The sequence below is a fragment of the Pongo pygmaeus genome, chromosome 12, assembly GCF_028885625.2.
Source record: "Pongo pygmaeus isolate AG05252 chromosome 12, NHGRI_mPonPyg2-v2.0_pri, whole genome shotgun sequence".
Taxonomy (NCBI): Eukaryota; Metazoa; Chordata; class Mammalia; order Primates; family Hominidae; genus Pongo; species Pongo pygmaeus.
The window spans coordinates 100,246,139-100,489,931 of NC_072385.2; the positions used below are offsets into that span (position 1 = coordinate 100,246,139).

General features: G+C 40.1%; 2 protein-coding genes and 1 pseudogene across 3 annotated transcripts; 1 reads left to right on the forward strand and 2 right to left on the reverse strand.

The window, feature by feature from the left end:
- Positions 1 to 74,877: 74,877 nt before the first annotated feature.
- On the reverse strand, positions 74,878 to 75,122 carry LOC129030390 (V-type proton ATPase subunit e 1-like; annotated as a pseudogene).
- Positions 75,123 to 76,475: 1,353 nt separating this feature from the next.
- On the forward strand, positions 76,476 to 93,320 carry FAM98A (family with sequence similarity 98 member A). The gene is made up of 8 exons (XM_054475680.2): positions 76,476 to 77,985; positions 81,499 to 81,647; positions 84,769 to 84,903; positions 88,462 to 88,646; positions 89,662 to 89,742; positions 90,304 to 90,420; positions 91,284 to 91,451; positions 91,537 to 93,320. The coding sequence occupies exons 1-8, from the start codon at positions 77,933 to 77,935 to the stop codon at positions 92,203 to 92,205; spliced, it is 1,557 nt and encodes a 518-aa protein (XP_054331655.1). The 5' UTR covers positions 76,476 to 77,932; the 3' UTR covers positions 92,206 to 93,320.
- Positions 93,321 to 110,984: 17,664 nt separating this feature from the next.
- RASGRP3 (RAS guanyl releasing protein 3) lies at positions 110,985 to 240,676 on the reverse strand. 2 transcript variants are annotated; one of them, XM_054475214.2, is made up of 18 exons: positions 240,425 to 240,676; positions 229,077 to 229,200; positions 165,522 to 165,654; positions 162,149 to 162,345; positions 157,334 to 160,822; positions 156,638 to 156,769; positions 155,222 to 155,369; positions 153,255 to 153,428; positions 152,756 to 152,872; positions 149,880 to 150,155; positions 142,981 to 143,058; positions 138,962 to 139,078; positions 134,540 to 134,655; positions 128,783 to 128,930; positions 122,963 to 122,999; positions 120,509 to 120,634; positions 119,815 to 120,173; positions 110,985 to 116,137 (listed from the first exon to the last, which is right to left on the reverse strand). In XM_054475214.2, exons 5-18 carry the CDS (start codon positions 157,336 to 157,338, stop codon positions 116,129 to 116,131), a joined length of 1,842 nt encoding a protein of 613 aa, XP_054331189.1. In that variant the 5' UTR covers positions 157,339 to 160,822; positions 162,149 to 162,345; positions 165,522 to 165,654; positions 229,077 to 229,200; positions 240,425 to 240,676; the 3' UTR covers positions 110,985 to 116,128. The 2 variants fall into 2 exon arrangements, with proteins under 2 accessions (XP_054331189.1, XP_063504892.1); XM_063648822.1 differs by lacking the exons at positions 229,077 to 229,200; positions 240,425 to 240,676 and adding an exon at positions 200,532 to 201,001 and having other exon boundaries at positions 157,334 to 157,396; positions 160,720 to 160,822.
- Between the last annotated feature and the right edge of the window lie 3,117 nt (positions 240,677 to 243,793).

Sequence of the window (243,793 nt, forward strand, 5' to 3'; positions counted from 1 at the left end):
TGAAACTTATGAACCCTTGTCAGAATGATATTTTCAATTGCATAAAGTAATGTACAAGATTAGAAAGAAAACAATTACACTGAAATATGGTAGTCAAATCATTTCTAAACTATTATAGAATGCATTTTTTATTTATTAACATATTAATAAGAAAATTCAGCAAAGAACCATGCCATCATAACTTTAAAGTATGATTAACAAGAAAGATATTTCAAGATGCTGCAAGAAATGTTATATATCATGTAAATGTCTATGATTTCTGTTGATGTTAAAAGCACTGGTACTAATAATACTTCCACAGTGTATGGTCTACATTCACAACCAAAGGAAATGCTGGATATCGATTAGATGTAATTCTTCCACTCAAAGTTGCTGGACCCCTGTTTCTATCCATGAACACTCAAGGGATTCATGGATGAGGTTAAGAACTCCTCGTTAGAGGAATTTAACAGCTTAAAGAAAGGGGGCTGTGTGTGGTGCTTTGGGAAGCCAAGTCAGGAAGATTGCTTGACCCCAGGAGTTTGAGGCTGCAGTGAGTTATGATGACATCACTTCACGGCAGCCTGGGCAACAGAGCAAGACCCTGTACCTAAAAATATAAAAATAAAAAGAGCTTAAAGAAAAAAATGCAATATTAGCTCATCATTAGGGTACATTTCCTAGTACTTAAATAATTGTAGTGACTTTGGTGCTGATATGTATAATTGCTGCTTTTAATACAAGTATAGAATTATCCTTTACATTCAAGCCTCTGAATTCTCCATATGTTCATTACTTTAGTGATTTGTAGATTCTGTTATAATGAAACTGTAAAGTAAATTCTATTCTTTTTCTTCACCCAGGCTGGAGTGCAGTGGTGCAATCTTGGCTCACTTCAGCCTCCAACTCCTGGGCTCAAGTGATCCTCCCACCTCAGCCTCCCAAAGTGCTGGGATTACAGGTGTGAGCCACTGCACCTAGCCCAAAGAGAATTCTATATGTAGCATGTTCATCTTGAATTAGTTCCAAGAATTCTTCCAAGGATATTCCAAGGTAGATCTAGAACATGATACTGATGAAAATATGACAAGGAGGCTTCCATGTTGCTGCTCCACTAAGCCAAATCTTCTCCTAATTGCATAATGTGTAATGTTTAGACTTTCCCAGATTAGTGGTTGATTTCCTGGAAAAACTTTGTAAACACCAAATAGTCAATAAATTGCTATCTACAAAGCAGGAAATTTCAAATCCACACCAAGTACAATTTCATTCTCATAAACACCAAAGAGTTTTTTCTGAAAGGAGCTTAGTTTTCAAATATAACATGTTGTAGTTCACAATAGTTTATGCACATAAGTTACTAGATGACTGCTAACTGATTGCCTTACTCATTTATTTTGCAAGGAGTTTATCATAAATCTTAATAATGACAATTTACTTCCTCACGCTAGACCAAGTTACATCATTAATCAAGCTGCTACAGTTTGAAATGAAAAACAAAATATTTCAGTAAGCAGTTAACAGAGAAGAAAATTTCAGTGTATTGTTTTCATTATGATCACTTATGTAATAGTACCATCTAGTGGATTCTAAGCCATAACACAGGAAACTAACAAATTATAAGCTCTGATTTAGGGAAAGTGTACGTTTCTTTTAAAAAGGTTTTGTTGTATGTATATTTAGTAGACTTCTTACACCCTCACCAAAAGTATCTGGGCCAGGGACAGTGGCACATGCCTGTAATCATAAGACTTTGGGAGGCCAAGGTGGGTGGATCGCTTGAGCTCAAGGGTTCAAGACCAGCTTGGGCAATACGGTGAAACCCTGTCTCTACAAAAAATATAAAATATAGCTAGACGTGGTGGCACACTCCTGTAGTCCCAGCTACTCGGGAGGCTGAGGTGGAAGGATCTCTTGAGCCTGGGAGGCAGAGGTTGCAGTGAGCCAAGATTGCATCACTGCACTCCAGCCTGGGTGACACAGCAAGACCCTGTCTCAAAAAAAAAAAAAAAAAAAAAAAAAGTATGTGGGTAGACATAACCAACAAAAGACCTGAAAGTAACTAGAAAACACATTGCTTACCACACCATGAAGTTTTACTTTATAAGACAGAGATGGCTAGTCTGAGGAATACAAAGCAAATATATAGTTATTAAGTCTTATTAAATTTCTGTTGTCCACACTGCAGCATGAGTATTCCAAAAGAGCAACATGCTAACTAACACTGATGACTGCATAACACTAGCCAGATAAGGCTACAGATGTATTCAGGAGACAGTAAGATATTGAGCAACCAGTATGACATGTATTGTCCTAGGAAGATAAATATGAATAAGATAAATCGTATGACCTCAAGGAGTTCAAAATATCATTGGAACACCAAATAAAAAATTACAAGCAAGTGTGACCAAAGAGGTATAAAAAAGCTATAGTGTTAGCATAGAGGATGATAATACAGATTAGCTTCCTAACAGAGGATCAAGTAAGGCCTCCTAGAGGAATAACAGAAAACTTGACTCAAAGTGGCTTTAGCAATAGTACTTCACATAACAACAAGTCCCAACATACAAAAGCCCCAGGCTAGGTTAATCTGGCAATTAATTCAGCATTAATTTCGTGATGTTATCAAAACTAAAATATGAAGGAAGATGCCAGTAGGTGCTGTCCACCCTGGTGGAAAATATTTTTATCACTGACGTTGTTCAGAATGTCTGGCATATGGTGATCATCAAAAGCAGATAGACTTTAGTCAATTTTATTATTGTTTTTAAATTCTCTACAGACAATCCAGTCTTTTTTTTTTTGCCTTTATTGTGTAGTATCCCATAGTAAAGAAGAAAATGCATGAAAGTAATCTTTCTTTTAACTAGAGGAAGAGAGAGAGGCAACAGAGTACAGTAATCACTAATTGATGGTGCCTATTTTACATATCCTGCTGGACAGAAATGCAAGGAAACCTTGTCATAGCAACAGAGAGAGTCCCCCTTTGGTGACCCAACTGTCACTCTGTGAGTCTGTTGCCTGGGAGGATCTCTCTTGTCCCCTGTCCACCTGGACTTGTGGTTTTACCCTCCAAGATGATATCTTTATCCACTGTCTTCATAACTACATGCAATGGGGTGAGACGAATGCCTTCTTGAGCACTACACATCTTTAGCAGACTAATGCATCCTGATTCAATTGCTGGTCAAGAAACATAATTGATAATGTTTGGTTTAATGAAACAGATGGCCATTTACAGCAATGCGTATAACACCTTACAAACTGGAATTTAATAGAAGGGGAAAAGGAATAAGGAATGGGTTACAGTAGGCAAATAAATAAATAGTGTCTGCTACAGTCATTCTGTGGAGGATATTTTAAGGGTAAGCTTGTATTTTTTTGCATAGATTCATGGAAACCAAGTAGGGTTTATTCTAGAAATGCATAGTGTGTTATAACTCACCATATTAAAATATCTAAGCAGGAAACTTATATGACAACTATCCTAAATACTGAAATAGAAATAGGTAGATATTTCCAGAATACATTATATAATGATGTATTTATATTTATTATATGTTATACTATTTAAACATTATATTTATTTATATTAGCCATATATGTATAGTTCTATTTCAATCCCAAAGCCAACATGGCAGGACTAAAGGCAATCCTATTAGAGTCAGGAATAATGCCAGAAAGGCCTAACAGTGTGAAACAAAAACAAAAAGAAAATAAAAATAAGACAAGGAGGGTACCTGTCCAGGAATCTATCAAAATGTAACAAGGTTCATTTGGGGGACTGTTTCTCCAGGGCAAGCACCACAGTGCTCATTCTCTACCCATTGAACAGATTGTAGATTCCAACTAGAGAGGCAAGGATTTATTTTTGGTGCTGTACAGGTTTGGCAACCCCTTGTATATGAACTGCCTTTAACTTAGCTGATGCATCTACAAGCAGAACCAGGTATCCTCAGGAACCTGGGGTATTGAAGCCATCAGGAAAGCTGAGTCCTTGCCTCTAAAACATGCAAAGAGAGGGTGATTAGATGCTTTTCCCTTTACCTCTGAGATGCCTTTAGTACCTGGTTTACTTCTTCCATGCATATACCACTTTCACTTAAAAATGGATGTTTCTTGAGCAAGCCACTTTGTTGGGGTTCTCATTTGGGATTCATCAAATGATAAGGAAAACAGAGCTTAAGCACACATGACCTGCCTATGTTACTCTGTGTCTACCAGCCCCCATTAAAAAGCAAGGAATACTCTCTGAAATGAGATGGTGGTGCCAGGAAAGTGCTACTAACAAATCCCAAAAGGCATCATTGCCTCATGGCCACATGTTTTTCCCATGGGTTCTGTTCTATAAAATGTCATCACTGAAACGTGCTGTCCAGGTGACTGGCCACAGTCTGAAGGAGTCTGTACCGATCATTAGAGAGTTTCTAAGGCATGTTGCTGGTCACAGTGGATGCCTTTCCAGTAATCTAATGGCTAGGCTGAGGAGAATCCCTATATGAGGTAAGAAGCACATCCAAAATACTGAAAAAGTTTACCATAGGCACTGCAAAATTTGGGTTTTGTGGAGGCTTTTAAGCGAAAACTCAGACAGTTGACTATTATCTGGGACAAACGGTATGCTGTCCCTCTCTCTAACAGTAAGAATAATGCCATTCTTGTAACGGTAGCAAGACAGCTCTGGTAAGGTTTCATTGTTTCCTGTGTCTCAGCCTATTCAATGGTGAAAAATCAAGAGAGATTTAAAGTTGTTTTAAGGCGCATATTGAATATGAGTTGTAATCCAAGTCCCGTGAAGTCAAACAGTGTCTGATCGTAAGGATGCAATAGAATCTGAAGAAAACATTAGTATGTCCACCAGCCTGAGCCAGGCTCCCCAGTGGACTCTGTGATTATTATATCTGGCAGTGCAGGGGCAAGGAGCACTGCTGCAGCAAAGAGCTTGAGGCAACCCACATTGAGGCATCAAATACCATTGGCTTTTTCACCAGCCACCTAGTGGTGCTGTAGGTTGGAAGAGTCTCTTTAAGCATGCCTGTCTCTACTAGTTTCTTGTTCAGTGTATGGACCCCTTTTCATCATTTGGCCCAACCTAGTATCCTACACAGCTTTACTGATACCTCATGACTGAGCTGGGAAAGCCTGGTGAGTCTCCAGTTGCCCATTTGTCCTACTACCACTGTTCTAATCATAGCATTTCTTTATTAGGAGCATCCCTTACAATCAAGAGAAGATTTACATAAACAATTCCAACCACAATCTACTTAGGAAACAGAAAAAAATGAATAAGACAAGGATTTTCGCTATGCTCATTAGTTTTTAATATTGTTCTAGTAGGTATTAGCCAACTCAATTAGACAGGAGAGGAAGTAAAAGAGTCATTAATTATAAATGATATAATTGCAATACTTGGAGAACCAAAAAGGTTAAAAGAAACATCACAAACAATAAAATAATTCTCTAAAGTGGGTAGGCTCAAAACTAATATATAGTTATTAATAGCCTTCAATGGTCAAACAGCCAATTAGCAGATATATTGGAAAGAAAGAGATCATTTAAAACAATAACAGAAGAGATTATTTATGTAGAAACAAATTTAAGAACTGTATTGGGCCAGGAGCAGTGGCTCATGCCTGTAATCCCAGCACTTTGTGAGGCCGAGGCAGGTAGATTGCTTAAGGTCAGGAGTTCGAGACCAGACTTGCCAACGTAGTGAAACCCCATCTCTACTAAAATACAAAAATTAGCAGGGCGCGATGCCTAGTGCCCATAATCCCAGCTACTAGGGAGACTGAGGCAGGAGAATTGTTTGAACCCAGGAGGCGGAGGTTGCAGTGAGCCAAGATAGCATCACTGCACTCCAGCCTGGGCAACAGAGTAAGACTCTCATCTCAAAAAAAAAAAAAAAAAAAAAAAAGAACTGTATTAAAAATATACAAAAACTATAAAATGTTCATTAAGGTTAAAAAGACTCAAACATATGGAAAAATATCACGTGCTTGGCTTGGAAGACAAAGCATCACGAAGATGTCAAATATTTATAAATTAACCTAAATTTAGCATACTCTCAATTTTAAATTCCAAAAGGATTTTTAATTAAACAAGCAGATTCTAAACCACATTGAAAAGTAAGTATGAAAATGAAGAGAAATGAGCAAAAACTTGACCTATCAAGCTGGAATACTATGCAACCATAAAAAGAATGCAAGAGGCTATTTATGTTCTCATATGGAATTATCTTTCAAGGTATATCGTTAAGAAGGAAAAACAAGGGTCAAAGTGGTATCAGGGGAATATATAGAAACTATTCTATTAACACATATCAAACAATGGTTAGCTTTTAGTAGGGAAACTCGGTATCTGAGGAGTAAAACTGAAGTATGACTATGAACATTGAGAATATTCTGTTCATTTAATGGAGTGTTATCTGTCTTCTTAGTTTCAAAGCATAGTCCAACAATGTTTGAGTAAAGGCAAAATAACTTGGTCTCACCTCTTTATTTATTTATTTATTTTTATTTTTATTTATTTATTTATTTATTTTTGAGATGGAGTTTTACTCTGTTACCCAGGCTGGAGTGCAGTGGCGCTATCTAGGCTCACTGCAAGCTCCACCCCCGGGTTCATGCATTCTCCTGCCTCAGCCTCCCAAGTGGCTGAGACTACGGGCACCCAGCTAATTTTTTGCATTTTTAGTAGAGACAGGGTTTCACCATGTTAGCCAGGATGGTCTCGATCTCCTGACCTTGTGATCCACCCGCCTTGGCCTCCCAAAGTTCTGGGGTTACAAGTGTGAGCCACCGCCCCCGGCCCTCATCTCTTTTTTAACAACAACAAAAACAAATCTGGATCATTAAAGACAGATCATCTATTTCATTAGAGACAGATGATCATCTAGATCATTAAAGACAGATCACCTATTTCATTCAAAAGTCTCAAATTACACATAACTCCAAAATCATATCCTCCCTTTAAAGACAGTCATTTGGCACTCCCGCAGATACAGTATTTTTGTGTATGAATAGTCAGGGAAGGCAAACGAAAAGTATTTGTTAAACAAATCAAGTCCTAAAGTGTTTCAAGGAATACATTTTTGCTTTTTAAAAACTAATATATTATCTTAGTTTTCACAGTTGCTTTATTGTTTTTTCCTAGTTTATTGAATATCTAACTTATTTATTTTGATTTTTCCAAGCATTTGATACTATGAATTTTCTGCTGTGTGCAGCTTTAGACATACTCCCTAACATTATTTTTTTATAGATATAGGGTCTCACTATGTTGCCCAGGCTAGTATCAAACTCCTGGGCTCAAGTGATCATCCCACCTCAGCTACCCAAAGTGCTGGGATTACAGGAGAGAAACACCACACCCAGCCAATTCCCTGACTTTCGATGTTAGTTTTCTCATAGTTTAAATATGTAGACTATAATAGAAGTTTGAATATTTCTTTGACCCAAGCTCAAAAACTTACTTTATGACATAAAATAGACATAATTTAATATTTCCTTTGAATTAATTATACTATTAGATTTATACCTGTAATGCAGGTCTGAAGAACAAGGGACATATGTATGTATCATCAAATCTTACCTTATTGAAAAAGTTTCTGATTACTGCTGATTTGTCAACATCTGCATCTATCTAATAAAGTCAGTTTGGGCTGGGTGTGGTAGCTCACACCTGTAATCCCAAATTTTTGGAGGCTGAGGTAGGAAGTCACTTGAGTTCAGGAGTTCACGACCAGCCAGGACAACATGGAGAGCTCCTCATCTCTACAAAATTAAAAAGGTAAAAAAATTAGCCAGGCATGATGATGTTCACCTGTGGTCCCAGATACTCTGGAGGCTGAGGTGAAAGGATCACTTGAACCTAGGAGATTGAGGCTGCAGTGAGCCATGTTCACACCACTGCACTCCGGCCTAAGTAACAGAGACAGATCATGTCTCAAAAAAAAAAAGTCAGTTTTGACATATAGGGGGCTGAATCCTGAATCTCTAGGGTGGTGTAACATGGCTGATTTCTGCAAAATTACTAAATAAATTACTAAACAAATTACTGTTATTACTAAATAAAAGAATTACTGAATAAACGAACAAAACAATTATATCCTGAATAATGATCCTACCCCTCAGGCAATCTTCTTTACTACTCTGGTTTTCACAGTTTTTGACCTGACAGCATCATTATAAACATCATCTATTATTTATAAATCATTCACACAATGGACCACAGAGGATTCTTTGTCACAGCCTCTCACTTTTTATCTTCACTGCATTTAGCTTATTGATGGAATGCAAAGAAGAAGTGGCCCTAACCATTCCAGGAATCCATGCAGGGGTGTTCTGCATGAACACTTACTCCAAAAGCTTTTTATTCTTTTATCAACAGAGGATGACTTTTCACAGAGATGACACTTAAACAAAATAGCCTCCAGATTTCACTTAATAAATGAATTTTAACATAACTCCATAGGCAAGAAAATAATTTAGATTTTATTTCTAATATTACATTGCCATGCTGGGCTGCATTTCTGAATTAATTTCTTTTTAAATAGCATGTCAGAGTCCATATAATAGTGATGCATGATTTTTCTCAGCCCTTTTGCCAGGCTTGCAGCAGGGGGCACCCTGTCTACTCGGCCCACTGGGCCATGTTTGGCTTGCACTATGGCCCACGGCTCCCATGGCTGCCGTGACTGCGCAGTCGGCCCCTGCATTCAGTGGTCTCCAATTCTCGTCCAACATCCAAGAAGAATGAGGTCACACTGACAATTGAAGGGTGATGGGGGCAGAGAATTTTATTGAGTGATGAAACAGCTCTCAGTGGAGAGGAGAGGGGAAGTTCAGGTTGTCTTTCTCTCCTGCCTGAAGGCAGGCAGTCCCCACCCCTGCCCAAAGATGGACAGTTTCAAAGTGTGGCTGAGTTCAGGGTTTTCATAGGCACAGAATGGGGAGGGTGTGCTGACTGATTTGTGAGTATGTAAAAAATGTTAAAACAAATGCACCAGTCAAAGGTGGTCACAATAGTGTAAAAAAAATTATGGAAGTGTAGGTATATGTAAAATAGATGAAAGGCAGGGATCAATTAGAGGAAAGTGCACCAAATAGGAAGATAGGTTCTCAATCCAGTCTGTGGATTTAACTTGTAGCATGACTTTCAGGCTTTAAATTGTCTTTGACTTGGAGGTGGGGTTTCACTAGGGACTCATCCCTATCTGAGAATTTTCTGCTTCCTACCTCTATCATTCCCCCCTCTGAATAGGTATATCTAACTTCCATTAGGATAAGAACAATGACCAATTTTAACCACTTCATGCTGACAGGGGCTGTTATTTTGGGAAAACAGCAGTCAGGTATCCCTCAGAGGCCTATCTAAAGGTCCCTGGTAAAAAGGAGCCATCATCCAAGGCTCTGGTTGCATGAACATTGGAGTTTGATGGCCTGAAAGCAAGACAAGACAAACAGGGTTATTAGAAGACATGGATTAAAATGGAACAAGGGGATAAGGACAGCTCAAAAATCCCCAGGCTGTTGACATGCTATATTAATAGTTATGCCTGCTAAGATTTGGGTGCATGGGAATTGGCTTTGGTTAGTTAGCTGATTTGGTCTTATTTTCCCAAAAAAGAAACCTCCCATTATGGGCACCCTATTTACTCCTATCACCTGGCAAGATTTGCAAGATAATTGCCCAGAACTGGAATATTTGACCCAGATTTTTACATTACCCATTCCTTTTGTTCCTTCTGAGCTGCAGCTGGAGATCACTGGTTGGTTCACATGAATAAGCAGGGTTAGTCTAAAATGTACATGAAAACTTAAAAACAACTGATGTGACTAGAATTTAATGACAAAAGTATAAGTTTTGAAACATTATTTTCTCTCTACAGTCCTCATTTTTGTTAAAAACAAATCATGATAGGACTGATTTGCTTGCAAAATAAACTTTAGTCTTATACTTGGCCTGATTATTTGCATAAAGTGCAGCAAAAGTAATTATTTTCATATAGGCTTTTTAAATGGGCTCTGACGGAACTCTGTTCCATAAGGAATCTCAGACAAGACTTTTTAAAGCCAAGCCCAGACATGGGTTTATATCCTCAAATACCTTTGAGTTTCCAAATTCCTCTCTTGTTGGGGTCCCAAGATAACTTGGGGCTCCTAAGCCTGTTAGAAAGTTACATTCTTTACTCACCACAGGTTAGCAACCCTGTACAGGAACTGTGTAGACAAGATATGAGGCCAGTTTTCCCAAGGGGCTTTTATTGGCTCTGCTAGTAAAGCTTGGTTCCTTAAAGGGAAGCACATCCTTCTAGATGAAGCCTTAGTAAAACAACCAGTCTTTCCAATTGCATTCTGTTGCAAGAGAAAATGGATTCTTATTGTACTTATGCAAACAATTATATCACCATAAGTTAAGAATACTCACAAATAGCTTCCAGATTCTAGAGAAACCAGGCAGAGAGAAACAAATATCCTCCAAATTTTATTCAAAGGAGTATACTTTACCCAATTGTCAAATACTGTAGCTAGCTCAAAAGAAAAGTTTCCTTGACTCTCAAAAACAAAACAAGGTTCAGCAATGTTTTAGGCAAAAAGTTAAAAAAAGATTACTTCAGTTCTCTGTTAGTTCAGTTCATTCAGTTAACTCTTTTCTGCTTGATACTCATGAACATTTCATCTCTTCATGAGTCTTGAACATTTTTCCTTTATCCCAATGTCACAATCTCCAAAGACATCAGGAACCTGAATTTAAGAGCACCTGTCAAAGTTCTATAGCTGATTATAAACCATCTTTTGAAAAGGATCAAAACAAGACAAAAAAAAAACATGATTGACAAATTTGGTTATTTCTGTGGTTTACAATAACTTAACATAGTAACCTTAATTATGATTGATAGCATATACTTAGACATTAGAATTTTAGAAATCCCATACAATTTTGGAACATATATTAATATTATTCACTAAAATATAACCTGAAGAAGATTAAACATTTTTATTCTGACAATCCCATGTAACTAAATATGTAAAATAATCCTGTTTACCTCTCTTTTAGATGCTTCAGGAGCCCTCTGTAGCATTCAAAATTCAGGAGTCATAAAAGACAATTTCAAAGCTGAAATTTGATTTTGGGAAGCCTATGAAATATGTTAAAGGTGTAAAACACTTGATATTATGAAATAGAATTCCAGGTTACCAAAGGTCATTTATTTAGCCAAAAAGATGACTCAAAATTTTTTTTTTGCAGTTGCAAGATTTAATAGAGTGAAAACAGAGCTCCCATAAAATGGGAGGGGACCCAACTGCTCCAATGCCTGGGTCTATATCCCGATCATTGTCTCTCCCCCGTGCTCCCAGGTTGGGAGCATGATGATTGGCTATTTCTTTACCTTCTGTTTTAGCCTAATTAGCATTTTTGTGAGCTCTCTTTACTACCTGACTGGTCAGGTGTGAGCTAAGTTGCAAGCCGTGTGTTTAAAGGTGGATGTGGTCACCTTCCCAGCTAGGCTTAGGGATTCTTAGTCGGCCTGGGAAATCCAGGTAGTCCTGTCTCTCAGTCCCCCCTCTCAACAGGAAAACCCAAGTGCTGTTGGGGAGGTTGGCCAAAAACTGCTCTAACTGCTTCTTGCTGAATTGGGGCACAGTAGGGGTCATGCAGTTGAGATTTCCTCAGGAGGGGTGCCTTCAATATCATCAACATTGGAGCATGGGCTAGCAGGCCAGTCCAGGGGTCTGCAGTAGATCTTAGTTGTGGACTGCATTGTGGCTCCATTTGAAGAACCATTTGTAGTTTTACAGCTTCGATTCTGGAAGAGACAAACTTAACAAAGAGGTTAAAGATACAGGGATTGAAATATATGGCTGCAGTGCAGGGGATTATTTCTTTGCCATACTTCACAGGCTCTGACTATCTGCTTGATAGTTTTGAAAAGACCTGGTCCCGTAAATAATGATTTGGCTATCTGATGGGTGCTATGTGCCTAAGTGAAAGGTTTGGTGAAGGGTTTTAAGTAATTTCCATTGGTTAGCTGCAGTCAAAAGTATCTTCCCTTCTTCTGTGGCTAGCCATCCTGAGGGGAGGAAACTATGTCCCTGTGAAGTCCCCATCCTATTTCTCCTGCTGAGTACTGGGGCTTGGTTTCCCAGAGGGGATTACCCCATACTAGGGGTCCTTCTATAAGCCTTTCTAATGGAGGGTCCCACCTTGCGGCTCTTTTGGCTTCAATATCCGCTTGGTGGTTCCCTTCTATTTCCCTTTCGTTTCCCTTCTGATGACCCCAGCAGCGTAATACTGCCACCTCTTTAGGTTTCTGTACAGCCAATAATAATCTCCTAATAGCTTCTTGATGTTTGATAGGTGTTCCCTCAGAAGTTAGGAATTCCCTTTCTCTCCATATTGCTGCATGGGCATGGAGGACTAGGTAAGCATACTTAGAGTCTGTATATATATTTACCCTTTTTCCTTCTCCTAATTCTAGTGCCAGAGTGAGGGCTATTAGTTCTGCCAGCTAAGCGCTGGTTCCTGGAGTGAGGGGATTACTTTCAAGTATTCCATTACCACTGACCACTGCATACCCCACTTTTTGAAGTCCTTTTTCTACAAAGGAACTTCCATCAGTATACAAGTTGAGGTTGGGATCAGTCAAGGGAACCTCTAGAAGGTCCCCTTGAGCGGTGCAGGTTTGAGCAATTACTTTTTGACAGTTATGTTCTGTTTTTTCTTCATTGTCTGGAAAAAATATGGCTGGATTAAGAGTTGCACAAGTACACAGTCACAGCACTGGTCCTTCAAGTAATAGAGCCTGATATTTAAGCAATGGTTGTCTGACAGCCACAAGTCTCCTTTAGCAGTGAGTATGCCATTCACATCATGAGATGTCCACACAGTAAGATCTCTTCCCTGTATCATTTTAACTGCTTCAGATACTAAGACTGCTACTGCTGCCACTACCAGTAAACAATGAGGCCGACCCTTTGTCACTACATCAGTTTCCTTACTCAAGTATGCCATGGGTTGCAAGCTGGTCCCTCAGACCTATGTAAGGACTCCTAGAGCTATTCCTGTTTTTCTGTGGCATATAAAGAAAAGTCTAGCCCTGTTGGCAAGCTTAACACTGGTGTTTCGGTTAGGGCCTTCTTTAGGGCCTGGAAAGCCATGTCTGCTTCAGGTATCCATCTTACTAAATGGGTATTGGCTTTCTGACTTTTCTTAATTAGTGTATATAATGGCCTGGCTCTTTCGCTGTACCTGGGAATCCATATTCGGCAGAAGCCTTTTATGCCAAGGAACTCTCTTAGTTGCTTTAGTGTTTTGGGATGAGGATAAACCAGTATAGGCTGGATACATTTCTTACTGAAGGCCCTGGTGCCTTTGGATAATTTTAGCCCTAAGTTAACCTGCTGTGAGCAGAGCTGAGCCTTTGGTTTGGAAACCTTGTAGCCACAGGTGGTGAGGAAATTTAAGAGTGCTTGGGTGGGGCTGGGCGCAGTGGCTCATGCCTATAATCCCAGCACTTTGGGAGGCCGAGGTGGGCAGATCACAAGGTCAGGAGACTGAGACCATCCTGGCTAACATGGTGAAACCCCGTCTCCACTAAAAATACAAAAAATTAGCTGGGCGTGGTGGTGGGCACCTATAGTCCCAGCTACTTGGGAGGCTGAAGCAGGAGAATAGCATGAACCCATGAGGTGGAGCTTGCAGTGAGCCAAGATTGCACCACTGCACTCCAGCTTGGGCGACAGAGCAAGATTCCATCCCAAAAAAAAAAAAAAAAAAAAAAAAAAGAGCGTTTGGGTGGCTTGATGGCACAAGGTTTCTGAATGGGCGGCTGAAAGTATATCATCCACGTGCCAAAGGACAAGAGTGTCCAGGTATGAGAACTGGCTCAAGTCTTGGGCTAATGCATGGCCAAATAGATGGGGGCTACCCCTGAACCCATGGGGTAAAACAGTCCAGGTGAGTTGAGACGTTGGTTTCGAAGGATCTTCAAAGGCAAACAAGAACGGAGAGTCAGGATGTACAGAGATGCAGAAAAAGGCATCCTTAAGGTCCAGGACTGTAAACCACTCTGCTTCCTCTGGTATTTGGGAAAGCAGAGTATAAGGGTTCGGTACAGCTGGGTATAGAGGGACAACAGCCTCATTGATAATCCTGAGATCTTGCACTAACCTCCACTGTCCATTGGGTTTCTGTACTTCTAAAATTGGAGTATTGCAGGGGCTATTCCATGGTTTACTAGGCCTTGGACTTTTAGGTCCTTAACAATTTTTTGGAGTCCTTGTTGGGCCTCGGGTCTAAGGGGGTACTGCCTTTGGTAGGGAAAAGAGGTGGAATCCTTTAGTTTAACTTGAACAGGACGGGCATTCTTTGCTCGTCCATATTGTCCTTCTGTTGCCCAGACTTCAGGATTAATTCCTTCCTCAAGCAGGGGACAACAAATGGGTGTTGTGTTTCTTCTCCTATATTCAGGTGTATAATGGCCCCTGCTTGTGCTAGAATGTCTCTCCCTCACAAGGGAGTGGGGCTTTCAGGCATAATTAGAAAAGCATGTGAAAAGAGTAAAGTTCCCCAGTCACAACTTAGTGGCTGGGTATCTAGTGACTGGCTGTCCTAGGACCCCTCAGATAGTGAAAGATCTGGAGGACAGTTGTCCGGGACAGGAGAGTAACACTGAGAAGGCCGTGCCAGTGTCCAGGAGACAGTTAACCTCCTGGCCCTCAATGGTCAAGCATACCTGGGGCTCTGTGAGGGTGATGGCATGGGCTGGCCCTTGCCCCGGGCACCCTCAGTCCTGCTGCTGGATCATCTGGTTAGTGGCTTCTGACTCATAGGACGTTCATCTGCTGGGGCAGTGGGCCTTCCAGTGATTCCATTGACATAAGGGCCATGGACGAGGGGGTGGCTTATTTCTATTCGGACAATCTTTTTTAAAGTGTCCTTGTAGACCACACTGGAAGCAAGCCCCATTAGGCATTCGATTTGCCCAGCCTTTCCATGTTCCAGAGCCTCCAAAGTCTGCTTGCCTGAGGGCCATGACTAAAGCGGTGGCCTTTTTTTATCCTGTTTGTCCTGTTCCACCTGCTCTTCCTCATGTCTATTATAAAAAACCAAGGTTGCCAAGTTCAATAGGGTTTCTAAGTTTTGCTCTGGGCCTAAGGTGGACTTTTGAAGTTTTTTTCTAATGTCTGCAGCTGACTGAGAGATAAACTTATCCTTTAAGATTAGTTGGCCTTCAATAGAGTCATGTGACAGAGAGGTATGCTTCCTCAATGACTCCCTTAGTCTCTCCAGAAAGGCAGTAGGATCTTCTTCCTTTCCCTGTGTTATAGTGGACATCACTGAATAATTCATAGGCTTCTTCCTAGTTTTCCTTAGTCCTTCCAGCATGCAAGTTAGCAAATGTCTGCGGCACCAATCTCCATGCTCTGATTCTGTGTCCCAGTGAGGGTCTACACTGGGAACTGCCTGCTGGCCTGTGGGTGATCGTTCTCTTTCCTCTGTTGTCATCCTATCATTGACCTGACTGAGATACCAGAGATCGCCAAACTCTCATTTGGGGTTAGTGTCTGATCTAGCAGTAACATTATATCTCTCCATGTCAGATCAAAGGATTGTCCTAACCCTTGTAAAATGTCAATATAGCCATCAGGGTTATCTGAGAATTTACCTAGGTCTATTTTAATTTGCTTCAAGTCTGAGATGCAAAAAGGTACATACACTGTGGCTGGGCTGAATTCCCCAGAATACATCTTAGGAGTGTTTTTGCCTTGAGGGGAACATTTCCCATCTGAAAAAAGAACATAAAAAATGCCAGCACCCCTAGTCATTTTCTGATAAGCACTAGTCCTAGAGCATCCTCTGTGGTCCTAATGCTTATTCCTTTCCAGGGTGTGTAACCACCCATGGACTTCTGCTTATTAGATTAGTTACACTCACAGAAGTAGCAGTCCTGCACCTGTATTCCCACCTTTCTTGACCACAAAGAAAGGGGTCTGGGCTGCTGGATTCTAGTGGTCCTTTACCAGCATGCCCGCCATTGCCTTTGTGCTCAAGGGTGAGTTCTAGAGATGGGCTGGGTTCCTGGGTATTTCATAATAACCCAGTTGCCCCATCAAGATGCATTCCTACAAACAACAGTTCTTATGCAAATTCATTTCAGAGAGGGTGTGGGTAACCTTTTGAGTCAGGATTGAGATAGAGTTTTTTGATTCTGTAAGTACTTTAAGGCTTCGCTGAGTGCAAACAGCTCGCACGTTTGAGCAGACCAATTATTAGGCAATTTTCTTAACTCTGCTTCTACAAGAGTTTCCCTCAATTATTGAATACCCACTGTGGTTTTTTTCTCAATCACCTGGGAGGAACCATCTATTGTCCTGTCCTGAAGGGAGTTCCTCCTAGGTCTGCTCGGACCTTTGTATGGTAATTAAGATTTAAATCCACTGCTAGGAAATCTGCTGGGTTAAGGGAATTTTCAGTGGTTAATGTTAAATTATCTTTCTCTAACCGAATAGCCCCATACTTTAAGATTTTTGAGTTAGTAAGGTATCTTTTTGCTTTTTTGACTTAGGATAGTTCTGAACTGGTGAGGTGTGCTCACAATGAAGTTTCCTCTAAAGGCTAATTTTCTACTTTCTTCTGTTAGCAAAGCAGTTGCCGCTACAGATTGAATGCATTTGGGCACCCATGGGTTCCTGGGTTAAGGATTTTTTATAGGAAGGCTACTGGTTGTCAGTGGCCTCAGTGCTTTCGGGCTACGCCCTTATTTACACTGACAACAAAGTGGTATTGGAGTGTTACGGGGTCACGGAGAAAACCTTCGGTTATCAATTATAGGTTTTAAATTTACCCTGGCTTTTAAAGAAATAGGGTACACTGTTTTTTTCTTTACTACTTCTATCTTTGTCTTTCTCACTTTTTCCTTTCTGTCTTTGTGGATGGATTTTTGGAAACAGTGGAAAGATGTTCGCTCATTGCCCCCATTTGCCACTATAGGAAGATGCACCTCCCTTTTATTTACTCAGTTTGCTTTCATCGTAATCTATTATGTTGTTGTAGGACCAGTTCCAGTTGTTAAAGTACTGGGTTATCAATTCTAAGGCCCTGGCAAGGGTGGTGGGGAATGGGTCCCACATAACTGCCCATGTTGAGAGCTGTATGCCTAAATTGGGAGGGATACTAGGGATAAGACTCCCTGGGTTCATAGCCTAGGGGCCTAAGGGTGCAGCATAGATCTGCCTTAGATCCCTTTGGAGATACAGCCTGCTGTAATACTTGGGAGAGGAAGTGAAAGTCTGAAGCATCAGTATCCAGGAGGCAGGGATCAGAGGAAGTAGATTCAGAGGTAAGGAGAATTTTGGGGCTACACTTTCAAGAAATTTATGGTCAGGACCCAGAAGGTATGGGTCAGAAGGAAAGGTAGGGGCGCACACATGGGCAACTGTTGAGTAGAGACTTCTCTGGCTGTGCCATAATCTCAACCGGCTAATGCTGGGAGTTCCGGACAACAGCTTTCTGCCTCTAGTCGGCCCTCAGCTTCCCCAGGAAAATTGAAAGTGCAAGCTGGTTCCAGGCAGACCATGCTTCCAACCCAGAAGGGTTGGGGGTTGTTAGAAAGCCCTTTCCCAGACAGCCTCACACCTGAGTCTTAAGTCTGGCGGCCATGCTAATCGTTTTTAACCGGCCAACAGGTGCCTGGTATTTTCCTCCAATTCTAAGGAAGGATAGGACAAGATAGCAAGCAAAAGGGTCCACTATTACTCACCGCTTTGGAGGTCCCTTCATGGTTGCCAAAATGTTACCACGTAGCGGGGGCCTTGTTCTTAGAGCTCCCAAGATGGTGGCAGCCACTCTCAAGATGGCAGCAAGCCTCTTGTTCTCTGACCTGGGGTTTGGCCTCACGGATTCCAAGGAATGGAATCTGGGCCATGCAGTGTTATAGCTCTCTTAGATACTGTGGGTCACGGAAGATAACCGTGGAACCCAGCAACTAGTGTTCAGCTCCATTAGGATGAACCTGGGCACTTAGCCATGCAGGAACAATGGCAAGCCTTCAGCCCAATCCGGGGTAGCAATGGGTGCCTCACTGGATCAGGAGCACAGCAGACACCCTGCCAGATCCAGAGGGGTGGAAGTCAGTGGCGGGTCTGTGATGGTGGCAAACAGCAGTGGTAGATGGTGAGTGAAAGCTCAGCTCAAGCTGTAACAAACAGACCAGAAGAGTGTGCAGTTGCAAGATTTAATAGAGTGAAAACAGAGCTCCCATAAAATGGGAGGGGACCCAAAGGGGGTTGCCCTAATTAAGCTGACTTTTAACCATAACACTCTTTCAAAAAAATATCCTTTTAAATCCCTTATTACCCAACTTTAGCCACACAAAGTGGCCAATATTTCTGGCTTTTAAACTTTGACAAAAGTAACCTCATAGGTGAAACCAACAAGCCTCAACTAAAGTTATGACTTAACCATGAGTGTACAAGGTATTTTCAAACAGGTGGTAAGCAGTTTTTACAAAATCTAGAATCTTGAAGATAACTCAGAGAAAGGAAGATTTAAGAAAGGAAGCTATTATGGAAGTTATTCATGGAGGGGAAGAGAATCAGCAAATGGTAAAAGTCACACAGATATTAACCAGAAAGTACTCATTCCCTAAGCCAGGATTGAACCTGGGCCACCACTGTAAAATGGCAGAGACCAAAAAAGTATTGCCAAGAGGTTACAAGGTCAAGCTCCCAAGTATGTAAAACAAAACAGAGACCTCATCCTATTTTTTTTTCTTCAGAGACCTATAGCAAAATTAGTTACTGACCAGTTTGTCAGGCTGGCTTGAACAATGGGCTTATGGGGTCCTAGACCCACATTTTATCCTAAGGTACCCCTCTTTCTGATAGAAAGATACAGAAAGACAAATTCTTATCACAAAGTACAACAGATTCTCTACAGCTTAAGACTCACCTCACAAATCCTTTTTCCATTAATCAAAACATTTCAGAGGATATAAACAGTTATTTTTATCATTCATTCAAACAGTTTGCATAGAAAGAGAGAAAAGACAAAAGTCTGACTGGTAAAAAACTTTTACTCGTTTGGCAGCATGTCAGGCTTCTGGGTTCCCTTCTCCCGAGCTATGAAGCCCTTTGACCCTGGAGTTCTGTAAAGGGGGAGCAGACAAATAAGTTATTTGCATACTGTAAACATTGTCCTTCCTCAAGAGATTGCTCAGTTAGTTTTCCCAGTTCATTTTTTTTTTTTTAAGTCAAGTGATTTAGGGTTTGTGGAAATTAAACTTTTCATAGAGGGGAATGTGAGTTATAATGTCTTCCCAGTTCATTTTTTTTTAAGCCAAGTGGTTTAATGCAGAAATTAAACTTTTCACAGAGGGAAATGTCCTGTGGTATGGAGACACGATTATTCATCCATGAAAAGAGGACAGAGGAGGAAACAGGAAAAAGAAGGCTGATTTTCTCTTTTCAAAGGAATCCCAGTGATTCAGGATGCATTGGAGAGACATCCAGACTGAAGATGGTGGGTTACCCATCTGGAAAGAGGGGAAAAAGGTGCCCCTTAGTTCTTCTCTCTTCCTAGCAAATACCCGGGGTATGTGAGGGAGAGAAAAAAAGGTATCCCCTTTTTTCTTCTGTCCTTATACCCCCAAGTCCCAGCGACCTTGGCAGGTGCTGCCCATGGGTGCCAATGTGGCTTTCATCCATGTCACAGGGAGGCCTAGAGGGTAGGGATTATCTGCACCCACCTACATGTTAGCCTGTCATCCCTGCTGTCAGTAACTTCATCTATGCCATGCACACAGTCATGACCTCCATCCATGAAATGAGGGGTGCCTAATTGGCAGGAATTAGTCATGCTCACCTACGCTGTGCCCCTTAGCTTCCATTGTTGCCTGCCTCTGGATCCCTCAGATCCAATTTTCCTTTCTAAGGCTTCAACCTAAAGCTTGGAATTGAGTTTGGGACAAAAAGATGCCTCAGGAGGATGCATGGACTCATAAAATTAAGTCCCAGGTAGCCCTCTCCAAACTTGCAGCCAGCAGCCAGCGGGAGCCCTCTTCTGTTGCTTCCTTATTATAAGCAGAGTGCTAAGGTGAAGCTGTGGAACCAGGTTGTCCTCAAACAATGGAGAGAAAGGGGACCTAGCCTAATAAGATGCCTTCTAAAAGGGAAAAAAAAAATCTCTTGCATAGAAAAGCTCCCTGTATTTACAGGGCTGTGTTAACTCCTGACATGGTGGAGAAAAGAAACAAAACAGCTTAAGCACAGGGAGGAGAAGGTGCCTGGGGAAATAAGCCTCTTGCTCTTATGCAAATGGGATCCTTCAACAGGGAAAAAGCTCTTAATTGCTGCCTCCTCCGTGTTTCTAAGAATGGACAGAAACTCCATTGTTCTGAATTACATTTTTGATGACTGGGCCAAGTGTCCAGTCTACCCAGTAATATTTGTGTAGTTTGCAACAACACACTTCACATTATAAAAGAGAGGTAGGAGCCATCATCACCATGAAAGAAAGAAAATATACCATAGAAAAGACTGGAGGTCTTGTCCAACAACCTATCGGATGGTCGGAGACTGGAGTCAATCCAGGGGCCTTTGGATAACATTGAGGTGTAGCCTCAACCAGATGCCCTCAGTTGCCCCAGGACTTCCTTCCATTCCTACGCAATGGTTAGACCTCTGTGAAAGGAAACAAAGCCACCATTCCCAACACCTGGGATGACAGGTTGGTGGAGGTAGCAGGGTCTACATTCAGTCACCCTTCCAACAAATCCCAGACAAGCCCCCAGATACAATGCAGGATTTTTCTCAGCCTTTTTGCCAGGCTCACAGCAGGGGGTGCCCCATCTACTCAGCCTACTGGGTCACGTCTGGCTTGCACTCCAGCCCACAGCTCCTATGGCCATCACAACTAAGCACTTAGTACCCATGTTCAGTGGATCCCAAATTTTTTGTCCTGCATCCAAGAAGAATGAGGTCACACTGACAATTGAAGGGTGATGAGGGTGGAGAATTTTATTGAGGAATGAAACAGCTCTCAGCGGAGAGGGGATGGGAAGGTCAGGTCATCTCTGATCTTTCGCCGGAAGGTGGGCAGTCTCCCCACCACCCAGAAGTGGGCAGTTTCACTGTGTGACTGAGATCGGGGTTTTTATAGGCACAGAACGGGGAGTGTGTGCTGATTGGTTTGTGAGTATGGAGAAAAGGTTAAAACAAAGGCATCACTCAAAGATGGGCATAACAGTGTCAAAAAACAATTAGGGAAGGGTACGTATATGTAAAATAGGTGAAGGGGGGAGATCAATCAGAGGAAAGTGCACCAAACAGGAAAACAGGTTCTCAATCCAGTTCATGGATTTAACTCGTAGCTTGGCTTTCAGGCTTTAAATTGTATTTGACTTGAAGGTGGGGTTTCACTGGGGACCTGCCCTTATCTGCCTAGGCATTTTTCTGCCTTCTGCCTCTATCAATACCTTGACTTATGGGTTAAATTGATGAGGTAACACTGACAGACAAGATAGTGCCAGATAAGTAGATAAATAATGATTGGGCCAGGCATGATAGTTCACACCTGTAAGCCCAGCACTTTAGGATGCCAAGGCAAGGGGATCACTTGAGCCTAGGAGTTCAAGATAAGCCTGAGCAACATAGCAAGACCCCCATTTCTACAGGAAAAAAAATCAAAAATTAGCCTGGCATGCTGGCATGCACCTGTATTCCCAGCTACTAGGGAAGCTGAGGCAAGAGGATTGCTTGAGCCAAGAGGTTCAAAGTTGCAGCGAGCTATGATCACAACACTGCACTCCAGCCTGGGAAATAGAGTGAGACCCTGTCTCAAAAATGAATAAATAAATATTGATTGATTGATTGATTGGGGAGACAGAAAGAGAGAGAAATTAGATAGATGATAGATGATAGATAGATAGATAGATAAATGATAGATAATAGATAGATGATAGACAGATGATATAGATAGATAGATAGATAGATGGATAGATAGATAGATAGATAGATAGATAATTACCAAATCCCAGCAGGGTATCTTCTCACTGGGCTCTGAAACTGTTTAGCATGGAACAGCTTTGAAATCCTCAGATCAGCCTGTGGTTCTCAATTCTCACCAGAGTTCCAAAAATACTAGCTTACTCTAAGTAGCAGCTACACATATGGTTATAATTTCCAACTATTGAAATTTTGCATTTGTAAAAGGGCATTCTTGGCACTCTAAGCACCTCCTTTGCCTCACTTCTGTGCCAGCCCTGTTCCTGGGCTACAAAGGGATTGTGTGAAGTTCAGAGCTGTAATAACATGGACATTAACAAATTTCCCACCTGGTATTCACAGTCCAGTGAAGCCTGCTCATGTCAGTTACATTTTATAGAAATACATAAAATTCATGCATGTAAAAATAGTCAAATCCTTTCAAAGCCCTTTAATTATCTGCAAGTCTCACCAACTAGGCCCTGGATTGCCAGCCACTGTTCAGCATTAAAAAAGATATGTAAGAAAAAACTCAAAAGAATATTATCTGTAGCTCTGTGTTTTGCTGATAACTTCTTGGTAGCTGCATCTAGTATTCAAATTTAGGTTTTGCTCTGAAATAGTAAAGTCTCACAAGAAGGAAATAAACAAACAAAATAAACTAAGTAGCTCAGAAGATAATATTTCCTCACAAAATAGCTCAAAAATAGTCATTTTCTATGGAATTACTTTTCCCCCAGAACTGTGAGTATGCTCTGATATTATCAGAAGGAATCTGAACTCAGTTGAATAGGATGTTACCTCTCGTTCTGTTCAGATGTTATTAATAAGGATAACAGCTATCATATTCAGTATATACATTTTTTAAACAAATGCACTTGACAATGTATGTTTATTGTCTCTTACCCTCCTGATAACCTTGTAATGAAGTTAATATTCCCTTTTCACAGTTGAGGAAGCTGATGCCTAGGAAGGTTAAGTGACCTGCCAGAGGAGACAGAGTTAGAAAATGGCAGCACTACCATCACATTGAGTTGTGTCCAGTACCAGAGCTCTGTCAATTTTGCTACACCTTCCAGTCTGGTAAAGGCAGGGACCCTACAGTTCTTGTCCAAGTGTCTCCTATGACAGATGGACACATCCCCATGGGGCTTTTAAGAATTTGAAGAAACACCAAAATATTTGCAGGAAAGTGAAACAAATAGTACCAGAGGCAACACACATAGAGGTGATCATGTTTCTTGCCACACTTCTCCATGATAGATCATCATCAGTCAAATTATTCCAGGCCATAATTGAAATTTGATATAACATAGATTATAATTAACTTGAAATGCCTTAGCTAATAACCTGCACCTTTCTCGCACTCAAATATGCATCACAGAATACAGAAGAATGAAAGTAACGGTGGTACAGGTACAACATTTAATACACTCTAAATTATCATTAAGGTTAAGCAAATCATTTGTAAGCTTTAATAGTTTATTTCTAGAAATCAATTTCTTGTGACATACTTCACAGCTAATTGTGATATATCTCTCTGTCAACACTGCAGTTAGGAACCACTCATGTGGCATACAGTAGGTACTCAAATTTTAATTTTTTGGATGAAAGCTATAATTTTCCTTAAATTAATGTAAGTATTGAGATCAAGCATGTGAGTAGCAAAGATTGTCTCCTTGACCAAACCACAGTCAAGCTCTTCTGAGCAATCTTTTTCACTAGGCCCAATTTTGGGTTCCTTTGGACTTCTTTGTGGAGTCCAGTTCTAGTAAAACTCCTGCTAAGTCATTTTAGCCAGAATCCCCCATTCGTGATATCTGATCATCCTCAATATCTATCAAGTTTCTCAACCTCTACCAACCACCATGTGATGTCTGATCATCCTGGCCTGTCTTCAGCAAGAATCCTGTTAGGTTGATTTAGCCATAAACCTTCTTCCTCTTGATGTTTCCTCTTAGTAATTTTCCATCCAATGGACTCCACCCTGCTCCTTCACTCCAAATTCCCACTTTTCCTTTCTATATTCAAAGGTGAGCCCAGTCTCTCTACCATACTGCAAAACATGATTGAAATGGTCCCTGTACCTATCTTGTTGGTCCTGTACAAAGTCTACTACACCATGTTTTAACAAGTGTCATGAATAATTTTTTAAACTTTTAAGTTCAGGGGTACATGTACAGGATGCACAGGTTTGTTACATAGGTAAACACGTGTCATGGGGGTTTGTTATACAGATTATTTCATCACCCAGGTATTAATCCTAGTATCTATCAGTTATTTATTTTTCTTCTTTAACATGAGAAAGGGAGAAATCAAAACAGGGAGTAAATAAGTGACTTTGTCATCTAGTCAATGACTCAATATCTCCAAGGACAGGGAATTTACTACCTCTTTAGGTGGCCCATTATAATATTAGAAACTTACTTAGATTTTGAGCCGACAGCTTTTTCCCTAAAACTGCCACCCACTCAATGGTGCATGTTCTATTTCCTGCAACCACACAGAACTACTTCACTCCTACTTACATGTGACAGTCCTAAAAATAATTGAAGAAAGTTATCACATTCCTTCTCTCTAGGCTAAATATTGTCATTTCTTTCAACCATATCTCCCACAGTGTAATTTTTTTAATCTCATTATCCTGGTTACTCTCCATTTTTCTTGCTCTTGTTTCCTTTCCTTTAATGCTTCCTCCACATTTCTTCGAATTCTTCCTGAGAGTGTTGACTTCTGTATCCTTGACTACTCAATAAGAGTGTCTTTTTCATTCTATGGAGCAAAACAACTCAAAATTCTGTTCTCGTGTTATCGTTTGCCTGTTGGCTTTTGATATTGCTGCTGTCATCCTAAAGTGGTGATTTTCAACCTGTGTTCCTGGAAACTGGAGAACTCAGCAGAAGCACCTCCAGGTAGCTGAGGAAGAGCTAAGAGCTGGGAGTGGAAACCTCCCACATCTCTGCTTCAGCTAGAGCAACTATACTTTTATCCACCTCTGTATCCAGCTTCTGCATGGAATTGCATTTCAAAGATTGTTCTGAAAACAAAAATTAAAGTTTTCACAGCATCACCTTAGAATAGAGGTGGAATAGTACAACAATGTGCAGAAGACAGCAGGATTCCTTGGAGCCAAAGAGGTTACCATAGATTTATTCAGGCAGGAATACTTTGTCCTAGGAACTCAGCTTCTTCTAAGCAGTCTACCAACTTGAAATCAAAGTATCAATTGCATTCAGAGGGTGTTGCTTCTGTTCTTAATAGCACAGACACGTTCATCTTCCCCACTAAAATGAGCTCCTGCCTGGCATGACCGTGTGTAGCCAGCTCAATCTACTTAATTGGCATTGGGGGCACAAAATGGGGCAATTCCGTGGTATGTGGGAATGGAATGTTCTCAAATTCAGAATATGTGATGCTGTATTTCCATTCCCAAAAGATGGGATGAAGGTCAATGGCCAGTTTCTCCTAGGTAAGGATAGGGTCATTATTTGGAGGCATAATTAAGAACCATGTCCAAGCAAGGGTTTAGGAAATTGGTCCTCAATTTTAACCACACATTAGAATCTCCAAGGGAATTTAAATAATACCAGTGCCCATGCATTATGCTGAGAGGCTCTAATTTAATTAGTTTTGGGTAGGACCCTGGCATCAGTATTTTTTAATCTCCCCAAGTGATTCTGACACGTAGTCAGAGCTGAAAACCTCTCATTTAAGATAAAACTAATTGAACGTGATTTAAACAGGAAACCATTTGTTCAGGTATGGAAAGGCAGTGGAACTAATGGTTGAAGTGACTGAGGGATTTAATGAGTCTGAAGAGATTATTCTGTGGTGAGCAGGAAGGGAAGAAGGTACCAGGAAGTAATTGTTTCATTTAGCATTTCTCTTGGGCTTCAGAATGATATATTTGCATATTGGAAGGATACGTTTATGGTACTCTCAATATGCACCTCAGAAAGATTTTTAAACCATCTCTTACAGGCATAGACAAAAGGCCAGCCACAACCAGAGGCTTGCTAGCCAATTGTTATCTTAACTATAGTAGAATCAAGGAAGGATTTGAGTCCAGGGAATTTAGACAAGGGAAAGCAGAACAGACTACATCAAACTTCTCTCACTCTCTCTTTTTTTTTTTTTTTTAAATAGAGACAAGGTCTCGCTCTGCTACCCAGCTGGAGTGCAGTGGTGCAATCATAGTTCACTACAGCCTTGAACTTCTGGGTTCAAGCAATCCTACCACCTCAGCCTCCCAAATAGCTAGGACTATAGGCACGAAGCACTGCACCCAGCTAATTTCTTATTTTTGTAGAGACAGGATCTCCCTATGTTGCTCAGGCTGGTCTTGAGCTCCTGGGCTCAAGTAATCTTCCCACCTCAGCTTCCCAAGATGTTGGGATTACAGCTGTGTGTCACCACACAGAGCCCAAACTTCTCTATTGTTTGTACTCTCAACTCCCTGGACCCTTATCTTTCCTTTTTTTAAACTGTATTTGTTGAGTTTGTATGTATCAGGCCAGATGTATTGAGTACAGAAAATAAAAAAGTGAAGACATTAACTTAGGGCTTGATTGCCAGTACGAGAGCTGATGGTCTAGCTTTTCCTTCCTTCTCATTCAAGTTTTCTAAGCAGCATATTACATTCCATCTGTCAGCTTTCCCACCTCCAATTCAGATCAGTCTTCCATCCTTTCCATTGCCCTATAACTTGTAAAGTTTTAATCACCCAATGGGTTCTTCCTGTCCACTGCACAGACAAAATCAACTCACTGAGACCAAGGCATTGCAGTAGTTTAATTAATTCAAGTCCACCCATGTGGCAGATGGAGTTATTACTCAAACTAGTCTCCCCAAAGGCTTGAAGGTTAGGATTTTTATGGCAATTTTATGAGCAGGGGGCTAGGGAATGGATGTTTCTGATTGGTTGGGGATGAAATAATAAGAGTGTGGAAAATGGTCCTCATGCACTGGGTCCACCTCTGGGTGGGACCACAGTACAGTTGAGTCCGGGTGGAGTCCGTCTGAAAAACATCTTTAAAAAAACCAATCAGGCCTGGCGAGGTGGCTCATACTTGTAATTCCAGCACTTTGGGAGGCTGAGGCAGGTGGATCACCTGAGGTCGGGAGCCTAACCAACATGGAGAAACCAGCCTAACCAACAGGGAAAAACCCCAACTCTACTAAAAATAGAAAATTAGACAGATGTTGTGGTTCATGCCTCTAATTACAGCTACTTGGGAGGCTGAGGCAGGAGAATCACTTGAACCCGGGAGGCGGAGGTTGCAGTGAGCCAAGATCGCACCATTGCACTCCACCCTGGGCAACAAGAGTGAAACTCCATCTCAAAAAAAAACAAACAAAGAAAAAAACCAATCTTAGGTTCTACAATAGTGATGTTATCTGTAAGAACAATTGGGGAAGTCACAAATCTTGTGACCTCCTGCCACAACTCCTGAGCATTTAGGGATTATAGAAACTACACCTACATTGAATGTGTCAATCAAATTAAAACTAAAATACATATAACTGTTGAAGAAATGGTTTTCTAGAAAAAAAATAAAGTAAAATATTTTATAATCTTTTTTTTTTTTTTTTTTTGAGACAGGGTCTCACTCTGTTACCCAGGCTGGAGTGCAGTGGTGTGATCATAGCTCACTGCAGCCTTGAACTCCTGGACTCAAGCAATCCTCCTACCTCAGCCTCCCAGGTAATTGGAACTACAGGCATGCACCACCATATCCAGCTAATTTGTGTTATTTTTTGTAGAGATGGGGTCTCACTATGTTGCCCAGGCTGGTCTCAAGCTCCTGGGTTCAAGCAATCCTCCCACCTCGGCCTCCTAAATTGCTGAGATTACAGGCATGAGCCACTGTGCCTGGCCAGGTTTTATATCTTTTTAATGAGAAAAAGAATTACAGGTCAATGAGATGCTTAAGACAGAGTTTGAATCTCTTCCGTTTTTCCTGAGTCTGATATAACAATCAACATCCTTTATAGTCAGTACTTCTGGGAGAAACCTAAAAAAGAAGCAGGAAGAGAGGATATTTAGAATTTATTTCTTAAGATATAATAAGAACAAGAGCAATACATAGAGCAGTCTCTATGTGTATTTGCATAGAGACATATGGCTCATCAGCTGAAAGAAACTCAGACAATATAACAAACTTTCCTTGCATTTCTCAAGGTACATGATAGAAAATCCACTCATAACTCAAAACAAAATTTCTTAAATCCTTTTTCTTTTTTTATTCTTCCCAATTTTTTCACACCTCCCCACCAAGAAAACTGTCTCTCTCCAGCAGCTAGCTAGGTACGCCCCCTCTACACATCTTCATCGCTTCCTCCCACTCATCTCTTAGTTTCCCAACTTAAGTATTTTCCCTTTCCTCTAATCTTTCTTGTCTTATACCTATCCACTAGTTTTTCAAATTCCAGATTCTTTTTTTTTTAGACACAGGGTCTCACTATGTTGCTCAGGCTGGTCTCAAACTCCTGGGCTCAAGTGATCCTCCCACCTTAGCTTCCCAATGTGCTGGGATTACAGGTGTGTGCCATCACACCCAGCCCCAGATATTTTAAAATCCTGGAATCACGCTGGTAGAAACAGAACTCTCCTTAGACGCTAAAAAGAGTAGAGAATCTGTGTAAATGAATATAAAATTACCTTTAGTTAGTAAAAGGGTGGGAGAACTCATTCTTTATGAATAAATCTTGTTTCCACCACATTCATTCATATAGTGTGTAGCTGAATGGGAACTCATCCACACCATATGCCCACTGACTTCTAAGTCTGGAGGGAGGCAAAGCAACTCAGATTCAGAGTTCTCTGTCTCCTCCATAAAAGTAAACTGCCTCTAACGTATCTCTTCCACAGCATATATAGCACCAAGAATACTCTAAGGAAGTCCCTTCAATGTTTCCAGCAAAAGTCAAAATAGAGGATGACTTCTGGAATGCCAGTGGGGTGAGGATTTTGTCAGGACTACTCCCCCTAAAAACCAAACATTATAAGCATGCAACAATTTAATGTCTCTTCAAATTTCCCTAAGGAAGGGCATACAGCAAATGAAGAAATATACTAAATATTGGTAAGAACAGCAAGAATCTATGGCATTTAACCCATGACCCACTCCCTCCCTCACCCCCTGAGCTCAACTTAAGGAAAGTTTCAATCTGGGTAGGTGAGGCTAAGAACACAGGGCTCCCCGTCTCTCCAGTTCCCAGTCAGAAGCTGTGAAATCTTGCCAGGAGAGTCATGTTGCTAGCATTGCTCATCCCCCAACTTCGAGCTTCCTGTGGCAGAGGCTAAATTCTAGGTGAATATAGCCAAGACAGTGAGGGCTCCCTGCCTCCACCCAGCTTCCACACAAAGAGTGGAGGGTCTACCCCAGTCTGGTATAGCAGGCCAAAAACACTGGAGGCCTAATAACCCTCACTGATATGGTTTGGCTGTATCACCACCCAAATTTCACCTTGAATTGTAATAATACCCAAGTGTCAAGGAGAGGGCCAGGTGAGATAACTGAATCATGGGGGCAGTTTCCCCCATACCGTTCTCATGGTACTAAATAAGTCTTAGAAGATCTGACGGTTTTACAAATGGGAGTTCCCCTGCATAAGGGTGGCACCAGTCTGGGGTTGGACAGGTAGTTGCTGGGTAGGTGTCCTTGAAGAATTATTACTTTGTGTTTAAGATTATCATGACCTCTATATAAGGTTGTGGTTTTTGCAGAGTCTTTTGTAATAGTTTTTATCAAGCATTTATGCAGGAGAACCGTCCCTTCATGGCGTTCCTCAGCTCTATTTGTCAGATTGTTTGTTTTGTTTTTTTAACACAAGGGATTCATTCCATTTTTATTCTAATAAACTTCACATGTAACTCATACACAGGAAAAAAAAAGGCAGGCAACAAAAAAATGCCTGTGACAGAATTCAGATATAATAGATAAGGACTTCATATAAGCCATTATAAATATGTTCAAAGAACTAAAGAAAACTATGCTTCAACCAGTAATGGAAGGTATGATGGCACTGTCTCATGAAATAAAAAATATCAATAAAGAGATATAAATTATTTTTAAAGGACCAAATGGAACATTTGGAGTTGAAGAATGCAATAACTGAAATAAAAAATTCACCAGCAAAGCTCCACGATAGATCCAAACTAGCAGAAGAAACAGTGACTGTGTAGATAGATTAATAGAGATGTTGCAGTCAAAAAAAAGAGAGAGATTAAATCATGGTGAAAAATGAACAGAGCCTCAGAGAAATACAGGACATTATTAAGAGCAACAAATACACATAATGAGAGTGCCAGAGGAGAACAGAAAGAAAAAGGAGCAGAAAAAATATGTGAAGAAATAATGGCTGAAAACTTCTCAAAATTGATAAAAAACATAAATCTACATATCCAAAAAGTTCAAAACCTCCAACAATAAATGCAAAGAATAAATGCAAAGAGATGTACTTCATAGTAAAATGTTGACTGCCAGAGATAAAGGGTACATCTTGAAAGCAGAAAGAAAAAACTACTTATAAAGCAGTGCTCTCCAACGTTTTCAGCACCAGAGACCAGTTTCATGGAAGACAGTTTTTCCACAGACTGGGAGTGGGGGTTGGGGGTGGGAGTGGCAGGGGTGGTTTTGGGATAAAACTGTTCCACCTCCAATCATCAGGCATTAGATTCTCATAAGGAGTGGTAACCTAGATCCCTCACATGTGTGGTGCACAATAGGGCTGGTGCTCCAATAAGAATCTAATGCCACCACTGATCTGACAGGAGGTGAAGCTCAGGTGGTCATGCTTACTCACCTGTCACTCACTTCCTGCTGTGCAGCCTGATTCTTAACGGGCCATGGATGGGTACTGGTTGGCTACCCAGGGGTTGAGGATCCCTGTTATAAAGTACAAGGGAACCCTAATAAGATTAACAGCTGACTTGTCATCAGAAACAATGGAGGCCAGAAGCAATCACGTGATTCATTTAAATTGCTGAAAGAGTAAAACTTTTAATAAGGATCATATATCCCACAAAACCATCTTTTAAAAATAAAGGCAAAAGAGGCCAGGCATGGTGGCTCACGCCTGTAATCCCAGCACTTTGGGAGGCTGAGGCAGGCGGATCACCTGAGGTCAGGAGTTCGAGACCAGCCTGACCAACATGGAGAAACCCTGTCTCTACTAAAAATACAAAAAAATTAGCCAGGTGTGGTGGCACATGCCTGTATTCCCAGCTACTTGGGAGGCTGAGGCAGGAGAATCGCTTGAACCCGGGAGGTGGAGCTTGCAGTGAGCCAAGATTGCATGCCATTGCACTCCAGCCTGGGTAACAAGGGCGAAACTCCATCTCAAAAAATAAATAAATAAATAAAACAAAAAATAAATAAATAAAGGCAAAAGAAAGACATTCCGAAGAAAACAAAAACTGAAATAACTTGTTGCTAGTAGACTAACTTTACAAGAAACACTAAAGGAAGCTCTTCAGGCTGAAAGCAAGTGATCTCAGACAATAATTAGAATGCACAGAAATAAACAAAGAGCACCAGTAAAGGTAATTATGTAATTATAGAAGATAGCAAAAATGCATTTTTTCTCCTTTCATCTCTTAACTCATTGGAAAAACAAATGTACAAAACAGTATGTATCTTTTTGCATAATCAGGCCTACAACATATGCCAATGTAAAGTGTCTTAAAATAACAGAACAAAGGAGGGGATGGAAGAGAAGCTGTATTGGAAAAAAGGAAATAATACCAGATGGTAACTTGAATCAACAGGAACAAAGAAAGAGACCAGAAATGGTAAGTAAGAAAGATAATATAACACCATTTATAAATATATTGTTGCTCTCCTTTATTCTAGCAGCTTCTTTAAAATGCATAAAATTATACAAAGTAATAATTATAACAATGTATTCTTGGTCTTGTAACATATAACTAGAATATGTATAACAATAATACCACAAATAAGAATGACTAGAAATATATAGGAGTAATGTTTCAATATCTCACTGGACTTAAGTTAGTGTAAATCTAAAGTACAATTGACCCTTGAACAACACAGTTTTGAACCGCACAGGTCAACTTATATGTGGATTTTCCTACACCTCTGCTTCCTCCACTTCCAACCTGAAGACAACAAGAATGAAGACCTTTATGATGATCCACTCAATGAATAGCAAATATATCTTCTCTTCCCTATGATTTTCTTAATATAATTTTCTTTCACCTAGCTTACTTTAAGAATACAGTATATAATAAATGTAACATAGAAAATATACGTTAATTGACTGTTTATGTTATCCATAAAGCTTCAGTTCAGCAGTAAGCTCTTAGTTGAATCTGGGGGGAGTCAAAAGTTATACATGGATTTTCAACTGCATTGTGGGGGTGGTTCCCCAAACCCCACATCATTCAAGGTCAACTGTAGATACCATTAAGTTATGATGTGCATGGTAAGCCCTAGAGCAACCACTGAGAAAATAAATGTAGTGAAAAAAATCATTAAAGGAATTAAGTTTTTCCACTAGAAAATATTCACTTAGTACAAATGAAAGAAACAAAGGGTAGAAGAACAAAAGAGACATGAGACATATAGAAAACAAAAAGTTAAACGACAGACATTAATTTAACTGTATCAATAATAACATTAAATGTAAATGATGAAACAATCCAACTAAAAAACAGAAATTATCACACTGGATTAAAAAAATAAGATCCTATCGTATGCTGTCTACAGATGCAAACTTTTGAATGAAAGATACAAATGGGTTGAAAATAAAAAGATAAAAAGGATATATCATGGAAAGGGCATGTAAAAACTCTTGAACACGGCCGGGTGTGGTGGCTCACACCTGTAATCCCAGCATTTTGGAAGGCTGAGGTGGGCAGATCACTTGAGGCCAGGAGTTCCAGACCAGCCTAGCCAACATGGTGAAACCCTGTCTCTACTAAAAATACAAACAAATCAGCCAGGCATGGCAGTGCATGCCTGTAGTCCCAGCTACTCAGGAGGCTGAGGTGAGAGGATCGCTTGAGCCCAGGAGACAGAGGTTGCAGTGAGCCAAGATTTCTCCACTGCACTCCAGCCTGGGCAACAGAGCGAGACTCTGTCTCAAAAACAACAACAACAACAAAAAAAAACAACTTTTGAACAAGGAGATTGGATGAGTTTCACAGGGAGGTGCTGGGGGTGGCCTGGAGTTCCAGAGAACTCCAGGTGCTGGGGGTGCTGGGGGTTCCAGAGAACATGGAAACTCTGTTCCTCTCTCCTACACCTTGCATCTCTTCCATCTGATTGGTCCTGAGTTGTATCCTTTATAATAAACCAGTCAATGTAAGCAAAGCATTTCTCTGAGTTCAGTAAATGTAAAGCATTTCCCTAAGCCATTCTATCAAACACAGAAGTGGGTCATGGGAGCCCTTAATTCATAGCTAGTAAGCCCTCAAGTTGTGGAATCTGATGCTAACTCCAAGTATATAGAGTCAGAATTAAATTAAATTGTAAGACACTCAACTGATGTTCAGAGAGTTGGAGAATTACTTGGTGCAGAAAAAAAATTCACCCATCTGGTACCCAAAGTGTTGGCTGAAAGGGTAGAGAAACAGAGTGTATTTTGAGCAAAAACAAGTGGAGACAATTGGAGACAACTGGAGACAAATACTGCACCTTCAGCACTACATAGAACAATTATGCAGAAGATGAACAAGAAAACAGAAGATTTGAACAACACTGTAAACCAACTAGACCTGAGAGACATCTATTCAACACTTCACCCCAAAACAGCAGAATACACATTCTCCTGAAACACAGAACATTCTCCAGAGGAGACCATATGTTAGGCTATAAAACACATTCCAATAAATTGAATAGGACTAGAATCATATATGTTATCAGATCACAATGGAATGAAATTAGAAGTTAGTAACAGAAAAAAAAAATGGCAAATTTATAAATATGTGAAAATTACACAACATACTAGTAAATAATCAGTGAGACGAAGAAGAAACCACAAGCAAAATTAGATAATAAAATGAATGAATAAAAAGACACAATGCACCAAAACTAATGCAATGCAGCTAAATCAATTGTAGGAGCCAAGGGAAAAACTTTCCTTTCACCCTCTGAAGTTTTGCTGAAAAGTCAACTCGCAAAAGGCAGATTAATTAGAGAAAACGCATACAAATGTATTAAAATGTTTACAGAAAGAACCACGGAGTGATCACCCATCCACTAACGGGGTTCAGAAGCTTATATACCATTTTGAGGTTACAGAAAGAATGGGGCTTGGATCCTGGCAAAACAGATTATGCGAGAGAGGAGAAAAAGAATTCTGTTGAGGGGCAACAAAGAGGAACAGAGATTAACTGGTACATAATTCTCTTCGGATTTGAATGACCCTGGGAGAAAGACATTATCTTGTGAAAGGGTCTGTTCAGATCTTGCTTCATGCTTGGTCTTACAGGGAGAAGAAAAAACTAGTTTTTCGTTTGTTTGTTTGTTTGTTTGTGTGTTTGATATGGGGTCTCACTCTGTCACCCAGGCTACATTGCAGTTGCATGAACACGGCTAACTGCAGCCTTGGCCCTCTGAACTCAAGTGATCCTCCCTCCTCAGCCTCCCAAGTAGGTGAGACCACAGGTGTGCACCACCACACTTGCCTAATTTTAAAACTTTTTTTGTAGAGACAGGGTCTCACTATGTTGCTTGGGCTGGTCTTGAACTCCTGGGCTCTAACAATCCTCTCACTTTAGCCTCCCAAAGTGTTGGGATTACAGGTGTGAGCCACCACACCCAGCCAAAACCATTGTTTTTGTTGTCGTTGGTCAGGACTTGGGGCAGATAAAGGAGCTTCGGAGAAGAACTTCCTCAAGGCTTTGTGAGAGTAGGTGGTAGGGGGAGGTCAGAGAGAACATAAGACTTCTTCTTCAGTTCAGTATGTCAAAGCACCACATTTTGGGGCATCAGTTTTTGAGCCCCAACACAATACTCAAAGGGAAATTTTAAGCTGTAGACATCCATATTAACAGAGAAGAATAATAACCTGAACTTGCAGCTTAAGACACTGGAAGAAGGTCGGGCATGGTGGCTCTCGCCTGTAATCCCAGCACTTTGGGAGGCCAAGACAAGTGGATCACCTAAGGTCAGGAGTTTGAAACGAGCCTGGTCAATATGGTGAAACCCCGTCTGTACTAAAAATACAAAAATTAGCTGGGTGTAGTGGCACATGCCTATAGTCCCAGCTACTTGGGAGGCTGAGGCAGGAGAACAGCTTGAACCTGGCAGTGAGCTGAGATTGCACCACGGCACTCCAGCCTGGGCAACACAGTGAGACTCCATCTCAAAAATAAATAAATAAATAAAATTTAAAAAACACTTGGAAGAAGAAGAACAAATTAAATTGGGAGCAAACAGAAGAAAGAAAATACTAAAGGTGAGGGCAAAAAAAAAAAAAAAAAAAAAAGAAAAGAAAACAACAGAGAAAATCAAAAAAGCCAAAAATTGGTTCTTTGAAAAGATAAAGAAAATGAAATTTTAGATGCACTGACCAAAAATTAAGAGAGAGGAAACACTCAAAATTTTAAAATCAATAATAAAAGAGGGAACATAACGATCACCTTATGGAAATCGTAAGAGTTACAGGTGACTACCATAAACAACAGTATGCCAACAAATTAGATAACACAGAAGAAATAAAATTTTCTTTTTTATATATACATTTTTTGTAGAGACAGGGTCTCACTATGCCACCCAGGCTGGTCTCAAACTCCTGGCCTCAAGCAACCCTCCTGCTTCAGCTTCCCAAGCACCGCGATTATGAAAAAATTCTTAAAAAGACACAGGTTGTTGCAGCCGGACACAGTGGCTCATGCCTGTAATCCCAGCACTTTGGGAGGCCAAGGTGGGCGGATCACTTGAGGTCAGGAGTTCTAGACCAGCCTGACGAACATGGTGAAACCCCATCTGTACTAAAAATACAAAAATTAGCCGGGTGTTGTGATGGGCACCTGTCATCCCAGCTACTCTGGAGGCTGAGGGATGAGAATCACTTGAACCCAGGAGGTGGAGATTGCAGTGAGCTGAGATTGTGCTCTGAAGCACAAATCCCATTCTGCCTGGAGGCCAGGACCCAGTCTTTTGCATGAAGCGTTGGTCAGTCGTCGTCTGTGTGCTGTCTGCAGGAGGAAGTAGGGGCTAAGTGGACCAAAGCAATGCTCTGCCAAGCCCATGTTCTGGAGAAAGGGGGTAGCAGTGAGCACTAAGCAGCCAGCACTCACTGTAGCAGGGAATGGGCGTGCATGGTTAAAGGGTACTGCACTATTTGTTCAGGAATTAATATCTCTTAAGAAATGGCTGCCACTCTTTCAGTGATTACGTACCAAGCACTGTACTCAAAAATGGGCTTAGATTTTCTCATTTAATCCCCACAGCACCATGGAGAGATAGACAACTTTTTTCCTCCTTTTGCAGATGAAGAAACTAAAGCTAAGTAACATTAAATAATGTTTGAAATTACAGATAATAGGCCAGGTGAGATGGTTCACACCTGTAATCCCAGCACTTTGGGAGGCCGAGATGGGAGGATCACCTGAGGTCAGGAGTTCAAGACCACCCTGGCCAACGTGGTGAAACTGAGTCTCTACTAAAAATACAAAAATTAGCTGAGTGCAGTGGCAGGCGTCTGTAATCCCAGCTACTTGGGAGGCTGAGGCAGGAGAATCACTTGAACCTGGGAGGCAGAGATTGCAGTGAACTGAGATCATACCACTGCACTCCAGGCCTGGGAGACAAAGTGAGACTCCATCTCAGAAAAAAAAGAAATTACAGATAAAAAGAAGCAGAGCCTGGATGAGAATCTAAGGTGATTTACTCTAATGTCCAAGCTGTGAATCACCATTTGGTCATTATAATGAGTCTATAAGTTTTATATCCCCAATCTACAAATAAGGTTTTATCAGATCCATTAATGTACCTGTACTTATGTAACTGGTATGTACTAGACATTGATGACACACAGATCATTAAAATGGCATGATAAAACATATGTTACACATGACCCATTTCACTGAGTGACAGAGCAAGATCCTGTATCAAAAAAAAAAAAAAAAAAGAAGAAAAATTCACAGAGTTCTAAAAGAAACATAGATGAAAGATATGGGTTGGGTTGGTACCAGTAAGGATGATTTCAGCTGCAAATAATAGAAAACCTAATTGTAGCTGGCTTCAACAATAATTGAATTATTGATTCAATTATTCAATTGATTTATTGTCTTACATATCAAGTAGTCTTGAGGAATGACATTTCCAGGGCGATTAAGTCAGTAACTCAATGTTAGTTTCAAAGTTCCAATTATTTCCATCTTTCTGTTCTTCCATTTCAGCCCTTTGGCCTTTCTCTTAGGCGTGTCCCCTCATGATCACAAGAGGGCTGCCATAGCTCTGCATGTCACTTCCTCACCAATAACATCCGCAAACTAGAAAAGAGATATTTTTCTTAGCCTCCCTCAAAAAGAAAAAAAGACGCATTTAATCAGTGCCATGATCAGACTGTTACATTTAGCAATCAACAGCATGGATGCAAATTAAAAAAAAATCTACATTAAAACCCTTTGTTGGAATGTTTTACACTTTCCACAGAATAGAAACTAAAATAACCTGTTATACAATTAGTCACAAATACAGTCCTCAAGTTTTTTGCCCATACACATGAGTATTTGTCTAAAACATGTCTTCTTTGTAGCAGCTAGGTCCTGCCACCACTGCATTTGGCTGAGTTCACAATCTGTTGTAACCCGTAGCTTCCCTGTCACTTCTCTAGCTCTCCTCTCCTGCTAAGCTTTGTTTCCCGGCAGTAATTAAAATTTTCTGACACTGCCATAGCTACTACTGCTACTAGAATGGCCATATCCACCTTGGTTTCGTGGTTTGGCACGTTATTGGCCTCCACCACCATAGGGGCCAGAGCTTCTGCTTGCAAAGTTTCCTCCCTTCATGGGTCCAAAATTTGAAGACTGATTGTTATAATTGCCAAATCACTGTAGGTTTTACCACCTCCAAAATTGCTTCCATCATTACCAAATTCATTATAGCCATCCCCACTGCTGCCATATCCAACACCACCACGGCTGCCACTAAAGCCACCACAACCACGGAAGTTTCCTACATGACCAAATTTGTCATTCCCACCAAAACCACCTCCACAACCACCACAAAAGTTTCCAAAACCACTTTGACCTCTTTGGCTGGATGAAGCACTAGCCATCTCTTGCTTTGACAGGGCTTTCCTAACTTTACAGCTGTGGCCATTCATAGTATGGTATTTTTGAATGCCAATCTTATCTACAGACTCATGGTTGTCAAAGGTTGCAAAGGCAAAGCCCCTTTTCTTGCCACTGCCTCGGTCAGTCATGATTTCAATCACTTCAATTTTTCCATACTACTCAAAATAATTTCTTAGGTGATTTCTTCAGTGTCTTCTTTAATGACACCAGCATATATCTTTTTCACAGTTAAGTGGGCACCTGGTCTTTGAGAATCTTCTCTTGAGACAGCTCTTTGGTTCCACAACTCTTCCATCCATCTTGTGTGGCCTTGCATTTATGGCTGCATCCACCTCCTCCACAGTGGCATATGTGACAAACCCAAAGCCCCTGGAGCACTTGGTGTTTGGATCTCTCATGACCACACAGTCCATGAGCATTCCCCTTTCTCAAAATGGCTCCTCAGGCTCTCATCAGTTGTTTCAAAGCTCAGCTCTCCAATGAAGAGCTTCTGTAGCTGTTCGGGCTCTGTTGGAGACTCTGACTTTGACATGACGGCAGTGGGAAGAGAGATTTTAATGATGCTTCCTCGGTGGCGTCCACAGGCAGAAAGCTAAGCTTCCTTTTTAAGGTAAGAAACACTTTCCCAGAACCTCCCAGCAGATTTCCCTTGTGTTAGTAATTAGAATTACATCACATGATTATTTCTAACACAGTCACTGGCAAGGGAAACAGAATTATTACAATTGGCTTAAATCAGTCAAGATTCAACCCCTAGGTCCAGGAAGAGGCCCCTGCCATCTCTGATGCATGGCACCGCTAAAAATATCAGAGTATTGTTAAGTGGAAAGAAGAGAGGGTATGGGGAGGCAGCTGAGGTCTGCCATGGTGTGAAACAAGGAAGAGGTCCTAGATAAGGCAATCCTTGAGCTAAATTTTAACATGCTAGTAGAGACATGCCAGATTAAGTGAACATAGGAAGGAGTGGCTTGAAGAGCAGGCAGGGCAGAGAAAGGGGCATTCTAGACAAGGAGACAACATGAACAGAAGCATAAAGGCTAAGGAGAGAGTGAAAAACTATAAGCTATTTGCTGAGTTATCAAATGATAAAAGATGAGATTATTGAGCTAGCAAGTAGAATCAACTAGGTTTGTCTGTCTGCAAGCACAGTTGTATGAAACTAGAAGAGATGGGTCAAATCTTCTTTGGATTTCTGTCAGACAGATTTTCAACAAATGGCCAGTTTCCCTAAGAGATCAAAATGAAAAATTAAAAAACTCACAAGTTCAGATAATAGCTTTAAACCAACCCTCCTGTTTTTCCAAAGCACCTCCTTTTACCCATCTAGTAGCCAAATTTCCACATTCTCCCTCTCTTTCTCTCCTTTAGGCGCACAGGTCTGCAAGACAGGGGCCAGATCTTTCAATAACCTGTGGACACTGGACTGACCACTTCATGGAGTGGCTTGGGATAAAGTGGAAGGCCTTGCCATAAGACATCCCATTATGTGTGAGCCTCTTTTCCTTGAAAGCTTTTTTGATGTAAGCTTTCCTGGCATACCTGTATGTTCTCTTACTTTCACTGAATATTTTTGACTGGGAAATTGGAAATAGCTTAGAGAAATTGAAAAGGGAGACATGAGGCTGCCTACTAGTAGAATCAAGGCCCTTTCCTAATCGACTTTCTCCTCCTACTGGGCAACCTTTGGATTCATGGTGCTCTTACGGAATCATACCTGCCCTAAAATTCATGACTTCAAGAGTGATCTCCAACTGCCCTCCCCACAACACCTATGTAACCTAATAATTTGGGCTTTGACTGTAATCACAAATTCTCTCCCTCTATTGGGACCCACTATGGTCTGAATGTGTCTCCAAAAATTCATGTTGAAACTTCATTGACAAAAGAGGTGGGGCTGGCCAGGCATGGTGGCTCACGCCTGTAATCCCAACACTTTGGGAGGATGAGGTGGGCGGATCACTTGAGGTCAGGAATTCAAGACCAGCCTGGCCAACATGACAAAACCCCGTCTCCACTAAAAATACAAAAATTAGCCAGGGGTGGTGTGGATGCCTGTAATTCCAGCTACTCGGGGGGCTGAGGCAGGAGAATCACTTGAACTTGGGAGGCGGAGGTTGCAGTGAGCCGATATGGTGTCACTGCACTCCAGCCTGGGTGACAGAGCAAGACTCCGTCTAAAAAACAAAAAAAAAGAAAGAAAAAAGAAAAGAGGTGGGGCCTCTAGGGGGTGATTAAGGCATGACAGCAGAGCCCTCATGGATCATATTAGGGCCCTTATTTTAAAAAACTTGAGGAAGTGGATTTGCTGTCTTCCATTCTTTCACCATGTAAGGACACCTAGGCAGGGTCATCTATGAGGAATGAGCCCTCACCAGACACCAAACCTGGTAGTTCCTTGATCAGCCTCCAGGACTGTGAGAAAATAAATTTCTGTTCTTTGTAAATTACCCAGTCTCAGGCATTTCGTTCTAGAAGCACAAATGGACTAACACAGGACCCTAGCTATGAACACCATTCCATAAACTGCCTGATAGCAAACTACATGATTCTTACATCAGGATCTATGAAGACAGAGTGCAGTTAGGGTCCACAAATGCATATCCTCTGTATTCCTGCTCCTGAACCTAGGGAGGAGTCGCTAACCAACTGTAGATGGTGAAAGATCTGTTTAATATTGAGTCTACGTGTCACCTTATCATCTTATATAGGTTCAATGCGCCACAAAGCCAAAAACTATTTATCAGACATGGTATGAAAAAGATCAATTTTCTGTCCTATACTAGTTAGGCAGTCCCATCTGTAGGGATAAAAGGAATGAAGGGTCTGGGAATAGGCCATGTTATTACACAAGGTGCCCGAATAAAAGGAACTTGGTTTATGAAGTGCTGACAAGAAGTGACTGAGTAGCACCAAGACAGAAGAACTCTTTTCTGGTTGGGGTGATCAGGAATCAGTGTTTTGGCTATGGTAAGGATGACTCATCTTGGGATTCTGAACCAAAACGCCATTTACACCAATAATAATAATATGCTGAAACTAGTTAATACTTTATTCCAAGCCACTCCAGGCATCTAAATAATCGGAAAGATCAATTTTTAAAATTATTTCCAAATTCCCCACAAGAGAAGTAAAAACCTATAATCACTGAAAATTTCTAATTTAATAAGAACAGAAAGCAGATGAAAACACGTTTATAGCTCATGTCTGCCAAAGAGAATTAACTACTATGCACTTTAAAACTCTTTCACTGGGAGATTAGGTGCAATAAAGCCCAGCGCATCTTGTCTCAACCATGAAATAAAATGATCATCTGCTTATCTATCATTTACTTCACACAGAGGGCTCACACCAATAGAACTGAAATTTTATAGAGCTATGAAGGAAGACAAAATCCATAAAACATTCCGTACACTTTTATAGCTTAAAGATGCCTCTCAGAAAAGTGAACCACATATTTACAAACAAGCCTACCTCATTGTCCTTTCTTTCTTCAGACTGCCTTTTTTCACAGTATAGTAACTCCCCAGGTATTCAGAGGTCAGATTCCAGCAGCTCTTTAGGTATCTGAGCATGATAATTGTGGTTGGAATTTCCTTATTAGGAGGAAAATATTCTCAGCAGTGTTGTCTAATGTCTGCTGAGCAGAGGCAGCCCTGAGCTAAGAGTAGGTAAAATTGCCACCCCGAGGGAATCTCTTTGAATCTGCTGTGATTCTGGAGGCTGCCCGATTCAAAACAATAAAAATAAAAATGTTTTAAATTGCCAAACCCCCTACTCACTGAAGCAGGAGAAAAAGAGATAGGACCAGAGATCATAAGCAAGAGTTGGGAGGTTTTTCTTCCCAAACAGACAAGCAGCCTCTCTTCTGGAATCAGCAATCACTTCGGGGCCTTCTTTTGCTGAATCTTTGATCTTTTGGCCTCTGAACTGTGTCTGTTCAATTCGACGGAAATTTATTTAACAACACTATAATCCAGGCATTGGAGAGATAATGAGGCCCCTCAGGAGCTTATTGAGTGGAAGAGAAACAGACAAGCAAACAGATGATTCCAATGCAGCCTATTATGAGTCAAATAGAAGCAGTCACCAGCTGTGGTGGAGGATGGGGATGAGGTTAACCTTGTTAGAGAGTGATGGGGTTGTGGAGATATTATGGAAGGGTTCTCAGAAGAGCTGATGCTTCAACATAATTGAATTGATGTATCATGATTTGTTAAATACTAACATTTCATATCTATTAATGAGATTAAAATATATATAGACTACTTAATTTAAAAAAACATAATGCCTGTTTTCTCATAAAATCATATAAGAAAATACTACCTACAAGAAACCACACACTTTGACCCTATTGTCACCATGGACAGGTCTCTGATTACTTCTTTTATCCCTTCAAAGGATTCCTGCCCTGGAGGGGACAGAGATCAGAAAATGCAATTAGAATAATGTGGGAGATAACATAAAATAAAGTTCCAGGTAACAAGAAGAAAAGAAGGAGAATATACTTTTTCGTGACTTCAGACTTTCCATCTGCAGCAGCATAAGCTGGAGAAATGAAGATGATTTCACTTAAAACCAAGACGAAACATTTGACTATGACATGGAACTGGAAAGCATCTTTGGTTATCTGAAAATGATGAGAAAAGCTAGGGGAATGGCATTAAATTTTATACAAGGGCAAAGGAAAGACTAGCTGCTGACTGGGTACAGTGGCTCATGTCTGTAATTCCATCACTTTGTAAGGCCGAAGTGGGAGGATTGTTTGAGGCCAGGAGTTCCAGATAGGCCTGGTCAACATAATGAGACCCTGTCTTTATTTAAAAATAAAAATTAAAAGAACTAGTGCCACAGAATAATAAAAGGGGAATAGTAAACATGATTAAATTGCCTCATAAACTCCAAAGCAGTGCTTGTTCAACATAAGAAATGCAGGCTAAGTTAAAGAGAAGGAGAAGGTGAAGGAGGGGAAGAGGGAAGAAGAAGGAGGAGGAGGAGGTGGTGGGGGAGGAGGAGGAGGAGCAGAAGGAGAAGAAAGAAGACATAACATAATGACACTATGCTAAGTGAAACAAGCCAGACGCAAAAGGAGAAATAGTGTATAATTCCACTTACGTGAGTATGACGGTTAAGTATTTTGTTTACCTTTTGTTTTTGTACAGACGGGTCTCACTGTTATTGCCCAGGTCTCAAACTCCTGGCCTCAAGCAATCCTTCTGCCTCAGCCTCCTGAGTCACAGGGATTACAGGATGAAGATGATTAATTGTATATGTTGACATCAGTTCTTCCCTGGGTCTCCAACCTGCTGGCCTTGCCATACCTGAAAATAAATGAAGCTCTCTCTCTCTCAATCAATCTCTGTCTCTATATGTGTATGTGTGTGTGTATAATGTATGTGTACACACACATGCACACACACACACACACACACACACACATCCTATTGGTTCTGTTTCTCTAGAAAACCCTAACTACTCTAATGAGGTACCTAGAGTGGCCTAAATCAAGGAGACAGAATGTTAAATAGTGATTGCCAATGGTTAGGGGAAGGGGGAATACAGAGTTATTGTTTAATGGTCAGAGTTTCAGTTTCGCAAAATGAAAAGAGTTCTGGGGATGCATAGTAGTGATGGCAGCACAACAATATTAATGTACTTAATGCCACTGAACTGTACACTTAAAAATGGTTGAGGCAGTAAATTTTATATTACATGCATTTTACCACAATTTAAAAAACAAACAAACAAAAGACACACACACACACACACACAAAAAAAAAAAAAAAACAGGTGAGAGGACATTGTTACACTTAGGTACATAAAGCCAGAGACTGGAAAAGACTACCAAAAGCAGAACAGGGAATGAGAAAAGACCCACAACCCAGTCATATAATTATGAAATTCCAGAACACCAAGGTTACAGATGAGGGTATGAAAGCTTTCAGAAAGAAAAAAACATAAACATGTAAAAGGTCATTTATAAAGGTTTGAGAAAACAGAGAAACAGAGAGACTTAGTATCCATGAAACACGGATCCAAAGGTGTGACAAAAAATACTCCCAGAGGATGGCTGTACAACAGGCTGAGAATGCCCACTTTCACCACTGTTATTCAACAAAGTACCAGAAGTCCTAGCTAGAGCAATCAGACAAGAGAAAGAAAGAAAGGGCATCCAAACTGGAAAGGAAGAAGTCAAATGATCCTTGTTTACAAAGAACATAATCTTATGTTTGGAAAAACCTAAGGACTCCACAAAAACACTCAGAACTGATAATAAATTCAGTAAAGTTACAAGATACAAAATCAACATTTAAAAATCCATATCATTTCTATATGCCAACAGTGAACGATCTGAAAAAGAATCAAAAAAGCGATCTTATTTATAATAACCACAAATAAAATTAATACCTAGGAAGCAAGCAAAGAAATGAAAGATTTCTACAATGAAATTCATAAAACATTGATGAAAGAAATTGAAGAGGACACAAAAAAATGAAAGCTATTCTATGTTCATGGATTGGAAGAATCAATATTGTTAAAATGTCCATACCACCCAAAGCAATCTACAGATTCAATATAATCCCTATCAAAATACCAATGACATTCTCCACAGAAACAGAGAAAACAATCCTAAACTCTAGCCAGCGACCCGCCTGTCTCCTTCCAGCACTTCCCGCCCCCTCCCATATCATTTTTACCACAAAAAAAAATGCAAAAAGAAAATGTGCACAAATTCAGATTACTATTATAACATATGAATACAATAATCTAATTTTTAAAAGCATATCATAAAAGGAAATTACACAGAAACCACTCTAACAGTAGTATACATGTAGTGAAACTTAAGCAAGTAGAGCTAGTATGGAATTACGGAAAAAACACAGACATGGGGAGTTCTGGTTCCAGCTTTGAGTCTGCATCTGAGTGATCTTGGACATGTCAATGACCTCTTATGGGTTCCATTTTCTTCCACTGAATCACTAAGGAGTTGTGCTTGATCAGCACTTGCCCAAGAATGATGAAAAGTGAGCCCCACAAAATTATATATTGGGGGGAAAAATGAATTTGTGGTCCAATCATCTTGGGAAGCAAAACATTGCCTCTTGGACACCACAATCTATATTAGCATTTTAAATGCTATATGGATATGTGAAATTTTATAATAAATAAAACTTTATGTGTGTTTAACCTGCATCATAAATCTATTGGGCCAGGTTTTCTCCTCTTCATTTTTTTCCTTTGAACCAATTGGCAGTTCTCTGAATCATTGTTTTGTGGAAAACATAGGTTATTAGTCTGTTCTAGCACTGCTATAAAGTTCCTGAAACTGGGTAATTTATTTTAAAAAAAAAGGTTTAATTGGTTCACCATTCTGTGGGCTGTACAGGCTTCTGCTTCTGGGGAGGCCTTAAGAAACTTACAATCATGGCAGAAGGCAAAAAAGGGGAAGCTGGTATTCTAATATGGGAGGAGCGAGAGGAAAACAGAGTGAAGGGGAAGGTGCTACACACTTTCAAATAACCAGGTCTCATGAGTACTCTAACACAGGACAGCACTAGAGGGATGGTGCTTAAGCATTAGACACCACCCCCCGATTCAATCACCTCCCAGGCACCTCTTTCAACACTGGGGATTACAATTCAACATGAGATTTGGGTGGGGACAGAGAGCCAAAGCATATCAATAGAGAAACACTAACCTAAAATAATTTCTAAGATAAACATTCTAAGATTCTTTCATTATACAAGACTCCACAGCAATACCCATACAATGGCCTTTGGATCAAACAGTGATAGATTTCGGAAATGAATATATTTACATCATTTATTTCCATGATTCCTTTTTTCAGTGCTATGAAATAACTTTGCAAGAAGTCATTTAATATTAGATTATGAATGTCATTTCAGAAATAAAATTCTCATAAAATGAAATGATAGTTTCAAGGCACAGCTTGGATCTGGAATTATTTCCACTTAGAAATAATTCTAAAATAGAATTATTATATCTACAACTTTTTCTATGACATAAACTACATAACAGATAAATGTCTTCTTATCTTCTTATAAAATGAATAAACACACACACAGAGACACTGACTCAACCCACCCTTACTAAGCAAATAGCAAATCTTCCTCTTTTGACAGAAGCAAATCTGGACAAGGAAAACGTAATGTATTATTTCATAACTATAAACTAATTTTCTTATGAATTTATGAAAAGAGCTGGTGAGAGCCTCTTTATGTCAATGCCACAACACGGAAAACACTTCTCCTTAGGAGCAGAGAAGAAAGAACCTGATAAAATGCAGTTGATAAGAACTGTCCATCATACATCATACACAGCTGAGAGGAGCTCTCGCTTTAACGCCCTGGCAAACTGTGGGAGCAGATGCTGTCATTGGCTCACGGGAGTCATCGAGGAAACATTAATATAAAAGAGCAGTTTTGCAGGAATGTTTAGAGGCCTTGTTGTAGCAGAGGAAGAATGGGTCTTCAAAGCATATCTACCAAGATAAGACACGAGGGAGAAGTCTGAATTTATAACAGTCATCAGCCGTAGAAGAAGCCGGAGACCTTGACATCGTTAGCAACAACTCTGTGTAGATTTTTCCTCTGTGGGAGGTATTTATAGGTGAATTTTCAGTCATTATTCCCAGTTCTTCCAATTAAGGTTACATGAAAAATCTAACCTGCCAGTATTAACATTCTGTGGAGGCTTGTCTTCCTGAAATCAGCACCATAGCCAAGGTAGAAAAAAAAGTATTTCTGTCTAGGCCAATTTAAAAATAAATTGCCATCTGCCACCAGCAGGGAAACTTCACTGGCCATGTAACAAAGACACTATTCCAAGGCCATTGTTGAGTATCTGCTGCAGTATAGAATTTAAAAACTAAGTGTCCCCATAGGCTATGAACCCATAGTTATTTAAACAAAATACAGATATTTTCTACTTCATTAGAGCTTAGTCAACTAATCTTTTGTCTTCTCTAGATTCATAGGCACACAATTTACTTCAAAATGATACTTTCTCTAAATTTTATCTTTTTAGTTAAAAATAACAATAACGTAATCCAGTCTTCAGTAGATATTAGAATAAACCAATCTGGGCTGGGCATGGTGGCTCCCGCCTGTAATGCCAGCACCTTGGGAGGCTGAGGTGGGCAGATCATCTGAGGTCAGGTGTACGAGACCAACCTGGCCAACATGGTGAAACCCCATCTCTACCAAAAATACAAAAATTAGTTGGGCGTGGTGGCACAGGCCTGTAGTTCCAGTTACTCAGGAGGCTGAGGTGGGAGAATCACTTGAACCCAGGAGGCAGGGGTTGCAGCAAGCCAAGATCACACCACTGCACTCCAGCCTGGGCAACAGAGTGAGACTCCATCTCAAAAAAAGAAAAAAAAAAAAAAAAAAGGATAAACCTATCTGATGAGCCATCATGCAGCTACAAACATGTCAAGCAGGAAAGAAAATTGTTAAGATTTTAGCAAGTAAACACTAAAATCTAAAGATCAGAAAAATTTTAAGCATGAAGCCAAGCTTTCTTCATGTGAGTTAATTGCATTTTCCCATCTTATACCAATGTACCACATGGGCTACCAGTCCTCTCTCCCATCCCATGCTAGGAGGCACCATGGAACTGACCAGTGAGAGACACCAGTCAAGGTACATTGACATAAGAATTTATTCCTGCTATTGGCTGAGGCTTCAAAGTAAAGGGAATTCCAAGATCGCAAAGCTCATTTGTCCATGATCTAATTGGAATGAGCATATATGTAGGGTTAAAATTACTTGTGGTTAGCTATCTAGGGAGATTGGGGGTATTTATATTTTTTACATTGAATTTTAAAGTGAATTATATGTCAAAAGAAACAGGAGATAAACTATTTTCTGTATATTTTTAGAATTTGTTGTATTTTATAATGTTCAAATAATTTGGTCCTTTGTGAAGGGGACCAAAATATGACACTTCAAAATATGCCATTGTGTCATAAAAATTATTTTGAGATGAAGGTATTTTAGCTCTGGAAATCCTTTATCTGCCCAAAAGTAGAGCCTCCCAAAAGAACTAATTGTCATAAATCTTCTCTCCAGAAGCAACTCTAATCTCAGAGACTAGGAGTGAGTTTGACACCACATCTAAACAGACGATTGACACAAGATTCAGATCTGCTATCTATTCTCCATAGAGCTCATGTATGCTTCTAAAAAGTTATTTGTTTTCCCATAGTGCCTTTCTATTCCTCCCCTTTATCTATTAAAATGGTATATAAGCCCCAAATTCTAACCACCCCTTTGAGTTATTCAGCACTGAACACTCTCATGTGTATGTACTTTGCAAGAATAAATAAACTTGGTTTTTTTCTCTTGGTAATCTGTCTTTTGTCAGTTTCATTCACAAGCCCCCAGTTACTAACCCTGAGTGAGTAAAGGAAAAGTTTTTTCCTCTTCTATAGTTCTCAGACAGAGGCCTAATTTGTTTTGGTACATGCAGAGCTTTCTACTCAACAATATGAACACAAACAGATCTAAAAACCCATAACTTCTTTCGTATGGCCAGGCCTCAAACCCTTCCTTCTATTGGCCTTATTATTGGTAATATATGGCCTTCAATAGGTGTTTAGAGTCTCTGATTTAAAAAATTTAAAAAATTCAAAATTATGATAGCTGCCTCTGGTGCCAAAGTTGAGGCACAATTTACCTAGGAATAGATTGTCTTGTTATGTAAGCTATCTCTTGAATGGCAGCTCCTTTAGTGATGCAGGTATAAGGCAGACATACAGCCATTGTCCTGGGAGAAGATGTAACAGAATCCTGTGGGCTTGATAAAGGAACCTCCACCTAAGACCCCTTTGAACACACTACTCGAAAGGAGAAATTGACCACTTTGCTTAAGGATCCCAAGACCCAAAGCGGTGGGGGGAGGTGTGGATACTGAAGCCTCATTTGACCCAGGTGGACCTGGGTGGCTTAGACAGTAGTCCACTAGTTTAAAAAGATGTCATGAGCCTCAAAGTGGGACAACTGCAAGGAAACAGGGAGTTTCAGCTGGTAGCATGGGCTCAACTGAAAGGCAAAGTGTGGAGGTTGACCCTGGTACAGAGTGGAGCTGAGTCTGGAGCCCCTGTAGATCTGCAGCCACACAGTGTCAGGCGAAGGGGTTAAGCATGTAAATGTAACCTTGGAGCCCAACTCCAGGTCATCAGTAGCAGCTTTTGCCAGGATCTGTGCCAGGAAGGGTATCAGTGAAATAATGGACAAGAGTTCATCCAGCTGTCCAAGATATTCAGTAGCGTAACTGAGTGACAGCATCCAAAGCAACCATCAACTATTGGGCTGATTGGACTTCCCACCTTGCACTCTGCCTGATGTGTGGAAGCACTCAAGCTTCAGTCCAAAGATTCTTGGGCAACTGCGAAGAGCAGAAGAAAATCAAAGTGGGAGATATTTAAGTTCTTGCCAAGTACGGTGTGTGGAGATGAAAATATGAAGTGATTTTTCCCCGAAGCTGGTGAAACAGGTCATATCAAATACACAAAGAAAATCATTTAAGTCATTTGAGCTAATAAAAGTATATCTCACAACTGTTTATTTAAATGAGATTGTTAATCATTTTTAAATGATGAAGTCTAGCAGTCATACAACTCCCCCCTCCATTCACACCAGAAGGGGAAAAGGTTAACTGATTTAAGAAAAACAACTCATAAATATATTTTTTCTTTTTAGGAATATACAGATGTAAATTTCAACATTATTATCAGAACAAAAAAAAACAAGTAAGAAAACTAATCAGAATTACATGTTTCTCTTTGAAGGTTATTTTCATGGGATATAGCACCATTTTCTAAAGTCTCTGCAATTTTACAAGTTCTCTTTGTTTAAATTTTGCTTTCAAGGGCAGATTAACATAAGCAAGAAACAAGTTAGAAACAGTTATAAATATTCACAGGAATCTCTTTTATTCCACAGAAAAGCAAGATTAGGAGTCTAATGAATGTTTCTAGTGCTTTATCAAATTAGATTATTCAAATGCTTTCAATGATACAGAAAGCACTCTCACCCAAAAGCTGCAAAACAGAGAAGATCTCTCTTTCTTTTCATCCTGAGCCTCTTTCCTTAAATAGAAATATTTGTACTCACTAGAAATGTAAGCAAAAAGAAGGTTGTAGAGGTCAATTTTGTTGTTAAAAAGGGGGTGAGAAATGAATGAAGTTTTACTTGGTAACAGTGAAAAAAAGGGAATATAGTGTAGGGGAGAAAAAAAAACTTTTCCTCTACCTCCTTAGGTTTAGTAACTGAGATCTGTAAATTAAACTAACAAAATACAAGTTAACAGGAGAAAAGGTATACAAATTTTATTGATGTTAATATTTTTATACGCACAGGGGCTTCACAGAAAAGAAGTGAAAACCCAAAGAAGGAGTTAAGACTCAAGGTTTATATACCATTTTAGCCAAGGGCAATAATTACGGAGAAACGATGAGTCAAAGGAAAAGAGATTTGGGCTTCCAGGGCCAATAAATGTGGAAAAGTGACTAGGAAATATATGGGGGAGACTAGTGGAAGACAGGGGTTATTTTAGTAAGATTTGTTTATGCAGACGCATCTCAGTCCCAGCTGTCTCATCTTCCATGATAAGGGCTGCTCCCCTCAACCTGGTACAAGAGATGGGGGACATTTATGCCCTGCTTTTAGGCAGTAAAAGGGAGGGCAGAGAGTTCTTGTGTTTGCTGTATCTCAACTGCCTTCAGCTCAAAATCAATATGCCAAAGTGTCATATTTAGGGTGGCATATTCTGATACTTTTCAATACCATTAATCTTTCAATTTACTAGGTTAGAAATTTTAAAATTACTTTAGGTGACATGCAAATTAGATAACCCATAAAAATATGGGTACATGGCCTCTAAATATTTTGAGTGAAAGATCATAGGCAGAGACAGAGAATCCGCTACTGGGATTTTATTTCATTAGTACTACGCAAGTTATTGTTGTTGTTTTTTGACTTTTATATGAAGAAAAAGATTATAAGAGAAAGTTGTGAATATAATTAACCTTTATTAGTTCTGCATAATAACCAGAACTATCACAAAAGACTCTACAAATACCACAACCTTGTGCAAAAAAATAATTCTGCAGGCCAGGCGCATTGGCTCACGCCTGTAATCCCAGTACTTTGGGAGGCCAAAGCTGGTGGGTCACCTGAGGTCAAGAGTTAGAGACCAGCCTAGCCAACATGGTGAAACCCCATGTCTGCTAAAAATACAAAAATTAGCTGGGCGTGGTGGTGGGCACCTATAATCCCAGTGCCACTTGGGAGGCTGGGGCAGGAGAGTCGCTTGAACCTGGGGGGCAGAGATTGCAGCAAGCTGAGATTGCACCATTGCACTCCAGCCTGGCAACAAGAACAAAACTCCATCTCTCAAAAACAAAAAAAAATACTTCTGCAAGGACATCTGCCCAGCAACTGCCTGCCAACTTCAGACTGGCCCCCCTTGTTATTGATCATTGTAACCAATAATCAATGTTAATTATCACAAAACAATCATTTAATCATTCTCACTTTTCCTTTAAAACTTTATCTTCCTTTACCTCCCTGAATACACATGTAGTTTCATATAGCACACATATTCCCATTACAATGCCCATTCCTAAATGAGTATCATTTTCTTTTTTCTTTTTTTTTTTTTTTTTTGAGATGGAGTCTTACTCTGTCACCCAGGCTAGAGTGCAGTGGCCTGATCTGGGCTCACGGCAAGCCCTGCCTCCCAGGTTCACACGATTCTCCTGCCTCAGCCTCCCGAGTAGCTGGGACTACAGGCACCTGCCACCACGCCTGGCCAATTTTTTATTTGTATTTTTAGTAGAGAATTTTTAGTAGAGACGGAGTTTCACCGTGTTAGCCAGAATGGTCTCAATCTCCTGATCTCTGCCCACCTCGGCCTCCCAAAGTACTGGGTTTACAAGCATGAGTCACCGCATCCGGCTGATATCATTTTCTTTTAGAGAGTCTTTCTATGTATGTTATTTAGGTTGACACCCCCATTATCAACATTCCCCACCAGAGTAGCACATTTATTACAATTGATGAACCTACTCAAAGAACTTTTTAATTGGCACATTTTTTTAACAAGTAATTGGCCAACTGAATTATCCATGTTATTCAAGAGGAATAACTCTTACTACAAATTTCTATCTTAGGAAGGCTTAGTAATGGTATCCTGAGTAAATATAAAACAATAACCCTGGCCAGGTGTGGTGGCTCACACCTGTAATCCCAGCACTTTGGGAGGCTGAGGAGGGCAAATCATGAGGTCAGGAGATCAAGACCATCCTGGCTAACACGGTGAAACTCCATCTCTACTAAAAATACAAAAACAAAATTGGCTGAGCATGGTGGCCTGTGCCTGTAGTCCCAGCTACTCGGGAGGCTGAGGCGGGAGAATGGCGTGAACCTGGGGGGTGGAGGTTGCAGTGAGCTGAGATCGCACCACTGCACTACAGCCTGGGTGATAGAGTGAGACTCCATCTCAAAAAAACAAACAAACAAACTGAAACAAAAACCAATAACTCATTGAGCTTCAATTTCTTAACTGTAAAAAGGAGCCATGTTTTTCTTACCCATATGCACAGTTTATAGAAAAGAATTGTAAGCTTTTTTTTTTTTTAACATATCTGGAAAATAATAAAAACTAACATTTACTGAGAGCTTACTATATGCCAGGCACTGTTCTAAATACATTGCATAGATTGCCTCATTCAATCCTCAAAACAACACGATGAAGTAGATTCTATTATGGCAGCAATTGTACAGATGAGGAGGCTGAGGCATGAAGCAATCTTCTAAATTTCCTAAAATCACACAGATAATAGGTGAGACAGCCAGGGAGTCTGTTGCTAGAACCTAGTCTTTTAACCACTCTATTATACATAAAAAGAGAACAGTTAATACTACTCTGCTTTTAGGAACTTCACATGTAGAAATAAAGAAAAGTCATATTTTGCATACTGCTGTTAACTGTGGTTTAGAGCTTGGTACATACTTAGTAAAAGGTATAACGTTGAAATTCCTGATATTTAATTCCTTTATTCATTAAACATCTATTGAACACTAACATTGTGCCTGACCCTGTACTAAGTATTTAGAATGGTGAACAGGCACTTGATATTATAAGCTATCAGGGAAGTAAAAATTAAAACCACAAAGAGATAAAATCATAACCACCTACCAGAATGACAAACATGAAGAAGACAATCACGAGAGTTGACAAGGATGTAGAACAACTGGAATTTTCATTTACTCCTAGTAGGAGTGTAAAATGCTACAACTTCTTTAGGAAATTCAGTAGTCAAAAAAATTAAACAGGGCCAGGTATGGTGGCTCAAACCTGTAATCCCAGCACTTTGAGGCAGCAGGATCACTTGAGTCCAAGAGTTTGAGATCAGCCTAAGCAACACAGGGAGACACCATCTCTACAAAAATTTTTTTTAAATGGCTGGGCATGGTAGTGTGCATCTATAGTCCCAGCTACTTGGGAAGCTGAGGTGGGAAGATTGCTTGTGCCCAGGAGGTCAAGCAGTGAGCTGTGATGGTGCTGCTGACTGCACTTCAGCCTAGGTGACAGAGTGAAACCCTGTCTCAAAAAAAAAAAAAAAAAAAAATTAAACATAGCCTATGACCTTATGGCCCTACTTATAGGTAATTATCTAAAAGAAATGAAGATATAAAAATAACAGATATAGATCCACCCACAAAGACTTATACAAAAATATTAATAGTATAGCATACATACTGAAAAGTGCACAAGTCATAAGTGTAAAGATTGATGCATTTTCAGAGAATGACAATGTAAACAACACTAAGATCAAGAGAAAGAACAATACAACCATTCTCAGAAATCCCACATTTCTTCCCTTCTCAATTACTAGCCCCCCAATGGTTACCTATCTTGACTTCAATGATGATAAACTAGTTTTGCCTGTTTTTAATGATTATATAAATGGAATCATACACTATGTACTCTTTTGTATCTTGCTTTTGTTATTCAACTTTAGGTTTGCGAAACTCATCAATATTGTTGTGTGAAGTTGTGGTTTGTTCATTCTCATTTATGTAGAGTATTATTCCAATGTCTAGGTGCATATTTGGCCGTTTTCCAGAATAACTGTTCACAGAGCAGAGGGAATACTCACGACTGTGCGATACAGAGTCTGAGCTGACACAGGTATTAAGGGAACCAAAATGCCATCATGCCTACCACACTTTAGCATGGGAGCATATGGAGACCAAAGAATAAAGGAAGTTATAAATCAAGTCCATCTCACTGTTAGTCACATAGACACACTCTCTGCTCTTTTCCCCAGCCCCTAAATGTATGATAGCCACCCCTAAGGATGGCTATACTCAGTAGCTGAAAAAATGCCTCCCATTGGCTCTCTGACCATTAAACAACAGCCTTTCTGGTGGGAAAGGCACAGAAGAAGCCTCTGAAACTGCCACCTTGACCTTTGGCTTCACCCTCTGGGAGATTCTTCCTTTTCTGTCACCCTCGTTGGCCACACTTGAAGTGGAATTGGATAGAAGCTCCTCCTTGAGTACTGAGAAGCTTTCTCAGGCTACTTCCTGCCCATAGCAGGTTGATGACCCAGGGTCATTGTTAGGTCTCAGTTAGTCATGGGCTTCTAGTTGACCATGTGGTTCTTTTGCCAGATCACTCCTTTATTTTTTTAATTTTTTATGTATTTGGCTTTTTATTTTTTTCTTTTTTTTTTTGAGATGGAGTCACTCTTGTTGCCCAGGCTGGAGTGCAATGGCACTATCTCAGCTCACTGCAACCTCTGCCTCCCAGGTTCAAGCGATTTTCCTGCCTCAGCCTCCCAAGTAGCTGGAACTACAGGCACACACCACCACGCCTGGCTAATTTTGTATTTTCAGTAGACACAGGGTTTCACTACGTTGGCCAGGCTGGGCTGAAACTCCTAACCTCAGGTGATCCGCCCACCTTGGCTTCCCAAAGTGCTGGGATTACAGGCATGAGCCACCGCCCCTGGCCTATGTATTTATTTTTATTAGAGACAGGGCCTTGTCCTATCACCCAGGCTGGAGTACAGTGACACAATCTTGGCTCACTGCAGCCTGGACCTTCTGGGCTAAAGCAATCCTCCCACCTTAGCCTCCCAAGTAGCTAGAACTACAGGGGTACCCACCATGGACAGCTTTTTTTTGCGTGGCGGGGCGGGGGGGGTCTTTCTATGTTGCCCAGGCTTGTCTCAAACTCCTGTGCTCAGGTAATTCTCCTTGAGGGATTGCTCAAAGTTGGATTACAAGTGTGAGCCACCATGCCCAGCTTATCAACTCCTTTAAACAAGCCCCTTATGTTCTGACTCCTGTCAGTTCTACGTCCCTAGGTTTTATTTTTCTCCTTAGACAGGGTACTCAGAAGGCCTATGTATTTGCTTTTTTTTTTTTTTTTTTTTTTTTTTGTGGCGGAGTCTCGCTCTGTCACCCAGGCTGGAGTGCAGTGGCGCCATCTTGGCTCACTGCAAGCTCTGCCTCCCGGGTTCACACCATTCTCCTGTCTCAGCCTCTCGAGTAGCTGGGACTACAGGTGCCTGCCACCACACCTGGCTAATTTTTTGTATTTTTAGTAGAGACGGGGCTTCACTGTGTTCGCCAGGATGGTCTTGATCTCCTGACCTCGTGATCTGCCCGCCTCGGCCTCCCAAAGTGCTGGGATTACAGGTGTGATCTACCGCACCCGGCCCTATATTTGCTTTCTTACATTCAAAATGCTCTCTCACAAATTAATTGTGCATACCTGCTGTTTATAAGGCTGCACAGGGATTGCCTCACATTTAATCTCTGTTTTCTGAGTCATTAAAGGTATTTATTTACTGGGCCGGACAAATTTGGCCGGATGCTTACTCTGAAACATCTTATTTCATTCAGTTGTTTTAGTATCAGCGAGTTTGACCCTTGACACAAAGCTTAGTTTTAATCAGCTTTTGTTATTCGGAAGCCTTCTTAGTATTAGCTTTTTCTAGTTGAAGTTGAAAAGCCATTGCTTCTTCCAAGAATAAGTCCCTGAATTTCATAATTTTCTGTCCTCCTTTTCATTCCTGATTCCAAACATAGTAATTATTTTCTGAGTTCATCTCTTTCTAATAATGTCTGGCAAATACATCCAATAGAAATCCACATAAGCTTCTAATATTCTATTTTTCCGTCTTGTCATCTAAAGCTAAACTTTATTAGATATACAATACTTCTCCCAAGTTTTTGCAGGAGATAGTTTTATCCACTGTTTGACCACTGCATATCATGGATTACCATCCTTCCAGCCTAATATTTTGGATCCTCTCCACTGCCAACCTTTATAAAATATCATTTTATGATATTAAGTCCCACCCTTATGGAGGTAACTCACAGATTTACAGACCTTGCCACTCAATTCCAGACTTTTATCCAATGGCTTTTTTTTTCTTTGAGACAGGGTCTTGCCCTGTCACCCAGGCTAGAATGCCATGGTGCGATCTTGGCTCACTGCAATCTCCACCTCCCAGGTCCATTCTCCCACCTCAGCCTCTTGAGTAGCTGAGACTACAGGTGTGTGCCACCACACCCAGCTAATCTTTGCATTTTTTGTGGAGATAGGTTTTCTTCATGTTTCCCAAGCTGGTCTCAAACTCCTGGGCTCAAGTAATCCACCTGCCTTAGCCTCCCAAAGTGCTTGGATTACAGGCATGAGCCACCATACCTGGCCCCAGTTGGTTATTTGATAGCTCCATTTGAATTTCTCGAAGAAATGTTTCAAAATGCTTCCACATATCCAAAATTCATCTCATGATCTAGTTCCACAAATCTGTTCCATGGCTCCATGTAGCAACTGAAAGGCATCACCCTCCATTCAGTCACATAAAAGTCATCCTAGGGGGTCATTCTTCATACTCAATCTTGCTCAGTCATCATATCCAAGTGATGTCAGTGTCACCATGATGTTGTACAAGCTTGTCAATGGCAAAAAGTGACCTAGAAGAATCTTTAGACTTTAAATGTATAAAAGGATTAAATGCAAACCTTAATTGTGATTAAATACTTAAATACATAGTATTTTTTAATGTGAAAAAGAAATGTCCATGCAGGTCATGCAGTATTTTTGTTTCCCCAAAATCTGTTATTATATTGATAGAGTATCTTATGATCAATTGTACAACAAATTCAATGCAATCAAAGAAGTATTTTTACATACAGAAAACCCCCTCGATAAAAAACAATAAACAACAACAATAATGCACACACAAAAAGTGAGAATCAGAAACTATGGATTCAGGTGTTGAAAACAGCCCAATTGTCACATAGAAATGATATTTAAGGCTCTTTGAATAAACATAGAAATTGACCCTCCTGGTGCTTAAAACTTGAAACTTACATTTGTCACATCTGAGTTCCTTCCTCAGGAACTGAAACCCATCAGCTCTCCAGATCCAGACAATGAGGCACCAGATTCTTCACTCATCATGATTGCTTCCTAACCCTAATTCCTCCCCTTATGTAGCTACATCACTTCCTCCACTATATAAAGGCCCCCAATTTTAGTCAGTCAGAGAGACAGATTTAAGAATGATCTTCCATCTCCTTGGCTGCAGCAACCGATTAAAGCCTTCTTCCCTGTCAATACTTGTTGTCTCAGTGATTGGCTTTCTGTGTGGCAAGTAATGGGACCTAGATTGAACCCCTGCCATTTCAATAACGGTATCAGTTCATCACCTCTCATGGACTGAAGCAGGTCAGTTCACACAAACCAGAAACACTCTTTCTTAAGTAACTATACTGCCCAAGACATATTAGCCTGATGAACAATTACAGATGGTGAATTACCACAAACAAATTATCAGTCTTCAGACAGTCCTCATTAGTGAATCCTGGAGTCAATCTGTTCCCATCTCTTAGCATGGCTCCTGACATCACTTCTGGAGTAACTGTGGTGCCCATCCTACCGACATTTTCATCCATAGTTTTCCCATTTCCAAGGCCACTACAATAACATGAGCCTTTTCTCCCTGATTATCACCTCCCCCTACCCCCCTCTAGGCCTTTGGGTCATCAAAGGCTTCCTTGTAGTCTAAATGTCTGTCATACACCTATTGTGGTAATTTTTTTTTCCCTATAGTTCTTTATCCTCAATTTTCTTTCTTTATAAATCATGCCCAGTTTTCCTTTGAACTAGGCTGAAAGTCCACTTAAATGTCATTGCCTTATAATATGCTCAGAATCCTTCCTCTGTAAAAATAACTCATTTAAAATTTAAGCTGTTGGAACTTTAAAATATCTGAGCCTTAAGGGAATGTGATTATGGTACCTGAGTCAACATAAGCAGGCAGGGGTCACCTAGGCCAATGTGATTTTTATTTCTTTGTTATAGATTAACTTTTTTCCCTACCTACATTGTTTTGTAAAAGACAGTAATTAACTGAAAGGCACCAGAGAAGACCCCTATTGATCTTCATTATAGATTATCTTTTCTTCTTATTTTCTTACACAGAGATTTCATGACTATCACATTGTCTAAGATGGAGGGTTAAACACACACTTTTAAATTAGAAAGGAAAAGAAAAACAAACAGTGCAGAAAAGAAAACAAACTGTAACTAATTAAATTGTTGTAGTGAGGGTAGGTGTTGACCCCAAGGGGAGGAGAGTAGAACTGCTTTGCAACTGTCCAAGCATACTCACGCAGGCCTGGCTGGGGTTTCAAGGCTTGCATGACAAAGGTGTTAGTGTTGTTATCTATACTAACACCTTTCAGTATAGCATTTAAGTGGACAGTGTCCTATAAGGTAAATAATGAGTTCTAGGATAAAAAGCGCAATTCCCAGTTTTAAAAGTAAAGATTTGAAAACACTAGTTTAGGGACTTGTAGCCCACAAAAATATTAGGATTTAATCTAAATTGCAGAAAAAACGAAAAACAAGAACATCTAACAACAGGTATCCTATAGTTTTTCAAACATGATTTCTCTCTCTCCAGTTTTTCATTTTTACTAAAGACAAATAATGGTAACACCAATTTGCTTTATTATACTTGGCCTGATTATTTGTATAAGTGCAGCAAGAATAATTATTTTTCATATGGGCTTTTTAAACTGGCTTTGATGGAACTCTGTTCCATAAGGAATTTCAGATAAGACTGTTTTAAGCTGAGCCCAGCCATGGGTTTGTACACTTAAATACCTACAAGTTGGGTAAATTCTTCTGAAAGTCCCAGGATAATCTGGGGCTCCTGGGCCTGTTAGAAAGTGACATTCTTTACTTATCACAAGTCAGGACAAAACCACCTTTGCAAAATTACGACTGAGACAGTGAAAAAGACCTAACTTAACCAACTGCATCTTGCTTCTAACTCCAAGCTATCCTTGTTTATTCCTGCACTTAGGCTGAACTAACTTTGGGAAAAACTTATAGTTTATAGTTTAAACAAAGATGGTAATAGCCCTTTCCCAAAGCAAACCTCTTTCTTGCCTGGGGACTACATTGCCTTTGTAGGACTAACATTAGCCACAAGATTAGAAATTATGGTTTAGGAGTCATACAGCTGGAGGCTACAAGATTCTGACCCTCCCTAAACAGCTCCTAAGATCAGTGCTTGAGACATTTTTCAGACCCTGCACTTGATGGATCAGTTGGCACCACCCAGATCAACAAACCGGCTGATCTGATCTTGTGGCTCCAACCCAGGAACTGACTCAGCACAAGAAGACAGCTTTGATTCCCTGTGATTTCACTTCTGACCAATAACCACTCTTGGCTCACTGGCTTCCCCCCACCCACCAAGTTATCCTTAAATGCTCAGGAAGACTGACTTGAGTAATAATAAAACTCCAGTCTCCTGCACAGCTGGCTCTGCATGAATTACTCTTTCTCTATTGAAATTCCCGTCTTGATGAATCGACTCTGTCTAGGCAGTGGGCAAGGTGAACCCCTTGGGTGGTTACAAGGATTCCTGCACAGGGACTGTGTAGACAAGGTATGAGGCCAGTTTTCCCAAGGAATGTTTATTGGCTCTGTAAGTCAAGTTTGATTCCTTAAAGGAAAGCATGCCATTCCAGTAAAAGCCTTGGTGAAACAACCAGTTTCTTCAAAAGAAAACATTCTTAATGCACTTATGCAAATAACTATATTGCCATAAGTTAAGAATACTCACAAACAGTTTCCAAATTCTGGAGAAATCAGATAGAGAGAAACAAATATGCTCCAAATTTTATTCACAGTTGTTTTATGACAATTGTTTTACTCAATTGTCAAAAGCAGTAAATAGCTCAAAAGAAAAGCGTTCTTGGCTCTGGAAAACAAAAAGGATCAGCAATGTTTTAAGCAAAAAGTCAAAAAAAAGATTACTTCAGTTTTTTATTAGTTTAGTCCATTCAATTAACTCATGTTGTGTTTGATATTCATGATCACTTCAGCTATCCATGACAGTCCTGAAAGTTTCTGACTTTATTCTAATGTCATAATCTCCAAAGTGATCAGAAACTTGCATTCAAGAGCACCTGCAAAAGTTTTATACCTGCTTATAAAACCGTCTTCTAAAGAGAACCAAAATGAGACAACAATTGTCTGTGGATGACAAAAACATTTTAGGGCAGCCACAAAGACACAATTGACAAGGAAATTTATTACCTCTGTGGCACAAAAGAATTTAACATAACAATTATAATTATTACTGATAACATATACTGAGGCATACCAGAATTATAGGAATCTTATACAATTCTGAGACAGATACTAATAACATATATGTATGAACATAACCCAAAATTAAACACTATTTTGTATTTGACAATTTACTGCATGATTTTAATACATTAAATAAGATGAATATGTCTTTTTGGACTTAGGGGACCTAATTATTATTATTATGTTAATAACTTAGAATTTGATCTTGGAAGGTTTGTCAAACATCAAAGGTTTAAAACACTAGATATCACAAAATAGAATCCAAGATCACCATAAGTCATTTATTTAGTCAAAACAGTAACTCAAAAGTTTTAAAAGAGACAACACTTTACTCTGCTAGATGGGAGACTCAGTTTTCCAAACAACAAGACCCAATAAGATAGCATAAAGCTAACTGAATCTGTCTCTTCTTTCTCTAATTCCCACATCTTTTGTAATTTACTTAAAAGGCAAACAAAAATCTTTCAGCATTTCTTAGTATTACATAAAAATCTTTTTTTTAAAAAAAAAGAAGAAACCAACTTTTATATTTATCTTAGTGCATCTTACATGCTAAAGCTAGTTTTAAAAACATATTTTATAATCTATCCAGTTTTAATTAGTTTGACCATAAGGTAAGATTTTTGTAAACTTTTTTTAGAATGCTTTACAATTTTTTTATTAACCAGCAAATTAATTTTCTAAGAAAACCCTGTTATTTGGACATATGGGCCCAGATTCTGGCCCCGCATCAGTGTGCTTTTATTGTAATGTTTAACCTATGGAAAAAAAATTAGTCACCATTATATCTTAGCCAACTAGCTTATATCCACAGAACTTTTTTTCCAAGAGCAGTCCTTCATGAGCCCTCTTTAATTCTCTTAAGCCTTAAGTTTTGTCCCATTACTCTTTTAGGGTAAGAAATCTATAAAACCCTCTGACAAAATTACATTTCCTTTAACAAAAACTATATTCTCATGCCATCTTATAATTTTTTTTACCAAAAATACATTTTACTTTTCTTGTACACCCTGTATGTAAAACTGGTTTTCTTAGTAGTCTTAATTACATGTTACAATGTTAACTCTTAGCAAATTTTATTTTTGGTGAAATACCTGATAAGTAAGCAATTTTACTCCACATGTCCACAAGCCTTATCTAGAATTTAATGCTTCAAAGTAGATAAATTGAACAATTTTCAAAAGTCAAAGAAGCAGTTTATGACCTTAAAGCATTTAGCAAATTTGGTATTTGACCTTAATTTAGACCAAATGTCAAAATTTTGAAGACATTTTTATTTTACCAATCATCTTTAAAGCTGTCTTTATTTCCAAATGATTACTAAAGTCACGTGAACAAAAAGGCATTGTTCTAAAGTTTCTATTTTTCTGAAAAAATATTATTTAAGTGCTTATTTTTCTAAGCCAGTTAATCAGATTTCTTCTATATAAACATCACACACACAACACATATGAATACACAGACAGACAGACAGAAGATCCAGCAGTTGTAAGATCTTCCATTTACCAGTTTCTTAATTGGATTACTGACTTCAGGATGGAGCCCTTGGAGAAACAGAACCAGGAAAGCTTGCAGTTTCTAGGACCTAATAAGCAGGCACAGCAGGAAGGCAAAAACAAATCCCCAGAATTAAGGGTGCCATTTTATACTGGATCATGGATCCCCAAAAAGGAGGGGAATACTATGGGAGAAGATAGTGTTGTGCTTCTACCATGCATTTTATTGCAATGCAACTCAAAGACAGTCAGCCCATTTTGTAATAACCCAATCCCCCATGGGAGTCTTATCTCTCAGCTGGGGGGATTGGGATGTTTCCATATCTTCCAGGTGGCCAAGAGCATGCTTCTCTGATCCAAGTGTGCAAAGAGCCAAGTATTTCTCCATAACTGCCTCAGCCATCCCTTAACCTAGTTATTACACACCAAGGCTAAAATGCAAAGTAATTTGATACCCCCAAATGTCAAAATCATCAGCTAATGCAATGCAAAGTAATTTTTGATACCCCCAAAAGTCAAAACCATCAGCTAACACAGTGCAAAAGAGAACAGAGCCTTAGATTTTGAGAGGGATTTCTTTTCTTTCAATTCCTGGGGTTCCATGAGAAAACAGAAGTTTTTCCCAGAATGGGTCCACGGTACCTCCTGTTTTTCCCCAGGCAGCCCAGGTTGTTAGTAATTATCTTATGTTTTCTCATGTGGGCATCAACGTGGCAAGAAGAAAAAATGAAGAAAAACAGGTTAGTTGACTGATAAGAAAAACTTTTTTTCCCTTTTTTTAAAAGAAAAACATGATTAAAGAAAAGAAAAAAAGTCTTTTAAATATATATAACTTGAATATCCATTTTTAATTAAGCCAATTTTAACCACAGAGTTCTTTTGTTAAAAAATTCTTTTTTAAAATCTCTTATTACCAGACTCTAGCCAGGACAGCCAATATTTCCGGCCTTTGAATTCTACCCCAGGTAACCTTCCACATGAAATAGTAAGTCTTAAGTAAGGTTATAACTTAACCATTAACGCATAAGGTGTTTTAAAGAGATGGTAAGCAGTTTCTTTTTTTTCCTTTTTTTCTCTTTTTCTTTTTTTTAACAAGATTTAGAATCTTCCCAAGGTTAGTTCAGAGAAAGGAAAATTCAAGACAGGAAATCAGAAGCTATCCATGGGGAGAGGGAGGGAACCTCCATACATGGCAAAGTTACACAAATAACAAACCAGAAAGGAATCATTTGGAAGCCAAGAATTGAACCTGGGCCACCGTTGTCAAAAGATAAAGCCTTAGCTACTAAACTACACACCATTGAGCAGTTTCTATTGTTTCTCCCAGAAGAAGTCTAGAGCAGCCAATTTCAAGCTTGCAAAGACTTTAACTGCTCAAGGTAATTTTTAGGGCTGTGACATGAACCCCAAAATTCCTGTCCTCTGGATGGTGGAGACCAAGGTAAAGTATCCCCACATGGTCACAAGGTTAACTTCTTAAGGACACAAAACAAGACAGAAATTTCATCTGGTATTGGTTTCAGGGACTCGCAGCAAAGTCTGTAATGGACCAGCCTGCCAGGCTGGCTTGAAAAGCTGGCTTACAGGGGTCCTAAGCCTACGTTCTCTCCTGTGATACCCTCCTCTCCATTACAGAAAGACAAATTCTTAGCACAAAGTGCACCAGATTCGCTATAGCCTATGACTAGTCTCGCAAATCCTTTTTTTACTATTAATAAAACCCTTGCAGAGGAGACACAGTGAAGTTTATCATTTACCATCACCCGACATGCAGAGAAAGAGAGAGAAAGAGAGGCAGGCCAGAAACTTGACTGATAAGAATTTCTTACCCTTTTTGCTGGTATACCAGATTTCTGGGTCCCCTTTCTCTGCAGCTTCCAGAAGAATGGACAGGCTTTTAATGGCCCTGTTCACCGTGCCATAGCTGTCGGTGACCAAGCCCCATTACAAAAGAAAATCATCCTTTTCTGTTTTATGAAACTGTCAGCAAAAACTTCTCAATTATGCAAGATGCTGCCCACTGAGCTGCATACGGAACCAAATTAACATTTTCCATCCCAGCAGAAGCAAAATACACGTAACACAACAGACACTGGTCACCGCGCTCAGCACCCAACATCAACCTGGCAAGGCTGAAACTTTTTCCCATTGGTCCCTGTTGTCTTTGATCCACTCAAGGTGGGGAGGGGTGACCTCCATTCGGGAATACAGTGGGTTGTCTCTGGGCAAGATGAAGAGCAGTTACCCTCAATCAGGCCTGTTAAACTTCTTTCAGGACTCACTGAATGTGACCAGATAGATAAGGAGGGTTCTCTGAGTTAGGCCTGCTAGACTTCCATCAGCAATTCCTTCAGAAATATTCTCCACATATATAAACACATACACAAAGACAAGATGGCCAGAAGGCCTTCCAAATGAAGATCCCTAACCAAGAATTCCAGAGTATACCTTCCCAACTATCCTCCTATTCTTCATGTGAGAAATCTCCCCGAAATCTTCCTGATTGAGGAGAAGTCTCCCGAACCAATACCCTTTCTATTATTTAGGGAGGGCCAACCAAGGCCTCTCAGGAGCCAAACCAGGACAGACACCCCATGGTGGAGCAACAGACACCCTGTGCAATGAGGCTACAGACAGACACTCCACCATGGGGTGAGAGAAACAGTCAGGAGAAGGAAGGAGGCATTGGCAGTGCCTAGGATACTCACCAACCCAGACATCCTGCAGTGGGCCTACAGAGAGACACCCTGTGATGGGGATACAGTTATGGGACGTCTCCCCAGGACTATTTCTCTATTGCAATTAGATCCTTGCATGTTGGGTTGGCAGCACCCCACCAGTAGAAACAGTACCAGAGTTAGTCACCAGTCCAAGAGAACTAGGTGGCTGCTTGGGCTGGCCTCTGAATCCATCACTGGAGGGGGGCTACTGAACCATGGGCAGAGCCACAAGGGCAATTCCAGACAAGCCCCCAAATTTGTAACCACCCAGTGGGTTCACCTTGCCTGCTGTCTAGACACTGGCAATTTATCAAGACAGGGGAACCGCAATAGAGAAAGAGTAATTCACGCAGAGCTGACTGTGCAGGACACTGGAGTTTTATTATTACTTAAATCAGTCTCCCCAAAAACTCTGGGATCAGGGTTTAAAAGGATAATTTGGTGGGTAGAGGGCCAACGAATTGGGAGTGCTAATTGGTTGGCTTGGGGATGAAGTCACAGGGAGTCAAAGCTGTTCTCTTATACTGAGTTGAGAGACAGGACTAGCTGGATTTCCTAGGCCGACTAAGAATTCCTAAGCCTAGCTGAGGAAGGTGACCGCACCTACCTTTAAAACACAGGGCTTGTAACTCAGCTCACACCTGACCAATAAGGTAGTAAACAGGGCTCACTAAAATACAAATTAGGCTAAAAGCAGGAGGTAAAGAAATAGTCAAATCATATATCGCCCGAGAGCACAGGGGGAGGGACAATGATCGGGATATAAACCCAGGCATTGGAGCAGGGAGGTGCAACCCCTTTTAGGTCCCCTCCCATTGTATGGGAGCACTGTTTTCACTCTATTAAACCTTGCAACTGCACACTCCTCTGGTCCGTGTTTGTTAGGGCTCAAGCTGAGCTTTCACTCACCATCCACCACTGCTGTTTGCTGCTGTCACAGACCCGCCGTTGACTTCCACCCCTCCGGATCCAGCAGGGTGTCTGCTGTGCTCCTGATCCAGTGAGGCTCCCATTGCCACTCCCGATCGGGCTAAAGGTTCACCATCGTTCCTGCATGGCTAAGCGCCCAGGTTCATCCTAATCGAGCTGAACACTAGTCACTGGGTTCCACGGTTCTCTTCTATGACCCACGGCTTCTAATAAAGCTGTAACACTCACCGCATGGCCCAAGGTTCCATTCCTTGGAATCTGTGAGGCCAAGAATCCCAGGTCAGAGAATGAAAGGCCTGCCCCATCTTGGGAGCAGCCGCCACCATCTTGGCCCACACCATCTTAGGAGCTTGAAGAACAAAGACCATCCAGTAACAGAGTCAATTCCTGGGTGGGGGCCACAGAACTGGTTGGCAGGTCCAGGGTGGGACCATCTGGTTGTTAGAAATGCAAAACTTTGAAAAGACATCTCAAAAGGTGATATTAGGTTCACAACAATGATGTTGTGAACTCTATCAGTAATTGGGGAAGTTGTGAATCTTATGGCCTCTGGAAAAATGGCTGGTAATATTTAGAATTCCAGCCCCTCTCATTCTACCTTGGTGGCTGGTGGTCTTTCACTCATTTTACAAGAACAGTTTAGCTTTTGGGAAGGGCTATTGCCAAGACCAGCTCTGTCAGGGAGACCCTAACACAGAGGCGCTAGAGGAATTAAAGACACACACACAGAAATATAGAGGTGTGAAGTGGGAAGTCAGGGGTCTCACAGCCCTCAGAGCTGAGAGCCCCGAACAGAGATTTACTCACGTATTTATTAACAGCAAGCCAGTCGTTAGCATTGTTTCTATAGATATTTGATTAACTAAAAGTATCCCTTATGGGAAATGAAGGGATGGACCAAAATAAAGGGATGGGTTTGGCTTGTTATCTGCAGCAGGAGCATGTCCTTAAGGCACAGATCGCTCACGCTATTGTTTGTGGTTTAAGAATGCCTTTAAGCGGTTTTCTGCCCCAGGCAGGCCAGGTGTTCCTTGCCCTCATTCTGGTAAACCCACAACCTTCCAGCGTGGGCGTTATGGCCATCATGAACATGTCACAGTGCTGCAGAGATTTTGTTTATGGCCAGTTTTGGGGCCAGTTTATGGCCAGATTTTGGGGAGCCTGTTCCCAACAGGCTATTACTTAAACTATAAACTAAATTCCTTCCCAAGGCTAGTTTGGCCTACATCCAGGAATGGACAAGGACAGTTTAAAGGTTACAAGCAAGATGGAGTTGGTTAGGTCTGATGCCTCTCACTGTCATAATTTCCTTAGTTATAATTTTGCAAAGGCAGTTTCAAAACTGTTTCAGGGGTGCATGTGTGTGTGTGTGTGTATGTTCCTAAGTGTACTGAGAGATGATATAAAATGAGTTTCTTATTGATTGGCATGAGCTTTTTAAACAATGTAAGAATTGGTCTAGATCAGTGGTTCCTAAATTATGGTCCCTGGCCCAGCAGCATTAGAAATACCTGGGACCTAGTGATCATTAGAATTGCAAATTGGGGGGCTTTATCCTGGACCTACTGAACAGGGACAGGGCCTGGAAATCTGTTTTAAAAAACGTCCAGGAAACTCTGATGCACACCAATGTTAGAAAACCACTGGAATCTAGGTAATTTAGCCTTTCTCAATTACAAGGAGAGATTGGAGCTTTAAAGAAAATTATTTAAGTGATTCTTGTCATTTCTCCCAAGTTGAAAGCTGGCATTTTAGAAGATACTGGGAAATAAGTTAGTTATTAAATACAATAGATGCCTTAGGGCAGGAGGGCTTAATTCTCTCTTAGGAGTGGTTGAGAAGGGAAAAATCTAGAATGATCCCCCAACATTTTCTTCAGAGTAAATTTGCATGATGTCAACAAACATAGTTAAACTCCGTAAAATATTTGAAGAGATTTATTCTGAGCCAAATAGGAGTGACCATGGCCTATGATACTGAGAACATGAGATCCTGAGAACATGTGCCCAAGGTTGTTGGGGTGCAGCTTGATGTTACACATTTTAGGGAGACATGAAACTTCAATCAAATACATTTAAGATACACATTGGTTTGGTCCACAAAGGTGGGACAACTTGAAGGGGGAATGGGGGGTGGTAGGGGTGCTTCCAGGTTATAGGTAGATTTAAATTTTTTCTGGTTGACAATTGGTTGAGTTTATCTAAAGACCTGGGATCAATATAGAAAGGAAATATCGGAGTTAAGGTAACGGATTGTGGAGACCAAAGTTCTTATTAGGCAGATGAAGCCTTCAGGTAGCAGGCTTCAGAGAGAATAGATTGTAAATGCTTCTTATTAGACTTAAGGTCTGTGTTGATGTTAACGCTGGAGGGTATAATGAGGCATATCCAACCCCTACTTCCCATCGTGGCCTGAACCACTCTCTCAGGTTAAATTTTAAGAGCACCCTGGCCGAGGAGGAAGCTCATTCAGACGGCTGGGAGGTCTTAGAATTCTATTTTTGGTTTATAGAGACTTAACCCAAGTTTTCTAAAACATAAAGTAATCTAACCAAGGATTTGAAAAAAAATCGTTTTGGCTTAAAATGTATTTTCTTATCTCTATTGTGATTACAAACAATGATCCTATTGTGATCATGAAGAATTTAAATATATAACTGTTACTAAGAGTTGGAAATTATGATTTGCTGAGGACATTCAAAATCAGCCTCTAGTTCATTTATCTAATCATAATGGTCATATTTGCAAACTCTCTCTAGGACAGTGATTCTCAGCCGCTATTCTGATTTAACCGTGTTTTGTTCCCAGTACACTCCTAATCAGTAGCATCTCTCATCACAATGCTGTGATTCTCATGGGGACTACGGGGGCTGTAGAGCATGAAAAGTCTCATTGAGGATTCTAATGCACCCCCTCCCCCCACATAGACACCAAAAAGAATCTCTGCACTAGGATAAAATACAAAGTTGCTAAGAACAATCTAAGTCAGCAGAGAATATATCATCCTCCCAGAATAGCCAAGTTTTAAATAGGCATTGACTGAGTTCCAGGATGATCCAAGAGCTCAGAGCATAATTCATTATTGTATACTTATTTATTTGCTGCAAAGAACCACTGTTCTTTCAGAAGAGAGCAAAATCTGGTTATGAAAAAAGGAAAATTTTCTTGTCAATCAACTAATCAATATTTTTTATGGCTGCTGGATAGGTATCAATGTATTAGGCACTATGTAGGACATGGGTGGGTTGAAACCGCCTTTGCAGAAATTGTATCAGTGAGAAAATTATGGCAGTGGGGGAGATCTGATCTAGCCAACTCCCCTCCTGCCTTTAGCCTTCAAGCAATCAAGCTGCCTTTAATTATTACTAGACTAGCTTCGGGAGACATTTACTTTATGGTTTAAATGATAACAGCCCTTCCCCAAAACTCAAGTGCCTTTGTAAAGCTAATGAGAGGCCACCAGGCCAGGAGGAGGAGAGGAGCCTGAATTCTGCTAAGGTGTAGACATAAATGATTGCCAGTCTTTATTCTGGAGGTAACAAGATATACAACTTCCCCAATTACTCCTGCAAATAACATATCTATTGTAGAATCTAAGATTGGCCTCTTGAGATATCTTTTCAGGGTTTTTACATGTCTGACATCCACGCCTTTGGCTCCAACCTGGACCTGCCCACTGCTCCTGTGGCCCCACCCAGAAGGGTTTCAGCATGCAGAAGGATCATTTCCAACAATCCTATGATTGCATCCACCATCCAATCAGCAGCCACCCCCACCACTTCCCCCAGACTATCTTTGAAAAGCCCTAGTCCCTGAAATCCCAGCTCTCATGAATTCAACTCCATTGCAATATCCCTGCCTTGATAAGTCAGCTCTATCTGGGCAGCAGGCAAGAAGAACCCATTAGGTGGTTACAGTTTTACAACCACTGGAGGGAAAAGATCACAACACATGAAATAAGCAACATAAAAATAAAACACTAATAAATGACAAATTATGGAAGACTACTTATGAAACTATCTGAAGTGGTATTAAGAAACAGATTCCAGCCAGGCTTGGTGGCTCACGCCTGTAATCCCCAACACTTTGGGAGGCTAGGGCAGGCCGATCACTTGGGCCCAGAAGTTCAAGACCAGCCTGGGCACAAGGTGAAACCCCCATCTCTACCAAAAAAAAAAAAAAAATTAGCTGGGCATGGTGGCGTGCACCTGTGGTCCCAGCTACTCGGGAGGCCTAAGGTGGAGGGACCACTTGAGCCTGGAAGGCAGAGGTTGCAGTGAGCTGAGATCATCCCACTGTACTCCAGCCTGGGCGACAGAGCCAGACCCTGTCTCAGAAAAAAAAAAACAAAAAAAGAAAGAAAGAAAGAGAGAGAGAAAGAAAAAAAAGAAAAGAAAGGAAATATAGAAACCCCACCCCATAACTGCTGTGCTATGTCAGAATGCCATAATATCAGAAATGCTGACGTAGACTCATCAGAGGCAGGGCCCGGGAACCTAAGTCTGCCAGGTTGTTATGCTACTCAATCAAGTTGAGCACCACTACCTCAGAAATGCAGAAGAGAGGAAAATTAATTTTAACCAGTACTATCAGGGAACACCTTTTTTGTGGAGCAGTGAAGCTGAGATGGGGCCTGAGTGAAACCACCTTTGCAGAATTATAAATAATGAGCAAAATCTAACAGGGCTAACTCCATCTTGCTTCTAACCTCACAGGCTAAATTGTTTTTTTTATTTATTCTAGCACAGAGGCCAAGATAACTATGAGAGGAATTTAGTTTATAGCTAAACTTGGAGGCAAGAGAAACTAACTCCCCCCTGCCTCTGCCTTATCTTACCATGCCCACACACACTATCCAGAGATCGAAGGCACATTCTTAAGACACGGGTAAAATTATGGTAGGGGCTTGAACTTTGCTAAAGAATAGGCATAGTTAGGCCGGGTACGGTGGCTCACACCTATAATCCCAGCACTTTGGGAGGCCAAGGCGGGTGGATCACGAGGTCAGGAGATCGAGACCTTCCTGGCTAACACAATGAAATCTCGTTTCTACTAAAAATACAAAAAATTAGCCGGGCGTGGTGGCAGGCACCTGTAGTCCCAGCTACTCGGGAGGCTGAGGCAGGAGAATGGCATGAACCCGGGAGGCGGAGCCTGCAGTAAGCCTAGATCGCACCACTGCACTCCAGCCTGGGCGACAGAGCGAGACTCCATCTTAAAAAAAAAAAAAAAAAAGAAAGAAAGAAAGAAAAATTGGCATAAACAATGACCTGCCATTGCTTAATGTGTTTTCCTACAAGTTGCTAACTGACCCAGAGTCACGTAACTGGGGCCACAACATTTATAACCTCCTCTACTACTCCTATAGATAACCTTACTATTATGAAACCTAAAGAACTGGGTCACTGAGATATTTGTTAGATTCAGCACTTCAGTACCACCTGGTCCTGAGAACCGACTAAGCTGCATGAAGACGGTTACAGACACTGTTGTGATTTCACCCCAGCCAATCGTTTCAGGTCCCCAGCCCCCTGTCAGTCAAAGTACCCTTGAAAACCTTAGCCTCTGAATTATCAGGGAGACAGATTTGAGAAATTTCTCCCTGTTATTGCTTGGGCAGACCTACGATTACTGAACTCTTTCTTTGCTGCAATACCGGTTCTCATTGGTTCTTTTAGGGCAGCGGGCAAGAAGAACTAGTCGGCCAGTGACATGAGGGCAGGGTAAGATGTGAATCAAGTAGCTGACAGAGCAGAGGGTTTATGTGTGTGCTCACCTGAAGCTGCCTGTGCCAAAATGCTAAGGAAGGCTTGGGAGGAGAGAATGAGTGCCCAAGGCAGTTAAAGAAGGCTTCTCCCAAACTGAGTCTCAAAGACTGAGCAGGAGGAATCTGCCAGGCAGAGAAGGAGGGAAACGGGATTCCAGGCAAAATTTGTACAAAAGTATAGAGGCATGAAAGGGCAAGTTATGTTAAGTGACTAAGAGGAGTTCCATGAGACTGGAATAGGCAGAGAAAGGAGGAAAGGCCCATGGGAGACAGGGCAGAAAAAGTTATAGACCTGCTTAAGAAGTAAAAGACTAAACAAGATTGGAAATCCCAAACCATGATGCAGGGCAAATAAATGCCTGGATGTTCACACATATGACATAATATGTGACTTACAGGGTCCAGAAAACAGAGGGAACTGGTAGATCCTTACCCCATGTTGAAGGGGCAACCTGCTCAACCCAAGCCAATCATTGCCTTTATGGGCAGTGAGGTTCCGGTGCTGCCAAATCAGCAGACGTTTTCTCCCCAAAAAAGCCAGACACTCAGATTTTTAAAATAAAATCTCCAAACTTTTAAATGTAAGCTCAGTTCTTTAACTTATTAATCAGGCCAAACAAAACACAATGCTTGGTCTGGTGTGAAGGCTAGTTTATTACCTCTAGGCTATAGTCTAATAAGCTCTTAGTGCATCCAAATTAGATGGGTTTCTATCTGGTTCACTGTGTGCCTGATTGCAGAACACAGCAACTAGGCTGAAGCTTTGTTGGGAGAACAACAGAAATCAAATTTGGAGCTTTTATTCTGGAAAGATCTGGATATATCTCTGTGTGTATTTTTGTATATATATACACATTTGTGTGTGTAAGTGTATACATATATATATACAGATACCACTTCCTTTGTTTAGTTTAAACACAGGCAAGACGTTGTTCTCAAACTTTGTAATATTCTCTAAAAATTGCCAGGGCTCAGAAACTTTACTAACATAGTCAGAGGAATGATTTGAAAAACAGCATTCTTTAGTAATATAAAGTATTTGAGACCATACAAGATTTAATTCTACATGCTAACTTAAAAAAAAAAAAAAAGAGTTGTGCTTTCACTGTGCAAGCTGAAAAGGACTTTATTTAGTAACATATAGAAACTTGCATTTCTGAGCAACACCAGTAAATCTATGGTCTTTCTATTTCCTCCTTGCTGGAGGGTCATTCTAAAGATAAATTCATTAAAAATGGAAAATGCTGCTATTTTTCAGACAGTGTTCTTTTATTTTTGATAGAAAAGTTATTTGTTTTATATGCCTATTTAATCATCTCTTAGAAACCAATCCATGACAAATCTTATATTTGAGCTTATACCTACCTCTTTTCCATGATAAAAAATTACTTCTATAGATGCTAGAAGTAACTTTCTTAAGGATGTCAGCTGCATAAATTTTTAATTACTATATAATTAAAAACCTTCTAATAATTTTTAAGGTTATGACTTATAAAACATGTTCCTCTGGAAACTGAAATCAGTTTTCAATTTTCCCATTTACATTTCTTTTACAAGTGAAAAAAATAATTTGTCTTTATTCTTTTCAAGAAGAGCTACAAAAGGCTGATCTTTAAAATCATTCATTGTTTCTACTTTCCAGGAAAGGCAGTGTGGTATGGACGCACCCCCTGCCCCTACAAAGCTATCTGCATCATAATCGTTGGAACATGAGAGTATGGAAAAAGGGACTTTGCAGATGTGGTTAAATTGAAGATCTTGAGGTTGGGAGATTATTCTGGATTATCTGGCACGAGGATGGGGGTCCTTGTAAGTAAAAGAGGGAGGCAGGAAGGTAAGAGGGCATGACTACCATGTAGCAGGGGTCGGAGTGGTGTTGCTGGTCTTGATGAAGGAGGGGAGTCACAAGCCAAGAAGGTGGGTGGCTTCTAGAAACCAGAACAGGGAAGAAAACAGATTCTCTCCTAGAGATTCCAGAAAAAATGCAAACCTGCCCATTTTTGCCAGGTGAGACCCATTTCAGGTGTCTGACCTCCAGAGCTGAAAGATAATAAATCTGTCTTGTTTTAAGCCTCTAAATTTGTGGTAATTTGTAGCAGCAGCAGTAAGAATATGGACAGTAACCAGACTCCCTCAAAGATGGGACACTAGAACAGCTTTATTTTATATTTTATTTTATCTATAGAAAATAGAAAGGTGATTTATTCCAAAAGATGGCAGAAATGAGAAATTCATACTGAAAATATAGCTTGGGCCGGATGCGGTGACTCATGACTGGGCACGGTGGCCAAGGTGGGCGGATTGCTTGAGCCCAAGATTTTGAGACCAGCCTGGGCAACATGGCAAAACCGTCTCTACCAAAAAATTAAAAAACTTAGCCAGGCATGGTGGCCAGCGGCTGTAGTCCCAGCTACTTGGGAGGCTGAGGCAAGAGGATCACTTGAGCCCAGGAGGTTGAGGCTACGAGATCACCACTGCACTTCAGTGTGAGCGACACAGCAAAACTCTGTCTAAAAAGGAAGAAAGAAAAAAAAAAGAACACATAATTTGGTGTAATTCTGTTGGGAGAGCTCTTTCCTCTGAACGTCCTCTTCTACTGACTGCCCCACTGGAGTCTTGTCAGGCAGTACTTTCTAAATAGTTCACTGATTCCCATGTTATGAGAAGGCAGGAGCCATCTACAAATCCACAAATTCCAAGGACAGAATAACACATTTCTCAGAAGAAAAGCATCTTCTCTCTCAAAAGAGTGCATTATCATTTTGAGGAGTTGGCACAGTTTAGGTTAAGTAGGCACATAATTCATTAAAGCATAAAAAAGTTGAAGAAAAAAATGCTGCATTGTGTTAGACATTCAAATGTGGTGTGAATGTTTAAGGCAGCTGATGCCCAAAATAAGCAAGTCAAGAAAAGTGGTGTGGTTTGGATTTTGCATCTAGAAGGAATTCTTTTCTCATGACTGCTAAGACTGAGCACTGTAAAGCCTGTCTTCCTCAAGGCCAATGACACTTCAGACACCAGATGATTTCATGTTTCAACTGCAGTCTGAAGAGAGGGTTGAGTTGGCCAGGATTGCAATCAGCCAAAAGAGACAGCAACAAACTGAACAGGTCACCAAAATGGTAATGATAACTCCCTAGTTGGGACCCTTAGGGATGAACCAAGGCATGAAGAAATCAGTGAAGCCCCAAAACACGCTCATTGCAATGAGAGGTATGGTGAGGCCCTGATATACCATGCTTACCGCTGGTCTGCCAGCCCCTGCCCCTCTGTCTCACTTGGGTCCCACCTGGAAGTCATTTTTAATTAATTTTTTTTTTAACAGAGACAGGATCTTGCTATGTTGCTCAAGCTGGTCTTGAACCCCTGGCTTCAAGTAATCCTCTTGCCTCAGCCTCCCAAAGTGCTGGGATTGCAGGTGTGAACTACCGTGCCAGACCCTAGAAGGGTTTTAAGTTGGTATTTTATATTCTTTTTTGAGAAAGAATCTAGAATCAAAGTCATCAGTAAAAGGGCGTGTGCTGGCACTTGTGGGTGTGCCTTCTCACAAGAGTACCCTTAAGTAATTACTCAGCCTCTAGGTGAACACCTTCGAGACAGGAAGCTCATCATCTCTCAACGATACCTAACTCACTTTAAGACTACTCTTAGAGTGTTAGAAAATTCTTTCTTATACTGGTCTGATGCAAAAACCAGAGCTTCCTCACTTCCAAATCATTGTTCCTTTCATTCTAGTAAACTCAGTTTCAAAGAAGTCTTCAGATATCAGGTTCCATTATAAACATAAATAATTTCTAAATAAAATGCAAAAGATTCCTAGTAGATCTCATTAAAATGATGACAATTTTTTTTCTTTCTTTCTGAGCCTGCCTGGTAGGGAACACAATTTTGTTTAAGTAGTATTTAAAAGCTTTTTTTAATTGCAGAGAAAGCCATTGTAGAATTACTTTAAACCATAATATATAAAAATTTCATATCAGCAATCCTTCATTTAAGCTAACGATGTGACTTAGAAAGAGAATACTATTCCTGCAAAAGCTGGATTTTTTAAAAAAAAGAAAGAAAAGGAATACTAATACTTTTAGGGAAGTCATCACTCGTTCATTCACTAATATTAGCACAATATTATATTCAATATTAGTTCAATATTGAACACAGCTTACATCAAAAGTGAGTCAAGAATGAAATCCTTTCTCTTTCAAAATTGATTTTTGTATTAGGCATGACTTTTTGTTTAGCACCTTCAACAACCGTGTGAGGAAAATAATTATTCCATTATTATAAGGTAATTATGTACAATATATACAAGTTTAAACAAATTCAACTAGCTAAATTTTCCTCTTTTTACATCCTGCGTATAAATCCTTATTTGACTAGTCAAATAAGAAGGAATATGGATTTAGATATATCTCAATCTCAAAATCTAGTTCCATACTTACAGGCATTAAGATCGCTGAAGATTATTAAGCCACTCAGCCTTAGTGTCCTCATCTGTAGAATGTGACTAATATTCACACAGCCTTATGGTGACTGCATCATAATGGGCCATATCAAGTGCACATGGTAAGTGCAGAAAACCTACCCCCACTTCAGATGATGCAAAATAAGGAAACTGAAAAAGGTACTACTGGCCGGGCACGGTGGCTCACGCCTGTAATCCCAGCACTTTGGGAGGCCAAGGCGGGCAGACCACAAGGTCAGGAGATCGAGACCATCCTGACTAACATGGTGAAACCCCGTCTCTACTAAAAATACAAAAAATTAGCTGGGTGTGGTGGTGAACGCCTGTGGTCCCAGCTACTTGGGAGGCTGAGGCAGACGAATGGCATGAACCCGGGAGGCGGAGCTTGCAGTGAGCCGAGATCGCGCCACTGCACTCCAGCCTGAGCGACAGAGCAAGACTCCGTCTCAAAAAAAAAAAAAGAAAAGAAAAGAAAAAGGTACTACTAAGGGTAGGAACATCTATCCATCAGACACAAAAATGCTTGAGAACTACAGAATAAAATCAACAGGTATCAATATGAAAACTGTTTAATTAAATGCCTACACGATTTAACAGTACGCCAACTTACGGTGAAATATAGTTTTCTAAATACGCCATCACTTTGAAAACATTTCTCATTTTTCAGTAATTTCTAAGCACACACTCAGTAACTGCCAAGATATCACAACACATCCACATCGTGAACTCAATGTTTCACCCGGGCAAATAATGTCAAAAGTAATGACAGTACAGCCAAAAAGTTTATTCACTGTCTAAACTACGTGGATTTAAAAATATTCTATTCTATTTGCTATGGAGTGAAGCTCCCCTTCTCCTTAAAATAACATGCTTAGTGTCTGGGAAGGGCTTTAGACGTCAGGTAGAGAATGCATGGGGGAAAACGACCCAACTTTCTGAACATCCATGGTCTACGGAAAGTTGGCTCATCCCTAACCCTGAAATAAAGCTACTGCAGCCACAAGGAAATCAAACGGCACTCTATCTGCCGTCTGCACTTGGCCCGCATCCGCGTCCTGAAGACGGGAGCGCAAGAATTCTCCCTTTCTCCATTACCCGCAAGCTAAGGCTACCACATGCCAGCACCCTACGAAGAGCCACCCGATCTCCGGTCTGGGATGCAGAGACTCCGTTTCACAGCCGACTCCACCCGAGTCCCGAGATTCTCCAAGCTCCTTCCCCGCCCGCCGCGCCCCCTACATTCGCACATGCGTACACCCAATAAAGAGAGCCGAGAGCGCTCCCCTTCGCGTGGTCCTCACGCCCAGCTGCCACGCAGCCGGTCCTCCTGCCCTTCTTTGGGCGGCTGGCTTCACTATCCAGTAACGCGCATGTGCAAAACTGCGGGCCCTGCAATTCTTTAGTGGGCAGGGGTTAGGCGGTCGGTGGGACCAAGTTTCTTGCGCACGCTCCGGACATGCGCAGTGCGGGAGCTGAGGCGCCAGCTGTCGATTTGGAAGTTCCGGGGAAGTCGCGCATGCGCGAGTGTACGCGCTGCCGGCGAAGAGGGGAGCCTGACGACTCGGAAATTTGAATACCACAGTAGCATGGAGTGTGACCTCATGGAGACTGACATCTTGGAGTCGTTGGAGGATCTAGGGTAAGACTGTCAGGACACGGGTCTCCCAAGCCCCACGCTGCCGGCCCCCTGGGAACACCTCCTGCGCCCCAGTCTGAGACACCTGCCTCTCCACGCCGCACCCCGTGGCTCCTGGCTGTCGCTTCCCTTTGGCCCCGGCACCCCCAATGCCACGTCCACTGTCTGCACTGCTAGCTCGGGGTCCTCCAATCCCAACACCCCTGGGCCTGCCCAGTGCTCCCTGCAGGCGAGCTACCCGCAGCGTTTGTCAGTCATGCGTGTCATTGTCTGGGCTCTGGTTCTCGCCACCCCCACTCCCCGAGCTTCTCTCCTCGCTTCATCCTCCTGCCCTACCCCTTAACCCCTCAACTCTAAAGGTTGCCAAAGTTGATTCTGCTTTCCTACTTGTTCTCCAAATTTCCTACTCCCATTTTGAGCCCCTCCTCCTACCCCACCCCACTTCTCTCAAAATTTCTCCTTTGCCTAGTCATCTCTGCATGCACCCAGGCTTCGCTAAGCCACTTGTGTGGGCGCTGCATCTGTCCCCCTGGCCAGCTCACTTGTGCATCTAACCTATCACCACGTCCCTGGGAACCACCAGCAGTTTGCTTTGACTCTGTGATACTCTGCCTCGTTGAGCCCCATTAGACCAGGGTCGTTTTCACCCACGAACAACCTGCGTATTTGTTTTGCATTTTGTCTCTCCTTCTCCTGACAGTTATTCAGCCATAATTCATCAGTATCTAGAAGCTGGAAATAGGGTTTGTTATCTCACTGGGTCACCCAGATCAGTGTACTCTATTAAACTTGAGAACGTGGACTCTCTTGGGCTAAATGTGGTTCCAGAAACAAATTGTATGGTTAGATACTTACCTACAGGTACGGTATCAAAACAAAGTACAGATTTAGCTAGCTGTATTTCTAAGTAACAAGTTCTTTATCAAAACTTTCTCTTAGATTTTTCCATGACAAGGAAACCTTTGAGAGAAACCTTTCTTTAGGAAAAAACACCTTGAGGATTCCCAAAGTCTGCCTATTTGAATAATTTACTACCCTAGTAGAAATTTTTAGGAACGAAGTAGTCGTGCTTATCATCTGTCTTTGTCACAGTGAAATACTATTGTTCTTTTCTTGGAAACTTGCTCTGAATTTTTATAAATATTCCAGACTTTAGGGGGCTTCTTTCTTTCATTAGGGCATATGTTAAAGTCATTCAGCAAAATAGTCTCTTTAGTTGACATCTCAGACTGAATCGCTTGTTCACACATGAAACCATTCATTCATTAGGACTTTTTTAGGAACAGTTGCTTTGTGGCAGTGTTGGGCCCTTAGGGTACAAGGTGAGGTGGAAGAGGGGTTCACAGGAGACTGGGAAAATATGCTGTGAGGAGCCCTGAGGAGGGTCCCTTTACTGGGAAAGGAAATGAAGTCCTAGAAGCTTCTTTCTGGAATAAATGACACTATAGTACTATAGTGGAATGAGTGGAATGAAAGGAAGGGGGTAGACCTTATTAAATGTAGTCTTTCTGCATGGATAGTGGTCACTTAAGAATTGGCCACCGATGCTGTTTCTTCCCATTATTGTCTTTTTTTTCCCCCTCCTTTTTTTAATTTCTTATTCTTTTGGGTACTATACAAGTAATTGTTACTGTAGTAATTGTAATCACATAATACTTGAGATAGAGTGTAATGTAAACCATGGATTTTCTGAAAACTTGTAAATTTTAACCTTAACTACTTAGTTTGGTGGCATTCAAACATTAAAAGTCAGCCTTAATTAATTGAAATGTACTTTTAAAAGATTCACTGAGAAATATTAGAATTAAATGACTACCTTTTCTATTTATTTATTTATTAAGAGATGAGGTCTCGCTCTGGTGACCAGGCTGGTCTCGAACTCCTAGGCTCAAGCGATCCTCCCACCTCAGGCTCCGGAGTAGCTGGGACTACAGGTGTATGCCACTGATCCCGGCAAATGACTATCTTTTATCTCTTACCTGGCACACAGTAGGAATTCAGTAACTACTTGTTGAATAAACTAATGAAGTCTAAATGTGAAACTCAAGGAGAAACTTTTAGGCCTAGTCTTTTGATTCCAGTGTCTAATAATATGTAGTTTATAAATCTAGATGCCAGACTACATGTGATCTCATTTTTTTATGTATGATTTGTTTTCATTTTGTTGCATGTACAACCTATGATCATATTTTAAAGGGATTGAGAACTGTCATTTCTCTAACATACCTGTAGTTCTCAACATTATATTATCTTTTTTTTTTTGATATGGAGTCTTGCTCTGTCGCCCAGGCTGGAGTGCAGTAGTGTGATCTTGGCTAACTGCAAGCTCTGCCTCCCAGATTCAAGCCATTCTCCTGCCTCAGCCTCCTGAGTAGCTGGGACTACAGGCGCCCGCCACCGTGCCTGGCTAATTTTTTTGTATTTTTATTAGAGATGGGGTTTCATCGTGTTAGCCAGGATCGTCTTGATCTCCTGACCTCGTGATCCGCCTGCTTTGGCCTCCCAAAGTGCGGGATTACAAGCGTGAGCCACCACGCCTGGCCTAAACATTATATTATCTTAAGCATATTTATTGTATCATCTTAAGTATGCATTATTATCAATATTTAAGAGAATATAAAGCAATCTGAATAATATGTATTTAAGATTACTTGGAGTGACAGAAATCTTATATTTTAGAATATTGGTGATTGGAGTTCATTATGAGTGTCATCTTTTATGAATGTTTGAACATTTTTAAATTTTTAAAAATTATATTGGAATCACTTACAAAGGATTAGGATTCAGATGCACCAGTTCATTAACTGCCAATATTTATTAAGCTAACCTGACATTTCTTTGGTGCTAGAATGTCTTACTAGTCTTAACTGTCATTAAATTTATAAAAATGATATAAATGGTTAACCGGAAAGTTTTTACTTTTAAAGGAAGTCATTAAAAACCTAACTAAGCCTGGGCAACATAGGAAGACCCCTGGCTATTTTATAAAAAATAAAAAAAATAGCCAGCTTTAGTGGCTTGTACCTTCACTGCACTTCAGCCTAGGTGACAGTGCAAGACCTCATCTCAAAATAAAAACGTAATCTAGTTGTTTTCTGGAAAATTTTTAGAAAAGATAACCTAAGTTTTATTTCTGAAATAAGTTACAGTATAATTAGCTATTACTTGTTAATTTGCTTTTAATACTCAGTTCAATTACAGTAAGAAAATAAACCTTTTTACAATGGAAGCTTTTAGTAAATGTACAGAAGTTGACATAATTTAGTAGTATATGCAATTCTGTTAGATATTCATCTACATTTTGAAAGGTTGAAATGCAGCTACCATTTAGCTGCTTTTTGTAATGGTTCAGTATAGTTCTAAATTATGTTTATATTTGTCCATTTAAAATAAAGATAACTACTAACTTATCTTTATTAAATTATTGCTTATATAAATAAGACATAGATATGTTTTATCTGTAATATATTAGGTATGATTGTATTTTCTTCTAAAATGTAATTTCTTGCTCACCAGTTACAAGGGCCCATTGTTGGAAGATGGAGCGCTCTCTCAGGCAGTCTCTGCTGGAGCCAGTTCCCCCGAGTTTACCAAACTCTGTGCTTGGCTGGTGTCTGAATTAAGAGTGCTCTGTAAACTAGAGGAAAACGTGCAAGCAACTAACAGTAAGTAAACATTCACTTTTAGGTACAAAGTATAAAAATAACATTGAGGTATTGTCAACTGAACATTATCAATACTAAAGCTGAAAGTTCCAAGTTTTTGTAAATGTAAAAAATTTGTAAAGAAGCCAAGATTTTTTTCCGTCCATTGTTTTTAGAGGTGATTCAGAAGTTGAAATACCAGAATAAAGTCATGTAACTTAAAAATTCGTGGAGGCCGAAAAGACCGTATTACTGGGATACAGAAAAATGGAGACCACAAGCATAGAATGTATGAACTTCCTATATTTTGTAAGATGTTAAATGTAAGATCCTAGATTGATGGCTAGAATTAGATACTGGGATATTTTTCTTTTAGGATTACCAGATTCTAGAAGTATCTATAGCATGTAGAGTAAATGCATTATTATTCTGTTATGCTTGGGGAGAAAGAGAACACTTTGTTAAGACATTTTGTTTATCATAAGAATGCATCGTTAGATACATCACAGTGAGATCCAGGACAATCAAATTTATGGATCTGAGAGCTGTTCTGCATTTACCAATTTTGTTTTCACTGTTGCACTAGTTTGTCGACACTGCAAAAGAGGCAAAAGCTTGGAACCTACCACTCTACCATCTGGTTCCTTCCTGCTGTAGGTAAACCTATAATAGGAGACCAAGGAAAATACTCACCTGTTAACCCACCCTTATGGAGAGCTATACATATAATTCCTTTTTTTCCACATAATTACATTTTGAAGAGCTCACCTTCTTGCATGTTAGTGTGTATATATGTATGTATATATATATGTATTTTTTTTTTTTTTTAACTTTATGTTCCGGGATACATGTGTAGAACATGCAGGTTTGTTACATAGGGATACGTGTGCCATGGTGGTTTGCTACACCTATTGACCTGTCCTCTAAGTTCCCTCTCCTCGCCCTCTAACCCGCAACAGGCCCTGGTGTGTGTTGTTCCCCTCCCTGTGTCCATGTGTTCTCATTTTTTGACTCCCACTTAGTGGTGAGAACATGTGGTGTTTTTTTTCTGTTCCTGTGTTAGTTTGTGGAAGATGATGGCTTGCATGCTAGTATATTTAATATGTACATGTTAGTTGCATTCAGTTCTAATTATTAAGGAGCGTATAGTGTAACAGTAATGATAGCAACAGCTTACATTTATTGCATACTCACTATGTTCTAAACACTTTATATGTGTTAACTCATTAAACCTCAGGGCAACCCTATGAGGCAGATTTTATTACTGTTATACCTTTAACAAGAAAGCCCAGAGAATTTAAATACATTGCCTGAGGTCATACAACCTGTAGGGATGAAGCCTGGTTTCAACCCCAGAACAGCAGTCAAGTTCTGAGCCAGTGTGCCTGAACACTGTGCTATACTGCCTCTTGACCAGATGTTTCAGAGACTGTAGGAACCTTTGAAAACACCAGTACTAGATGATACCTGTTTTTAACCTGGAGCTCCATTTTCTCAAATGAAACTTGATACAGAAGCTAACACGTAAAACAGGTTAGAAGGTGTTCTAACAAAGTAGAGACGAGGTACCTTTAGCCCAGCTCTTTCCTCCTCATCCTCCCAGCTGCCTTTAAAAGAGCTCTGTGGAACTCAAGGGCTCACAGATCACAGTTTGCAAAATATTCATAATGTAGGCTTCCTGTATTACAGATTAGAAAATGGACTCAGGTGATCAAGTGACTCTCAGAGTTTGTTAATTTCTTCCCCTTTGTGATATTGAATAGAGAACAATCAAAATAATGAAGAAAGAGCTTTGTTTTTCCTTCGGTTCACCCAGTGAACTCTATACCTTTTTTTATATGCTGTGGGAATACAAGACTGTAAGTCATGTTTGCTGTCTTCAAATTTTTTCTAATTGAGAATGTTAGGCACAAATTAAACAACTGGAGATAAGTACAGTCCTTTTGTTTGTTTGTTTTTAGACAAGGTCTCACTCTGTCACCCAGGCTGAAGTGCAGTGGCACAACTTGGGCTCACTGCGACCTCTGCCTCTCAGGTTCAAGCAATTCTCCAGGTCAGCCTCCTTAGTAGCTGGGACTACAGGCATGTGCCACAACGACTGGCTAATTTTTGTTATTTTTCTTAGAGACGGGGTTTTGCCATGTTACTCAGGCTGGTCTCAAACTCCTGAACTCAAACCATCCACTCGCCTCGGCCTTCCAAAGTGCTGGAATTACAGGCATGAGCCACTGTGCCCGGCCAAGTACAGTACTTAAATGCTGAACCACTTTGTGGTTCACACAGAGAGGAAATCAGCAAGTACGAGGGTAAAGTTTCAGCCAAGTACAAGGAAGGTTTCATCAAGGTGCAAGGCCACTGGGCTTTGATGGATGGGTGGGATTTGCTAGCGGGGAAGAGAGTAGAAGGCATATCTGTCACAGGGAATAACTTAAATGAAGGCACAGAGTGGAAATAAGACTGGCTATTCATGGGACAGTGAGGAGACTGGCCTGGCACAAACAGGAAATATTTGTGGAGGGAAAGTAGGTGATTATAGCTGAATATGCTGGGAAGAGCAAACCTAAGCAGCTATGAAGAATCTTTAAAAGAAGACAGAAAAAAATTAGATTGGATGAGGGAGAAATTAGGGAGCCATTAAAGACTCCCAAATAAGAGAATGACCTAATGAATACTGAGAAAGAAAATTTTAGATTGGGTGCAGTGGCTCATGGCTGTAGTAATCCCAGCACTTGAAGACGCCAAGGTGGGAAGATAACTTGAGGCCAGGAGTTTGACACTAACCTAGACAACATAGTGAGACCCAGTCTCTACAAAAAAATTTTCTAAATATTAGCCAGGCATGGTAGCATACACCTGTAGGCCCAGCTATTCCGGAGAGTTAAACAGGAGGATCCTTCAAGCCCAGGGGTTTGAGGTTACAGTAAGCCCTGATCACACCACTGCACTCCAGCCTGGGCCTCAGAGACCTTATCTCAAAAAAGAAAAGAAGAAACTTTGCAGTGGTGTAAGAAAGGATAAATTAGAAGGGAAAGAAACTCAAGTTATGAAAATCCTATTAACAATTTCAATTATATATAATAATTGTTATGCTAATGGAAAAATAATCACTATCATTAAATAAGATTATTTGAATTCTTAAAAGGTCCGAGTGAAGCTGAAGAATTCCAGCTTGAGGTGAGTGGGCTACTAGGGGAGATGAACTGCCCGTATCTTTCACTGACATCTGGGGATGTGACCAAGCGCCTTCTCATTCAGAAGAACTGCCTCCTTTTGCTCAGTAAGTTCATGGCTACTAGAATATAGCTATTATTTGCTGTTTATGTTTTCCATGACTAATAAACTGACCATGGTTTTTTGTTTGTTTATTTCATTATGGATGTAATTCAAAATTCATTTTAAAATAAAACTTTCTTAAATTTCCAATTTAGGAGCTGAGGGTAGACGTGTGCACTGGTAGCATTATTGTTTTTGTAACTGATACTTTCAGTATTTCAGCCTCAGTGGTACTCAGGTCGTTGTGCTTCTCCTAACGTGATCACTGGTAGTTTTGGAGTGTTGCTCAAGTGTGTGATCATTAAACTTGCATTTTAGACTAGAAGCACATTTTTAAGTATACTAGGAAGATAGTATGGAAATAATGGAGATTCTGTTTAGAAATTAATTTATTTGAGGAGAGAAAGCATTTATAATAGTAGATACAGTTAATGGTTAATGTAATTTAAAGTATTTTGTCTTGTTGCTATTTCTTTGTGGTTGGGTAATTGGGGATTTTGGTTTTGTTTGTAAATATTCTGGAATAATACTTGGATTGTTCTGGTACTTATTCTGAGAAATGAATTTTTATGAAAAGTTCTTTCCTTCCATGTTTTTTACATACTTACTACTGTTTTGTCTCTTCACACTGAAAAACAGTAAGTAGATTCACAAATTTGATTGCCTTCTATAAACTTTCCAATAAATACAACCTATAGTCTTAACTCAGAATTTATGTAGCATTCTGAAGCACATTTACATTAAGCTTTGGTTAACTGGCTATTATAGTTTTCATTATGACAGACAATTCAGAGGATTTTTAAAATCTTTGTCTTTACAACTCTATTATGGTTTCTGAAAAAATGATACAACTTCAGTTTTTAAGGTTCTGTTAAAAAAAAAAAGTGTTCATAGCCATTATACTTAGGCACTAAGTTATTCCAGAATCACTTTTGTAACTTCCCCTTTGTCTGTCAAATGATTGTTATTGTGGGAATGTGCACGTAAGGTTAGGTGTTGCTTTAGATACTGATATTGCTGCTGGTAGTTCTTACATATTCATTTAATATTCTTCATATTGTATAATTTCTGTAACTGATTCAATAGCAGTATACTCAGCTGATTCTTCCTTTATAGCATTGCTTATCCTTACCAATATTTGGCACTTAGAATATGTTATCTACATAGGAAGATAATAGCTGTGTGGAATGCTTACTAATGACCCTGAATAGCTAATTCTTCCAAAGAGCTCAGAGTTTGGCCTTTTTAGCACTGATACTTATACAAACCACTTTGAATGTAAGTATAAAATGCCTTTCACACTTTTCTGTTTCTTAAGCAGACTTCAGTGAACCTTATTTTGGACTCAGGGTCATAATTCTAGACTTTATTTTAATGTGCTATCATCACCTCAAAAGCTTTTCAAGAATATACAACTATTTGCTCTTCAATTAAATGACTAAATCATCTAGAGGTCACTCACTTTTTATATTCTTCATACATACATATATACACGCTGTTTCCCCTTTATCTTTGTTTCTGCCGATTCTCCCTTTCTAAAATATTCTCCCCAGTTTGTAACCTCTCTTTCATTCTAGCATTTACCTACATGTACTCATTTTCGACTTGGTCTGTGTAAATATTTCTCATCTTGCGAAGTATCAGTTGTCACATCTGGATGCTATAATTTTACTTTTCCAGCACCCTTACCTCACTAACTTGAATCTTTTATCACATTGTATTTTAGGGGGGAAAACAAACCAGCCTCATTAGAATTGTTGGCAAAATAGAATAGCCTTTGAGTGAGTGGCTGAAAAGCTCTCATGTATCAGATTAAGGACTCTGTTTGGCTCTTCATTGGCCTTTTATGGTTCTCAGAGTGTTACCCTTACATAAATTAAGTAAGATATCTGAGTTCCTAATAGAGGAAGAACTATTCGTCTTTTATTTTTGCATATATTCTTTATTCCTAACTAGATTGTCAGAAGAGATCATCTTTTTGATGTTTTAAAAAATGTTATCTTCAGTGCCTTTCCCAGTGCTTTGAACATACCGATTATGATTAAAGTTTTTTCACGGTAATTATATTGGTAACCTAATTTTGTGAATACCTGAACTATGTTATCCCAAATTTACAGAACCAATATATTAAATCATATAGTATATGATTTTCTAGAACAAGAGTTGGCAAATTTTTTCTAAAAGGGCCAGATAGTAAATATTTTTGGCTTTGTGGCTCTAAGTTCTCTGTCACAACTACATACCTTTGCTGTTACAGCATGAAAGCAGCCATAGACAATATATAAATAAGTGAGTGTGGCAGTGTTCTAATGAAACCTTATGTACAAAAACAGTGGTTGTTGTCTTAACGGTGGGGTTTTACTGTTTTGACGTTTTAACTCATAAATACAGTTTGCTGTATGGAACATGTTAAGATTTTACAGTGTCAAATCCATTTAGAATGACCTTTCCAGAAACTTAGCTGTATTTATTGTTTTAGAACAGGAGTTGGCAGCCTTTCAGAAATGATTTGCCAAAATTATGGCCTCTATCCTTCTAGCATTGCATTTTGGGTATAGGAAATTTGATACACAAGTTGACTTTTTTCTACTTCTAATAGGGTCTGAAGGCCTTGAAAATATCTTTTCCCAAAACTGGTTTCGTTATATTGTCAGAAGAATCTCACTTTGTCACATAAGCAGAAATCCTAAGATTCAAATGATTCTTAATCATCTTTTATAAAAATTGAAATGTCCTTAGGAATGTTAAAGGAATGAGATTGAATATTTATACCTTCAACTGAATTACCTGAAACAGATTGCAGCCCTCATTATACCAGGCTGAAATCAGCACACAAGGGGATGATATTGACGCAAAGGGAACCATGCCAAGAAGTGCTTTGAAGGTTTTATTGTTGTTTTGAAGGGAATGGGGTGAGGAAGGTAGGGGGAAGGGAGTCCTGAGAAGAATATAGATGAAAGAGGGCTCTCTTTGATTAGCCAGAGGGCAACATAAGAATTGGAGACCATGGGAAAGGAACTCTGGGGTGCCTTCCTGCTTCTCCTGTGAGTTAAGCTTTGACTTCTTATAAATGTTGTTTCATACCTCTTCTGGACAGGCTCCTAATTACTGGGAGACAAGAGAGCAAGGTAGTTGTGTCATTGATGCTCACAAGTAGTGAGAAGTAAAAAAATAATAATAATAATTGTCATTAAAAATTGGTCACCTGTCATCTTTTGCAAAATTTTTAACAGATGCCAACCCCTGTTCTGGAGGTTCCTTAATACCAGAATTCAAGAATCCAAATTTTTAGATGTTACTTACCTCAATCCTTCGGTTTCAAAGGAGAATCGCTTATTTTAAAATTAACATTTAAACATTATATATCGCTTAAATAACTGAATTACATAACCAGTTTATATCTTATTTCATTTGCAGGTAAAAGTGGTTTTTCTTTCTTGTTTTTATCCATTCTTGCAGCTTTAACAGTTACATATCAATAGGTCTATATAGTTGTGACTCCAGACTTATGACAATAACTATAGCTGTATCTCATTTTGAAATCTTATTTTGTTTACTTCAGCATACCTCATCTCAGAACTAGAAGCTGCCAGAATGCTCTGTGTGAATGCTCCTCCAAAAAAAGCTCAAGAAGGAGGCGGTAGTGAGGTCTTTCAAGAGTTGAAAGGCATATGTATTGCTCTAGGAATGTCCAAACCTCCAGCCAATATAACTATGTTCCAATTCTTCAGCGGGATTGAAAAAAAAGTAAGACCTTTAGTACCAAATTGTAGTGTATTAAAGGCATAGTCCTACATTTGTTTGAAATGAAGCAATTAATTTAATTTCTCTTAATGGGAACCTAATGTGCATATATTATTAAGTAATTGTTACGAAATGAGTTTTGGGTTTTAAATCCTAGATGCCTTAAAGATAAATTAGTATGTTAGTATTTTCCTAAAAACATGTTAGCATGTTTCTTTTTCAAAAAGGAAACTTTACATTGGTTTGTAAACTAAAGTAAGCTAGATATAATGTAAAAAGGATTAAGATTTCAGTCCTTTTAAAAATTATTTTATCATTGAACTTTGATACAGTCAATTTAAGTTCTTTATCATTAAATGTTACCACCCTCCTCCCCATTGACTGGATAGAAAAGGATATTAATATTTTTGTTTTTTAATCCAGTCACTTCAAACCTCATGCTTCAATTGACAAAACAGATTTGTTGACTGCTAACATAATCTAGTATGTGAAAAGAAATTAGAAATATTTTTATACCACACATTATCAGTTAAGATTTTCTATATAATTAATTAGGAACAAGCGATTTTAACAAAAGTGAGTAGAAGAGAACGGTATTTGTTATAGCACAGTTATTCCCTATACACTTATCTGCTGGACTCTTAAGAATTGGTACATTTGCATTGTGGGGTAGACCAGCACCATGATGCACAAATTTGGCTGAACTCTACAGGGGAGCAGCAGTGTATCCATAGTCCATATTTTCCTGTGTGTTCATTCATCCATTCAGCAAATGTTCATTGAGTGCCTACTGTTGTCAGGCACTGTTCTAGGTGCAATGAAGGACTTCTGTAGGCGTGAGGAGTGGGACCAGTGAGTGTCTTTATCTTGTGGGTCTTTTACATTTGCATTTCAAAACATCCTCCACCTTTGCCTCTGTCAGGAATCTTCTTTTGATGGCAAGATATGATGGGAATTGGGAAGATGAGGATGTTTTACTTTTAGAGTTTTTATTCATTTATTTATGTTTTTGTGTCAGTTAAAGGAAACATTAGCAAAAGTTCCACCTAATCATGTGGGAAAGCCTTTACTGAAGAAGCCAATGGGACCAGCCCACTGGGTGAGTAGTAATCATCTTGAGTAAACTTTGTAAAGAACTATAGAGTTTATGATTTTCATGTCAACACTTACATTTTTTGCTTTTTAAATTATGTTTTCTTATATATAGTTTTCTAGTTGAACACCCTTAGAATCATTTTGTGAATCTCGGGATTTCTGCAGAATAATTTTATTTGTGTAAGATTAGAAGCACTTTTCTTATACTTTGTAAACATTTCACACAGCTGATAAAAGTAAACTGAAATTGAGTATGGTGCATGTTTCTCGTTGCCAAATGGATTGCCTTCAAGCCAAAAACTTCACTGGGCTGAGCTTCACACAGTAAATTATGGGAAAGATAAATAAGAATTGTGTACTTCACATACTCTTCATTATGTTTTGAGAATCAGCTTTTTGTCACCTATCATTTCATTAATTATTAGTATATTGCATGGAATAAGAACTTTTGACTGTTAAATGGCCGGGATCTCAGTTATGAATGACACAGACGCAGTTTTTGCCCTTTTGGGACAGAGGATCAAGCAGATTTAAATTCTAACTAGTCTTTTTAATTTTGCTTCAGGAAAAGATAGAAGCAATTAACCAAGCCATAGCCAATGAATATGAAGTCCGGAGAAAGCTGCTAATAAAACGTTTGGATGTCACTGTACAATCCTTTGGCTGGTCTGACAGAGCTAAGGTACACATTAAATAATTTAAAAGAGCAGACTATTTATAGACGTGATCCCTGAACATCTAAACAATTTAGATACTTGGCAACTATGGGAGAAATACATAGAAGACACACATAGGGATTTTTCCTTAGTGAGTTATTGAGTAGTGGCTCTTTCAACTATTCAGCAATGATGAAAACATTTATTTTTCAATTTTATATTTTTTAAAAACCTGAATTTTACAGTTCTTATTGGAGAGAGAAGTTCTTATTGTGAGAGAAATGGAGTTATTCTGAAAATTACTAAAATAATAAATTGATTTCAAATTACTTGTTTACTTTAAACAATTTAATTTGCTAATAGAAGTTAGAAATATTGGATGTAGTATGACTTACAGACAGTTGGAGAATTTGGTAAGACTTAAGTTTTTTTCCAGCTAAATGAGACAATCCAGGTAAAGACCTTGGTCAGTCAGCAGATATTTATTACCTCATAGAAACCAAAGATAGGAAAATTAAAAAGCAAAATTGTTGAAATAGCTTTATATTCTTATATTTAAATAGAGAAAATGAGTATGTTTGATCTGAGACCAATGATGGGGGAACCTTTTTATCACGTTGGCCTCATAACCCTAAAGGGACACCCTCCCACTCCACCCCTGCCCCCACAGTCCCTGTCACTCCTTGTTGTGTCAACAAGTCTGGCAGCTGTACTTTTAAGCTAGTTCTTGACTATGTAGGAGCAGTAGTGAGTATATAACTTTTCCTACCATCTAGAGCCTAGTAAATATCATTATCAGATATTTTGGAGACCTTTAACTTATTTAATATGTGTTTCTTATGTCATTTTGAAAATTGACATTTCTCTTTGAACACTTTTCTTTCAACAGAGCCAGACAGAAAAATTAGCCAAGGTTTACCAGCCGAAGCGTTCGGTCTTATCCCCTAAAAGTACTATTTCTGTTGCCCATCTTTTGGCTGCAAGGCAGGACTTGTCAAAGATTTTAAGGACAAGCAGCGGCTCTATAAGAGAAAAGACTGCCTGTGCCATCAATAAGGTGATTAGAGTACCTTTAATTTTTTCCAAATGCATTTATTTCTGTTCATAAAATAAAAGTTTAAAATGTCTTTCCTATTCTGTAGGTGTTGATGGGCAGGGTGCCTGACAGAGGTGGTAGACCCAATGAAATCGAACCTCCACCCCCAGAGATGCCCCCTTGGCAGAAGAGGCAAGATGGCCCCCAGCAGCAAACAGGAGGCCGAGGAGGAGGGAGAGGTGGCTATGAACATTCCTCATACGGAGGACGAGGAGGTCATGAACAAGGAGGCGGGAGAGGTGGACGTGGTGGCTATGACCATGGTGGCCGAGGGGGAGGAAGAGGAAATAAGCATCAAGGAGGCTGGACAGATGGAGGGAGTGGCGGAGGAGGTGGCTACCAAGATGGTGGTTATCGAGATTCAGGTTTCCAGCCAGGTGGCTATCATGGTGGCCACAGCAGTGGTGGCTATCAAGGCGGAGGTTATGGTGGCTTCCAAACATCTTCTTCATATACAGGAAGTGGATACCAGGGTGGTGGCTACCAGCAGGACAATAGATACCAAGATGGCGGGCACCATGGTGATCGTGGCGGTGGTCGTGGAGGGCGAGGTGGTCGTGGAGGCCGAGGTGGTCGTGCAGGCCAGGGAGGAGGCTGGGGAGGAAGAGGGAGCCAGAATTATCACCAAGGGGGTCAGTTTGAACAGCATTTCCAGCATGGAGGTTATCAGTATAATCATTCTGGATTTGGACAGGGAAGACATTATACTAGTTGAGGCTACCGAACCTTACATTTTGCTAGAGCTCAAGTAATAGAAACTTAGTTTCAGAATCCTGAATTCAGCACCTATTTTGAATTAATGTGAGACCACAGGTGGCAGGCAGATTCCTGCTTGGCATAAGCATTTGTAGGTCTTCATTCAATTCTGTTAGATTTTTTTATTGGACTTACATAATGCCGTTTATTTGAGAAACACATAACATCTCTCCTTTCTATGAAAAATTTTTTAAAAGGTGATTAAATTTGCCTTTAATTGACCAGTAGACTAATTCCACAGTCAGAACATGCATACTTTTTTGAAGAAATTACTTGAATAAGTAGTTTTCATGTTTTCAATATGCAGTTTTGAAAATGAGGATTCACCTAGACTTTTTTAGATTTACTACTAGGAAACCTTCCTCATATGAATAACCATTTATATGTGTTTTGCTTAAAGTATTCCAATGCCTATTTTCCAAGCACAGTTCTGCCCCCCGGTTGACTTTTATGCCACGTGTGCTTCATGATGGAACTTTTAGGTCAGTTCCTATTAAATGAGCTCTTCTGCAGATAGCACATTCAGTAGCCTTATTTTGTTGATGGAATACTGTATCATATGCTCAACTCTGAAAACCTTGAACACGGCCAAAATCCATAAAGATTATAAAAGCAAACTAAGTTGTGAACCTATAGTACATGTAGGCATTTAGTTAAGTATAGCAATTCAAACTGACCTGCATCCATCCAAAACAAATTCCTCCTTCAACCTTATTTTTACTTGAAATTTGCTAGAAGAAATAGCAAACCGAAATTTGTTTTATGCATGAGTTAATACCACTGGCTCAGCAAATACAAGTTAGTTTGCTTTAGGCAGGTAACTTTTTTTGTAATGGAAGAAATGCACTACAAAGTTAAGACAGATTTTTGCTAAGTGCAGGAGGCCCTTTATTATTGCTGCAGAAAACAAAAGCCTGGCTGAGTTGATGTTTTACATTCTCCCTTACTGAAATCTACATGACGTGATGCTTCTTGCTGGGTTTTTGTACATGTAAACATTGTCAAGCTGTGAAAGATAATGGCTGGAGGTGTGCTTTGTGTGAAAGGTGAGCAATAAAAGTATCTGTTAAGTTCTCTCTTTGGTTTGAGTTTTATTTTAGCTACTGAATTATTCTGGACTCTTGCGTCAAGCTAATGAGCTAAGGCTTTTGTTCCCAAAGATTCTTGAGTATTTCCTTAAAACCTAATTTTAGTGAAAGGTGACTTTTATCCTAAAACCTTAAATAAATGGAAAAATGGCTCTTTCCAGGTTTTCCTTTTATAATAATACAGCTAGAAACCGTCACTACTCATCTCTGGCCACTGGGTGTAGCTGTTGCTACACATACTAGGCAAAAATGTTTTTAGGGTTTTTTTGTTATTTGCTTCTCCATTCTTCCTAAGATTGGGGGACTTTTTTTAAAAAAGGAAGTAACTGAAAATATAAATATGTTTATCAAAAGAGAAATTGTATTTCCTTTCTACTAAATTGGGCTTTTTTAAAGAATCAACTCATGTCATGCCATTTAAAATAATCTACTTGCTACTGAGATAAGCACATTCTTCTGATAACTAAAACCATCTTTGAAAACCCACATTGATCGTTTTCACTTTACCTGTTTATTTTTCAGCTAACATTTACAATTATTTTAAAATGTTCAAATTTGAAGACAATTTCAAGTGTTTTATCATTAAAGTAAATTAAGTTTTTAAGTTGTCTTGAATGTTGTGTTGGTTTCTTTAAAGTGTTAAGTAATTATGTTTATATAGGATTTCCTATTAAAATTGTCAAGGTTTCATATTTTAAATGTATCATATCTTAGGATGTATTTATATTTAGTATTTGCTTTGATCTGTTTTGTAGCCTCAGACTCCACAATATAGCTAATGAATACAGGTTTCATTCTTTTGAAAAATATTTTGATTTATCTTAACGGTTAATAGATTGCTTTTTTTTTAATATAAGCATGTAAGAACGCAGATGATACATTTCTCCCTGATAGTTCTGAAATCTGCAGCTCCTGCTTCAAACTAGATTTTCCCCCAACATTATTATTTTTTTAAAACTTCTGTGTTCAGGGGTACATGTGAAAGTTTGTTATATAGGTAAACTTGTGTCACAGCGGTTTGTTGTACAGACTATTTCATCATCCAGGTATTAAGCCCAGTACCCGAAGGTTATCTTTTCTGTTCCTCTAGTTCTTCCCACCCTCCACCCTCAAGTAGACCCCTATCTGTTGTTTCCCTCTTTGTGTTCATGGGTCCTCATCATTTAGCTCCCACTTATAAGTGAGAATATATGGTATTTGGTTTTCTGTTCCTGTGTTAGTTTGCTAAGGATAATGGCCTCCAGTTCCAGCCATGTTCCTGCAAAAGACAGGATCTCTTTCTTTTTTATGGCTGTATAGTATTTTATGGTGTGTACATGTACCACATTTTCTTTATCTAGTTGGTCATTGACGGGCATTTAGGTTGATTCCGTGTCTTTCCTATTGTGAATAGTGCTGCAGTGAATATATGCGTGCATGTGTCTTTATGGTAGAATGATTTATATTCCTCTGGATGTATACCCAGTAATGGGATTGCTGGGCCGAATGGTAGTTCTGCTTTTAGCTCTTTGAAGAATCGCCATACTGATTTCCACAATGGTTGAACTAATTTGCACTCCCACTAACAGTGTATAAGTGTTCCCTTTTCTCTGGAACCTTACCAGCATTTGCTATTCCTCCCCCGCCCCTCCCCATTCTGAAACCATAAAAGAATTGAGTTTTTTCTCTTGAACATAGATCAAGTTCTCTAGAAACAGGATATTTCAAACCACCAGTTAGTTTTATTGTTACATTAAAGTTCTTAGGTTTTGTATAGAGAGTATCTTTTGATCTTATATGCATTCTTAACCTTAACTTGTAAATAATGATTTACTAGAATAGGGCATATGAGAATTTCTTGGAGAAACAAGCGAAAAATATTAGGAGAGAATTTTTAACATGAAATCTTAAACTGTTCTCTCTTAAAACGGATACAGTGAGACAGACAGTACCTTTAGTTAATGTTCTGTTTCCTCCTACTACTAGGAACTAGAATAGGATGTCAGTATTCTCTATGAAAACTATTAAAGATGTACCAGTATCATTTTTATTTCTTGCTCTAGATCCAAACTAATCTAGTGTCCAACTGTGACAGACATAGACAAATTCTTGCTGAGGGAAGGCATTTGAATCATTTCTACATATACTTAATTGATTTCCCAGTGCCCAGATTACCTCCATCCTTAGACTTTAAATATTTTTAGGTTGTGCCCATTATATCTTTCTGGATACTTTGTCTACCTATATTACATCCTTTTGAAAATAGATTTTAAATATGTTTATATTATTTAATCATACCCCCGCCTTCCACTTTAGGTAATTTGGATAGCATTTGATCCATTTGTTTTTTAACAGAGAGGGTTACCTAAATAAAATTTAGGTATTTATTTGTATTTTACCTAAATAAAAAAAATGAGTTTACCTAAATAAAAAAATACATTCATCACAGAATACTTAGCATTTTATGACTTCTTATTTTCCTGTTTTTCTTGTTTTTCTCATTCCTCATTATCATGGTAATAACTAGAAATGCTTTTTTTTTTTTCCTGTGGTTTCCATATTTGTATACACTAATGTATTCCTAGGGTTCAAATCACTGATTCAAACAGGTATGCATGTCAGTGTTTGAACTCACTTTCCCCTTGCACAATTTTAGTCACCTGCAGATGTGTGGTTATAAGTTGGAGTAAACATAACTGTTGGTATGAGAACTTCCACAGTAAATCATTCCCTGCCCACTAAATGTAATAAAGAGGCCGGGGGCAAAAATGATAGGGAAGAAAAAAAAAATGTTTCCTAGGAATTTGGGTGGGGGAGAATCTTGGGGAGAAAAAAAATCTCTTAAAATGATCGGTATTTGTTAAATTGAGTTATAATTTTTTCAAGAAGAAAAAAGGCCTGGCCAGGCACGGTGACTCAGCCTGTAATCCCAGCACTTTGGGAGGCCGAGGTGGGCGGATCATCTGAGGTCGGGAGTTCAAGACCAGCCTGGCCAACATGGTGAAACCCCGTCTCTACTAAAAATGCAAAACTTAGCTGTGTTTGGTGGCAGGCGCCTGTAATCCCAGCTACCTGGGAGGCTGGGGCAGGAGAATGGCTTGAACCCAGGAGGCAGAGGTTGCAGTGAGCCGAGATTGCACCTCTGCTCTCCAGCCTGGGCAACAGAGGGAAACTCCATCTCAGGAAAAAAAAAAAAAAAGAAGAAGAAGAAGAAGAAGGAAGGCCTGTAGTTCAGTTCAATAAAAGTGAGTGTCTGCTATATTCTAGCACTGTGCTGGGCTGAGGTAGAAAGTCTATGCCTTGAGAAATGTCTCAGCATGGACTGAGTGACAGAGCCAGAAACATAGGTAATTGTAGCATAAATAATAATGGAAGTTATGTGTGGGTACTAGGAGAGTATGGTGTTTCCGTATTGCTTATATGGGGTGGAAATTGGCAGAAATTGGAAAGATTGCAGGGGTCAGGTAATAGAGGACTCTCCATGCCGTCCTGAGTAACTTGGAGCTACTTTGTGTACGGTAGTATACCAATAACACGGCATATTCAAGTTTGGCTCTGTGTAAATTATTGGCTCAAGAGTAGGGGATAGACTCCAGGAGGAGGGCAAAGATTAGAATCAGAAGCGTAGAGCTTAAACTAATGTGGTAGATATAGTAAGGGTATAGAAGGGGCAGATTTGAGAATTATGTCGGAGGCAATTATTATAGGAGTGTATTAGAACAAGAAATTTAGTATGAACCTCGGTTTTTGGTTTTTGGTTTTTTTGGTTTGTGATTGAGTGGATGATGAACTACCAATTGAAATCGAAATTATAAGAAGGGGGAAAGGTTTGCTGGGGGAAATGATTTCAGTCTGAAACTCCAGAAAATGCCTGGAGATAGAAGTTTGGGAATGATCAACATCCACTGATTTTTGCATTGAAACATTTCATCAGAAAAATGATTCCGAATTGAACCATCCAAAAAGGGAGGAAAGGGGCAGTGGACCAAGGTTGGAATCTTAAGGGTTAATCAGTTAAGGGATAGATGGAGCAGGGTCACAGAGCAAGAGGGATACCTAGAGAACAGTGGCGTGGAAGCTTAGGGTTGGTAGTAAGAATGGTAATTTATTACTGTTATTACTGTTTATTGAGAGCAACATGAGTACTACTATTAACTCTCTTTTCACATGTAAAGAGTATGAGGCCAGGATAGTTGAGAAGACTTGCCCATATCCATATAGTTAGTAAGCGGGGGAGCTGGAATAAACCTAGGGCCATCTGGCTCCAGAGCTCAGTAATGCACAATTCCAGATGCTACAGAGAAATTCAACGAACTAGAGTTGAAAAATAGACATATGTCTTGCGGCGTTTTTGTGTGTTGTTTTCTTGTGGCATTTTCAAGAGCAGTTTCAGAATAAAAATGAGACCAGTTTTCTGGAGTTTAAGGAAAGAATGAGAAAAGAAACCATAAATTTAGATTATAGTTGACCCTGAACAACAGGTCCATTTATATGAGAAAGTTTTTCAACCAAATGCCACTGGAAAATACAGGATTCACAGGATGTAAAGACCTCCGTATAGGGAGGGGCTGATTTTTCATATATGTGGGTTTCACAGGGCTGATTGTGGACTTGACTATGTGTGCATATTGGTATGTGCATTCGTTCAGGGGTCCTGGAACTAATCTCCTGTATACGAAGGGACCACTGTAGTTCTAGAAGCTTCACTGAGAAAGGACTGAGTAAAATAACAGTATAACATTTAGTGGAATGAAGTGATGTACTCTGGAAGGTTACAAAAAGCCAGGGTAGTCTTAAACAAAATGTAATTGAAAATCTTTAAGAACCCAAAAGTATCAATAATAGAATTATTTAGGGGTTCAAAGCAAGCATATCTAGTACTCTTTCTTTATTTATTGGTTTATAAATGAATAAATGCATGAACGACAGGCCTAGACTAGAGTGATCATAGCTCACTGCAGCCTCGACCTCCCAAGCTCAAGTGATCCTCCCACCTCAGCCTTCTGAGTAGCTGGGTCTACAGGTGGGCGCCACCATACCCGGCTAAGTTTTTTAATTTTTCATAAAGCCAGGTCCTTGCCATGTTGCCCAGGCTGGTCTCAAACTCCTAAGTTGATGCGATCCTCCCACCTTGGCCTCCCAAAGTGCTGGAATTACAGGTGTGAACCACAGCACCTGGCTTCTTACTTTTATTTATGAGGCATTTACAAAATGGTCGCGATAACAGGCTTATTTTGCAAAATGTATGAAAAGTACTATCAAGTCCTCAGAACAGGTAAGTTTATTCCCAGTTATGCAAAGTTTCCAGCACTTATCAAGGCCTTAGTCAACACCAGCTGTAATATCTCTCAAGGCTTAACTGCTTCAGAATTGTTACTTTTTCCAATAGAAACCAATTTATGTGATATGGTGTGGAAGATGATCAATCACAAGTTAACTACACAAATGTCTAACTACAGAGAAATTTGCTTCATTCTAACCCTCAATTAGTAGAAATTAGTGAAAAATTTTCTAATGAAACAACCAAAAAGTAAATTACAACCTAAAAGGATGAGCCAGGGCTTTTTAAAAAATCTTATTTGTAATGATAATGAAATGTAATAAATTTAAATTTTGTGGTGCCACTCTTTTAAGGTTAACACTTTATCAAGTTATTTAAGTGCTTACTCTGGAAAAAATAAAAGTAATGGAAAGCATTTTTCCCCTAGATACCTACTGTATAACAAACTAGGGCAATGAAATTTGTACCTATGTTAAAATTTGAGAGCAATGGGTGGATGCAACAAATACTTGCCAAACAATTCATTTAAATTACCAGGAGGCAGTCTGGTACACTAGCCACGTGATGTTGAGCAAGTTATTTAATCCATCATGTTCCAGTCTCTAAAGTGAGAGTAATTCCCACCTTCTTAGAAGAGCTGGGAGGATTAAATGTGATGATCCGTATAAAATACCACAATGTATATAGCACATAATATACACTCAGTGTTTACTATCAATACAGAAGTAACTAATATTCAGGAACTTCCTAAGCACAATCTTAGGGAGAAATCTGTTTACTCCTCCCGGTTCAGATTTGGAACAAATGTTGCAGAGAAGGGCATAGCACTCAATTATTTCCCCTACCTACAACTTCAAAACAGCCTAAGATATCCTGAGTACCCAGACATAAAGAATCTATGATGGGCAATCGGCTATGCATCTTTTTGCTTTTTTTTTTTTAAACTGTACAACATGATGTTCAAATTTGCTTTTGTATTCTACCTTTTTTTTCTAATAAATGGTTTTCCATAGTATTCAGCGTGTGACTGTAGAATAGAGCTGCTCTGTAAGAGCATTGTTAAGGACAACAAAGGGAGTGAGCTGAAGATTGGGTGACTTTGCTCATTGGCTCATGTTACAGAATTTTTTTTTTTTTTTTTTCCGTTTTTGAGACAGAGTCTCACTCTGTCACCCAGGCTGGAGTGCAGTGGCGCTATCTCGGCTCACTGCAACCTCCGCCTCCCAGGTTCAAGAGATTCTCCTGCCTCAGCCTCCCGAGTAGCTGGGACTACAGGCACATGCCACCACGCCGGCTAACTTTTTGTGTTTTAGTAGAGACAGTTTTTCACTGTATTGCTAGGATGATCTCGATCTCCTGGTGCCGTGATCCGCCTGTGTCGGCCTCCCAAAGCGCTGGGATTATAGGCGTGAGCCACCATGCCCAGCCACAATTCTTTTTATGTCCCTTTAGAACATTCCCTCTCATTGGTCACACTTTTATTTTCCCATCAAAAACAAAATAGGCTGGGTGCAGTGGGTCATACTTGTAATCCCCGCACTTTGAGAGGCCAAGGTTGGAGGATCCCACTTGAGGGCAGGAGTTCAAGACCAGCCCAGCCAACATAGCAAGACCCCATCTCTAAAAAAAAAAAAAAAAAAAAATTTTTTTTTTTTTTTAAATTAGCCGGGCATGGTGGCATATGCCTGTAGGCAGGAGGATTGCTTAGGCCCAGGAGTTTGAGGCTGCAGTGAGCTATGATTGTGCCACTGCACTCCAGCCTTGGCAACAGTGAGAACTTGTCTCTAAAAAATAAAAACACAGCCGGGAGCGGTGGCTCACCTGTAATTCCAGCATTTTGGGAGTCCGAGGCAGGCGGATCACCTGAGGTAGGAGTTCAAGACCAGCCTGGGCAACATGGCGAAACCCCATCTCTACTAGAAATAGAAAAATTAGCCAGGCATGGTGGTGTGCACCTGTAATCACAGCTGTTTGGGAGGCTGAGGCAGGAGAATCACTTGAACCTGGGAAGGGGAGGTTTCAGTGAGTTGAGATCAGGCCGCTGTACTCCAGCCTGGGTGACAGCGAGACTCCATCTCAGAAAAATAAAAATAAAAAATAAAAACACAATAAGAATATAGAATGATGCCTATGATTTAGCATAGTGTTTTCCAAAATGGAATAAGGAATAGTGCATGAAGTCACTGCAAGAGATATGCTGCTAAGTCAAGTAAATTTAAGCAAGGGAATGGGTTTCTAGATTGTCTTCCACAGTTACTTTTTCCCAAAACTAGCTGAGAAAACAACTTTTCCCAATTTACATAAAGAAGGCATTCTAACCCTTTAAATTCTTTTGTATTGTATGTATTTCCCTTAAGGATCAAATTGACCTGTCTGGGAATATTCTGAATTCAGACCAACTAAAACAATATAGGTTAGTTATGTGGGTTGTTTTCAATATAACCAGAATATTTTATGAAAACCAAATCTATGAAGATAAACTAGATAAAATAGGTAAACTGATATATGACTTCTTTCAGATTCAGTGACCTCTATGCAATAAGCTAGTTAAAACCTATGCTATCAAATCATGTCATAAAATATTTATTCCAATCACAGTCAATGTTCATTTCATCTTATTGCAAAGAATAACCTTATTTAAATTTATGATGAAATATTTTGTATATAAACTTTAAAACAATCAGGTAAGCACAAGGGCTTAAAAACCGCTAATTTGGTAAATGCCTTTATGTGTATCTGAGGGATACTTCATTATAATGCACTGTGCCAGACCAGAGAGGGGTTTCTCTGAATATGGTATACCAGATCAACCTTTTTCAGACTATAACCTCTACCATTTTCTGTGATAGAACACCACCTTCAAAGTCATTTTAGCTACAGGAAAAATAAGAGTGATGGAAAGAGGATTGTATTAGGAGTTTTTAAAAGCTTCTTGTCTCAGTTCTGCTAATAACTGGTTCTGGGTTTTTCTATTTCATTAAGTGATTATCAAAAGGATAGCTGCACATTCTGCTGCAGTCAGTCCTCACATTTGTCATTGTTACCTTGCCTCCCTTTGTTCCTCTGTGACATAGACCCTAAGGAGGATCCATACCATTCTCTTACTATTACTATTAATATTATTATTTAATTTTTTTTTTTGAGTCAGAGTTTCACTCTCATTGCCCAGGCTGGAGTGCACTGGTGCAACCCCGGCTCACTGCAGCCTCCACCTCCCGGGTTCAAGTGATTCTCCTGCCTCAGTCTCCCGAGTAGCTGGGATTACAGGTGCCCACCACCATGCCTGGCTAATATTTGTATTTTTAGTAGAGACAGGGTTTCACCATGTTGGCCAGGCTGGTCTTGAACTGACCTCAAGTGATCTGCCCACCTCGGTCTCCGAAAGTGCTGGGATTACAGACGTGAGCCACTACACCCAGCCATATTATTATTTAATTTTTAAATGGTTATTTATAGTTCAGAATTCAAAATGAAAAAAAAATGTTATTCAATGAGCTCATCTTCTCACTTTTGCCCCTCAGCCACACCGTTCCCCTCCCCAACAATAATTTATTAGGTATGTGGTGTTGTCCTCTCTCAGAGATGTTTTAAACATATAAAGGGAATAGATATATTCATTATTTCCCTCATTTGTATACTGATGATGACATGTAATACATAATGTTTTGCATCTTGGTTGTTTTTAAAAAATTTATCTTGGAGACTTGCTGTCAATTTATATAGAGTTTCTTCTTTGTTTAAAACATCTGAATGGTATTACATTGTATGGATATAACTATTTAACTAGGTCTTTATTGATAGATTTTTGGTTATTTCCAGTTATTTCCAATCCTGAACAATACCCTTGTGAAAAACCTTGTTTACTTGTAATTTCTCTTATGTCCAAGTATAGCTTGAGAGGTCACAAGTAAAAGCATGGATTCTGGACACAGACTGCTGGGGTTTGAACCCTGGCTCTACTTATGAGGTGTGTGTCTCTGGGCCTGTTACTTAACTTCTCTGCCTCAGGTTCCTCATCAGTAAGAACTTTAAGGTTAGTGCAGAGATTTGGTGACACGCCCTGTGTAAACTACTTAGAACAGTGGCTGACATATGCTGCAACTAGTAGTTACTGCTATTACTACTATCGTTATTGTCATTCTCATTTTCTTTAAGATAAATTCCCATATATGGATGTACTAGTTCAAAAAGAAGGAACGTTCCTAATCTTTATGGATGGCCAAAATGGTCTCCATCAAGGATATACAAATTTACATTCCCAGTAGTGATGTATGAATAGAATGTCTGTTTCTCGCACTTGTGCCAAGAGTATTCACATTTATTTAGTCTGATGAGTGAAACTGTTATCACAGTGTAGTTTTGTTGTTTTGTTTGTTTTTAAAGAGTCTCACTCTGTTACCCGGCTGGAGTGCAGTGGTGCGATCGGGGCTCACTGCAGCCTCGACCTCCCCAGGCTCAGGTGATCCTGCTGCTTCAGCTTCCCAAGTAGCTGTGCGCCACCACACCCGGCTAATTTTGTATTTTTGGTGGAGATGGAGTTTTGCCACCAGCCTGCTGCCCAGACTGGTCTCGAACTCCTGGACTCAAGCCATCCACCCACCTCGGCCTCCCAAAGTGTTAGGATTATAGGCGTGAGCCACCACTACCAGCCCACAGTGTGGTTTTAAGTTGCACTTCTTCTTTGTGAGGGATGTGACATGGTTTTATGAATCCCTTGGATTTCTTTTGGATTGTCCATTTAATTCATTTGCTCATTTTATTTGAAACCAGGACATTAGATTTCTTATGAATTTGTAGCTCTTTATATATTAGGGAAGTTAGCTCTGTGTTAGTGATAGGATTTGAAAATGTTTTAAAATATTTTTGTCTATTTTTCCCTTAACTTTTGGTATAATAAGCCAATCAGACTTTTTATATTGCAGATTTTTGTCAATCTTCTTTCTTATGGCTTCTGGGAACTGTGTCACACTTAGAAAGGGTTCCCCTGTTCAAGACAATAATTAAAAATAATTTTCATACTGTTCATTTGTATGGTCCTATTCCTTTCCATTTAAATCACTCATTCATTTGGAATTATCATGGTATAAGTTTTTTTTTTTTGAGGTACAAATTCAAATTTATTTTAAGATTGCTACCCAATTGTCTCAAATCATTCACTGAGTAATATTGTTTTCTGAAATGTTATGAGATGCCCACTTTAGCATATGTTTAATTACTATATTGCTGCTTCTGTTTCTGGACTTGCTGTTCTATCTATGCAGGCATCTGTAATACACTATTTTACTTGTTGAGACTTTATGTTTTAATATCTGGCAGGGCTAATTAATACTCATTACTTTGTTCAGATATTTCCTAGCTGTTTGTGTTTGGATTTCCTTCGTGCATTTTAAAATCAATTTGGTAATGCCAAAAATAAAATCTTCTCAGTGTTTTTGGGGAATCACAGTATTAAATTAAAAGGTTAACTTGAAGAGAACTGAAATCTTCATGATGATTTCTTCCTAAGGACTTGAAGCCTTTCCATTCCTTTCAGTCTTCTTTTGTGTCTCTCATGAATATTTTAAAATTTTCTTCATATAGCTTGCTTGTTTCTTAAGTTTATTCCTTGATATTTTATCTATTTTTGTCACTGGTCTTTTACTTATGTTTTCTAACTGTTTGCTGTCTACATTATGGAAACTATTTGTCTATTAATTTAATGCACAGCCACCTTGTTGATTTTTCTTACTGTTTGTAGTAAGTTTTCAGTTGATTTTCTTGGGTTTCTAGGTATAGGATTATATTACAGTAATAATTTTGCCTACTTTTAAATATACATCTATTTTCTTGTTTATTTATTTGTAGTATCTAGTACCTCAAAGGCAATGTTAGATAATCATGATGACAAGCCTTGTTATCTTAGACAAGTTCTTAGTATAAGTGCTTGCATTATTTCCTCATTAAGAATCTGGGGTGGAGCATGGTAGCTCATGCCTGTAATGCCAGCACTTTGGGAGGCCAAGGCAGGCGGAGCCCAGGAGTTAGAGACCAGCCTGGGCAACATGGCGAAATCACGTGTCTACCAAAAAAGATACAAAAATTAGCTAGGGCATGGTGGAGGCACCTGTAGTTTCAGTTACTCAGGAAACTGAGGTGGAATGATTGCTTGAGCCCAGGAGGCAGAGGTTGCAGTCAGCTGAGATCATACTGCACTCCAGCTTGGGCAACAAAACGACACTCTGAAAAAAAAAAAATTTTTTTTTGTAAGGGATCATGATGGTTTTGGGGTTGAAATAGATATATTTTAATCATATTTAGAAATTTTTATTTTGACTTTTAAGAATTTTTAAATCAAAATATATGTTGAATTCTGTCAAACATTTATTTGGTATTTATTATCATGATCATATAGTTTTATTCTTTTTATATTATTAGCATACTTATATTCATAAATATATGAATATTGAGCCATTCTTGAATTTCTAAGAATTTTCGTATTTTTACTGTATTTACAGCATTCTGGTTTGCCTTGATATTCAGAAATGAGATTATTCCAGTTCTCTTAATTTGTACAACTCTTACTGGGTTTTGGTATCAATGTTATATTTTCTTTTTGTTGTTGTTATTGTCGTTTTATTTTTTATTTTATTTGTTTCTTCACAAACAGTCCTATTGCAGAATAATGTTATATTCCCTTCATTTAAAAGCTTCTAGAAGTTTTTTCTTTGTGTTTTAAAACAATGTAAGTTACACTGAAATTATCTACACTTTAAAAGTTCAATAAAAATTTTCTGAGCCCGATGATAATTTTGGACAGTAGCTCTTAAACAACTGTACTTTTTTTAAATTTTATTTATTTGTTTTTTTGAGACGGAGTCTCACTCTATAGCCCAGGCTGGAGTGCAGTGGCGCAATCTCGGCTCACTGCAAGCTCCGCCTCCCGGATTCACGCCATTCTGCCTCAGCCTCCTGAGTAGCTGGGACCACAGGTGCCCGCCACCGCGCCCGGCTAATTTTTTGTATGTTTAGTAGAGACAGGGTTTCACCGTGTTAGCCAGGATGGTCTCAATCTCCTGATCTCGTGATCCGCCCGCCTCGGCCTCCCAAAGTGCTGGGATTACAGGCGTGAGCCACCGCGCCCGGCTTTTTTTGTTTTGTTTTGTTTTGTTTTTAATTCTTAGATCAGTTTTTGTAAATTATATTTTCCTAGAAAATTATTCACTTTTTGTTTTTATTTTTTGGCTTGGATTTGAGAAGTTTAGCCATTTATTTGTACTCTTTCTTGTCTGTGAACGTATTTAAGACTAAAACTTTTTCTCTGAGTAGTGCTGAGGCTGAATCTTGTAGTTATTCTGATCTGTATTTTCATGATCATTTGCTAGTCTTTGATTTCCTCTCTTATTCAAGAGCTCTTTGGAAGAGGTAGGTTTTGTGTTGTTTTGTTTTCATTTCTGAACTTTAGCTACTTCATTTTTCTGGTTTTGCTATCAAGTTCTAATTTTATAGCATTACAGCATAATTTCCTCTGTATTATTTCCCAGTATTGAAACTTGATATATCTCTTGTGGCCTAATCTGTGGTCAATTTTTGTGGCTGTCTCATTGAAGAAGATGGAACAGGAGATGTATCTCTGTTTTCAAAGGACAGAGTTCAATATATACATTTATCAATTGTAGCATCATGGTTTAGAGTACAGACTCTGGAGCCAGGTTGATGAGAACCAAATGTCAGATTCACTACTGTGATCTTATGCAAATTACTTCATTTCTCTGTGCCTCAGTTTCTTCATCTGTAAAATGGCTAATGGCTGTAATAATAGCATCTACCTCTTAGGGTGTTGAGAGGACTCAGTGCATTAATATGTGCAAAATATTTTGAACAGTGTCTGGAATGGAATAAATACTGTATATGTTTTAGCTGTTATAAGTATTTAGATCTAACGTGTTAATTAGTTCTAGAGCAGCATCACTGTCCAATTGAAATATAATACAGGCCACACATTCAATTTCAAGTTTAAAGTAGCCGTCTTAAGGAAGTTTTTTAAAAGTGAAATTTTATTTAACCCATTATATCAAAACCATTATTATTACATGTATCAATAGAAAAAATTATTAACAACTTATTTACCTTCTTTGTTTTGTGCTATTTGAAATCTGGCATATTTTGTACTTACGGCACCTGTCAATTTGGACTAGCCACATTTCAAGTGCTCATTAGCCACATGTAGCCAGTGGCTACCGTGTTGAATGGCACAGGTCTAAGCGCCTTATTTTTTGTGTACTTGGTACTTGGTTATATCATGAGCTGAGTGAGAGGATAATAAATATTTTATACCACTAATATATTTCTGTGTATCTTTGAATCATCTATTCTTTTTGTTCTATAAATGATGATGCTCTATAATTTGGGACAAAGATATTCATAATTATATTTTGATTGTGATCTGTATCCATTAGCATTAAAATGAGTCTACTTTTGTCTCTTTTTTTGTTTTTGAAACGGAGTCTCTCGCTCTGTCACCTAGGCTGGAGTGCAGTGGCGCAATCTCGGCTCACTGCAAGCTCTGCCTCCTGGGTTCATGCCATTCTCCTGCCTCAGCCTCCTGAGTAGCTGGGACTACAGGCACCTGCCACCACGCCCAGCTAATTTTTTTGTATTCTTAGTACAGACGGGGTTTCACCATGTTAGCCAGGATGGTCTCGATCTCCTGACCTCATGATCCACCCACCTCGGCCTCCCAAAGTGATTACAGGCGTGAGCCACTGCGCTGGGTCCATTTTTGTCTCTTTTTGTGCCTTTTTTTTTTTTTTTTTTTTTTTTTTTTGAGACAGAGTTTTGCTCTTGTTGCCCAGGCTGGAATGCAATAGCGCGATCTCGGCTCACTGCAACCTCCACCTCCCGGGTTCAAGTGATTCTCCTGCCTCAGCCTCCCCAGTAGCTAGGATTACAGGCACATGCCACCTCGCCTGGCTAATTTTGTTTTTTTAGTAGAGATGGGGTTTCTCCATGTTGGTCAGGCTGGTCTCAAACTCTCGATCTCAGGTGATCCGCCTGCCTCGGCCTCCCAAAGTGGTGGGATTACAGGCGTGAGCCACCGCGCCTGGCCTTTTTTTGTGCCTTTCGCCTTGAATTTAATTTTGTGTGATACTATATTTATGATCAATGTTTTCTTTCTGCTTGCATTTGTTTGGTATATATTTGCCCATTTAAAAAAGTTTTCAGCCACCTGAATCACTTTATGGCAAGTCTCTTGTGCACAGCATAGAATTGGGGTTTTTCGGTGGTGGTGTTATCAGTCTGAGTACCCTTTAAAAAAAAAGTGAGTTCCCCTTCCTGTGTCCATGTGTTCTCATTGTTCAATTCCCATCTATGAGTGAGAACATGTGGTGTTTGGTTTTTTGTCCTTGCGATAGTTTACTGAGAATGATGATTTCCAATTTCATCCATGTCCCTACAAAGGACATGAACTCATCATTTTTTATGGCTGCATAGTATTCCATGGTGTATATGTGCCACATTTTCTTAATCCAGTCTATCATTGTTGGACATTTGGGTTGGTTCCAAGTCTTTGCTATTGTGAATAGTGCCGCAATAAACATACGTGTGCATGTGTCTTTATAGCAGCATGATTTATAGTCCTTTGGGTATATACCCAGTAATGGGATGGCTGGGTCAAATGGTATTTCAAGTTCTAGATCCCTGAGGAATCGCCACACTGACTTCCACAAGGGTTGAACTAGTTTACAGTCCCACCAACAGTGTAAAAGTGTTCCTATTTCTCCGCATCCTCTCCAGCACCTGTTATTTCCTGACTTTTTAATGATTGCCATTCTAACTGGTGTGAGATGGTATCTCATTGTGGTTTTGATTTGCATTTCTCTGATGGCCAGTGATGATGAGCATTTTTTCCTGTGTCTTTTGGCTGCATAAATGTCTTCTTTTGAGAAGTGTCTGTTCATATCCTTCACCCACTTTTTGATGGGGACTGTTGCGGGGTGGGGGGGAAGGGGGAGGGATAGCATTAGGAGATATACGTAATGCTAAATGACGAGTTAATGGGTGCAGCACACCAGCATGGCACATGTATACATATGTAACTAACTTGCACATTGTGCACATGTACCCTAAAACTTAAAGTATAATAATAATAAAAAAAAATTAAAAAAATAAAATAAAATAAAGTGAGTTTAGCCCATTTATATTTATATAACAGATGTTTGAATTTAGTTCTATTATTTTAAGTTCTGTTTTCTATTTTTATAACTTTTAAACATCTTTCATATAGCATTTCTTTGCTTTGGTTTTTGCATCTACTCTGATATTTAGGAAGACTTAAAATTTTGCTGTAATGTGGACCTTTATAACTATGTTGAATTGCCTTCACCTTACACTTCTTTAGAAAGAATTACCAAAAAAAAAGTGATCTAAAATCTGGAAATAAGGCAGAAGATGGCTGTATGTCCTTGGGTGTCATTCTGCAGCAATGTCTGACAAGCCTGCCTGAGAGACATCTGTCTTTCTAGAAGCAGTTCTCAAGTTCAGTACCCAACTAGCATCATCAGCGCCAGCATCATGTGGGAACTTAGAAATGCAAGTTCTCAGGCCCTGCCCCAGACCAACAGAATCAGAAACTCTGTGAATGAGGCCCAGCAATCTGTGCTTTAACAAACCTTCAGGTGACTCTGATGCATGGACAATGGTTCTCAGCCAGGAGCAATTTTGTCACCTGGGGACATTTGCAAATGTCTGAAGACATTTTTAATTATAAAGGAAGTACTAATGGTATCTAGAAGGCAGAGGCCAGGGATGCTGTTAAATACCCTACAGTGCACAGGACAGCCCCCTTCCCACTTCTCAACAAAGAATTCTCTGTCCCCAAATGTCAATAGTACAGAGATATAGGAACCTTCTTTAGGGGAATGTAATTTGTTTCATTTACTATTTACTATGGATTAGGGCTCAGTTTCTAACTTCCAGAAAATGAGTAAGATACAACAGATTTGCTGAGGCAGGAGAATGGCGTGAACCCGGAGGGCAGAGCCTGCAGTGAGCCGAGATCGTGCCACTGCACTCCAGTCTAGGCAACAGAGCAAGACTCCGTCTCAAAAAAGAAAAAGATACAACAGATTTTTATCGGGTAGAGGTGTAAATTATTTCTATCTAGTAGAGGAGATAACCTCAAAGATTATGGTTTAATTGCCTTGTAGAATATTATATTCATGTGTGCTGTGTAGCAAAATACCCTAATACCTAGTAACATAAAACAATAAGATTTATTATTACCATGATTTCTGTGAGTCAGGAATTCATTAAGTAGCTTTAATTCTTGGAAAAACAATTTTCATATGCTCTGTAGCAATTTTGTTTTCTGGTGAGTTTTCTGACATCTGTCTAACTGTCCTTTTTTCTTTCTTTTCATATCCCCTTGGTTTTGGTTTTACCTCTGTTTTAATCTTGAGCTTTTATTCAAAATCTGTGGGAAGTTCCTGTAGGGAAGGAACCAGAGTAGAGCTCAGGCCAGGTGAAATTTCTCTTATGATCCTAGGTTTTGAGTGTGAGTTCAATTAGTCTTTACATTTTGCTGGGCACTGGCAACTATGGGATTTTTTTTTTTTTCTTCCATCATAAAGACCCTCTGGCATTCTGCTGTTACAGAGACAGATTGCTTCTAGCAAATATTGTTTGTCAGTGTGCTCTGGCTCTCCTGCTTCTCAGAACCAAACAGGCCCGGGAAGCTCCTGCCACTGGCTAATATATCCTTGTTTCTTCTGTTATAAACAAAGATTGAGGATGTGCACTTCAGAGTGTGCCCTTCTCTCTGAGTGGGATATTTGCTGCCGCCTGGTGTGTGTGTGTGTGTGTGTGTATTTGCTGCCGCCTGGTGTGTGTGTGTGTGTTTTGAGGCAAAGTCTCACTCTAGGCTGGGGTGCAGTGGCATGATCTTGGCTCACTTGCAATCTCCGCCTCCCGGGTTCAAGCGATTCTCCTGCCTCAGCCTCCCGAGTAGCTGGAATTACAGGTGCGTACTGCCATACCTAGCTAATTTTTGTATTTTTAGTAGAGACGGGGTTTCACCATGTTGACCAGGCTGATCTTGAACTCCTGGCCTCAAGTGATCCACCCACCTTGGCCTCCCAAAGTGCTGCGATTACAGACACGAGCCACCGCACCCGGCCCTGTGTGTATGTTTTAAATAATTGCAGCTACTGAATCCCTCTCTCCCAGAGCGATGTCAGTCCTCGTCCTCCTTCCTGAAAGCCCCTTTGATCAGTCTCTGATGCTCTGGACCATCTTTCCTCTGTTGGGCCAGGATTTGAGTTCTCACCGGCTTTTTCTGCAAATGAAAATTGTTTTTTGTTTTTATTCTCACTGATGCTTTTTTAAATGATTTCCAGTAAGAAAAGGAATAATGATTTATTTTCCCCCAACTTTTTAAAAAATCACAAACCTTTATAAAAGTTTAAAAAATAGTACAATGAACATCCACATACCCTTTACCTAGAGTCAACATTTTGGTATTTTCCCACATTTCTTTTTATCTTTCTGCACAAATAGAAACTTTTTTAAAATTTTGACCCTTTGAAAGTTGCAGATATTGATATTTTATCCCTAGCTACTTCTCCTAAAAAGAGAGATTCTCCTACATAACCATAAAATTGTTACCACACTGAAGAAGTGAATTAACATTCATTCAATACATCAACTAATATATACTCCTTATTTATTTATTTATTTATTTATTTATTTATTTATTTATTTTGAGACAGAGTCTCACTCCGTCACCCAGGCTGAAGTACAGTGGTGCCATCTTTGGCTCCCTGCAACCTCCACCTCCCTGGTTCAAGTGATTCTCCTCCCTCAGCCTCCCAAGTAGCTGGGATTACAGTCATGCATCACCACGCTCAGCTACTTTTTGTATTTTTAGCATTTTTTTTAGGGGTTTCATCATGTTGGCCAGGCTGGTCTCGAACTCCTGACTTCAAGTGATCTGCCTACCTCGGCCTCCCAAAGTGCTGGGATTACAAGCATGAGCCACCACACCTGGCCTATACTCCATATTTAAATCTTTCCAGTTGTCCCCCAAATGCCTGCTTTACTTTTTTTTTTTTTTTTTTTTTAATCTAGACAGTGTCTCGCTCTGTTGCCCAGGCTGGAGTGCAGTGGCACAATCATAGCTCGCTGCAGCCTCGAACTCCTGTGTTTAAGTAGTCTTCCTGCCTCAGCCTCTCAAAGCACTGGTACTATAGGCGTGAGCCACTGCTTTCTTCAAAATTTGACCCAGAATCCAATCAAGGTTTGTAACATTGCATTTCACTGTTGTGTTTCATTCGATCTTTTTTGATCCAAAATTGCCCTTTCCCTCCTTTTTCTGTTCGTGATATTTTATTTTTGAAGTGTTCAGGCCAGTTGCCTTGTAGAATACTCCAAGTAATTCTTTCTTCATGCTCCTGTGGATAAACTGCATGTCACTTAGATTCTGAATGGGTATGAATTGCAACGTGATATGCTAGCAACATTTTTAAAAGACAAGATAAAGTAATCATTTTTGTTTGAGGTCTGAGTGCTCTCTAGACTTAGGCCTGCAGGTTTTGGATGCAGCCAGGAGGAAGCCATTTCCTGATTAAGCCTTAAATGCCAAGAAGTTTCCTATACTTACCCACCTTCAATAGTTGTAAAATACATTCCAGTTATCGAGTAAATGCTTTTTATTTTAAAAAGTAATGTTTGTTTTCCTCCTGTCTCCCTGTGTAAACTAATAAATTCTTTTAGGAGCCAACCTTTTGAATATATTTATGTTTTATCCCATTTATGTATACCCAATATATGGATTTTTCTCTAACCTCATTTACATTTTACCCATTTGGTTTCTTAATCTTGCAGGCCTGTTTTCAAACAGGACAAGACTAGTCAGTGTTACAATCAAACCAGAACTAATCCTACACACACATAGTGCCAGAAATAAGAAAATCTCTTTTGACTATTTTAATTAATACTTCTGTTTAATCTTTTTTTTTTTTTTTTTTACAGAGTCTTGCTGTTTCGCCCAGGCTGTAGTGCAGTGGCGCCATCTCAGCTCACTGCAAGCTCTGCCTCCTGGGTTCACGCCATTCTCCTGCCTCAGCCTCCCAAATGGCTGGGACTATAGGTGTGCACTACCATGCCCGGCTAATTTTTTTTGTATTTTATTACAGATGGGGTTTCACCGTGTTAGCCAGGATGGTCTCGATCTCCTGACCTTGTGATCTACCCACTTTGGGCCTCCCAAAGTGCTGGGATTACAGGCATGAGCCACCATAAATCTTTTTTTAACAGAAAATTTAGTTAAATATTGGGTTTAGAGCCTCCAAATATATAGCCATATAATATAGAGAAAATCTGGGCTCTTGAGACAATTTTAAAGAAGAATCCTGCTTAATTGCAAAATAATAATAACAGAAGGTCTTTACAAATACTTTTACATATATTATCTGACTTGATCTTTACCAAAACTCTATGAGATAGTTGAAGAGGGTGGTGAAATCTCTTTTTTTCAAATGAAGAAATTGAGGCTCAAATAGATGTACCTGACTTGCCCAGGATTCCATGACTATAAGCAGCCAAGATGAGGTTTCAGTCTGGTTGGGAATTGCGTGCTAAAAGTACACTTTTGTGGTACAGTTTCACTGAATTGATCTCCTCAGTCATTCTAGAGCTTTATACATTTTGGCAAAATTAACATATTTATCTTAGGAATAATTAAGCTTCCTACCATCAATAACAGTTTGATGTTCTCTTCTGTAGAAGTCCCGCCTTCATTTTTAAATTGCAAACTCCTCTGTCCATTGTAGAAACTTACCATGAAAATCTGGGCACATTATTGCTTCAAGGGATATCCACTCAACACAAGGGTTCAAATAACCAATCATGGCTTCTATGGTTTAGGCAGATCTGAGAAAGCATCAGTCAATTTGTAGATGCTCCAATGAAGATGCAATTGAAGCATTTAATAAATCCTGCCTTCATACCTCATTTTCATTGTTAAGAAGAGTTTACTTTTGTTTTTCCTTTCAATTTTCAGGGCGACAGTGATCATCAAACCTACAAAATGAAGGTCAGGAGAAGTCAATTGTGATTGTTCTTTTTGCCCCATCATGGATTTGCCTATTTTGTTTATTTTACTGATGATGGGAAATTGATAGATTGGAAACATCAGAGTCATTGGTTGTCAGTAAATGATATAATCAAAATTATAAGGCAGTTTTGTTACAGACTTAAATTAGTCTTCAGCAAAGTAATAATAGAGGTGTGTGTGTGTGTGTGTGTGTGTGTGTGTGTGTGTGTGTGTGTATACAGTAAGTCCTCACTTAACATGGTCTGTAGGTTCTTGGAAACAGCAACTTTAAGTCAAATGAAGTATTCAAACTGGTCCTCCACAAGGTAATTTCATTCAATTTCCTTTCATTACAACGTTGATGAGAAAAAAAGTTGGTCTTGTTATAGTTGTTTCAAGACCAACTTCAAGTTGTTAAAGTAGCAGTTTCCAAGAATCTACGGACAAATGAGGACTTACTGTGTATATACACACACAATATACAGGCCCATATGTGATTTATATATGTATATACATAGTTACTTGTTCTTTTTTATTTTTTACTCAAGTTACATTTAATATCTTTGTCACAGGAAGGCTGACAATATAAAACTTCCTATGTATGAAAACTCAAAAATAACCAAAGTGGCAAGTGAATAATTCCTTTGAGAAGCAAAAGAACAGTACAATGTTTATTAACACGTTTCTTCCTGAATTTTCTTCAATTTTTTTAAACACACAAAAAAGCTTTTCTGTACTTAGATTGATGTTTTCTGTTTTTAATGTTGTTAACATGCATATCATTGCATTTATGGGTAGTAGTAGATAGTGTAATATACATGAAACCAACATCTAGGGATGGCTGCCTTCTGAGTGCTTTACAGATGGCGCATTCTCTTATTATCCAGCTTAATCACAGCTCCCTCAACTGATAACTTCACTTCATCTGCAGTATTTCCATCTGTAAATCTGGTTGGCACAAGTTGGTTTTAACATATTTGGAACCATATTTTAAATCACTAGAACCACTTTGCCTTAATGCCCATGGGCTGTCAGCTCCCAAGGGCCAAGACCAAGTTTTTCTTAACTTTGTGCATATAGCATGGGACCTGCCCAGAACAGGTACTCAACAATTTTGCTGCGCAGAACTGTCCTCAATGGAGAAAAGAAAGCAGAAAGGCTTTACTGAAAACTGCCCCAAATACAAACAAATTCCATTTAAATGGAATATATACATTTTAGCCCTCAAATGCAGACCAGTGCACCTCTGTGTAGTTTCCGACTAGTCACCTGATAACAGATCATTCCTGTCATTCACAGGTTCAGTCCCATCTCTGTTTTTCAGTATCTTGAATCAAGTTCTCTCTCCTCTAATCATGGAAGAAATAGACCCATAACTAGTTATTTTAGGTAAATGGGAGCTATTTAAAAGATTGATATTTTAAAAGCTTAAATGTTAATCAAATATGATTTATGATTATTTTCTTTCTATGAATATTCTTTCATTGTGGAAGGCAGTTTCTTAGGAAGAGAACAAGGGTTCTCTTTTACAGCAGAAAGTTTGGTTGGTTTTTTTTTTTCGCAAAATTCTTGAGTTTTAAAAAATTGGTGGTTGTTTTGCGTTTCACCTAGTAGCTTATTCAATGGTTTGTTTTTCTGCTAAATGTTAACCTTCAAACCTTGAATTAATTTCTTAATTGCTATTTCTACTTCAGGAATCTTAAGAAAGATGGCTTAACCCAGTCAGAAGGGACAAGCATAATTTTCTTCCATGGCTATTGTAAGTATTAGGAGAGCTTTCACGACCATGCTATAGCTTCCTAGTGACGCAGAATTGGTAAGACTTGTGTGATATATACATGTGTGACTTGTTACATATCATAGCAACTGTATAGTGGGAACGATGTAAACAGCTTCTCCTTGCAGCTGACCATCATTAGAAGAATCACTGCATTCCAGTGTCTGATGAGCTTCCTTGTCCTCAGGAAAATGTTAAGTCCTGGTCCCATCCAAAAAGCACACCAAGAAAAACAAAACAAAAAATGAAAAAAACCCTCTAAATAAACTCCTTGTTAACTGTTCCCTGCCACAGCACACACAAAAGTTTATAAAAATATTGAAAGGATATTCTCACAAAAAAAGTGAAGTCTGAGTTTACAGAATGAGTATCAAGTACATGCAAAAAAGCTTTCATTTCACCCGTATATAAATGGTCTAGAGAAAGATACATGAGAAAAGTACTGACTACATAACACAGTCTTTGTGGCACTTAACTAGGGGTAGGAGAGGAGGAAATAAATAGTTCATAGTTAGGGTCAATTCTCCGTCCCATAGTCCAAACATGGAGATCCCACAGTGTCCCAAGGCGGTAAACATCCAGGTATCTTTCCAGATAACTTCCTGAGAGTCAGAGCTTTCTTCAGAGTTTCTCGTCTTGCCCCTTCCGAAAGCCAACATTATTGCCTTCAGTTTCCGCAGCCTGAAGTCAGCCGTCCTGAAACACAAATTGGAACCTATTGCATGGCTGGATCTCATGTAACAAAATAAGAGTGTTCCTAGAAAGCAGTTTTTCAGATGAATTTGAGGGAACATCTGAAATGATCAGTACCTCGTAGTCTCAGGATTTAGTGGGAATTAGGAGATCATGTAGGTAGCTGGGTGCAGTGGCTCAGACCTATAATCCCAGCACTTTGGGAGGCTGAGGTGGGAGGATCACTTGAGGCCAGGAGTTCAAGACCAGCCTGGTAAATATAGCAAGACCCCGTCTCTACAGAAAAATAAATAAAAACCAGCTGGGTGTGGTGGCACATGCCTGCAGGCCCAGCTACTTGGGAGGCTGAGATGGGAGGATCACTTGAGCCCAGGAGTTTGAGGCTGTGGTGAGCTATGACCGCACCAATGCAGTCCTGCCTGGGGGACAGTGAAATCTTGTCTCAGAAAAAAAAAAAAAAGAGAGAGAGAGATCATGTAGTTCACCCAGCACATGAACTCTTAAAGACTCCTATATGGAGTCCAACTAGGATGTTGACCTCAAAGGTTGTGCCACAAATCATTAGTCCCTCAAAATGATCCTTGTTAAAAGGTTTCCCTCTCAGAAATCCACAGTGTAAATTAGTGCAAGAGGCACTGAGAAAATCTGTAAATCTACTTATGTATATGTATATATGTATGACTATATAAGTATATTACATATATTCATAAACATATTCCATTTTATTTAGTCAGCATTTCCCAACCCTTTTATGATAAATATTTGTTGACTAAATTTAACTTAGTAGAAGATAAAGGAAAACAAAAGAAGAAGTTTAAAGGAAATACATGTATTCTTACTGCCAAGAGAGTAATCTCGAACTGTTCTGACATGTAAGGGCTCTGTGGTCATTGGGGAGATGACATACACTGCCACAGAAAATGTTCTTACCCTTATATTTTAAAATGAGCGTAAATCCTGGAACTCCGTTGGAGGAAATACACAGATTACAAACACAAGTACCTTTTCTGTGTTCTACAGTTTTTAACTACAGGACTCACAAACATCATCTGATACTAAATAATAAATGTGTAGGTCAGTGCTCCTAATGCCATTTATTGGTCTTGCCTGGCAGAAAAAAAAATCTTAAATTTGCAAACTCCTTTGTCTACATATTCAACCGCTGGGTATAATTTTGTCATTTTTTTTCCCCTTCTTCCTTATTCCCTAAACAGAGCAAACATCTCATTTGTTACTGATTTGAATGGTACTGGGACTGTATACCATATATATGCATTTCATACAAGAGCATACTTCCTTCATTAATTAGCACAGATGAAATTAAATACTTGTGGTCAGTGAACCATCCCTGTGCTTTAAGAGATAAAAACACAGCTGGGTGCGATGGCTTACGTCTGTAATCCTAGCACTTTGGGAGTTTGAGGCAGGTAGAATACCTGAGGTCAGGAGTTTGAGACCAGCCTGGCCAGTGGGGTGAAACCCTGTCTCTATTGAAAATGCAAAAATTAGCCGGGCATGGTGGCGCGTGCTTGCAGTCCCAGCTACTCGGGAGGCTGAGGCAGGAGAATCGCTTGAACCTGGGAGGCGGAGGTTGCAGTGAGCTAAGATTGTGCCACTGCACTCCAGCCTGGGTGACAGAGTGAAACTCCGTCTCAAAGAAAAAAAAAAAAAAAGAGATAAGAACACAGAAAGGATAAGAGAACATTTGAATATTAAAGTTCAATTTCCAGGAAACAAAATTAAATTTTTTAAAAAACCCAGATACTTGTTTATATTTCCTAAGAGAGATTAATGATCAGGATATCTTACCTATTTGATTTTCTTACACCCAACAGGCTGTGAATTTCTCCTAACTCAGAAGCACAGTTTAAGTAACTTGAACTGTGAGAGGCCAATAGTAGTGAGCTCATGGCCAGTTTCACTATTTGTTAAACAAAAGCAGGTTCTCCTTTGAATTCAGAGATGCCCATGAGGTGGGCGCCATCCTGAGCACTCTCATCTACCTGGAGAAGCTCTTTTTCTGAGATTCCAGAGGCAGCTACAGCACCCACGGAAACAGCCTCTGCAGGCTGAGTTGGTGTACAGGGTGACTAGCCAGGGAATCCAGAAAATCTTGCACAACGATTCTTTGCTTTTTTGGATCACATACCCCCATGAGAATCTGTTTAATGCATGGACTCCTCTTCCCAGAAGTGACCATATGTCCATGTATATTTTACATAGAGTATAAAGTGCTGTCATGAACACCCTAAAGCCATTAAATAGACCTCAGGTTAAGAGCTGTTGGCACCAAATCATGATCTTTCTCTTATTCTTGTTTATATTCCCAGCTTGAACTGTGCTAGGCCAGTAAAAGAAGTGGGGGGATAAGACTGATACAGTTGCCAAGATGATCAGTCGGGGAAATGTTAAAAATAAAGTGGGTGTTGCAAATCTATAGAGACAGAAAATAAATTAGTTGGCTGGGGTGAGTTGGGGGAGAATGACTGCTCATGAGTGTAGGATTTCTTTTTGGAATAATGAAAATATTCTAAAATTAGATCGTAGTGATGGTTGCACAACTTTGTGAGTATACTAAAAGCATACTGAAAGTATACTAAATCACATACTTTTAAATGGGTCAGTTTCATGGCATGTGAATTACATCTCAAAGCTGTTTTTAAAAGTGGATGTTATAGGAAACAAAAAAAGTGTTTCAGCAGAAACTTAACAATAAACCTTGTATGACCAGAGATAATGGGTGGCCTCCTTATGCACTGCCTTCAGTGAGGAAGGAACTAGGGGGATTTCTGGCTAAAGGTCACTGGAGTTTTTCTCATCATGGGAAATGTATGGAGATGTGTGTTTAGGTCTCCTGAAGAGTGGAATGTGGAGGACCACCCATAAGACTAAAGAGCACTGACTTGATCCAGTAGGATCTCTGCCTAACCCAATATTCTGTTTATGAGAACAATTCGACAGGGTGGCAATGGCTGTCCTCCATGACATTGCTTTAAATGTTAGGAATATCATGCCAATTTTCTCAAATCCTTTCTCTTAATACACTATAGACTGTTAACTAATAAATTTATCTAACTCCATCTTGAATCGATTTCTGTGTCAGCATACTCTAACAAATTCCATCTGCATCCTACTTTGCTTTGCATGATTTTGCTCATGCGGAGGCAGAGCTTGGTTTAGAGATCCTCAAGGGCCTCGTATCTCTGATTCTCACCACCCCCTTTTCCATGATGCTGTCAAAAGCTTCTTTTGACTAGAGTGAAAAGTTTCCAATTCTCCTTTATCTAAAAGTCTTTTGCTTCTACTGCCTTTCTTGAGTCTGGGCCCTGGTTCTAGCTTGGAAAACCAAGCTGATCTGTATCGTGTACTGGTATCTTGGATATATAGTCATGGGTTTCTGGGGCATCATTTCAGTATGCACACATGACAGCCTTCACTAGGTTTCAGAACTTGATCTGGTTCAATTTTTTTACATCATGAAACTGAGATCCATAAAGAAGAAACATATGTCCAGGGTCACATAGCTAGCCAGTGGCAAGACTAAAAGTGATACACGTCTTCATTCCCAACCATTCTGCTTTCAGAACTACCAGGCTGCACCCCAGACCCTCTGTAACGCTCATCTCAGCAGTTTCAGCCTCCTTCTTCTGGTTTTCTTTGTGGGTTGACCTAGCACTTACCTCAACATCCTGTCTGGTCTCTTCTCCTTCATCCTGGTCAGGTTCAAACTCCGTGCCCCGGTCTACAACATCCACACCAGCATGCACCCTGGGCTTCTCATTTTCCCATTTGGCAAAGCCTTTGTCCTTTGCTGCTTTGTCATGGAACTTGGATTTCATTTTAGGGAAGGTGTGGGACCCCGAGTCCCCCCAGCCAGCCTCTGACCAGACAGGTTCAGTCTGGGTGGCCTGGCTGGTGGTGGCCCTCTGTAGCCTCACAGAGATCTTGCGAGAAGAGCCTGTAACCAGTGTTATGGCTCTGCTGTCTAAATCTCTGTGTCCAGCAGTGACTCCAGGGAACTCAAACACCTCATCCTGCGCTGGAAGTGAAAGAGGATGGTGATTATTTGACACCTGACTGCTTGATAGCAAAGCATCAAGGTTAGTGCAAACAGCACGAGTCTGGCATGCAACGTCCTAGAGGAACCGACAAGGGACAGAACTCAATTAGCTGCAGGCAAGTTACATGTTCCTGAGACTAGAAAGCAGAGAGAAGCAAGGATGATTCAAGGGTTTAGCCACTGCTGCTCACCCTAAAGAAGGCCTTAGCGTTTAGAGTGACTAACCAGGTTTAGACCCAGAACCTAAATGAGGTCCAAGTGTGAGGAGGCAAGCAGAAAGAGACCATGGCAGCAAAGAAAGCAGAGGGCATTACCTGGGGGCAGCGAGGGGCTTCCAGGCAGTGACCCATGGCCACTGCTCAAGGAGGGCGCCCGGGCAAATCTCCTGCAGGCCAGAACCAGGAGGTCTTTGCACTGTTTGTGACAATTGGCTCCACAGTCTGAAAAATTCCAAGGGTGTTGCAGATGATTAGTGTGTCTGATGTTGATTGAGTTTCCAGGGTGGCACTTGATTTGTCAGCCCTCCCCTCCCCAACCCCAGTTTCTGTGTTGAATTTCAGAGTTGAGCTCAGGCCCATGGGGTGTGTCTAGGATCTGGAAAGGGGCCATTGGTCCGCACTTGCCTTCCTGAGGTTCCGAAAGTTCTCTTAGATTTGCTCAGCTTGGTTCTCTATGCAACTGAGGACCTAATGAGCAATTGTGCCTAGGGAGCAAATAGAGTCCAGCCTGGGAGGTCAGTTGCCTTTGCCCAAAACTAAATGCAAATCAAATGGGGTTGAGAGTCTTTCCCAGGCTTAGACGGAATCCCCACAAAGAGAGCCTAAGCCAGTATTAGGGCGCCAGGATTAGGGCAAGAAGCCTCAGCTTCTAGTCTCTCCCAAGCCAACTGCCTCTGATCATTTACTGTGAGGTGTTCCTCCATTCAGCACTTGTCTGGATTTTTTTTTTTTTTTTTTTTTCGAGACGGAGTCTTGCTCTATTGCCCAGACTGGAGTGCAGTGGCAGGATCTCGGCTCACTGCAAGCTTTGCCTCCCGGGTTCACGCCATTCTCCTGCCTCAGCCTCCGGAGTAGCTGGGACTACAGGTGCCCGCCACCACACCAGGCTAATTTTTTGTATTTTTTAGTAGAGATGGGGTTTCACCATGTTAGCCAGGATGGTCTCGATCTCCTGACCTCGTGATCCGCCCACCTCAGCCTCCCAAAGTGCTGGGATTACAGGCGTGAGCCACCGCACCCGGCCTTGTCTGGATTTTTTTACTCTTCTTCATTTTCCAAAACCTTTCAGGGCCAGTGATTATATCTTCTGCTTCCAGCAGAACACAAGATGGGCCTATGCTCAGTAAATATGTTCTATATTTGCTTATGGCTTTGAAAGAGCGTGCAGCAGAGTCTGTGAGATTGCCCATTAGAATGTTTTAGATAAGGCAGTAGAATGTTAATTACTACTTGGGGTAGAAAAATGTGGCCACTTCAGATGGTGGTTCACAATTATTTCCTATGATGAGGGTCCTACACACTTCACTGAGAATCATTGAATAGAGATGATCATTTCTCTCCTACCATCAAAGAGGACCTTTCTAACTATTTCCAGTACCCATTTTCCCCTAAGTGACCTTGTTTCAAATAGTCTTAATGACGTATTCAATCTATTTTAATTTGTTTTTTTTTCACTTTATGTGCTATTAAGAAAATACAAGAGATAATCCAAAGATGTAATAGATTTTCATCTTTATAAAATTGCATGTGTGTGTGTGTGTGTGTGTGTGTGTGTATTTTAGGGTATGAGGATAGAAACCAGAATAAAGCTAATGACTCACTGCTGGGCAATAAGATCTTGTAGTATCTTGGCTGCTTGAAAGTAAAAATCTAAGTTAGACCAAGGCAAGTGATAGAGAAGCACTAATGGGAAGGTCCCTCTGAGCACTAAACAGTGGCTTCTATTGAGATTTGGGAAGCTTTTTGTTCATGCAAAATAAGGAAGAAATACTGGAAAACGACTGGAGAAAAAAGGCATCCCTGGGGAACAACATTCATCTGAAGGTATTCTGTGATTAAGATGTTTCTTTTTGTAGTTTTATTATATTTTTTCAAAAGCATTATAAGATTCTTAAAAGAACCATATAAACTGTCCATATAAAATGTCCAGCAACTTCTTAAACAACAGTAATGTATACTTGATCATATATGTACAAGTAGCAACACATTCCTAAATGCTTAGTATACACGCATATCGCATTTGTCAAATATATTTGATTCAATTGTTTATAAACTTAATTAAATGGGAAAGATAGAGGAACGCATTCATTGAAAAGGACAAAAACACGTTTTAAGTTTTCTCCTCATTTTTTGTCACCATCTATGTGATTTAGTAGAGAAAGGAATAGCTAAGTGTGAGTGGGAAGAAGTGCCTATGGATTAGAGAAATAGTGTGTAGGTGTTTTTCTTTGAGGGAAAAAGTTCTTATATTCAGTATTTTAGCTAGGCTTGTCCCACTCAGAATGCCCACCTTAACTGGATGCTGCTGATTCCAAAGAACTAGATTTATGTGTGTTGATAAGAGTGGTTTGTAACAAGCTATAAAAGTCCAATTTTAGCTCTCCAAAACTCCAGAAACTCCTCCTCAGAGGCAATCATTCTCAGTTGCCGTTGACCCAAAAGACTGAAATTCTGAATAATGCCAAGAGCTTTTGCAGTTTAACCAGACAAATTTGATTCTTACCCAAAATGTCACATTTTAAAAATTGTAACAAAATAACGTTGATTTACCTTTGCATTTGTATCCTTGCTTGATTATGCCCCAGAGCTGTAACAAAAGACAAAGGAATGTCAGGGAATCTGAGGATAGATCTGGAAGGAAAACAAGGCCACTGAAAAGGAAGTCCTGGGAAGCTTCAGGACTGGCCAGGCACAAACAGGATGTAGCCACTCTTAACACCCTTCCTGCCAGATAGAAGAACCCTCTCCGGGCCCCTTCCAGCTGTGGTGATAAAATGAGTTTCGTTTCCCTTTTCTTTCTCGGAGCCAACTGGGAGCCGGGATGGGAAACTACTAAAGTTTGATGCACCAGACTTTGGCCTGATGCGCTCTCAGCAAAATGTACAGAGGAGATGGCCACTTGGTCTTTGGGAACCCCTGGCTCCCTCTTTTTAATGACACTAGCTGCTCTTAGTGCCCACTACAGGAAATGAAGCAATGGAAGAAGCGCACCTCATGTGAAAGCGTTTGGATTTTGCTAGGCTATTTCCTGAGTAGTATTTGTCCCGTGGAAAAATACAGAAGAGGAAATGATCTTAGTTATTCATGTCTTCATTCTCCACATTTGCTCTATGTTTGGCCTGTGCCAGGGTTGTAGGAGATGTCGAAAAAGCTCAGATTCTACCAAGCAAGGAGTCTGTGACATCCTCGTGGTTAACAAGTAGGAAGTGACAAATCCCTGAGGGGAGATGTGAGGGCCCGCAGTTCCACGAGGGAGCGTTTGCCCAGGGGGTTCAGGGACATCCTGCTGGTGGTGTCTTCGCTCTCCAGCCAGACTCCTTCTAAACACCATAAAGAAGAGGGCCTGGCCGGGCACGGTGACTCACACCTGTAATCCCAGCACTTTTGGAGGCCGAGAAGAGCAGATCACAAGGTCAGGAGATCGAGACCATCCTGGCTAACATGGTGAAACCCTGTCTCTACTAAAAATACAAAAAAATTAGCTGGTCATGGTGGTGGGCGCCTGTGGTCCCAGCTACTCGGGAGGCTGAGGCAGGAGAATGGCATGAACTCAGGAGGTGGAGCTTGCAGTGAGTCGAGACCGCACCACTGCACTCCAGCCTGGGCAACAGAGCAAGGCTCTGTCTCAAAAAAAGAGAAGAGGGCCTTGCCATGCCCTTCTCTGCCTCCCCACACCTCTTGCATGGGGTGACAGATTCACCAGAGGCATACGGTATGGGTAATTAAATGGGCTTAGCTCAAGTTGGAGAAGAACTATTGCTAACCTTTTCGTGTTTGGGTTAGGTGGCTATTATCTACTTAATAAAATAATGTTGAAAAAGCAGGGCCCACTGGGACTGATGGGGGTTCACAATGTTCACAATGTATTATAAGTGAACAATGCCCCCACATGTGGGCAGCATGGCCCGCTCTTCCAGAAGAGTAAGTCACAGCCAATGTGAAGTGACTCAAGAGTACACGAAGACTGCTCCTTACTTCTTTTTGACAAGGAACTTCCACAAGTAGCAAACTCAAGGATTCCTTTGAGCCTTAACAGCTATTTGGTCCTTCAGAATACATATTAAAATGCAAATGTCAGCCGAGCGCGGTGGCTTATGCCTGTAATCCCAGCACTTTGGGAGGCCAAGGTGGGCGGATCACGAGGAAAAGAGATCAAGACCATCCTGGCCAACATGGTGAAACCCCGTCTCTACTAAAAATACAAAAATTAGCTGGGCATGGTGGTGTGTGCCTGTAGTCCCAGCTATTCAGGAGACTGAGGCAGGAGAATCACTTGAACCCGGGAGGTAGAGGTTGCAGTGAGCCAAGATCATGCCACTGTAGGCGACAGAGAGAGATTCTATCTCAAAGAAAAATAATAATAATAAATAAATAAAATGCAAATGTCTCCCAGGACAGAGCAGTATTTTGTCTTAGGGACAGGAAGGATTATCTGACAACTAAGTAGAAGCAAGCATGGCTGGAAGAGAGAGGGGCATGATCCAGAAAAGGGCAGTGGTAGCCAGGCTCATCACAGCTTGATCTTTATGATAATCTAGTTTGCTTCTCTTTTGTAAAAGGTGAATGTGATGATCCAGGAAGTTAGATAATTTGCAATCTCCCACAACCTGGAAATTCTTTCTCCAGAGCCCTTGGTAATGATCATAGCAATAATAATGATGATAGCTACCATTTCTTGAACTCTTGCTATGTGAGAGGCACAGTTAGGCTCTTTATACATATTAGCTTATTTAATTGCTCATGATGTCCTTATGGTGTAGGTAATAATATTTTTCTCATTTTTACAGATGAGGAGACTGACCTACAGAGAGGTAAAGTCCCTTGGCAAGGTCTCATAACTAGTGAGGGAAAGAAGAATGTGTCACTTGAGGGAAAGACAGGAAGCCATTGCTCCTGCATACTCTTGTGTGAGCAAAGGCACTGAGGTGGGACAAGAAAGGATAAGATTTAAGAAGAGACATCCTAATATCCAGATATGTTACATTATTAGCATTGCTGCAGGAACTGCTGAAAAAAATACAGTCAAGCAAGGGTGCTGGGGGTGGGGGTGGGGAGGTAGGTTTGCTAATGCTTACTTAATAGCCAGGAACAAACAGTAGCTAGGAAGAGGCACTGGGTCAGTGTGCCTGCCAAGAACAGTAGAGGATGAACTCATGTGGATGGATATGCGGGAGTATTTCCCACAGTCCTTTGATTTGAGACCACCGGCTGCTGTCATATTTGGAGTAGTTGTGGTGTAAGGAGCACTGGACTGAGAGTCAGGAGACCTGGGTGTGACTCATGGTTTTGCTGCTAATGATCTGTGTGACCTTGGGGGAAGTCACTTAACTTCTCCAGACCTCAGTTTCTTCATCTACAAAATAAGGGAATTACTAACACTCTTTCAGTTCTGGAATTCTAATTCTAAAATAAAACTTCTGCAGAGCAAGTCTGTTTGTCTTCCTTAACCTTAAAATGGAATTTATTTTAAAAGCAGATGGTTCCGGCACTGGAACCATTCTCCCACAATTCCTTTCAATGACACATCTATAGAGCTATAGTTATAAATTCCTTTGAAAACCAATGGGCTTTTTGACACGAGTGTCAGTAAAGATCAAATCAAATCGTACCAATAAAACTAAATATATTTTAAAAACAAAAACAGCTGTAAAAATTTTAAATGAGTTCATTTCAATTAAACTCTCAAAGTATCAAGGAATACATAAAAAATGTGTACTCCCAGCCATGTGATGTGCAACATGTCTAATAGTATTTTATCATGCAACAACATGGTGGGTAAGTATTAACTCCCTTTTACAGATAGAAATAGACCCAAAGATGGTGAATAACTTGGTCAAGGACATAGAGTTAGCAAAGGCAAAACTTTAACCCAGGGTTCCAGACTCCAGGTCCAGAGCTTTCTACTTCATCACAGCTGCATCAAGAATGTAGCACCAGCATGTCTGCTCCAATGAGTCAGGGAGACAGGTGTGGAACTTCCAAGAAAGTCTACCTTGCTGCTCCTACAGAACCAGGGCCTCTGTAAAAGGCAGGGACAGGACAGAAGGACTAGAGAGCAGAGATAAGACCTTGAGTTTGTTTCTCATTTGTTTGTTTGTTTGTTTGTTTGTTTGTTTTTGAGATGGAGTCTTGCTCTGTCGCCCAGGCTGGAGTGCAGTGGCGCCATCTCGGCTCACTGTAAGGTCCGCCTCCCAGGTTCACGCCATTCTCCTGCCTCAGCCTCCCGAGTAGCTGGGACTACAGGCGCCTGCCACCACACCTGGCTAATTTTTTGTATTTTTAGTAGAGACGGGGTTTCACCGTGTTAGCCAGGATGGTCTCGATCTCCTGATCTCATGATCCACCCACCTCACCCTCCCAAAGTGCTGGGATTATAGGCATGAGCCACCATGCCTGGCTGAGTTTTTTATTATTATTATTATTATTATCATCATATTTAGAGATGGTGGTGGCAGGGGTCTCTTTATATTGCCCAGGCTGGAGTCGAACTCTTGGGCTCAAGCTATCCCCCTGCCTCAGCCTCCCGAGCACCTGGGACTACAGGTCCTTGCCACAGCACCCGGGACTTTGAGATTTGATAAGGGCTTTCTGACTCTCACAGCCCACCAAAAGACAGATGCATCATCCTGACTTTTGGCTGAGCCATACCATGGCCCAGCAGCCTGACCTTTTGTTCACTGGGTCCCACTCTGTAGGAGCGTGTTATGCATGGCCCCATCCCACATCAGAATTTTCAGATCTAGATATTTCCAAAAATTTCCATCACAACAGAGAAACTAGAGAAATATGAAAAAGGAGACCATTTTGTTTTGTTTTGAGACTGAGTATCACTCTGTCGCCCAGGCTGGAGTGCAGTGGCATGATCTTGGCTCACTGCAACCTCTGCCTCCCAGGTTCAAGTGATTTTCCTGCCTCAGCCTCCTGAGTAGCTAGGATTACAGGCACCTGCCACCATGCCCTGCTGATTTTTGTATTTTTGGTAGAGACGGGTTTTCACCATGTTGGCCAGGTTGGTCTCAAACTCCTGACCTCAGGTGATCTGCCTGCCTTGGCCTTCCAAATTTCTGGGATTACACACGTGAGCCACCACGCCCGGCCAACCATTTGTTTTATGATAAAATGGTCTGGTCATGCAATCCCAGTGAAGATACTAAAGAAGAACTTCACCTTCTCTGCAGTGAATAAAGAGAGCTAGTTAGACTGGTTTTGCCCTGTGTCACATCAGCTGCTATGACCACCTGGGGCCGTCTTTGAGGAAACGGCTGCCTCTTATTTACCCATTCTCAGAGGAGTGTGTGCTTGAACACAGACTCCTGCATTGGGCTCCCAAAAGCCAGTTCTTTGAGCATGGGATGGGAAAAATGTAATTTCTGGTAGAGTATAATATCGGCAACAAATTCAATATGGGTCAACGAGTCAACAGGAGGACATGGCTGCCAAATAAAGCTAACACGACTGAGCTCTGGCATCTAGAAAAAGGGGCGATTGTCATACTCATCTGGGTGCTGGGCCTCCCTCACCTGGAATACCACATTTCCCATTTTATTTAACTTGGATTATCAACTGGAGACATTCAGGGCCCAAGAGTTTCTGTTAAGGCCAGGATCAAAAACTGACCTTGGTTCCCAAAGAATTATCAAAGGTGGGGGAAGGAAGCATGCAGTCTTCATTTGTTGCAGTGGTGTAGGTGAAGCACAGGGCTGACAGTCAGTACACCTGTGTCGGAGTCCAAGCTCTGGTAATGATTAGCTGTGCAATCCTCAGGAACCTGGGTTATCCTCTTTGAACCTCTATCTTCATAAGCAAGATGGTAAAAGTAAAATACCCACTTCAAGGGCTTGCTATGAGGATTAGTTACCATAATGTCTATGGAAGTACTTTGTTACCGTCAAGCATTGAGTAAATGTTATTATAACCAGCTTCTCTCCAAAAAGATTTTTTCTTCCTTTTTGAGTTGTGAATTATTGAACCATGCCATGATGGATTTCTGGTCACTAATACCACATGAAATGAAAACTGGAAGGAACTTGCTAAGATAAATACACCTCTTAATTGCAACTACTTATGAATATTAGTGATGAATGCCAGGGCTCATTGGGCTGACACTTTTCCCTGGCAGGGATTAATAAAGAAAACCACTCTCTTGAGTTAACAGCCCTCACCAGCCTTCCCTGTTTTTGCTAGCCCTGCATTCCTAGAAAATAACTAAACCTTGCCTTTGGTGTTTAATCTTTCATTTCAGGGAGCCATCACGTTTTACTTCTGATTCAAAGCAGACAGCGAACTTTATTTAATGTATCATTTTCCTACCTTCTCAGAATGCTACACAAATAACTACATACATAAGAAAACAACGGAAAACAGACTTACAAATCCCGCACAGTGTTCACAGAACGTTGGCTTGAGATAGGTCATCTCCTGAAAATTATGGATAAATCCTGGTCCCATTTTACAGTGTAGTTGGGATTTAGCTCTCAGGAAGTAAGCCATCATTTCATCTTTACTAATTAGGCCATCCCTGTTAAGAGAATCAAAGAAGGGAGGGAATCTTTAAATAGCAGGTTTCTAAGTAGCTGCCACACTTTAATCACCCACCTCCCAAACCTTTGTGGCCAAAAGCAGATGAGGAATATTCTCTATTACATCTCAGAGAAGGAGTGAACCTCAAAAGGCATCTTCAGGTGTTCAAAACCTTTTTCAGTAAGCAAAAAATTGTGTATTGTGCACCCTGCATGTGTGTGTGTGTGCAGGAGCATATTCATATAAGCCCACATGTGGCCTGTGCACCGCAGCACAGAAAGTCTTTATTATGAAAAAGCAGCTTCCTGAAGGGCATCTTTCTAGTACTTGCCTAGCTGTAAGGTTGCAAGAATTAGGATGATGGAGAAAGGCAGAAAACTGTAATACCTGGGCTGACCATTCTCAAATTCATTCAGCTTGACGCTGTCCGGGCTCCTTGGTGATATTTTCACTCACATCTTAGTGTCTCATAGCCCATTCACTGCACTGGCTGGGAGCAATTCTTCCAGATCTACCCCACACAGAACAAACCTCTGGTCCTTCCCACCTTCCTACCCCTACTCATCACATACCCTGACTTCTTGTTTATCAAAAATGATCAAATCGGCCAGGTGCAGTGGCTCATGCCTGTAATCTAGCACTTTGGGAGGCCAAGATGGGCAGATTACTTGAGGTCAGGAGTTCAAGACCAGCCTGACCAACATGGTGAGACCTCCGTCTCTACTAAAAACACAAAAATTAGCTGGGCGTGGTGGCGTGTGCCTATAGTCCAAGCTACTCAGGAGGCTGAGGCACGGAGGCAGAGATTGCAGTGAGCCGAGATTGCACCACTGCACTCCAGCCTGGGCAACAGAGCGAGACTGTCTCAAAAAAAAATAATAATAATAATTGGATCCACGTGAGCTCTGTATTGCTTCTTTGCCCATTAGCATGTGCTGGCGATCACACCTTTCCTTTCCAGTTCAGAATTCTTTTCTACCTCCTCTGTCCTCTCTTGGGGCTCCTCTCCCAGAGGAAGAGTTGCGCCATCCAGCACTCTCCAGCCTCCCTGGGACTCTTCTCCTTCCAGGTTATGCTCAGTCTCTTCCCCTGTTTCTTCCTCCATTCACAAATATGCTCAGAACTTTCCCACCTGAAAAATCCCCTTCCTCAGTCCTGCCGCCATCTGCAACAGGTATCTTTTCTCTCTTCCTTCTTTTACTCGCGAAGTTTTCAAAAAGAGAAATCATTAGGCTCTTATCATTTCCTCCAGGTACTCTTTATGCCACTTGGGTTTCTAACCCTACAAATCTGTCACCAAGAACATCCTCAGTGGCCTTTTCTCATTGGCAGGAAGTAACACGGAGACATGTTTCCTTCTTTTGGCACTCTCCCCTTAGGCACTCTGGAATTGCATGCCACCCCGCTTCTCCTCCTTCCTCTCCAGCTCCCCTTTCTCCAGCTCGCCTGCAGGTCCCTCTGACTCCTTTCAATGCCTGCATGTAGGAGGGGAGTCCCTGAAGGCTCATTTCTCAGGCCCTGAGCTCACCTCCCTCTAAGCGTTCCCACCAGAGTTTGCTCACAAGATGGAGACTCCAGCTTACAGTGGGGCTGAAGACTTCATCTCCATCTCCAGCCCTGACTGTTGTCCTGAATTTTTGCACCACATCTTCAACAACTTGCTAGACCTGTCTTCCTGATGATCCACTCTCTTTCTCAATCAACGGATCTAAGTCCAACTTCATCTCTGTCTTCCCCAATAGGAAGCCCAGGCTTCCCTATTGCTGTTTGCTGCGCCACAATTTTCCCCCAGGCTTGAGAATTTAAGATCCCTTTCGGTACCGCCTATGCAAAATAACTTTGATTTTTATACATTATAAGTATTATTATTAAAGTTATTTTGCATAGGAGGTAAAAAAAAAAAAAGGATTCTAAATTCTCAAGCTTGCGGGGAAATTTGGCACAGCCTAGCACACAACAGTTGTTTTTTCTGCTCCTCCGACCGTCCACTATCAAGGAGGCATCAGTGTCTATTACTCCCTTCTTTGTGTTCTTGAGTTCTCATCATTTAGCTCTCACTTAGAAGTGAGAATGTGTGGTATTTGGTTTTCTGTTCCTGCGTTAGTTTGCTAGGGATAATAGCCTCCACTTCCATCCGTGTTCCTGCAAAAGACATGATCTCATTCTCTCTCTCTTTTTTTTTTTCCTGAGACAGAGATTCGCTCTTGTTACCCAGGCTGGAGTGCAATGGCGCGATCTTGGCTCACCACAACCTCTGCCTCCTGGGTTCAAGTGATTCTCCCGCCTCAGCCTCTGGCATGTGCCACCACACCCGGCTAATTTTTGTATTTTCAGTAGAGATGGGGTTTCTCCATGTTTGTCAGACTGGTCTCAAACTCCCGACCTCAGGTGATCCACCCGCCTCAGCCTCCCAAAGTGCTGGGATTACAGGCATGAGCCACCGCACCTGGCAATCTCATTCTTTTTTATGGCTGCATAATAGTCCATGGTGTATATGTACCACATTTTCTTTATCCAATCTGTTATTGATGGGCATTTAGGTTGATTACATGACTTTGATATCCGAATAGTGCTTCAGTGAACATTCATATGCCTGTGTCTTTACTGTGGAATGATTTCTACTCCTCTGGGTATATACCCAGTAATGGGATTGCTGGGTTGAAGTGTAGTTCTGTTTTTAGCTTCTTGAGGAATCGCCGTACTGCTTTCCACAATGGTTGAATGAATTACACTCCCACCACCAGTGTATAAGTGTTCCCTTTCCTCTGCAACTTCGCTAGCATCTGTTATTTTTTGACTTTCTTTCTTTTTTTTTTTTTTTTTGAGACGGAGTCTCACTCTGTCGCCCAGGCTGGAGTGCAGTGGTGCGATATTGGCTCACTGCAAGCTCCGCCTCCCAGGTTCACGCCATTCTCCTGCCTCAGCCTCCCAAGTAGCTGGGACTACAGGGGCCCACCACCATGCCTGGCTAATTTTTTGCATTTTTAGTAGAGACGGGGTTTCACCGTGTTAGCCAGGATGGTCTTGATCCCCTGACCTCGTGATCCACCCACCTCAGCGTCCCAAAGTTCTGGGATTACAGGCGTGGGCCACTGCACTCAGCTAATTTTTTGACTTTCTAATAATAGCCATTCTTGGCTGGGCACAGTGGCTCACACCTGGAATCCCAGAACTTTGGGAGGCCAAGGCAGGTGGATCACCTCAGTTCAGGAGTTCAAGAACAGCCTGGCCAACATGATGAAACCTCGTCTCTACTGAAAAAAAAAAAAAAACATTGCCGGGCTTGGCGGTGCTTGCCTATAACCAGCTACTCAGGAGGCTGAGGCATGAGAATCACTTGAACCTAGGAGGAAGAGGTTGCAATGAGCTGAGATCGTGCCACTGCACTCCAGCTTGGGCAAAAGAACGAGACTCTGTCTCAAAAAAAGTAATAATAATAATAATAGCCATTCTGACTGGTGTGAGGTGATATCTCATTGTAGTTTTGATTTGCATTTCTCTAATTATCAGTGATATTGAGCTTTTTTTCATATGCTTATTGTCCACATGTATGTCTTCTTTACAGAAGTGTCTATTCATGCCTTTGCCCACTCAAAGGAATGGGCACAGATTTCATAATGAAGATGCCAAAAACAATCTTTATTATATATATGATAAATAAATTTATTAATGCATTGTCTCACAAATTTATTACATCATTTGCTACATACATTTGTGTAACAGTGCATTAGCTCATCTCCCCTCCTAGGGACTCACAACGTAACACACTTTAGCTTATTAAAAGCTTTGAGAAGTCACACAGTAAAGACACCTATTTAATGAGATTTAACCCTGTGTTTCTCACATGTGAATAGTTAGTTCCTTTTTCAAAAGTACTAATTAATAGCTACTTCTGTGGAACATTGTTTGGAAAACAGTACCTTAGAGAAAACATCTTTTTGAGACTTTCCAGTATTAACCACTCAAAACTTTAGTCTCATGTAAGGAAGATATGAATAGTCCAAACCTTCATTCATAGAAAACAATTCTATAGATATCAATAAGTGGAGATAAGGATGATATAGAGATAGAGATAGACACAGATATTTGCTAGGACAATCTCAGTTCTGTCTCTAGAACCAACAGATAAAAGAAATGAAGACTGGGAAGTTATTTTAAGTCAATGTCCTATTTACATGTCACGAATAGTAACATACTAAGCAAAGAAGTGGGTAGTTAGCAGGCAATTTAAATTTTACTTTGAAAAGGAAGTTAATGTTTCTAATAGAATTTATTTTAAAAGTATTCTTTGTTCTGGGTATATAATGAAGATGAATTTAAGATTTTAAGTTGTGTTAATGTGTCAAGGCTTTTCTTGGTGTGTTGAATTACAGATTTTATTTTTTTAAATTCAATTAAAAAAATGGTTAGAGACAAGGTCCCACTATGTTGCCCAGGCTGGTCTCAAACTCCTGTCTTCAAACAATCCTCCTACCTCAGCCTCCCAAAGTGCTGGCATTACAGGCGTGAGGTATCGCACCCGGCCCCAGATTTCATTTTTTAAAAATTCTCATACCAGCAAAAATATTAGAGGATTTTAATGTAATTTAATTTGCCCATTTTACCAAAACAAAATCCAGCATTTCCTTACAGGTGATTTTTAAATTAGGAACTAATCTTGTACAATTAACAATTAATCAAATTATTAATGCCAGGATTTCTCAGCACTTTTGCAAACCATTATTTTCTTTTAATGAGTTGAGTTTGAGTCTCTAAAGCGATTTAATTTTTAGGAATCATTTGATGCTAAAAAGCAAAATATTTTTTCTTTATCAAGACAATCTTTGATCAATCAAAGAAAAAAACAAAGCATGAATGCTTCTTGGCTGTCTGCAGCTATTGTCTGCTTTAATGAAGACTATAAATAAGTTTGTTTTTTTTTTGAGAAAGAGTCTCACTCAGTCACCCAGGCTGGGGTGCAGTGGTGCTATCTCAGCTCACTGCAACCTCTGCCTCCCAGGCTCAAGCAATTCTCCCATCTCAGCCACCCAAGTAACTGGGATTACAGGCCTGTGTCACCACGCCCAGTGAATTTTTGTATTTTTAGTAGAGACAGAGTTTCACCATGATGGCCAGGCTGGTCTTAACTCCTGGCCTCAAGTGATCTGCCTGCCTCAGCCTCCCAAAGTGCTGGGATTACAGGCATGAGCCACCATGCCTGGCCAAAATATTTTTAAAATCTTCATGAGTTTTAAGATTGCTTTCAGGTCCACTAATGTTGAGGACTCTCCCAGGTTAGATCTAACTGTATGTCTCCTCTACTCTTTTCTGGTGGAGATTTTTTGAGGTTGAGAACTAAGCAATAGAGGCAATATAGCAAATGGAGCGCTTGGATCATTTACAAATGTGCACTTGTGTTAAACACTGACAACATGGTCTTCCCTGTGATTCCATTCAGGTCATGTTCATACACACGAAGAAAATAATCAGTGACAAATTAAACCTGGCTCATCAAAGCACTAGGGTTGAAGCTGTCAAGATGTAAATTACAAGTTTCCCTTCTCTCCTCTGATAATAATTTTCTGCTTTAGGATAGTTGCATTAAAATAAAACAAAATTAAAACTTACTGATCTTTGTCCAGAACACAGAAGGAATCCAAGAAGGGAAAATTGGCAGCTATACTTTCAAAGTCCTCTTGGGAAATGTACCCATCATGGTCGTGATCATAGTTTCTAAATACAGACTGCAAAGGAAAGATAAGTATTTATTGAATGACTATGAGGCAGGCTCTGAACTTGCTATTGCGAAAACAATGATAACTAGCATATGATCCTTTCTATCAAGGAGCTTAGAATCTAGTGAAAGATAACTAAGTCAAGAAGCCTTTATAATATAACAAGACAAGTGGTTTGCTGAGGATAAAAACAGAGTAATGGTTGGATGTGGTGGCTCACACCTGTAATCCCAGCACTTTGGGAGTGGGAGGCAGAGGTGGGAAGATCACTTGAGTCCAAGAGTTTGAGACCAGCCTGAGCAACATAGAGAGACCTCATTGCTACAAAAAAATTTTTTAAATTAGCTGGGTATGGTGGTGCATGCCTATAGTCCCAGCCACTTGTGAGGCTGAGGCAGGAGGCTTGCTCAGCCCAGGAGTTTGAGGTTACAACAAGCCAAGATCACACCACTGCACTCTAGCCTGGGCAAGAGAGTAAGGCATCATCTCTAAAAAATAAATTTTAAATAAAATTAAAAATAAAACTTCAGCTGGGCGCGGTGGCTCACACCTGCAATCCTAGCACTTTAGGAGGCCGAAGCAGGTGGATCACCTGAGGTCAGGAATTCAAGACCACCCTGACCAACATGATGAAACCCCATCGCTACTAAAAATAAAATAAAATAAAAAATTAGCCGGGCATGGTGGCATACGCCTGCAATGCCAGCTACTCAGGGGGCTGAGGCACGAGAATCGCTTGAACTTGGGAGGAGGAGGTTGCAGTGAGCCAAGATGGCGCCATTGCACTCCAGCCTGGGCAACAATAGCAAAACTCTGTCTCAATAACTAAATAAATAAAAACAGAGTGCTATTGGTGGCAGGGAAAGAGGAGGTAGATTAAGAAAGGTTTCCTGGGAAAAGAAAGGTTTAAACTGAAACCTCAGGGTTGAGTAGAAATTGGCTTAGTGAATTTACAAATTCCAATACCATGACAATAGAAAATAAAGTTTGAAGGTGTTATCTCAAAAATTAAAGTGTACATTTAATGCAATTCCAATCAAAATCCCAGTACGGATTTATTTTAAATGAACAAATTGATTATAAAGTTCAAATCTAAGTGGGTATGTTGAAAACAGGCTAAAAATTATTTTAAATGAAGAGTAATGAGGGGGAACATGCCCTTTCAGAAATCAAATATTCTACACAGCTACATTAATCAAAACAACATGATACAACTTACCACAGAGAGTGGAGTCCAGAAACAAACCCATGTATATATAGGAATTTATCAAAAAGTATCTTTTAAAATCCACAGAGAAATTATGGATTATCCAATAACTGCTGTTGAGTTAAATGACTAATAATCTTACAAAATAAATTACCTCCAAACTGAATTCTAGATGTATTATATATTATTTATTTGTTTTTCTTTTTAGAGACAAAACTGTCGCCCAGGCTACAGTACAGTGGCATGATCATAGCTCACTGTAGCCTCAAATTCCTAGGATCAAGCCATCCTCCTGCATCAGCCTTCCAAAGTGCTGGGATTATAGGCATGAGCCACTGCACTAGTGTATTATATAGTTTAATGCAAAAAAATCCAAAGCTATAAAAGTACCAAAGATAAATAGATGAAAATATTTTTCATGTTTCATAATCTTTGTGTGAAAAAGGTCTTTCTTTGCATGACATCAATGTCAGAAGCCATAAAGAAAAATATTTTACTTAATAATATGCAAAAAAATTGAACCAAAAAAGCTCAATTAACCAATTTTAAGATAAATGTCAAACAGAGCAAGTTATTTGCAGCATATATGAGAGCAAAGACACAAAAGTCAAACAGGCAATCACCAAATAAAAATAAAAATGGTCAATATATCCATGGAAAGTTATTCAGCTCAGCTAATCATTACAGAAACATTAATGAAGCTTTTTTTAACCTCTCAGATTAAATAAAATCTTAAAATACTGTAATCGATCATCTTCTAGGGTATGAGACAATAGGTACTCTTGTATCAAGTTAGTGATGTAAATAGCCATAATATTTCTGGAGGACAATCAGGAATTTTAAGTGCCTACTCTCTGACACAGCAGTTCCACTTCTAGGAATCTGTCCCAAAGAAATAATCAAATAAAGTTGTGTAAGATACACATGTGTATATGTATGTAGTATATGTGTGTTTATATATACGTAGAGATAGAGAATAAAGTCATATAAGATAATCTACAAATTATCAGTGGTTATCCTTGGAGAATAGAATTACCAAGACCTGAAAGTAAAGCTCTTTATTTTCTATAATTTATGTAATACTTTAATATTTTTGATGATTCTATCTTCCTTTATAATCAGAGAAGAATAAAAAAAGTTTCCCATTGCCCTCTGCAAAATTAGGTTTTCAAAAAAAATTGTAAGTTCTTTCTGCAAACACATGTATACAAATTTATATTTGATTTTGATTCCAGTTTTAATTAATCTCCGGTTTTAATTAATTCCCAGTAGTTTCTGTCTGTTCTATCTATCGATATTGCCCTGTGTTGCAAGTATTTTGGGAAGTAGGTAAGGTATAAATGAATGAATTAATTAAAAATGTGACTAAAATGAGCCCATCTCAAGCTTTTTCACAGGTAACAGAATTGTGCAAAATCAGAAAACATTACCTTTTTTTTTTTAATTCCAGTATCATTACTTAGCCATAATAAAAATAGCTTAAAAGTTAACTATTTTGGAATGCCTACTATTTACAGTTTAACATCCATATTTATGCCACGAGTAGAAGATTTTTTGCGGAGTAAAATTCATCATAAAATCCTGGTCTTTTGTTTGATTGAACCAGTGGTAAGGAATTTGGAGAAAAGGGAAGAGAGAGAAGGTAAGGAAGACAGAATGAGACAGAGAGAGAGAGAGAAATTCCCCAGAGAGAGAGAGAGACACACACACACACACACACACACACACACACACACACACACACACAGAGAGAGAGAGAGAGAGAGAGAGAGAAAGAGAAATTCCCCACGTGGACTGAGGAAGTCAGTATGTAGAATGAGACTGGGAGAGGGAACAGCTCTGCCTTCCGTTTCCTGGGTTCAGACATTCCTGAGCTGCAACTCAGTCCTTGCATTCCCTGGGGGCCCCTGGATCCTTTTCTCACCTTCCCCAGCTCCAAGCTGGATCTGTTACTACCACGGGCTCCACTGGACCTTATCTCCTTCTCAGCCCTTCCCTCACTAATATTCCTCTTGGCACCACTCTTTTCCTGCCTGCCTCACACGCTCCGCAAAAGTTTTCTTTCAGCACCTCCTAGTTCCCTGAATTATCCAAGATGTAAGACATTCTTTCTTTTTCTTTAAATATCTTCTCCCAGCAAAAAGCACATTCTATCCCAAAGACTCAATTCTGTTGCACCAGCAGATGTACCTACCAATCCATTAAAGTAGACATTTAATTCAGGACCACAGTTTCCTGTACCCGAGATGTTTCCGTGTTCCCCGCATCGGCACTTCTACTCTTTTTTCTTTTCTTTTCTTTTCTTTTTTTTTTTTTCCAGACGGAGTCTCACTCTGTCACCCAGGCTGGAGTGCAGGGGCGCGATCTCACCTGACTGCAAGCTCTGCTTCCCGGGTTCACGCCATTCTCCTGCCTCAGCCTCCTGAGTAGCTGAGACTACAGGCACCCGCCATCGCGCCTGGCTAATTTTTTGTATTTTTAGTAGAGACGGGTTTTCACCGTGTTAGCCAGGATGGTCTCGTTCTCCTGACCTCGTGATCCGCCCGCCTCGGCCTCCCAAAGTGCTGGGATTACAGGCGTGAGCCACAGCGCCCGGCCCTACTCTTTTTTCTACACGGAAAACTCTGACAGAGCCTTGTCCTACATTAGGTGATTTTTCTAATCTCAATAACATTGGGCTGCTGTGTCATAAAATTCCAAAACTATACAAAAGGAGAAACTATCCAACTTACAGGATTTCTTTCCTGCCCTTGGGTAATCAATTTATTGGGCATTCTTAGTAAGACCTATGTGGGTTTTTCATGAGTGATTCTAATCCCCAATCCCTTGAGCTGTTGACAATGACAGAGGTGGCAAATGCCTGGGAAAGAGAGGAGCTGGAAGTAGCTGAGAGTATCTGGGCAAGAGAGACAACAAAGGGAAGAGGGCCTTTCTGATCAACTCTCCCCAGGGTCCAATGCCAGGTAGCACTATGTGCCTGCTAAATTGTTCCTAGCTGCCAGAGGGTTGTTTGCATGGGTTCCATCAGATTCCTGGACAATCGCAGAATATTCTGGAAAGAGAAAGGGTCTTCTAGTGCCCTCTCTTTATTCTCCCTCAACCACTTACCTCCACTAATTTCCTTATGTGCTTGTTGATGACCGTGGGGTCTGGCTTTGGCATCACCCCTAATGCCCACTCCAGGGGCACCACAGGCTTGTTGGGTGTCGTAGGGGAGGTAGGCTGCTGATAAAAAAAAACACATATTTTTCAACTTTATTATTATTATTATTTTGAGACAGGGTCTGACTCTGTCACCCAGGCTGGAGTGCAGTGGTGTAATTTCGGCTCACTGCAACTTCTGCCTCCTGGGCTCAAGCCATCCTTCCACCTCAGCCTCCCAAGTATCTAGGACTACAGGTGTGTGCCACCACGCCTGGCTAATTTTTGTATGTTTAGTACAAACGGGGTTTCACCATGTTGCACAGGCTGGTCTCTAACTCTTGGGCTCAAGCAATTCTCTGGCCTCGGCCTCCCAAAGTGCTGGGATTACAGGCAAGAGCTACCACACCTGGCCGTATTTTTCAACATTAACTGGGGCCTTGAGCAACTAGAACCAGGGACACTGAGAAGAATGAATAAGTTTTGTATATTCATAATACCAGTAGAAACTTACATTTATGTAAGCTATTAAATGCTTATAAAACAAGCATCTTATATTAATGGAATCTAATCTGTAACTAAATACATGTTTAGATACTGCCTTTTGTTTAACAGCAACTTAAATTCTATTATTTTATTTTTATATTTATTTTTTATTTTATATTTATATTTGGAGAACTCGGATAGGATTTTTGGATGGACTGGGAGCGCATTGCTTTTTTCCCATTTAACATAATAGAATTTAGGCTGGATGTGGTGACTCACACCTGTAATCCCAGCACTTTGGGAGGCCAAGGCAGGTGGATCATCTGAGGCCAGGAGTTTGAGACCAGCCTGGCCAACATGGTGAAACTCCCTCTCTACTAAAAATACAAAAATTTAGCTGGATGTGGTGGCAAATGCATCTAGTCTAAGCTACTTGGGAGGCTGAGGCAAGAGAATTGCTTGAGCCAGGGAGGTGGAGGTTGCAGTGAGCTGAGATTATGCCACTGCACTCCAGCCTGGGAGACAGAGCAAGACTCCATTTCAAAAAAAAAAAAATTACATTTATAGATATATATACTTGTGTGTGTGTGTGTGTGTGTGTGTGTGTGTGTGTGTATTTTAGAGACAGGGTCTCACTGCTGGAGTGCAGTGGTTATTCACAGGCACCATCCCACTACTGATCAGCACAGGAGTTTTGAGATATATATATATATATATCCTATTAGTTCTGTCCCTCTAAGAGAACCCTAATACAATTATCTTCCCACTCCATCCCCTTTCCAGCTCCCCATCCTGCTAAGAGCCACCTCTATCATTCAATAAAACCTCTGCATTCACCATCCTTCAAGTCCATGTGACCTGATTCTTCTTAGATGCCAGACAAGGACCCAGGTACCAACAAGGTAGGGTGTAAAAGGCTGTCACCCTGACTCTCCACTGAGCTGGTTAAGATGTAGCCATCCATGGACAGCAACGGCTAAAAGAGCATTAACTGTAACACACCCCTAGATGCTGCCTTGGGGCCAGAGCCCAAAAGCACTCTCCCCAGCCCCCACGCCGGCACCCACTTGTCTGTATGTTCCCCTCCTGCAAAGGGATTGAACGTGGCCACACCCCTGTCGCAAGTCTCAGTGAAGGGATCCAGGGAACTCTCCCATCTCAACAGGTCAACAGGACATGTCAAATAGGCTGACACTCCACTTAGAGAAGAGACAGAAAGAAACTGGGAAATGTCTTGTGTTAGATTCGTAGGATTTTAGCACTTAGAAGGGACTTTCAAAAGCTTCTACTCTTACAACAAATAAAAAGACTTTTCTATGTTTGATGGAAATATCTCCTAAAATTGGGAAAAAAATGATCCTGAAAATAAACTAAAGTAAAACTAAAGGCACAGAAGGCAGGCAAGTGTGCTAAAATGGCCATTCCTATGTTGTTCCTGAGATGAGCGATGGTAGAAATAGCACTGGGATGGAAGACAGGCCTGACACTGAATCCCAGCTCTCCAACTTAGCAGCTGTTTGATCCGAGTGAGATACGTACTCTCACCAGACCTAGTTTTCTTTCTTTTTTCTGTCTTTTTTTTTTAAATTTTTTTTTTTTGAGATGGAGTCTTGCTCTGTTGCCCAGCCTGGAGTGCAGTGGCGTAATCTCAGCTCACTGCAACCTCTGCCTCCTGGGTTCAAGCGATCCTCCTGCCTCAGCCTCCTAAGTAGCTGGAACTACAGGCACATGCCAGCATGCATGGCTAATTTTTGTATTTGTAGTAGAGACAAGGTTCACCATGTTGGCCAGGCTGGTCTCAAACTCCCGACCTCAAGTGATCTGCCTGCCTCGGCCTCCTAAAGTGTTGGGATTACAGGTGTGAGCCACTGCACCTGGCCCAGACCTAGTTTTCTTAACGGAGTTAATAAGATAACCTGTGTATGATGCCCTGCCAGGTATTCAACAACTAGAAGCAATTCTGGTATCTAATTGGTGTCAAGAGGTGGAAATTCTGTATGCACACATACAATAGGGTTTAACACACCATTGCCAGGTTCATCATGACAAAACTACAGAATTAGGGAGGGGCTTACAAATTCCTTTTTGGTTTTCAATACCTTTGGCTTTCTTGCTAGCTTTCTTACTCTTGCTAGCTTTAAAGAGTCTGGGTCCTCACTCCTACCGTTGCATGTGCCGTATCATCTCACGTGGCTCTATTCTGCAGTATTTCCAGGAGACGAGCCTCTGGGGACTGGCAGAAAGGAGAACATGCTCATGGAAGCATATGCGCTATTTTAAGAACAGATGCTACCAGGTCAACTGACTCAGGCTCAAGTGCATGCCCTGCCAGGGCCAGAGGACGGCTCTCACTGCCATTCTGTCTCTTTCGGTCTGAGGGTTCAGAATCACAGTAGGTATTAATAAACTTAGGGGGCATAGTCACTGCCAATATGTTATAGAGTTCAGCTGGTAAGGATGAGATCTTTATAAGAGAACTGATCTCAGGATGTGATTATAAGAAGCAAGCATAGGCATTTTACCTTCAACATGAAAGCCTCAACCTCATTATAAATTTTAAACTCATCCAGGCATTTTGTATTAGTGCAAAGCATATCTAAAATATAGTCCATCCACGAAAACCAATGAGTGGTGTATATTCAATAATGCAGTTTCTTCAATCTCATTATATAACGTTTATTTACTAAGAGTTTGCCATCTATTAAGTGAGACACCATCCAATGTGACATCCAAATTCTGAGTTGAATCAATGGTTAGTAGAGACATTTGTAAATTATGATCAAGATATTTAAAATTTTAAATCTAATTTTATGTTGAATGGAACTTTTTTAAAGCCTGAAACAGTCTAAATGATCTTTAACATTAAGATGAGTTATTATTCCTTTCCTTTCTTTTTGGTCCTAGGTGTATTGAGTTCTTAGCAGGAACACAACAAATAGAAGATCAATTATAAAACAGAGTAATGAGAATGATGTTCTTCCTCTTTATTAGCCTCTGGTATGAAGACATAATTCTCAAACTGTCATGGCTAAGCTGTCCCATTGATAAAATGGGAATAATGGCCAGGCACGGTGGCTCACGCCTGTAATCCTAGCACTTTGGGAGGCCACGGCAAGCGGATCATGAAGTCAGGAGTTTGAGACCAGACTGGGCCAACATAGTGAAACCCCCCCTCTCTAGTAAAAATACAAAAAAAAAAAAAAAAATTGCTGGGTGTGGCAGTGTGCACCTATAATCCTAGCTACTTGGGAGGCTGAAGCAGGAGAATTGCATGAACCCAGGAGGCGGAGATTTCAGTGAGCCGAGATGGCACCATTGCACTCCAGCCTGGGCAACAGTGCAAGACTCCGCCTCAAAAAAAAAAAAAAAAAAAAAAAGAATAATGTCAATTTTTAAAGTTCTTTCATTTTAGAACATAAAGCAACATTGTAATAGCCAATTACTGTAAATGACAAAAAATAGTGATTGGTACTGATCCTTAGAGAGAAAATAATACCTACCGATTTAGGATTTCTAGGCTCCAGCACCAGTGACAGTTTGTAAATATCATCTTCAGTGTGATAGAGGTCCAGGGAAAGCTACAACAAAATTAGAAGGGATAAATATGTCGGATTACATTTATTTATTTATTTGCATTGCTGAATTTTTTTCAAGTTGAATGTTTAAGTTCACTGTCTAATACAGTAACTTGAGTAAATGCAGAACAATAAAAAGACGGCACGCAGAGATGGAAAATGAAATTTAAAAGAGAAAACGTTAATCCTGGTTAATCATCAGTATTGACGAGAATCATTAACTCAATTCCTCAGCAGTATTTATTGAGCAGCTCCCAGGTGCTCAGTGCTGAGTCATAGATGAGGGATACCTGATGTTTCCAGGCTGGAAGTGGGGACAGATGCAAACAATAAGACTTGTAAATGTAATAAATGCTGCCTTTGAAGTTTGATTAAAGAACTGTGGAAATAAAGGAGCAGTTAACTAGGCTCCTATTATTTGAGAGCATTGTGCTAAGTCCTAGTGAGGCAAGCTGATATAAAATCATTTCTTGCCCTCAAGGCCCTGATAATTTATTTGAATAAACAGGGCCTGAACCTAAAAAGATGTGTTCGTAGCAATAAAAGGCAGCACATGCTGAGTGTGAAGTAGTTGCTCCACTTTAAGTGCTCCAGGAACCAGTCAGAAATCAGGGAGGCAGCATGGTAAATACACGAGGGCAGAGGCTGTGTAGTCGGGCAGGGCTGGGTTCAAGCATGGAGCCTGCCACTGGCTAGCTGTGTAACCTTTAGCAAGTAATTTCCTCTCTGACACTCAGTTTCTGCATCTGGAAAATGGAAATGATCATAAAAGTCCCTACTTAGTTGGATTTGTGTCAGGACCAAATGAAATAATGCATGTAAAGTATTTCACACAGGACCTGGTACACAATAAAATCTCAAGAAGTGTTATTTTGTAGTGTTAATGTTACTGTTATTATCACATTTGTTATTAGTTATATTATTACTATGCATAGGGGCCCTGGAGACAGAAATGATCAGGACGGATTCATGGAGGTCCTTGTGAATTGGAACTTAACCAGGAGGATTGGGACTTAATTTGGACAAAAGAGAGAGGAAGATTATTGTAGGCAAGGACAACAACACTGATCCAGGTTGGAGAACATGGATAAACTCTTTAAAGCCTTACATGAACATAACCAGTGCTGGCTCCCTTCTTTGACTATGTAAGAATGAAAAGTTTTCTTTAACATATTTTATCTAACATGTATATGAGGGTGGAGTGTGGGGGAAAAGAAAGAAGGAGGAAGCCAGAGAAAACTCAGAGGCGAAGGTGTTTTCAAAGATTCCTTTTCCTGTTATACTTCCTTTAAAAAAGAAGTTGGTGTCATAAACTTTCATTTTCAAATCATTCATTCGACAAATATTTATCAGTAATCTACTATGTGCCAGGGACTGTTCTAGTCACTGTTCTAGCAGCTGCTTGAATATAACATTTAAATTAAGGACTTCATAATCAGGTCACATTTCTTTTACCTGCACTTTGTCACAAAGTTTTTTTTCTAAACAAAACTGACTCAACTGTAAAATCTCCCCAGTATCATTTCAAGATCATGACAATCCTGCTTACAAAGAAGAGACATCGTATTCACCTTCCCCTGAACAGCAATCACTCCTACCTCCCAGGCTCTGCCTTTTTACAGGAAAGGAAACATCTGCATGTCACAAACAAATGCCTTTGGGAGCCATATCATTATATAAAAGAGCCAAGTAGGATGTGTAAAAGGTACATTTTGATAGAAACGTCTTATTTGGAAAACAGAGTCTTTGCAGATATAATTTATTTAGGGATCTTTCCCCTTGGCGCCACAATAAAAAAAAATGTGTGATGATAAATGGGACCTGACACCACTCTCTGTTAGGGAAGTCACAGGGAGAGGTGTGGTTTGTGATGAACATCACTACTCAGCGAAGACAAATTGCTGTCAGCCTAACGTTGGACCTTGAGTTGCCAAGTCTTCTGATTTGTTAAGAGAAGCCAGAAATCTGGAGTTTTAGATAAACTATCCCAATTTTTAAACACTGGGAACTAACAACGACAAAATTTTAGGATTCCATATGGACCAAATAAAATACATCAGCCGTGGGCAGTTGCCTACTATTTTGTAATTCCCACAACAGACAACTGCGCCAGGCTCTAAGCCTCATGAAAGTGGGCAGCACATCTGTCTTTTGCACCTCTGTACCCCCAGTCCCAGCTTGCAGCCTCGCACTGTGAGGGTTACATAAATAAAGAGAGAAAACCAAGTGACTCCTTCCTTCTGAATTCCCTGTTATCAGGAGTTAGTCCAGACTTGGAGGAGCATGTTCCCTTCCTCCTGACTCAGCTTCCAAGTCCTGTGATGACTGGCACCAGCATCTGCCGGAGATGAGATGACAGCAGCACTACCACAGCCAACCAAGAATCCAAATAAGCCACACACTAAAGCGGGGAGTTGCTCTTTCAAGAGAAACAGAACATCCTTGAGTATTTCCATGTGTCAAATGGATAACAGGGTCAGCGACGGAAATGTTTTGGTAGTCTCCAAATACTCGCTCTCTGCTTATTAGTAGTGTGAGCCTGGGCATGCAATTAACCTTCTTGATTCTCAGTCTCCTGATCTGTGAAATGGGAATCATAAATAATAGCTGCCTCCAAGAACGATGGTGAAGATTAAATGAGCTAATGGGTGTCTGACTAGGGTTTGTTTAGAAGGTCACAAATGCAGGGTTTGGCTTCCAGTCAATGCACGAGTCAAATGCCACTGTGCTTATCCGTGAATGTAAAGCTGCCCTCGGGGTTACTCCTAGCATCTCTTCTTTCCCAGCCATGATTCTACTTCCTCTCTCAGATCTCCTCTGGGCTTTACGGACCTGCCCAAAGGGTGATCTGTTCTACTTTCTACACACCTTTTTTATAATATGGGCTGCTCGTCCATGGAATTTCAAGAACATTTGCTTTTGTCAAACACATTTTGAGCCTGGCTGTTTTTTTCTGACGAATGTTCTGATCCACTGTTTCAAGTTGTTGCATTTACCAACCTATCCTTTCAGTAAAGTTGGTTGCAGATTCAGTCTTCATTAGGATCTACATTGGCTTGACTGTTTATCATAAAATAAAACACACCTGGACATCAGACTACCTCTACTCACCATTTTTGAAACTCTTCTTATTCTTCTTCTTCTTTTTTAAAAATGAGACTAAAATTAAAAATACAGGGGCTTTCCAGTTATTTGCATGTACTCAAAATGGTAAAAGTAACTGATAGGGCTAAAAATACCATGAAAAGATTCAAACTATTTCATGCCCCACGCAACAGAAGCATCGGCTTTTAAAACTCCTGGTTACGTGAATTGAGATGTAAGGGAAATGTCCTCTCCAGATATTCCCTGAAAGGAGGAACAATACAAATCCCAACAGTTTGGTGGCATGGTCCTCCTTCCCTCAACATGCCTGGTGCCATATTCAAGGGGCCAAGGATACAATGACAAAAATGACAAACATAGCCCCCACCCTCATAGATTTTGTCCTGTAATTACTTCCTTTAGTGCACATCATGAAGAGGGGGAGAGAGCAGTATTAATTAATTTTTACAGATGTGAAATAAATGAGATGTCAGCAATGTGCCCACATGAGAGAGCAAATGTCCATTTGAGGGGAACCCGGCCCAGGCTGGGATGCAGAAGTTTGCTTCCTGTCCTTTGTAAATCTCAGTTTCTTCTTTGGTTAAAAAAAAAAAAAAAAAAAAAAAAAAGGAAGGGGCAGGGGTGATGTTACACTCACAGCCCTGCCCAGGGTGCATTGCAGGGTGTGTGTGAGAATTTACTGAGGAAATGTATGTGAAAAGTGCTGTGAAAATTGTAATCAACTATTACAGAAAGTTAAAGCACTGCCATACAGCCTACCACACAGAGTAGGCATTTCATAATTGTTGATGAACATAAGGGTTCTCTTTTTCTGTCCTCCAGGGCTGTCCATCATATATAGGCAACCTCAGATGGAGCCATGTTTAGATGAAAACAGTCACTTCAGGTGAAAATTTAGAGTCCTGGGGCAAAATGAATCACCCCTTCCAATGCTGGCATGTGGACGCCTTCGCATGGATTGGGGCAGCTGTGGTCAGCCGTATGGTTCTAATCCAGATATGTGTGTGCTTCCTAAAACAGCCACTGGGCTCTGGTGACCACAAGATAGAAGCCTCCTCGGTCTTCATGTTGAGGAGATTAATCCTCAGGAGTCAGGAAGAATGAATGTATACTGCTATGCACTAAACTTTCTTCTTGGCTGTGGGGAGAGAGAAAGGATCTTGGCTGGAAGTTTGGTGACTCATACACAGGATTGTGCTATCGTGATGAGCTATTGGGCTGGTACTACAGAATCAAGTTGACTCTTGGTTCCTTATTATCAAGGCTCCACCGGTTCTTACATCTAGAATCCTAGAAGTTTAGAGCTGGAAAAGACCTCACAAATGAGCGTAAAACCCTTATTTAAAAAAAGCCAAAGTCAAGGCTGTTAGCAAGGAGACAAAACCAAGCAACTGCAGAGGGAAGGCTGAAAGCAAGGTCTCACATCTAGGATTTTGCCACTACACTATGCTACCCAACACTGCAGTTACTAAATACGGCGCTTGATGGCTTCTAAGTTTTCCTTCAATATGAGAGAGAGAGAGAGAGAAAGATTCCTCCCCAGCAAAAAGGAATTTTTTTCTTAGCCTTTATTTCTAGAGTTCAGATTTTTTTCATTTGTACTCTTGAAATTTTTTTTTTTTTTTGAGATGGAGTCTCGCTCTGTCGCCCAGTGCAGTGGCACCATCTCGGCTCACTGCAAGCTTTGCCTCCCGGATTCACGCCATTCTCCTGCCTCAGCCTCCCAAATAGCTGGGACTACAGGCGCCCGCCACCACACCAAGCTAATTTTTTTGTATTTTTAGTAGAGACGGGGTTTCACCGTGTTAGCCAGGATGGTCTCGATCTCCTGACCTTGTGATCTGCCCACCTCGGCCTCCCAAAGTGCTGGAATTACAGGCTTGAGCCACCACGCCCGGCCAGTACTCCTGAAATTTTATTGAAAATCCTTCAATATTTCTCTAAATAGCTCTTTGTCATAACGTTGCTTGTTTCATTTATAACACTAATTAATTTCCCTACCCCATTATTATCTTTTGTCTCTATGAGAAATTGCCCAAGGGTAGGCACCTGCTCTCTGAAGTTATGCTTGATGTCGTGAACAGCTTGGACACAGACACTGGAAGCCTAGGCTCCACATGGAGACTGGTCTGCAGACATCACCTGTGGCTGTAGGTCTGCAGTCTGACTGGGGCTGCAACTCTGGTCACTTATTCATGGAAACAGATTTACATGGCAAATCATTAATAAATGCAGGTGCTTGGATTATTGTGAGTTGTGTTCCCTGCCCCCAGTAGAGAAAGTCTGTATATTTACTATTTGTCACAAAAACTCAACTTTAAGAGATCTGTGTTTCTGTTTGTTGGCCACTTCTGCTTTATTTGAAGGGTATAGCTGCATTATTGCCTACACTTAGGGGTTTATTCTTTGGTAAACAATTACATGGTCTAAGAACAGTTTGTGAGAAGGGCGAGAAACCACACTCCTATTCCAATGCAGCAGACCTAGGGGATTTAGGCTCTCAGAAATTAAGAGGAGTTATTGGTTTCATTTTCTACAGCCATACAAGGAAAACAGTTAATTCAGTATTGCAGCTGAGTTTCAGATGCTACAGTGTTATAAACCCAAACAGGGAAGTTGCACCTCTACTTTTGTTTAAGGAAAAGCGAGTGAATTTCGTTATGCCTCTTCTTCCCACAAAGAAGCAGCCAGTGGGAAATGTTCTCTTCTATACACCTGTTGTGTCTAAAAGTTCTAGGATGCGGAGACCAGCTAAACATGTGTGCCACAGATGCCAAAAAAGTATGAGTGGTAGGTGAACTTCTTTTGTCTAAGCCACTTCATTCCTAAATATAGCATGCAGTTCATTTATTGAGTTCCTAAATATGCCAGGAACTGTGAGAGGTGCTAGGGATATGATATGTAAGGCAGATAAACAGAAAAAAATCAAATAAAGAGTGATACCTCCTATAGTTAAGGAAAATATAAAGTGCCAGGGTGACATGTGACAGATGCATGACTGCTTTGGAGGGGGAGAGAGAATGCTCCAGAAAGACAGGCTTTTGAAATTGAACTTGCCACATGGATGGGTTGGGATGGGATTCTCCAAGCAAGTCCAAAGGCCAGGAAGCAGAAGACAGCATTTCATGGGGTAGAAAGTACAAGAAGTTCAATATTTCTCAAAGGCTGGTAAAATGTGGGATAGGGTGATGGCAAAGAAGGCTGGGCTGACGGTCAGAGACTGAGTCTTCAAGAACCTCAAATGCCAGACTTTAAACTACATCCTGGAGGTTTGGGAGGTTCATAATGGGAACAGGGGGATCACAGATAAGGTCCTTGCATTACTCCAGGCTTCAGCCAAAGCAGTGCAGTGAGGATAAAGAGGAGCAGATGACTGGAGGACATACAGAAGGATGTGATGAGTTGGATGAATGTGGTGAAGGAGAGTGAGGGCTGAGGTAGAGTCTGGAGGAGCCTCTCTAAGAACTCCAGAAGTAGAGTCATATGGCAGAGACTGGGCCCCTCTGAACAAACGTAGATTTCTTTGCCCCAAGATTTGCTGGTTATGGAAAATATTAATCAGGGCTCCTTTTCCCTTGTTCTATGAGATTTCCTCTCATCTATTGACTCTGAAACCAATTTTCCCCCAGAATGAATTGCTGGCACACATCTTCCTATGTCTCCTGGAAAGAAAGGTGCAGAAGAGTTATTGAGCCCAAACTTGGCTCCTTGGAACTCACCGTGAGCAGGTTGATCAAATCCATGTTGGGTTCTAAGTGGTGAGAGGCATTCTGCAGGGAGACTAGTTCACTCAGGGTAACGGAGAGCTGGTGCATTTTCACAATGTTCACTTTATTCTCCTCTGTCCAGTCTGGGAAAATGACATGGACTGCTATCAAGTCTTTCAAGTGTACTCCAAGGATGGGGATTTTGAAGCCATCGCAGTCGGCAAAGGCCTTGCGGTAATTGCAGTAATTGCCGTTGGAGGAGACCAACTCTGTCATTTCATTCCAGTTCTGGGAACAGATGGAAAAGTAGAATTTTCAAACAACTTTCCCTTCTGCACACCCCCAGGCCCTGCAATGTGTGGCTAGGAAATTCCTTAGCTACTGAGAAAAGTATCACTTGCACCGGTGTTGCAGGGAAATATGAATCAGGAAAAAGAAAGTTAGAAAAACGTGCTAGGCCTGGCTATGCATTGAGCAGCCTGTTCCATTTTGCTATAAAACGGAAATAGCCTACACGTCTGCCTACCTACTAGGGATGTTGGGATATTAAATGGCATCATGTATACTTAAGTGTTTGGAAATTTATGAAAATATTACTGTCCGCAAATTCAAGCATGTTGAATATTAAAATTGTTTAGTTCCAAGAAAGTTGCATTCCAGATATTACTCGAGGTTAATCTGGGACAGTATGGGGTAGAGAAAGTTGCAATGCGGTGTGAGATAGCTGTGGTTCTATATTCTGCCTAACTAGAAGGGTGACCTTGAGCAAGTCACTTCACTTTTTTGGGCCTCAGTTTCTTTCTCTGTAAGTAAGAGAAGTTCCAATACATAATTTTAAAAGATACACTGGTAGTTCTCCAAGCCTCTATAAGCTTCTATCAGATTCTTATTCTTCACAACATTTAAAATTTGTTTTTGCTTTTTACTTGAGATTTGATACAAAGCTAAAAGAAAATGAAATACTTATTACCTAATAAGTTCCATTATACTTGGAATGAGTACAGAGTTTGAGGTCAAACAACGGTACTTCTGTGGCTTACTTCCTCTTGTTTATATGGACAAGTTACCGTTGGTTGCTTCACAGCAACCAGACCTTTCTAGTAGACCCCAATTTTGATTAGTCTGCTGTCTCCCAAAGCAGCCCTTGTGACTCAGACAGAGTCTGTTTCCATTTCCAGAACCAGGAATGGGTTCTGATTTATCATCAGAGTAATTGCATCCCTCTAGTTTGTGATTGGTTCAGGAACTCAGGGTTAAGCCAATCAGTATATTGTATTACTCTGGCAACTGTTATTGGTCCAGGGATGGACCTAAGACCTGAGGTGGCTCAAAAGGTCTTTAATTCTATGGGTGAAGAGTTGAAGTGAGAAGTCTTCCCTATCTTCAACTTTCATGAACAAGGGAACGTAATTTTTTGGTTGCTACAGACAGCCCAATTAGGAGAGAAACAGTTTGACGAAACAAACAAAAAAACAAAACTCTCTGATACTCAGAGGCAGGCAGAGCACCTGAGTCAGAGGTCAGATCAGACCGTGCCTGCTCTGTCTCTGGACTTCCAGGTATGTCCCCCAGGGTGGAGTGCAGTGGTATGATCCTGGCTCACTGCCGCTTCAAACTCCTGGGCTCAAGTGATCATTCCACTTCAGCCTCCCAAATAGCTGGGACTACAGGCACACACTGCCACACCTGGCTTATTTATTTATTTATTTATTTATTTATTTATTTATTTATTTTTTGTAGAGACAGGATCTAGCTATGTTACCCAGGCTGGTGTCAAACTCTTGGCCTCAAGCAATCCTCCCACCTCCACCTCCCAAAGTGCTGAGATTACAGGTGTGAGCCACCACGCCTGATGGACAATATATTTGCTTATTGTTTAATTGCTGTAGAAGTTTTTTTCTTTTTCTTTTAAACTCACAGCTAAAAGTGTCCTTATTGAAGTAGCAAAGTGCACTCTTACGTGAGAATCTTTTCATAAGGATGAAATGCTCCTTTTTGCTCAAGAAGAAAAACAACTATCATGTCGTGAAAATAAATATGGCAGAAAAGCTCAGTTTGGAAAATGATCACTTTTTAAATATATATATATATTTTCATGACAATTCAGTTATAAATCTGAGGATTTCTATACAAGTCCTATGTCTTCCCTTTTCTATCTTCTGATGTGCCCAACACCGTGTTATGAATAGAGTAGTCATTCAATGACTTTATTTCAGGAGGTAGGGTAGGAACTATTTCTGTCTTATTTACCATGTGTATCACAGTGCCTATCACATAGTAGGACCAAATAGATACCTGTTGAATATTTACCACAACAATATGTTGGGGTTTTTTTTGTTTGTTTGTTTGTTTTTTTGAGACGGAGTCTCGCTCTGTCGCCCAGGCTGGAGTGCAGTGGTGCGATCTCGGCTCACTGCAAGCTCCGCCTCCCGGGTTCACGCCATTCTCCTGCCTCAGCCTCCCCAGTAACTGGGACTACAGGCGCCTGCCGCCACACCCGGCTAATTTTTTTTGTATTTTTAGTAGAGACGGGGTTTCACCGTGTTAGCCAGGATGGTATAGATCTCCTGGCCTCATGATCCGCCCGCCTCAGCCTCCCAAAGTGCTGGGATTACAGGCATGAGCCACCGCGCCCGGCCACCACTACAGTATTCTAATGATATGTCAAAGCATTCTTCCTGGGACACTTACCACCACCTCCAACCTGTTTTTCCAGGTGGAATCTGCTGGTGTGGTTATTCCCTTTCTACTTTGTCCCCATTTATAACCTATCACTGGATTCAGAGGAAAACTTTCCCACTCTGAGTGACATTTCTTAGGCGTATACTAAACCTGAACAATTTACAAATGCATTTTTTTACTTTTGATTAGGATCAAATCTACTGTACCTTTGTAACTTCTGAAGAAAGATGAGAATGGGTCTCTTTGAGGCGTGAAATGGAACTATGACTGAGGCCTCCCACCACTGCCATCAGGGTGTTAAAATTTTTGAGCTGAAGGAGCTTCTGCAATAAAAATGCATCAATGCTTTTTAAGGATTTTTAAATTATTCTAAACTTTCTGAATTACAAGTAAATTTATGCACAATTTTAATAACAAGAAGCTAAGGGAAAAATTACATCAATTTTAAATGAAGCACAAATAGAATCAGAGAAATATATCTATTATTTCACAGAAAAATAGCTACAGTAAATGCTTCTATCCATTGCTTTTTGAAAGCAGTCTTCTTGCATGGCAAAAATACGATTCGTTCATTAGACATCAGCGAGTAGTTTAGTTGTCCAATGCCGTTATACTGTGAACACCACATTTCCTCAATGATGACTTTTCTCAACAGAGTGAATGACCATCTAGAACTCAAGAACCCAGTCTGATTACCAGACATACCTTTGCAACATTGATAAACTTTGTGATGACTTCTGCCCTTTGCTGGGGGGTTGGTTTGCTAAGAACCATCAACTGGACCCACTTAGAGATTCCATTAAATAAAGCAATCGATCTTTCCAAGGTTGGATTATTCTCTAGGCAGCCATGGATGACATAGCTTTGGTAATCAGTGAACTAGGAAAGGAAGATTCAGAGATTCTGAATTATAATGGAGCCTTTGTAAAATCAAAAATTAGAATATTGCGTAGAAAAGGTGAGATATTGTTTCATAACAACACAGTTTCTTTTATCTCACATTTGCAATGGCATCCTAAAAGTTTGAATATACATGTGTCTTTAAAATGTCATTTTGCTGCTTTTCAAACCCCACTACTCACCCCACGCACAGACACCCACTACTACACATCACAGCTTTGGTGGGAGGAGAAAGAGGCAAGATTCAAAGTTGTATTCCAATGAGTTCAAAATTTACTGGGTGATAAGATCCACCTGTGGCACTTGGTAAAATGCTGGTTCCTGGGAACACTCTAGGTGTAAACGATCACTACCTTCAGAAGAAAAACCTAAGAACCTCCTTTTTTTTTTTTTTTTTTTTTTAACCGAGTCTCGCTCTATTGCCAGGCTGGAGTGCAGTGGCGCGATCTCGGCTCACTGCAATCTCCGCCTCCCAGGTTCAAGCGATTCTCCTGCCTCACCCTCCTGAGTAGCTGGGACTACAGGTGCAAGCTGCTACGCCTGGCTAAATGTTTTAGTATTTTTAGTAGAGATGGGGTTTCACCATTTTGGCCAGGATGGTCTCGATCTCTTGACCTCATGATCCGCCCACCTTGGCCTCCCAAAGTGCTGGGATTAAATGCGCGCCCGGCCAAGAATCTCCATTTTTAACACACTGCTGGTGATTCCAATCAGGCAAGTTAAAGATATAATGGTATACAATAAAGACAAGGAAATGAACGTAAATATCATGATTTCAAGTTCGCATCAGTTGTAAAGTTGTTTCAAGAAAAAGAAGACAGAAGAAAAAAAAATCAATTGAAGTAAGGCTGCTCTTTAGCAAGGCAAACACATTTTCAGAATGTTAGCGTGGATGTCAAAAAATACATACGAGCTTTCTATCATATAAACAGTGCAGGGGACTCCCTCCCATGGCCTGCCTGCGGGAGGCCTCCCAAGGTTAAGGTCCTCTCCAAGTAGGATTACTTAGTGAAAGAATCAGTCTTTCAGAAATTCATGCTTCTAACCAAGACAGTCTTCTTTGCAAGCAATAATGTAATTCATTCTCTGACACCTTGGAAAAGGAGGAGGAGCGACTTCCCCAGAGCTTGGCTAGACAAAGCAAAGTGGCCGGCTGATTGTGAACCAATGTGGAAAATGTTATCATAACGGGAGGAGAGAGAGCAGGAGGCTAAGAAATCACAGGCCAGAGAAAGAAAAGGAGGAGTTAGAGAAGGAATGAGGCTCCATCAAGATGAGTAGGAAAGAAAAGTTTAATTCAGGATCTCTATCTCTGGGAAAGAAACAACCTGATGTTGAGATTCTCCTTAAAGTCTACAATTCCTATTTTCAACCTACACCCATAATTAGCCATTTATACAAATCTGAACCTAACTAAATATTTTTTCCCAAAAACGAAGGGCCTAGCAAAACATGTTCACTTGGGAGAAGTCAATGGAGCTAAATCAACCTTGAATGGTTAAATCTCCACTGACTATTTAGAAAAATCACGCTTTAATCCTATGAAAGGAGACATTGAAAATAGCGACAGAAATATAGCTCCTGAGCCATAAAATAAAGACAGGATAATATTTATCTTTGGTTAAAAGGGATTGTTCCTGTGAATTAAGGGCACTTTTCCAGCAGAGCACAGTGATAGAAGCTGCCAACACGTCAGAGTATGAAAATGCAGCTCTTGGGAAAGTTGGCATGGTGGTTGTTATGCTTGGAAGAATAAATGTCAAGTTTCTTACCGAGATCCTTCTAAAAGATTTATGCTCCAGAAAAGTGAGGTGCTCAGCCAATTCAATGGGCTCCAGATGGTCAAACAGCAGACAGGCTTTTCCCTTCTTGGATACTTTTTTCCTCTGTGTGACTCTTCTCATCCAGTCATAGGAAGGACTATAAAAGAAGAGTGAGTCCGGTCAATGTGTTGAAAGCCCATTTCACTCAATGGAAGTTATTAACCTACTGACTCTGCAACTCTTGGCTTGCTTCCAGGGACTTGTGCAAAATACATGCCCTGTCTTTCATATTTGAGAGAAAACCACTGACCAATTGCCAATAGAACATAAACTTGGAGTTGTTTTTCCAGACAGAGTAGGTTTTGCACTGATCCATCCAGAATTTCTTACTTAGTGTCTTTGTGACCGGCAAGGTCTGGATCGTACAGGAAAGGTCGGGGCTAGTATATAAATTTGGGAGTTTATCAGGATATAAATGGTGATTTAAGGCACATGGAAACCACTAGAAACTGTGGTTCTCATACTTTAGTATAACATGAACTATCTGAAAAGCTGGTTATAAAGACAGAGGCCTGGGCCTCGCTGCCAGAGGTTCTGACTTATTAGGAATGATCCTGAATAATATGTATTTTCACCAAACATCCCTTATAATTCCTGGATCATTCACTATTGATTACTATTGAAGAAGTATTCAATAGTAATCGACAGTGGAAAACAGAGTAGACTATGAATACGTAACACACAAGAACATACATTTGCAAGATGGATAGCCATATTTAGGATCATCAAATAGTCTTCCCTGTACAAAGTTACCTAGTTGATATGAAAGTGGCCTAATTGCACCAGTTACCTAATAACTGAGCTAACCAGCTCCTGGCACATCTATGGTCAACCACCATAAGGTTGTTGTTCTGAGGCCAACCTCAGCAGCACCATGGTACAGAGCTTCTCAAGCTTGAATGTGAATCACTTGGGGATCTTTAAAGTGCAGATTCCAATTCAGGTTTAAGGTGGGGCCCAGAGGCTGCATTCCTAATGAGCTCCCAGGTGACGCCAATGCTGCTGGTCTGCAGACCACACTTTAATCAGTGAAGGTGTAAGAGACATTAACTAGATTCAGACTCAGTAACTAATACCGAGCATCTATTGCATGCCAGATCCTTTCATGTGCTATCTTGTGTCCTTATTGGATGTTCATAATAATCCCATGAGAAAGGTATCGTCCACATTTTACAAATAAAAAAACTGAAGCTTGTAGAGATGAGTTGTGTCCCATACGGCTTGCGCTCACGGCAGCAAGGCTTTCCTCACAGAAGTAAACCTGGATTCAGGAGTGGGATGGACTCAGAACAAGTGGGGTGATCACTACTTCCTCCCCTAAGCGGTGGACTTATTGGGTGTGAAAGACGTTGGTGCCACTCTTACATGCTGGATATGTCGATGAGGCTGACGTGTTTTTCATATCCTAGTTGACTAGCTACTTCCCGAAATTCCTCAGTCATACGAATCAAACCAAGATCCAAATTAAACTCTGCAGGAAACTTCAGAATCCAGTACCTGAAAGGCATCAAATATTTTTGGCAGCTGGAAGATTGCAAGTTGGATATCTATGGAAACGATTGTACCATTTTACAGACTACATTTAACACCAAATACAGGACCATCAAGGACCATACTTCAAATTAGCCATCTCCTGTCTCCAAACCCCCATCCATCACATGGAGCCTCTCTCTGCCCTCCTTCAATCTAAAACCACTCCCACTCATAGCCTCTCTTTCAGTTGAGAGGAAACCCTTCCTTCAATTCATGGTGAGTAGATGGGAATGGGTGTCGTGAGGGAGTAGAAGAAAATAAATCCACCCTTTCTAAGAGCTAGTTTCATTCTGTAATCACGTTTACTACTACTTGATCTCTAGTCCAAAAGATAAAGTTCCCCCCACCTCACCCAACAGAGGAGGGCCAATTTTAACAAAGTTGGCGGGAGGGGTATCAGAGTAGAGTCTGTTGTCAAACTAGGTCTGCAGCTTGGGGAAAAGGAAATTGTCCACAATTCCAGAACTAGAAACTACAACCATGCCAGAACCAGAAGCTACAAGAAATTAAATTTGTAAATATATTTACCTCATGAAGTAGCAGATCTTTAATCGAAATTCATTGCAGCTTTCTCCAGTGGCATTTCGATACGTAAACCAGTTAAAGAAAAAAATCCTTGCACCCTGTTTCCTTTGCACACACCCACAGCTGTGCCCTCAATGTATACCCATTCCTAATAAGAGGACCATGCTGGGGACATTTGGGGTTATATAGACACTCAAATACGGAGAGAAGTGGCCTCTCATGACTTCAACGCTGAACAATTGAAACTTGATTTATTATAGCTCTGGAATGCATTTTTTTGGTCTGAAGAAGAAGCCACTTACAGGATTAGTTTTGCCTTCCTCCACACTTATTAATCAATAACTGCCAATTGTAATTACAAATAGACTGGCAACTATACATAATTAAAATTGATAGTACAGAGAAACACTATATTTTTTTGAGATGGAGCCTCGCTCTGTTGCCCAGGCTGGAGTGCAGTGGCGCGATCTCAGCTCACTGCAAGCTCTGCCTCCTGGGTTCACACCATTCTCCTGCCTCAGCCTCCCAAGTAGCTGGGATTACAGGCACCCACCACCATGCCTGGCTAATTTTTTGTATTTTTAGTAGAGGCGGGGTTTCACCGTGTTAGCCAGGATGGTCTTGATCTCCTGACCTCGTGATCCGCCCACCTCGGCCTCCCAAAGTGCTGGGATTACAGGCGTGAGCCACGGTGCCTGGCCAAGAAACACTATTTTAACCAAAAAGATTTTGTATTTAGGATTAATGCCTTATACAGTTATGCACCACATAACGACGTTTCAGTCAATGAAGGACTGCATATATGACAGTGGTCCAATAAGATTATAGTGGGATTGAAAAATTCCTATTGCCTGGTGACGTGGTAGCCAGCATAATGTTGTAACCCAATGCATTACTCATGTGTTTGTAGTGATGGTGGTGTAAACAAACCTGCTGTTGTGTGAGTCATATAAAAGTCTAGTGTATACAGTTATGTACAGTATATGATACTTTATAATGAGAATAAATGACTGTTACTGGTTTATGTATTTACTATACTATTTTTTGTTGTAATTTTGGAGTACTCCTTTTACTTATGTAAAAATAAATTAAAAAGTTAACTGTAAAACAGCCTCAGCAGTTTCTTCAGGAACTATTCCAGAAGAAGGGATTGTTATCATAGGAGACGACAGCTCCATGCCTGTTACTGCCCCTGCAGACCTTCCAATGGAACAAGAGGTAGAGGTGGAAGACAGTGATATTGATGATCCTGAGTCTGTGTAAACCTAAACCTAGGCTAATGCGTGTGTTTGTGTCTTTGCTTTTAACAAAAAAAGTTTAAAAAGTAAAAAAAAATTTAAATAGAGTAAGTTTGTAGAATAAAGATATTAAGAAACAAAATATTTTTTACAGCAGTACAATATATTTGTGTTTTAAGATGTTATTACAAAAGGATTAAAAAGTTTTTAAAGGTTTATAAAGTATAAAAGTTACAGTAAGCTAAGGTTAATTTATTATTGAAGAAAGGAAAATATTTTTATAATTTGGTGTAGCCTAAGTGTATAGTATCTATAAAGTCTACAATATTGTACATTAATGTCCTAGGCCTTCACATCACTCTCCACTCACTCACTGACTCACCCTGAGCGGCTTCCAGTCTTGCAAGCTCCATTCATGATAAGCATCCTATACAGGTGTACCACTTTTTATCTTTTATACCATATTTTTACTGCACCTTTTCTATGTTTAGATACACAAATACCCACCATTGTGTTACAATTGCCTATAGAATTCAGTACAGCAACATGCTGTACAGGTTTGTAGTCCAGGACCAATAGGCTGTATCATATAGCCTAGATGTGTAGTAGGCTACAGCATCTAGGTTTGTGTGAGTACACTCCATGATGTTTGCACAATAATGAAATCATCGAATGATGAATTTCTCAGAATGTATCCCCATCGTTATGCTATGTGTAACTGTATGGGTACTCTAATTTCTTCTTTAATATTTGAAAATGTCATTTTCAGGTGTATTAATACTTAAGTTGTATTATTTACTTGTATTTATTCATATTCTTTTTAATAAATATTTATTGAGCTTGTGTATATGCCAGGCACTGTGGATATAGCATGATCAAGGAATCCAAAGGGAGGAAAGTTTATAGAAATGTCGATTCACAGGCAGTCTTCAACTTTCCACATTAAACGTTACTATGCCTAAATATCCCTTTTTATTTGTGTCTCATGCATTGGTGGCCATGCTAAGGGTGAGAATGCTGTTGGTGGGTACATTCTTTGGACAATGTCTAGATTGTCAGGAATATGGCCAGACTGAGTCAATGCCTTCCATCCTTACCTATGTTCTAAACTTCAACAGTGGACTCATATGACCCTTGGACCACTGGGAGCTAGGATCTTGCTCACTTCCACGGACCTTATAGACTCTCTAATATCTTTTTCTGCTCTGAGGTTGTGAGGAGGATGAAGAGCAGAAGTAGAAAGTGGAGGAAGCCTGAACTGAACAGGCGGACACCCTACTGGCTCCAGAGGCCTTGGCAGGCCCTAATAACACTCGATGGTGCCTCTCCCTCTAAGGCTGCGCCTCTCTCTCTAAGGCTCCCCCTCCCTGTAGGGGTTCTCACTCATCTCCAGAGCCTCATGGGCTTGAAGAAGGCAGAACTGCAGGCACGGACATTAGAGATTGTATAATAAGCATTGGCTCTCAGAGAATAGAACCTTTTACAAATGGGAGACTGCATTTTCAGGCATTTGGCTTTCAACCACTTTTCTGGACTGCATTATGTAGAGAACTGGTAGACTGCTAAAAGCCTTCATTATGGAATGGTGTTTCTAACCATGTGGGATTTTTCTGTTTTCATTTCAGAAGAAAATCTAAAATTAGTATCAGTCAACAAATTATAATAAGTCTGCTAGAATGTTCATTGTGTCTTGGCAGCAAGGGGAGATGTGAAAACTAAATTGATGTTTGTGCTCAAGTGAGAGCATATTATTTTGGCTGTATTTCCATATGATTAAGCTGCATCCTCTGTGCCCACCATTTTGTCATCCCAGAAGAAACAAATTTGGTCTTGAATCATTGTTAAATATTCTCTCATTGTTCTAATAACAGAAATGTTTAAGACAAGTTAGAAACATCCAGCCTACAGTTCCTGCTTCATTTTACATCTTAGTGATTATTTTCAAGTACAGCCAAAACATCCAGATGGAGAGTCAACTATCTGGTCTATCATCCAGATGTATTTCGTCTAGACATCTACATATATTCACAAAACAGCTGGATAACCAAAGACTGTTTATTCATCTTAATTTACTGGCTTTGGATAGACACTCTATCTAAATACAGAGCTTGATTTATGATTGTAAAAATTACACAGTAGTTGAAAAGATATATGCAGAGAAGTTTTTCTGCCAATTCAGTGGAAGATAAATACCATCGGTGCATCAGTAGAACTATTCTTGGCAAGTAACTATTATCCAGCTCTCCATTGTCATCTGTTAGAAAAATAAAACAAGAAGTGAGGAGATAATAGTGCTATTCTTTGCTTTTTCTAACATCAGTGGAGAAGCAGTAGTGTCATATGTCAAAAATTTTTCATAGACAAATTATCTTTTATTTATTTATTTTTTAAGATGGAGTCTCGCTCTGTCACCCAGGCTGGAGTGCAGTGGCATGATCTCGGCTCACTGCAACCTCCACCTCCCGGGTTCAAGCATTTTCCTGCCTCAGCCTCCTGAGTAGCTGGGACTACAGGCGCCTGCCACCACACCCGGCAAATTTTTCTATTTTTAGTAGAGATGGGGTTTCACCATATTGGACAGGCTGGTCTTGAACTCCTGACCTCATGATCCGCCCACCTCAGCCTCCCAAAGTGCTGGGATTACAGGCGTGAGCCACTGCACCTGGCCGACCAGTGATCTTTTACCTCCTACTTCGGCTAGTATTTCCTTGCAAGTAAAGGTGGGTGGGTCTTACCCTTCCTCTGGTCTACAGTTGACAGTTTTAATAAATAAAATTCAGGACAATCAGTTAAATTTGAATTTAAGAGAAACAATGATTAATTTCTGTACTGTAAGTATGTCCCAGGCATTATTTAGGTCATACTTACACTAAAAATGTTTGTCAGAAATTCAAATGTAACTGGTCATCCTGTATTTTATCTGGCAACCCTGTGCTGGTTTAACTCTGGTTTCTATAGTAATCAATTTAATAAATAACTACTCCCATGTGGGTTGACTTTCGTTGTGCAAGGGATAACCCAAAATGCTGAGGTGGATACAAAAACAACAACACAAGGAGCATACAGCTGAAAAGTGTATAATCTAGTAGCAGATATGACATGTATGAATGTAGAATGTAGTAAATTGTGCTACTCACATTCGTCTGAGTCAAAAGACCAAGAAACAATTACAGAGGCATATGCCATGTGCTATAAGGAATTACAATGGGATGTGGGATGGGGGAAGAGGCAAGCAGCATTCCCGACCAAGGAGACTAGGAATGGTACTATGAACATCTGAGAGGGCCCTGAAGCAGAATTTCAGTGAAGGGAATATGGCCAATAGATGGTGGTAGAAAGGTGCAGAGAATGTTCCAGAAACATTAAGTAGACAGTTTGACTGGGGTATGAGCTATGGGAAGTAAAGGGAAAGAAATATGGAGGGCAGTGAAACTGGAGAGACAGACCCGGGTCCATCCAAAAGGCTTTAAATACCAAGGTACAGAGACTGATCTCTGTTCCACAAGCAACTTGCCTCTGAATAGAGGAAAGTGAGAGCATCGAGAGATCCAAAAGAGATGAAAGGAGAAAAGGCTCGTACCAAACATCTCAATGCAAGTGCGCAGTAGTTCATCTAATGTTGCTGCTTTCCCAAGGCCACTTGATCCCATGGTTATTTAGCCGTTGTCAAAAAACTAGAGACATTTTCAGCATCAGATAGACCATCTCCATAATCATGCAAGTCAGCGATGTTAGTGCCTAGTGGTGTCCTGTCCTTAGTTGTACTTCAAGAAAACTCTAAAAAAAAAAGAGAGAGAAAGTTATTAGACTAGAGTTCAGACCCCATTACAGCATCACTTTCCTACCTGAAAAGATAATAACTTACATAGACTGTATCTTTGTACAAGAAAAGTATCATAGTGACTGAGATTACATCAACCTTTTATGATGCCAGAATACCTGCTAAGCTGTTCCCGGGGATGGATGGTGCTTGGAGACCATGGAAATGTTCCCTGTTGTATACCATCCCACTTCACAGCTGAAATTTTTTAATGCCATGTTTTATACTTTCCTTATATCCTTTTGTTTGTTTGTTTGTTTTTGTTTTTGTTTTTGAGACAGAGTCTCACTTTGTCACCCAGGCTGGAGTGCAGGAGTGCAGTAGTGCGATCTTGGCTCACAGCAGCCTCGACCTCCCGGGTTCAAGCAATTCTCCCACTTCTGACCCCCAAGTAGCTGAGACTACAGGCACACACCACCACTACTCCTGGCTATTTTTTGGGTTTTTTTTTGTTGTTTTTTTTTTTGTAGAGATGGGGTTTTGCCATGTTGCCCAGGCTGGTCTCGAATTCCTGAGTTCAAGCGATCTACCTACCTCAGCCTTTCAAAATGCTAGGACTACAGGTGTGAGCCACTGTGCCTGGCCACCTTTCCTCATGTTCTTAAGTGATAAGATATTCAAGAATATTATAAATGTTACTTGGTTTAATATTAATAAAAGAATACGTAAGGAAAAAATTTTTAGAAGCAAATATATTTATAAACATCCTCAATGATTATATAAATATTCAACAACTACAACAGATTCTACTTGCCTAACTGAGAGTAAGATTATTCTTTGCAGTGGTAAAAATACTACTGTTAATTATTGAACACCCACATTATGTACTATGCACCATTCCAAATGCTTTGCGTATATTGTTGAACTTGACCTTCACAACAATGCTGTAAGGTAGTAATTATTATTCCCAGTTTACAGATGAGGTGATGGGATTCACAGTGATTTAGCAACTTACCCAAAACCATACAATTATTAAGGCCTAGAATCAGGACTTCACTATAAAATAAAGCTTCTATGTTCACTTTCTTCTTATTACTTCTACAAGCATGGATATCACAAACCATCATAGTTTTGCCTGCTAATCTAGTGTAAAGGGTATCACTCCTCCACATCATCTCAGAAAGAAGATGTAAGACAGATTATCTGTTACAGAGGCAGAAGGAAAATGTGGGGTGACAGCTATCCCGTTTGCCAGCACTCTCATGGGGAAAATGTGATTGGCAATAGCCTCTTATAGTTGCTTATACTCAAAAGCATCGCTGCTGGATAGACATCATCACTTTACTTTACAGAGCAGGTCCTTGATGCCAGGTCCCCACAGGACTTGGAGCAGAAGGGAGGCTGTCATGATGTAAGACATTTATCCACTTTAGACATTTTAGTAGGTAAATGCAGCCATTGAGGATTCACCTCGTGAGCTGTTTAAAGTCAATGTCTATTTTACTCTTGAACTTTATTTATTCAACTGGCAATCATTGAGCACCTGACCTATGCCAGGAACTTGGTTAGGCATTGAGGCTGCCAAGATGAACAAATCATTGTCCCATTCTTACCTTCAACAGGCTCATAGTCAACTTCAGAAAACAAACACGTGAATGAATAGGAAAAAATACCTAATGTCCATATGTATGGTTGTATTAGTTCAGTGAGACCACGGGAGTGACATTGGAATGAGTCTGTTCACCAGGCACATAACTCTGGGGAAAAAATGTTTGCCCTCTATTCATTCTGTGAAAGAACCAGATTCTTGTGCTGAAGGTACCACTCTTAGAACATAAAATAAAGGGTTATTTCAAGTGTTCAATAAAAACAGCAGAAACGCTGGATCAAACGCTTTCCCAATTCTGCTGCTCAAATGATTTGTGAAAGCAGATTATTAAAGTCATCTGGAACTAACTTTTTTATATCTTTTAACAAAGTTACCTTATCTGTAAGGCCTTTCCTGACCTATTTAAAACAACGGACCTCTCAGCTCTCACCCACCTCTCACTTGGCATGTCCTACCGCCCTTCCTGGATTTATTTTTCTTCATAACACTTAACACCATCTGACAAACTATATATTTTACTTGTTTATTTGTTTTTAAATCTCTATAGTGCCATAAACATAAGCTCCAAGATTGTAGAGATTTTTGTGTTTGTTCTCTGGTATACTCCTTAACACCTAATGTTTTGCTTCTCACATAAAAGATACTCAAAAATTATTCACTAAATTAAAAAACGAGTGGATTAATGGGTGAGGAAATGAATATCATGAAACTTGTCAGAGGTTTGTCATTGAATATGAGTATATTTATGTGAGTGTGTATAGATACCATACATTTTTAAGAGACTTTTTGAAGTTTGTTTACTAAATGAGCTTTAAGTAAACATCACTGGGACAAAAATTTCTGCCAGTTTTCTAAACTTAATAGAATCTGCCTATATTCATCATTAGAACTTGCCTTTTCCAAGACATTCTGGGGCAGAACTTCTCTGATTCCTCTTATGTAAACTCTATCAGTACCCTTAAAAGTCAAGATTGAACAATTAACAAGTTTGATTACCTTCATGTGTATACAGACATTTTTTTTTTTAGCCTGTTACTCACTGAACAGTAGACATATTACTTAGAACAAATAGGCCTAGACTAAACTGATTTCTCAATTCAAAACCAAAATTATTCAGCTGAGCTGTCTGGGGAAGGTTTCCACATCCCCATAAGGGGTTAGAGATAATCTGGAACCAAAAACTCATCACCATGTTTAGGGTTATATTTCTGATCTGCAAAGAAACTGGCACACGATGGGCCAGGTGGGCCGGGCTATCAGGTTACAATCTGTTCCTGCAATCAGTAGATGTGTCTGAGTCTCTGCTCCACCTTCTGTCACCTGCACATTTACCTGAGATCTCATTTCCTATGGGTGGACATTATTGTGTCTATGACTGCCTTTTTCAAAATAAGGCTTCTTTATTACAAAAGCAATATACACTTATTATTTAAAATAGGACATTAAGGAAAAAGTTATCCCTAATTTCATCATCCAAAGATAACCCCTATTAACATCATAGCCCGTTTCCTTTAGTTTCTCTAGGCATATTTAACTTTTATTAGAATTCTTACATAATTTATGACAATTTAAAGAAATACTTACCTGTTGTTTCCATACAGATAGAGTTCCAAATCTGAAAGAATTTTAAGGGCAGTTAGCATCATTGGGAAATGCACAGAAGAAGCAGTCTGTAGAACTGGTTTATTCAACTTGAATAGTAAGTACTTTGGAGAACCTGACAAAAGAACAGAAAGAAACCCCCATATAGAATTAGATCATGATAACCCCAAAGAATCCACATTCTGTTAAAGCATTTTCAAAAACTTTGAGTTATAGGTGGTATTTGAGATTTTGTCTAAACTTCACCCACAACATTAATTAACAAGGGCAAATATTCAAAACAGTTATTTGGTAACACAATTTTTTTAAAAATCAAGTCAGCTCTTTGCAGCCTATTAAAAACCCACATATGCAACAAAACCAAGTTCTATACACATAGTATAAACTATTATTTCATGCAAATATACTTATATCAGTGGATTACTCATTAAGAATTTCCAAACATTGACTTTGAAATGTTAGTAAATCCTTAAAACAGTCTGTGGTTGTGATCACTAAACTCTGACCCTAAATCACTACTGATTGTCTCAACATGAATGTCGATGTTATTTTAGAGCAGGTTGTTTAGTCTCCCAATGGGGACTTAAGAACTTGCTGTTTGTTTAGGACTTGCTGTAGTGTTGATAGGTACTCTCCGGCGGCCATGAAAATTATTGCTCTCCAGCATAGACATTTTCTCCCCAGTCTGAAAGGGACACAATAAGCCAAATTTCTCCCAGGGTTTGAATTATTTCTAAAAGAAAAGTGTTATTTTTAAAGGGCAATAGAGTTTTGTTGGGTGTGATTTCAAAGGCTACGATATGTTCCTGTAGCAAAAGGACGTTCATTAATAACATGACTTGTGAAGCCTCTATTGTCAAAAAACATCCTTCTGAGGTTGCCGAGGACAATAAGAACTGTGCTCCCAATTTTAGAAATAATAAAAGGTAGCCAATTCCATGTAATTCTTCATTAACAGATATGAATGAGCATACCAGGCTCTTGACTCAGAACCTCTCCATTAAAAAAAACTGGGTTTCAACATTAGGTAACCGAATGGAGAAAGTCTGACTTATCTCTGAGTAAAATGTCATAATGCTGTGTACTTTACTAGACTGTTTAAGGAGTTAGTGAGGTCACGTAAAGTGAATCCACCACGGAGCCTGCAGAACGCTGAGTGCTCAGGGAAAGGGTCTCCTTTTACCTGCACTACTTCTTCCCCTCCCATATTAAAAGTCTTTTAAGTTGAGGCCTGAAGCAGAGGACCAATCTGTAGACGCAAAAGGGAGAGAGGTGTTCATTTAGAGAAGAGAAAAGGTATTCGAAGAAAAAATACGGTGATACTGGAGCACCTATTAGTGGACCAGGCAGCCTCACCAGCAAGGGACTCCAATTCCCAAAGGTTCTCAAGCCAAAGTTAGGTCATGACTGCCAGAGATATTGTAGACTAAATCCCCAGACGGTGTCTAGGAAGTATGCCAAAATGACAGGGAAGCTTTCTCTTGGCTCTAGAATTGTAGGATTTATAAGGTGAAATATTGTAACTAGTAAGTATTCAACAAATCGTTTTGAAATGATGTTGGCCATATTAGAATTTTCAACGATTGTCTTGTCTATCACATTATCTCTATTCCAAGATAAAAGAATTTCTTGAAGATCCTTCCCTGCTAACGGCAGTTATTATCTTTATGCATAAATAACTACATAAATATCTTTACATTCATATGACCTCCATATGGAGACAAAGAGGTTTCTCTAAATGACTAATGCTTCGTGAATACAAGGGGTAATTGTTACAAACCTTGAAGTCTTAAAGATTAATGCCAAAGATGTCAGCATTCATTGTTCTGGAAATATGCAAACTTAATTTCCCTTTATCACCACAGACATGAGATTTTTTTAAAAAGTGCTGTGATTATATTACCTGATACTCCATAGGAGAATTAAGATTGAGTTTAGTAAATGAAATAATAAAAACTCTGAAAGATAATTAATTTATTTGATAAATACTTACTGAGGATCTATTAGACACCAGACACTGAACAGAATACTAGAGTGGCTGGTAGAAGGGGTTGGTGTTGGGGAAGGAAAGGATAAATGGATAAGCAAGACAGATACAATCCTTGCCTTTATAGTCTAGCAAAGAATTAAAGGAAAAATGACAATAAAATATCTTATGGAGCACAGAGCAGGTAGGGAGGGGCACTAATTTAGTCTAGACGCCTGAGGACTTTTAGCTTGGTAAAGAAGATGGCAATTATGAGAAATCAAAAAGACATTCAGAATGACTAAAGTGTTATGGCAAGAGATGAGACTAAAACGTCAGTGGAAGTAGCTCATGACAGTATTGTAAGCTTTAGTAAGGAGTATATACTTTATCCAAAGGGCAATGGGAAGCCATTGTTTGAAAGGAGAATGGCATGATCATACTTGGATTTTTTTTTTTTTTTTTTTGAGATGGTCTTGCTCTGTTACCCAGGCTGGAGTGCAGTGGCGTGATCTCAGCTCACTGCAACCTCCGCCTCCCAGGTTCAAGTGAGTCTCCCACCTCAGCCTCCCAAGTAGCTGGGATTACAAGCATGTGCCACCACACCTGGCTAATTTTTGTTTTTTTAGTAGAAGCAGACATTTCCCCATGTTGGCCAGGCTGGTCTCAAACTTCTGACCTCAAGTGATCCACCCACCTCGGCCTCCCAAAGTGCTGGGATTACACGCATGAGCCACCACACCCTGCCTGATTTTCTTATTATTTCATTTCCAATAGTATCTTAACGTCCTCTTCACCATATCAAGCAAGACTAGGTGAAATGGGAGCTAGGATCCGTGCCCTAGTGAGGACACCACCTAACAAATGCCAGCCTTGCTTTAGTTGTGAGGCTCAGACTTATGGAAAGTGTAACTAGACCATAACAATAGAAACTCAGAATTGCTTCTTGAATGCAGAGGAGATTTGCCATATACATTGTTCCAGAAGTTATCTGAAATAATTTTAGAAACATGACATGGGTAGGGGATACAATAGCCCAAAAAGCAAGGAACACTAAACTTCCTCTCAAAAACAACAACAACAACAACAACAACAATAAAAAACAAACAAATACCTCCAGGAGGAGAGAAACATCAGCCTTCTACTCTTGACAGAAATAATCCTGATAATTCTGGTTCCTTTCTTCTCTGTTCACAATGACTTTTGCACATTTTCTCCTCTTGATAAACCTCAGAACTGTATCCATCATACCTTCTGGCAGATGACCGTGTCTCCTTTTTAGTGTAAATGGAAGTTGCCAGACAGAAACTTCCTTGATTTCCTTCCATAAAAATGAGAAATTTACCTACATGGATGCCTTTTTTGGGGGTCTCTCCTGCTATTGCATTGAAAGAAGTGGCCCTCTGTTTTATCCAAGGTCATTCCCTCCACCCGTGCATGGATCCCTTACTCTTGTACTCCCAGGGACCATGTTACGAGAATTAACTTCTCACTCTTCTGCCTCTTCCTCCAGTATTTTTTTCCTGCTAATTCTTAGCACTTAAAGATGCCCAGGTCTTAACTCAGAAGTCTGTAATGGATATCTAGAAGTTAACTCAAAATTTCCCCTTGATATGATCAAGGGAAATCATTTCAAACAAAATTTCTCCTTGGAGTCTCAGGCATCTCTAAATCAATACAGCCAAAGTGAACTCATCATTTTCCTCCCACAAACTTGCTTCTCCTCCCCTCCTCTCTCAATTTCTCAATCGCAGGGGAATGGCACCATCAGCCAACCAAATATCTAGCTAGCAATCTTGGAATTATCCTTGATTCTGATCTTTCCCCATAGTCAATGGATCAGTAAATCTTTCCGAATCTATTTTCAAAAGAAATTCTGCAACCAACCACTTCTTTCCCTTCTCCATGGACACATGCTGGTTTAGACAACCATCATCTCTTGCCTGAATGATTTTAACCAATTACTGTTTTCCCCATCCTCAGTATAGGTCTTTACTGCAATCTATTCTCCATTCTGCAGCTGGAAGAATCTTTTAGAAATCCAGATATGGGCCAGGCACAGTGGCTCACGCCTGTAATCCCAGCACTTTGGGAGGCTGTGGCAGGTGGATCACTTGAGGTCAGGGGTTCGAGACCAGCCTGGCCAACATGGTGAAACCCCATCTCTAATAAAAATACAAAAGGTAGCCAGGCATGGTGGCACATGCCTGTAATCCCAGCTGCTTGGGGGGCTGAGGCAGGAGAATTGCCTGAACCTGAGAGGCGGAGGTTGCAGGGAGTCGAGATCCTGCCACTGCACTCCTGCCTGGGCAACAGAGAGAGGCTCCGTCTCAAGAAAATCATTTCTCTCCCATCCTTTGACTTGATCCAATATATTACATTCTGGTAACTACCACCTGAGCCACCTTTCTTATGATGCCCACCTTCCCCACTAGGCTTTCTGCATCTCTGCCCCACCACGCACACTCTCCAATGCTCTCATTAACTGAGTCTTGCTCTGTCACCCAGGCTGGAGTGCAGTGGTGTGATCTCGGCTCACTTCAACCTCTGCCCCCCAGTTTCAAGCAATTCTCCTACCTCAGCCTTCCTAGTAGCTGGGATTACAGGCACGGGCCATCATGCCCAGCTAATTTTTGTATTTTTAGTAGAGATGGGGTTTCACCATGTTGGCCAGGATGGTCCTGAACTCCTGACCTCAAGTGATCTGCCTGCCTTGGCCTCCTAAAGTGCTGGGCCACTGTAAGCCACTGTGCCTGGCTTCAGTTGACTCTTTATATTTGAAATTCTTTGTTTATTTCTGCATTGGTCTTGTTTCTGTTTAAATTTTCCTTCTCATTCTTTTTAAGTTCACTCCTCTGTTCTTTGAATTTCTCTTTCTATTTTATTTTCTTCAATCAGGTGTTCTTCCCAGTGTGCTCCACCAAAGTCATACTGCCATCACTGTCAAACTTGTTTCCATCACAAACCTACTGGGATAGTACGAATATAAGAAATGGGCCTGGTGCTTATGGCAAAGTTCATTCATTGTAAATGGATCACAACTGATGACATGAAGACTAAAATCCCCCATATTTATGGGTGGTGAAGCAGTATTCTCCAAAGGTTATTTAACAATGACAGTAGGAAGGAGCCATGCTTAATACTGTAATTTTCAACTCTAAAATAAATTTTTTGTCCTTCTTGCATTGGATGTGTTTATTTAATGTGATAATAGGATTTTCCTAGATTTTAAAATTTTTGTTGTCTGTCTGTTTTATCCTGAAAAGAGATTTCACTAAGTTAATGGGGAATTAATAATCAACATTGTGCTGGATTTTAGAAAATGAAGTAATAACAGCATCTAAAAATACCATTTGTTGGTGGCAATGTAATGTGACAGAAATAATGTTGGGAAAATTACCTATATTATCTTTAAATCTTATAACACCCCGAAAGCTAAGGTCTTATTATCTCCATTTCATGGATAAGGAAATTGAGGCCTAGAGAGGTTAAATAACTTGTCCAGTAACATATTACTAGTTAAGTTGCAAAGCCAAGTCCAACTCCAAAAATTTATGTTTTTCTACTACCCACAAAAATTTTAGCTGTTGTTAAGGCCTGCCCATTAGATCAGTTTCTAGACATTGTCTAGAACAAAGGTTTGTTATTCCCTGTGTTTGGCTGGTAAGCATTCTATCACTGGCCCTATTGTCTGAAAATGAATAACCTTCACTATTACGGCAAGCTTGGCAACTCGGGGAATCATTGGTACCAAGTACTGAACCGAAGTCAATAACCAGCTCAGAGCTCATCTCACAAGGCCTGGTTGCATTTTCTGGTAACAAGTAACAAGGCTTAACTGCATTTTATTTATGTTTTCTTGGTTACTGGTATTGAATATTGGCAACCAAACCAACATATTTACAGCTACCTGACATAAGTTGAACAAGAAATGAGAATCTTAGAGAAGCTTTAGTAATAAATACCATGAAATTCCAAAGTCCCACCAAGGCGGTATTTTCCTAGCATTTGGCTGCAGCCAAACATAGCAGGGAAATGATATATGCACATGCTAGACACCTGCAGTTGGATGGCTTCCAGATGGACACATTCAGCCACATTGAAGGATTATGACCTACTATGGCAACTCGAGTGTTCACTTTCTAAATAATGCCCCAAAGTTAAGACCCAGAACTAGGAAACTTGAGCCTCAGAAGTTAAAATTGTAAACTTTGGGAAAATCATTTTTTTAAAGATCAATATTTTCTTCTCTCGAAAATACCAGTATTGTATTCTGAAGAATCCTGTTGGCTGGGCACGGTGGCTCACGCCTGCAATCCCAGCACTTTGAGAGGTTGAGGTGGGTGGATCGCCTGAGGTCAGGAGTTCGAGACCAGCCTGACCAGCATGGAGAAACCCTGTCTCTACTAAAAATACAAAATTAGCCGGGAGTGGTGGCTCATGCCAGTAATCCCAGCTACTCAGGAGGCTGAGGCAGGAGAATTGCTTGAACCAGGGAGGCAGAGGTTGTGGTGAGCCAAGATCGTGCCATTGCACTTCAGCCTGGGCAACATGAGCAAAACTCCGTCTCAAAAAAAAAAAAAAAATCCTGTCCGCGGTCCTAATGCTCTGGAAGTACCTGGTCTCAAATTCCCTGAAATAAAGTCACATTCTCTTACTCCTTTGTTGTTCCATTTACTTCAGAGTGGATTTGATGCTGATCATAATGGTGGTGGTGGTGGTGGTGGTGATGATGATGATGATGACGATATGGAGGAGGAGGAAGAGGAGGAATCATTTAGGTGCTCTTCATATTGGTCACAGTGTTGAGATTTTTCCCCAACAAACTCTGGGAGGCCAGGCTCCTCCCAAACAATCCAGCAATAACTAAAATGCGGCTAAATCTTGCTTGTAACTTAATTCTCACCAAAAAATGCAATGAGGTCTTGTGAGATGAGCTCTGAGCTGGTTATTGACTTCTGTTTAATACTTGGTGCCAATACCAACGTGCTCTGCCTCGTGCTCACCATGAACAGGAAAGTGTTTTTAACAACTGCATAAGTAAAATTCTTAGGGATCATCCCACTGGATCCAGATGACAATCTCCAAAGATAGAATCTACACAAAAGAGGCTCCAAGGGAATGAAGACGTTACATGGAAAGCCTCTAAAAAGCAAGAGAATGTGAACAGAAGGCATAGCCTGGACTGCAAAATCTCTCCCAAACTACCATCACTCTAGGCTGGGAGTGGAAGCTGACTGTCGCTAAAAACAAGGGGAAAGGATTTGAAAACAGAAATTCTAAGTTGCTACACAGGAATGCAGCAACAAGCACTAACATAATGAAAGACTGCCTTTAAATGGACCTCCAGGTTCTCAGAGAAAGGCATTAGTTTGGTTGGGCACAAAAGCCAACATTTATTGTCTATTAAATATTAAACACAATGTTTATAGCAATAGGCTGGAGGTGTAGAGAGCCCATTCTCAAGAGCATACACGTCCATGCAGGAGACATAATTAAATCAGTTATTATAAACCAATGAGTCCATTAAGTCCAGTGACAGAGACAGATGCCCAGGTCATTGCAGGAGCACAGAAATGAGACCGAATTCCACCCAAGGAGATCTAGGAGGCCTTCTTGGCAGGAAAGATACTAAGCTTTATGGGTCACAAAATTACAATAGAAAATACAGGCTAAGTCCAATAGTGTCAGACAGTGAGGTGGTTGGAAATACCTGAACATGATTCCAGAATTAGGCATAGGATAGACATATGTAATTTGCAATCCAGAAATCTATCACTACGTGAAAAATGAATAAGAATACACATGAGACAACAATATTTAGATTAAAAGCTGATGACAGAGAAAATGATTGGGGTCAGGTAGGGATATATTGAGTTCTGAACCACCTTTGGATTTTTTTAAAGGCACAGATAAATGAAAGGATTGCAAAAAGCACAGGAGTTGCACAATGCTCCTTTATTTTTATTATTAATTTTATTATCCAGTTTCACTATTGACAGTGATAAGCTTTAATAAATAGATTTCCTTTACCATTTAGACACTAACTTTGAATATACAGATATTGAAGATGTAATATGAATTTCTCTTTTCTAAGAGAAACTGTACTATGTTATCATCTAAGTGAAAACATTTTGCTCCTATTTAGAAACCCATGTGTTTATAGTACTCTTTTATGGGATGGCAACGTCTCAGTTTGAAATTACTTCTGAAATCAGGGATTTGGAGCTAGACTTTTTATTGGAATCAATTAACAGTAAAGTACAGGAACCAAAAAAAAGTGTTTAAAATTATTTCTGTGCTCTCAAATAAAGTTACACAGTTTGAAGCCCATAATTAGAAGGCTCCACTTAATGACTTTGTCATTCCCTTGTATTTCAGATGTTTTTCCTGCAGCAAATGGTTCTTCTTTTCTCTAAAAGAAAAACAAATCTCAAGAGGCAACGATATCTGTCTTCCTCCCATCTAAGATGTCAACTAATTTCACCTTACTCCTGAAATGAAATCACAGTCCATACCTACAAAAAAAGAAAATAAAAATGACTAGGAAATTTATGTAGTATCTTAGGTCCCATTTAACTTCTCTGAGGCTCACTTTCATCATCTCTGACATGAGATAAATACTATGACTCTGCCCTCCTTATCAGAGCAAAAAAAAATTCATTTCAAAAATGTTTTAAGAGCATAAATCACAGTGAGAAAAAGGAAGTCCTAAAATTGTGAAATGTTCCCAACTAAATTTGTAAAGTGGTTGAAATTTAGAATATATATTTTCCATTAGAACAATATTACAAATGGATTAATAACCGATTTATGCATGGGAAACAGCCTGTCAAAATGCTAAAAGAGAACTTTGGGAGTTAAGAATTTTAGAGGTTGATAGACTGGTTTGCTACCGTGCCAGATTAGCTTTCAGAAATGCCACAACTCTGAGAAACTAGGGTTTCTGATGGGTATTTTGGACTCATTGGTGGATCTAGAGAGACAGAGAATGAGAAAGAAAGAGGGAGAAAAGCTAGCTTTTCATAAAGTAAAGGTTAAAGAGTTAGAGGAAGGCTGGGCATGGTGGCTCACACCTGTAATCCCAGCACTTTGGGAGGCCAAGGCGAGCGCATCACCTGAGGTCAAGAGTTCGGGACCAGCCTGAACAATATGGTAAAACCCCATCTCTACTAAAAATACAAAAAAATTAGCTGGGTGTGGTGGTGCGTGCCTATTGTCCCAGCTACTTGGGAGGCTGAGGCAGGAGAATCCCTCGAACCCGGGAGGTTGTAGTGAGCAGTGAGCCGAGATTCTGCCACTCCACTCCAGCCTAGGCAACAATGCAGCAGAGGGAAATTCCATCTCAAAAACAAAAAAAAGAAAGAAAGAAAGAAGAAAGAGATCAAGGAATGGGTATAAGGATGTTGTCGGTAGGTTGTAAAAGGAGGAATTAATCAATTGTAATTTACTAAAGTGTGAGAAAATTAAGACAAATGAAGGGAAGCCCAGAGTGAAGTAATTTCCCTTGACCTGCCATATGAAGGTATCTGCACCCCCACCCCCCACCCACCTCCACACCCAGAAACAGCACCATGCCTTTCTTCTCTCTTCACCAGTTCCTTGGTGTAACTGTCTAGAGTTCATGCGTCTTACCACTTCTCCTTCCTCTAGTTTATAACTCCCCTTGTATTTCCTCTACATAAGTAAACGTGAGGTGTCTTCTAGCCAAAACCAAACACTAACAAACAAACAAAATTTAGCAACCCTCTACTGGCCATCTCTCCCATCCCTCACAGCCAAGTAGAATTTGCTGGTTCTATTTGATCCTCTCTTCAGACCACCAAATCAAGCTCTGTCTAACTCCCCTTCTACTTCCTGCCCTCATATCCCATTCAAACTACTCTGGCAAAAGTCATTACACCCGCTAAGCTCTCTTCATTGTCTTCTTATGCTAAGGCTCAGCCACAGTGTAGTACTTCTTGACCACACCCTCCCTTAAATTCTCCTTTTGGCTGGTTTTCCTGGCTGCATCTCTTCCCTGGTTTTTCTTTTATGCCTCTGGTCACACCTCGTCGTCTCATCTGCAGACTCCTCTCCTACTGCTGGCCTCTAAACTGCCAGCGGTTCTCAGGTCTCCATGCTGAACTCATCTACAGAAGTGGCTTCAACTATCACCTCTACGTTGATGACTCCAAACCAAACAGAGACCAGCTACACGCAAACTGCAGAGGAAGGGAGTAGGGTTTGGAGACAGGCGGACTTGGGATTGCATCCTAGCTTTTCTACTTACTAGCTTGTGACTTTGGACAAGTTTTACTTAACATTTGGGTAGGTTTTAGTATCTCACCCTCATCCATCGCTAGTGGAAATGTAAAATGGTACAGTCAGTTTGGAAATGACTTAGGTAGCTCCTCAAAAACTTAAACATAGAGTTATCATATGATCTAGCAAATTCATTCCTAGGTACATACCCAAGAGAATTGAAAAATGTTCATAGCAGTATTATTCATAATTTCCCCAAAGTGAAAACAACCCAAATGTCTATCAATCGATAAATGGATAAACAAAATGAAGTATCTCCATACAATGGAATATTATTTAATGATAAAAAGGAACAAGGTACTGATACATGCTACAATATAGATGAACCTTGAAAACGTTATACTAAGTGAAAGAGGCGAGACACAGAAGGCCACATATTGTGCAACTCCATTTATAGAAAATATCTAGAATAGGCAAATCTATAGCAACAGAAAGGAGATTAGTGGTTGCCAGGCACTGAGGGAAGGCAGGAATGGGAACTGACTGCAGTGGGTTCACCATTTCTTTTTGGAGTGATAAAATTGCTGTCCAATTTGATAGTGCTAGTTGTTGAAGAACCTTGTGAATACACTAAATACCACTGAACTGTGTACTTTATTTTATTTATTTATTTTTTTGAGACGGAGTCTTGCTCCGTTGCCAGGCTGGAGTGCAGTGGTGCGATCTCGGCTCACTGCAACCTCTGCCTCCCAGGTTCAAGCGATTCTCCTGCCTCAGCCACCTGAGTAGCTGGGATTACAGGTGCGCACCACCATGTCCGGCTACTTTTCGTATTTTTATTAGAGATGGGGTTTCACCATGTTGGCCAGGCTGGTCTCAAACTCCTGACCTTGTGATCCGCCTGCCTTGGACTCCCAAAGTGCTGGGATTACAGGCATGAGCCACCGCACCCACCTCCTTCTCACTTTTTTAACCTGCTATATCTCCTATATTTCCTTCCTTGGTCTATGGCTCAACCTGCCTCCCAGTATTCCATGCCAGAAACTTGGGACTCACCCTAGATTTCCTAGCACCCTCTTTTGCCATCCCTCATGCCCAAGTCTGATCACCTACCTCCCAGTTGTTTCTTCTACTCGCCCACTGCCCTTCATCTCCACCGCCTCTCCTGGGTTCAAGCTGCCGTCCTGTTTCCCTTGGCCCACCGCAATGGCTCACTTCTCAGACTTCTAGATTGGTTCTCAGTTCTTGTTTATCTCCCCTCTCTCCTGGGCCCAAATCAATCTTTCCAAATTATCAGATTGATTGCGGAACTCCTGTCTCCAAAATTCTTCCACAGTTCCCTGTGGTCTTACATAAATAGAAAGTCCTTTCCATGGCATACAAAGCCTGCCCCCTACATTCCCTCCCTTCTCTTTCCTCGCTTTACTCCAGCACATGTGATACTGCTGTGAAAGGGAACTCTGGCTTCACAGACCCCATGCTTTGCACACATTGTTTCTTTATTTTTTTGAATGTCTCTCCTCTCCCAATACTTATGTTTGGCAATCCCCTACTCACTTTTCCAGAATTCTCCTACTCCCTCCTCACCCTTCCAGGTGGATTTTGGCATTCAGCGTACTGACTTCCTTTAGCTTTCTAAAATTTATGTTACCGAATGGTTCTGTTGGTCTCTCTACCGGCTTAAGAACAAAACTGTATTTTTTCTATCCACTAGCCCAGAAGTGTGCCTGATATCTTTATATGACTACTTTTCTCTGCCATCATATTCTTCTGACATGGTCTCTAAACTTCAAATTGGTTTCTTCTTTAATTTTCTTCTCTAATCTTATCCTCTCTTTTTTTTTTGGATTTGATATTTTAATGGGGCATGAAATTCTCTGAGTATAGCTCAAGACATAGGTGATTTGATCCAAATCAGTTGACCCTTACAAGTGATTTGGGTCAAAACATTTATGTAAATATTTCAGATTTTTTAAATGTCGAGATTTTGATACTTAATTAACATTGTGCATTGAGATACCAAAAACTGGTTTTTGTTTTGTTTTGTTTTGTTTTTTTGAGACGGGGTCTCGCTCCATTGCCCAGGTTGGAGTGCAGTGGCGTGATCTTGGCACACTGCAACCTCCACCTCCTGGGTTCAAGCAATTCTCCCACCTCACCTTTCGAGTAGCTGGGACCACACGTGCACACAACCACACCCAGCTAATTTTTGTATTTTTGGTAGAGATGGGGTTTCACCATGTTGCCCAGGCTGGTCTCGAACTGCTGAGCTCAGGCGATCCTCCCACCTCGGCCTCCCAAAGTGCTGAGATTGAGCCACCATGCCCGGCCAAAAACTGGGGTTTCAATCACTATATAGAGTGAGGATTAGGTGTCTGGACAAGGCCAGGGAGATAGGTGGTTCACCTTAGGGAGGGACTCACTGTCCAGGATTGGGCTAGGACCAGGGATGGGGTGAATCTTAGGAGAGGAACAGAGGTCAGAAATGGGAGGGGGTTGGGGGATGAGTCTAACCTTATTCTTGTCTTGATGTTTCTCTTTTGATTATTGAATACATTTATTCCTTTTATATTAACAGGCCCATAATGGAATTTCAAGATATGCTTCCCAATTTTTAGTATTACAGATTGTTAAAGAGGATAAAATTACAGTGAATACTTCTCCAGTCACTTTCTTGTCTGTTGAATAAACACTTATTTCTGTGCCAGACACTATGATTAACACCATGGCGGAGGTATAAGTATATGTCAGGCACAAATTGTGATCTCGGAGGCTTGAGGATCTAGAGAGGGGGCACACACGGACAGAAGTTATGATCCGGGGCATTATGAGAGTGTTGTGAGAGAGGTAAAAACAAGGTGACTCATAGAACCGAGCTGTGCCTAGCCACACAAGCAGGGATGCACTGGGCAGAGAGAAGAAGGAGAACGCTGCACACAGAGAAAATGGCACTGAAGAAGGCAGGGAGGCATGGAAAAGCAGGAATGCTCACAGGATGGTGAGGTCTTCAAGTTGAGATTAAAGTATATATTTGTTCATTCTTTCACTCAAAATCATTTTGAAGGGGAGAGAGGGACTATCATGTTCTGAACATCATAATGAAAGCTTCTGTGAAAGCCCATGTGACATAACCCAACATAGTCCTTCCTTGCTGGCCTTACACATTTTACTCGTTCTTTAGTGAGTTCTTTTCTAAGTACAATGTAATGGTTAAGAGCCTGGACTCTAGAGCCAGACCAGTGGGATCAAATTCAGCTCTTGAACTTTCTAACTGTGTGGTTTGGGGGCAAGTTATTTAATTTACTGTGTGTCTGTATCTTTATCTGTGTGATAGAATAACAACAATGTCTGTGTTGTAGGGTTGTTATGGGAACTAAGTAAGTTAATAACAGGTAAAGTGCTTATTAACTGACACATGGTATGCCCTCAATGAGTATTAGCTGCTGTTATTATTTTCTTGATAAGGGACCAAAAAGTGCCCTCTACTGAGGGATGCAATATTCCTATTTCTGTCACTCCTCTCAAATTCATAAGCCACATACATTTTACCTACATATACCCATTTTGCAAAGAAAGGAAAGAAAGAGAGAAGGGAGAAAGGAAAGAAGGGCTGGAGAAAGGGAGGGAGAAAAGGCAGTGTAGGCTAGAAATTTGTATCATGAAATGAGTACTAGTTTAAATCCCATTTCTTCTATGACTTAGTCCATATTTTCTTAAATGAAAATTCTATAATATGCTTCTTACTCTGTATTATTCATTATTTTGGTAGGTTAAAACTAGCTATCTCTGGGTATACCACCCAAAACATTCAATGATATCTTTATTGATCAATTTACAATCTAATTTTTAAGAAGCATTTATTAAACACACACAGAAAGTACTCAAGGGAATACAAAGACACGTATCTTCCCACAAAGAGGTTAAAGAGCAGGAGATTTCAGTAGATACATTTAGAAATGTCAGTAATAGACCAATGAATCTTGAATGGGATCCAAGTCTGGACATTGCATTTATTCTTCTGTAGAATGAAAATAAATGCATGTCAGGTTATTAATGTCCCTAAAACAATTTGGGGGAGTGGATATTACACAAAAACATTTCCACCAGAAGTTTTGCTAACAGATCTACTAGTCATAATAAGGATGCTGAAGAGTTGAAATAGTAAGTGAAACCAAGCTGGGACTAAAATTAAAAAGAGAACCTCATCAGCTTCTGTGGTAATTTGTGGGGATTTCACAAGTCTGCAAGTTCACAGTTTTAGACCCTTGCCAATCTTTATCTCACCACAATATCTCATTTCTACTGGCTTCTTTTCAAACTTTGTTTCTAATCTCCAGTTCAGGAAACAGAGCATGTATATATTTATTTAATTATCTTAGCACCCTTTAACCATTAATCATGCAAAACTTGAAAGTATTCACCAAGCATTTAGGTAAAAAGATACTTCTTTACCACTAAATGCAACACAAAATATTTTATTATATTATTAAAACAGAAAAATACAAATTAAAATGTACAAATCTCACATTAACTTATTACTAAGTACTTGAATTGGGAGAAAAAGAAAAAAGCTACCATTAATCAATGAGTAGGAAAAAAATGCTGAAATATCTAAAGCTGTATTTACACTTGAAATGTCAAGAAATACTCAAGACCCAAAACGTATTGCTTTCATGCATCTAAAGCAATGTGATGGGAGTATGGGTTTGTTTTTTTTGTTGGTTTGTTTCGTTTTGTTTCTAAGATAAGTTCTCACTCTGTCACCCAGGCTGGAGTGAAGTGGGGCAATCTTGGCTCACTACAACCTCTGCCTCCTGGATTCAAGTGATTCTCCCATCTCAGCTTCCTGAGTAGTTGGGACTACAGGCATGTGCCACCACACCTTGCTAATTTTTGTATTTTTTGGTAGAGACAGGGTTTCGCCATGTTGCCCAGGCTGGTCTTGAACTCCTGACCTCAAGTGATCCACCCACCTCAGCCTCACAAAGTGCTGGGATTACAGGTGTGAGCCACTGTGCCCAGCCCAAACATTTATTTTTTGACAACTAGAAAATTCCTCATGTCATCTAGATATATCCAGATCTCCAAATCTTTGTTGTAACGTAGGCCCTATCTGAATCATTCTAATGAATTCTTTATTAAGGACCATATTCACAGCAAGATGACTATAGATGCCATAAGCCTGACATCAGCAATATCTTACTTCAATGTGCTGTGGATCCTAAAATAAAATCACACATTCCATATTAACCCAAGAACTCTGGCTCTGATGCTATAGGAATGAAATGCAAGAGCAGAGTTCCTGTCCACACACTATAAATATTGTCCTCAAATGCCTTGCTTTTTAAACTTTTTTCTCTTTATCTGATAAAGCCTATTTAAAGACATACAAATAATGAACCATGAATCTTTGTCCTTTCTCTAAATCGAAGATGGTGCAAGCTAATAAGTTCTACCTCACTCAGCAACTACAGGTTATAAACAGATTTAGCCCCTAGATGTATATTTTTTGTTAGGCCCATACAGGATCGGCTCTCACAAAGTTTCAAAAATTTTGAATTAATTGTGAAAATGTACAAATCTGAACCCTTACTTTAAAAATCCAGTGTTCTAGATTCTTGTGGAAAAATTGGTTCTTCTCATTTTAGGGCTGCATCCCCATGAGGCAACATTTGGATGGAGCTGAGCAGCAACTGACAGACTCCCAGTTCCCCGAAGTCCCTCCTACCTTCTGCTGTCTCCCCAAATTGAGACCAAGTGACATTACCATTTACCATCCCACTATGTGCCTTTTCTCTTTCAGTAGATTTAAGAGGAAAGTGAACTATCACTTGTTCCAAACAGAGAAAGAATTGTTCTTTTTTTATTTTAAGAGATGAAGTCTCATTATGTTTCCCAGACTGGTCTCAAATTCCTGGGCTCAAGCAGTCCTTCTGCCTCAGCCTCCCAAAGTGCTGGGATTACGAGCATGAGGCACCATGCCTTGTCCAGAATTTTTCTTATTCCTAATTCATTTCACTCATTACATCATTATAATATCTTCCTGGTCCTGTAAACCAGGGATCCCAACCACTGGGCCATGGCCTGGTCCATGGCCTGTTAGGAACCGGGCTGCCTGGCAGGAGGTGAATGCGGGTGAGGGAACATTACTGCCTGAGCTCTCCCTCCTGTCAGATGAGCTGTGGCGTTAGATTCTCACAGGACCTCAAACCCTATTGTGAACTACACAAACAATGGATCTACGTTGGGTGCTCCTTATGAAAATCTAATTACTGCCTGATGATCTGAGGTGGAACAGTTTCATCCCAAAACCATCTTCCCAACTCCCACCCCCTGCCCTGTCTGTGGAAAAATAGTCTTCCACAAAATCTGTCCCTTGTGCCAAAAGTGTTAGGGATTGCTGCCGTAGACATCTGCATTTACAAGCCCTACCTCAGACTCACTGGGCTACCTACTGACACCACAGATGCAAAAGCTAAGGAGGATCTTTCAAAGCGCAGGTCTTTGGAATGTTACTGTTTGTGGAGTGGACAAGGAAGAACGACAAAACAGTTACTATGCTTACTTAAGCCTTCTGACATATGTTTACTCAAAACGTAATTTCAAATTACAAGACAAATTTCACCTCTCGCCTGAACAAGAAAGTAAATTTGGAGATTTCTGCAGCATTTGTCAAGCTTAGTTAGTCTAAGACATTAGTATTTATTTCCACTTGTAATATCCTCTAAATGTCTAGATTGCCTTCAAGTTTTAGAGTTTCCTCAGATTTCTGGTTTATTCTTTTATATTAATAGAAAAAGTTCTTATAATCAGCAAAATAGTGATTAATGATTTCTAAAAAGCATGGGACTGGGTGCCAACGCCCCCTCAATACTTTACTTTGTAAAGATTTAGAGAAACAAGAATGTACATTTGGCTACCTGAAAAAAAATATGTACCTATTCGTGCTTAGAGGAAAACATTTTCAGATTCCACACACTATAGTGAGTATATAGTTTCACTCTCTCCCACTTCCTCTCTAGGTTGTTTTGGATTTGTTGACTACGAGTCACAGCTTACTTTTCCATGTCAGACTCAAGGAAATCACAGATATTCATCACTGTAGACCCTTGAGGATAATTTCCTGTAGGATAATTTCTAGCCCTTAGAATGAGTCACTTGTATAATTAGTGACTATACAAGTTGAACTGGTACTCTACTTTTGTTGTTGTTTATTACTCTAAAAAGAAAAACCAGAAACCAGGGAAGGGTTATTTACTGATCAGTGCAGCTGCGAGCCTTGGTCTCTAAGCACCTGGTTTCATCATCTCGGTCATTCACGTCTTCTGATAGTGTTTTTAGTCTACTCAGAGAAAACCGTAGCTCCAACAGAGAAAGAGGTTGTGCTAATAGGCGACACAGAATATTTCCACTCTTCAAGGGGACTTTTTTACTTAGTTGCCAGTTTAACTACCTCATTCTATAAAGGAGATCCCCAAGGCCAAAATGATAAGGTGATTTGCCTAAGTTGTAAATAGTGAGTTAGTAAAAGAAAGGAAAATATTCCATTATAGTGAGCTTCTATAGAATCCAGACTCATACTGGGATTTCTAAGACATAAAAAGTATATGAGGCAGTAGGCTGATTTTGAACTAACGCGCTTGCTTTAAAACCATCTGGGTTTTCTGACATGAAACCACCCTTTGGCCATTTTGATATGGAGAAATGAAACAGCTATATGCTATCATCAGTCATGGAATTTCTGCTCACTGGTCTGATTTCAAGGGCACCTATTTTTTTTAATTTTGTAAAGATTATTCCAATCTGGTCATCTCTCCTTCTCAAAAGATTTTTTTTTTAATTCAGCAGTCTGATCTAAAATGATAGCAGGGAGTTCAATAAAAAGCTCTAATCCCTGGCTGTTGGGTGCCGGGCATCCGATGCAGGTCTGGATGTCTGTGAGATGGGTGAAGGTGACTTGGTGGAGGTGAGCTTGAGAAGGTGGAGTCTGGGAACTCTAAATGGGTCTTGGCAAAAACCATTGGTTCTCTGGCTCCAACACCTGAGTCCTGACACTGTTCATTTACTCCTGTCATATTGAATCCCACAGATTTTGCTGGTTTCTTTTAGCCACTCAAACCTTGGCTTCTCTTTTTAACTCTTCCAGAAAAGACTTTCAAGTGCTCCTCTGCCCAGTCCAGACTCACTCTGACAGCACCACTAGAGACTCTGCCCCTGCTCTCCCAGGTGTTGGACCAGCTAGTCTGCATACTGCAGCTCTCGTTGTTGTCCCCAAATTCTACCCACGTCAGACAATGGCAGCTTTCTCAAGAGGGATAGGGATGGGATAAGTGGATTTGTCTGGAGCAAATGCCTCCCACATTGTCGGTTGTTTAGGGCTCAGGTGGCTCCAATCTTAGCTGTGGGGAGATACTTGCCTATTTTACTAAATGGATGATTGTGTCTAGGAGGATGCATGCCTCTTATTAATAGCTTGAAAGAAAATTCAAAGAGGCCCCTTGGTTCTGGTAGACAACCTGCCCAGTGAAATGAACACCTAAAGAAGAGGTACACACTCAGCATGATGGCACATCATTCTTCTGGATGACCTTTATACTTCACCCTGTCACTGCAGACTCATGAAGCCTGGGCAGAGCGAGCCAGGCGTGGTACTACTGGCTGACCTGCTTCGGTGCACCAAGGCTCCCATACGCCTCCCCAGAACATTTGCTCACTAGAACGTTCCCCTCCCCATCTGATCCCTCCATGGATCAGTAAGCATGAGCACAGCTACATTATGGGCCAGGGCAGCTTCCAGGGTAGAGGCCTGTCTTAGCCCAAGCTGGTATAACAAAACACCATAGACTAGATGGCTTAAACAACAGAAATTTATTTCTCATAGCTCTGGAGGCTGAGAAGTCCCTGTGAGGACTCTCTTTCTGGCTTGCAGATGGCCACCTTCTTCCTGTGTTCTCACATGGCAAAGAAAGAGAAGTCTGGTGTCCCTTCCTCTTATAAGGACACCAGCCCTATCAGAAATTACAGCCCCACTCTTGTGACCTTGTTTAACTGTAATTACCTCCTTATAGGCTCTATCTTCAAACACAGTCACATTGGGGGTTAGAGCTTCAACATATGGATGCTGGGGGTACAAAATTCAGTCCACATCTAGGCTCTCAACCAAGGATTGGAGATCTATACAACCCTGAAATCATACACAGAATTTTGTATATTTGTGTCCATGGGCTTCTTTCTAGGGTAAAGAAAGGCCCATAGCCTTCCTTGGGAGCTCGAAGTGGGTCTGTAATAAAAGTTTCATAACCTCTACTCAAACACACAAAGGCCAATTGCCCCAGAGGATTTCTGAAAAAGACACAGGGAAAAAAAATTCCTGAGGTTCTACCACTCAATGTCATTTTTTTTACCTTAAAGCAAATGGACTTGCCCAACGCAAAAGGAGAGGAAAAATAACTTCACCTCGTGATTCTCATCATCAGTTGTTTGGAGTCACAAAAATTTAAGATACTGAAATTTTCATCTCCTCTCAAGATTCCATGAGCAACTTCAGGCTGAACATTCAATTCTGAAAACAGGTTTTCTCTTTTGCAGAAGTATCTATGATCCTGTCCAGGTCTAGATCTACTACTCCTGACTCCTGCCCATGAAGTTGCTTCCTTCTCCACTTTGTTCACCCCCGTTACCCTTCAGCACCTTGGCCAGATGCCAGAAAGTCCACTCTGCTCTAGCCTAGGCCTCAGCCAGGGGCTACTGTGCTGTGCTGTCCACCAACCTCACCTGGCACCTCTCAGTGCAGGGCAGCTGAGAGATGGCTGCGAGGCTGCATAGACAATTATATAATTCTAGCCACATCACAAGAACACTATCCAATGGTAGCTTTCAAATAAAACTTACAACAATGAGGACTGATGATATTTTGTTGGCTCACAAACCACAAGAGTTCAGATGCAAACACAATGCAGTCCTCACACTAAGGAAATTGATAATACACGCAATCTCCACACCATCTTGTGTGCAATTTTGTATGTAGTTAATGTCTTTCTCCACAGGATATTAAAAAGCAATTACCTTTGTCCTTTAAAATGATTTGACAAATAATAGCATTATTTCTATGTTATAAATAAATAAGTTGGAACACAAAAAGATTAAGTATTAATACATTTCCAGTTGATTAATCAATCTATCCATCAACCAAGAAGCAGTTATTAAATAGTTTCTTGTTTCTTTTTTTTTTTCTGGGTGACACTTAAGTGTTACTTTTTTTATTTTTAATTTTTTTGAGACACAGTCTCGCTCTGTTGCCCAGGCTGGAGTGGAGTGGCACCATCTTGGCTCACTGCAACCTCTGCCTCCCAGGTTCAAGTGAGCCTCCTGCCTCAGCCCCCCAAATAGCTGGGACTATAGGCAATGCACTACCACGCCCAGCTAATTTTTGTATTTTTAGTAGCGACGAGGTTTCCCCATGTTGGCCAGGCTGGTCTCAAACTCCTGGCCTCAAGCAATCCACCTGCCTCGGCCTCCCAAAGTGCTAGGATTACAGGCATGAACCACCGTGCCTGGTCTAAATGTTATCTTTTAATCTAATAACAGTGTAACTCTAACAATAAAAGCAGCTAACTCTTACCTTGTCACAGAAAAAAATGTGTCTGTTTTAGGCCCAGTATCCAAATCATTCTTTAGTGGCTCAACAAATATGTCTCTACCTTCCAGACATTATGCCAGGGCCTGGGTATCCGGCAGTGAACTAAACAGGCCAGATGAGAAACTCTATGTGTGGATCTTGAGTTGCAGTTACATATACAAATTGGAGCTCCAGGGAAAGATCTGAGACAGAATTTACAATTGGGAGTTATCACCAGGTGAGCAGCATTTAGCGCCATGGCAATGGTTCAGATCGCTCTGGAAGAAAGTATAAAGAGGCAGGACAAGAGGACCCACTCTTAAGCCTTGGGCTTTCCAACATCTAGAGGTCAGAGAGGGGAGGAGTAGCAGCAAAGCATCTTGAGGAGCTCCTGTCAGAGAAAGAGAAGGAAAACTTAAAAGCACGCTGTGCCATGAGGGCCAGGGATAGAATGGAAGCTGAAGCTGTCAATCATGTTGAATGCTACTGCAAAGTTAAATAAGAGGAGAAAGGGAAATTATCTGCTTTTTTAGAATTTAACACAAGGAGGTCACTGGTGACCTTGACAAAAGTAGTTTTACAGAACTGTGGGCAGGGGCTAGGTTGGTGTGAGTGCAAGAGTAAACGAGAGGTAAAGAAACAAAGATAATGTGTGTAGAATATGAGCTCAACAAGTTTGTTTAGAATTGCAGTGAAGAGGCAAGCAAAGGATATTTTTAAAAGATGAGAGTTACTGAAGCACACCTATGCACTGATTAGGAGAGTCTAGTAGAGGAAGCTGAAAATTCAGAAGGAAGAGAAGATAACCAAAGGGAAGAGGATGGGTTCCAGTTATGATATGAACGAAGGAAGAAAAACATGGTTACAAACATGGATAATAGTTATAATTAGCAAGGAGAACATGAGAAAGGATCACATAAATCAGAGATATACAGTCATCAGGTTGGCAGCAAGAGTGTATCAAATCAGCCTGCTCTGATGCCCTCAGTTCTCTTTTCTGAGTGAGTTTTTGAAGACGAAAAAAGCCAGAAACAGAGAAATGAACTTCCCAAGTCCCAGGATCAACTGTCCCATGACTTATGACCTAAAGATCCTTTGTTCTGTCCTCATCAACAATGTGTCAGCTGGGAGCAGTGGCTCACACCTGTAATCCCAGCACTTGGGGAGGCTGAGGCAGGGGGAGTGCTTGAGCTCACAAGTTCAAGACCAGCCTGGCCAACATGGTGAAACCCCCTTCTCTACAAATGATACAAAAATTAGTTGGGTGTGGTGGTGCCTGCCTGTAGTCCCAGCTACTTGGGAGGCAGAGAGGTTACAGTGAGCCGAGATTGCACCACTGCGCTCCAGCCTGGGCAATAGAGCCAGACCTTGCCAAAAAAAAAAAAAAAACACCCCACAAAAAAATCCCCAGAAACAACAATGTGTCCCTCATTGCTTTGAATATTTTCTGCTGACTAAATATCAGTATCCTTGCCTGCCAACATTTGATCTTTTGGACACCAAAGAGTGCTGTCAGCCTGTGTTGTGAACCATTCAACTTGGCTTTTCATTCTGAAGTACTGGCCATGACATCTCATCTCCACCCTGATGCCAGTGCAGCGGTATTTCTACAAGTGTATTAGGCCATCACCACTTACTGCTCAGCAGCAGACAAGCAAAAATGTTGCATGTAACTCATCTAAAGTGTCTTTGAAGGCATGTTTGAGTGAGATTTTTAATTGTTTCACATAGATCAGGATTTCTCAACCTCGGTACTATTGACATATTTGGTTGGATAATTGATTGTCATGCAGGGCTATCGTGAGCATTTTGGGATGTTTAGCAGCATCCTTGGTCTCTACTCACTAGATGCCAGTAATACTCCACTGCCACTCCCAGTGGAGACTATAAAAAATGTCCCCAGACATTGCCAAATGCCTTCAGAAGGCAAAATCACTCTCAGTTGAGAACCACTGATACAGACTGATGCCATAACATCAAAATGGAAACCAAAAAAAAAATCAATCAAACCCCTAAAATCTTTTCTAGTATCAGAATGTCTGTTTCTTGTGTAGGCAAATGCCTGGCTATTTGACTGAGTTTTTCAGTTTCCAGATGAATACTCGATATCTTCATCAACAAAAAACATTTGAATGAACATGTCTTTTAGACACCATCTCAACTTGATTTTTAATTCTTGAACCAATCAGCAAGATTTAACATGTCAGAATTTGACATAATTGAGAACATTTTAAAGCTTTCTAGGTCCAAATGTATTCCCCGCCTGACTAACTGGTGGATTTTGGCCCTTGTTTTATTCCTGTGTTAATCATTTTCAGTTGTGTTTTATTTTTGCTTTTTGTCATCAGCTGCTTTAATCCTCTTCTGGAGGAAGTCAGAGGATAAATATGAACACAGGCATTTTTTTTTCCATTGTGTATAGAGAGTTCTTTTTTTGTGAGAGCATTTTACCTCCTTTCCTACAGCCCAACTACTCGGTCCCATTGAGCCTTGAGCAATCTCACAATGACTTGATGTAGAAAGCATTACCTTTTTACTAATAAAGCATCTTCTGTGTTCCATTATTACTATTCAGAGTTGTTAGAGGTAAGGAGTGATGCTCAGTGAGAAACCATTAGAAGTAATTTGTTCTAGTACCAGCTCTATCAGTTACTGGCAAAAAGCTTGCATTTCTAGGTGTCAGTTTCTTTACATTCAAATTCAATTAACACTTATTGAGAGGAACGTGCTTTGCCAGGACAATACTTGATAGTTACTCAAAGGCTGTTTTGTAGTAGGATGTGGCTGCTCTGTATGGCAACAACTTTTGAAAATCAAGAGGTTCTCAGTTTCTTGCTTTCATAAATAATCGAGTAAGAATCAGCCATGAATTGTGTTAATCTTTCTTGAATCACGGCTTTTCCCATTGAGAAAATAAATGTATAAGTTTAATCTCTCTTGTGTGAAATACAAATTCTGCAATAACCAACTCTAGTTGGTAATATACGTATATACATGATAAAATGTTTAGGAATGAAGTGTACTGCTGTCTGCAAGTATGTTGCCCAGGCTGGTCTTGGAATTCCTGAGCTCAAGTGATCCTCCTGCTTCAGCCTCTCAAAGCGCTAGAATTACAAGCATGAGCCACCATGGCTGGCATTAATGGCTTTCTTAAGGTGCAGCAATCAGAATTATCCCAAATGCTCTGAGTCTCAAAGTTGCGTTGTTGTTTTCTTGAGATGAGGTCTCACTATGTTGCCCAAACTGGCTACAAACTTCTGGACTCCAGCAATCCTCCTGCCTCAGCCTTCCGAGTAGCTAGGACTACAAGTGGAAATCTCAAAGTTTTGTTTGAGGGTAATAGGAAAATATTTTTTGATTTGTTTCCTATAGTCTCTGTATAATGCTGAACCAGGCTAACTGCTTTTCAAGGAATCCTTTCCCTATATAGGCTAATGGCATATTCATATGCTGATTATTCAAATTAAAACCTCCAAAACTTCTTTAACTCCCTTCTTTCCTGCATACCCAAATACAATTAATCTCAAGAACTATCAACTTTACCTTTTAAACATTTTGAAAATTCTTCCACCCTCTCTATTATCATTGTCTTGGTTCAAACCTATCTTTGAAGTCTTCTTTTGGTCTTTGGTATTTTTCTTTCTCTGATCTGTCCTCCTTATTGCCTTCAGAGATTTTTTTCCAGAATGCAAATGTATTCATGTCATCCCTCTACTTGACAAACTACGATAATAGTTAAGAATTATTATTAATTATTTTGGATGTCTGAATGACATTGTGAACTTTTTAAGAGAACTTATCTTTTAGAAACACATACTAAAATATTTACAGATGGAATGATGAAATATCTGGGATTTACTTCAAAGCTAATATGGGAAAGGGAGAACATCAGTAGGGATATATAAATTAAATAAGAATGACCATGAATTGAAAATTGTTAAAGTTAGATAATAAATGGGGGTTAATTATGATTAATTTTGTCTATTTTTATATATGGTTGAAATTTGCCACATATAAATCGGTTCTCAAAAATACCAATATGCTTCAGAAGGGCAAACACTACTGTTAACCACCCAGAACCACCTTATCTTTGCTCCTTTTCTCCCCTCCCTCTTCCAACATGTACTCTATGATTCAGCTCTATCAAGTTACACATTAGTCCTGGAATGCACTCTTTCAAATATAGTCTTTTTCTTCTTGAACAATGACTTTTTATCCTTTTATACCCAGCTTAAGTGTCACCAACGCAAGGGAATCATCTCTGATTCATCCTGATATAGTTAGTTATCTCCTTTCTCTGAATTCCCACAGAACATTTTGGAAACATTCTCTTTTACAGAATATACATTTATGTATTGTAAGATGATTATTGTAACCTTTTAAAAATATTGATCTATTTAACTAAACAGTAAAATCCTATGGGATAAATTCTATATTCTTCATGTTTGTGCAATATGCAGCACAAAAGCAAATGTTTAGAAATACCAAGTGAGGCCAGGCGCAGTGGCTCACACCTGTAATCCCAACACTTTGGGAGGCCGAGGTGGGCAGATCACTTGAGGTCAGGAGTTCAAGACCAGCCTGGCCAATATGGCAAAACCCCATCTCTACTAAAACAAAATACAAAAATTAGCTGGGTGTGGTGGTGGGCACCTGTAATCCCAGTTACTCAGGAGGCTGAGGCAGGAGAATCGCTTGAACTAGGAGACAGAGGTAGCAGTGAGCGAAGATTGTGCTACTATACCCCAGACTAGGTGACAGAGTGAGACTCTCTCTCTCTCAAAAAAAAAAAAAAAAGAAAAGAAAAGAAAAGAAATACCAAGTGAATCATCTTGTATGAAAATATATTCTGGATGTTGTCCCTTGCTTTTTTTACCTACATGGAAATCCTGGATTCTACTAGACTGTACTTCCTGAAGTTTTGGTTGAGAAAAATTTCTAAAACTGGTGATTAAAGCTCAAAACAATTTTCCAAATATATTAGCCTCTCATCCACAAGTTAGATGCGAGATGGTGTTTCAAATAGTTGCAGAATTTTATGCATGACACATGTCTCAGTCATCTTTGTAGCTGAAAAAGACAAACCTTCAATTCTTACATAATAAATCCACCATTACTGGCTTAAGCCAACCAAAGTTCCTGCAAATTCCAAAGACACGTTGAAAGCAATATTCCCTCTAAAAACATAAAGAATTAAAATAGCATGAGATATTTTACACTGGTTCTGCTTCAAGGTCTGCTTGGCCTTTTTGTCTATCTGTAATCATGGCCCCAAGAAACATTTCATGGGAATGAATATGATTTTCCTTCTTGGTGCCAATATTATGTCACTTCTTGTAAAAACCAAATATATTTTAAAGCAAACTGTCACTGCTAGTTAATCAGCTAGCCCAACAGTCAAGATCTTTTTCATACCTGTCACCATCTGAGATAGTATAATGATTTTTGAGTGTTGCCAAAGGCTTAGCTCTGCAGTAGCACCCTGCCAAAGATGCAGAGCAGCAGTTGAGGGAACACCTCAATAATAAAAACTGAATGTGTTCTGGGTAGAAGCTAAAAGGAGACTGCAGGGTGCAATCACAAATCCAGAGTCCAGGGATATTTCTTTGTCCTACAGCATCCTTCTAATAGAAATGGGTATGTATTAGGCATGACATGACATAATGTCAATTGCATGACAAGGACAGCAGAATCTCAACTCCACAGAATGGCTTCCTTTTTCATAGAGTTTTGTTGTTTTGAGATAGAGTTTCACTCTTGTTGCCCAGGCTGGAGTGCAATGGTGCAATTTTGGCTCATCGCAATCTCTGCCTCCTGGGTTCAAGTGATTCTCCTGCCTCAGCCTTCCAAGTAGTTGGGATTATAGGCATGCACCACCACACCTGGCTAATTTTGTATTTTTAGTAGAGACTGGGTTTCTCCTTGTTGGTCAGGCTGTTCTCAGACTCCCGACCTCAGGTGCTGGGATTACAGGCATGAGCCACCGCACCCGGCCAAGGTTGTCAGTTTTAACATAGACATAGTGAGAGACAGTGTGATTGGATGAAAAAGGCACCTAGTTTGTTTCCAGGCAGACTAGGACTAGTCTCTTACTCACTGGCTTGTGACCTTCTACAAGGTATATGACTTCTCTAAAATTTATTTTTCTCTTCTGCAAGAGTGCTAATGCTGTCTACCTCTGAGTGATGTGAAAATAAGTGTTATTTTGTTTCCTCTCTCAATAGCAGACACAGTTTAAATGCCTACAAGAGAAGAAAAGTGGAAAGAGATGGATTCATTTCAGAATCAAGAGTGACTGGGGAGAGAAACGGATTACAGAGGAATCTCTAGCACCACCATTCAGACTGGGCGCTGTCCTTACCATAAAAAAAAATGATCTCTAAAGCATCGTGTCAACTCATAAGATTTTGAACTGCAAGCATTCCATGCATAAATGGAATACTTTCTACTTTTAAAAAACAGAACTGAAAGCTGAGCAGAATTCAAAGTTCAGTCAAATTGAACTCATGGTATGAGTTTTCCAGAACCAAATATGGAGATTATACCCAATTCTTATTTAAAACTGTTTAAAATTCTTGAGTAGTTTATGACCTCCAGAAATCTATATTAACTTGAGACTTGAAGAGATTCATCCCTGATAGTCACAAGCAAGTTGTTAGAGTGTGGCCAGAAAAGGACATTTCTTCTTTACTCTTTTCATTCCAGGTCTAGGGAGTTCTGTAAAACCAACCCATGTGTGCACATTCCTAGGAAAGAATTCCTCCTGGTATCTTCCCAAAGTTAATTTAGGTAAAAGACTCCAAGGAAACTTGGTTCAGCCAAATTTGAATTGCTGGATGGAGGGGAAATTTTCACTTTCTCAAAACAAAACAGAGAACTGACTAAGCTAATTTTTTTTTAATGGAGTCTGATTCCATCACAGATTGATCACCTCTCTGCCTGAGTTCTTCCATAGCTTGTCGCTCCTGCTTTTGGTCAATTCATTAACTATTAAGGTCTCCAGCATAGTACAAACGCCCCAGATAGGAAAAGGACAAGCAATTAAAACTGCATACATACACTCAAATGCGGTTATTTGTCTGTGATTTTGAAACAATTCAACAACAGAAAAGTAGTGACTAGGCCAGGCACAGTGGCTCACACCTGTAATCCCAGCACTTTGGGAGGCCAAGGCGGGCAGATCACTTAAGGTCAGGAATTCAAGACCAGCCTGGTCAACATGGCAAAACCCCGTCTCTACTAAAAATACAAAAATCAGCCAGGCGTGGTGGCAGGTACCTATAGTCGCAGCTACTCAGGAGGCTGAAGCAGGAGAATCGCTTGAACCCGGGAGATGGAGGTGGCAGTGAGCTGAGATTGTGCCACTGCACTCCAGCCTGGGTGACAGAGTGAGAATCCATCTCAAAAAAAAAAAAAAAGATAGTGGCTAAAACATGCTTGTGGGATTAGATATGAATTTAATTTTTTTCCATATTTTTTCCCCATGTTACTAGCTCTCTGCCAAAGTTGCACCTGGAACATATTAAGAGTTGAAACTCTGAGAACACTTATAATACTTTAGCAAATCAATGGCATAATGATCTTTCCAAGGGGCTTAGAACCTATTGTGGGGTGGAGATCGATCCACCTGAACCAACAAAGATAAGGCAGCATTTGACAAATAGAGAAGACTTCAGAAAATAAAATTACCAATCTATTCAAATAGAAACTTAAAAGATGGGATATCTACAACCACAGAAGTCATTTATATATTGAGTTGAATTCTCCATTTACAATAGGGGCATCAAGGTTTCTATTACCCCACATTCCACAGACCATAATCCAGGAAGGTATACTTTTAACTTACTATTTCATATTCTTTTTTTTTTAAATCATAGTTGTTCCCTTTTGTCCTCTTGAAAGGTGAAGAAATTTCTGATTATTACAGTAATCACTAAAGAAAAATGCTCTTGAGTCAGCTCAGACATTAAACATTTTTCAGAATATTTTTTAATTCAAAGAAGGCTACCTTTCACATTCATACTCAGAAAAAGTTACTTTAGAAAGAAACACTATAATAGAGACTCTTGTCACAAAGCTGTCCACGTTTTTCCCCTGCCTCTAAGCCCTGGCCATTACAATATGCACTGTAAAATCATCAGGCAACATGCACTGCCATTTTTATGATCTTGGCAACATTCTGATGATACTGTCATACAATGAACTGAATTGCCATATTGGGAAACTGACAGATAGTGAAGCATCCCCATTATTCTAGCAAGTTAAGACTCTCTCAGTTGTGGGCAGATAATCATGCAGAGGGAAATGATCACAGTGGACACTATTCATGGTGATTAGAGTGCACTATACCGCCACAGGAATAAAGGTGCTGTACCCAGGCAGAACTTTCAAGAATGCTGATGGTTTTTTCGGGCAAGGAGCGTGCACACTGAAGAGCAGACTGCAGTTTTCATACCTCAGGAAACAACCAAATTGTCTCTAAAAGCTGAATGTTACATCATGCCGTAGTTGGTATAACTCCAACTTGACCACATGAGTCTTCAAGACAGAAAAATGATCACTAAGTTCCTTTGAAAATATTACCGTAAGCTGTGGCTGGGCGCGGTGGCTCACGCCTGTAATCCCAGCACTTTGGGAGGCCAAGGTGGATCACAAGGTCAGGAGATCGAGACCATCCTGGCTAACATAGTGAAACCCCGTCTCTACTAAAAATACAAAAAAATTAGCCAGGCGTGGTGGCGGGCACCTATAGTCCCAGCTACTAGGGAGGCTGAGGCAGGAGAATGGTGTGAACCTGGGAGGCGGAGATTGCAGTGAGCTGAGATCAAGCCACTGTACTCCAGCCTGGGCGACAAAGCAAGACTCTGTCTCAAAAAAAAAAAAAAAATTACCCTAAGCTAGCCAGGTGCAGTGGCTCATGCCTATAATCCCAGCACTTTGGGAAGCCAAGGTGGGTGGATCACCTGAGGTCAGGAGTTCAAGACCAGCCTGGCCAACACGGTGAAAACCCGTCTCTACTAAAAATACAAAAATTAGCTGGGTGTGGTGGCGCATGCCTGTAGTCCCAGCTACTCAGGAGGCTGAGGCAAGAGAATCACTTGAACCTGGGAGGCAGAGGTTGCAGTGAGCCAAGATCGTGCCACTGCACTCCAGCTTGGGTGACAGAGTGGGACTTCGTCTGAAAAAACAAACAAACAAAATTACCCTGAGCAAATACTGTGTCTGCAGACTAAGCTGACCCTGTTTCCAAAGTCAAATGTCCATAGGCTTTGGAAATATCATGAGTGGCATGTCGCAAATCAGTTACCCATTCACTCTTTGCCTATCAGAAGAGAATACAAATTACACAACTTTTTATCACCAAAGATAATTCCACAGATTATGTAAGTGAATGGTTATGAAATAGTTGAAATTGGTCTTTCTTTGAAAGATAGCATAACTAGGCCAGGCATGGTGGCTCATGCCTGTAATCCCAGCACTTTGGGAGGCCAAGGTGGGTGGATCACCAGGTCAGGAGATTGAGACCATCCTGCTAACATGGTGAAACACCGTCTGTACTAAAAATACAAAAAAATTAGCCAGGCGTGGTGGCAGGCATCTGTAGTCCCAGCTACTCAGGAGGCTGAGACAGGAGAATGGTGTGAACCCGGGAGGCAGAGCTTGCAGTGAGCCAAGATCGTGCCACTGCACTCCAGCCTGGGTGACAGAGTGAAACTCCGTCTCAAAAAAAAAAACAACAAAAGAAAGATAGTATAACTAACAGAAAAAGCCTCGCACTTGGAGTCAGTAGACAAGAGATATAGTTGAGCTCTGACAGTTACTTTTCCCATGACCATAGACAAGTCACTCATTTTCTCTCGTCCTCTGTTTCCTCTTTGAAAACAATGGTGATGATACCCTCCCTCTTTCATGGGATTATGGCAAGGTGCAAGAAAGTGCCTTATGCCAGTATATATAAATGCAGGGGTTCATCTTCTCAATACAAAAGATGAGCTCAAAGATCAAAGCACAGCGACTCTACACACCACAGACTCTGAAGCTATAATAATCACTTGAAACAGCAAAAAAATCCGTAGACTTCAAATCCCATAGAGCAGTGGGAACATGACACAGGAGCTGTTAACTCCAGGGACTGTAAGTGAGCAATCAATACCAAGGGAAAGGAGGATCCAGGAAAGTTAACTTTTTGGAAGCAGATGTCTTTGAAACACACAATCAGGCAAAAACAAAGAAACAAAATAGGCATTGTATCCCAGAATGTATTTCCTTATTGTAAAAGGACCCCAAAACGAATCAATCATTTTATTTTCTTTCAAATCAGCTCCAGAGCATGACTTGTGGACTCTGTCGTGATTCTGAGTCCACTTCACGTGTACCCATATAACACCCCCTGTACAATGCCAATTTCTACAGAAGTGAGCAATTCCTAGCAAGGATTGGAGGCCATTCCCAGTGGTTGTGGTCTAGCAAACCACATCACTGACTACTACTGAGTTGGGCTTAGTTTTAGAGACAGCAGGCAGGTGGGATTAAAGATTAAAAATTATTCTTTCATGCGGGCTGGGCGCAGTGGCTCACGCCTGTAATCCCAGCACTTTGGGAGGCCAAGGCGGGTAGATCACCAGGTCAGGAGATCGAGACCATCCTGGCTAACACAGTGAAACCCCGTCTCTACTAAAAATACAAAAAAATTAGCCGAGTGTAGTGGTGGGTGCCTGTAGTCCCAGCTACTCGGGAGGCTGAGGCAGGAGAATGGCGTGAACCCGGGAGGCGGAGCTTGCAGTGAGCCGAGATCACCCCACTGCACTCCAGCCTGGGTGACAGAGCGAGACTCCGTCTCAAAAAAAAAAAAAAAAAATTCCTCTTTCATGATATAAATAGCTTAATCTTCAAAATGTGTAATCTTGTCAGAACGACCTTGCAGAAACATTGATAACTTTCTCAGAGATATCCACACATGGCATACTTGCTTGATTTTCCTCCTGATTGATCAAAGGTCCCCTACTGATTACGTACTACCTGATGCTCTTTCCCATTATCTCCAATCCTAATTTTGACACTTAACCTAAAGTGGAGGAACGTGGACAGCCAAATAACATTTTTAAAAGGATTCAGGAGGCAGGTTTCTTAAGGGCTCTGCGTGTCTGATGACCCAGAAAATCCACAGGTTTATGGCCCACCCATGAGACAGTCAGAGCTTTAGATATGCAACTGGTGTGCGGAGAAGTATGACTCAGGGTAAATGGCAGGTGCAGGCAGCAGAGAAAAGCACACCTCTCCTCCCTCGCCACTGCCAGCTAGTCTCCTGCCCTGTGACCCACCCCCTACACCCACAGATCAAAAAAACAGAGCAGAGTGGCAGAGTGCATGGTTTCTATTCATCAACAACCTACTCAGACAACCAACCTTCCAGGCTGAGCACAGGGAATGGGTCTGATAATAGCTTTATCAACACTAAGCCAGCTATTTGGGGTGGGGCATGGGTGGAGCTGCTGTCCTCCAAAGGAAAGGAGTGACAGGAAAAATGGAGGGAAAGGCCAGAAGGGGCATGGGAGCCATGTGCTGGAGGGTAATAACAAAGTTCCCGGTTGCTGTTCTTACCAACATCAGGACCGTCACTGAACTATTTTCAAAGAGAAAAACATGCCACCAGCCAGTGATCCTATAGAGCTTGGGCTTGGACTGTCACCGGGGGAAACCTAGCCCTTCCTGTCACGGAGAACTCGAAAAGGCCATAACACACATTGTGTGTGTAATCATATTGTGCTGGAAATACTCTCATTTGCATGTTGTGAGTTTTTAAATTTAAATGGGTGGGATTCCACTTTTATTTTTTAATGTGTACAGGTTCTACAATCAGATCCAGGTGTCCCACGTGTCTATGTTACATATGGTCAAGTAACTAAGGGTGTCCCTCCTGTCTGTGTTACGTATGGTCAAGAACCTCAGTTTCCTATTTATAAAACTGGAATAATAATATATAACACATAGAGTTATTGTGAGGAGACTACGAAAATAAATACACTTGTTCAGCACATCATTTGGCATAGTAAGTGCACAATAAACGTAAGGGATTGTTATTAGCGTTGAAATTATGATGGTAATAGTCGTAGAAGCCTTGAGCTCTCTCTTCTGGCTCTGCACTGTGACTCTGATAAATTTGCTACAGTTTCCTCATCTTTGAAATGAAAGAGTTAAATCGCACATTCTATCATTCCTATCCAGGTCAAAAAGTCTTTGAGTCAGTGGATGTACTATCTGCAAGTAAAATCATTATTTTTTATTATTTTGCTATTAATATTTTGAAAAGTCAGGCTATCATGGGTTTTTCAAAAGAGTCTGTTGGCCCTCAAAAATACAGCAGTTGGATAATTCAACTGCTCCCATTTAGACATTCCATTTTATTATGGGAGGCTGGATGATTCCAGAGACACAATTTCACCAGAGGGTTCTCTTCCACTATCAACCTGTGGAAAAACTGAAACTATACCAGGAACAAACTCCCTAAAGAATGACTCAGGAGGACCCCCCCTCCCCCAGCAGTCAGATAGGGAAGTCACAGACCACATGGCCAAGGGCTGACCCAAGGACCTCACACAAATGCCATACTGAGGAACAGAGAAGTTGGGACTATTTTTCCTCATTGGCCACTCTACATTTTGTGGATTCTTCTACATTCTAAGGAAAAGAAGGTGGAGAGCTTCTCCATGTCAGACTAGCCATTTGTTTAGACAGGGCATCTGAAACTGCTTCCATCAGAGAACATTGGTTGGTGTGGTACTCAAGGCCCACTGTGTTGAGGGAAACTCGACCGCAGAAGTGGCGTGCCCTGGGTCATTTTTAATCTATTCTCCACAAACAACAAGGGATGGTAAGGGTGGGGAGAGAACAGTGTTCCCTCATGGCAGGGGGCAGAGGGTGAAAGAAAACCGTATAGCTTGAGCCTGTATGAGAATCCATTTGTCACACAAGGAAACAAGCGCACTCCAGGTTGTCCTAGGCTTATCACAAGCAAAACAACCATTTGGTGAGACTTCAAATAAAAACAGCCCCTCTCTGCCCACCCTCCTCGAGGTCCATGCAATCTCCAGAAACAGGAACCTGTTTGGTTATCTCCCTGCAGCCTCTGATTCAAAGACCTGTCACTTTCAGAGCTTTATGTCATCAGTTTAGAGCTCTGCCCTCTCTCTTTCCCCCTTTTGCCTTTCCTCTGAAGCATTCTGTCTGGTGACTACCAAGGAAGGACAAAAGTCACCGAACAACAGCTCAGTTCCAGCATGGTGCCTGCTTTGCTGCTCGCCCAAGAGCAAGCACCATTACTGCTGAATGAACCTGAGAAAGAGCTGGTCCTCTCCATAATTTGAATGCCAGGCCTCCCAGAGTTAATCATCAGCTGCAGGCAGCACTTTCCCAGTCAGGTCATAAACAAGGAAGAAACAGCCCGAGCATCACGAAAACACTAAAATAAGGAAGACCAGGGGCAACTGAACATTTTAAAGTAATGAAGGTGAATTAGCTTGTTGGGGGGGAAAAAAGTAGCTATAAAATACAGCTTTCAATTAGTTGGAAACCATGCAAGAAATCTAAATATGATTTCTAATGTGAATCTAAATATTATTTTGTCAATCTTCTATATTGCAGATAGTTCTACACAGTTAAATGAGATATTCTCAAAAATTGAATAGGAAAAATCAAATCAGCCATACAATAAATTCACAAGTTACTTTAAACAACTACGTTTTCAGGTTTCAGTGGTAGAAACAGATTAAATTCAAATCTAGTCATCAACGCACTTCAATGAAGTCTCTACTTCATAACCTGAATCTTGACTTTGAACCTAAACACCATGGACTAGAAAAATCTTGAACACTGGGAAACAAACTTTCTGTTTCCTAGACAGGAATGAAGCCATATGCCCCATTCATCCTCAAAGTTACAAGACACCATTGCCGAAAATAACAGTTTCTAAAAAAGGGCTGTGAAAACACCAATGGCTGTTAACAGGTACAAATAAAATATCTCCTTCTATCGTGCCAGAGGGAAACCAAAATCAAAATAAAAAGTTGTTGGTGGCTTGCAACACACACACACACACAGACACACACACACACACACGGAGAGGGAATGAAAGAGAGAGAGAGAGGAAAGTCCTCCAGTTACTTACTAGGGTGGTTTTGTCGTGGTATTTTTCACATCAGTACTCTGCCTGTCCAGCTGCCAAGTGCCGGAGCACGCCGAGAGCAGCTGTTTCCTTCAAGCTGGGGCTCTGAGTCTTAACCAGTCACATGTACCTCCCGATAAATACCGCCCGCCACCGTGCCAGGAGGTCAGAAACTGAAGATCATTCTTCTCCTCACTCGCAAACCACCTAATAACCCCTGAGTTGGCTCAGCCACCTCATGAGCATGCAGAGCGGGATATTCCACAATTTGTTTTCCTTTAGTGACAAAAGCCAAACAGCTGATAAGTCACACTGAAGGGCAGGTCACTGCAAATGGAAAGTTAAATGTGTTTGCGTGTCTGTGTGCAGAGGGGGAGACTGGCAGGCTCCATGCTCTCTCATCTCACTCAAGTTTTCACTGGGGCTCTCTAACAGCAAGAGAAAGGATCACCAACTCGTACAGCAGGTGGAAGTTGCTCTGTGTTAACCCCGGAGTACAACTGTTTGGTTTCGTTTTCTCAGAATCTCAGGCTCCAGTTTGTTAGACGAGCCACAAGCCTGACTAGGTGGCTGGTGCTGGGGAAGGCAGACCCTCACTCACCATCTAAGAATGCTTAGGTTGGACTTCAAAGGCCGGGGCTGCTAAGCCAAGGGACGCTGAGGGGCAAATATGGCAGGGGTTAATAAAGACTACCAAAGGCAGCTTTATCTGAAGAGCTCTTGGAAGTGATTTCAGGTAGCTTTAGACCAAACTTCCGCATTGTTATCTGTTGAATTGCATCGAGCAGTTGAGATTATCAGCCAGCGAGTGTGAATGCAAACAAAAATTATCACCAAGTTGACAACGCACTTTGCAGACGCACTACTGCCCCCTTTGGTGTGCTGGGAACTTGGAGCAAACTGCCGTTTTCTGTGCTGCTCGCAGACGTGGCAAACCATCCCTCATGTTTTGTTGAATTCATATGTCTCACCTGAGCTGATGTTCCCACCCTTCCCTTTTCATCCTCCCTTCCGAGGAAAGCTCTTGAAGTATCTGACTTTGCATAGTGTCCGACTATGCAAAGTGTCTGACTTCTTGGTATAGTAAGGGTGACACTTCCCCTAATCAGTGTCTGGGCCCGCCCTTCAGGTAGAGATATGACATAGAGGCAGCCTATTTGGCAAAGTGAACATCCAGAAAAGATGGTTGAAGTCCCCCAGGGGATTTCTGAACCATAATGAGCCTGTTAAACTATTAACCCTGATTTTTAATACATAATGTCTTACTCAATATAAGAGCCTCTGTGAGTAATCTTGTATATTTAGGCTTTGTCTCATAATTATTTACAGTGTTAATCAAACCAGAAAATTCCCTCCATACAGAGGATACAGTGTTTTCTAGAATAAGAGAAAAAGACAAAAAACCCTCAGTCTCACCATACTATCAGGGGAGTAACTTGTTGTCAACTTGTGAGAGCCCAAAGAGCAAATGGGAAAATTTTGTAAGCACCAAAACAAATCCCTTCCTCAGCATTTAAAGTTAGTAATAGAAATAAACTTCAGATATAAAAATGCAATGCATAAAATACACATTTCCCTCACACGCATTTTTGTTTATGTGTTGATGTGACAATCTTCAGTTAGAAACAGAAAAAGAGGCCTATTGAGGATTTGAAACATTATTTTGATTTACTTACTGCCTTGTATTTACAGTAATAGAAACTTTTGTGATCTGATGGCATCCATCAATCACTTTGTTTACAATTGACTGGATGAATTATTCTGATGATCCATTGCATGCCACATAAAGAAACAGGGACTTCTAGAAACTCTTCAATGCCCAACAGAGACAACAGCCTCAGGAAAGTTAAGTTGTATTAGTCCATTCTTGCATTGCTATAAATACTTGAGACTGGGTAATTTATAAAGAAAAGAAGTTTAATTGGTTCATGGTTCTGCAGGCTATGGAGGAAGCATGATACTGGCATCTGTTCGGCTTCTGGGGAGGCTTCATGAAACTTACAATCATGGTGGAAGGCAAAGTGGGAGCAGATAAGTCACATGGCCAGAGCAGGAGCAAGAAAGAGAGGGGGCACTTTTAAATGACCAGCGCTTGCCAGAACTCACTATCAGCTGGGTGTGGTGGCTCATGCCTATAATTCCAGCACTTTGGGAGGCCGAGGAGGGTGAATCACCTGAGGTCAGGAGTTTGAGACCAGCCTGGCCAACATGGCAAAACCCTGTCTCTACTAAAAATACAAAAATTAGCCTGGCGTGGTAGTGTGCTCGAACCTGGGAGGCAGAGGTTGCAGTGAGCCAAGATCAAGACCGCACCACTGCACTGCACTCCAGACTGGGCAACAGAGTGAGACTCTGTCTTAAAATCAATCAATCAATCAATCAATCAATAAAAGAACTCACTCACTATCATGAGAACAGCACTAAGAGGATGGTACCAAACCATTAATGAGAAATCTGCCCCTATGATCCAATCATCTCCCACCAGGCCCCACCTCCAACACTGGAGATTACATCTCAGCATGAGATTTGGGTGGGCACAGCATCCAAATTATATCATAAGTGTAAAGCAGGAGTCCCCAGCCCCCATGCCATGGACACGTAACTGTCCATGGTCTGTTAGGGGCCAGGCTGCACAGCAGGAGGTGAGCAGCAGTCAAGGGAGCGTGACCATCTGAGCTCTACCTCCTGTCAGATCAGCTGTGGCATTAGATTCCCATAGGCCTCAGATGCCTGATGATCTGAGGTGGAACAGTTTCATCCTGAAATCATCTCCATCCCCTCATTCCCAGTCCATGGAAAAATTGTCTTCCATGAAACTGGTCCCTGGTGCCAAATACATTAGGGACCACTGGTGTAGAGGTTGTTTTCTAGTTCTGTAGCCAGGAGAGGAAGGGATGGATCCTAAATCCTCCCTATGAAGCAAACTGTTAACACAGAGGCCAAGACCCAGGACCCTTTCAGTCAGAGTCCAGGAGTGTGACTAAAGGTTCTACAATGACACAGGCTGGCAAAGAAATGGGGGAGATCCCATCTTTCTGCCCACACTCCCTACCAGTTCCAAGCATTGCCTTTGACTCAAGAAGAGGTGCCCTCTTCCTGTCAAGAGGCCACCTCCTACCTCGGCTTCGTGTCTCACCCTGTGTCTCCCACCTGCTTAGGACTCTCGACAACAACCACGCCTTCTCTTGTTCTCAGCGTGCGCTCCTCGTTAGCTAAACATGCTCTCGTTCTCACATTGTCTTTATAGCCTAACAACAGTCTTTCTGATTTTTTGCTTTTTTTTTTTTTTTTTTTTTTGAGACAGAGTCTTACTCTGTCGCCCAGGCTGGAGTGTGGTGGCACGATCTCGGCTCACTTCAAGCTCTGCCTCCCGGGTTCAAGCCATTCTCCTGCCTCAGCCTCCTGAGTAGCTGGGACTACAGGCACCCGCGACCACGCCCAGCTAATTTTTTGTATTTTTAGTAGAGACGGGGTTTCACCATGTTAGCCAGGATGGTCTCGATCTCCTGACCTCATGATCTGCCCTCCTTGGCCTCCCAAAGTGCTGGGATTACAGGCGTGAGCCACCGCCCCCAGCCAGCCTTGTTCTTTTAATTACTGCCCTAACTCCTGCATTCCCTCCACAACTAAGCTCCTGAAAAAATACTTGTCTTCACCATCTCACATCCCATTTAGTCTCAACCTGCTTGTGGCTTGGCTTTTTTTCCCTCACTTCACTGAAACTGCTCTTTCCAAGTCCCCAAAGACCAAAGGCAACTGACACTTTTTGCTTTTTTTTTTTTTTTTTTTGAGACGGAGTCTTGCTCTGTCACCAAAGTGCTGGGATTACAGGCGTGACGCACCACGCCCAGCAATTTTCATGTTTTTAGTAGAGACGGGGTTTCACCATGTGGGCCAGGATGGTCTCGAACACCTGACCTCGTGATCTGCCCGCCTCAGCCTCCCAAAGTGCTGGGATTATAGGCGTGAGCCATCTTACTTGACCTTTTGGCTCTATTTGTCCCAACTGACCAAGCACCCCTTGAAAAGCTCTCCCATGGCATCTATAAAATTTTACTACTACCTCCTTCATCCTCGGGTCTGGACTTCTCTTCTGCTATCTGCCCCTTAGGTGTGAAAATCCTCTCTTCTCATCTTGCACTCTTACCACCCCTCATATGTTCTGATTTATTACTAAAGGTCTGCGGTGATTTCCTAATTAATCACCTTGCCTCCAAAAAGCCTGTCTCTGCTCTCAATATATGTTTTACACACTGGGACTGAAAGCCTCTCCTGGCCATCGTAGGCAACTTTGTATTCCCAGAACCTTCAGGGCTTCACTCCCACTCTAGCTGCCTGCTGCTTTTGTACATTTCGCTGTGGTTGCATTTCTTTCTGTATTATAATTAGGTCTACATGTATCTATGTTCCATCCAAACTTTATCAACCTAAGACAAAACTTACGACTTATTCATTTTATATCCTGCAATGCCTAATACAATGCCTGGCATGTATAAGACACATGGTGGAAACAATCCTCAATGAATAAATGAATAATTAAAGAGAAGGATCTTCTGTCTAGCCCATTAAGAAAAAAATATAAGAAAAGTTTGCAAAACTTGATTTTATATTAGGCTACCAAAAAAAAATTGTAAGTAATTTCTTTCCAAAAGAAATTGGCCATATTCTGTGATCACACCGTAATAAAACTATACATTAATTACAAAAGTGTAAGTCAAAAAGACCCCACCAAGCTCTTGGGGAAACTTTAGAGTTCTTAAAAAAAATAAATCATTGATTGGAGAATAAATTAAAAACACAATTACAGAATGAATGCTTAGAAGGTTTCAGTGATGAGAATACCACATATCAAATACTGGGACACATAGCCAAAATAATAATTAGAAGCAAACTGACCCGGGAAGAAGTCAAAAAACAACAGATCAGTAACCATGGAAAAATGTAAAAGTTAATAAGGAATTATTTCCAAAAAAAGTTTTTAGTTCAGATTACTTACATAATCAAGTTCTAACTGAGCTTCAAGCAGAATTAACTCCCATGGTATACGAAGTGTTCAAGTGGACAAAAGTAACAGAAAGCTAACATAATACCGTCTTAAAAAAAAATGATAAAGCATAATAAAGAAAACCACAGACTAACTTCATATGTAAACATAGGTTACCCTAAAGATGTAAAAAATAAGGCTGGGAATAGTGGCTCACCCCTGTAACCCCAGTGCTTTGGGAGGCCAAGGTGGCAGGATCACTTGAAGCCAGGAGTTTGAGATCAGCAGGGGCAACATAGCGAGACCCCATCTCTAAAAAAAAAAAAAAAATAGCCCAGTGTGATGGCAGATGCCTATAGTCCTACCAACCTGGGAGGCTGAGGCAAGAGGATCACTTGAGCCTAGGGGTTCAAAGCTGCAGTGAGCTATGATCACACCACTGGACTCCAGACTGGGCAACAGAGAAAAACTTTTGGATTGCCAAAATAATCTTGAAAATCATTCGATAAAATTCAATATCAATTTTTTAATTAATAAAACAAAATTAAAAGACTGATTCTTAACATGATACTCATGTTAATTCAAATCTCAAATCAAACACAGGCATCATACTTAATGGTAAAATACTAAAAGTATTAATGTTAAAATCAGAAACAAGAAAAGCATTCTCATTATCACTACCATCCATTTAGCACTGTTCTAGACATTTGAGCCACTGCAACCAGGCAAGAAAAAGAAACTGAAGAAGAATTTCATGAGAAAAATGGAGACAAAAATATTCAACCTGCAGATTGAGTAATATTCATTTTCTCAATAGAACAAACTAAAATTTGCTCCTAAATAATTAAAAAGTGAGGTGGGCAGTTACAAATAAATATACAAAATATATATAAAATAAGTATACAAAATTAATTGTTCTGGCCACAAAACAATTATATGGAAATATATGAAATTTTCCATATAACCCACAAAAACTTAGAAAACATAATAGAAAATAATTCTTAGCTGGGCGCGGTGGCTCACGCCTGTAATCCCAGCACTTTGGGAGGCCAAGGAGGGCGGATCACGAGGTCAGGAGATCGAGACCATCCTGGCTAACACGGTGAAACCCTTTCTCTACTAAAAATACAAAAAAATTAGCCAGGCGTGGTGGCGGGCGCCTGTAGTCCCAGCTACTCAGGAGGCTGAGGCAGGAGAATGGCATGAACCCAGGAGGCAGAGCTTGCAGTGAGCTGAGATAGCGCCACTGCACTCCAGCCTGGGTGACAGAGCAAGACTCCATCTCAAAAAAAAAAAAAAAAATTCTTAGTTATAGTATTATTTATAATAGTAACAACAAAAATAACATTTCTAGGAATAAAAAAAGTGAATAACCTATATAAAAATGTAAGTTTACTGAGAAAATTAAAAACAGTTTGATACATTTTTCTGTATTGGAAAGTTTTTCTGTATTGGAAAACTGAACATTGTAAATATATTAATTCTCCCTCAAATTAATTTATAAACATAATCAAATTTTGCTTAAAATCCCAAAGAAATTTTTCAAACAGGTCAAAAATCCTAAAGTTTATTTTAAAGAATAAAAAACTGAGAATGGTAAACAAAATTTTAGAAAAGAACCACGAGGGAGATATTAGGTACTAAATAGGCTAAAAATAACACGAATTTAAAGTTTGGTACTAGTGCCAAAAGAACTAGAGCAATGGAACAGAGCCAAAAGCCCAGAAATACACATAGAAGAACTACAGTAAAATGTTTATTGTATTTGTTCAATATGGTTTTTAAACCCAGTGGGAAAAGAATAAACTATTCAATAACAGGTTAAATCATTAACTATTCGGAAAAATAAAGATGCAATCATTACTTCATGCCATACACAAAGTAAAAGCATGTCAGACTAAAGAGTTAAACATAAAAACGCTGTACAACAGCACGGTGGCTCATGCCTGTAAACCCAGCACTTCGGGAGGCCGAGGTGGGCAGATCATGTAAGGTCAGGAGTTTGAGACCAGCCTGGCCAACATGGTGAAACCCCTTCTCTACCAAAAATATAAAAAATTAGCTGGGCGTGGTGGCCCATACCTGTAGTCTCAGCTATTCGGGAGGCTGAGGCAGGAGAATCACTTGAGCCCGGGAGGTGGAAGTTGCAGTGAGTCAAGATCGCGCCACTGCACTCAGCCTGGGTAACAGAATGAGACTCCATATCAAAAAAAAAAAAAAAAATCACATACAAACTCGAAGACAATCACGTGATTGGTTTTATAATCTTGAAATTGTTTTAATCATGATTAAATACTTTTGTCCTGAAAATGTTTTAATCACAGTCATAACAGAAGGAACTATAAAGATAAAAGTTCAATATTTAAACCATAAAATATAAAACATATATGTAAAATATAATCCAACTGTAATCAAAATTAACCTAAAAATAATAAAATGAGACTAAAAAGTGAAATACGTATGGTAAAGTGTTGATAGTCTTAACATATAAATAGCATTTACAATTAACAACTGGATACTAATAAATAGTTCACAAGGGAAGAAATATAAATGACCAATATACACACAAAAAAGTCAGCTTCCCTAAAAAAGGAATATAAATTAAACAATGATGGGATACAATTTATTATCTGTGAACTTGACAAAGATGAAAAAATAAAAATTCTCAATGTTGGCAGGAGGTTTGGAAAATGGCACCTTCATACTCTACCAGAAAGAATATAAATCGTACAACATAGGAGGAAGATAATTTTGTAATGCATATCAAAAGCTTTTTAAAATGGGAATACCCTTTAACTCAGCAGTTCCTGTTCTAGAAATATATCCCAAGAAAAGAATATGGATTGCATATGTATAAGGATATTTCACACAGCATTACTTATACTAAGAAAATATTAGAAACAATCTATGTGCCAAAAGTAGTTGAATAAATTAGAACATATTCATAAGATGTAGCACTATGCAATTATAAAATAATGTTGAAGTGGCTGGGTACAGTGGTTCACATCTGTAATCCCAGCACTTTGGGAGGCTGAGGCAGGTGGATCATGAGGTCAGGAGATCGAGACCATCCTGGCCCACATGGTGAAACCCTGTCTCTACTAAAAATACAAAAATTAGCCCGGCATGGTGGCTTGCGTCTGTAGTCCCAGCTACTCAGGAGGCTGAGGCAGGAGAATCACTTGAACCTGGGAGGCGGAGGTTGCAGTGAGCCGAGATCATGCCACTGCACTCCAGCCTGGGCAACAGAGCGAGACTCCGTCTCAAAAAAAAAAAAAAATGTTGAAGCATATTAGTAACATGGAAAAATATTCAGCATTGATTAAGTGAGATATACAAGTTGCAAAAGCTTATTCAGTACAATCCCATTTTTCTAAGAAAATACGTGAATATATTAAAAATCTGAAACATTATATATCAAATTTTGAATAGTGATTATTTCTGGGAGTTGGGGGTCACATATATTTCCTCCTCCTTTATGCTCATCAGCATCTATCTACTGTTTCTATAATAAATATTTATTAGTTCATTTTTTAATGAGATCTTTTTAATATAAGAAAAGAGATACTGGACTTACAAAGACACCTAAGTACTTCAATCATCTACACAAAGAGAAAAAAAACAAATCATCTACACTAAGAGAGAAAGAAAGAAAGAAAAAGCCTCACCATCCATTAGAAAAACCAGTCACTTTTTCCCAAGTCTTGCTTCTTTAACTTTCTGGTCAATATTTGACAGCAAATCTCTGAAAGGTTTCAAGGATACAGGAAGAGGGGAGAAGTGTGGTCTTGCCTGAGCACCTCTTATTCTGTTTCTCTGGGAGGTCCCAATGGGCCTTTGTGCCTATCTGAGCCACCGCCTTAGGTAGAAATTCCCAAAAGGTACCAGTCTCATATAGGCACTGTCAGATAGTACAACTTCCCCTGCTAGCAGCTCCCTCCTGAATCTGTGGGTCCACTTGCCCTACACCAAATTCCACACAAGCTGAATCAAGTTGGGATGCAAAATCTGCTGTTAATTTGAAGCACTAACACACACCACGTCTTATCCCATCTCTGCCTTCCTTTCCTTTCAGGAGACTTTGTATGCAACATTCTCTCATATTCCTCCAGCTCAGTAAATTCTACCTTGTGCAATCTCTTTTTCAGACACATACACTTTTTTGATACCTTCTCTTTTTTTCTTACAACACTTGTCTAAAAATCATGGGAGATTTCTCTACCCTTCTTGTTCTTCCCTCTTTCTTCCCTTTGAACTGTGTGTGGGCCAGAGTAAGCACCCAGTCACAGTCAGTTAATTATAAGAGTTGTGCTAGCTACATGCCTGTAACAAATAAAAATAAAGAAAAATTTTTAAAAGCATCAGAGAGTAGAGTTTGCAACCTCTAAAGCTCCTGAATCAAACAAATCAATATCAATAACTGAAAAAAATATAGTGCCTGTGTTCAATGTGCATTGCATTTAGGAATTCATCAAAGTACCTGAAATCTCTCTGGGAAAAAAGAGGAACATGTAGAAAGGCATATATAAGTAATCATGATTATTATATATAATACCAAGTAGAATTTATTAATATATATAGTTAGTATGTTACTAATATATAACAAGCTAACACCTGTGCAAAACACTCATTTAATTCTCATAGTAATGATCTAAGGAGATGCTATTATTACCCCTAGATGACTTTTTGTGAGGTTAACTAGCCCGCCTGCAACTAGTGAGCAGCAAAGAGGGATGTAAACCCAGGTCTGTCTGACTTCAAACCCTGAGCATTTACCTCCCCAGAATGACTTAGCAGCCATAGAAGTTTTCCTAGACTTGCTCATCCTCTTCTAGTTAAACCTGGGTTACGGAAAATTTTTTGAATTATGTTTATAGTATACTGTAGTCTATTAAGTGTGCAATAGCATTATGTCTGTTTCCCCTGCATCTGCAGTGACTTCCTCCACTGAAATCTTTTTTTTTTTTTTTTTTTTTTGATACAGAGTTTTGCTCTTGTTGCCCAGGCTGGAGTGCAATGGCACAGTCTCAGCTGATTGCAACCTCCGCCTCCCAGGTTCAAGTGATTCTCCTACCTCAGCCTCCTGAGTAGCTGGGACTACAGGCACCCACCACCATGCCCGGCTAATTTTTGTATTTTTAGTACAGACAGGGTTTCACCATGCTGGTCAGGCTGGTCTCGAATTCCTGACCTCAGGTGATCTGTCCGCCTCGGCCTCCCAAAGTGCTGGGATTACAGGCCTCAGCCACCATGCCCAGCCCCCTCCACTGAAATCTTAAACCCCTCAAAGTCGTCCATGAGGGCTGGGGTAAACTTCTTTCAAACTCCTATTAATGTCAATGATTGGACCTCCTCCCATGAATCACGAATGTTCTTAATGGCACCTAGAATAGTGAATCCTTTCCAGAAGGATTTCAGTTTATTCTGCTCCTTTCAATTTAGTCTGGTCACATCCATCAGAGGATCTGACTATCTATGGTAGCTATAGCATTACAAAATGTGTCTCTTAAATAATAAGACTTGAAAGTTGGAATTACTTCTTGATCCATGAGCTGCAGAATGGATGTTGTGTTAGCAGGCATAAAAACAACATTCATCTCTTGTACATCTACATTAGAGCTCTTGGGTGACCAGCTGCAATGTCAATGAGCAGTAAGAAGGAAACTTTTTTTTGTTTTTTGTTTTTTGTTTTTTTTGAGCAGTAAGTCTCAACAATGGGATTAAAATATTCAGTATACCAAGCTATAAACAAATGTGCTGTTATCCAGGCTTTGTTGTTCCGTTTACAGAGCAAAAGCAGAATAGATTTAGCATGATTCTTAAGGGCCCTAGGATTTTCAGATTGGCAAATAAGCATTGGCTTCAACTTAAAGTCACCAGCTGCATTAGCCCCTAACAAGAGTCAGCCTGTCCTTTGATGCTTTAAAGCCAGACATGGACTTCTTTCTAGCTATGAAAGTCCTAGATGACATCTTCTTCCAATTTAAGGCTGGTTCATCTACATGGAAAATCTGTTGTATAGTGTAGCTACCTTCATCAATGATCTTAGCTAGCATTTGTGGATAACTTGCTGCAGTTTCTCCATCAGCACTTACTATTTCATTTTGTACTTTACTTAATAACATGTTTATTTATTTATTTTTGACACAGGGTCTTGCTCTGTTGCCCAGGTTGGAGTGGAGTGCAGTGGTGTGATCATAGCTCACTGTAGCCTCAAACTCCTGGGTTCAAGTGATCCTCCCACTTTAGCCTTCCACCTTGTACTTTTATGTTATGGAGATAATGTCATTCCTTAAGCCTTATCAACAAACATCTGCTAGCTTTAAATTTTTCATCTGTGGCTTCCTCCCCTCTCTCAGCCTTCCAAGAATTGAAGAGAATTAGGACTTTGCTCTAGATTAAGTTTTGGCTGAAGGGAATATTGTGGCTGGTTTGATCTTTTGTCCAAACCACTAAAACTTTCTTCATATCAGCAATAAGCCTGTTTTGCTTTCTTGTCATTCATGTGTTCATTGGAGTAGCACTTTTAATTTCCTTAAAGAACTTTTCCTTTGTAGTCACAATTTGGCTGTTTGGCACAAGAGACTTTGCTTTCACCACACCTTCCTCACTAGGCTTCATCATGTCTAGCTTTTGATCTAAAGTAAGAAAATTGTGACTCTTTCTCTCACTTGAACACTTAGAAGCCACTGTAAGGTTATTAATTGGCCTAATTTTAATACTGTTGTGTCTCAGGGAATAGGGAGACCTGAGGAGAGGAAGAGAGGTAGGGAAATGGCCAGTTGGTAGAGCAGTCAGAACACGCATAGCATTTATTAAGTTTGCCAGCCTATATGGGTGGGGTTTGGAATGCCCCAAAACAATTACAATAGTAACATCAAAGATCACAGATCACAGGCTGGGTATGGTGGCTCACACGTTTAATACTTGGAGAGGCCTAGGTTGGAGAATTGCTGGGGCCCAGGAGTTCGAGACTAACCTGGGCAACATAGTGAAACCCCATCTCTTCAAAATGTAAGAAAAGAAATCAGCTGGGTGTGGTGGCATGTGCCTGTAATCCCAGCTATTCGGTTAGCTAAGGTGGGAGGATCACTTGGGCAGGGGAAGTCAAGGCTGCAGTGAGCTGTGATTGGCCACTGCACTCCAGCCTGGGCGACAGAGCAAGACCCTATCTTTTTTTTTTTTTTTTTTTAAAAAAAAAGATCACTGATCACAGATCACCAAAATAGATATAAAATATAATAATAATTTAAGTCCAGGCACGGTGGTTCACACCTGTAATCCCAACGCTTTGGGAGGCTGAGGTGGGTAGATTGCCTGAGCTCAGGAGTTCAAGACCAGCCTGGGCAACATGGTAAGACTCTGACTCCACTAAAATACAAAAAATTAGCCAGGTGTGGTGGCATGTCCCTGTAATCCCAGCTACTTGGGAGTCTGAGACAGGAGAACAACTTGAACCCAGGAGGCGGAGGTTGCAGTGAGCCAAGATAGTGCCACTGCACTCCAGCCTGGACAACAGAGCAAAACTCCATCTAATAATAATAATAATAATAATAATAATAATTTAAAAGTCTGAATATTGCAAGAATTACTAAAATGAGAAATGAAGTGAACACATGCTAATGGAAAAATGGCCCTAATAGACTTGCTTGAGGCAGGGTTGCCTTAAACTTTCAATTTGTAAAAAAACATAGTATCTGTGAAGTGTAATAGAGCACAGCACAGTAAAATGAGGTATGCACATGTACAAATAAAAAGAATGAAAGGGCTGGGCACGGTGGCTCATGCCTATAATCCCAGCACTTCAGGAGGCCGAGGCAGGCGGATCACGAGGTCAGGAGTTCGAGACCAGCCTGGCCAACATGGTGAAACCGCATCTCTACTAAAAATACAAAAAAATAGCCAGGTGTGGCGGCAGGCACCTGTAATCCCAGCTTACTTGGGAGGCTGAGGCAGGAGAATCGCTTGAACCTGGGAGGCAGAGGTTGCAGTGAGCCAAGATTGCGCCATTGTACTCCAGCCTGGGCGATAGTGCGAGACTCTGTCTCCAAAAAAAAAAAAAAAGAATGAAGGAGCAGACAGCCTCTACCAGAGGAGGGCTGTGCTGGAGGCACCTCTACACCCCAGCCTCTGTGGGCCCCCTTTCTTCAGCATCCTGGAGAAACTCCCAAATTTACAGACAAATTGGTCCAGATTAACAATCATCTTCCCCTTTCAGTTCTCTTTCTTTTCCCTGTCTTTTATCTCTTCTCTTTTCTTTCTTTTTATTAAACTTCATTCACTTTTTAAAACATACTAGCTTTAGCATAAACGCATTTATTTATTATAATTCACTTGAATTTACCTTTATGGCAGTGTTTCTCTCTTAACATTTTCTGTCCATCTAATCATCTTCTGTAAACTAGCCTAGATTTCTAGCTGAAGCTGGATTCAGTAAAACCTGAGAAGGAAAATTTAGCGTTCATGCCACAAAACACCTTGTTTAGCATAATTACTGACACACAACTTTCTCCCCCAATTATTTTTATTTCAAAACTATTTGATTTGACAGAAGTTTCATTCGTTTTTGAGGTTCTCACTCCTATAAACTACAGATGAGTGGTAAAGTTAATCTGAATCTAGATCTTCTGAAATGCCACTATTGATTCTGGGATTCTTTTCATTCTTGAAAAGAGTTTCTTATAGTAAAATAAATAAATAAAAATCCTGAGGCAACCTCTGCATTTTTCTGAGAATCATTTTAATGTGCAGAGAATACTATAAGGAGAATTTTCAGATTTATGATTTCCTTTCTATTCAAGCATTAGTATAGTTGCTATTTCTAAGCAGAACTACAAAGCTGATTCAGGGATAAACGACACAAAGTAAATATTTAAATTCTTTTTCTTGAAATGTGTGATAGCTTAATGCATGAGGTGGGGGCGCAATTTGATCTTCATAAGAATCACAGGAAAGGTGCAGTTAGAAACTCTACATCTGGCCGGCGCAGTGGCTCACACCTGTAATCCCAGTACTTTGGGAGGCTGAGGCGGGTGAATCACCTGAGGTCAGGAGTTTGAAACCAGCCTGACCAATATGGTGAAACCCCATCTCTACTAAAAATACAAAAACTAGCAGGGCTGTGGTGGTGGGCGCATGTAATTCCAGCTACTTGGGAGGCTGAAGCAGGAGAATCGCTTGAACCCGGGAGGTGTAGGTTGCAGTGAGCCGATGGCACCACTGTACTCCAGCCTGGGCAACAGAGCGAGACTCTGTCTTAAAAAAAAAAAAAAGAAAAAGAAAAAGAAAACCTCTATATCCTCTTGTTCTCAAATGCGAACTCTAGGCTTCTTCTGCTTCTTCTCCTCATCTTTGCATCACAGCCTCACTCTAAATCAACAATCAATACAGGCCTCCTTTTGAGTCCACTAAGCTGTTCTGGGTTCACGTGGTAGCCCACTAGCACTGGCTGGAGAATGATGCTCACTTTCTTTCTTCATTTTTTTTTCCTCTTTCCAAATGAATGAATTTTTACATCATGGCTGTAATTATAAAATAGCCATGTTAATTTGATACCAAATCCATCTGCTCAACATTGTGCATAATTCTAAACAATGTCAATGTTCCAGTTAATCGCTTTTGCTCTTCACTTTAATTACCAGATTATCCAAACCCAGCTAGCTAACTGCAAGTCCTATTTTCCAGCCTTAGTGCCAAACCCCTTGCTCAAGTTTTAATTCAACCATCACAGTCTCTCAGTTATAACCTCGTGAGGCCTGGGCTTTTAACCTCATTTCCATTATCCCATGTCCTTTTCTGAAGTATCACTCCCTTTGTCATACATTTCTTAAATAGCACCATGATTTACTTACACTGGATTTGCTCAATCTTTTGGCTGCAGTCTCGGTATTACTTATAACTTTGTGTGTGGAAAACTTTTGGGTAAAATATTCTCATGACTTCCTGGGAATCCATAGCAGAGTAAGAATCTGCTGAGGAATGAAGATCTAACATTATTGCTACAAGATTTCTTATTTGTAGATCACAAGGCATAAACTAAGAAAGCACTTTCAGAAACACATTTTAAAAAGTGGTAGGAGCTGGGCACAGTGGCTTACGTCTGTAATCCTAGCACTTTGGGAGGCCAAGGCAGGTGCATCACTTGAGCTTGGGAGTTCAAGACTAGCCTGGCCAACATGGCGAAACCCCACCTCTACTAAAAATACAAAAATTAGCTGAGTGTGGTGATGGCACCTGTAATCCCAGATACTCAGGAGGCTGAGGCAGGAAAATCACTTGAACCCAGGAGGTGGAGGTTGCAGTGAGCAGAGATCGTGCCACTGCACTCCAGCCTGGGTGACAGAGAAAGACTATCTTGAAAAATAAAATAAAATAAAATAAAATAGTGGTAGGGAAATTACCAGTTTTCCCTAATGTTTTAATTTTAAAAAGGAGTCTTCTCAAAGCTCATCTTTGTGATTGCCAGTCTCATAAATAAAAAGTAACAGATAAGTTTAGGTTGGGGTAAAACTTCTCAAATTGAGAGGCAAGGGATTGGAAGTGGGGGATGGATGTTGATTCCTTAATGTAGACCATCAGTGGTATAAAGCTCAATAAATCTTCTTGGTTGATGGAAATAAACACATGGCAGTGAGAAATCAATGCAGAGGAGCATGGATTGCAACACTTGAAAACTATCAACCTAAGCAGTGAAGTTTGATAGGTATTTGAATTCCTGTAAATCCTTTTAGACTTACATACTAATGGCCAGAATACTCACATTATCACATTGAAGGATAGTCTTGTTTCCATTTATAAAATAAGACGAGCAGGACTCCTGTGTGTGTGATTTATATTATAAGATATTTAAATCTGGCTGGGTGCAGTGGCTCACGTCCATAATCCTAGCACTTGGGGAGGCTGAGGAAGGTGGATTGCCTGAGCTCAGGGGTTCAAGACCAGCCTAGGCAACAAGGTGAAACCCTGTCTCTATTAAAATACAAAAAATTAGCCGGGCATGGTGGCTTGTGCCGGTAGTCCCAGCTACTCGGGAGGCTGAGGCAGGAGAATTGCTTGAACATGGGAGGTGAAGGTTGCAGTGAGCCGAGATCACGCCATTGCACTCCAGCCTGGGTGACAGAGCAAGACTCTGTCTCAAAAAAAAAAAAAAAAAAAAAAATTTATATCTAAAAAACAATACATGCCCACTGTAGCAAGTTGAAGAGTACAGACATATAGATAAGGAAAAATGTAATAACCCTCTTTCCTATCCATTCTCATTTCACTGAGATAACACACATCTTTCTCTATCCTGTATCAAAATGCAATATAGGATAGAAAAAGCTATCTCCTACATATATATGTATGGGGTTCTATTTTCAAATACAACTTTCAAAACCCCATTACTCTGTAAATTGATTTTTCCCTTAATAATGTATCATGGCCATTTATATTGGCTTCAAAGTCAATCATATAGATTTGATTTATTCTTTTTAATAGTTGCGTTCTACTCCACAGTATAGATATATCACAGTTTATTCATTATCTGAATATTCAAAATGTTCCCAGTTTTTGCTTCTATGAACAGTGTTGCACTAAACATCCTGGTACATGTATCTTTAGTTGCTAATGCTTTTATTTCCATTGTATAAAGTTCCAAAATTGGGATTACTGGGATTGCAAAGTTATTCATTTACAATTGACAAAGATTCTTTCCTTGACCGAACTCTAGCCAGGCTCCTCTGAGCTCTCTTCTCAACTAGGCCTCAATCCTGGCCTACAAAGACTTGAACAAACTCTAATATGGAGTTTGGAGAGAACTGGAGAGAACTCAAGGCTGCCAAAAAAATTTATTGCTTGTTCCAGTCAACACCAGAGGATAAGGCCTCTGTCCCCCAGTCTCGCTGGAAAGACAGAATCCTAACTTCAGCAACTTTCAGCTAGCAGACACAGCTGGCTTCATTGCATTTACACTGACCAACCCTTTGTAATTTTTCACTTTCCTGACTCTACTGAGGCCCTCCTTGTCCCCTCACCACTCCCTTATTCTCCCTTAAAAATGCCCAGTCACTTCTGTACAAATGAAAGTTGAGCTCAGTTCACACTAGACTGTTTTCCCTATTATAATAGTTATAACTGATTAAAATCTGTCCTTACCACTTTAATTAGTGTCTGGCTTTGTTTACCTTTAATGCTCTATATTTCCAGTTATTTTTCCAAAAATGAACTAAAAGCAATGCAAAGTTATAGACTTAAAAAGTCTCGGCTGGGTGCGGTGGCTCACGCCTGTAATCCCAGCACTTTGGGAGGCCGAGGCGGGCGGATCATGAGGTCAGGAGATTGAGACCATCCTGGCTAACACAGTGAAACCCTGTCTCTACTAAAAATAAAAAAAATTAGCAGGGCATGGTGGCAGGTGCCTGTAGCCCCAGCTACTCGGGAGGCTGAGGCAGGAAAATGGCTTGAACCGGGGAGGCAGAGCTTGCAGTGAGCTGAGACTGCGTCACTGCACTCCAGCTTGGGCGACAGAACGACAGAGCGAGACTCCATCTCAAAAAAAAAAAAAGTCTGAGAAATGTCCACTTTGAGGATCAAAATTGTAATACGAGAGGCACTAAAAATTTATTTCAGCATTATATCCCACCAGGCATATTTATGAAATCATTTATGTTAAAAGTGTTAGCTTTTTCATGTAGAATCATAACTTTTTAAAAAAATATATCTTAAATCTAACTGATTAAAATTTGTCGAAGTTAAAAGTTAGAGTCTATTTGCCGCCAGTTAGTCCTTATTATCTGCACATACTGCAATTTCGATGAACTCTAAAGATCACTGAAGCCATGGAATCAACTGCCGATTGGGTAAAAACAATTTTTTTAATGAGCAAATGTGAACTGATGTGCTATTAAGGACAAAAATGTTAAGGTTGGACTAAAAATATTTTATTATACTTTCACAGCATGCAATGGTGCTGGTGGAAACAGGGTCAGTCACCTTCTCACTTGTTTCTACCTTATTTTCTGCACTGTGGCCTTGGTAATTGGAGAGCCAGCTCTTCCACATACCATCTGAGGCAGAAATAGGGTCCACTATCTAAACAGGGACAAGGGGCACCCAGTGTCTACAGCTACAATCCTCCTGGTGTGGAATTTTATCTATACCCACCTCTTCTGAATTATATGGCTTCACCACATAGTTTGCTTTGGGGCTTTGTAGTGAGAGGTTGAAATAAATATATCTGTCTATATTTTTAATAGCATATATATTCCATGTTACTGTTAACTAACATGGCTACAGCAGCCAACACGTTCTAAAACACAAACAACTGAGCACAAGTTTCCCTGCTGCACAGAAAAAATAATAAATTATATTCAATATAAATTAAGGGAAAATTATTCACATTGCCAAAGCATTCTTTGTTTTAGAAAGCTACTCATTAGAGGATTACAAGAAATGTGTGCACCCCTGGTGCACTAAAAATGGCATTCAACCAACCAAAATTCAACTCATACGATTCAAGAACACATTTATTAAGTAAAATAAACATAAGTCCGATTTTAGACCCAACTTACTGGCCCAGATGGTCTGTATCCTTTCTTTCAGAACAAAAAAAAGTGGGCAAGCCGTTCCTAGCTGTCTGTGATAGACAGCTATTTGACAACCTCCCCAGGGTGCTCAAAAGTCACCTGCTATAAATAGCTCCTCAGCACTCACATCAGAGTCCTCAGTTGAAGGGCCAGGTGAAAATATAAATTGCCTGAAATATGTCCCCTGCATTCTAATTCCATAGGCTACTATTTGTTGAAAATTCTCAGTAATCCTGCTGACAATTTCACTATAAATATACTTAAAAACTTTTTTTAACCATTTTCTAAACTAGTAGGAGAGGTAGTGTGGTGAGGGGTAAGAATGCTGCCCACCAGGAACAGGAAGCCAGGATTCTCGTTCCCCAATCAGTCACGTAAGAGCCAAGTAAGTCACTTAAGCCTTTAATAATAAAATTCCTCATTTGTGAAAAGGAAATGATAATACCCAACTCAAAGGGTGGCAGTGAGGGTTGCAAATAATGCATTCCGCATCAGGATTTTATCTTATAAAAATGACGTGACATTTGTAATATCAAAAAAAAAAAAAAGGAAGGAAGGAACCTAAAAAAAAGAGGCGATTCATCAAAACAATCTTAATGCATTCATTGAAAGCTGTATACATCATGTAGCCATGAAAAGGATGTAATGGAAAGATGGTCTTGATGTAGTAAGTTTAAAAAGTGGGCTGAAAAAAAACACTACGCATTTAGCCCCATTTTTATTACAATAAAGCATGTTTTCAAATGCACATAAAATATCTGCAGTGACAACAAACCATAAACATATATCCACTTTGAAGAAAAAAAGAGGGTTCCAGGTCTTTTTAAAAAAAATATGACTAATTTTAGTTGAGTATATTCATTTATAACAAACTTGGATTGTGTCTATAATTAAAAATTAAAAACAATGAAGAAAACAATGGGAAATAATTAGTGTGAAGAAAGCACTTAGCGGTCGGGCATGGCGGCTCACACCTGTAACCCCAGTACTTTGGGAGGCCGAGGCGGGTGGAATACTTGAGGCCAGGAGTTTGAGACCAGCCTGGCCAACATAAGGAAACCCCATCTCTATCCACACCTGTAATCTCAGCTACTTGGGAGGCTGAGGCACAAGAATCGCTTGAACCTGGGAGGCAGAGGCTGCAGTGAGCTAAGATAAGCCACTGCACTTCAGCCTGGGTGACAGATCCAGACTCCATCTCAAAAAAAAAAAAAAAAAGAAAGCACTTAGCACAATGCCTAGTAGACTTTGACGAATGGTGATTATCATAGTTACTTTTGTGTAGAAGCTACAGAACTCTTTAAGTAAAACAAGTTTACATAAAACTAGCAGACCTTGGTAACATGCAACCAGTTATGGCTGTGTGTGAATTGGATTAATTATTTTTAGAAAAATGAATTTTTAAAAAATTGTGGTGATTATCTCATGGGTATATAAATATGTCAAGACCTCAAACTGTATACTTTAAATATGTGCGGATTATCATATGTCAATTATACCTTAACAAACTTGTTTAAAACAGAGTGGAACTAAAATTTTCAACAGGAGTAAGATGGAAGACAGATCAGAATTTAAAGTTCCTAAGGTCTTTATGCTATTCAGAAGACTGAATATATTAATATTAGACTTTGTTAAATCAAGTATGTATTTTAAAGTTGCAAGTACTACCACTAAAACAAAAGATATAGATTATGTAACCAATTGAGGGGAAAAATTGGAATAAAGAAAATTTGAAATATCCAAAAGAAGTCAGGAAAGAAAGAATGATAAATCGAAAATAAAAAATAACATTAATATCTCAATAATCACAGTGTAGATGGTCTAAACTCACCATTAAAATGTAAAGACTATCATTAAATAACAAACGAAAAGACAGATCCATTTTTACTCAGTTCAATTCCACAGGTGTAGGGCTATATGTGTGTAGTAAGAGGATCAGATACCTCTCCCCAACTCAACTTCTTTTAACTGCTTTTCTGAAGCCTTGAAATTAATTGAAGGAAAGTTCCTTATACCAAAAATAACAAAGGAAAGTAACTTTGGTGGGAAGAGGAGAGGGTGGGAGAAATGGAAAGGAGACAAAGAGAACTGGCAAAGAAACTAATGTTTCCATGCCATAATTTCAGCAAAAGGTTAAATTAAATGCACGTGAAATTGTCTAACTGATATCCACCTGGTTTCTTGAAAATGATGTATCACTTGCTACCTAAAATGAGACACTCGGGGCAGGGTGGGGCAAACCTCTGGGACCTCCTAGCTGCTCTTCCCCCCCAGGAGGTGTCATGGTGAAGATTCCTTTCCTAAGTAGTGGAGCTAGAACTACTCTAAGGAATTTGAACTAAACCAGGCCAGATGATACAATTCATTGGTTCTTTCATACAGTCTGCAAAACTTGGTTAGATGGTTTTAATCAATCTTATCGGGAAAACAGATGGAAAGACCTTCCCAGAAGTTAATCCTTCAGTCTTATTCCAAAAGTAGGCCACATGGCTCCTCAGGCGGTCTGCATTTGGCAGCACTTTCCCAGTCTCTATCGATTTTACACGTGTTGGGACTGATGTTCAGGGAATTGTGGGTGAGATACTAGGAAACTATGGACATTAATGAAGTTCATTGCCTGTAAGCAGCATCTCTCCGGATATCATTCCCAGCCCAGTTATCTACGAATTTGTGATCCCATCCTGATCACTGGGATGATAAAATAAAAATTGCACAGGACTAAGAATCAAAAGATGTGGCTTCTTATCCAGCCCTGACTTAATCCACTCAAGGGACAGTAACTGAGTCCAGAACATTACCATTATGAGTTCACCTCAATGATCAAGCAACAAGATGAGAATGGCAATATTTGTTTCATGAATTTCTTAAGAAGAATTGAAATAATATAGAAAAAAATCTTCTTTGAAAACCATAATATATGGTAAAGTGGACTTTTTTCTTACATTCATAAGACTGTTTTAAGCTTTCATGGACCTTTGCCTACATGACATCATCTCCTATAGAAGAGGGTGAGAAGCTATAGTTGACATCTGTGACACTGTTTTCCTGACATCCCCACTCTCCTCCATCACCACATTCAACCACCCCTAATGCCCCCCCTACCTTGGCCCAGATGAGCATGTGACTCAAACTGAACCAATCATAGTCCCTCTCTTTTTTTGGCCACATTCGAGTATTCCAGGAAGAAGCATGTGATTGAGGTGGATGATTCCCTAATCAAATGACTCCCTTCCCCAAAATTTTAGGACATAGAACTAGAAAATCCTTTTTCTGTGGCAAATATACAAGGTATAAAACCTACAACCTATTAGCAATTATATTTTCTGAGGGAGAAATTTTCAGTTAATATTCCAGTTTCAAGTGTAGTATGTCTGCCTTTAGGTGGGCCTGGTCTAGAGACCAGGGTCCCCCAGCCTAAACACCCTATATTTTATCCTATTGAGAGAATAAACTTCCAGCCTTCTGCTATGGTGAGAGATGGGTGATCTCCCACTTGTGCAAAAACCCTTTGATCTCATCTCAATGGGGTTTCAAAAGGAAACAAAGGTAGATAATGTGTGTGTTAAGCCCATCTTCACCTGGAAGCTCAAAATCTTTATAATACACTCATTGCTTTTTATAATATTCTTAATCCATTTTGATGTCTCTGGCCCTTGGGGCCCAAATACTGCCATGCCTACCCCAGACCCTCTACCTTGGTCACATCTTTCCAGTCTTATGCTCTATATTTAAAACCATCCCTTCTCCCATAAAAATTCTCCTTTCCTTAGTTACGGGGTTACATCAAACAGAGAAAAATATAGATGCATTGATGTCATATCAAAGTAACAGGAATTGACTCACTCCTCTCTGGACTATGTATGGCTTTTTAAAAAGTAACTTTACTTAGAAAGTAGAAGAAGAAGACAGTGAAAATACAGCCATCTCAATCCACAGAGACAACTTCAAAAGAAACCAAACCTGCTGACACCTTGATCTTGAACTTGACTTCAGTGTTAAATCAAAGTAACAAGAATTGACTCACTCCTCTCTGGACTATGTATGGCTTTTAAAAAAATAACTTTTACTTAAAAGAAGAAGAAGATGACTGTGAAAAACATAGCCATCTCAATCCACAGAGACAACTTCAAGAGAAACCAAACCTGCTGACACCTTGATCTTGAGCTTCAGCCTCCAGGATAGTAAAAAATAAATTTCTCTTGTTTAAGCCAAAAAAAAAAACACCCCACTTTTATTGATTTGTATGTGTGTAATTTCAAAAATCATATATGTTTATCATAAAAACTTTTAAAGTATAGAAAAGTACAAAGGAGAAAAATAAGATCAATTTTAATTACATCTCTTATAACATTATTTTGGCATACACGTGTGATAATCTGCAGATGGCCTCCCAAGATCCTTACATATCCTCATGTAGTCTTTGCTCATGCTGAATCAGGACTGACCCTGTGTGACCAATAGGATACATGAAAAGTGATGACGTATGACTTCCAAGGCAAGGTCATAAAAAGCCTTGCATCTTTCATCCTGGTTTCTTGAATCTCTCACTCTGAAAGAAGCCAGTCAGATGCCACCTTATAAGGGTATTCAATAAGCCCCATGGAGAAGTCCACGAAGAAAGGAACTGAAGTCTCAGCTAACAGCCAGCACCAACATGCCAGCCATATAAGTGAGCCACCTCAAAAGCAGACCTCAGCAAGATGGTGGAATAGTATTTTCCAGCACATATCCCCTTACAGAAACACCAATTTGAACAACTATCCATGCATGAATGTACCTTCTCAAGAACTAATGAATCCCAGTGAGAGATTACATAACTAGGGTGTAGTACAGAAATAAGAAAAGGCACATTGAAGAGAGCGAGAAAGAGTGTCATATTACTCATATCATCCCTCCCCCAAGGGGTGCACAGCACAGAGAAAGATACCTTCCCTGTGGGGGAAGGAGAGTGAACTGAACACCCTACTTTGCTATGGACCACAGCATCGGGCCCAGTTCAGTGAAATCCAATGCCAGAGCAGCCCTCATGATCCCAGTTTCTAGGCTAGCACATGTGGATAAGGGCATCCAGGGCTACCCTAATGCTGGGCCAGCCCCTATGGCCCCAGGCTGCAAGCAGGCCTCTATAGCATCAGGCTTCAGCTCCATTCAAGCACCACACCAATACAACAGCACTAGGCTCTACATCCAGAGGCATGTCTGCCACAGCAGCTCAACCTCTAGGCCAACCCCCGCAGACACAGGCTTCAGGCAAGTCCCAGTAACCAGGCTAGCCCTTGTGTGGACTCAGGCTCCAGGCCCATCCTAGAACAAAGTGGGCCTCTATGAACTCAGGCTCAAGGTCCATCTTGGGGACAGGTTGGCCCCTATGAACCTAGACTTCAGGCCAGCCCCTGCAAACACAGGATCCAGATTCACTCCCATGAACCCAGAATCAAGGCCTACCCCAGGAGATCCAAGCTCCAGGCCTTCCCGCCTGCTGACTCAGGCACCAAGGCAACTTGCCTGAGAATACAGGAGCAAGCCTGCTCTCAGATTCCACCAAACAACCCACCCAGAATCTCTAGATAGACTGACTGGTGAGAGCTTTCCAAAGCCAATATGTAAAAGATAGAACAGGTGCTTACTTCTTCATGTGCATAGACATCAATATATAGCCACATAGATAGTGAATAATAAGGGAAACACCACCACCAAACAACAAAATTAAGTAACTGACCCTAAAGAAATGGAGATCTATGAACTGCCTGTCAGAGAATTCAAAATAATCATCTTAACAGAGCTCAGTGAGCTATAAGAGAATACAGATAACTAAATCAAATCATGAAAACAATATGAAAGCAAAATAGGGGATTCGATGAGGGTATAGAAACCATAAAAAAGAACAAGGCAGAAATTCTGGATCTAAAGAACACAGTGATGGAACTGAAAATTCCATAGAGAGCTTCAACAGTAGCCTCAATCAAGCAGAAAAAAGAATCAGTGAGCTCAAAGACAGATCATTTGAAATATTCAGCCAGAGAAACAACAACAACAACAAAGAATAAGTAAGAATGAGAAAAGCCTATAGGATTTATGAGACAACATCAAGCAATCCAATATATACATTAGGGGATTCACAAAAGTAGCAAAGAAAGAAAAAAAAGCAGAATGCTTATGTAAAGAAATAATGATAAGAAACTTCCCAAATCTGGAGAGGCAAATGAGCATCCAGATCTATGAAGCCCAAATAGCCCCAAGCAGATTAAATATAAAGAGATCTTCACCAAGACACATTACAATCAAATTCTCAAAAGACAAAGAAAAAACTTTGAAAGCAGCAGTAAATGAAATCGAACCCTTATGTCACATACAAAAATGAACTCAAAATAGATTAAAACTTAAACTCAAAATAGATTAAAAACTTAAACTTAACACCTGAAAACTATAAAACTACTACAAGAAAAGATAGGGGAAAATCTTCTTGTCATTGGTCTGGGCAATGATTTCTTAGATATGACTCCAAAAGCACAGGCAACAAAAGTAAACACAGAGAGTTGAGATTGCATCAAACAAAAATGCTTCTGCACAGCAAAGTAAATAATCAACAGAATGTAGAGACAGTCTGTGGGATGGTAGAAAATATTTGCAAACTATGTATTATATTTGATAAGGGACCAATATCCAAAATATGTAAGGAACTCAAAGCAACTCAATAGCAATAAAACAAATAATTCAAATTTTAAAATGGGTAAAGGACCTGAAGAGGTATTTCTCAAAAGAAGAAATACAAATGGCCAATAGGTATATGAAAAAATGCTCAGCTGGGCACGGTGGCTCACGCCTGTAATCCCAGCACTTTGGGAGGCTGAGGCGGGCAGATCACGAGGTCAGGAGTTGGAGACCATCCTGGTCAGGAGATCGAGACCATACTGGCTAACACGGTGAAGCCCCATCTCTACTAAAAATACAAAAACAAAATTAGCCAGGCGTGGTGGCGGGTGCCTATAGTCCCAGCTACTCAGGAGGCTGAGGCAGGAGAATGCCGTGAACCTGGGAGGCGGAGTTTGCAGTGAGCCGTGATCGCGCCACTACACTCCAGCCTGGGCAAATGAGCAAGACTCTGTCTCAAAAAAAAAAAAAAAAAGAAAAGAAAAGAAAAAAGAAAAAAAATTTAAAATAGAACTATCATATACTTCAGCAATCCCACTTCTGAGTATTTATCCAAAGAAAATGAAATCAGCATGTCAAAGAGATGCCTACACTCCATGTTCATCGTGGCATTATTTACAATAGCCAAGATGTGGAATCAGCCTAAGCATCCATTGACAGATGAATGGATAAAGAAAATGTGGTATATACAATGGAGTGCTATTTAGCCTTAAAGAATAGGAAAATTCTGTAATTTGCAACAACATGGATAAACCTGGAGACTATTATGCTAAGTGAAATAAGCCAGACACAGAAAGACAAGTTCTGCAGGATCTCATTTTTTTTGGAATCTAAAAAAGTTGAACTCAGTAACACAGAGTAGAATGAGGGTTGCAAGGGGCTGGGAAGAGGTGAGAATGAGGAGGTTTTGATCAAAGGGTACAAAATTTCAGTTTGACAAGATGTATGAGTTCTATCGTACAGCATGGTGACTGTAGTTAATAATATTGTGTTGTATACTTGAAAATTGCTAAGAGGGTGTATCTTAAATGTTCTCACCACAAAAACAATGATCGGTATATGAGGTGATAAGTATGTTAAATAGCTGATTTGATCTTTTTGTAATGTATACATATATCAAAACATCATGTTTTACATCACAAATATATACAATTTTAGTTTGTCAATATCTTAATAAAGCTTGGGGCCTGGAAATAACGATAAGAAAAGCAAATCTCTAGTCCCTATTGAGTCTTCCAAAGACCCTAGTCCCAAGTGACAACTGACTGCAGCCTCACAAATGAAACTCCTTAATCTGACCTTCTCCTGAATTTCTGGCCCATAGAAATCATGTGAGGTAATAAATGATTACGGTTGTTTAAAGGCACTTAGTTTTGGAATGATTTGTTACACAGAACTAAGTAATAAAATATCTTTCTTATCTTTACTAAAATGCATAATGGGCAAATATACAAAAGTTTGCATTTTGTATTTACCATATATCATAAATATTTTCACTGTATTAAATATTCCTTTTTCTTTTTGGAGACGGAGTCTCATACTATCACCAGGCTGGAGTGCAGTGGTGTAATCTCGGCTCACTGCAACCTCTGCCTCTCAGGTTCAAGCATTTCTCCTGCCTCAGCCTCCCTAGCAGCTGGGACTACAGGCGTGCACTACCACGCCCAGCTAATTTTTGTATTTTTAGTAGAGATGAGGTTTCACCTTGGCCAGAATGGTCTCAATCTCCTGACCTCATGGTCCACCCCTCTTGGCCTCCCAAAGTGCTGGGATTACAGGTGTGAGCCACCACGCCCAGCCTAAATATTATTAAATATTCCAATGTCATCAAATATTCTGTTGTATGTCATCAAACATGGTTTTTTCTAGATGCCTGCACAATATTCTATGCTATCTACATAGTATAATGTATTATGTCTTAAAAGTAGATGTCTGAAAAAGTAATGTCTCAATTGCAACGATGAAAGGTTGGTTGAGAAAAAACATACATGCATATATATGCAAGGTAACTCTGCATACTTTGTTAATACTTTCATTCATTCATTCATTCACCAAATTTAAGATTAGGAAGTTGGTATGTGTCATGCACCTGATCTTATGTCTGGTAATCTAGGAGAGGTAGAAATGATTAAGACATTGTTTAAGGTCTCAATTCACACTTGCACAGCACTTGGCTTTCGTCTAAACCTACTTAAAGCCCCAAACAGAGAGTAATCATGTTATACCTGGTATGCATAATTTGAAAAACATGTCTAATCTCTACCACATGTAAATTTGTGTCCTAATGAATCTCATTACAACAAATGATACAAAATATTACTTAAACATTTATTATATGTAAGGTTATATCTGGTTCCCAGAGGGATTTCTTTAAAATAGGTTTATTGAAACATAATTCACATACCATACAATTCACTGGGTTTTGCTATATTATATAGTTAATTTTTAAATTGTAATAAAATATATATAACATAAATTTGCTATTTTGACCATTTTTACATGTACTATTCAGTAGTATTAATTACATTCACAGTGTTGTGCAATCATCACCACTATTTGCAAAACTTTTTTATCACACCAAACAGAAACTTTACAACTATTAAGAAATAATTCTCTATTCTCCCTTCTCCCCCAGCTCCCAGCCACCTCTAATCTACTTTCTGTTTCTATGAATCTGCATATTGTAGATATTTCACATAAGTGGAATCATATAATATTGGTTCTTTTGTGTCTGGATTATTTCACTTAGCATGATGTTTTCAAGGTACATTCATATTTTAGCATGTATGAGAACTTCATTCCTTTTTGTGGCTGAATAATTTCCCATTGCATGTCTACGCCACATTTTGTTTATCTCTTCGTCTGTTGATAGACATGTGGGTTGTGTCTGGTTGTGTCTGCCTTTCAGCTATTATAAATAATGCTGTTATGAACATTAGTGTACCACAGAGAGATTTTTTTTAAAGCACAAAATAAGGCCTAGACATGAAGGAATTTATAATTAGGTTGTTGAGAGAAGAAACTCTTGGAAAATTAACCACAGAGGCAAATAGTAGTTGAATAAATTAAAGAAACACCACCAGACATGGGATTAAATATATAAGAAAGTATTTATATAGTATTACAGTTTATAAATGTTATAGCATTTCTGAAGAGGGCAAATTCACTCAAGACTGGTGACAGCTTCATCATCAAAGGAGGAAGAAGAAAAATGTTGTTCACTTCATCATTTACAAAGTTTCTGACATCACAGTTTCAGTGGGGTTGAAAACAGGCGATCAGATTTTATGTGTTTAAAATCTGAAAGAGAAGTGAGAAAATAAAGGTGGTATGTGATGGAATACTCACTGAGAATTTTGGCAGTGAAATCAGAGAATCCAAATGGGTCATCAGAGGGGTGCCGCAGGTTCAGGTAGATTGGGTGTAGTTTCCATGGCAAAAAAGAGATATGGATGTTTTAAAAGAAAATATCCTAGAAACAAAAGAAATTGAGAGAAGACATTGAAGAAGGATGCATTCGTTGACCAGAAGGTGGGGAGACAGTTTCAGATAGAAAACACAGACATGGGCTGGGCGCGGTGGCTCACGCCTGTAATCCCAGCACTTTGGGAGGCCAAGGCGGTCGGATCACTTGATATCAGGAGTTCAAGGCCAATATGGTGAAATCTCGTCTCTACTAATACAAAAAATTAGCCAGGCATGGTGGTGCACGCCTGTAATCACAGGTACTCAGGAGGCTGAGGCAGGAGAATGGTTTGAATTCAGGAGGCGAAGGTTGCAGTGAGCCAAGATCGGACCACTGCACTCCAGCCTGGGTGACCGAGTGAAACTCTGTCTCAAAAAAAAAAAAAAAAAATGTGCACACTCCAATGTTGGGGCACCTCTTTGAGTAGCATGTGGCACAACTACCCAATGTTTTTTTTTGTCAGAGGGCCTCCATTACCAAAGAAACAGCCCTAGTTCCCAGCAGAAGAAATAAGAGAGTGTTCCAGAACAGTCTGTCCCCCTGGCCCAGCCTCCTGTTCCTTGGGCTACATACATAATCTCAACTCATTTGTAGGTCCCTGATTCTCGCTGTTTTGTGAAATCAACCAGTGGGACTACTCAACCCAGATTTCTTGACCTTCCCTGAAGGCCCATTTGTGCCTGACTTGGTCACTGCTTCCCCCCTATTTTTTTTTTTTTTTTTGAGACGGAGTCTCGATCTGTCACCCAGGCTGGAGTGTAGGTTCACGACATTCTCCTGCCTCCGCCTCCCGAGTAGCTGGCACTACAGGCACCTGCCACCAACACCCAGCTAATTTTTTGTATTTTTAGCAGAGACAGGGTTTCACCGTGTTAGCCAGGATGGTTTCCATCTCCTGACCTCGTGATGCGCCCGCCTTGGACTCCCAAAGTGCTGGGATTACAGGTGTGAGCCACCGCACCTGGCCCAGTCCTTCCTCATTTTCTAGTGATTATTTTTTTTCAATGGTGGTCTCTGCAGGATCCAACAGTTAATGGCACTCACCAAGAGATTTTTCTTTAACTGACTCAGAAATTTGTATGTGAAGGCTAATTGCACACATTCCCTCCCTTCCTTTTCCCCATCCTAGAGGCTGTTGAGGATCATTTCTTGAAGCTCAGTCCTCTGGTCTTCCCCACCCTTTCTCCCAGGAGAACTGGACAATCATGTACAATTCTCATCTGCCTGCATATTTAATTCTAACCATTCTCTTTACTTTCCTCTCTTCTACTTCTTAGCCAAGTGTTACTTCACAAAAATCTCACCCTATTTGGGAACCAAAAAAAAATCCAAAAAATTTCCCAAAAAAATTGCCCTACTTGGGCCAGGTGTGGTGGCTCACGCCTGTAATCCCAGCACTTTGGGAGGCCGAGGCGGGTGGATCACAAGGTCAGGAGATCGAGACCATCCTGGCTAACATGGTGAAACCCCATCTCCACTAAAAATACAAAAAAAAATAGCCTGGCGTGGTGGCGGGTGCCTGTAGTCCCAGCTACTCAGGAGGCTGAGGCAGGAGAATGACGTGAACCCGGAAGGCAGAGCTTGCAGTGAGCCGAGATTGCACCACTGCACTCCAGCCTGGGTGACAGAGCGAGACTCCATCTCAAAAACAAAACAAACAAACAAACAAACAAAATTACCCTATTTGGGAACCAACAAAAAAGTATGGCTACACATTAACAGCAGCGCTAGTCGTACTTTGTCCTTCAGGAAAAGGCAAGCACAAAGTTTAACAGTAAAATTAGACATAAAAGCCTAAAAAAGGTCTCTCTAACTAAGGGTCACTTAGATAAGGCAGTCCCCTTTAAAAACAAGAATTCCATCTACTTCCTCAGTTTTCTTTAGTAAATTTGCTTTTCCTCCAATATTAAGAAACAAGATAAATATGATTTATCTCTTATGCTTGTCTGTGACTCCAGTACAGCACCTGGCACTTCCTGGATTCTTTACTAGTGTTTGTTGCTTTGAATTCAAGGTGGTTTTGTCGATCCAGTATATACTTTTTCTGTTTGGTTAATTAACATATTATTAATATATTAATGTGATATAATTATTAGCATATTAATATATCATATAATGTATTAATGTAGAAATAATACATTAATAGATTTCATTGAATGATTTAAAATGCATACATATTTAGAATAAATAATATAATATAAATACGTTGTAATAATTTCGTTGTAGATACGTGGCATTTTAGGTGCAGTATGCAGTCACTATTTATAAGTTTGTTTCTATGCAGAAAATGTAAAGTGAATTCAGAGGGCCAAAAAAATTATTAAAAACAAACTTTTGGACCATTACCAATTTGTAAATCGTGCAATGAATGGTCATTATTTATATATGTCTTTAACTTTTATTTTGATTTCAGAATTTTCTGACTGGTTAAACTCTAGTTTCATAACCAAACCCTCATGGAATAAGACAAGAACCAAAAATATGATCATTCCAGTTGGCTGCAACTCATTGCCAGGATTTCAGAGACCTATGTTTCGAAGTCTCTGCCATTGGTGGGGCCATAAGAACCTACAGTGTCTTCTGATTTTATCCACTTCCACTAGTTCTATTTTTGTATCTCCGTATTTAGCACACAGAAGCTATCTTTATCACCCCAGCTGACTGGCATGAGAGTCCCCAAGGCATAGTAGTTATAGAAGATTATTATAGCATACTTCCTATCCTTCAAATAAGAAAATGCAAAATGCAAAAAAGACATCAGCAAGTGGTCACAATGTTGGAAGTATGTGCGTGCGTGCATGTGCACTTGCGTGTGTTTTCATTGCTAAAGATTTATTTCTTTGTACTAAGTTGTAGGCACTATTAGGAGCATAATGTCTATAATGGTTTTTGGAACTCAATTTTAGGCTGTGTAATTGAATCTATTCCTATGTCTAAATTGACTTGAAAACATTGTGATAAAGTCTTTTACAAGCATATCATCCAGATTTCAAATTTGGATAATGTTTAAAAAAAAACTTCTATTGTCCTAATTCTCAACTGAGGAATCCATAGTTACCCAGCCCAGGTGAAGAGCTGAATCATTCTAATAAGCCAAATCTCCAAAACTGCCAGTCCTTGGCTTGCTATTCAACTATTCAGTTTTACTTGATATAGAATGTTCAGCTCAATGTTTCAGAATGGAGATGACTGTGAGTACAGAAAAGGTAGCAATACCTCATAGTCTAAATTTCACAATACTTATGTAGCTGTGGGTGGCACCGTAGCTCTTCTGTTTAGATTTGCACTGTCTTATACAGTAGCCACTAGGCACCTGAAGCTATCAACTTGAAATGAGGCTAGTCTGAGTTGAGACATGCAGTAAGCATAAAATACACACTGGGTTTCAAAGACTTATTACAAAAAGGGAATATAAAATGTTTTATTAGTGGTTTTTTATATTGGGTACATGTTGAAATGTTATCTTGGATATATTTGGTTAAATCAACTATATTATTATTATTATTTTAGAAAGGGTCTTGCTGTTGCCCATGCTGGAGTGCAGTGAGTGGTGCAATCATAGTTCACTGCATCCTCGAACTACTGGGCTCAAGCAATCCTCTCACCTCAATCCCCTGAGTAGCTAGGACTACAGGCATGCACCACCATGCCCAGCTAATGTTTAAAATTTTTTTTTGTAGAGACAGGGTCTTGCCATGCTGCCCAGGCTGTTCTTGAAATCCTGACCTCAAGCAATCCTCCCACCTTTGCCTCCCAAAACACTGGGATTACAGGTGTGAGGCACTATGATATTAAAATTCATTTTATCTGTTTCTTTTTATTTTTTAAAATGTGGCCACTAGAAAATGTAAAATGAACTATGTAGGTCACATTAGTGGCTCACATTTTATTTATATTTTATTTTTTATTTTACTTTATTTTTTAAATTTTTTTGAGACAGGGTCTTACTTTGTTGCCCTGGCTGGAGTGCAGTGGTGTGATCATAGCTCACTGTAGACTTGAACAACTGGGCTCAAACCATGTTGCCAACTCAGCCTCCTGAATATCTAGGACTATAAGCATGTACCACCATGCCCAGCTTTTTTTTTTTTTTTTTTTTTAGAGACAGGATCTCACTATGTTGCCCAGGCTGGTCACCTGGGTTCAAGTGATCTTCCAGCCTCTGCCACCCAAACTGTTGGGATTACAGGTATGTATTTCTACAGGACTGTGCTGTAGGGTGTTCCATAATAAATAGTAAGAGCAGTAAGTAGTCTTTAAAACTGGAAGTCAGAGCTGCTGCCGAATTTTACTCCACATCAGGCTAACCAGAGAAGAGTATGACTTGGAGTGATGTAACAGCCCACGCACGTTTAATTTCCCCATCCAAAGAATTCTAGTAATACCCAACAAGACAACTATGAACACAGGCCGCTAAGAGAAATAAGTAAATGTTACCACAGCATAATACCTACCTTACTTAACTGTTTCCTAATTGATAACACATCCCTCATTTTCATCTAAGGGATGTGCCCATTTCATGGAAACTAGATATTGAATCATTAATTCACTTGTTTTGAGTTTTTGTTGTTTTATTCTCCTGCCCATTGCTATTAAAATGAAGACTAGGGACAATTTAAAAAACAGAAACATGAATTTGCTATTTATAAATGTAATAGAAAGTAACTTTTAAGATTCTATGTCTGGGCAACAGGGAGTTATTCAGAGGCAAGAAAAGTCGCAGCAATATCGCTGTGCATTTTACTAGCTATGCACACAGGGAGGCGTTCACACTGACCTTGAATATTAATAAACATAAAAAGTTCAGCACTAAATCCCTGTTGTGGGATTACCGGATTACTGAATTAAAAACACATTGGAAGTCATTGCTGCCAGCAAAGAATTGTGTAACTGCTGGTAAAAAAGAAAAAAATAAAACAATAGTGATTTCAGGAGTAGACTGAGAACAAAACAATAATATCTTTGTAATGTTCTGAAATCGCTTCATGAATAAAGTTGAGACGGGCTCCCCTGCATTTCCCAGTTTGATTTGCTGACCATCTTGTCTGCCCATAATTGTTTTCTGCCATTCATTTCCTCCAATTGTCAATTATTACTAAAACAATTATGAAAAAAGTGCATGTCTTTGTTTCCTGTTGCTGATGAATGCAGTGAAGTCATAGAACAGGCCAGTGCATCATAATCTTTTCCATTACAATGGATTATGCTGTCACAAACAGGATATAGCCCTTTACTTGGAGGAGAAGCCGTCAATGCCACTGAATTAGCACAAACATATTGTCAGCAATGACAGCAAGAAATCAGAACAGAGACTTAGCTTTGTACATTTTGAAAACATACTGGGTTTTGTTCCTGATTATAAAAGTAGTACATGCTTATTTATCCTGGAGACAAAGTAGAAAATCAAAATCACCGTTACCCCACCAACCAGAAATTTTTTTTCTAGACGTAGGCTTGCTCTGTCACCCAGGCTGGAGTACAGTGGCGCGATCTTGGCTCACTGCAACCTCGCCTCTTGGGTTCAAGCGATTCTCCCGTGTTAGCCTCCTGAGTAGCTGGGACTACAGGCACATGCCACCATGCCTGGCTAATTTTTGTATTTTCAGTAGAGACGGAGTTTCACCATATTGGCCAGGCTAAGAAATTTCTATTGTTAACAGTTGGTGTATGACTTTTTAGCTCTTACTTCTTTTTTCATATGTTCATATATATTTTTTAAGCAAATGGGGTCACACTATATATATAATTTTGTAGATTTCTTACATTCACCGAATGTAAGTGCAAATGTTCACTTAACATTTACTATGAACAGTTTCCAATGTCATTAAATATTATAATGTAATTTAATGGCTGTATAAAATTTCATATTGTGGAATGTTATTTAATAATTCCCTTTATATTTAGGTTAGTTACAAAATGTATCTGTTATGAATAGATAGAGTCTTTTACACATACATTATTGTCTGAATTTATGATGTTTTTAAAAATAGATCCCTAAAAGATAGACTTTTTGCTTTTTACTAAAAAAAAATTGTGTATTTTGAAGTAAATATTTAGAATCAAAGGTCTAGGAAATCTTAATAAAAAGGCACGTATGTGCATTTAAAATTTAGTAGCCAAACATACGAGCCTGCCTAAAATGGTAAACAAGGTGAAGTATTTTTAATGATTAGAAAGTTTAAGATAAATCTAAAACTGTTCTATTCAAAATGCCTTTCAGGCCAACAAGCTGTAAGGGTGTATGTAATTCCATGGAGTCTTCTTCCAGAATTTCCTAGCACAACTAGCCTTCTTGAATTTGCTATTTAGAGATTCCTAAGGAGCTTGCTTCTAGTGCCTGGCTCTGCTGTCTCTGGGCTGAACGTTGTTTTCCAGTGTTGCCACTAGAGGGCAGCCAGGGACAAGGAGAGGAGGTTGACACCTTTGGTCTTGTTTTCTCTTCAGCATAACCTTTTTCTAAAAATTGCACGATCTCATTTATATGTGGAATATTTTTTAAACCCTAAAACACAGAGATACAGAATGAAACAGTGGTCACTAAGGGTGGGAGGAGGGGGGAAAGGGAAATGGGGACATATAGGTCAAAGGATACAAAATAGCAGACACTAAAGAACAAGTTTGGAGGTTGGGTGCCATGGCTCACGCCTGTAATCTCAAAACTTCAGGAGGCTGAGGCAGGAGGATCACTTGAGGTCAGGAGTTCAAGACCAACTTGGCAACATGGTGAAACCCTGTTTCTACTAAAAAATACAAAAATTAGTGGGTGCAGTGGCGTGTTCCTGCAGTCCCAGCTATTTGGGAGGCCGAGGCACAAGGATCACTTGAGCCCTGGAGATGGAGGCTGCAGCAAGCAGAGGTTGTGCCACTGCATTCCAGCCTGGGTGATAGAGGGGGACCCTGTCTTGAAGAAGGAAAAAAAAAAAAAAACAAGTTTGGAGATCTAATGTCCAACCTCAAGATGAAATTTAATAAAATTGTATTGTAATTGTATTAGGGATTTTGTAAAATAAGTATGTTTTAGCCATGCATGTCACACAAAAAAGTAACTATGTGAGATTATAGATTCTTCATCATAATCTTTATTTCACCAGATAACCAAGGGAAAATTAAAAATGAGCCACTAAGGGGAAAAACGATTCAGGAGGTTAATAAATAAGGAAAACCTCTGGGTATAAATGATTTCCATTTTCTCAGAGTAACCAAAAGATGGAGAATTCTACGAGGGCCATCGAAGTTAGGAACAATAGAAGACCTGGAACCTGGCTAAAAACTGGGTTCTAGCATGAGCAACTGGCGCCCTTAGCTCTTTGCAGATGGAGAAAGTGAATCTAGAGCCAGAGGCTCAACATTCTGTATATGAGTCTCAGTTGTGAGGGCTTTGGCCCCTATACATGGTGGTTCCATTTTGCATCTGCCTCTCATTAATGATGTGATCATGGACATGTTACTTATCTCTCTGACCTCACTTTTCTCAGCTACTAAATGTGGCTGGCAATGGAGCCTGCCGATAGATGGTTGCAGAGGCAAAAGGAGATAATGGAGATAAAAGGCTTGACATAGAGTAAGTGCTCAATAAATGTTGTCGTTTTTATTTCCAGTTCTCACCTCCCTCCTAAGCTGTTTCCCATTCTCAGCTGTTCGCTTACTATTTCTATCTGACTATTCCATCATTCCCTCAAATTTCCCATGTTTGAAACCAAAATCCTCATCCCTCTCACTAACTCCCTGACCTGCTGCTGTCTCTTTGGCCATTTCTTTGAATGGAGCCATAAAACATAACATCCTCTTGAACACATTCTCTCCTCCTATAACCATACCCAATTAGTTTGCAAAACGCGTCAATTTGTTCTCAGATGTGTCTCCATTGGGCTTCTTTCTCTCTGTCTTCATCAGAACCCACGCCTCGGTGCCCAGATCTCTCCCCCAGCAAGTTCTGCCTCCAACCGGCAGATCTTATGCACGCCATTTACCTTTTCAAAACTTCTCATTGGCCCCAGGTGTCTTTAAATTCTTGACTCCTTAGTTCACCATTAAAGTCCCACCACCTTCTGAACCCAGCCTCCTCCAGGCACTTCCTTCCCGCTCCATAGGCTCATTCCCTCTGCTGCTGTCAAGCTGGCTGACTCTCAGTTCCCTTGAAGAGTTGCCAGATTTGGGAAATCAGAATACAGTGCCCCCAGCTAAGTGTGAGTTTCTGATAAACAACAAATAATATTTTCGTATAAGTAGGTCCCATGCACTAAGTCTCATACACAGTTATGCAGTAGGGCACACTTAGACTAAAAAAGTGTTTGTTGTTTATCTGAAATTCACATTGAACTGGGCATCCTGTATTTCATCTGACAGCCCTATTCCCTGGGCACAGGAAAGCCATTCCTGTCTCTGCTCATACTCACAGCTCCATTCTCATCTTAGATGTCCTCATCTCCCTCATCCATCAGATCTCCTCCCGCTTACCAAGACCCAACTCAGCCTCAGGCCTCCATGAAGCCCGTCTGGATCAGGTCTTCCTTAGGTGGCACTCATTATCTACATCATTAATTTGGCTCCACATATAGGATGCTTTGTGTCCTGTATACTTCCCTTTTTTCAACTTAACATTGAGTTTTTCAAGGACAGACATTATATTGTAAGTTAGAAAACTTAATAAATTGGTGTTCGTGGTGTGGTGCTGCTTGTAGACCTGTAATACAGGATGAGACAGTAGGAGAAAACTCTCCAAAAGCCAATTGTCTGAATTTAAGGTGCCTGTAAATACACAAGAATCAACGTGCAATACCCCCTCTACCCCAGCCAGCATCAGGCCAGATGGCAGGTCGGTGTAGTTTCCCATCTGAAGAAGAAGACCTTGGCATGCTTCTCCTATATCCCTCTTCAACACATCCCCCAAGTTGCACATTGTATTTGGTGACATCTAAATTTCTTGCTGCTTCACATGGTCTCTTCAGTAACCTGATTTTACTTGTATTTAAATGTGAAGGCCAGGGTTGGCTCTATTATGTAAACTGTAAACACATGGTGATTGTAGGAGTTATTCTGGAAATAAGGCAATACATTTCTATGTAATTAATTAAAAAGCTAAAAAATTGATAATTTTTTTCAAAATTAGCTAACTCTAACTTAAAATGTTCTCAGCAACTTGTAGATACATAAAACAATCTGTAGAACTACTGTAGAACTATTAAGCAGTTTCTAAGAACTGTATTTTAAATACCTGGCATTTCATGAATACATTTTTTTTTTTTTTTTGGCGATGGAGTCTCACTCCGTTGCCCAGGCTGGAGTGCAGTGGTGCGATCCCGGCTCACTGCAACCTCCACCTCCTGGGTTCAAGCGATTCTTTTGCCTCAGCCTCCCGAGTAGCAAGGATTACAGGCATGTGCCACCATGCCCAGCTAATTTTGTATATTTAGTAGAGACGGGGTTTCACCCTGTTAGCCAGGCTGATCTCAAATTCCCGACCTCAGGTGATCGATCCACCAGCCTCGGTCTCCCAAAGTGCTGGGATTACAGGCGTGAGCCACCGCACCTGGCCTCATGAATACATTTATAAATCTATGGTCATCTGGAAACCAATGACCAGCAATGAGCCTTTTACAAGTGAAAAAATATATTCTTGAAATAATGCATCTAACTCATAATTTTATCTTTCCTAAACCTTACATACAGTTAAAACATTTTCATTCTCATAATGTAAACATGTGAATGTGTCAAATGTGAACGTTGTTTTGAAACTTTAAGGGAAATGAGTTCAACATGATCAGAAATCAGAATTGCTGTAAGCAACATTGCTGTAATTAGAGCCATGTGGCGTGGCAATTAATTAAGTCACCTTAGATTCCACTCTGTGGAAGATCTAAAGTGGACTCAGAACTGACTTTGCAGCACTGGAATGTCCTGAAAATAAATGCTGAGGGTTTGTGTATTTGTTTCTTCAGATCTATCACATTTATTCAGATTAATTTCATTTCCCTCTCTCTCTTTTTTTTTTTTTACCACTTAAGTTCAGCTAAAAAATCATGCTCTTTCTATTCAAACGTATTATACTTTCTAACAGTTTCCATGGAATTATAATTTTCTAATCAGTAAAAAATAACCCTTAAATTCTCCCAGGAAAGAAGACGGCCAGTGGGATCCACACTGAGCCAGAGCCGAGTCCTGGCCTCCTGTGCCGGTTCTAGCTGGTTCTGCTTTTCTGGCTTCCAGCTTTGCTATCTTCTTGGGACAGATTCTAAACATCTCAATCTCAAACAGGGATAGGGCGAAAGAAATAACAGCCACACATTTCCTTCTGCTCTTCCTTTTCAATAATCCACCAGAACCATATTCCTCTGTTAGTCATTGTGGTAACATTAATCAAGTTACTCCAAGACACAAATGTGGTTATTATCAGCAGCGGATGCAAATATGGTGCATCATTTAAACAAATGTGCTTGTTTCATGGCAAAGAATGTTAAAAGAATTTGGAATGTCCCTAGTAGCTTTCCAAGTTTTTGTGGGCAACATCAACTGTTCTTGGATTTAATCCATTTCCTTTCAACCTTACCACTTCCAAACCCAGTGACATTTTTCAAGGTACTCAAAACATAATGAACGAATGTTTGGAAATAATAATTTAAATCTACATAACTACTATGAACACTTTATATCACTGGAAACTATTCAGTGCTGTTTTTTGTGGTTCTAGAAGATTCTCCATTTTCTGAAAAATGAATGTTCAAGAGAAAAAACCTGCATTAAGATTTTTTTATCTTTGCTTAATTTTATACAAAATTTAAATTTTATATATAACTTTTATACAATTGTCCATTTCTGCTTGAAGGCCTATTTATTAAAAGTATTCTAAACTATTATTGATCAAAGAAATTGTAGGTGGATTATTAATCAGCAATTTGAAAAGGGCAGACAAGCAGACAAATATCAAAAATATATTTTTAAAGGTGATCATTAATGAAATTATTTATACTATCTAAACCCCTGATAATAATGAAACTGAAGAAAGTTTCTAAAGTTATTGTCAAGAAACAACTTTTTAAAATATTTATTGTAAAAAACTGAAGATGTCATAACCGAGGCTGATTTCTACATTTCTTCAGAGATATGAGCAAAGCATATTGAAAAGTTACATGAGGATTGGACCTCAAATCATATCCATTGTCTGTGGCTAATATCCATAGTTCATGAAGTGCATTAAGACGCAACAACAGACAGATTTTTAAATGACACTTACCTTTGCAGAACTGCAATAATGTTCATCCCTATAGTGAGTCGTCTCTTTCTTTCCACTTCATCACCTCTAGCAAGTTTCTCTTCAACATGCCTAAACACCTAGAATTCCTGTTCTGTCTTCTAAAATGCTGTCATCACCTCCATTGCCCAAATCTAGTTCAAAAGTGAGGAGAGAAAAAAAATTGAAATTTGCAAGCTGTTTATGCCTAACAACAACATTGAAGCTGCTAAGCTTTGAGCTCAATGAATTAAAGGTTGTTTGGCTAAATGGCAGGCAGACTTCCTCCTATTCTTTCCGAACTTAGTTTTCCTGCCTCCAGTGGAGCTTTTTCCTTTCCTGGGCTATAAATAGGCTGGTCGTAAGAGTACTGAGGAAAGAAGAAGGCAGGAAATGTATTTGATTTCAGAAAGCAACCTTAGGTATATGAGTGCATGTGTGTTTCTTTCAAATGAATACCAACAAACAAACTAAAAATTTGGCCTCAAATAATTCAGTTTTGGTCTGTGCACCATATCAACATTTTCTTTAATTTCCTATGGTCTCAGTTTTACTATAAGTTTTCATATCCTATAGATATTTAAATATGGTTGATTCTTCAAGGTGGGAGTGTATGTCTGGAATGAAGGGACAGTTTAATTTGTGACATAAATATTTTTTGCTTTTTCAAATATTATACTGTGATGCCATGCCTTAAAAACATTAATTTTAAAGACAATTTTTAAAACTGTTATTACTTAAGATCCTTCATATAATTCTATTCGATGTCTATGTATTGATTTGTTATCTAACAGTCATCTATTTATCTGTCACCTCCCTCCCTTACTCTGTCATTCTACACTTACTGTCAACAGTGTTTGTTTTAGCCACCCAGTAAGTGTTTGTTTTAGCTGCTCTTTACATGGGTAACACTTTGAGAAGAAGCACAAGGAATTTCTCCATAGGAGGGGCTACTTAAAGAGTGGTCCAAGGACCGGCCGGGTGCGGTGGCTCACGCCTATAATCCCAGCATTTTGGGAGGCCAAGGTGGGCGAATCACGAGGTCAAGAGATGGAGACCATCCTGGCCAACATGGTGAAACCCCGACTCTACTAAAAATACAAAAATTAGCTGGGCGTGGTGGCATGCGCCTGCAATCCCAGCTACTTGGGAGGCTGAGGCAGGAGAATGGCGTGAACCCAGGAGGCGGAGGTTGCAGTGGGCTGAGATCATGCCACTGCACTCTAGTCTGGCAACAGAGCAAGACTCCGTCTAAAAAAATTTAAAAAAATTTTTTAAAAAAAAAGGACAAAAAAAAAAGTGGTCCAAGGACCAGTAGTAGCATCAGCAGCCCTGGATCAGAATCTCTGGGGCTGGGGCTCAGATGATTAACTTCAGGTGATTCTGATGCTCACTAAATAGGGGAAACATGGGTCTACATAATTACTTTGTGTGCATGTTTATTAATATCCCTTCAAAAAGGAATTTAAGAGTAGATTTTTTTAATGTAAGAATCAGAAAATAATTTATATGCTTTTTATGCTGGTAACCTCCATCTAGATGACTAGAAGAGTTTTTAGATCTAATGTTAAGAAGACACACTAATTTCCTAATTACTTGGAGAAGCTACCTAATGTGAGGCAAAAGCAGTGGAAAAAACAAAAGGATACTATTGAAGAGAGAGACAATAGCACTCACACATGGTGAATAGTCATCATACATATAGATAAATTCTAAGCAAATTTTACTAACACCTATATCTGAAAATTATAAGTTGTCTGAAATAAAACCAAAGTAAACAGTGAAGAAATGAAGCTTCTAATGGAAATACAATGTCCCAGCCCCCACTTTTTTTGTTTGTTTGTTTGAGACAGAGTCTTGCTCTGTCGCCCAGGCTGGAGTGCAGTGGCGTGATCTTGGCTCACTGCAACCTCCGCCTCCCAGGTTCAAGCAATTCTCCTGCCTCAGCCTCCCAAGTAGCTGGGATTACAGGCATGTGCCACCACGCCCGGCTAATTTTTGTATTTTCAGTAGATATGGAGTTTCACCATGTTGGCCAGGCTGGTCCTGAACTCCTGACCTCAGGTGTTCCACCCGCCTCGGCCTCCCCAAGTGCTGAGATTACAGGCGTGAGCCACCGCGCCCGGCCCCCAGCCCCTATTTTTGTTTAGTGATTTGATTATTGTTTTGAATTCCAGCCATTTCTTGTCCATGCTTGGGTTTCATACTAGGCCCCCGTATAATAGAAGCAATAGGTTGAACAATGAGCTCAAGCCAGAGCTGATAGGGAAAAAGTAAGGGTGTCCACATCCTAAGTACAGATTGGGAGGAAAAAGTTTCTTCAGAGAGAAAGAGAGAGACAGAACAGGGGGGAGAGAGAAAAAAAGAAAAAGAGAGGTGAATGACTTCCTTGTAATAGCAGAAAGGAAGAAGGAAGTCCACGGTGGTCAGGATATAACAGCTGCAGTGTATTGAAAGAGCTAGAAAGTACATGAGTTGACTTTGGCAAGAAAATGGCTGGCAATGGGGTAATATGTTTTTGGGAGCAAACTGTGCTCCCATGTGAGAAGAATGAATGCTTCTAAGAAACTCCAAGTACATTTACCAGGCTTCTTTCATTGTCCTCTGGAAACATTCCTTCTATTTTTTGTGGGGAAGTATTTTACTTGTCAAAAAGAACAATGTCACAGAACTCCCCGTATTGCCCATCTCTAGAAATGAATCATTCAAACGTCTATGGGAACAACAAGGCTCTGTATTCTTAATCTAAAATTAATGACAGACTCTCTCAAAAGGCATAGTGGGAAAAAGTCAAAGGCCTTGTTAGGAAAGATAATGTGAGACATTCTTCAATTATTTTGGTTCTGTCAGTGGAGGAAAATACAGTTTTTAAAATTGAAGTCCCTTAAAAAGTTTTCAATATATAAAATATAGAGAAAACCTAAGCAAAATTCTCAAAGACAATGCAAAAAAGAGTCTGCATATTAGTGCTTAACTGAGATGAATGCACTTATGCATCTGAGCCTGTATGTCCCATAGGTATTTTTAATAATAGCTTATCTTTGTCCCCAAAGTGCAGAAGCTTTAGATAATGACCAAATTGTGGGCTATGAACTGTGTTCCTTTGACTTGAATTGTTGCATCATACTAATGAAAATAAGTCAAAACTGCTAGAATAACCACTCAAAAGAACACAGGTTAAGGATGGCTCTCTAAATCACAGCAGGAATAATGAAAAGGTGGTTGAAAGTTAGGAAGGACTTCTCCATCTTAAAAATAAAATATGAGTTACTGACGCTTTGAAAGAGCTAGAAGACTTAGTGGGATAGAAATAAAGCTTTTCCATTAATTTAATTGAAGTTGATTTGTGTTCATCAGTAGTTTATTTAGACT

Bases quoted from the DNA above. Each gene is read 5' to 3' on its own strand.
- RASGRP3 (XM_063648822.1), bottom strand. From the start codon at position 162,218: ATGGGATCAAGTGGCCTTGGGAAAGCAGCAACATTAGATGAACTACTG. The intron at 153,429-155,221 runs GTAAGAAACTTG...TTCCTTTCCTAG, and splicing joins AATCTTTTAGAAGGATCTCG to TTCACTGATTACCAAAGCTA. The intron at 123,000-128,782 runs GTAAGTCTGTTT...CTTTTGTTACAG, and splicing joins GTGAACACTGTGCGGGATTT to CTCTGGGGCATAATCAAGCA.
- FAM98A (XM_054475680.2), top strand. From the start codon at position 77,933: ATGGAGTGTGACCTCATGGAGACTGACATCTTGGAGTCGTTGGAGGAT. The intron at 88,647-89,661 runs GTAAGACCTTTA...TTTTTGTGTCAG, and splicing joins TCAGCGGGATTGAAAAAAAA to TTAAAGGAAACATTAGCAAA. The intron at 91,452-91,536 runs GTGATTAGAGTA...CCTATTCTGTAG, and splicing joins CTGCCTGTGCCATCAATAAG to GTGTTGATGGGCAGGGTGCC.